At 38.9% G+C, this 288,358-nt stretch overlaps 4 protein-coding genes across 8 annotated transcripts in view; 2 read left to right on the top strand and 2 right to left on the bottom strand.

Moving 5' to 3' along the window:
• Positions 1 to 10,512, top strand: part of PPM1K (protein phosphatase, Mg2+/Mn2+ dependent 1K) — a 22,498-nt gene extending 11,986 nt beyond the window's left edge. Inside the window, exons 4-7 of the mRNA XM_045473301.1 lie at positions 3,852 to 4,017; positions 4,169 to 4,313; positions 6,292 to 6,426; positions 9,174 to 10,512. Of these exons, the coding sequence (XP_045329257.1) occupies positions 3,852 to 4,017; positions 4,169 to 4,313; positions 6,292 to 6,426; positions 9,174 to 9,305 (578 nt within the window). The 3' untranslated portion in view covers positions 9,306 to 10,512. The remainder of the gene's footprint in view (positions 1 to 3,851; positions 4,018 to 4,168; positions 4,314 to 6,291; positions 6,427 to 9,173) is intronic.
• Positions 10,513 to 28,377: 17,865 nt separating this feature from the next.
• On the top strand, positions 28,378 to 161,332 carry ABCG2 (ATP binding cassette subfamily G member 2 (Junior blood group)). 4 transcript variants are annotated; one of them, XM_045473320.1, is made up of 16 exons: positions 28,378 to 28,477; positions 118,066 to 118,287; positions 125,252 to 125,311; positions 125,927 to 126,041; positions 126,626 to 126,778; positions 129,452 to 129,609; positions 136,167 to 136,318; positions 137,960 to 138,064; positions 139,297 to 139,544; positions 144,884 to 144,966; positions 150,328 to 150,417; positions 151,546 to 151,670; positions 152,905 to 153,059; positions 158,443 to 158,532; positions 159,415 to 159,497; positions 161,114 to 161,332. In XM_045473320.1, the coding sequence occupies exons 2-16, from the start codon at positions 118,085 to 118,087 to the stop codon at positions 161,259 to 161,261; spliced, it is 1,968 nt and encodes a 655-aa protein (XP_045329276.1). In that variant the 5' UTR covers positions 28,378 to 28,477; positions 118,066 to 118,084; the 3' UTR covers positions 161,262 to 161,332. The 4 variants fall into 4 exon arrangements, with proteins under 4 accessions (XP_045329276.1, XP_045329272.1, XP_045329278.1 ...); XM_045473316.1 differs by lacking the exon at positions 28,378 to 28,477 and adding an exon at positions 94,205 to 94,616; XM_045473322.1 differs by lacking the exon at positions 28,378 to 28,477 and adding an exon at positions 94,488 to 94,669.
• An 8,093-nt stretch (positions 161,333 to 169,425) lies between these two features.
• PKD2 (polycystin 2, transient receptor potential cation channel) lies at positions 169,426 to 227,775 on the bottom strand. The gene is made up of 15 exons (XM_045473323.1): positions 227,039 to 227,775; positions 219,005 to 219,118; positions 208,516 to 208,649; positions 206,425 to 206,675; positions 201,603 to 201,827; positions 198,855 to 199,083; positions 194,421 to 194,588; positions 191,724 to 191,905; positions 190,474 to 190,594; positions 180,555 to 180,653; positions 178,200 to 178,321; positions 177,823 to 177,940; positions 176,579 to 176,742; positions 172,342 to 172,489; positions 169,426 to 171,971 (listed from the first exon to the last, which is right to left on the bottom strand). Exons 1-15 carry the CDS (start codon positions 227,637 to 227,639, stop codon positions 171,735 to 171,737), a joined length of 2,913 nt encoding a protein of 970 aa, XP_045329279.1. The 5' UTR covers positions 227,640 to 227,775; the 3' UTR covers positions 169,426 to 171,734.
• Positions 227,776 to 250,648: 22,873 nt separating this feature from the next.
• SPP1 (secreted phosphoprotein 1) lies at positions 250,649 to 258,456 on the bottom strand. Of its 2 annotated transcripts, XM_045473324.1 has the most exons (7): positions 258,330 to 258,455; positions 257,181 to 257,245; positions 257,031 to 257,069; positions 253,854 to 253,934; positions 253,518 to 253,559; positions 252,188 to 252,466; positions 250,649 to 251,491 (listed from the first exon to the last, which is right to left on the bottom strand). In XM_045473324.1, the coding sequence occupies exons 2-7, from the start codon at positions 257,232 to 257,234 to the stop codon at positions 251,087 to 251,089; spliced, it is 900 nt and encodes a 299-aa protein (XP_045329280.1). In that variant the 5' UTR covers positions 257,235 to 257,245; positions 258,330 to 258,455; the 3' UTR covers positions 250,649 to 251,086. The 2 variants fall into 2 exon arrangements, with proteins under 2 accessions (XP_045329280.1, XP_045329281.1); XM_045473325.1 differs by lacking the exon at positions 253,854 to 253,934 and having other exon boundaries at positions 258,330 to 258,456.
• Between the last annotated feature and the right edge of the window lie 29,902 nt (positions 258,457 to 288,358).

Below are 288,358 nucleotides of genomic sequence, written 5' to 3' on the forward strand. Positions count from 1 at the left end.
CCAGGCAGTAAATTCAAATGATATCCCATTACTCTACTGTTTATGAACAAACTATCACTTAAAACAAATGGGATGGTATAAAACTAAGATTATATATTGTATGTCCTATAAACTCTTCCAAGGGTTTCTAGATTGCATAAGGTTTGAAAGCCGCAAAGCTCCCCAAGAGACAAATGAATCAGAAAGAGAAGTCTTGCTCTGATTTCAGAGTGTGAGATGTGATAGCATCATGAGTTCCACTGGAAACTTCCATGCTCTTCACATTATCTGATCTCTACAAAATAACCAGTGTTAGAAAGGCGGTTTTTTGACTACCCTTCTCACACTGAGGGCAGCCAAAAGGAAAAACAATAGGGACAATGTGGAAGAAATACTTACTGTGCTGTTACTGCTTCAGCTCATTACTTTGATTTTGGTGTTCGTGAGTCATACATGTCCAGAACACCCATGTTTAATAAATATTGAAAGCGTATTGGTTTATACAGATAATTGTTTACACAGTAAACAGTAATTGCCAGGGGGGTTATACTTTGAAAAGTACAGCTTTTACTCTTATGTTGCCATTCAAAATCTTGATCATTTTTCTTTTGATATGTCGACCTGCAACACCGGGGAAAAGAGAGAGCTGCAGAAATACCCATTTTATGAATTACATGAACTTATAAACATGCATTAGCACTCAAGAGCCTCACTAGCCTATATTTAAACAATGAATTTTAATTAATCATTCTATTCCAAAACAATGCATCAAGCCTCATTAACAAATATGGTACTTCTTGTATCTTGGTATAGGAGGTGCTTTGATTCCTTCCTGATACAAATTTAAATCCCAGTAATTTGGTGGTATACTGTAGTTCACATCCTCTCTAAATTGTCAGAATCAAATTATTCACTGCTATTCCCATGAATTTTCCTGTTAGTTATTGGGACCGTTCTGATATTAGCACAAAACAAATTGACAGGTTTTTTTTTTTTTTTTTTTTCAACTCAGTAAAGGTACTGATTTACTTTTCAGGACTGTTGAAGTGTGTGTGTGCATGCGTGTGTGTGTGTGTGAGAGAGAGAGAGAGAGAGAGAATGAGTATATAGATGTGTGACTGTGTTATACAACATATGTGTTTTGCATACATGTGTTTGTATATAGTTTTTCCTGCCTTGGGAAGCTGTAAAACTGAGAAGTTTTACTCTGATGAAAAAATAGACTCAACTACAAAATACCATCAATTTAGGTAAACTGAGTCTTAGAATCGCTGATTTGGCATCTCCTGGAATATTATATAATTTGCTAGTGAAATTTCTACCAAAATAAAAACCCTTGCCCTTATTTTGCAGCTCTTTCTCTGTCCTCCCCTGTGTTGCAGGTTTGTAATGTTTGAGCACAATTCCTGGGTGAATTTCCTATTTGCCTCTGTGCGTGTTATTTGTGGCAGAGAACTGTGCCCGGTCAGCAGCTCTAGACCTGGAGCCCGTGGACACTATATGCTGGGCTTCAGTGGAAAGAGAGATCTGCTTAATTTTGTCCCAGGTGAAGGAGTCCAGCGGTTCCTAGCCTGGACTACTGGAAGGTTCCCACATCCTCTCTGTCCCATTAGTTGAGATGACTTGCAGTAGGAAATGTCCAGTGAGTGTTAAGACCTTATTGACAGATGTCTTAGTTTCATAGTTCTGTTGTTAGGGCAAAAGTGAGACTTTTTACTTCCATGTTAAATGTTAAATGAAATAAATGCTTATTTAATATTTACTTCTTAGATGCTTAGCAAGCCAGAATCAACAGTCAGTTTTGAAAACTTTCCCATAAATCTGGGATTTTGGAACTGTAAAGATGGGATGGTAAAAACTCAAGCTCTTTTATTTGTGTGTGTGTGTGAGAGAGAGAGAGAGAGAGAGAGAGCAGTGGAGGGACGGAAAGAGAGGGGGACAGAGGATCTGAAGGTGGCTCCGTGTGGACAGCAGACAGCCCGATGTAGGGCTCGAACTCACAAGCTGTGAGATCGTGACCTGAGCATGCTCAATCAACTGAGCCACCCAGGTGCCCTTAAAATCAAGCTCTTTTAAATTCCAAGGGGGCAGAGCCATGAATTACAATAGAATCCTAAACAGCTAAACTTGGAAGTTTTTATTTATGAAATTTTAACTCTTTTGATGTAACTAATTAAAAACCACTTTTTAAAACAGCTGCTGCTGACCATTTAGACAAAGGAGAGGAATACTAAGTTCCCTGGACAGGTAGCATCTAAGTAAATGTCTGTGTTCTCTTCCTGGCTCTTCCCATCATTGGAAAAAAATCACAGTAGTGAAACTGTGAAGATTCCATCACATAATGTTTTCAGAAACTCAAAAGTTAACTTTTATAATGTAAACATCACTGATACTTATGCTAAGACATTTACGTTATACAGTGACAAATATGTAATATGTTTTAACATTGCAGAGATATTACCTTGCACAACAGTTCCAAAATCAAAAGATAAATGGGAAGATAGTGCAACTATAAATGCTATTTCTCGAGAAAGTAGATTGAGCATGGATATAAAAGATTAAGTAGGGTTTATTAATGTTTTTTTCCATTTTACTTCTCTGATTAAAGCAGGCATTTTAATATACCAATTGGAATAAATATATATGTATATAAGTATATATATCCTTCCAAAATGCATTACTGATGAAATTTTTTAAATTGTCTTTTTGAAAAAAAAATTGGTAAGATTGAGCCTTATTCAGTCAAATCAGTAGCACTTCATTTTTCCTAAACCTACTTTTGTAGAAGACATCTTTGGATGATCACCTGAATATTTTATGTAGATGCTTTAAAGAATTAACCATGTTATTGAAGATAATACCTGCTTTAAATAAGTTGTCTTTTTCAGTTTCTTCCAGTTTGCTTTACTTTTTAGCCCTTAATTTCACTTTTCCCTTATTCTCACTTTTGGCAAGGCTCAATGCACCTTCAAAATTTGCAATAAATGATAAAGGAAGTAGGGCAGACACTGTTCGAATAAATCAAAGAAAGATGCAAAAATGCAGTTTGGACTGGATGAAGGAAACAATGACGACCTCAGGCCCAGTAACATTTAATTTTGATTTTGGTCAGGGAAAATTAAATGTGAACTCCAAGGAAGCATATGGGAAGCTAGAATGAACTTCATTCTCCACCCTCCCATACTTTCCTAATATAATGATGGCTGTAACTTTGTTTCATGTGTGGGAAGGACAAAGATAAGTAGAAAAGAATGTGAACCTTTAACTGTTTTAGGATTTTTTGGTGAACATTTATAATATTAGAACCATTGTAAAAGGAAAGAATATAAAATACAGCACTTTAAGAGCAGATGGTATGCCCTTGGCATTCTTGCTTAGCTTATTAACCGGTAATACTTTCACGGGATAGGAGTAAGAAATGGAAGAGAAAATCTTCTGAGTGCATAGATTATAGAAAAGTCAGCTTGCCTGAATGGGCTCATACCTAAAAGTCATCCTGCTGTATTAACCAGTCTCATTAAAATACTTTTAATCCTGACAGCTGACGTAGACACAGGCTGTCATAATTATTATATGTTCAAGTCAGTTTTACTTTATATAGAGGCCATTTGGAGACAGTGATGCACTTTTTACCAAATTAGGTTAGCATCTTTTTCTGTTTGCATGGAGCCTTGTTACTGAATTAAATACTTCTTTCTCTGCATGCTCTTACTTACATAGTTCATTTGCATTTTATTTGCATACCTCTAGTTAAGTTAGAATGATACATTTCAGTGTTAGTTTAACATGCCTGTGTTTTATTTTGTAATAAAAATTCCATATCCAATCATTTGACTGTCACTGACTTATCCTCTTTTTAATACTGTTTGCAGCAACCCTTCTGACCTCTGGGACTACTGCAACGGTAGCCCTGTTGAGAGATGGTATTGAGCTGGTTGTAGCCAGTGTTGGGGACAGCAGGGCTATTTTGTGTAGAAAAGGAAAATCCATGAAGCTGACCATTGACCATACTCCAGAAAGAAAAGATGAAAAAGAAAGGTACCATCTCCACTGATCATTCTGTGAAGATCATGTTTATATAGTTCAAGATAGAAATGTAACCTCGAATTTTAAACTGATTTCATCTTAAGTTTAACCATGCTTTCGTTCCTGGGGTATCATGTCATAGCCTTTTTTTTTCTTGGACCAGGATCAAGAAATGTGGTGGCTTTGTGGCTTGGAATAGTTTGGGACAGCCTCATGTGAATGGCAGACTTGCAATGACAAGGAGTCTTGGAGATTTGGATCTTAAAACCAGCGGTGTGATAGCAGAACCAGAAACAAAGAGGGTCAAGGTAACGAAGAACCTGCAAACATTTGATACGTATGCAAAGAATGGATGCAGGATTGTTCCCAGCTACAGGCTTTCTTAGAAAGAAAGAAAGCCATAGTCATGTAGCTGTTAATTGCAGCCACATAACTTTTTTTTTTTTTAACTTATTCATTTATTTTGAGAGAGAGAGAGAGAGAGAGAGCAAGTGTGTGTGGGGAGGAGGGGCAGAGAGAGAGGGAGAGAGAGAATCCCAAGCAGGCTCAATGCTGTCAGCTCAGAACCCCAGCTAGGGCTCCATCTCACAAACCATGAGATCGTGACCTGAGCTGGAATCAAGAGTCAGACACTTAATCAACTGAGCCACCAGGTGCCCCCTGACCAACATGACTTTTGTTTTATTTTAATTTATTTTAATTAATTTATTTATTTTTAATTGTTTTAATGTTTGTTTGTTTGTTTATTTATTTATTTATTTATTTAATTTATTTTTAACATTTATTTATTTTTGAGACAGAGAGAGGGCATGAACAGGGGAGGGTCAGAGAAAGAGGGAGACACAGAATCTGAAACAGGCTCCAGGCTCTGAGCTGTCAGCATAGAGCCCGATGCGGGGCTCGAACCCACGGACCATGAGATCATGACCTGAACCGAAGTCGGACGCTTAACTGACTGAGCCACCCAGGCGCCCCAATGTTTATTTATTTTTGAGAGAGAGAGAGAGAGAGAGAGAGACAGAGCATGAGCAGGGGAGGGGCAGAGAGACAGAGACACAGAATCTGAAGCAGGATTGTCATGCTGTCAGCACAGAACCCAATGTGGGGCCTGATCTCACGAACCTCCAGATCATGACCTGAGCCGAAGTCGGAGGCTTAATCAACTGAGCCACCAGGCACCCCCCCCCCCCCAACATGGCTTTTAAAAGGAGCAGTTTATGGAAGGATAGATGAACTTTTCAAATAAAATAAGATACTGGCCTACTGTACGATGAAGTGAGGTTTGGTTTTGCTTCACTCTGCACTGGAATTCACCTGGTAGAATGGCTCTACTGCCCTTCCTCCCCTACACGTGATCATCCAGTCACCACCACTTGGAACGTGACCCTCACTTCCCTTTTCCACCAAACGAAATAATCGCCCCACCTCTGTTTCTCTGACATCTTTTGTATGCTACTAATCAGTGCCTCCATTACACTACACTTCCCCTAACACACACCCAGTTGTGAGCCGACACTTCCCTCTCTGCATGTGCTAGTACCTAGCACAGTATAGTGTAGGCTCCCAATAATGGCAGCGAATGATTGTTAATTGAATGATTCCTTGTCTTCTAGTTAGTTCACTTGTATTCATTTTGTCAAACAGATATTTACATAGGGTTTACTCTGTACCGGGCTCTGTTCAGGATAGCTACCACCACCCCATTTTACAGAGAAAACAACTCTAGAGCATAGGTGAATTTACCTGTGTTTGCCCGGCCAAAAAGTAGAGGCAGATTTCGAATCCAGGGAGCCTGGCTCCAGAGATAGTGCTCCCAACCATTACAATGTGCTGTCTCTCATCGTTTGGCTATCTAGCTTCTTCCTTTGTGGTGATACTAAGTAAACGTTAGGTTTTTCCCTGGTGGTTGATGCTAAATGTTGCTAATTTTGTCCAAATTATAGGCCTTCCATTTTCACTGTGAAGCTTTTTTTAAAAAATGTTTATTTTTTGGACAGAGAAAGAGCGCGTGAGCAAGGGAGGGACAGAGAGAGAGGGAGACAGAGAGTCCCAAGCAGACTCTGCGCTGTTGGCACAGAGCGTGATGCGGGGCTTGAACGGCCCCCCAGACGTGAGATCATGACCTGCACCCAAACCAAGAGTCGGATGCTTAACCAGCTGAGCCATCCAGGCGCCCCTTCAATGTGAAGCTTTTAAACACAGATGACCACTCAGCAAACAAAAAAAATTTTGTGGATTTTGAAGGTTATTCAAAGACTGAGTCTATGCATTTGGTTCTGATTGCAGCTCCATCACGCTGATGACAGCTTCCTGGTCCTCACTACAGATGGAATTAACTTCATGGTGAACAGTCAAGAGATTTGTGACTTTGTCAATCAGTGCCATGATCCCAACGAAGCAGCCCATGCAGTGATTGAACAGGTGACACAGCAAAGCTTCTGCTAGAAAGTCCCAATTGTGGGTGGTGGGGGAGAGGAGGAGAGAACAACCCAGATGCTGGTCTTGGTGCAGCCTGGAGGGGCTGCCACAGGCTTGAGATTTCTTTGAAATTTCGTGTTTTAGCCTGAGTATTACAATGAATGTTACACTTGACTCCATAATATTTCCAATTTAAATTTTTTTTACAATTCTCCCAAATAGTTAAGTAAAACTAGTATGCCAAGGAATGTGCTATGTTTATTTTTTGGATTTGTACACATCTGGAAAAGATAGTAATAGCAGCAGTAAATTATAATAATAGTTAATAGTAATATCAGTATGTGTCAGACACTCTTCTGTTCATACATATTTAATTCATGCAATCTTCACAGTAACCTTCTGAGACTAGAGCTAGTATTATCCCTTATCACAGATGAGGAAAACTGAGGCACAGAAGCTGAGAAGTTAAGTAACTTATTCAAGATCACAAAACCATCAAGTTGTTGAACTGGGCTTCAAACCCAGCCAGTTAAGCTTCTGAATTCAACCACTGGACCAATCTAAACTGTTCCAAATAAATAACCAGTATAAGAACACTATAGCATAGGCAACTTCTGGTTTTTAAAAATGGGTGTGTGGAAAAAAAAAAACAACAGAAATTTAAAAAGGTATATGGATAGGTTATGTGTTAGTGTGTCAGAGCTAAAACTGGGAATATCCAGTAATACCCAATGAAGAAAATGCAAAATTTCCATGTGCTGTTTAATATTCTGTTTGGATCAATAGCTCTTTTAAGTTATAGCCATCGCTTAATCATTAGAGATATGCTTTAATTTAACAGCTATTTTTTACATTTCCCAATTCTTACATTTGCAACCAGGCATATTTAGCCCAAACTTTTATGTGCTAATATTCGTAATTAAGACATGAAACCTTACTTAAAAATACCTTACTTTTATTTGCATGAAAATAGATGGGTGAGCATGAATTATTCTCTTGGTTACTATGTGTGTTCATGAGATTAAAGAAATGGGCCCAATTCCATGGATGATCACTTCTCTCCTAATTTCATCTACCTGTTTTGAGATACATGTGTTCTCATTCACATAGGTAGTGATATTTTAATGACTCCGTGGTATTCCACTATATTTGTGTGCCATAATTCATTTACTAGTTCCCCTAATCAGCAAATTTAGTTTATGTTCACTTTTCCATCTTATGGGGGGGGGGAGCACCGTATAAACCTTATTGTATCTCTGCATATCTGCTTCCTTCATGTATTATTTTCTCAGGTGAAGTTCTTAAAATTGCTAGGCAAAAAGAATACAATGTATTCTAAAGCTTTTTTTTAAAGTTTATTTATTTATTTTGAGAGGGAGAGGGGCAGAGAAAGATGGAGACGGGGAGAGAAAGAACCCCAAGCAGACTCCACAGCAGTGCAGAGCCTGACTTGGGGCTCGAATCCACAAACCATGAGATCATGACCTGAGTCGAAATCAAGAATCGAATGCTTAACCGACCGAGCCACCCCGGCGCTCCATCTAAAACTTTTACTAAGTTTGCCAAATTGCCCTCCAGAAATGATATTCCAATTTATACTTTTCTCTAGCATGTTTATAAAGTTTGTTTCTCCAAATTCTTGTCATAGTTTTTTGCCAATTTGATAGGTAAAAAAAAAAACAAATTTTAATGTTTTTGGTTTGCATCTTTTTTCTTTGTTAGTGAAACTAACCATTTGCACAGGTTTGTTAGCCATTGTATTTCTTGTCTGTGGATAGCTGTTTTCCATTCTTTTATAGACATGTTTGTCTTTGTCATCATTATTCTAAAAACCTCCTATATGTTAAGTATATATATTTTTGTCTTTCAATTTGTTTGTAAAACTTTTTTATATTTTGATGCTTTTTATATCAGATATTTTTAATCAACCCTTTCCTTCACAGTTTTGGCCTCAGGCTGTGAATTCTTTTAAAATACATTTGCTGTTGAATATAATCCCAAGCACTTCTTACAATGCTGACTATGTCATTTCCTGTTTGAATTAGTCCCTAAAATTGATTTATAATTCTCCTACTGTAGGAAAATTTAGTTTATGCCACTTTTCCATTTTGTAGGGAGCATAATAAACTTTATTGTCATTATATCTTATACACATCCATTTCCTTAGGGTATTAATTTTTAGGCTAAATTCCTAGAAGCAGAATTGCCAGGTAAAAGCTAACACTGAATTCTTACCTTGTATTAGTCTTTGTGCTAAATGTTTTATATTTTTCTTCAAGAGCTGTATATCTTGTACCTTAGTCCTTTTGGTATTTCTGTTGCTAAAATTGCTACGGTGGGATATAGTTAATATGGTTGTTTGGGGGGGGGATCATCTGTTATTCTATGTGCAATCTAATAAACTGTGTGGACCTTGATACATGTTGAATGAATCATAAACCATTGTGAAGTATCTGGGTTAGTAACCACATTTTTAAAAAATTTAACAGAGAGAGAGAAACAGCAGGGGAGGGGTAGAGAGATCCGAAGCAGGCTTTGCACTGACAGCATGGAGCCTGATGCAGGGCTTGAACTCACGAACTGTGAGAGCATGACCTGAGCCAAAGTCAGATGCGTAACCAACTGAGCCACCAGGCGCCCCAGTAACTATATTTTGAATGAGTTTATAGCCTTCTAGAGGAACAATTATTTCTCTTTGTACAGACTCTGATTTCCTGTGTTTTTCTCTTCCTTCCTGCCAAACCTTGCAGGCAATACAGTTTGGTACTGAAGATAACAGTACTGCAGTAGTAGTGCCTTTTGGTGCCTGGGGGAAATACAAGAGCTCTAAAATCAACTTCTCATTCAGCAGAAGCTTTGCCTCCAGTGGACGATGGGCGTGACTGCTTGCTGGGACTTTGAATTTCTGTGAAACAGTTTTTCACTGAATATGTCAAGAAACTTACTAGATCAAACAAGTCAGCTGTGCCTGGATGCCTCTGTGACTCACTAGATCAGTACACAAGTCAGTGTAAACTAAGTAACCATTTACGTAGTAGTTTTTCATTAATAACTCATATTTATGTTCAACTGTACGTACTCAGTATAAATATATGTGTAATTCAACTGTGGTGAATCTTTAAGTTGAGTGAGCAAATGAAAAGTGGTTCTGACGCACTTGCTGAATGTTAAATTTCTCATTTTTAAAACTCTTAGGCAGCTACGAGTTTCGTCTGATCATTTCTGTTCTTTCTTCATTTGAACAGATTCTTGCCTTCAAGTTCTTCAAAACTAGTAGATATTTTGACGGCTCTGCAATGTGTTAGCTGCAAGTGTTTATTTTCAATAGTTCTACCAAGGAGTAAGTGTGAAAACAGAGTTCTGTGTGACTATATTTTGTATTCTGGACCACTTACTGGTAAATTTCACAATGCAAAAGACATTAATTCAGATAATATGGCGCTGCTAAATTGTATGCATATTTACAACAGTGCAGTTATGAATGTCAGCTGTGTCACTTGGTCTTCCCCCTTCCCCCCCAACCCCCTTCATTGCCTCTTTTTCTGTAGCTAAGAATGTTATATAGATACATAGGCTACTTCTTTATATCAGAAGAGTATGCACAGGCCGAATCTTTCGGTCAAAGCCATACAAACTTAAATACTGATGGTATCCAGTATTTTGTATGAAGTTTCCATTTGTTATCTTTAACTCTGTGTTTTGTGTTTTATATGTAGTATGTTTATATCACCTTTTGTATAGAATAAGCAAGTTGGATAATTTGTCAGTAAAAATAATACCACATTGTCTGATAATATGAGAGAGATAGCGTGAGGTTTATGTCTCCTTTTTGCTTCTTTCTAAGATTCAAAGCAAAGAATAAATCTAAAACGTTAAAGCATTCTATATTTCAGCTTGCTAATGTAATTTAGGAATGTAAAACTCTATATCTGCATGTAAGTTTGCTGTTAAAATGTGAATCTCTACATGCGTGTTTGAAATTATATCTGCAGTTTATTTTGCAGACAATGTAAGTTTGTTATATGTGTGGGGGTATGTACATATGTAAATTTTGGAGTAATAGAGAATTAAAGGGAACAATCCTGCATAGCTCCTTCACCAATGAGATTTAAATTATTAATATGTTTATCGCAAGGGCTCTTGACAGACGGAGGACAGCTTTATAGTGGAGAACAAATGGTTATTGGCAGGTGAAGAAATAGATTGAAAATGGCAGAGATGGGGCGCCTGGGTGGCGCAGTCGGTTAAGCGTCCGACTTCAGCCAGGTCACGATCTCGCGGTCCGTGAGTTCGAGCCCCGCGTCGGGCTCTGGGCTGATGGCTCGGAGCCTGGAGCTTGTTTCCGATTCTGTGTCTCCCTCTCTCTCTGCCCCTCCCCCGTTCATGCTCTGTCTCTCTCTGTCCCAAAAATAAATAAACGTTGAAAAAAAAAATTAAAAAAAAAAAAAGAAAGAAAATGGCAGAGATATTTTATGGCAGGTAAATTATGCAGAAAACACAGAAGCAGACTAGCATGTTGAAGCTACATTGCTCTAGGTAATGTGCAAATAAAATAATAGGATGTGAGAAAAATGCTGAGTGTTAAGAATGGCGTGGAGTTTTGTTGTAGAAACCAACAACAAAAAAAGAAACCAAGAAGGTCAAGTTGATATAGTCTATTCCTTCCACTTTGGATTTTCATGGTTGAGTTTTTTTTCTGTCTTTATGTTTTATTTAAAGGTTTGTTAGAAGGAAGAGGGCCCAATATAAATATTCACATCTTCTCACCTTTTTGGGAATGGAAGAAAATAAATCTTGAGTTTTCCTGCATATATTAATCAGGAATTTTCTTTTGGTAAAAAAGGTGACAAAGAAATATTTGAATTTTTTTTTTATTTTCAAGGAATCTTAGTGAAAAGTAAAGAACATTACAGGAAAGAAAACAGTCTTCTGTTCATTGTCTGGGAAGTGAGAAACCAAAAGTAGGCTAAGAAAGCTGGAAAACTTTCTTGTTCTTGCTGAGTTAGGTCCCGGAACCTAAATGTAGAAGCGTCATTTAGGAGTATGGAGAACTTATGAAGTAACAAGCAGACGAAAACTCTAAAGCACAAAATGACATTCTGAAAATGTAGGTTTCATTTCTGATTTGAATTCTTCACATTACTATTCCTCTCTTTTACTTTAAAAACTGAGAGTGGGAGTGATGTCATCAAGCTCAGAAGTCACTGATTCACCGAGGTGGATTGCCAGGTTTACAAAGACAAATTTGTAGGGCTGTGTCAGCCTTGGTCTGGGGTGGGCTTGGCTCTGCTTTACCCAAAAAGCAGAAATCAGTCAACTTTTCTTAAGCATAAAAACATATTGGTGTTTGTTTTTCAAGCCACAATGTTAAAGTATCATTTGTAGATTATTATAATCCACAAAAGATAATAAGCTTACATGTTTTCAGCTTCTAGGCCTATTACAAGGAATTATGCAAACAGTAGTGAAAAAAAAGAACTGTTCTAAATATAGTCTTTTAGTTATAACTGTGAATTTGCTATGTGGTTATTAACATGTGGGTATAGGTATAATGCAGATTATATTAATGTAATTAAATTTAAATCCATTGTAATTTATGTTTGCCTTTCATTTATGTGTAGTACATAAATCATCTTTATAAAACGTGTTGCCAACCTATTTGCCAACATTTATTGGACAAAATATGCTTAAAATCATTGTGATTTTTCACAAGTATAAGTTCTTAAGTACCTTGTATATTCACAAGTGAATGCAGTCCTGCTCTCTATCAACTGTTCATTTGTTGTAGATTTTTGTGTTTCTGAAGTGCTTCAAAGTCTTATGCATTTTTTTCTGAAAAAAATTAGTTTTGAAGGGATCAGTTTAGAATCTCTATACTCTACGATGTGAACTTTTCTCAAGTTCCAAAATAAAAAAAAAATTACTTGTATTGAAGAATTATTAGCACATAATCTAAATAGAAATTATGTTTTAAAAGTGGAATTTGATTCTTTTTCGTCTGAGAATCCTGGCAGAGAATGATTAGGCCTATGTGAACTCCTCAATATCAGAAAGGATATTTAGTTTCCTTTCTAAGAAAGGACAAGGATTTATTTCATGGTAATATGATAGTAAGAAAATGAGCCAAGGCAGGGTGAGGGGAAGGAATGGTTAAAGTTTAGCATCAAACAGTTAAATACAAACATGGGTTTGAATTTAGCATTTCAGTTGTTCACATACCCTTGTCTGTGGAAAGCGACATAAAATTTTGGTTGGATTACATTTTATTGTATTCATGAGATTCACTTATCTGGATGACCTCAGCAGAAATAAAATGTCATGTCTTTAGAAGCCAAATGTGATGACCTGCCTGTTGCTTTTGGCATCTGGAATGAGACTGACTGACTCTGGCAGCTCCCACTGGTTGTTAGATGGTTGAAATGGTCCAGTGATGGTCAACTGAGTGTTCCGGGCTGTGAAACCATGGAATTCTACCGTGGTTCTACCACTGGATGCCAGTACAAAATTTAGCAGCTTAATGTGTTCTGAATTAATTTAATTTCTGCTGAAGTGCTCTTGTGTACATTGTTTTATAATTTAACCAAAGTGCTGCTTGGGTGTACTTTGTGCTTTTCCCAGTGAGTTGATATGATTGCTGCTTTGACCATTCTTTTAAATGTATGTATTAGAGTAATTGTGAGCAGACTTAAATCATATATCTCAGTGTTCAAAACACCATTTTAATAAAGTATATCCATTAAGCCCTTTTTAAAATCCAAGTGTGTTTATTTGGAATCCAGACGTTCCAATATTTATTATGTGCTCCCGTGACATTGATATACAAGAGTCAATGAATGGTTGGAAATTTAGTAGACAAAATGAGGATGTTTGCAAAATTAACTTGAAGAATCTTTGAAAAAAGTGTATATATACATTTATCTGTTCAAATCTTTTTTATTTGATCTGAAACAAAATAAGGCTTTTTAGTTCCTTCTCCCAAAATATTTGTTGGTACATCAGAGGAAAATGGTCATGATCATTTTTTAATATTTTGCATGTGGTATATTTCACTGTAGCATTTCTTTGTATTAAAAAAATAGAAATAGGTGTTTGGCAGTGATACTGCAGACCTCAGCATTATGCATTTAATATAAGCAATTTTCTTTTTTCTTTTTTTAATGTTTATTTATTTTAAGAGAGAGAGGAGGGGAGGTACAGAAAGAGAGGGGGACAGAGGATCTGAAGCGGGCTCTGTGCTGACAGCAGAGATCCTGATGTGGGGCTCAAACTCAGGAACTGTGAGATCATGACCTGAGCAGAAGTCAGACACTTACCCAACTGAGCCACCCAGGCACTCTGACATAAGCAATTTTCCATACCCTGTTGTTGACTGAATAGTTGCACTCCATAGGCACAAGAATTTCTTCTAGGTGGTATTCCCTGAAGGTAACTTGGTAAACTCCATGGCATTAGAGATCTATTTGTCCTGTTTTGTTCAAACTCCATACCTAGCGCTCTTTATAGGTCTTGCAATGAGGAGAAAATGTTTGTTGAATCACTGATCACTAATGTTTGTTGAATAAGTTAATGTAGTGCACTGGATTATACTTCCATTAATTTTACGTTAGTGGGGAAATAGTCATTAGATATGTTAAATATTAAGCGAAACATAGTATTTAAAAATTTTTTAAAAATATTTATTTATTTTTGAAGGAGAGAGAGACAGAATGTGGGGGCGGGGGGTGGGGGGGGGGACAGAGAGAGAGGGAGAATCCAAAGCAGGGTCCAGGCTCTGAGCTGTCAGCACAGAGCCCAACACAGGGCTTGAACCCACAAACCATGACATCATGACCTGAGCCAAAGTCAGACGCTCAGCCGACTGAGCCACCCAGGCGCCCCACAATGATGAAGGAATGATATCTCACCTCTTTTGGTGTGTCCTTAGGCGATAGTCAGTTATGCATTTGTATATATATGGTTCAGAGGCTTGTTACGAACAAAAAACCTAAAAGAGCAGTGCTGCATGAACAACTCTAACCTTGCTTTTTTTTTTTTTTTTTTTTTTTTTTGAGACTGAGAGGGGAAATTAATATTAAGGGTCTCTTTCGAAAATATTATGTCACTTATTCTCCACAACAATCACACAGGGAAGCCTTTCTAATTATCCTTTTTATAGATGAGGAAATGGAGCATTTGAGTAGCTAATAATGGCAAGATCTAATTCAGACCTCTTTGACTTCAAAATCTGTGTTCCTTCTTTTCTACCCTAACCTCCTTTTATATATTAGCAAAAACAAAACCAATTCACTACTATCAAACATCCATTTTTGCAGAAGGCTCTCTGGTGGACATGAAAAAGAATTACAAGAAATGATCCAGAAATTCTAACTTAGTGGATGGATGAATACATTAGAGTTAGTAACTGAGCATATACCACAAAGATAAATTAGGGTAGAGAACTAAATTATGTCTAAGCCAAGTAAGTATAACTGGGGAGTAACTGTGAGTGAATGAACAAAATTTCTGCTTTAATCAGTACAGGATTTAGATGACTACTTACAGATATCTAATAAGTCAGTTGACCAATGACAAGCATTTACTGAGAACCTACTTCATATATCTGTATGACAGCAGCGTGGGCCTACCAGGGCTTGGGGAAGGTAGCTGCTTGCTTATCTCCCTAGAAGAACTTTGTCAGAAGGCAGAGAAGTGAGAGAATTGAGTTATACCAGAAAGCTAGTGTTCACCTGGACAGGTAAAGCAAAGATGTTTGGAGCCAAAAGAGATCTAACCAATGAAGTCGTTAAGCCTTTGGTCACATGTCAAGGGTAGGTTCTTTCAAGGACAAGGAGACCTATGTCATGTCTTAAGAAGGCAAGTGGACAAAGGCAGAACCAGTTATATATTTTGTACAAAATGAAAATGCTAGGCCCTTATTCAAAATGTATTAAGAATTTCAAAGACAACAACACAGAACACTAAACTGAGTATGGAGCCCTTCTAAGTTTGCACACCATGAAGCTGGCCCTGACCTGAGTGAAAATACTCTAAGAGCAACATTTGCAAGTTAATGCAGAGCACAGAAAAGAAAGGAGCACATCAGCAAAGCAAGAAGAGTACCCTACAACACAAAAATGTGTACCAGCTAGGACAGCACAAAGTCTTGATAGAAAACTTTTCATGATGAGAGCCAAAAGGACTAACTTTCAGTAAAGGTGCCCAGGAGTTGTCCAAGACACCTTTACTTACATTGTCTTATTTATTCCTTTCTAAAATACTGAAAGGTGAGACTAAGCTATTGCTACAGATTGGGTTCCCTAGGAAGCAGGCTCTGAGACAGAGTTCAGATTTGGAGTTTATTAGGGAATGCTCTTGGCAACAACACATGTAGCAGGGATGGGAAAGAGGCAGGGGAGAAGTTGGGCTGTGATGGGAAGACCCTTGGCCCTCCACAGGGAGCTCTGAAATTGGGATGTCCCTTTAGTGTTGCTTTGTTTTGTTTGATTTTGGCTTAACTAATGAGGCCTTTATTATTTCACAAACCAAAGCAAGGTGAGGTAGGTGACAGGTTGGTGACATCATGAGCATCATTGGAGAACAACAATGTCTATGAAAGTGACTCTCTTCTGCAAGTGGCCAGCAGAACTGAGATAAGGTCCTTTAGGACACAACTGGGTTAGGCATGTGCCCTCATTAGAGAGAAAGGTACAGGTCCCCATAAAGCCTCAGGAGGCTCATTACATTCTCTAGAGAGAGCACAGATGTCTACTTCCCTAAATAGGTTGAGGGTGACCACCAAGATGTGGCAGGTAGAGCTGAGATGACTTGTGTCACAGAAACTGGCAGTGACAATTTTGGCAAGGGCCCAGGCAAGTTAGGAAGTACAATACAACTGCTGGAAGCTTCCCACATATCTAGAACTTATAGGGAGATCTCCCCACTGTGTATATTCAGATGTATGAGTTTCAACTTCAGGAACATGTCTCCCTCATAAAGGTTCTCCTTCAGTGTCATTATATTGAACAAGGAGATAGCATGTTCCCATGTTTCCTGTATGTCTATGGCTTTGCTTCATGTGAACTTTCCTGTGCCCAGCGAGGTGAGACCTTCAGCTGAAGGCTTTCTCAAATTCACTGCACTCATAAAGCCTATCTGCTTTGTGAACTTTCTAGTGCTGGATCAGAGCAGACCATTGGCTGAAGACTTTCCTGTATTTGCCATGCACATGAGGCCTTTCTGTGTGGTGGTGAACTTTCTGGTGCCGAATGATGTTAGACCTTCAGCTGAAAGCTTCCTCCATTTGTTGCACTTGTGAGGCCTTTCTCTGATGGGAATTTTTTGGTGCTTAGCAAATCTGGCTCTAAAGGATTTCCCACATTCCCTACACTCATGATGCCTCTCTGCCATGTGAAGTCTTTTGTGTTGAATGAAGTCACCATTACCGGTACAGAGTTTCCCATATACTCTGCACTCATTATGCCTTGCTCCAGTGTGAACTCTTTTGTACAATAAGGCTAGAGCTTTGGCCAAAGAGTTTCTCATATTTGCTGCACTTACAAGGCTTTGCTTCAGTGTGAATTCTCTGGTGTTAAAGGAAAATGAAGATGTGGGTGAAGAATTTTCCACACTGGTTGCATTTATAAGGCTTTTTTCTCTGGTGTGGGTTTCTGAAGCTTAAAGAGGTTCAATCTTCCAGGGAAGGCTTTCCCACATTCATTGCACTCCTAAAACCTTTTGAAACCACTAAAAAAAAATGTAAAAATGGATGGAAATTAAGATGCACACGCTAGGGGCGCCTGGGTGGCGCAGTTGGTTAAGCGTCCGACTTCAGCCAGGTCACGATCTCGCGGTCCGTGAGTTCGAGCCCCGCGTCAGGCTCTGGGCTGATGGCTCGGAGCCTGGAGCCTGTTTCCGATTCTGTGTCTCCCTCTCTCTCTGCCCCTCCCCCGTTCATGCTCTGTCTCTCTCTGTCCCAAAAATAAATAAACGTTGAAAAAAAAAATTAAGAAAAAAAAAAGATGCACACGCTAATGCTTTACTAAGACCTGACTTTGAACACTCTTTCCCCCCTATTCCTCATTCTTGGAGCCCGCCTCTCCCCTCCACTTTGTTTTTCTGTAGACCCCTTTGTTCCAAGAACTTTGTATGAATGTTGACATCTCGCTGACCTTAATGTATACTTAGTGATGAGACTTAGACGGTCCGTGCCAGCGCTAGTCATGAGACCACCTTGAAGACGTAGGGCTGGCAGCTGGGACCAGATTACTATCGAAACCGCCCAGATCCCATATTTTCCTCTAAAACCGCTCAGCCTTTTACCCCGACGGGTCTGCAGCTTTGAAGGCATTAGTCTGCTGCAGCCTCCTTTGCCTGCCAAGGAAACAGAAACTATTGTTCCTTTGTACCCCAAACGCTGTCTTCGTGTTCTATTTTGGCTCCGGGGCACAGAGGTCGTTTTTCCACGACAGTTTCTGCAGCGCGGAAGATGCACGCCCTCTGGCGCCTGGCTCTGAGGGGCTGCTGAGGTGGAGCCGCCGTGAGGATTGGCGGTATCTCCCACCCCGCCGGGCGCCGGGCCGCGCAGGCCGAGCAGGCCGCGGGGAGCCGCACCGGACGGCAGCCAGGGCGGCGGGCTGCGCGCTGAGCCGGCTCCCTGCGCTCCCCGCGCTCCCAGGGCGGGGGCACTGCGCCCCGCGGCCGCTCCCCGGCCCTGCGGCGCCCGAGCCTCATTTCCTTAATTCCCTTGGCATTTGCCGGACAGACAGTGGCTTTTCGACTCCTCTTTTCTCTTTTATTTCCTTTCCTAGTTCTTTCCTTCCTCTCTTTCTTTCCCGTGAGGCGGCTGGGACGAAACCTCCGCCTCAGACCTCTAACTGAATGGAGAGAACAGCCGCCGCATCCGCTCCAAAGCCCCGCTTTGGGCACCAGACCTCTACAGCCCAGCACGGAGCGGTCAGCGGATGCAGACTGTTCGGAAAGAGGACACGACTGTCAGCTGTCGGCGGGGAGGCTGTCCCCTGCCTAGGGGGCTACTCGGAGAGGATGGCAGATGAGAGCTGTGGTCTGGCAGGGCGCCCAGCGGCTGGAGGAATAGGTTCTTCAGTCCTGAAGGTAGGTTCTGGAAGCATAAGGCAGCATCCACTAAGTGTCAGCAACACTAAGATAAGGCTGAAAAGATAGAGGGATTTGCCCAGGGTCCCACGGGGGGTTTCTGACCAGCTCAAACCCTCATTCCCAGGAACTGTGCCCGATTCATAATTTGTTAAAATGTATGGCCTGGGTGGCTATGTTTGCGCCAATGGACACTAGTTGCGGTTTGGACAACATTCCGAATAGAGTCAATCCTTAGCTAGTCAACAACCAATCAGATTCTGTCTTTAAAATCTGTATTGGGGCGCCTGGGTGGCGCAGTCGGTTAAGCGTCCGACTTCAGCCAGGTCACGATCTCGCGCTCCGTGAGTTCGAGCCCCGCGTCAGGCTCTGGGCTGATGGCTCAGAGCCTGGAGCCTGTTTCCAATTCTGTGTCTCCCTCTCTCTCTGCCCCTCCCCCGTTCATGCTCTGTCTCTCTCTGTCCCAAAAATAAATAAACGTTGAAAAAAAAAAAATTAAAAAAAAAAAAATCTGTATTAAGGGATGGGCGGGCTCTCTGACTGTATAAGGGGAGGAGCTAGGATCAAGCTGAGCAGGCTGTTTTTTTTAGATAATGTGAGTATGCGGAGAGAAGATACTTCCCCAAAGGTGCACAGGAAAGTGGAGGGAGGAGCTGCCTCCATCCCCACAGAGCTTCCATTCCAAACCCATGGCTAATCTGAGAGAATTGCTATACAGACCAAAACTCCTGCATGACAAAATACAAAAAGTAACTACTTGAGAGTGCTGGCTGGGGATTCAATTCCAACCCTATTTCATCCCAGAGTCCATTATTTTGCACTGCAGAAATAATCAGCATGTATATATTAGTAATTAGATGGGTAAAAAAATTCATAGGGAACCTGAGAATGCCACAGCTGTTTACTGGAAGCCAGGAAGAATAGAATAATGGGAAAATGTGTCAGGGCAAGAAAGAGAGGACATAGTAAAAGCACACCAGACCAAGACAAAAGTTAACCAAACTCCTATGCTACATGCCTGACTGCATTTGAGGCTCCTACTTCCCCATTTCTCATTTACTGCATTCTACCGTCTGACTCCACCACACCAATGAAACATTCATTTCAAAGGTCCACAATGACCTCCTTGGATAAATACACCGATTCCTTGTAGCTTTTTTTTTTTTTAAGTTTACTTATTTTGAGAGGGAGCATGCAAGTGGGGGAGGGGCAGAGAGAGAGGGGGAGAGAGCGAGAATCCCAAGCAGGCTCCGCACTGTCAGCATGGAGCCCAATGTGGGCCTTGAACTCAACAACCACAAGATTATGACCTGTGCTGAGCTGAAACCCAGTCAGATGCTTAACCGACTAAGCTACCCAGGCACCCCCTTGTTTTTATTTTATTTGACCTCTCTTCAGCATTCAGTGTTCCTGGCTACTCCCCTGGCATTCAGTCTCCTCTCTTAGCTTTCTTATCGCCTCTTTTGTGGTTTTCCTGCAAAATGTCCTGCAGGACAAGTCTCCCCTCCTGGATAAATTAAAACTCTTCAGCATTGCATAAAAGACCCTTTCTTTGTGGTCTGTTCTCTGCTACTGCTCCAGTGTAATTTCTTCCACTTCCAATCTCCTTCCTATGTTAAGCTTTATGCAAGTGTAGGTCTATTTTTCTCTCTGTAACACATCCCCCTACTTCTTTCACAGGCAAAGTTCAAAATTCAGACATCATTTCCTCTAGGATGTTTGTTCTGGAACTCCTCCTGTGTGAGTTAAGTTCCCCTTCTATTTATTCCCATGGCATCCAATACTTAACTTCTATCCTAACACTTACTACCCAATATTATAATACTGTGTTTCCTTCCCTTTCTTCACCTTTAGTTTGTGGATTCCTCAAGGGCAAGGACTTGGTCTTCCTATATAGCCCTAACGGTTATCGCTGAGTGGAACATAATAGGCCTTCAAAGAAGTTTGGAATGCATGAATGACATAATTCAAATAGGGGAGAGTTATTATCTCCTTCCTGAGCCTTATTTTAAAACTTGAGAGTACCTTCCCCTTCCCAAAAGATGAATCATGGAAAGAAGCAGGATCACTGTATTACTAAGAGGAGTGAAGTCCTCAATTTCTTCAGTTACAACCCAATTGGATAGGTGGGCTGAGCACCATTGTTTTAAGATCCTGTTCAGTCGGTGTTGGCAAGTTATGCTGGCATAGCTGAGAAAGCATAACTACAGTGCTTAAAGTGAGAAACAATTATGATGTAAGAAGATCCCAATCTAAGAGTCTTCTTAGGTGCTGCGAAGAACATCTTTCCACTGTGATGTTTCTCTGATGCTAAACCTACTTTTAGAGATCAGATAAATGTGAGACACTTTTCTAATGCCAAAGCTTAAAGCCCAACTCATGAGGGAATTCCTGCCCCAAAGTTCTTATTTAGAAACTGAGAGAAAATAAGAATCTGTTTTCTTATAAAGTTTTTTTTTTTAATGTTTATTTATTTATTTTGAGAGAGAGAGAGAGAGAGGGAGAACATGAGCAAGGGGGGGAGGGGGCAGAGAGAGAGGGAGAGAGAGAATCCCAAGCTGGCTGCATGCTGTCAGCACACAGCCAGACACAGCCAGCACACAGCTCAATCCCATGAACTGTGAGACCATGACCTGAGCCAAAATCAAGAGTCAGATGCTCAACTGACTGAGCCACCCAGGTGCCCCAAGAATCCATTTTTGTTTTGTTTTGTTTTGTTTTTTGTTTTTTAATCTAACCCTCTTGTTTTCAAGATTACACAGTTTGTTAGATGCCAAACCAGGAACTGGCTTCCAGGCCGTACCCCAGAGGTTGCTGTGTAGTTCTTTGGGGACAGGGGCAGGTAATTTTACTCAGGCATAGACAGACACACAGTGGGTACTCAATCTGTTGAATGAAGGAGGGAATGAATGAATGTGCTCTATTATAGTGGTGTAGATGTAAGGGAAGGGCACTGTCATTTCTCCAAAGATGGGAAAATTTAGAATTTTAGGGGGACACAAATATTTATTTCAAAAGTAAACTTTATCAAAACAAAGGACAAAAAATGTTTTGGATGTCAAAAAGGTCTATGTTAAGTTGCTGAATAATTTGTCACTAATTTCAAAGGATGATGGAGGGGCACCTAGGTGGCTCAGTCGGTTGGGTGTCTGACTTTGACCCAGGTCATGATCTCGCAGTCTGTGAGTTCAAGCCCCGCATCGGGCTCTGTGCTGACAGCTCGGAGCCTGGAGCCTGCTTCAGATTCTGTGTCTCCCTCTCTCTCTGCCCCTCCCCTGCTCATGCTCTGTCTCTCTCTCTCTGTCAAAAATAAGTAAACATTAAAAAAAAAAATTAAAAAAAAAAGGATGATGGAAAATCATCTTCTGAAATGTTGACATGTCTGCATAAGAAGCATAGGGGCAAAATGCTTGAGTGTGAAGTCCCAGTTGCCTGAATCCTGCCCTCTTCACCTACATAACTGAGCAGGTTATTTAACCCATGCTATGAATCAGTTTCCTCATTTGCAAAATGGGGCTAATAACAGCACATCGGGTTGTCATGAAACAGTGAAATACACACAACCTACACAGTCATATGCCCATTTTCTGCCACTAGTTCCCGTCTCTCTAGGTGTTAGTTTTGCTTTTGGTAAATGTTTTCTTTCTATGGTTTTTTTCCCCTTCCCCTTGTGTGCCTTTCTTTTCCTTTCACTAACCTTCTACTTTTTCTCTCTTTTCATTTGTTTCTCTCTCTGCCTGACTGAATTTCTTCTTCATATTCTTTTTTACAAAAAAAATGTTTATTTATTTTAAGAGAGAGAGAGAGGGAGTGCAGAGGAGGGGCAGAGAGAAGGAGAGAGAGAATCCTAAGTAGTCTCTGCACTCTCAGCGTGAGGGCCATGAACCGTGAGATCATGATGTGAGCCAAAATCAAGAGTTGGACACTCAACCAACTGAGCCACCCAAGGGCCCCTATCCTTAATATTCTAATACCTCTTCCTCACTTAAAAAGTGACTGATGGCTATGAACTTTAGTAGATCTACAGAACAAGAAACTTAATAATAACTGTTAAAACCCTGTTTTCTTTTTTCCAAACGAATTTTTGATATCTGCCATGATCATGCATCTTTTCTTTTTTTTTAACATTTTAAAGTCAGTGAATACATTTACGTATTTTAGTTCTGTTTTTCTTCACCTCACATAACTTTATGTGGAAGGGGATCAGGATATGCCACTTTGACATAAGGATTATTTTGAGTTGAAGAAAACTGAAAATCAACAGATGTAGAAAGAAGCCTTCTTGGTGCCTCCTGTATCGCATTAAAAGCAGAAACTTCTTAGAAATGAGGCTGTCATAAATCCCTCTCCATCCCTCCAGGATGGGTCTACTCCTAGAAGAGAGACCAAGAGTAATCCTGCCATAAATCAAATCCTTCATGGCCATGAAGAAGATGGAAATGACCACTCACACATTCATAGACAAATATTATTACAAACTTTTTAATCTCCAGTTTGTTCTTCTAAAAACCCATTTGTCTTTCCTAAAGAAACTTATTTTTTCTTCCCAAAGAGGTCTTTTTTCCACTCTCCTCATTCCCCTATCAAGTTCAATAGAAAAATTTCTAACTTTAACCATTTAGCTTCTAGTTACTTCCATATGAATAACCTTTTTTTTCCTGTTAATCTGTCATTTGTCAGTATAGTTTGCAGGTCCCCAGGAACTATAGCTTAGAGGGAAGCAAAAGGTTTTCTTCCCCAGACAGTTCATATGCCATGCGTTAATGTAGACCATCTACTTGTTAACTTTTGTTGATTGTGATATCATATACTATAGTTTATGCTGTGTTCCCCTCTTGTGGGGCACATTGTTTCTAATTTTTGCTCTTTCAAACTCTCCTTCCCTTATGCCACTTTCCCTTGCCTCCTCTGCCACAGCAGATCTATACAACACACAAATGCATGATTATGTAAAATATATATAAAATGTACTATATTTTGTGTCTAGATCTTCAGCCTTGCAAAGAAAAGGAAGAACCAGGCAGTGCTGCTATCTAGAGAGTCTCTCTTCTCTAGGGAACTGATCTAGACACCAATCATAAACTTTATTGTACCTCGAATTCTCAGATTCTGAATGTTTATTAACAGCACAAATGTACCAGGCAATAAAGAGAGGTGGGGTCAGTCTGCCAAATAAAAATACTTCCTTTGATGTGAGCTTTCCTCTCTTAGAGCTTCTTGTGTCACCGGTTCAGTACATAACAAGTATGAAGAGTTAACAAGGACAATTGGTCATAGTTACTAATTTTCTAGTGTGCTGTTTGGCTTTTAAAATTTGGAAGCAGCCACTGAGGCAGATTTGGCATTTCGAGATTCTGCTACAAGTGTAATTTTATTTTTTCTAATGTTTATATATTTATTTTTGAGAGAGAGAGAGAGAGAGAGAGAGCGAGCTTGGACAAGTAGAGGAGGGACAGAGAGAGAGGGAGACACAGAATCCTAAGCAGGCTCCAGGCTCCGAGGGGTCAGCACAGAACCCGATGCGGGACTTGAACTCACCAACCGCAAGATCATGACCTGAGCTGTAGTTGGACACTTAACCGACTGAGCCACCCAGGTGCCCCAAGTATGATTTTATTTTAGGTGATGTTTATAGGCTCAGTTTATATTGTCATTTGTTTTATAATGCTGATTATGAAGCCTTAGTTAAATAATTACTGTGTGAACAGAACCATGCTGTTAGACTACAAAAGCCCCAAATGAGGTCCTTAACTCTCGGAAGCTTATAATTGACAAAATGAGAAACCAAAGCTGTAAGTTCTGAGGAACTTGTAAATAATCATTTTGAGCCTTGATAATAAAGATATGGAACGTAGAATTTTTGACTGTTAATAAACAGTTGCTAAGTCTTGGTTTACTTGTAAGCCTTAAAGGAAATTTGGAGCAACTGTTCCATACCCTGGAACATAGGGATAGATTATCACAAATTTCTCTGGATTCATTCTACAGAATTCTGAAGACTCCATTACAAACCAGTAGCTAGAAAACAAAAAGTTTGGGATACTAGAAAAGGCCCTTTCATAATTTCCAATGGCTAAGCTAAGAAGTGGTCTCTGTTACTGCCTCTCAGACCCCTGAGAAATGGTTAAAGACAAGAAAAAATAGGACTGGCAAAATATTTATCTGGGACCGCCTTCCTTACTTCCGTCCCTTGGTAACTTGGAGTGGATTCCTCTCCACCACCATGCTACTGATTCTGATGAATCACCTGTGTATGTAAAAGACTTCTGTTCTTTGAAGCAGGGATGGTGCTGGCTGCTTTCAACCTTTCCCTCTTTCCAGTTCTAAGGACTTCGGTCAACCTGCTTAAACAAGATTGGGGATTAAATTGCACCTACATTCTTATAGATATACACTTTTTGAAAGAAATGAAGAATTAATAAACACGATTTTTGCCACAACTTGTCACCTTTGGCACAGTGTTGCCCTTACAAGAAATACTTGCCTTCTGTCTCCGTAAAGAAATAGCTGGTGATTTCACAGAGGTTCTAGGAATGGTCAATTTACTCCTAGTTGACTGCAAAATAATACACATAGTTAGATAGTGTGGTAAGTCAATGGAAGGACTTCCATTCAGTAAGTTTCTGTCTCCTGTGTTCTATCTTATTTAGCTTGGAGCCAGCGATTTTCAAATCTTGTTCCACAGAACCCAGGAGGGCCTCAGGTATTTTATTCTAAGTTTTTAGAAGTTGGTTTTTTTGTTTGAGATTGGTGGTTATCTTTGATTCTTAAGCATATACAAAAAATACATGAATATATTTTTGTGAAAATTTGTGACTTTATTAAGTACACTTTATCAAGCCTCTGTCCAGTGGTATACTTGGCACAATTCTGGGGACTAAGGATTTTTTTTATGAACAAAGCAAATAAAAATCCATGCCCTCATAGAGCTTACATGCTAGTGGAAGGAGAAAAGCAAACATAATTAATAGGGAAATTACATGTTAAAAGGTGATAAGTGCTATCATCAAAAATAAGATGAGGCAGATCAAGAATGCTAGCAGGGGCGCCTGAGTGGCTCAGTCAGTTAAGCTTCTGACTGACTCTTGATTTCGGCTCAGGTCATGATCTCACGGTTCATAAAATTGAGCCCTATATCAGGCTCCTTGCTGACAGTGTGGAACCTTCTTGAGATTCTCTCTCTCTCTCTCTCTCTCTCTCTCTCAAAATAAATTAAAGAAAAAAAAAGGAATTGCAATTTTAAGTTAGGAGGTAAGGGCAGGCCTAATTGAGAAGTTACCATTTGAAGAAAAACTTGAAGGGAATGAAGGAATGAGCCATATATATAAATAGGGGAAGAGCATCCTGGGCAAAGGGAACAGGTAATGCAAAGACTCTGAGATGGGTCAGTGTATGTGTATTTGAGGTACAGCAAGGAGATAGGTCTGGCTATATTACAGCTAGCAAAGGGAAAATGAGATCAGAAAAGTAGGGGTGGGAGATACAGATTGTAAAGGTCTTTGGCTTTTACTCTAAGAGAAATAGGAAAGTATGAATACACATTAAACAACAGAGATGTATGTTGTCAACAAAGCATCCCCACCTCCTAATCCCATACTGCCCAGAGATTGCTGCCATTTTGGGTCATGATTCTCTAGAAGTTGTTTTTTTGTTTTTGTTTTTTGTTTTTGTTTTTATTTTTTTAATAAAAAACCCACATAAGCGTGCCTGGGTGGCTCAGTCAGTTAAACGCCAGACTTCGGCTCAGGTCTCACGGTTTGTGGGTTGGAACTCCACATCAGGCTCTGTGCAACAAGCTCAGAGCCTGGAGCCTGCTTCGGATTCTGTGTCTCCCTCTCTCTCTCTGCCCCTCCCTTGCTCGCGCTCTGTCTCTCTCTCTCTCTCTCAAAAATAAACATTAAAAAAAAAACCCATATAAGTTTTTTTATATGGGTACCTATAAAAACATGTAATTTTGTTTTGTGAGGATGTGCATGTGTTTTAACATTTTGTATGTCCTGTGTTAATTAGCAATTTGCTTTTTACAATTAATTTATTTTGGAGGTCTTTCTTTGTCAAGACAATACATATATTTCTACCTCATTCTTTTAAACTGTTGAATACTCCATCGTATGCCTGCACTACATTTTATTTAACCATATCCTTTCTGGTAAACAACTTGATGCTAATTTCTTTCCTTCTTTCCTTCTTTCCTCCCTCCCTTCCTCTTTTGACCTCTCTCTTCCTTGCTACCTTCCTTCCTTTTCTTTTTCTCCTTTCCTTATTGAATTACTATTGTCTTCATAGTATATTTAATAACATAAAATTACACTACATGAAACATGGGAGAAAACTTTAAAATGAAAATTTGTGTTCCCTTTTGTCAAAAAAGCAATATGAATTTCCTAAATTGGGATCACTTAGATCTGCCTCAGTGGAAAAGAAGCTTCAGTGACTTCTTAAGCAAGGATTTATCTAACGTTTATTGCTCTGTAATAAGGGGAAATCATGAGAGCTTGAGTCCAGTTACTCTGAGCCTTGCTAAGAGTTCACTGGGTCACCTTAGCCAAGTTGACCATAGGTCTGTATCAGTGGGAAGTGAAGATCCAGGGTCCACAGTCTATGTTGTCTCTTCTCCCCCTCGATACCACCTGAACCAATATGGAATTCAGCCAGCTTGGCTGTTATAGGTCATGTGTGTTAGTCTTTTCTACACAAACTTGATGTCAGCTCCTGGAGTACAGGGACCATGTCTTACATTCCATTTTTTTCCCCAACAGTGCCTAGCTGATTCTTAGAATCATCATTACTTATTTTTAATATGTATTTAAATTATCCTTAAAATTGTATTTGCAAAGTTAGCTCTATTCGGTTTAGAATAAACCTTGCAATAGAATTTCAGCCATGTCTATGGATTTATCAGCATTTCTTTTAAACGTACCATTGATGAGGAAGTTTGTAATTTTGCACTACTTTTTACTTTTAGGCCTTGCCCATATACAATCGCATTACTAGTATAGTGCACACATGCTTTGCTTAATTATATTCCAGACAAGATACCTCTGCTTTGCCATGCTTACAGCACAGCAAAATGGTCAACTGTGCAAATGTCCTATTATTTCACTTGACATCATCATGTTTTCAGAATACAAAATGCCTATCTAATATGGTCTTACCTTCCTATTCTATTTCTGGCTTAGAAAAGGAGAACATTAGCAGGCTAGCGTGTTCTAAATATAGCCTCTGTCTCCTCTTCGGATCTCTGGTGGGTCTTTGCCCTGAAACCTAACACTGTCTTTGCTTTGTTTTCTTTCACTTCCTTTCAAATCTGTTGTCTTCCTGCTTGTACTTTTTTGCCAGAAGGCAGGGCCTATGAGAGGAGACCCCCCGATTTCGTCAGAGCTGGCAAAAGACAGGAAGTTTACACAGAGCAAAACTATTTGCTAGGATTGGTTTTGACCCTTCCTCAAGTTGTTGCTTGTGTCAGAGATACTGTTGTCAGGATTCTGTCGTGCAAAGAGAAAGATAAAAATATCTTTCTGACTCGTGCATTTTCTCCCTTTCCCATCCTCTTGCCAGGAACGCTGGAAATGGATCCCAGGCTGATTGGAGGCATTAGGTCGTCAGTTTGAATCCCAGTGGTCGAGAAAGAAATGTGGGTAATAACTAGCTGATGGTGGAGAAGAACGGAACTCAAAGAGGTATGAGAACCGTTCATTTTACCCTGGACATTTCCTCAAGGCTAGTTTTTCTGGAAAGCCTCCGTCTTCCTGGTTGTTGCAGGACCTGGCTGAGGAGTTGTTCCATTTCCTCTCTGATTCTTTCTCTTGCCTCCTGAGGACTGGCAAAGGGAAGGTCCTGGAACTTTAAAGAGCTGCAGTGTCTATGGGAGAACCTGTAAGGAGAGAAGTCTTCTCAGTATCACCACTTCCTCTCTACCAAGGCTCGGGCTGCTTTCCTTCGAGCATCACACATCAAAAGTGAAGTGAGTCACCTGTTTTTAATTTTTCAAGTGTTCAAACTAAGTAGAGAATCTTGGTTCTATTTTGGTATGGGCTTTAACAAATGCATCACATAAACCAGTACTTCTCATACTTTAACGTGAATATGAATCACCTGGACATTTAGTTAAAAAGCAGAGTTCTGTGGGTCTGGTTTGGGCCTGAGACCCTGCATTTCTGCAGGCTTGCAGGCAACCTCAGATCTGCTGGTTCATGGACCATGCCTTGAGTAACAAGGCCTTAAATCCTCTAGGCTTTTTGCTTTTCGAGGGGAAAAGGATTGGGGGATGCTGGTGGAATGAAGGGACTTAACCCAGTACATGATTCATGTAGAGCACCTGAAAAGAAAATCAGTCACCTTCCCTGCCCTGGTTGTACCTGCTTTAGCAGACTATCTCTAGAATTTGGGGTTTCTGTTAAACAGGTTCTAGATGTGGGAAGCTAAGTCACCCCAACTGAGAGAGAATGTTGGGCTGCTCCTTACTCTGCATGGGTCACATTCAGCAGAGCCAGAAATCTTTAAGTGTTGTAATTTTGGGGATTAAGTGTCCATGTCATGCCTCAACCAGTATAGCTACTGGTCACTTTGAACATTTCAGCTTCAATTAAAAATTATGCATGCTTGAAAAATAACTGGTATCCCTACCACCTACCATTTCAAGGTGAAGATTGTAAGATACAGGAATCTATTACATGATTTAAAGTCAGTTCGAGTAAGGAATATAATTAATAGGTTTTGTTTTCTTATGAGAGGCCTTTAAACTCTCCCGATAGTAGCTCCATCTTAAGTGATTCACATTTATCTGAAAGTCACTTTTCATCCAAGAGACAATCCAAAAGGAAAAAAATGAATAGATTGGAAGTGTACCTATTCTGTCCCTAGTTGAAGGGAGAAAATAGCAATGGGAGAAAAGAAGGGGGAAAGAAAAGAGAGCGGTGGCCTGGGATATCCTAGCTTTGCAAAATGAATAAAAGAAACCCACCCTAGATATCAAATTCTTACCCACACATGCATGAGAGTCCTTCCAGAATGGTAGCTTGTGTCTTCCTCAGCCAGAGAAATGTGCTAGAAACAGAATAAGTAAATATAAATTTTGTTGTTTTGATGAATGAACATGCTGAAACTGTTTGTCATTAAGTTGAGGATTATGCAATGGAATCAAAGTTCAGAGGAATAGACAGGCCTGGTGAAGCCCAGGATGAACCCATTAAACCATCCAGAAAGGGGAGAATTGCTTCTGTTTGAAATAAACTTCAAATAACATTTCTTTCTACTATGAAGTATAACCAGAGGTGATATTTAAAATTTTAACAACCTGAGAGGCACAAACATTGACCAATCAGAACAGAAGCTACTGTAAACAGCCCATATAATAGCAAATGCTAGGCTGTAAGAATGCACAGGACTGAATATTGGCCTAAGCTATTACAGGTTTTAATGAAATATTTATGGGAGGAGAAATTATAAAGCTACCGATGAGTTCAGAGATATATAATGGTATTCCTACCACCATCTGCCAATGCTTTGGCCCCATTTTCTCAGTGAGGACACTTTGCTCTTTTCCTGTCTTGCAAGGCCAGAGCAACCCCTCATTCCAGCTGTGTATCTCCTACAACCTACACTAAAGAGAATTCTCTTAAGTCACTGCAAGACTCGAACTCCTATCCACTTCCTGAGTAGCAGGGAAGATGCATCTATTCTATTGTAACGAGTTGCAGCAGAAAATGAACCATGTTATCCTTCCATACAAAGCATTGTCACATACATTATCTCACTTGATTTTCACAAACATCGTGGGGTATAGGTCAAGGGGATTACTATTTTACCCTGTCAGTTAAGAAATTGAGGCTCTGGTTAAGCAATTGCTAAAAGACACACAGCAGGTTAGTAGGTGTGTGGATTTGACCTGGGTCTGATTGCTTGAAGTTCAGGTTTATCATGTACTTTTATGCATCCTTTCAAGCATCCTCTCAGGACCTTTGACAACCTATATTGTTCTGTAGTAGGATCGTTTTTTTATGACATAGTCTGAAAGCTTTGTAAATTAAAAAGAATTCAATTTCTACTTCTTTTGTCAAAATTATTCTCATGTTTGTCTTAAGCTTTACCTCCATTAAGGCCTTTACTGCACAGGAATAAATGTTTTAGAGCAGTGAATCTCAAACTTTGTCATGCTTAAAAATCACCTGGGGAGCCTGCTAAAACTCAGATTCCTGGGCCCTACCTCCAGAGACTCTGACTCAGTGGGTTGGGGGTCAGGCCTGAGAATTTGCACTTCTAATAAGCTTCCAGATGAACCTAATGCTGCTAGCCAGAGACCATGCTTTTACACTATGGGCACAGCTTCAGTATTTTTTTATTTTATTTTATTTTATTTTATTTTATCTTTTAATTTTTTTTAAGATTCTGTTTTTAAGTAATGTCTACACCCATCATGGGGCTCAAACTCACAACGCCAAGATCAAGAGTTGCATGCTCTACTGACTGAACCAGCCAGGCACCCCTTCAGTAGGTATTTTAATATATATTGTTTAATGTTTATTTATTTTTGAAGGAGAGAGAGACAGAGAGTGAGCGGGGGAGGAGCAGAGAGAGAGGGAGACACAGAGTCCAAGGCAGGCTCCAGGCTCTGAGCTGTCAGCACAGAGCCTGATGTGGGACTCGAGCCCACAAACCATGAGATCATGACCCGAGCCGAAGTTGGATGTTCAAAAGACTGAGCCACCCAGGTGCCGCAGTTAGTATTTTAAAATAACATCTTCATGGTTTAGTGAGGGAGCTTAATGTGCTTAATAGCACAGATTATAGAGCCAGAATTCCTGAGTCTGAGTATTGATGCCCTCACTTATACAAGCTGTGTAATTCTGGGGAAGTTAACCCTTCTGTGCCTCAGTTTCCTAATCTGTAAAATGGAGACAATGACACTACTACCTTAGAAGAGAGTTGTGAGGATTAAATGGCTTAGCAGTGCCAGGCTTTCTCTATATAAATTTGCTCTTTTATTACTAAGTCTTGCTCAATTCATAATTATACTTTACAATGGAAACATGAGCAACAAGAATTCACACACATATCAGATGTTCTTTGATGTAGATGTTACCCATGACTTAATCATGAGCCAAACATGCTCTTGTGTTATTTGTGTGAGTCGATGTCCCAGGCTGTCAGTTAGCACTTCCCACCAAGGGGAGAGAGAGCAGACGATGCTGAGAAGTTGGGAAGAGCTTGGTCATTCAGGGCCTTTTGTGTCATCCTCAGGATTTGGACTTAACTCTAACAGTGATGAAAGCCATCAATATAGTTTGAAGGTGGGGAGTACAATCATAATTACATTTTAGGAGTTTAATGCTGCAGTTTGGAGGGTAGTTTGGAAGATGGTGAGGCTACAGGCAGAGGCTGTTTGAATGGACTGTTTGTGATCATCCTGGAGAGAATTAATAAAGGCTTGAACCAAAGCAGTAGGGTAAACTCAGAGCAGCTCCCATGGTTCAGGTGATGGAATGGAGCATATGTCATGAATCAGAAAGGAAATTTGATCTGTACTAAAACTCCTTAGCTTACACCTCTTCCCTATATTGAAATCCCTTGAGGTTGAGGACTGTGCCTAACTCCTATGTAGTCCCAGCCTCTGGCTCCCAGTAGGCCCCTGATAGATGTTTGGTGAGTGAATGGGTGAGGGAGAACAATCAAATCCTCTTGTGGTTTATAGGTTTCTGTGTTCTGGCTCTTACTTATCTCTCCAATCTCCCCTTTCTCCTCTCTCACTTTTATGCTGGTCACACTTGCCTTCCTTTGGACTTTTGAAAATGGTCCAACTGTGGCCTCCAGCCCAGAGTGTCAAACTTCTGCCTTTGGGGCAAATCTGTCCTGCCACCTGTTACTATAGATAAAATTTTATTGGAACACACTTGCGACCATTTGAGTGTGTCTTGTTTATGGCTACTTTAGTGTTATAATAGCAGGGTAGAGTAATTATGACAGAGACCACATGGCCTGTGAAGCCCCAGATATTTGCTATCTGGCCCTTTACAGAAAAAGTTTGCTGATCCCTACTCTAGTTCTTTGAAATTGCTGTGACCTCTGATTTAAAACTCTAACCTCGACAAAACGACATTAATCAAAAAACTGTGGTACTGACATAAAGAAGAACATACAGACCAATGAAATAGAGTGGAGAGCCCCCCAGATAAGCTCTAATGTGTGTGCTCAAACGATTTCTGACAAGGGTGTCAAGACCATTCAATGTGGAAAAGACAGTCTTTTGGAAAAAATGGTGCTAAGAAAATTGGACATCCACGTGCAAAAGGACTGTCAGACCCTTATCTTGCACCATAGACAAAAATTAAGTCAAAATGAACCACATGCCTAGACATGAAAGTGAAGAGTACAAAACTCTTAGATGAAAACATAGGAGAAAAGCTTCATGATGCTGGATTTGGCAGCGATTTCTTGGAAATGATACCAAAGCACGGGCAACAAAAGAAAAACTAGATAAATTGGACTTCTTCAAAATTAAAAACTTCTGTGTATCAAAGGACATTACTAAAGTAAAAAGACAACCCACATAATGGCATAAAATATTTGCAAATCATCTAATAAGGAGTTAATATGTAGAATATATAAAGAATTCCTACAACTTAACAACAAAAGCCAAACGACCCAATTAAAAAAGGGCGAAGGACTTGAACAGACATTTCTCCAAAGATGATATACAAATGGCCAATAAGCACATGAAAAGATGCTTAGCATTAGTAATCACTAAGGAAATATAAATCAAAACCACAGTGAGATACCACTTCATACTCAATAGGTAGCCGTAATAATAATAATATAATAAAAGGCACAAAACAAGAGCTGGTATGGACCTGAAGAAACTGCAACCTTTGTGCTTTGCTGGAAGGAATGTAAAACAGTGTTAGCCTCTATGGAAAACAGTTTAGCAGTTCCTCAAAAAATTAAACATGCAATTACCATATGATCACTTCTGGGTATACACTAAAAGAATTAAAAAACAGGCACTCAAATAGACATTTTATACTTCTATTCATAGCAACATTATTCGCAAAAGCACAAAGATGAACACCAGAAGAATACCACAAATGTGGTATAAATTTACAATGGAATAGTCATCTTAAAAGTTCTGACACATGGATGAAACTTGGTGATATTATGCTAAGTGAAATATGCTGGTCATCAAAGGACAAACACTGTATGATTATACTTATATGAGGTACCTAATAGGAGTTGAATTCATAGGAACAGAAAAGAGAATAGTGGTTGCCATTGGGGCCACTGGGGAGTGAGGAGTTATTGATTAGCATGTGCAGAGTTTCAGTTTGGGGAAATGAGAGAAGTTCTGGAGATGGGTGGTGGTAATGGATGCACAACAATGTTAATGTACTTAATGTCACAAAACTCTACTCCTAAAAAATGGTAAATTTGGGGGTGCCTGGGTGGCTCAGTCAGTTAAGCGTCCGACTTCAGCTCAGGTCATGATCTCACAGTTTGTGAGTTCAAGCCCCACATCGGGCTCCTCATTGAGAGTGTGGAGCCTACTTGGGATTCTCTCCCTTTCCCTGTCTCTCTGCCCCTCCCCTACTTGTGCTGTCTGTCAAAATAAAATAAACTTTAAAAATGGTAAATTTTATGTTATAGATATTTTACCACAGTGCATGGTTGGTTCTTATTCTTCAGTTTTCAGCTTAAAAAGTGGTATTTCTTCAAGGAGGACTCCCATTACTCTTTGTAACTTCCTTGTATCACATATCACTCTCTGAAGTGACTATATATATATTTGATTATCTGTCTTCATAGAATGTAAGCTTCCTGAGGATAGGGTCTTTGTCTAAGTCAAAGCTATATCCTAACACTTAGTTCTTGGCACATCATAGATGCCCAGTAAATATTTGTGGAATAAACTACAGTATACTCTTGAACAACATGAGTTTGAACTGTGGGAGTCTACTTATACATAGATTTTTTAGATAAATATATTGGAAAATTTTTGGAGATTTGTAACAATTCAAAAAAAACTCATAGATGAACTGCATTGCCTATATATATCAAAAAATAAAGAAGTTAGATATGTCATGAAAGCATAAAATATATGTAGATACTATTTTGTCACTACCATAAAATATACACAAATGTATTATAAAAGGTTAAAATTTATCAAAACTGATGCACACAAATGCAGACCATACATGGTGCCATTTACGGTCAAAAGAAATGTTAACCAAATGCGAAGATGCAGGATTAAATCATAACTATGTAAAATTAACTGTAGCACATACTATACTATGCAAGAATTTTGTATCCATCTCTCCTAGCTGTGATGGTGAGCTTAAGTGTTGCCAGTATCCACTTTGAATGCTGTTCGTGATGATGGTCTTCATATGACTGGGTTTTCTCTCCAGTATATTGTTAATCACAGTAAAATGTTTTCTCTCGAGGTTCTTGCATGTTTTTCACCATGCTTAGTGCCACACTATAAACCTTGAATAGTGCCATGGGACCCATGCAAAGTGCCACTAGTGATGCTTAAAGTGCTTCTAAGAAGCAGAGGAAAGTCATGACATGACAAGAAAAAGTTGAGCTGCTTGATATGTACTACATGTAGATTGAGGTCTGTAGTGTGGTTGCCTGCATTTCAAGATAAATGAATCCAGTGTAAGGAACATAGTAAAAAAAAAAAAGGAAATTCATGAAGCTGTCACTGGAGCTACACCAATGGGGGTGAAAACTTTGTACTTGTTGCAAAATACCTTTTTATCTCCTATTGAAATGCAGCTCTTATTTGGGTACAGGATTAGTATAAGAAAGGCATACCTATAGACTCAAATATGATTTGAGAAAAAGTGAGGTCATTATATGAAAACTTGAAGCAAAAGGAAGAAGAAAGATCTAAAGCTGGAGGATTTAATGCCAGCAAAGGATGATTTGATCATTTGAACAAGAAGTTTGGCTTGAAAAATGTCAAGAAAACAGGAGAAGCACCAACCAAGAGGCAGCCAGATGCATTCTCAGACACAGTTTAAAAAATCACTGAGGGGGTGCCTGGGTGGCTCAGTCGGCTGAGCATCCAACTCTTGGTTTCAGCTCAGGTTGTGGTCTCACGGTTTGTGAGTTCAAGCCCCGTGCTGGGCTCTGCACTGGCAGTGTGGAGCCTGCTTAGGATTCTGTCTCTGTCTTCTACCCCTCCCCCACTCACTCTGTCTCTGTCTCTCTCAAATAAATAAAATAAAACTTAAAAAAAAAAAAGTCATTGAGGAGAAAGGACATCTGCCTTAACAGGTTTTTAATGCAGACCAAAGTGCCCTATTCTGAAAAAAGTGTCACAAAGGACATTTATTAGTAAGGAAGAGAAGCAAGCACCAGGATTTGAGACAGGAAGGGATAGGCTAATTCTATTTTGTGCAAATGCAGTTGGGTTTATGATCAGAACTGCCTTATCTATAAAGCTGATAATCCCCAAGCCTTGAAGGGGAAAGATAAACACCAGCTGCTACTGTTTTGGTTGTACTACAAGAAAGCCTGGACAAGGACTGGTTCCTTTTTCTGGATTGGTTCCATCAATAGTTTGTTCTTAAAGTCCGGAAGTACCTTGCCAGCAAGGGACTGCCTTTTAACATTCTTTTGATTTTGGACAATGCCCTGTCTACTCAGAACCCCATGAGATGTTGAAGCGGTCTACTTGCCCTCAAACACAATGGCTCTAATTCAACCTCTAGATCATGGAGTCATAAGGATCATTAAAGTTCATTACACACAGTACTTTAGGGAAAGGATTGTCAATACTATGGAAGAGAACTACAATAGAGAGAATATCATGAAAGTCTAGAAGGATTACATCATTGGAGATGCCATTGTTGTTACAGAAAAAGCCACGAAAGCCATCAAGCCCCAAACAATAAATTCCTGCTACAGAAACTGCCCAGATGCTGTGCCTGACTTCACAGAGTTTACAACAGAGCCAAGGAAATCATGAGAGAGATTGTAGATATGGCAAAAAAGGTGGAGGGTGGTTGTGGTGAAGGGTCTCAAGATCTGGATCTTGGGAAATTTAAGAGCTAACGGACATCACACCAGAGGAATTAACAGAAGATGACTCAATGGACCTGAGTGCTTCCAAACCAGTGCCAGATGACGAGGAGGAAGATGTAAAAAAAGCAGTGCCAGAAAACAAGCTGGCATTAAACAATCGGGCAGAAAGTTCTGACTATTCAAGACTGCTTTGGAGTTCTTTTACAGCATGGAACCTCTGTGATATGGGCACTGAAACTAAAACAAATGGTGGAAGAGGACTGGTGGTATATAGAAACATTTTTAGAGAAAGGAAGAAGCATAAAAGTCGGACAGAAATCACATGTGTTTCCATAAAGTTGCATCTAGTGTGCCTGCCTCTGCTGCCTTCCCTTCCACCTCCCCCGTCTGTGTCTCCCCTGACACAACAAGACCAACCGACCTCTCTTTCCTCCTCTTCAGCCTACTCAACATGAAGATAAGGAAGACCTCTGTGATGATCCACATCCACTTAATGAATAGAAATAATCATCATGATGTACAGTTACTAAATATCTGTTGTGTATGTCTGTGCGTGTCTTTGTGTGAAAATCTAGTAACTGTATAACAAGAGCTGTATTGAGACATTTCGTGTCATTATCATCATTGCCTGAGCGTTCATCATTCATCATGTAAAACATTGTGTGCAAGAATTGTATGGAAGTGGTTAGCCTATCCTTACACAAGCATAACATGAGTGATATTTAATGTAAAATTAATATTGTGCTGGCTTTCTTACTGTTTTACAACTTTGCCTTCAGCAAATTACATTACTGTACTGGATGCTTCTCTGTCTCTGTCTGTGTCTCTCAGTCAGAATAAGTATATATCAGCCTATCATTACAAGTAAGTGTTTTTTTAAAAAAATGTAACACTGTTTTCAATACTGTATTATGGGGGGGACACCTGCTCAGTAGGTGGAGCATGTGATTCTTGATCTTGGGGTCATGAGTTCAAGCCCCACATTGGGCCTAGAGCTTACTTTTTAAAAAGGGGACAAAAAAAATAAAAAATAAAAAAGGGGACAATACTGTATTATGAATATGACTATAATGCTATATGCCATAAAAATTTTATAGTGATTGATTCATTAGTATATTAGCTAGGCTATCACGAAGCAATCATATTGGTTACACTAGGCTACCACAGAGCAATCATACTGCTGCTTCTTCATTATCAATGCATGATTATATTGATAAATAAAAATAATTTCTTTTTCACATTATCTTTTCATTTTTGTTAATTTTTGAAATGTTCATTTATTTTTGAGAGAGAGAGAAAGACAGAGCACAGATGGGGGAGGGACAGAGAGAGAGGGAGACACAGAATCCAAAGCAGGCTCCAGGCTCTGAGCTGTCAGCACAGAGCCTGACATGGGGCTCAAACTCACAAATGGTGAGATCAAGACCTGAGTTCAAGTCAGACACTCAATGGACTGAGCCACCCAGGCGCCCCTCTCTTTGCATTTTTAAAGTCTAGTTTTAGTGATATATATAACATCTGTAGTGTTTTGTATCATATAAGATAATATTGAGGTACAGCCACTCTGGAAAACAGTATGGGGGTTCCTCAAAAAGTTAAAAATAGAGCTACCCTGTGACCCACCAATTGCACTCTAGATATTTACCCAAAGGATACAAAAATACTGATTCAAAGGGATACATGTACCCTGATGTTTATAGCAGCATTATCAACAATAGCCAAATTATGGAAAGAACTCAGATGGCCATCAACGGATGAATGGATAAAGAAGATGTGGTATATAAATGCAGTGGAATATTACTCAGCCATAAAAAACAATTAAATCTTGCCATTTGCCATGATGTGGATGGAGCTGGAGCTAGAAAGAATAATGCTAAGTCAGAGAAAGACAAATACCACATGATTTCACTCATGTGTGAAATTTAAGAAACAAAGAAATGAGCAATGGAAACAGACAGAGAGACAAACCAGGAAACAGACTGTTAACTATAGAAAACAAAATGATCACTCCAGAGGGAGGGTGTGTGTGTGTGTGTGTGTGTTTGTGTGTGTGTGTGTGTGTGAAATAGGTGATGGGGATTAAGGAGTGCACTTGTGATGAGCACTGGGTGCTGTTGGGAAGTTTGAGTCACTGTATTGTACAACTTAAATTAATATTACACTGTATGTTAACTAACTGGAATTTAAATAAGAACTTAAGAGGCACCTGGGTGGCTCAGTTAGTTAAGGGTCCAACTCTTGATTTTGGCTCTAGTCATGATCTCATGGTTCGTGTGATCGAGCTCCATGTCAGCCTCTGTGCTGGGTGTGGAGCCTGCTTGGAATTCTCTTTCTCCTTCTGCCTTTCCCCCTGCCTCAGCAAATAAATGAATAAATAAAAACTTTTAAGAAAAGGCAATATTGATGTAGACACTGAGAGATTTTTCATCTTATAAACAATGTAAACTTAGAGTATCAATAAATACAGTACAGTACTATAAATGTATTCTCTCTTCCTTATGATTTTAATAGCATTTTCTCTAGCTCACTTTGTTGTATATAATGTATGAAATATGTGTTAATCAAATGTTTATGTTATCAGTAAGGCTTCTGGTAAACAGCAGGCTATTAGTAGTTAAGTTTTTGGGGAGTCAGAAGTGGTATTTTCATCTGCAGTGGTGGTGGGTACCCCCAACCGTCAAGATGTTCAGGGGTCCATTATAATAAAAAAACAGCTTAATGAGAAAAAGAGAAAGGGCTCCACCTGGAGGTCGTATTAGTAAGTGGATTCTGTGGGAGTTTTAAAAGTACAATATTCAGGGGTGCCTGGGTGGCTCAGTCGGTTAAGCGACCGACTTCAGCTCAGGTCACGATCTTGTGGTCTGTGAGTTCGAGCCCCGCGTCTGGCTCTGGGCTGATGGCTCAGAGCCTGGAGCCTGCTTCTGATTCTGTGTCTCCCTCTCTCTCTGCCCCCCCCTGTTCATGCTCTGTCTCTCTCTGTCTCAAAAATAAATAAACGTTAAAAAAAAATTAAAAAAAAAATAAAAGTACAATATTCAAAAATCAAAGCCAAACTGAAAATCTAACTTCAGTAGTATTAGTTGTGATGGTGGCATGAAAGGGCCTGAGAAAGAAATGAATCAAACGTATTTCTGTAAAGTATTTCCGTATGAAGTCCCTTCTTTCCATATTAACTCCCTTCTCAGTCTCCCAATTCCTAGACCTTCAGCAATTCCTCTCCTTCTTCTGCATGTATCCTCTATTCATTTACTTCCTGTCTATGGCTGCTTTCATGCTACAGTGCCAAAATGGAGTGGTTGCTACAGCAACTGCATGGCCCACAATCCTCAAGTGTTTACTCTTTGGCCTTTTACAGAAAAAGCTTGCCAACTAATCCCTAATGTAGAGAAAGATAATAGACTGGATATATTTATTTACTATTCCCCAAGAACTTTCATGATATTCATTCAAATCAATTTATAAATATTTTTTGAGTGCCTACTATGTTTCAGGCACTGTCCTAGGCACCAAGGGTAGAAGAGCGAATGAAATAGAGAGCCCTGCTCTTGTAAAGTTCACCTTCTACTGGGAGAAGACAGATAATAAACAATAATGAAATCAATAATATAGTATGTTAGAAGGTGAGAAGGGCTAGAGAGAAAAGCATTGTAAGGGAAGGGGTAATCAGGAAGACAGAGGGAGATTTTGCAATTTTAAATAGAGTGGAGGTGGGATGCCTGGGTGGCTCAGTCAGTTAAGCATCTGACTCTTGATATTGGCTCAGGTCATGATCTCTCAGTTTGTGGGATCAAGCCCTGCCTCAGGCTACGTGCTGGCAGCACAGAGCCTGCTTGGGATTCTTGCTCTCCCTCTCACTCTGCCCCTCCCCTTCTCTTGCCCTCTCTCTCTCTCAAAATAAATAAACACAAAATAAAAATAAAAAATAGAGTGGAGGAAAGAATTTAGGTAGAGGAAATGGAGGCAGGAGAATGTCTAGCATGGTAGAGAAACACCTTAGGAAGTCAGTGTGGATAGAAGAACCATTCTTTTCCATGGTCCCCACACCGGTGCACTTTGGCTCTGTGCAATATTGGCTGCTGGTTTATAGCATGCATCCTGTGCTGTAGGACAATATCCTAGCATTACATGGGGTACCAGGTGGCCCTACAATTGAAACTTCAACAGGCCAGATCACTGTTCTATCAAGCTTCTGCAAGATGGAGGACTTTGAAAGCATGAACCTATCTCTAAACCTGTTTTTTCATAACCTATGACCATAGTCGGAAACAGTTATATGGGATACCATGGCAATGGATTAGACATCCTGTAACTTCAGGATACTAGGGTTGGCAGAAGCTCTGTAGGCAGGGAAAGTAAGTTTTTACCCAGAATATGAAGCTATCCCCGAGAACATAAATAATGGTTCCCTTTATGATGAAGAGAGTTCATCATAATCAGCTGCTACTAGGTAGTCACCTGCCACCCTGGACATTGGTACTGTATCAGTACCTTAGTATTGGCTTCTGCTGTTGACAGATTGGGCACTCAGCAGTAGTTAAAGGCAAAATGGTCTTGGGGAGCTAAAAACCATGTTGTTATCTCACACTTCCTTCCATGCTGCTATGGCCACTTTGTGTGTGGATGTGTTAAGCAAGGATTGGGATGCCTGGAGAAAGAGGCTTCCTTACATTCGCAAAATAGATCCTCTTGATTATCTGATTTTTGACAGCCTTTGCAATCATGGATACCCTCTGTTGGATATATACTTGACACTTAAATATTCTCACATTCCAAGAGGCCCATATGCAGTCCATCTTGTCATCTAGCTCCTAGCTGTCTGTCCAATCCAACAGCCACTGCCCATAAATAATTATAGGTCTTTGTACCTCAGGCCATAAAACAATCAACCAGATGTACTCCTCAAAGTTCTGTCTGCTTGGAGGATTTCTCTCCATCATGGTTTTCTGTGGTCGTGCCTAAATGGGTCATAGTACAGTGAACATTCACTTTTTGTCAGTGCAGTATCAGGTAAAGATCCATCTGAAGACTAGGCCCATGCTTCATTCCCTTCTGTGAAATGCTCACTGGGAAGTCCCCAAGAGGACTCCCACATAGGTTGAGGAAAAGGCAAGAAAGTGGTAGAAAAAGATATCTTAGTAGTTGTAGCCAAGTGGTTATGCACATTCCTTGTGCTCCTGGACCTGCTAGGACCTGGTCTCCTATATACTACTTCCATATGACAGTGGAAAAGTTGCTGTGCACATCCAGCTTTGTGGCTCATCATGGGAAGTTCAGTGTATGCAGCCATGTGGTAGTGTGTGGTAATGTGTTCAGTCTCAAAAACTTGGGCCAGTAGCAAGCCAGGAGCTCCTTTTCAAGGGGAGAATATTTGTCATCAGAGGAGGTGTGGTCTTACTTAACACCTAGAGGTCTGTGCTGTGACAATCCCACTGGAGCCTGCCTCAAGCCATATATACAATCTTTCTCTACAACAGTATACTTCTACTACCATTTGGTCTACCAAATTGTTGTCACTCCACGTCCTAGGGCTCAAGTAGCAAGACAGCTTCTTTTGAAACTTCAAGAAGTTTCTTATACCTGACCCCACTCAAAAATGGTAGCTTTACAAATTATCAAATGAAATGGTTCGGAGCAACATGCTACATGTGACATGTGTTGCTTCCAAGTTTGAAAGAAGCAAGTATGGTGGGTTTTTGTTTTGTTTCTACTTCATGGTGTGAAGTGCAAGGTACAGAAGCTTACGTCTCATTTTATAGAGGGCTATCCTAACATTCCCCAAATGATGGAGCCTCTACAAATATCACTGGTGTAGTAGACCTATTAAATTTTATGGAATTTAACTCCCATCCTTTGACATATATGTAAATAAGGTATTTTTGATACTTGTTTCTTCCTGTTGGCCAGATCCAATTGGCATAATGACATTAATATACAGAATTGGCCTGATGTCCTCTGGGATATCAAGACAATCAAGGTTCCTCTCAACTAAATTATGATGGTGGGAGAGAGGCTATAGCCCTGGGAAATGAACATAAATGTATACTGTTTTTCCTGATATGGAAATAAATGCAAATTATGTTTAATTTTCCTTATTGATTAGAAAGGAAAATAAAACATTTGATAAGTCAAGAGTTGTATACCAGGTACCAGGTGCTGTGTTGATTGTTTTCACTAGAGAAAAAACATCTTGAGTGGCTGCTGAAATTGGGATTACTACCTAAGACCACAATCATCTAATGTCATTCAGTATGATCCATCTGACTTTTGTACCAGCTAAACAGGTGAGTTACCTAGCAAGGGTGGAGGAATCACCACGCCAGTATCAGGAATTTTTGTTGTTGGTATTAATCCCTGCAATTCTCTCAGGATGTGGTGTTACTTTTAGGTCCATGTCTTGGTACAGAGGAGGCAGGAGTGGGAGGGCAGCCCCAGGGGATTCTTTGATGCTTCCTGCCATAATTGTTGTCACTCCATGTGGGGTCCAAGTTTAGACTAACTTAGGCCAAGATACCATCTATCTGCTTATCTCCATAAGTTGCTACTCTGAATTTTTGAACCTGGTGGCACATTATGTCCCTGGGAGTCAATGTCATTTAGGAAGCAATATCTAATAATTCCCAGAATCATTGGGTATTTCCTTTCCTCTAGTGTATAGTTACCCAGCAAAAATCTCTGGGGCAATACTCTTTAAGGCATCTCCCTGGACCAGCGACCGTTAGCACCACTTAGAAACTCATTAAAAATAAAAATTCAGAGGCACTGCACCAGCCCCAGTAAGTCAGAATCCCTGGGAAGGGGCCTTTAAGAATAGGTGTTGTAATGAGTTCCCAGCACATTTAAAGAGGCAGTGTCTTAGATCAGTAGTTCTCTACAAAATGATTTTACCCCTCAGGTAGGGTTGACAAATAACATATAGGGATCCCGATTAAATTTGAATTTCAGATAAAGAACAAGCATTTTTTTTTTTTTTTTTAGTATAGCTATCTCCATGCAATAGTTTGAATCTGAAATTCAAATTTAATCTGTGTTTTTATTTGCTAAATCTGGTAACCCTACTCTCCAGAGGATATTTGGTAATGTTTTGGCAAACATTTTGGTTGTCACAACTGGGGAAGAGGGTAGGTATGTGTGCTACCGGCATCTTGTGGGTAGAGACTAGATATGCTACCAAACATCCTATAATGTCAAGATAACCACCTACAACAAAGAAATACCCAGGCCAAACTGTCAGAAGTACAGAGGTTGAGAAATGCTAGCTTGGCAGAAGATTTGTGGCATACACCTATGGCTGTGTTGCAGGATCTTTTCTCAGAAGTACCCAGATTTTCCCCTTCATCGAAGCTCTTAGTCTCCAAAATGGCTTAGGTCTGGATATTGGGCACAAGGCATACTTTGGCAACTTGGGTTAGGTTCCACCTAACAGACTTAGGTCTTTTTTTCCACAATCGTATGTCAAGCAGCATCTTAGCATGCTGTCAGTTTATGAACTTTTGGGACTCCAAAATCAGTTAGCCATTGGCACAAAGCACAGAAGGTCAAAACACTGATTTTTTTACTAAATTTTTTTTCTTTAATTTGAGAGAATTTTTTAATTTGCGTGAGTCAGGGAGGGGCAGAGAGAGACAGAGATAGAGAATCACAAGCAGGCTCCACGCTGAGCCTGGAGCCCAACTTGGGACTCGATTCTACAACCTTGGGATCATGACCTGAGCCAAAATCAGGAGTCAGACACTCAGCTGTCTGAGCCACCCAGGCGCCCCAAAACACTTATTATATGCCCCATCTGTGGCTTGTTGAAGTCATTGCCCCATATTGTTTCTAACAGTCCAGCACTCTGCCAGGCCTTTACCACACCGAATCCCTCTATCCTTATTGATATAAGGATACATTTGCACTGCAGCCTCATCTGCCCATATCTCTGAACTGCAGAGCTCTGCAGGGATGCTGGTGCTTGCCTCACTAATGCATTTCCTAATGTCTTGGTGTCTTTTAGACCTTCCCAGAGGGGTGTAGTCAGGGGGTGTTTGAGGAGGTTGCATATAATGGATCCATTCTTATTTTCCTGTAACTTGGCATTCCTTTGCCAAGAGTATGCTAGAGAATATCTGGCATTTCAACCTCATTAACTCTGTGTTATTGTTGAATCCAGGCTTTCATTAGCCGACAGTTTCAAACAGGTAGCACTATCCCCAGTATTCCAGTCAAAAGGTTATATTCCTAACCCTGGAGAAGTGCACTTACGTCAATGATCTTGGCTTAACTGAATATATTTTATCCCCATTAGCTTAACACTTTTAGAATCTATATGCTCAGCTGCTCCCCAGACTTCTGCTGATAACATGTTGGCAAAATCATGTAACTCTGTTAGGGAATAGGCTGCCCCTGCCTAGGCCAGGCTCCCACTGCTCTCTTGGAGGCATCGTTCCAATTTCTTTTGCTGCATGACCAAACTCTCTAAAACCTAGAGGCCTAAACAGCAAGTTGTTGTTATGTCTCATGGTTCTGATTAAGTGGATGTGAGAGAGAATGGGAGAGGGATTGATTGGAGAAGGGAATATAGAGAATTCTTTTGAAGAGTTTTGTTGTAAAAGAGAGCAGAGCAATATAGCAGTGGTCATAAGATGTGAGATGAAGAAATATGTTGTTGAAGATGAAAGAAAAACCCAGCATGGTTGTATGCTGCTGGGAATGATCCAGTAGTAAGAGATAGATATAGTAGTAGGAGATAGATACATCAGTATATAGTATATAGATATAGATAGTATATATACCTATTGGCTATATCCATATCAATATCGGTATGCGATGATGTATAAGAGAAAGGAGATGGGATTTACTGACAAGTGGAGACATTGTCTCAGGCCTTAGACAGGAACATGGACATTCATCTAGGCCAGAGTGGTAAGAGGGAAGGCAGAGTATGCTGGTCAATAGGCAGATATGGTAGAATCTAGAAGTCTCTTTTGCTTGCTTCAGTTTTCTCAGTGAAGTAGGAAATAAGGTTATCAGCTGAGCTACCTGGATAGCTCAGTTGGTTAGGCATCCAGCTCTTGGTTTTGGCTTAGATCATGGTCTCACAGTTCATGAGTTCAAGCCCCACATTGGGCACCACGCTGCCAGTGCAGAGCCTGCTTGGGATTCTCTCTCTCTCCCTCCTCTTCTGCCCCTCCCCAACTCACACATGTGTGCACACTCTCTCTCAAAATAAATAAACAAACTTAAAAAAATTTTTTAAAAAATTAGATGAATTGTTATTCTTATGTGTTTTTCTCCCCGCACATTCGGTGGCAAGGATATAGGCGAAGAGTGGGAGAGATCTGGATTTAAGGAGAGTTTGTGGTTTGGCCACACAAATGGCAATGCAAAAGAAGAACAAGGGAGTTTGCGGGTGTTTGCTAGGGTATTATTATAATGAATGATCATGAAATTTCATCTGGTATGGAGACTAAAGTGAACAGTGAGGGATGAGGCACAGTGAAGTATTAGCAAAATTAATGGATTGTACATTTTGTGGTGGTCAAAGGTTTGTTGGAGTGGGGTTACTAGGAGTTAGGTGGAAGTATGGGATGTGGCGGTCAGAGAGCAAGACAGATAAGATGGCACCGGTAATGACAGTGTCTATGGTGTGACTGGGAGTGTCTGACTGAAGCAAGGTGGAGAGCAAGGACGTTGGAGGAGAGGTTAAGGTAGTCAGAGGTCAGCGTGGTGGGAAAATTACCTATGTGTGTATTGAATTTACCACGAAGCAAGACAGACGTAGCATTAGAGACAGTGGGCATGTACCAGGGACTAAAGTTACTGATAAATGGGGCAGGCGAGTCCTGGAGTCTAAAGATAGCAGCAACTGTGAGAGGCAGTCAGTGATAAAGTCTGATGACATGAAATTCGAAGCTGAGATCTTTGTGTGGAAATTAGTAGTAGATGATCTACTTTGGGATGTTCACATTTTGTGGTGGTTTGTGGTGTGAACATGCGATATCAGAATGTGAAATTCCCCAATGTAACCTCAAGGAAAAGGTTTCCATAAAGCCTTTTCATGCTTTAAACACAAGAGGGCGCCAGAGTCTAGCAAGGCTAGGATTATTTTTGCCTTTCCTCCTGCCAAAGCCAGGACAACAGTTACTTTTGAGAGTGAAAGCGGACACAATTAATAATTACTTGGGGCACTACATGCAAACTGGGACTTTCCTATGCAAACTGGCACATATGCTCACACTCTGCTCTGCACTACATAAGCATGGCCAGTTTAATTATGAGCTAAGTCTACACTAAGAGCTCTAATTACAAAAATTGCTGTAAATATTTTTGACACACAGATTAGAAAGACAAAAAGTACCAGACCTACTTTTATCTTGAAGAGGAGATCAAGAAAGACTTTCTCCTCCACCCCACCTCCCTAATGATGTTTATTGCCTCTCCCACTTTTCCCCTCAGGGCATCTGAGTTTGTCTTTAAAGTAAGCCAATTGCTGTAGTCCCCCAAAGAATCTCAGGCATTCAAAAGTAATCCAAAGAGTTCTTTAAATTCCTGTAGTGCTTGGGGTTCCTGGGTGGCTCCTTTGGTTAAGCATCTGACTTTGGCTCAGGTCATGATCTCACAGTTTGTGGGCTTGAGAGCTTGAGCCCCGTGTCGGGCTCTGTGCTCACTGCTCACTGCTTGGAGCCTCCTTCAGGTTCTGTATCTCCCTCTCTCCCTGCCCCTCCCCTGCTCATGCTCTGTCTCTCTCTCTCAAAAATAAATAAACATTAAAAAAAAAAAAAAAAAAAAAAAACTTAAAAAAATTCCTATAGTCCTTTTCTATATATCACTTATCTTCTGTATTACATAGTTTTAAAAAGAAAACCACAGGCCCAAAATGGAGTCACTTACATTAAGAGCCCCAGGTCAGTAAACCAAGACTTAATACCCAATCTAACTGTAGTTTTAGCTCCACCAGGAATATGATCTTTAACCAGTCAACATACATTTTCCTGGTTGGTCCTAGGAACTTTACTCATAGATCCCTCTGTTCTCTTTTGGAGGAACAGTGCTTCTTTACTAATAATTTTCCCTTTCCTGATCCTTTTCTGCCTTTAAAAACCTTTCCTTTTCTGCAGCTCAGTGGGACTGCCCTCTCTTTTCTGGGTGGGATGCTGCCTAGTTCATGAATCCATTAATAAAACCAATTAGTCTTTAAGATGTACTTGGTTGAATATTTGTTCTTTAGCAGCAGTAATTATTTCTGTACTTGTTTATTTCTTCTTTTAAACATGATTTACAGGCTGAAAACATTAAGAAATTGATGCTAAAAATGGTTCTTCTTAAGGGCTCTGTTTATCACATTCTCTCGTTTCTTAATAAGCCAAACTGTTCTTTATACTTAGTTCAAAAAAAAAAATTAACTCTTGTGTATGTTTTTCTATCTATTGTCTGTCTGTCTATCTATCTATCTATCTATCTATCTATCTATCATCTCTAGCTGTCAGTAATGCAGTATTAACATTATGGAACTTATTTCTACCATTCTTTTTGTTTTGGAGATGCATCCTTCATCATCACTTAATGGGGCTTAATGTAAGCAGTAGTGATGTGGGAAACAAAGGCAGAAGGAAATGGCAGATAACGTTAAGTTTCCTTAAACCCTGTAGCCCATTGACAAATAGTTGAGACAGGTGGAGTATAACATTTCCCCAGGAACTCCTTACTGTCTTAATGCTTTGTTAGAGGGAAAAACAACCTTAGCTTGACAATATTGGAAGCATCATGGGGATAGGGGCATAAATGAGTGATGTTCAAATAATCACCATTCATGTGTCCTTATTTGTACCCTAACACTGGTACTTCTTGGTGAAATTTCAAGTTATGCCAATAGGCAAGAGCACACAGTCCAAGCAACATAACTGATAAGCTTGGCTTGTCAGAATGCTGAAGCAGTTCCTGAAGAGATAGTACATGGGTATATGGGCCACAGAAAGAATGAGGACTAGGACAAAGATTGTAAGAATCAGTCATACCAGACTAATTATACTTCTTTCCAGTATAGTGGTTTTGCCTTGTTAAAGGAGTTTAATCTGGACTATAGTTTCCATAGAATATCAAAGACACAACCCAGAAAACAGTGAATGATGTTGGAAATAAAATACAAAGTTATGGGGGCATTTTATTCTTAATATAGTTAAAATTTATATAAAATTACTGAAAAAAAAGTTGTAGTTAATCATCAGATACAATCATTCATTAAGGTTTCTTCTCTAGAGGGTACCTTCGGAAAGGCTTGACTCTGAGAACTGCTAGTAAAAAACAGATGCATTTTCATTTCATGTTGGCAAATGCTTTGGAAAATTGCACCTGTATTTTGACCAAGCCATGCGCACACTTAATAAGCTTAAATGAATATGACTCATTTACAAAATGATGACAGTTGGCATTCCTCTATAGCTTCAGGCATGACATACTACATTATTTCTGTTTCCCACCTCTACTCTTTCCTGACCAACACAGATATTTTTTTTTCTTTTGATTCATTCCAATTAAGAGTGGATTTAAGGTTTCTTCTCTTTGTAGCCCACACATATTCACCATTTAGTACTGAAATTTTTTTATGGATGTTAAGGAAACCAGGCCAGTTATTTTCTTAGGAATCAGTTTGGGGTCTCTTTTAGTACACTAAAGAGGGGGGAAATATTGATCAAGTCTACCTTGTCTTACCCCTATACATTGTTTCTCCTGGAATACCTGGAAGTATTTGTTTAAATCTAGATTTCTCTGTCTGTTTTTATTTATTTATTTATTTATTTATTTATTTATTTATTTATTTATTTATATTTTGAGAGAGAGACAGAGAACACACAAGAGGGAGGGGCAGAGAGAAGGAGAGAGAGAATCCCAAGCAAGCTCCACACCATCAGTGCAGAGCTCGATGTCGGGCTCAAACTCATGAATTGTGAGATCATGACCTGAGATGAGATCAAGAGTCAGATGCTTAACTGACTGCGTCACCCAGGCACCCATCTCTCTCTCTCTCCCTCTTTTAAAGCAGTCTGTACAACCAATGTGGAGCTCAAACTCACAACCCCAAGATCAAGAATTGCATACTCTACCAACTGAGCCAGACAGGTGCCCTGTTTAATTCTAGATTCTGACTTATTATCTACTGAATATGAATCATGTTTGGGGACATGTGTGTTTCTTAAGAGTCTTAATTTTTTAAAAGCACCTGCAAGTGATTCTGATGTAGCCTAAGCTCAACTGTTATGGTTTTATAATTAGTTGTATCAGTTTAAGTTTAGTGTGTCAGCAGTTATATTTAAGAATCTGCCAAATGAGGGGCACCTGGGTGGCCCAGTTGGTTAAGTGGCCAGCTCTTGATTTCCACTCAGGTCATGATCTCATGGTTTGTGGGTTCAAGCCCTACATCAGGCTCCATGCTGGCAGTGCAGAACTTGCTTGGGATTCTCTCTCCCTCCTTCTCTCTCTCTGCCCCTCCCCTGCTCACTTTCTCTCTCAAAATAAATAAACTTAAAAAAAAAGGGGGGGGGGCGCCTGGGTGGCTCAGTCAGTTAACTTCGGCTCAGGTTATGATCTCACGGTCCTTGAGTTTGAGCCCCGCATCGGGCTCTGTGCTGACAGCTCAGAACCTGGAGCCTGTTTCAGATTCTGTGTCTCCCTCTCTCTGACCCTCCCCCATTCATGCTCTGTCTCTCTCTGTCTCAAAAATAAATAAACGTCGGGGCGCCTGGGTGGCGCAGTCGGTTAAGCGTCCGACTTCAGCCAGGTCACGATCTCGCGCTCCGTGAGTTCGAGCCCCGCGTCAGGCTCTGGGCTGATGGCTCAGAGCCTGGAGCCTGTTTCCGATTCTGTGTCTCCCTCTCTCTCTGCCCCTCCCCCGTTCATGCTCTGTCTCTCTCTGTCCCAAAAATAAATAAACGTTGAAGAAAAAAATTTTTTTTTAAAAATAAATAAATAAATAAATAAACGTTAAAAAAAATTAAAAAAAAAAAAGAATATTGTAATAAAAACATCTCCTAAAAGGGATAAAGAGCACAGTCTAGGAGAATTTGACCCAGCAACTTTTTTCCTCCAAGCAGGCTGTGTTAACTGCTAGGATCATACCAGTTTTAACTTATAATTTTTTTGTTTTAACTTATAAAATATTGCCGCTTGCTAATGAAATTATAAGCTTGAAGGAATAGCAAAGTGAATAAATAATGAATACATTGTTAATTAAAATGTCTACATATTAACTATAATTAGTCACTAAATATAGATTATCTAGTAATTAGACATAAATCAATTAATTTTTTAAGTATGCCCAAGATAACAATTTTAATTTTAGAATATTTGATATTGAGAATTCTTCTTGATAACAGGTAGATAGCAAGACTACATATTGAAACCACCCAAAACAATAAAACTGTCTTCCCTTTAGGAAAAACAAGGACCTAGTCAACAATTTGAAAAGACTATATCTGAAAGAAATTGACTCAGTAATTAATAACCTTCCACAACACAGAGTACATGGCCCAGATATGTTTACTGGGGAATTTCACCAAACATTTAAGGGAAGATTATACCAATGATTTACAATATCTTGTAGATAGAAGCCAAAGGAATACTTCCTAATTCAGTCTATAAGATCAGCATTATCCTAATGCCAAACCCAGACAAAGATATTGCAAGAAAAGAAAACCATAGATTAATATCTCTCATGATATAAATGCAAAAATTATCAACAAAATAATAGTAAGTTGAATCCAACAATGTGTAGAAAGAAATTACATCACTTGGAATTATACACCAAAAATTATACCCAGCTGGGATTTATCCCAGATATGCAAAGGCTAGTTTAACATTTGGAATAAATTAATGTCACCCATCACATCACAGGGCTAAAGAAGAAAAATCACATGATCATATCAATAGAGGCACAAAAAACATTTGACAAAATCCAACACTCATTCATGATCACAAACTCTCAGTATAGGAATAGAAGAGAATTTCCTTGAAGAAGACACAAATAAATGGAAAAAGATTCCATGCTCCTGGATAGGAAGAACAAATATTGTTAAAATGTCGATACTACCCAAAGCAATCTACATATTCAATGTGATCCTTATCAAAATAACACCAGCATTCTTCACAGAGCTAGAACAAATAATCCTAAAATTTGTATGGAACCAGAAAAGACCCTGAATAGCCAAAGCGATCTTGAAAAAAGAAAACCAAAGCAGAAGGCATCACAATCCCAGACTTCAAGCTATACTACAAAGCTGTAATCATCAAGACAGTATGGTACTGGCACAAGAACAGACACTCAGATGAATGGAATAGAATAGAGAACCCAGAAATGTACCCACAAATGTATGGGCAACTAATCTTTGACAAAGCAGGAAAGAATATCCAATGGAATAAAGACAGTCTCTTCAGCAAGTGGTGCTGGGAAAACTGGACAGCGACATGCAGAAGAATGAACCTGGACCACTTTCTTACACCATACACAAAAATAAACTCAAAATGGATGAAAGACCTCAATGTAAGACAGGAAGCCATCAAAATCCTTGAGGAGAAAGCAGGCAAAAACCTCTTTGATCTTGTCCGCAGCAATTTCTTACTCAACATGTCTCTGGAGGCAAGGGAAACAAAAGCAAAAATGAACTACTGGGGCCTCATCAAAATAAAAAGCTTCTGCACAACGAAGGAAACAATCAGCAAAACTAAAAGGCAACCGACAGAATGGGAGAAGATATTTGAAAATGACATATCAGATAAAGGGTTAGTATCCAAAATCTACAAAGAACATATCAAACTCAACACCCAAAAAACAAATAATCTAGTGAAGAAATGGGCAAAAGACATGAATAGACATTTCTCCAAAGAAGACATCCAGATGGCCAACCAACACATGAAAAAATGCTCAACATCACTCATCACCAGGGAAATACAAATCAAAACCACAATGAGAGACCAACTTACACCTGTCACAATGGCTAACATTAACAACTCAGGCAACAACAGATGTTGGCGAGGATGTGGAGAAAGAGGATCTCTTTTGCATTGTTGGTGGGAATGCAAGCTGGTGCAGCCACTCCGGAAAACAGTATGGAGGTTTCTCAAAAAACTAAAAATAGAACTACCCTAGACCCAGCAATTGCACTACTAGGCATTTATCCACGGGATACAGGTATGCTGTTTTGAAGGGACACATGCACCCCCATGTTTATAGCAGCACTATCAACAATAGCCAAAGTATGGAAAGAGCCCAAATGTCCATCGATGGACGAATGGATAAAGAAGATGTGGTATATATATACAATGGAGTATTACTCGGCAATCAAAAAGAATGAAATCTTGCCATTCGCAACTATGTGGATGGAACTGGAGGGTATTATGCTAAGTGAAATTAGTCAGAGAAAAACAAAAATCATATGACTTCACTCATATGAGGACTTTAAGAGACAAAACAGATGAACATAAGGGAAGGGAAACAAAAATAATATAAAAACAGGGAGGGGGACAAAACAAAAGAGACTCATAAATATGGAGAACAAACTGAGGGTTGCTGAGGGGTTACAGGAGGGGGGAGGGGCTAAATGGGTAAGGGGCATTAAGGAATCTACTGAAATCATTGCTTCAGTATATACTAACTAATTTGGATGTAAATCTTAAAAAATAAAAAATAAAGTTAAAAATAAATAAACAAAGAAGAAGAGAATTTCCTCAGCTTAATAAAGAACATCTACAAAAAGCCTACAGTGAACTTCATACTTAATCATGAGAAACTAGAATAAGATCCCAATAGGATCAGGAAGTAGGCAAGGATGTCCCTTCTCACCACTCCTTTACAACATCATACTGGAAGTTCTAATGATTCAATAAGACAAGAAAAAGAATAAAAGTTATGCCAATTGGGAAGGAAGAAATAAAACTGTCTTTGTTTGCATATGATATGATTGTCTACGCAAAACATCCAAAGAATCAACAACAAAAACTCATAGGGCTAATAAGTGATATAGCAAAGTTGCAGGATACAAGGTTAATCTACAAAAATCAACCACTTTGCTACTTACCAGCAACAGCCAAGTGGAATTTGAAATTAAAAATAAAATTCAATTGGGGCGTCTGGGTGGCTCAGTCGGTTGAGCGTCCGACTTCAGCTCAGGTCATGGTCTCACGGTTCGTGAGTTCGAGCCCCGCGTCAGGCTCTGGGCTGACGGCTCAGAGTCTGGAGCCTGCTTCCGATTCTGTGTCTCCCTCTCTCTCTGCCCCTCCCCCATTCATGCTCTGTCTCTCTCTGTCTCAAAAATAAATAAACATTAAAAAAAAATTAAAAAAAAAACCAAAATGCAATTTACATTAGCAACCTCAAAATGAAGTCCTTAGGTATAAATCTAACAAAATATAAACAAAATCTGCATGAGGAAAACTATAGAAGTCTGATGAATGAAATCTAAGAATAACTAAATAAATGGAGAAATATTCCACGTTTATGGATGGAAAGACCCAATATTATCAAGATGTCAGTTCTTCCCAACTTGAGCTATAGATTCAATACAATTGCAATCAAAATCCAAGCAAGTTATTTTATGGTTATCGACAAACTGATTCTCAAGTTTGTATAGAGACAAAAGACCCGGAATAGCTGACATAGCATTGAAGAAAAAGAACAAGTAAGAGGATTGATACTCCTGATTTCAAGATTTACTATGAAGCTACAGTAATCAGGACAGTGTGGTATTATTAGTGAATGAATAGACAAATAGATCATGGAACAGAATAGAGGGCCCAGAAAGAGAACCAAATAAATATAGTCAATTGATCTTTGACAAAAGAACAAAGGCAATACGATGGAACAAACAAAGATAGTCTTTAGTAAACAGTGCGGTGCTGGAACCAATGGACCTTTGCACACACACAAAAATAATAATCTAGATAAAGTCTGTACACCGTACACAAAAATTAACTCAAAGTGGATCATAGATCTAAATGAAAAACAAAAAATTCCTAGAAGATAACAGAAGAAAAGGTAGGTGACCTTGGATATAGCAATAACCTTTTAGATATAACACCAACGGCATGACTCATGAGAAAAATCATTGATAAGATGGGATTCATAAAAATTAAAAATGTCTGTCCTGCACAAGACAATATCAAGTGGATGAGAAGACAGACCACAGACTGGGAGAAAATATTTGCAGACTCTGTCTTTTCCTTATGATCTACCTAAGTGTATATCCATGCTATGTTGCTATGATTAATCTTAGCTGTGAGTAGAACTATATACTGAGTTCTGTAAATCCTTCCATGAATACAGAATCCTTCCATGAATCTCTGAAGATAGGGGACCCCCCCCAACACACTAAGGAAAGGGTATATTTTTCTTCCAAGTGCAGTTTTAAATGTTTGGAAGTATTTTAATTAACTAAGTTTATAAATTAGATCAAATATTGAAAGATCTCTTAGAAGTGAATAATAAAATGTGCTAGATTTAGAAATAGAGAAATAGTATTTGTAACCTGAATTTAAGGGCTTGAGGAAAACTAGAGTCTGAAATTTGTAACTTTAATCGTCAAATACTAATTTCTAAAACCCAGGTGAACCTGAATAGGCTTTACAGCTCACAAAGATGTCCCTCAGCAGGATTAAAAAAACCCTTAAATTTAATATATCTCATCAGCCTGGAGCAGATTGCTTGCCCTCCTAGTCTCAATGGCAGAAAGGTATCTGTTCAAACAGTCCATAGCTCCATATCATTAAGATTTCAGTTAAATAGAAGGAGCCTAGGATCCAGCCCTGTGTATACCATTTGATAGTATACCATATCACATCATCTTGCAGAATCTGCTTCTGATGGTGATATTGAAATGTGATTTCTAGGGACGCCTGGGTGGCTCAGTCTGTTAAGCGTCTCATTCTTGATTTCAGCTCAGGTGATGATCTCGTGGTTCCTGAAATTGAGCCCCGAGTTGGTCTTCACACTGATAATGTGGAACCTGCTTGGGTTTTTCCCTCTCCCTCTCTCTCTGCCCCCCCCCTCAAAATAAATAAATGAACTTCAAAATAAAATAAATTAAAATAAAATGTGATCTATAAAAGCATCAAGTAGGTAGGGCATCAAGTTGAATTCATGTAACAGCTGGTAACTCTATGGTGTTAAAGACCCAGGAAAAGCTAATAAAGACTAGTCCTTTAATATTCTTTAATACCCTTGATATATTTCTCCATTGGATGATGAAGAGTGTGGCAGGGGTCTCTAGTAGAACAGTCATGCCTGAAACCTACTTGTTATGCATTAAAAAAACAACACTATAGGGGCAACAGGGTGGCTCAGTCAATTAACCTGCTGATTCCAGCTCAGGTCATGGTCTTATGGTTCCTGGGTTTGAGCCCCATGTGAGGCTCTATGCTGACAGCTCAGAGCCTGGTGCTTCAGATTCTGTCTCCCTTTCTCTCTCCTCTCTCTCTCTCTGCCCCTCTCCGACTTGTGTGCTCGTGCTGTCTCTCTCTCTCTCTCAAAAATAAATAAATAAACATAAAAAAACAACACTACAGTATAAGGAGAAAATAGAGATTTTCCCCCCATACCTAGCATAGTACCTGGCATTTAGTAAACCTACTGTATATTTGTTGAATGAATGGAGGTGAATGGGGAAAGGGTTAACATTAGGCAGGGATAGATAAGGCTTCAGCTGCAAGTGGAAAGCTAAAGCAGGAGTGGGGCTTGGGGAGAAGCAAAAGGATAAACGCATTCCAGACCTGCCTGGGCAAGGTGCCTTGAGTGGAGTCTCAGAAACTTTCTTATAAATTCCCAGTAAAAAGTCAGAGACAACAATCCTCAGCAGCAACCCAGTTGGGACCCCTCTCACTCTTGAGAGCTGTATACTTTCCCTCAACAAACTCTATCACTTTGCTCACTCTCTATTTGAGAGATTCAGTCTTTGACTCCACAAGACAAGGACCAGCATCTCTCCCACCCTCCTGTAACAGAGGAACTATTGATTTACTTAGGGCATTAAGATGTAAACATCTCAAAGTTAAATGATAATATGAGGCAGTGGTTCTGGAGACATAAGAAGCAGTAAGTGATAAATTGCCAAATGAATGGAAGTGAGAAAAGTGTTAAGAACTCAAAGTAGGGGGAGACCACTGTAGGCTATACTGGTCAAATAAAGCTTCATGGAGAAGGTTAGTCTTAGAAAGTCTTGGCTTTAAAAATATTTAGAATTTGAAGATGGGTGGGGAAAGGCATGAGAAGCAAGAGTATGAGCCAAGGAAGGGAAGTCAGAAAATAAGATGCATGAGTTTGAGATCATGTTGACCCTCTAGCATGGCCACCTCACCCTCTTAAAAAAGAAGAGCAGGGGGGCGCCTGGGTGGCGCAGTCGGTTAAGCGTCCGACTTCAGCCAGGTCACGATCTCGCGGTCCGTGAGTTCGAGCCCCGCGTCAGGCTCTGGGCTGATGGCTCAGAGCCTGGAGCCTGTTTCCGATTCTGTGTCTCCCTCTCTCTCTGCCCCTCCCCCGTTCATGCTCTGTCTCTCTCTGTCCCAAAAATAAATAAACGTTGAAAAAAAAAAAAATTTTAAAAAAGAAGAGCAGGGAGAAGCCTCCTAACACCAGGTTGTGGTGGTCCTGCTTCTCAGGCTCAGGAGTTTGGACTTGATTCTTTTATTTTAAAAAATGTCTTTAAAATTTTTTCTTTTAAGTTTATTTATTTATTTTGAGAGAGAGAGAGCAAGGGAGGGTCAGAGGCAGAATCCCAAGCAGGCTCCACGCTGCCAGCACAGAGCCCAATGTGGGGCTCAAACTCATGAACTACAAGATCATGACCAGAGCCAAAATCATGAGTTGGATGCTTAATCGACTGAGCCACCCAAGGCGTCCCTGGACTTGATTCTTTTAGTAAGGAAAAGAATGAATGGTTTTTCAACAGGCAGTGTTATAAAGAAAGACTTCGGTGATTCTAGAATAAAGATTATACTGGGGACAAGGGCTAGTAGGATGGTTTAGGTTGGATTGGAGGAGTATGTGTTGTTGGCAGAAAATAGTTAGAAAACAGATACAACATAAGAAAGGGCTAAGCCACAAGATAAGAGGTTATGGAAAGAGATTCCTTAGACATTGTAAAGGAAGAAGTCATGGGATGGTGACTACATAAGGAGGGCTAAGAGTGTCTTTATGAAAGTAAGAGAGGAGGGTCAATTTTCAGAATGAAGTATACATCTATAGGTTGTTTATATTTTTAGTTTTGTTTTGTTGTAATTTTTTTTTTTTTTTACACCAAGTGAGCTGGAATCAGTGTCTACATCAGAAGGTAGTGTGGACAAAAGTGTGCTTTTTCAAAGACAGAAAAGAATATTTGCAACTCACAATGTTTTTGGAACACGTTATTCCTGGGGGTTTAACTCTTATGTATTTTAAGATTAGAATCTTGGCTTTTCCAAATAAACCTCGTGAGAGTTAAGCAACCCATACCTAGAGGGATAATGAGTGTGCTGATGAACAGGAATGTTGCAGTCAGCTGGGGGCTTTGGAAGACGTTTCAACCATTTTGTAGAGAAGAGCTCAAGACATAAACAGATTGTCCTTCAGGACAGAGGACAGGTTGTCAAATACTCTGCCAGTGCAAGTGAAGGGAAACACAATTACAGGAATTTTTTGCATGTTTTTTAATGTGTCACTGCTGGTAAATACGCTTCAGGAAAGGATGAACAGCTCCTGGCCAAGGAGGAAGCTGCTTTAAAGAAAGTAAAGCCAAAACAAAGAATTGGCAGTACTCTTAAGAGGCTGGGTAGCTTTGTTCAGGCCAGCCTGGGCTTCCTGTTTTGTGGGCTTCTCAAACATTTTTTGATTTTAACTGACAAATATTGTAGCAGCTTAGGGCCTGGATTTCAAGTCTATTTCCATGCAGAACCCACTCCTCTGATTCTGAAATCAAGTACTCCTGTTAGCATCCTAATCCTCACAGCCAATGCCTCTGAAACAATGCAATGAATCCCTCTGATGGAGTGAGTAATGAATCCCCTTTTACAAAAAGCAACTGAAGCCCTTTATTCCTTCAAAGCACTGTCAACTACCCCTTTATCTGTAGGCAACAGAACACATAAAATAAAATGATGCTTTCTTGCTTAGCCAAGAGAGGCCAAATGATGCAAAACCCAAAATGTACTGAATATGTACGAAACTTTTACAAACACCTGGACCCATGTGGCAGCTGTGGGTGAGCAAATTTATGCCCAGGCTGTTGACTGTTGAACATCTGTAGCAAAATCATTCTCTGTGTCCAAATGCTACGCTAACCAAATAAAGTCAATTTTACATACCTGTTATTCTTGCAGCAGGGGACTGCTTTGCTTAAATTCTTTTCTAGGTGGGGGATGTGGGCTTTTTTAGAAGAAACAAAATTCTTTCTTACTTGAAGAAGAAGAAAACTAGAGAAATAGAGAAGAGGAAAGAGAAGATTTGCAAAGTGATTACAAGGAAATCATTGTATTTAGAGGGTTTGGAACCAAACCTCTTCAGGTTTGGAACTAAAACCTTTGGTCCAGCACTATTTTAAGACTTTCTTGTGTGAAAATAGAGAATAAGTATCTCAGGGTCATCTGTAGACATGATCCTTGTGCCGATGATATCAAATTTTATTTTGATACCATCAATAACATTTAGTTACTCTTCTTTCTCAAATTTAAAGAAAACCTCGTTTCTTAGGTGTAGCTCTCGAGTTATTTTGGAGCTCCAGTTTTGAAATGCTCTAATGAAACCACTCGGAAGCAACAGTCCTACAGTTTGTTAACTACGGCTTTCTTTGGAAACCAGCCATGGTTATCACTGAGCTATAGCCTTGGATCATTGACTCTGGTTGCTAGAATGCAGTTGTTAACTTCACAAAACCTACAAGAACAGGAGAATGCTCCCTTTCTCTAGTCTTACCCTTAGCTTGCTTTCTTTCTTTCTTTCTTTAAATTTTTTTTTTTGTTGCTTATTTATTTATTTTGAGAGAGGGAGATAAAAAGAGAGAGAGCACAAACAGGAGAGGGGCAGAGAGAGAGGGAACTGGAGACAGAATACCAAGCAGGCTCCAAGCTGTCAGCGAGGAGCCCAATGCAGGGCTCATTGCAGGGCTTGAACTCACAAACTGTGAGATCATGACCTGAGCTGAAACCAAGAATCGGTAGCTTAACCAACTGAGTCACCCAGGTGCCCTGCCCCTCAGTTCTTTCACATCTTCATCTTCTAGTCAGTTCCATCCCTCCTTCTGTTCTCACCTCTCTAGTTCTTGAATAACCTGCTATACAATCTCTTAAATCAAATTTTCATTGGTTATGAATGGAATCTCAGTTTATTGGTACTTGACTGAACACCAGTGTCATGAAAGTGACATTTAAGTGGAAACTACCATCCGAGGGTTAAGGAATTTGGGTGGTAGTGAAAGAGAAAAGGGAAAACAAGGAGAGTTTTATTCCAGGAGATTCCAAAGTGCAGGCAGGTTGAGAACCAGTTCTTCTCAATCCTTAATGTGCATATAAGTCACTTACTAAGGATCTTGATAAAAATGCAGATTCTAACCCTGTAGATCTAGGGTGGAGCACAAAACTCTGCAGTTCTAACCACCTTTCCAGGTGATACTCCTGCCACTTCTCTCTGGTCCCTGAGTAGCAAGGGAGAGGTCACAGGGTCTAGATCAAACTTGGGTCCCTATCACAATCACCTGGGGAATTTGGTAAAACTACAAAGGCCTAGACCTCTTCCTGCTTCAAAGAAGCTGGGACTCTGTGATTCTTGTTAGCTTCCAGGTGATTCTGATGCAGGTCAAGATATAAGAACCCCTGGTCTATTGTGGATTCTGAGCTGTCTGACTGCCCTGCCTGTTGTAACTTTCTTGTGGCCTCTCTTGTTTCCTTTTTTGTACCTTCTGAAATTCTAGAAAAAAATACCAGAAGAAACTAAAAAATCAGAATAATGGATTTTAATGTAGTCTAACATTGGGTATACAAAATGCATTACTCAATTTCAAAAAGAAAGAACGGGTCATGTGGCAGATATGTCCTGCCAAACAACCCCATCCAAGGATGTTTGACATCTTATTTGCAAAAATCTCATTTGCCTCATGTTATGCAGTAATCTTTATCTCCCTCAATTTTCAGTCTTGTATCTCCTCAACCTGAAGCTTATAGTTATATATATATAGTATTTCTCCATATTTTAAGGATGACTCTACTTAAAACTATAACAATATCACCAAATAGCCTTGTTTAATTAAGTATATCAAAAGAGATTATCTGGTCTATAGATCATATTTTGTCATTATATGCTATTTTCTTTTTTTAAATGTTTATTTATTTATTTATTTTGAGAGAGAGATACAGAGAGTGAGTGGGGGAAGGGCAGAGAGCGAGAGAGACAGAGAATCCCAAGCAGGCCTTCATGCTGTCAGCACAGAGCCTGATGCAGGGCTCAAACTCACAAGTCATGATATCATGACCTGAGCCAAAACCAAGTGTCTGACCCTTAACCAACTGAGCCACCCAGGTGCTCCTGTATGCTATTTTCAGTCATATCTTAGGGCCCATACTTGTCTTATATTGAGAAAATCTAAACATTTCCCCCCTCAGCAGACAGATACATCTCCTGGCGTGATAGACTTTATAAAATATTGTGTTGATATTTTGTTCTTTTAATATTAATAATAGCTAACATTTATTGTATACTTACTAACTGCCACACACTTGGTGGTTTAACTCATTGTTTCCTCCCAGCAACTTAGGAGATAAATGACTTTTTTTTTTTTTTGACAGATGAGGAAAGCAAGAATTTGGCCAAGGTCGCAAACCATGATGAGCAAGACGGGTAGCTAAAGCCTGGCAGTCTTGCTGCATGATTTCTGCGTCATACTCGTTTTAGTGTTATTGTTTACCTGTACATGTCTCTTCATTAAATGCTTGTATGTCTTCCTTTCCCTTTGAATAGGCTCTATTTCTTTGGAGCAGTTTTAGATTCACAGCAAAATGGGACGGAGAATGCAGAGAGTTTCCACATAACCTCTGCCTCCACACATGCACAGCCTCCCACACTACCAATATACCGATTAAGAGTGGTACATTTCTGGGGCGCCTGGGTGGCTCAGTCAGTTAAGCATCTGACTTCAGCTCTGGTCATGATTTCGCAGTTCTTGAGTTTGAGCCCCACATCAGGCTCTGTGCTGACAGCTCAGAGCCTGGAGCCTGCTTCAGATTCTGTGTCTCCCTCTCTCTCTCCCTCTGCCCCTCCCCTGCTCACACTCTGTTCTGTCTGTCTCTCTCAAAAATAAATAAACATTAAAAAAAAAAAGAGTGGTACATTTCTTACAAGTGATGAACATACCGTGGCACAGCATTATCACTTATCACCCAAAGTCCTCAGTTTATATTAGGGTTCACTCCCACTGATGAAAGTTCTATGGATTTTGACAAGTATACAGTGATGTCTATCTACTATTATAGTATCATACAGAATAGTTTCCTTGCCCTAAAAATCCTCTGTAACTTAACTGTTTATCCTTCACTCTCTCCTACCTCCTACCTTTCCAACCACTGATCTTTTAACTGTCTGCACAGTTTTGCCTTTTGCTGAATGTCATATATTTGGAATCAGATTGGCTTCTTTTCATAGGCATTTAAGTTTCCTCCATGTCTTTTCATGGCTTGGTAGCTTTCTTTCTTTCTTTCTTTCTTTCTTTCTTTCTTTCTTTTTCTCTCTTTCTTTTAAGTGTATTTACTTTTGAGAGAGAGAGAGAGAGAAAATTAATGAGTGGGGGAGGGGCAAAGAGAGAGGGAGAGAGAGAGAGAATAATAAGCAGGCTCTGCACTGTCAGCGTGGAGCCTGATATGGGGCTTGAACCCACAGTGAGATCATGACCTGAGCCTGAACCAAGAGTCGAATGCTTAACCAACAGAGCTACCCAGTCACCCTTATAGCTCATTTCTTTTTAGTGCCAAATAATATGCCATTATCTGGATGTACCACAGTTTATTTATCTATTAACCTACTGAGGGACATTTTGGGGGATGCTTCTAAGTTTAGGCATTATGAATAGAGCTGCTATAAATATCCGTGTTCAGATTTTTGTGAGGACCTAAGTTTTCAACTCATTTAAGTAAATGAACATGATTACTGGATCCTGTAGCAAGAGGATGTTTACTTTTCTTTTTAAAAAAATTTTTTTAATGTTTGTTCATTTTTGAGAGACAGAGACAGAGCATGAGTGGGGGAAGGGCAGAAAGAGAGGGAGACACAGAATCCAAAGCAGGCTCCAGGCTCCCAGCTGTCAGCACAGAACCCAACACAGAGCCCAACATGGGGCTTGCACTCACAAACCATGAGATTATGACCTGAGCCAAAATTGGATGCTTAACCAACTGAGCCACCCGGGCACCCTGAGGATGTTTAGTTTTGTGGGAAACCACCAAACTGTCTTCCAAAGTGGCTATGTGTATTTGCATTCTCACCAGAGACAATTTGGTGTCATCTGTATTTTAAATTTTGGCCTTTCTAACAGGTGTGTGGTGGTATCTTATTATTGTTTTAATTTGCAATTCCATAATGACATATGACGTGGAGCATCTTTTCATAGGCTTATTTGCTATCTGTATATCTTTTGTGAGATGTTAGATCTGTGGCCCATTTTCTAATTAGGTTATTTTCTTATTGTTGAGTTTTAAGAGTTTTTTGTATATTCTGATGCTTTTTCAGATCTTTTGCAAATATTTTCTCCCAGTCTGTAACCTGTCTTCTCATTCCCTTCACAGTATCTTTTGCAGAATAGACGTTTTTTAATGTTTAATAGAGTCCAACTTATCAGTGATTTCTTCCATGGGTCATGTTTTTGGTGTTATGTCTAGAAAGTCATCACCATACTGATGGTCACCTACATTTTCTCCTATGTTATCTTCCAAGAGTTTTTTAGTTTTGCCCTTTCTGTTTAGGTCTATTATCCATTTTGAGTTGATTTTTGTGAAGAGTGTAGGTCTGTGTCTAGATTCATTTTTTTGCATGTTGATGTCCATTTGTTCTTGCACCATTTGTTGAAGACTAGTTTTGCTCCATTGTACTGCTGCTGCTCTTTTGTCAAAGATAAGTTGACTGTGTGGGTCTCTTTCTGGGCTCTCTGTTCTGTTCCATGAACAATTTATTTGACTATTTTTTTCTCCACTACCAGTGTCCTGATTACTATAGACTTGTAGTAAGTTTTGTTTTGTTTTGTTTTTGAATCATATGTATATTACGTGATCCAAATGTGTATAATTCTTTTTATACATTGTTAGATTCAGTTAAGATTTTGTTGAAGATGTTTGCCTCTATATTCATGAGACATATTGGTCTTTTTTCTTGTTTTGTATTTTCTTGTAATGTTTTATTTTCTTTTCCTGTAATATCTTTGTCTGGTTTTGGTGTTAGGGTAATGTTGGCCTCATAGACTGAGTTTGGAAGGACAGTTGACCCTTGAACAATGTGAGGGCTATGGGCACCAACTCACTGCACAGTTGAAAATCTACGTATAACTTTTGACTCCTTAAAAAACTTAATTACTGGGGGTGCCTGGGTGGCTCAGTCAGTTAAGCGTCCGACTTCGGCTCAGGTCATGATCTCACGGTTTGTGGGTTCAAGCCCCACATCGGGCTCTGTGATGACAGCTCGGAGCCTGGAGCCTGCTCTAGATTCTGTGTCTCCCTCTCTCTCTGCCCTTCTCCCGCTCATAATCTGTCTCTCAAAAATAAATAAACATTAAAAAAATTTTTTTAAATAAAAAATAAATTAAAAAAACTTACTTTTAAGGCTGTTTATAGCCTATTGTTGACTAGAAGCCTTACTGATAACATTATATATTGTATTCTTACAGTAAAGTAAGCTAGAGAAGAAAATATTAAGAAAATCATAAAGAAAAGAAAATACACTTATAATACTGTATTTATTGAAAAAAAATCCATGTACAAGTGGACCCCTGCAGTTCAAACCCATGTTTGAAGGTCAAGGGTCAGTTCTATTCTCTTGGCTTCTATCTTCTGAAAGAGATTGTAGGGAGTGGGTATATTTCCTCCTTAAATGTTTTGTGCAATTACCCAATGAACCCACCTGGGCCTGGGGCTTTCTGCTTTTGAAAATTATTAGTTATTGATTCAGTGTCTCTAAAGATATAGGCCTGTTGAGATTGTCTATTTCTTCTTGGGTAAGTTTTGGCAGATTGTGTCTTTTATGGAATTTGTCCATTTCATTTAGATTATCAAATTGTGGGTAGAGAGTTGTTTAGAGTATCTTTTATTATTTAGATAATATCCATGGGTTCTGTAGTAATGTTCACGCTTTCCTTTCTGATGTTAATGCTTTGTGTCATTTCTGTTTATTTTTATTTCTTAGTTAGCTTATCTAAAGGATTATAAACCCTTTTGTTCTTTTAAAAGAACCAGCTTTTTTGTCCTTCATTAATTTTCTGTCAATTTCCTATTTTCAATTTCATTATTTCTGCTCTAATTTTATTATTTTTCTTTTTTGCTTACTTTGTATTTAATTTTCTCTTCTTTTTCTAATTTCTTAAGGTTGAAACAGATGACTGAATTTATATCTTTTTTCCTTTTTAATATATGCATTTAATGCTGTAAATTTTCATCTAAGCACTGTTTTTGCTTCATTCCATAAATTTTGATAAGTTGTATTTTAATTTTCATTTAGCTCAAAATGTTTTTAAATTTCTCTTGAGATTTCTTCTTTGACCCACATGTAATTTAAAAGTGTTATTTAGTCTTCAAATATTTTGGGACTTTCCAGTTGTCTTTCTTTATTAATTTCTAGTTCAAATCCATTATGATCTGAGAGCATACATTGTATGATTTGTTTTTGTGGAAAAAAAACTATTAAAAATTTTTTTTAATGTTTATTTATTTTTGAGAGAGAGACAGAGACAGAGTGTGAGCAAAGGAGGGGCAGAGAGAGAGGGAGACACAGAATCTGAAGCAGGCTCCAGGCTCTGAGCTGTCTGCACAGAGCCCAAATGGGGCTTGAACTCAAAGATTGCAAGATCATGACCTGAGCTGAAGTTGGTCGCTTAACCAATGGAGCCACCTAGACACCACAAAAAAAACATTTTTTTTTTAATGTTTGTTTATTTATGTATTTTGAGAGAAAGAGAGAGAGCATGAGCAGGGGAGGGGCAAAGAGAGAGGGAGAGAGGGAATCCCAAGCAGACTCCATGCTCAGTGTGGAGCCCAACACAGGGATTGATCTCAACCATGAGATCATGACCTGAGACAAAATCAAGAGTCGGATGCTCAACTGACTGAGCCACCCAGGTGCCCCTTTTCTTGAAAAATTTTAATGATGTGTTTTGTGACCCAGAATGTGGTCTATCTTGGTGTTTGTTACCTATGAGCTTAAGAAGAATGTGTAATCTGCTGTTGTTGGAAGAAGTAGTTTGTAGATGTTAATTATACCCAGTTGATTGATGGTGCTGTTAACTACATTCTTACTTATTTTCTACCTTGTGGATATGTGCATTTCTGATAAAAAGGTATTACAGTCTCTAAGTATAATTCTGGATTCATCCATTTCTCCTTGCAGTTCTATCAGTTTTTCTTCATGTATTTTGGTGCTCTGTTGTTAGGTGTGTACACATTAAAGATTGTTATGCCTTCTTGGAGAATTGACCCCTTTATCATTATCTAATGTCCCTCTTTATCCTTGATAATTTTTCCTGCTTTTAAATCTGCTCTGTCTGAAATCAATATAAGTAATCTGACTTTCTTTTGATTAGTGTTAGCATGGTATATCTTTATTTATCCATTTATTTTTCATCTCTATGTGTCTTTATATTTCAAGTGGGGATTTTTCTTTTAGACAACATGTAGTTGGGGCTTGCTTTTTTTTTTTAACCACTTTGTTTCTATCTTTTAATTTTTGTATTTGGACCATTGATATCTTAAAATGATTATTGCTGTATTTGGATTAGTATATATCTTATTTGTTATTGTTTTCTTTTTATTGCCCTGTTCTTTGTTCCCATTTTTGTCTTTCACTTTTTTTCCCTGCCATTATGGCATTTATGGCTTTAATTGAACATTTTATATAATTATATTTTCTCTCCTTTGTTAGAATATAAATTATGTCTTTTTAAACAACTTTTTTTAGTGGTCACCTTCAAATTTGTGATCTATATCAATTTCCTTCTCTCTAAAGAAATTCTTCTTTTTTTTAAGTAGGCTTCATGCCCAGCTTGGAGCCCAATGCAGGGCTTGAACTCACAACCCCAAGATCAAATCTGAGTTGAAATGGAGAGTCAGGTGCTTAACCGACGGAGCCACCCAGGTGACACTCTAAAGGACTTCTTTTAACATTTTTTTTTTGCAAGACAGGTAAACTGGAAACAAATTCCCTCAATGTTTGTTTGAGAAATTGTTTCTTCTTCACTTTTAAAGGATGATCTTACAGGGTACAGCGTTCTAGGTTACTGTTTTGTGTTTTTTTCTTTTTCAGTACCTCACATATTTCACCCTACCTCCTTCTTGTTTGCATGGTTTCAGAGAAGTTGTACATAATTTTTATCTTTGCTTCTCTGTAGAAAAGATGCTTTTTCCTTCTGGCTTCTTACAAGATTCTTTCTTTGCCTTTTATTTTCTGCAGCTTGAATATGATATGCTTAGGCATATTTTATTTGGTGTTTATCCTGCCTGGTGTTCTCTTCATTTCTTGTGGCTTTGTGGTGTTATAAGCTGAATGTTAGTGTTTCCCCTAGAACTCATATGTTGAAATCTTAACCCACATGTGATTACATTAAGAGGTGGGGTTTTGGGGAGGTAATTAGGTCATGGGAGTAGAGCCCTTATGAATGAGGATTAGTGCTTTTATAAAAAGGGACATGAGAGATTGCTCTTACTCTCCGCCATATGAGGATACAGTAAGAAGACAGCCATTTACACACTGGGATGCTGGCTCTCACCAGAACCAAATCTGCCAGCACCTTAATCTTGTATTTCTCTGCCTCCAGAACTTTGAGAGAGAAAGTTTTGCTGTTTAAGTCACCCAGTCTATAGCAATTTGTTGTAGCAGACAGCTAAGACGTATGGTTTGCTGTCTGACCTTAATTTGGGGGAAATTCTCGGTCATTATTGCTTCAAGTATTGCTTTTGTGTCATTGTCTCTTCCTTTTCCTTTTGGTATTCCCATTATGTGTATGCTATGCTTTTTATAGTTACACCGCAGTTTTTGGATATTCTGTTCCTTTTTTCCTGTCTTTCTTCTCTTTGCTTTCAGTTTCTGTTGACATATCCTCAAGTTCAAGAGATTCTTTCCTCAGTTGTGGTCAGTCTACCAATAAGCCCAGTAATGGCATTCTTCATTTCTGTTACAGTGTTTTTATTCTCTAACATTTTTTTTAATTTCTAGAATATTCATCTCTGTTTACATTACTTACTTGTTTTTTCAGCTTTACTTTTTTCATTAGAACACTTATCATATTGATCATAGTTGTTTTAAATTCATGATCTGATAATTCTAACCTCCCTAACGTATCTAAGACTGGTTCTGATTCTTGCTCTGTCTCTTCGAACGGTGTTTTTTGCCTTTTTGTGTGCCTTTTAATTTTTTGTTGAAAGCCAGACATTATATACTGGGTAAAAGGAATGCTGGTAAACAGCATTGTTGGTAAGGTGTGGGACGAGGGGTGGCATCCTGTAGTCCTACGATTGTCTTTTAGTGAGCCTGTGCTCTTAGTTTGAACTTCACAAGTGCTTCTCAGTCCCTACCACCCAGCCTTAGAGAAGACAAGATGGCTAGAGGGGGCTGAAGTTGGTTATTTATCTCTTCCTAGGTAATTTTAAACTTTGATAAAACCCTAATAGGTGGTTAGGGTCTGATAAAATAGTATCTCTTGAAGACAGGCTTTGTTAAGAACAGAATGCTCTGGTTTGTTTCAAAATTGCTCCTCTTCCTACGGGAAGCTGAGGGGGATTTTTCTCTGATCTTTACTGTGAGCACCAGTAGAACTTCAGGAGCTAAAACCCACAAAAATGAGCTGATCCTCTTGGAGTTTTTAGCTCATAGACCTGTCCACCAGCAATTTATCAATTGCAATTCAGGTTTTCTTACCTTGGCACTGGTTTCCCAGAGTTTTTGTTTGTGAGTTTTTGTCCTATTAAGTTGTGATTCTCTATTCACCTGTCTGTCTCCCATTTTAGGGGAAGCAGTTTGCTCCGTGTCCTCACTTCTCTGACAGAGCTAAGAAAAGCTATTGATTTTTCAGTTTGTTCAACTTTTTATTTGGTGTTGAAGGAGTGTGGTGACTTCCAAGGTCCTTACGTGCCTGACTGGCCATTGGAAGTCTGCTTGAATGGTTTTAACTACCAAATTCTGTCCTCAACAGCCATGTTTGTTTCTATGTGTGAATTAGTTCTCAAATGATCAATTGCTGCTCAAGTGCTTATGTCTTACTGACATAACATCAACCTAGTTAAGAGGCTGGGCCTCACCTACTTGGGTCTTGAAACTGGATCTTCTCGGTGTGTTTGTGCTGGTGGGCTCAAGTTGCTGATTCATAATAAGTTCACAAGATATTGAGGTATGAATTAGAATGACAATTGATTTTATTATGGACATTCTTCTGTATGATTTAGAAACTCAAATCTCCAAGTGGGCCCTTCTAGATATCAGAGTAGAGAAAATGGGGCACATTTAAGAGCTTTGTCATCCAAGTAATGGAAAATTTTGTGTGAGCTGTCTCTACCCATAATAAAGAAAAACCTCTCTAGGGACTGGAAATTTCACACTGTTCTGATCCACTGTTATTATTAGTTTAATAATTGTGATTACTACTAATAAAGACACCATTTATGGGATGATTCTTCTGTGTCAGGAACTATGCTAAACACTTAATCCTCAGAGATAAAGATGATTATACTTTGGTAGATTAGGAAGGTCACGTGATTTAATCAAGATCACCCACCCAGTTAGTAAAACCCTGAAGCAGGATTCAAAAGCAGAGCTCTCTGAGCCCAGCATATACTATATGGACTCTCAACAATTCTTGGACTATCTGTTTTTTTAGTTTCTATAAAGAAGAAACTCTTTGTGTTAAACACATTCTTTATTCTGGTAAGTTATTGTAAATAAAGTTATATATAATTCAGTTTTAGCTTTGGCCAGTTAACAAAGATGATTGTGAAAAGTTTTCTATGAAATTTTATAAACTAGAATATATTACATATATAAAAGAAGTGTAGAGAATATTGTAATAAATGCTTATGCACCACCATGAGGATTCTTATATGTTAGCATCATTCTCTTCTTTACAAAGAGATTCTTTTAAAATAAAAATCGATCAGGTCACTTTTCTTTTTGAAACCCTCTGATGCCTTTCCACATCTAAATACAACCTCAAAGTACCAATAAGCCACTAAGCCCTACACAATCTTTTACCATTTTCCCTCTCATTATTGACACTCTAACCTTGCTATGCCTTGAAGATGCCAAGCATTTCCTGTCTCAGAACTTTTGTGCAGACCTCCCCCTCTATCTGCAACACTCTGATATCAGTATACTCATAGGATTAAGTTTAACTGAAAGATAGTGGTATAAACAATATAGACACTTATTTATCTCTCATGTTGAAGACATCTTGAGGTAGGCATTCCAGAAATAGTATAATGTTCATGGTTTCAGGGGCACCTGGGTGGCTCAGTTGGTTAAGCATCTGACTTGAGCTCAGGTCATGGTCTCCCAGTTCGTGAGTTTGAACCCTGTGTTGGGCTCTCTACTGTCAGCTCAGAGCCTGCTTTGGATCCTCTGTCTCCCTCTCTCTCTGCCTCTCCCCTGCTCACATTCTCTCTTTCAAAAACAAACATTAAAAAAAAAAAAGCTTAAAAAAAAAGTCCATGGTTTCAAATAACCCACATTTTTTCTTTGTCATATATGGGTTCTACTCTCAAAGTCATTTCACAGTCCAAGCTAGCCACAGGGATTCCACTCATCATGTTTGAATTCTAACTAAAAGGAAAGAGGAAGACAGTAAGAATACTCTAGGTTTCTATGAAATGTTGGATCAAGGAGGAAATGGAATACCTCGTTTTTTAAATTTTTTTTATTTAAAAAAAAATTTTTTTTTAACGTTTATTTTTGAGACAGAGAGAGACAGAGCATGAACAGGGGACGGGCAGAGAGACAAGGAGACACAGAATCTGAAACAGGCTCCAAGCTCTGAGCTGTCAGCACAGAGCCCGACGCGGGGCTCGAACTCACTGACCGTGAGATTATGACCTGAGCAGAAGTCGGACGCTTAACTGACCAAGCCACCCAGGCGCCCCTATACCTCGTTGTGTGTGTGTGTGTGTGTGTGTGTGTTTTTTTTTTCCGACGTTTATTTATTTTTGGGACAGACAGAGACAGAGCATGAACGGGGGAGGTGCAGAGAGAGAGGGAGACACAGAATCGGAAACAGGCTCCAGGCTCTGAGCCATCAGCCCAGAGCCTGACGCGGGGCTCGAACTCACGGACCGCGAGATCGTGACCTGGCTGAAGTCGGACGCTTAACCGACTGCGCCACCCAGGCGCCCCTACCTCGTTTTTTTAAAATGTTTTTTTGAAGTTAAACCTTTGTTGTCTAAGTACGATCCCATCTACCTTCATGGCAGCCTCAGAGGACAATAATAAGGTATCCTTTCAAAATGAATTTGTTTCTATTCACCCTTCTAGTAAAAATGTAGTTGAGCTTGATCTTTCTGTACCACCTATGGCCCAGGAGAATTCAGATTTCTTTTATTTTAACAATAGAAACCTTTTTAAAAATTAAAAATAAATGCTATAAAAATTTTTTTTACAATCACCTGTATTAACAGGTCAAAACTAAAACTAAATCATTTATAACTAGTTTTATAATAACCTATCAGAATAAAGAATGTATTTAACACAAATGGGGTGATAAAATAGTCCAAGAATTTGGGGCGCCTGGGTGGCGCAGTCGGTTAAGCGTCCGACTTCAGCCAGGTCACGATCTCGCGGTCCGTGAGTTCGAGCCCCGCGTTGGGCTCTGGGCTGATGGCTCAGAGCCTGGAGCCTGTTTCGGATTCTGTGTCTCCCTCTCTCTCTGCCCCTCCCCCGTTCATGCTCTGTCTCTCTCTGTCCCAAAAATAAATAAACGTTGAAAAAAAAAAAATTAAAAAAAAAATAAAAAAAAAATAGGCCAAGAATTGTTGAGAGTCCATATAGTACTTGTAAAATAAACTCCAGTATATAAAAATATATTTATTGTTATTTATATGTTAAAATTTATAGAATTTACTTATTATGGAGTCAGTGAAAACAGTATTTTTTTTTTTTAATTTTTTTTTTTTCAACGTTTATTTATTTATTTTTTTGGGACAGAGAGAGACAGAGGATGAACGGGGGAGGGGCAGAGAGAGAGGGAGACACAGAATCGGAAACAGGCTCCAGGCTCTGAGCCATCAGCCCAGAGCCCGACGCGGGGCTCGAACTCACGGACCGCGAGATTGTGATCTGGCTGAAGTCGGACGCTTAACCGACTGCGCCACCCAGGCGCCCCTGAAAACAGTATTTTTGATGAACACAAGGCTGTTGTAAAGAGAGTTTATTATAGTTGGAGGAAGCCTCTGAAATAAACTTATTTTTTATTTTGTTTTGGTTGTACACTATTGAGAAAAATCTGATTTACAGACTAGTAGTCGGACATGGTTTCAGGTTTTTGTATTGCGTTCATCATCTTAATAATTTTATGATTTTCTTTGATTAAACAGAGATGACAAGAGAAGACTTATTCTGAAATACATATAAACATACATAAATTAGCTTATATGCTTCCAATATGTTAAACTTACCAAAGTTTAGTATGTGAAAGATAGTATGTGAAAGGGCACTATATGTTTTTGTATAATTTCTTCAAATGTTTAAAAATTTTTTTTAATGTTTATTTATTTTTGAGAGAGGAAGAGAGACAAAGCACGACCAGGAAGGGGCAGAGAGAGAGGGAGACACAAAATCTGAAGCAGGCTCCAGGCTCTGAGCTGACAGCACAGAGCCTGATGTGGGGCTCAAACTCATGAACCATAAGATCATGACCTGAGCCGAAGTCGGACAGTTAACCGACTGAGCCACCCAGGTGCCCCTTAAAATGTTTTAAATAAATAAGGAAATACTTCTCTATATATTTATATACTGCATGTTGAACTGGAATGTTCCTATGGTATCAGAGGATAATTCTTCTGATGTCCAATGTTTTTAGTTTAATGATATCTTATGGATTGGCAAGTTGCAGGTGACATTCTCCATGCCTTTGACACCCACCAGAAGGGAGATTTACAATCCCAACAAAATTGAGGATGTACTTGCCAGTTATGATACTTTTTTTTTAAGTTTATTTATTTATTTTTGAGAGAGAGTACAAGTCAGAGAAGAGCAGAGAGAGAGAGAGAGAGAGAGAGAGAGAGAGAGACAGAGAATCCCAAGCTGGCTCCACATGATCAGCAAAGGCCCAATGTGAGGCTTGATCCCACTAACCACGAGATCATGACTTGAGCCAAAGTCACAGGCACAACTGACTGAGCCACCCAGGCACCCCACCAGTTATGATGCTTAAACTTCTGTTAGTGGGTTCACACACAGAATCCCATATGGAGTCAAAGAATAATTGCTGTCTTTCACAAACTCTAGTAGTGTTTGTTTCTGAGAGAACACTTGTTGCTCCTATAAAACTGCTACAGAAGTTAGCCTATTTGTCTCTTGGTAAAAGAGGCAACACCGCCTAGTACTTTTTGGCAGATTGACTCCATGGGATTTAAAATTCCCTTTTCCTGGAGGTGTTAAAGTGACAATGCTCTTTCAAAAAAAAATTCAGGTGACACTTATCTGGTAGGCTGACTAAGCAAGTAGGGAACAGGCCCTAGGGAAGAGAAACAGACCTCATTCATAAAGTGTTTAGTGGCCATGGGCAGTGGGTTATATGACCTGTACCATGGCCTACTAGTATGGTAGGTTGGAGAAGTCATAAAAAGGTCAAAAGCCCAGTGAGGCTACAGAGGCTTCTTCCTTGACTAGCAAATGAGGGAGCCCTGCCAGTTGTCCGGGAGGGCCAGCAGTGGAGATCACAAAGTTCTCTGTGGCTAACCCCATGTTGCAAGACCGTATTGCTGAAATGGGGGCCAAGAGGAAAGGCCCCCTTGCAGTGCAGTGTGGATTGATGTTCACCTAATGCGTTCAGTACCACCTCCCTACCCATACTTTTATCCTTTCAGGAACAAACAGGCCTGGATTCTAAATGTGCCCCTGCTTGGTTGCTGGTGTGGCCACAAGCTCTACTCCTCAGGTTGCACCCCAACCATCACCCCCCCACCCACCTATCTCCCACAGTGGGCCTCAGGGCAGGGGGCTGGCCTGGGCTTGGGAGCCTGAGGCTGCATGTTCAAACCCTGTCAGACCTCAGAGACTGGCAGGCTGGTGCACTCTGGCACAGCCCTGATAGGACCAAACAGCCCTGGGGCCAATCCGTAATATCAGCTTTGCTGAGTGGGTCACAGGGCAGATCCTCCCTCCCCAGGTCTACAGGCCCCTTGAACACCATCAGGCTTCATCCCCTGCCCCACCTCCCTCTGGCCTTCTCACTGAGCACCGTTTTCCACACAGCCATTCAGACAGAGGAAGACCCAGAAACTTCAGAGCCACATGAGCCGCTGCCATTGCCGTACCTGCAAGCACTGGGACTCACCAAGAGGCCAGTGTAATGCCAGTGGCATGCATCACCACCAGATCGACTGAGACAGCTACCACCCAGGTTACTTTGGGAAAGTTGATATGAGGCATCACCACTTAAAGAGGAAGCAGAGCTTCTGCCTAATTGTCAACCTTGATAAATGGTGGACATTGTTTAGTGAGCAGACACATGTAAATACCGCCAAAAACAAGACTGGAGCTGCTGCCATCATGGAGGTGATGCAATCAGGCTATTCTGGGGACAGGAAAGCTCCCAAAACAGCCAGTCATCATGAAGGCCAAATTCTTCAGCAGAAGAGCTGAGGAGAAGACTAAGGGTATGTGGAGGGGAAAGTATGTGGAGGGAGGTTCTTAATGCTAACAAAATGCTTAAAAACAAAAAGAAAGAAAGAAAAGAAAAAAGAATGAACAGGCCTAGGGCAGGAGTCCAGCCCCCCTTCTCTAGCTGGAACTGAAGGATTTATGCACTGATCAAAGTGTGTTGGGAACTTGATGACAGTGGGGCACAGGTTGCCATGGTTCTTAGAGTCCCCCATTGGCACAGTCAAAATCTACTTTGGATGTGGAAACAAATCTCAAATTGGACTATGGACTGATGCAGGTTTATGGCTGGGCTCTTTTGAGCCAATATACAGAAGATGTAACTGAGAATGCCAAATGCATTATAGGAAGTATATTTAAAAAACAAAAAAACAAAAAAACAAAAAACAAAAAACTTCCTTGGGGTGCCTGGATGGCTCTGTTGGTTAAGTGTCCAACTCTTGATATCTGCTCAGGTCGTGATCTCATGGATCACGCTTGTGAGATGGAGCCCCGTGTCGGGCTCTGCACTGATAACTCAGAGCCTGCTTGGGATTCTCTGTCTCTCTCTGTGTCTCTCTCTCTGCCCCTTCCCTGCTCTCTCTCTCTCTCAAAATAAGTAAATAAACTTAAAAAAAAATTCCTGAAGCTGATTTGCAGTCATTCCCCTTTTCCACCCCAAGCCCCAGAAAACTGCTAACTTACTTTCTGACTCTACAGCTTTGCCCTCTCTAGGCATTTTGCTAAGTGGAATCCTATACTCTTTTTACCCTGGCTTCTTTCACTTATCATGTTTTTGAGGTTCATCCATGTTGTAGCATGAATCATTCATTTTTATTCCTGAATAGGGTTCTATTGTATGGATACGACAAATTTTGTTCATCTTCTAGCAAGTTGATAGACATTCAGGTTGTTTCCAATTTTGGGCTATTATGAATAATGCTACTGTAAACATTTGTTTACAGGCTTTTGTGTGAATATGTGTTATTATTTCTTTCACATAGATTTCTAGGAGTGAATTTGTTGAGTTGTATGGTAAATTTATGTTTCACTTTTTAAGAAACTGCCAAATGGGGGAGCCTGGGTGGCTCAGTCAGTTAAGCATCTGATTGCAGCTCAGGTCATGATCTCGTGGTTCATGAATTCAAGCCCCACATCGGGCTCTGGGCTGACAGCTCAGAGCCTGGAGCCTGATTTGGATTCTGTGTCTCCCTCTCTCTCTGCCCCTCCCCCATCACATTCTGTGTCTATCTCTCAAAAATAAGTACACATTTAAAAATTAAAAGAAAAAAAAAAGAAACTGCCAAATTATTTTCCAAAGTAATTGCACCATTTTACATTCCTACCAGCAATGTATGAGAATTCCAGTTTTTCCACATTTTCTTGCTAACATTTGTTATTGTCTGTCTTTGGTTATAGCCATTTTAGGGTAGGAAGTGGTATCTCACTGTGACTTTAATTTGTATTTTCATAATGACTAATGATGTTGAGCATATTTTCATGTGCTTATTGACCATTCATATATCTTTGCTGAAATTTCTACTTAAATCTTTTGCCTATTTTTAAAACTAGGTTAATTTTTTGATATTGAGTTGTGTTATAAATTCTGGATACAAGTTGTTCTATAGTACACGTGTTTTTAAAAAAAGACATATGCAGTATTTACATTTAAAAAAAAATGTTTATTTATTTATTTTGAGAGAGAGAGCAGGGAAGGGGCAAAGAGAGAGAGGGACAGAGAGAATCCCAAGTAGGCTGCGTGCTGTTAGCACAGAGCCCAACAGTGGGCTGGATCTCACAAATGGTGAGTTCATGACCTGAGCCAAAAACAATGGTCAGACACTTAGGTTCTCCATTTACATTTTTAGTTTCACTACAGAATGGAACGAAAATGTATGCATGTTATTTATTTATTTATTTGGGAAGAAAAAATCCATGCTATGGATACAAGTTATCAGAAATATGATTTGCAAATATTTTCTCTAAATGGCTAAAATATTTTAAAAACAACATTTACATAAATGGTTTGTGGAGTTCCTGAAGCCTCTCTGTGGTATCCTAGGATTGTCAGACCACAATTTGAAACCCACTGCTAGTGAGCGTTTCAGTGGCATTTTAAACTCAGCAAGCTGAATAACTCATCTCCGGCAGAATCACTGACTGGTGGAGTTGAAAGGGATCTTACAATTAACCGAATGCCCTTCTAACTTTGTAAATAAACTCAATAGCTTAATTGCAATGCCTGTATGCAAGGTTTTATGGAACACTGGAGGCGGAGCTTAAATTGAAGATAAACAAAAACATCAGGAGTCATTGAGTTTAGCTAAGGCAGGAGTACAAAGAGAGAGAGTCAGTATTTCCTGTTAAGATTGGGGTTTTATTTGCTGGCTCATGATAAAGAAATTTAGACATTAAAGAGAAGTGAGGAAGAACTCTGTAGGAACCAGGCTTTAATAATAGAAGTCCACCTCGTTGGCTGTTGTTTAAATAATAACAACAATAAAAAAACTCATGCTGTTAAGGAAATTGTATTGTGTTCAGTATAGAAGGGCCAACTTTGCACATTTACCTCAAACCACCCCATGCCTCCTTTGCACATATGATTTGTATACATTTCTTTTTGTACAGTCCTTTAAACTTACCTCTTTTGTTCATTTAACAATGAATTTGTTGAGTACCTCTTATAAAGCTAGAAACTGGCCTTAAAATGTAGTTCACACTCTTTTAAGGCAAATATTTAACTAAGCAGTTATAAAGTCATGGACTAAGTACTAAAACAAGTTTTATAGGTATATTTATAAGTATAAAACAAACAAACCTTTAGCTAGATTGACTAAGGAAAAAGAGAGAAGACTCAAATTATTAACGTCAGTTGGGACATTGCTACTGATTTTATAGAAATAAAACATATTATAAGAGAAAACGATGAACAATTGTCCAACAACAAATCAGATAACTTAGATAAGAGGGACAAATTCCCAGAAACATATAATCAGCCAAACCAACTCATGAAGAAATAGAAGAGCTGAGGGGCTCCTGGCTGGCTTAGTTGGTGGAGTGTGTGACTCTTGATCTCTGGGTTGTGACTTCATGCCTCATGTTGGGTGTAGAGACTACTTAAAAATAAAATCTTAAAAAAAAAAAAAAAAAGAAAAGAAAAGTTGAATAGATCTACAACCAGCAAGGAGATGGAATTGGTAGTAAAAACCTCCCAACAAAGAAAAACAATGGACCAATTAGCTGACAGATAGATTCTACCAAATCTTTTCAGAACTAACACAAATCCTTCTCAAACTCTTCTAAAAAATTGAAGAGAAGGGAACACTTCCTAAGTCACTCTGTGGAGTCAGCATTCCCTGGTACCAAAGCCACACACAGACACAATAGAAAGAAAGAACTATAGACTATTATCCTTTGTGAATATAGACACAAAAATTCTTAACTTAATAATAGCACATCAAATTCAAAACTTATTAAAAGGATTATAAACCATGACCAGGTGGGATTTAACCATGGAATGTGAAGATGGTTCGACACATGAAAAACAATCAATGTACTATACCACATTATTAGAACAAACAAACAAAAAACTGTGTGATCATCTCATATAGCAAACATTTTGCAGAAAAGATATTTCACAAAATTAACATGCTTTTATGATAAAAAAATCACTCAATAAACTGGGAATAGAAGGAAACTTCCTCAACATGATAGAGGCCATATATGAAAAATTCATAGCTAACATCATAGTCAGTGGTGAAAGACTGAAGACTTTTCCCCTAAAATCAGGAACAAGACAAAGATGCCTGCTTTTCCCACATCTATTCAACATTTTAGCCAGAGCAATTAGGCAAGAAAAAGAAAAGCATCCCAATTGGAAAGGAAGTAAAATTATCTCTGTTCACAGATGGTATATGATCTTATACATAGGAAACCGAAAAGATTCCACACACAAAAAAAATTGTTAGAGCTGATAGGCAAATTCAGCAAAGTTGCAGGCTACAAAATCAACATGCAGAAATCACTTGCTTTCCTGTACTGCGGCAATAAACAATCTGAAAAGAAAATTAAGAAAACAATTTCATTTACAATAGTATAAAAAACAATAAAATACTTAGGAATAAAATTAACTAAGAAGGTGAAAGACTTATACACTGAAAACTGCAAAAGATTGCTGAAAGAAATTGAAGAAAACATAAACAAATGGAAAGATATCCTGTGCCCATGGATTGGAATATTTAATATTGTTAAGATGACAGTGCTACCTAAAATTATTTACAGATTGAGTGTAATCATTATCAAAATCCCAATGGCATTTTTTTCAGAAGTAGAAAAAACCCATCCTGAAATGCATCTGAATCTTAAGGGACCCTGGATAGCCAAAGTAATCTTGAAAATGAAGAGCAAGTTTAGAAGTCTCACACTTTGTGATTCCAAAACACACTACAAAGCTCCTATAATCATGAGTGTAAGGACAGACATATAGACCAATGGAATAGAATAAAGAGTCCCAAAATAAACCCATGCATATATGGTCAACTGATTTTCAACAGGGGTACAAAGACAATTTAATAGGAAAAGGATAATCTTTTCAAGAAATGGTGTTGGGAAAATTGCATATCCACATGCAAAAGAATGAAGTTGGATCTTTTCCTTATACCATAAACAGAAAACACTCAAAATGGATCAAAGACCTAATGTTGAGAGCTAAAAGTGTAAAACCTTAGAAGAAAACATAGGTGAAAATCATTATGACATTGGATTTGGCAATGATTTCTTGGATGTGACACTGTTGCTTATTTTACAGGATGTTTTCCATCCTTGGCTTATGATCATTGTGTGACAATGGCAACTCTCAGATATCATGACCACAAAAAGACTACTGGACATTTCCAAACATACTCTGTGTGTTCGGGGTTGGGGGGCACATTATGAAAATATTTATGAAATATGTATGAAAATACTTATGAATAAAATTATTTGCTATCTGAAATATGTTTCAAAATAATTTGTGGAAAAGGGGGAGAAAAGGAGAATATGAATGAAATGAAGATTGGCCACTAGTTGCCCATATCTACATTGAGGCTCAGCATATCTTTTTCTAACTTGTGAAATGTTGTAGTTTTCCATTTTCCATGAAAAAATGAAAAAGATGATGGAGATATTTGAGGACTTGTATTTTCAGTACTACTTCAGCATTTGAGACCCTGAAACTACCCAGCTACATAATATCTAAAAATATTTGATTAAAGATTAAAACCCACTTTTAAATGATTAGGTAAGTTCACTAAGATCAGTAACGGAACAAAGGCCAAGCAAGTAAGCTAACTCATTGGGTATCTGAGATCTACAGTGGTTGTTTTGATCTGAGCTGCATCGCACAGAAAGGATGGGGTCAAAGCCTTGAGTTCACATAAAATGGAAATGTAACACCTTAGACCCAGGAGAGGTATACCCTCAGATAGGGCAAACTAGAAAGGAAACCCACTCTGCCAACCACAAGACAACATTGCTATCTTGGCATACACTATGAACGGATATTTTAAAAAGAAGGAAAAAAAACCCTCCCCTGAGAATTTGTAGCCACTGGCCCAATCTTACGTAGTTTGGGACCTGAATGTACATTCTTTGCATGATCCAAAAACACAAGCCTATAATTCAAAGGCTATGAGGATGGGTAAAATCCCCAGGTGTCTGAGAGAAGGAAATTCAGACTTTTCCAGGGCTCAAAGAATTCTTTCATATAGGTTGCCCAAAAAACTTAAAAAATTACAAAACAAACATCAAGCAAGCCATGGAGAATAGAACCAGAACCATAAAGACTTAAGATATTATAATTATCAGAATTGAAATGAAAAATAATTCTCTTTGAAGTATTTTAAAATGTAAAAAAAAAGATACTGAAAACATGAACAAGAATAGGAGACTATCAAATAATTAGGCCAGTTTGAAGAACAACATACTACTTTTAGAAATGAAAAGTATCCCTAATCATTGAAATTAAGAATTTGGATAGAAGATAAATACAACTGTATAGAGAATTAGACATCTGGAAGACATATCTGAAGAAATTATGCAAGATCCAACACAGAGAGATAAAGATGTGGAAAATATGTAAGGGCTAAGAGACGTGTAAGAAGGCCCATAAGAGTGTACTAGAAATGGAGCAGCCCATAGGCTACATTCATAGCCAGAGCTTAGTAGTGCCTTTTTTTCAGGATTAACATGATTTAATTCATTATCAGTCTTATACACTGCTGAGGGTGGGAAGGCCAGGATGGTGGCTTGAGTCACTCACACTTTCATTGTGGAGGAATCTAATTTGGGAAGTCTTGTTACTGAGCAGGGAGCCATGGAGGTGCCCGAGTTGATCCAGCAGTGTTGAAGACCTTCCCAAAGGCAGCCAGTGAGACCAGGCACTTCATAGCTAAAGGTCCACCCCAGTGGCTCTCAGTGCCCACTGCCCTCTTTACAGAGAGGAGGCACATAGACCTCTAGAGGCACTAGGGATGCAAGATGGCAGCTTGGGGAGGTTCCCCTGCAAATGTGCTGTGTCTCTGTCTCAATATCCCCATCCACACAATACAGCCACACATCCCTAGGCAGAGTTGAACAGCATTGTCTCTCACCACCTCTACCCTTTTATAAGTGGGCAGCAGCATCCCTGCCTGAGGCTTCAAAAAGTGAGCCTGACTCCAGTCCCCTGCTTTGTGTGGTTTGAGTTCCTTTTATTTAGCCAAACTCCTTACCACCATTACCTGCTTCCAGCCCCAAGTCCCTCAACCTGCAGGCTTTAGTAAAATTCTTATTATTTGGGGTTTCTTTCATGGAGTTTCCTATCTTGGATTCACCACTGCCTAGACTTTCCTATTTTTCTTCTTTTACTTTGGTATGTGTGGCGGAGGGGGATTTTGAAGGGTGAGCAAATTCATTCTCCCTTCTTTCTCCAAAAAAAATTTTTTTTTCTGAACAATTTTTACAGGAAATAGTGGTGTCATTGTTTCTTATATCAGCACTAAGGTAAAGAGACATAATGCGAGCATAAATTGTCTTCTAGCTGTATCACCTTGGGCAAATTCCTTACTCTCACTATGCTTCAGTTTTATCATCTACAAGATAGAGATATTAATAGAATCCACCTAAGGGCATTGTTGTAAAGATTGACAAAGTTTTTTAAAAACCTCACAAAACTTAAAGGCACTTAGAATACTGCCTGGCAAGTAGCAAGTTCTCAATAAGTATTAATCAGTAAGTTATTATTGGCATTGAGTAAACATCGAGGTTACCTTATGTTTTCCAAATGCACATTGTTTTATTTTTATTTTTTATTAAAAAATTTTTAATGTTTACTTAGTTTTGAGAGAGAGAGAGACAGAGAGAGACAGAGAGGGAGTGGGGGAGGGGCAGAGAGAGAGTGAGACACAGAATCCAAAGCAGGCTCCAAGCTCTGAGCTGTCAGCATAGAGCCCGACATGGGGCTTGAACCCATGAACTGTGAGATCATGACCTGAGCCAAAGTCAGACGTTTAACCAACTGAACCACCCAGGCATCCCCACATTATTTTATTTTATCTTTATTCAACCCTGTAGCATGGATATTATCACCTCTAATTTGTGGAAAGAAATTGAGGCACCCAAGTATCAAATAGCAAAAACTCTAAAGAGGAGATAAAACATGGGTACATCTAGATTGACTTATGGCTTTGTCACACATAGAATATTGAATGTACGTTTCTTGGGTCTAATATGGGTTCTGGGTGAAGTTATAAGTGTTTGGCTTTATTGACATCATCCATTATAACATTAAACATGACAGTCAGATGTGAAAAAACTCTAACACATTGTATAATGAACCATGTGTCATTTAATGCCCATTAGACTTTAACTTCATTCGTTCCCAAGAATGAACTCTTATCTCTGCAGACAATGAAGTGTTTATAGTAGTCAGTAATGTATCATATGAAAGAGATCAGTCATTGATGAAACCCTCTTCCATTTTAACAACATGGCAAAGTCAGGTAACGGTGGATAGGCCCCTGAATTGCATAAGATAAACCCACTTTTGTTATTCAGTCAATCAAGTTTTATCAATTATCTGTTGTGTTCAAGGCCAGAGAGAGGCAATATTTAGAACACACACTGAGGACAGATACATTACTTTCTCATCATTTCCATTAACAACATTATGAGGTTTTCAGCTTCTCAGGTGTGAGATCTTGAAGTCAGTTCCAGCTCTTTTGTCTTTTACCTTCAATGTTCCACCAGTTACCAGGTGCTATAAACTCCTCCTTTGCAATGTTTCTTTCATGCCCCTTTCCTCAAAAATTTTTCCACCATTGCTCTAGTTCAGTCTTTTTTTTTTTTTTTTTTCATTTTCAGACTGATCTCTGCCTTCTCACACCCCATCATCCATTCTGTATGTGAACAGATTAATCTTTTGAAAACACTACTTTGACAATGTCATCCATCTACACTAAAATTTCATTAGTTTCTCACTCTCAAGATAAGTTTAAACTCCTTAGTTTGGCTCTCAAGGCTTCCACAATTTGGTTCCAGAAGATTCTGTCACATTTCTGTTAGTATGTTACCAAGAATACAGCCTTTGAGATGCTTCTTGGGGGATAGGTTCCATGAATAAATGCTGTTCAGTAATGATGAAGCCTACTTAATTCACTTGTTTTAACCTGGCATTTCCCCATCCTTCTTTTCCTCATAACACATATCCATAAAGTCTTTTGTTTAAACTTTTTCTTATTTAAAAATAAATACCCAACATGAGGCTTGAACTTATAACCCCGAGATCAAGAATCACACGTTCCTTGGGGCACCTGGGTGGCTCAGTCGATTGAGTGTCTGACTTTGGCTTAGGTTATGATCTCATGTTTCATGAGTTCTAGCCCCCCATCAGGCTCTGTGCTGACAACTTGGAGCCTGGAGCCTGCTTCGGAGTTTGTGTCTCCCACTCTCTCTGCCCCTCCCCGCTCACACTCTCTCTCTCTCTCTCTCAAAAATAAATAAACATTAAGAAATATGTATGTATATACATATATATATGTATATATATGTGTATATATATATGTATAGATATGTGTGTGTATATATATGTGTGTGTGTGTGTATAAATATATATATATATATATATATATATATATATATATATATATATATAATCACATGGTCCTCTGACTGAGCCAGCCAGGCGCCCCCTGTTTAAGTAAACTTCTTAATTGACATATAACATAGATCCAGAATAAGTACAGACCATCTAAGTAAACAGCTTAATGTATAGTTATAAAGTGAACACACTTGTATATCTGCCACCCAGATCAAACACACACGCATATATATGTATATGCATTTGTTCATTATCAACACTGCCAAGTCTTCATGCTCCACCCTAGTCATTGTCCCTTCCAAAGGTAACTACTGTTTTATCATTATACATGAGTTTTATGTGGTTTTTGTTTGTTTCTATGGAGATATAATGGGCATATAACAAACATATATTTGATCGGGGTTGCAGAAACACAGGTGTTTTCACTTTGTAAATATACATAAAGCTGTTTACTGAGATTTTCTGTACTTATTTTGGATGTATGTTATATTTCAATTAAAAAGATTACTTAAAAGACTTTATGGATATGTGGAATTTAGTTTGTTGAACTCTCAACATTTAACCTTTTAGCCTATTTTGCAGGACAACTGTTATTATCCCACTTTCTGACTCTGGAGGTCAATACTCAGTACCTAATCATATTTTTTTTTCCTTGCTGTGCTCATTTTTTAGGGCTTGGCTACCTCTGTGAACTTTATAACAAAATGAATTATTTCTTTTCTTTCTTTCTTTCTTTTTTTTTAAAGTTCATTTATTTTGAGAGAGAGGGAGAGAAAGAGAAAGCGTGTGAGAGAGAGTGGAGGTTGGGGGGGGGGAGAATGAGGGAGGAGCAGAGAGAGAGAGGGAAAGAGAGAATCCCAAGCAGGCTCCATGCTGTCAGCATAGAGCCTGAAGTGGGGCTTGAAACCACTAACCATGAGATCATGACCTGAGCCAAAAGCAAGAGTTGGTGGCTTAACCGACTGAGCCACCCAGGCGCCCCCAAATGAATTATTTCTTACTGGGTCTCTAGTCTGCTGTATGAAACAAATTACATGAACCAAGGTAGTATGGCTCCACATCTGGGCTCTTAACACCCCCTGGCCCCCACCGCTACTCACACATAGACACACAGACACACACACACACACACACACTGTCTTTTTCTGTATTAATGCCACCTTCTGTCTTCTCTATGATTTTAAGACTTTGACCACTGGTTTTTGGCATTTCCCTTCTCTCCAAGATGGTCACTACCTTGGCAAAGTCTGTTTATTTAGATGATCAACCCACCACCCTGGCTTTTGTGCTCTTTGATCTCAACTTCCCCAAGGGTAGGCACAATTTTAAAGATCCTCTTTTCCCCAAACCCCAAGATTCCAGTTCATTCACTGGTTATTTACCCAGATGTGAAATGTGAATCTAGGTACGGCTCTGAGGAATTTTGCAGTTATTTATTTATTTATTTATTTATTTATTTATTTATTTAGAATTTTGCAGTTATAATTACAGTGCCAAATCAGTTGACCGTTAAATGGTGAGATTATCAAGATGGGCCTGATTTCATTACACCAGCCCTTTAAAAGGCAGAAGGGGAAGTCTGAGAGATTCAGTGTTTGAGAAGGACCTGCTTTGAAGATGCAGGGAATCACATAAGGAGGAATGTGGGCAGCCCGGAGGCGCTGGTTGACAGTCAGCAAGGAAACAGGGACTTCAGTCCTGCAAAGAATTGGGTTCTGCCAACAACGTGAACTTAGAAGCAGGTTATTCAGATAAGAGCCTTCCTTCAGGTAAGAGCCCAGCTGGCTGACACTTTGATTTGGCCCCATGATATACAGAGCAGAGCCGAGCCTAGCTGCCCTAGATTCCTGACCTCCAGAACTATAATAAATGAGTGTTGTTTTAAGATGTTAAACTGATAGAAAACCTCCCTTCCACCTCCATAATCCTATTGTCATGTCCAAACCATGCAACCTTGTCAAAACCTGGAATTCTAGTCTTAAATGCCAATTTCCTGTGCAGTGATCTCATCCTCCTGTTTCCATTCCTTAGCCTCCAAGTGACGCCTCCATGGGTTCCCTTTCTACCTGTCTTTTCCTGGCTTCCTCTTTCTTTCTTTCTTTCTTTCTTTCTTTCAATTTTTTTAAATTTATTTTTGAGAGAGAGAGAGAGAGAGAGAGACAAACAGAGTGCCAGCAGAGAGAGACGGAGACACAGAATTCGAAGCAGGCTCCAGGCTTTGAGCTGTCAGCACAGAGCTTGACACAGGGCTCAGACTCACAGACTGCAAGATCGTGGCCTGAGCCAAATTCGGGCGCTTAACCTACTGAGCCATCCAGGCATCCCCCTGGTTTCACTTTCTTCTGATGAATCACGTCACCCACTCAACTCCTTGCTCCATTTTCTATTGCTTTATCCACCTAGCAAAACCACATTCTAGAATTTATTCAACCTTCTAACTTCTCTATCTTTATTAATGGGAATTCATAAGCGAGAATTCTTTGTGAATGGGAAAACCATGCCCACTTGTGGCTTTGATGCTGCTATATTTGTATAATCCACTCTTAGGGGTCCTTAGTGTTGCTGTGCAGTCTCTCTCTAGGTCCCTTATTACTACTGGGAGGACAAATGTTCCCTCTACCAATTTAGGTCCAGTGGGGTGGGGAAGGAGCTGAAAGTTAACCAACAACAGATTAAAGGAGAAAAGATAGGGTTTATGGGGTTTATATACCAACTTAATAGGGGCACGTGGTGGTGGGGGGGGCAGGAGAAAGGGCTTCCATGGGAGAACAAAGGACTTTTAGGAAAGACAAATGGGTTTTTAGGGAAACAAATGAAAGTATGACCATTTGTGATAATGTTTGTTCATGCAATTTCTTATCCATGTGGGAGTGCTTGGTCCTTTTCCTGGCAGTGAAGTTCCCTTGAGAGGGGCTTTATGGCTGTTTTACTTTCTGAAGATTTTGTCTTTGGTCAGATAAGGGAAGCTGCGAGAAGGCTTCTTTCAGCATCCACTGACTGCATCTCAAATATCTTCAGTTTAAAATCATCTTTAGACCAACTCCATGGGGCTGGGTGGGTCCCTACATTAGTATCCAATTTGTTTACTTAGGCCCTTGTGGTAGGCAGAATAGTGGCCTCCCAAAGATGTCATGTCCTAATACCCAGAATGTGGGTGTGTTAGTTTACCTGCCAAAGGAGAATTAGGGTTGCCTATGAAATTAAGGTTGCTAATCAGATGACTTTAAAATAGAAAGATTATCATGGCTTATCCCATGTGTCTAATGCAATCACAAGGGTCCTTCAAAGTGGAAGCGGGAGGCAGAAGATAAGAGAGAAAGAGATATGATAACAGAAGCAGGGGCAGAGTGATGCTCTGTTGTTGGCTTGGAAGCTACAGGAATGGGACGATAGGCCAAGGAATGCAGGTGGCCTTTGGAAGCTGGAAAAGTTCCAGAAAGGAGTGCAGACCTGCTGACATCTTTGATTTTAGCCCAGTCAGGCCCATTTGGACTTCTGACCTTTGGAAATGTAGGATAATAAATTTTTGTTGTCTTAAGCCATTAAGTCTGTGGTATTTTGTTATGGCAGCCATAGGAAACGAATATAGCTCTATTCCAGGGTTTATCATTTTCTCAAATCCCTGGTCTCCTCACACTGTACCTTCAGCAGATCCTCCAGCTTAGGAGAGAAAGTACATTTCTTTCCATTTTCTTTCTTTTCCCTAATGAAAATATTTATCTGCATGAATCTTCATGACTCATCCTGACTCCCTTTCCTTCCACCACAATTAAAAAAAAAAGTTTCCTTTTCTTTTTTTAATGTATTTTTATTTTTATTTATTTTTATTTTTTAATGAAATTTATTGTCAAATTGGTTTCCATACAACATCCAGTGCTCATCCCAAAAAATGCCCTCTTCAATACTCATCACCCACCCTCCCCTCCCTCCCACCCCCCATCAACCCTCACTTTGTTCTCAGTTTTTAAGAGTCTCTTATGCTTTGGCTCTCTCCCACTCTAACCTCTTTTTTCCTTTTCTTTTGTAGTGTGAATTCCTCTAGATTTCATTTCCATTCCCTTCTTAAGGGACCTGATTATACCAGTTAACCACCTTTTCTTCTTTATGACTTGTCATCTTCGCATGCACACACATTCCAGCCTGTCCAATCAAATAAGAAATATTCTTTGAACCCAAGATGTCCTTAAGGGATACTCTCTCATCTTCTTGTTATAGTGAAAACTTTGGGAGGAGTTATCTGTACTCTGTTTCCATTCCTTCACTTACTCATGGGTGTTCAAGTCATTACAGACTGACCTTCCTGTCACGGACTTCACGGGGGAGCATGGTGTACATAGCTGCTTGCACTGTTTTTTATTAGCTTTATCTTGGAAGTAGTGAAAATAAATATACCTTGGACACATTACAGATGATATATACATAACCAAAATGCCCCATGTCCATAAAATAAGTCCTGTATGAAACCTGGACTTGATAGGGGAAAATTGACTCTGAGAAGCTCACTCCTTGGAGTGAGCATTAAGGAATATACTGAGCCCTCACTAGCTCCTTGCACTTGGTGGCCAGGCTGGCAATTAGACTGAGAGCTCAGGACAGCTGGGAAAGGCGAAGAAGGCATTAAAAATCCTGTGAGAAGGATGAGCAGAGCTTCTCATAGTAGACGTCTATATGGGAGCTTTGATAGTAGGGTGACTGATTCATGGAATTACAGGCCCAGAAAGTTTGATCATTTAATGAGAATACTGTTGTTGATTTTGCTTTGGTTTGCCATTCTGTATAATAAGCCATACCCTTAATCAACATTAAACAAATTTATATCCTTTGCCTGTGTCTGTTGCTCACATTCCATTAAGCACTGATACCCTTGTGAAAACCATACAGGCAAGTTCCTCACTGGTGTGATTATTGAAAAGGAGTATTACCACCTGCCCACCACAAAAAAAGAAAAACTTCCAGTTATTTTTGGAGTTTTCAAAAAGCAAGGGGCACTCAGGAGTGGGTCAGTCTGTTAAGCATCTGACTTTGGCTCAGGTCATGATCTCGTGGTTCGTGAGTTTGAACCCCACATCAGGCTCCATGCTGACAGCTCAGAGCCTGGAGCCTGCTTCAGATTCTACATCTCCCTCTCTGCCTCTCCCTCGCTGACACTCTGTCTCTGTCTCTCTCAAAAAATAAATGTTAAAAAAAAAAAAGTGAGGCTCAAGTGATTTCATGAATGAGTTTGTTTGCTCCCTTCACCTGAGGTCACCTTCCTTATCTATCTGTTCGTGTCCATGCATACTGCCTACAAAAACATAAGGTGACACCCCACCCCTGCCAGTGCCCACTTAGATCTTCAATGTGTGTTTAATGGGTGTGGACTCCAGATGGCCCCAAAGCTTTCAATTAGGATTGTAAAGAAATCTTAATTTTGATAATTCTGTGGTTTGATTATAAGGCTCATAAAATATGACAAACAGTGACTTCAACTAGCTTGGAGAGAGTTCAGAAGATCAGTGTCCATCAGAGATCCAGTGTCCTTCTGTTTACTTGCTCTGCAGCCTAAGAAATCAATAGAGAGAAATGGGCAAAGGTCTTACATAGAATATTCATGAATAAACCACAAACGATCATTAAACATTAAAAAAATTTACTCTCACTAAGTCAAAGAAATGTATATTAAAACACTGACATTTGTCATGTATCAAATTTTAAAAGATTAAAATTATTATTCCATCCAGTATTTGTGAGAGCTTAGAGGAACAAACAACCTTTTAAATTTTGGGAGACTGTGAATTTGGCGCAAATAATTTTGTGGGAAATCTGGCTATATACATTAGAAAAATTTTTTTGCATTAAAAATTTTAAAACAAGCAACACCTTTTGCCTGAGCAAGGCACCTTCTGGAATTTATCTGGATGTGTGCGATGAAATAGCTACAAGAATGTTTTGTGACTAATAGGAAGATTAGTTAATTATGGTATATAACAAACAAATGAATACCATGCAGCTATTAATTATAAAGTTGTAGAAAAATATTGAATGACAGGGAACCATGTTTGCAGTTTACAATGTAGCAGGTTACAAAATAATAATAGTTACCATCTATTGAGTGCTAACCAGTAATAATAATTCTGTTCAGGGCTTTACACACATTATCTCATTTACTCTTTCTAACTACCCTAAGAGATTGTTTCCACTGATTACCAATAACCACCTGAAGATCAAGTAATTAGTACAAGCAGAAATCTCCAGGGTTTGGGTGAACCAGAATACAGATGCAGGCTATCTGACTTCTGGGATGATGACTTTCATCTCTGTACCTATTGTATGTAAGCTCATTTTGTTTTTTAAGAAAATGTGTATGCATAGAAAAAGACTAAAAGCAGATGGTATGGGCTTGCTGGGTTAAAGTAATTTTTTTTTTTTTATGTTTCTTTTTGAGAGAGTGAGTGTGCCAGTGGAGAGGCAGAGAGAGGGGGACAGAAGATCTGAAGTGGGCTCTGTGCTGAGCCACCCAGGCGCCCCTCCAAGTCATTTTTTTTTCATCTTGTTTGATATTACAACAAGAGAGAAAAATAAGTTTAGTTAAATGGTAAAAAGAAAAAGTGCCAGAATGAGAATGCATTCAGTGGGAATTCCAGTATCAGGCTCTCTAAATACTGGGCAGTTACTCTTCTCTGGTAATATAAAAAAGGAAGGTTATGAGGTGGAGGGCAGAGAGCAGCAGTCTTAGAAGCTGTGAGTTCCCCATTTACCCTAACTTTTGACTCTGTGCAAACTGGTCTCCTTTCCACCAGGTGACTCACCTGTAAATGAGGAAGGTCATCTTTAGGTTCCTCCCTCCTTATATTTTGTGACCTAAACTACCCAAACAGCAAAACAGAAGACAGGGCATTTGAAAATGATTAGTGCAGGGGCACCTGGGTGGTTCAGTTGGTTAAGCCAATGACTCTTGGTTTTATGCTCAGGTCATGATCAGGATTCATGGGTTTGAGCTGGATTGTTCAGCCGGGTTTGAGCCCCACGTTGGGCTGTCTGCTCTCAGCACAGAGACCGCTTCAGATCCGCTGTTTCCCTCTCTTTCTACTCCTCCCCTGCTCGTGCTTGCATACACATGTGCATGTTTTCTCTCAAAAATAAATATTAAAAAAAATGACTAGCCCAAAAATAAAATGCTAACTTATAAGCTAAAATGACTCATTTCTTAACAATGCAATACATTTATTAAATGTTGGCTTTAGTCTGAATTTATCAAATTGATGGCAATGATCAGCTTTAGAGAAATCAGCAAATTGCTATGCTTCTCTCCCTCCACAATTTCCACCTAGAAAAGGAAGAGGCACAAATCACTTCTGGAGAATAGTATAGAAAAGGTAAGCTTCCTGGTCCTACTTCCTTCTGAGTGCAAAAGAGATAGCCCTTAAAGCTTGGTTTTTAGGTGGATCTTTAGAGTGTATTAGAGTGAGATTAGGAATTAATGTAACGTTAACTAGCACATACACTGACATATCAATACGAAAAAATCAAACTATTCTAAAAATTAGACTAAAAACAGGCAGAAAGTTTTAATTCTTTTAGGGTTTTTTTTTTTTTTTTTTTAGTTCTATTTTGGGTCAGGTTATGACTCTAAGTATTGTCATTGTCTTTATACATACGTTTTAGTGACTAAAACACTGACATTTCATTGATTTATTTTACTTTTAAACAAAATTATTTTTCCCAATATAAAGGTTGCATATCTGCATGAAACAAATATAGAAAATTACACTAAAATAGAAGGAAAAAAAGAACAGTGATGTCATAACCCAGAAAAATAACTCTTTCTTGTATTGCTAGCTATTTTCTAGGTATAAGTTTTTGGCTTGTTTTCATTTTACGTAATTGCAGAATGCTATATTCAACTTATTATTCTTTTTTATGTGCTTTTTAAATCAGATTCATGTGTATTTTTTCCATTTTTATAATTCCCCTCTTGGAATTGCCTTCAGAGTTTGCTGGCAACTTTTAAAATCTTTACTGATACCAGTAAAGCTTTATTCTTCAGAGGGCATTTTTAAATTTTGCAGTTATCAAGAGCCAGCTTTGAAAAATTTCACTCAGCCTTGGCTTAAAGTGACACATATAGGGGCGCCTGGGTGGCACAGTCGGTTAAGCGTCCGACTTCAGCCAGGTCACGATCTCGCGGTCCGTGAGTTCGAGCCCCGCGTTGGGCTCTGGGCTGATGGCTCAGAGCCTGGAGCCTGTTTCCGATTCTGTGTCTCCCTCTCTCTCTGCCCCTCCCCTGTTCATGCTCTGTCTCTCTCTGTCCCAAAAATAAATAAACGTTGAAAAAAAAATTTAAAAAAAAAAGTGACAAATATATTTGTATATGGGTCTTTAAGCATCTTTAAACGGTCTCAGAATTAATCCAAAAAAACAATTTCACCCAAATGTTTGAGCACATCATGGATATATACTTTAAAATCCTTTAAAAGTATACAGTATGGTGTTTTTAATATTCTAAAAAATTATGTATAATCAATTCCTCCCTCCCTCTCTTTCTCTCTCTCTTTCCTTCTGAAAGAAAGAGAGCAAGCTGGGGAGGAGCAGCGGGAGAGGGAGAGAGACTCTTAAACAGCTCCACCCACAGAGCCGCACCACTGAGAGATCATGACCTGAACTGATATTAAGAGTCCTGGCTCCAACACTGTGTTATACAACAGCAGTGAGAGTGGACATCCCTGTCGTGTTCCTCATCTCAGGCGGAAAGCTCTCAGCTTTTCCCCACTGAGGAGGATATTAGCTGTGGGCTTTTCATAAATGGCTTTTATGATATTTAAGTATGTTCCTTCTATCCCGACTTTCTCGAGGGTTTTTATTAAGAAAGGATGCTGAATTTTGTCAAATGCTTTTTCTGCATCGATTGCCAGGATCATATGGTTATCTTTTCTTTTATTAATGTGATGTACCACATTGATTGATTTGCGAATATTGAACCAGCCCTGCAGCCCAGGAATGAATCCTACTTGATCATGGTGAATAATTCTTTTTATGTGCTGTTGAATTCGATTTGCTAGTATCTTGTTGAGAATTTTTGCATCCATATTCATCAGGGATATTGGCCTGTAGTTCTCTTTTTGCTGGGTCTCTCTCTGGTTTGGGAATCAAAGTAATACTGGCTTCATAGAATGAGTCTGGAAGTTTTCTTTCCCTTTCTATTTTTTGGAACAGCTTGAGAATAGGTATTATCTCTGCTTTAAATGTCTGGTAGAATTCCCCAGGGAAGCCATCTGGTCCTGGACTCATTTGTTGGGAGATTTTTGATAACTGATTCAATTTCTTCACTGGTTATGGGTCTGTTCAAATCTTCTATTTCTTCCTGTTTGAGTTTTGGAAGTGTGTGGGTGCTTAGGAATTCGTCCATTTCTTCCAGGTTGTCCAGAGCTTAAATGTCCATCAATTGATGAATGGATAAAGAAGTCGTGGTTTATATATACAATGGAATACTACTTGGCAATGAGAAAGAATGAAATCTGGCCATTTGTAGTAACGTGGATGGAACTGGAGAGTGTTATGCTAAGTGAAATAAGTCCTACAGAGAAAGACAGATACCATGTTTTCACTCCTATATGGATCCTGAGAAACTTAACAGAAGACCATGGGGGAGGGAAAGGAGGGGGAAAAAAAGAGAGGGAGGGAGGCAAACCATAAGAGACTCTTAAAAACTGAGAATAAACAGGGTTGATGGAAGATGGGAGGGAGGGCAAAGTGGGTGATGGGCATTGAGGAGGGCACCTGTTGGGATGAGCACTAGGTGTTGTATGGAAAACAATCTGACAATAAATTTCATATTTAAAAAAAAAAAAAAAGAAGAGTCCTGGCTCAACTGGCTGAGCCACCCAGGCGCCCCAAATCGATTTCTTATATAGGCTTCCTGGCTAAAACTTGTCTTTTTAAAAACAGAATCCACACCCAACACAGGGCCTGAACTCACAACCTTAAGATCAAGGGTCGCACACTCCACCAACAGAGCCAGCCAGGTGCCCCATAGCTAAAGATTTCTAGCAATGGGTGAAGAATTAGCAGTAATTCCTAGTGTTGCTTTCAATAACGATTTTTGTTTGTAAATACAAACCAGAAAACAGATGAAAGTACTAATTTCCAAGGGTAGATGCAGTAGGCAAATTTTGGGATAATCTTATACACTCATAAAGCCTGATAACCAAACTTTTTCTCGAATATGCACACTTTCTGGCTTTTCCACACGAACACTGCTGCAGAGAAGTATTTATTACAGGAGTGTGAAGAATACAATTGAACTGTTCATAGTAATATTTTTTTTTCAAAAATCTGCTCCTCTCCCCCTTAGATTCAGTTCCTGAACTTACTGTCCTGGGGCGCAGGCACCTAATTTCTCATAAACTCTTTCAATAGCGACCTACTTGCTCTCTGGGTGAGCAACGGGTGTGAGAGAAAAAAAACCACGGTGTTAGCGTCCCGTGGTGCTTAGGGGCGCGGGACAGACAGTGACCCAATCCAGAGAAGGTACTGATCAGCTTGGGTAGCGTCCTGTGATCACCAGGGCTAACTGCCACTGTCCCTTTGGTACAAGCCCTGGGGAGTTTTGGGTTCAACTCTGCGCTCTCCAGGAGTGTCCTCTCCGTGACCCGGCCCCGCGGGAGGGTGGCGGTCCGATCCAATGTCTAGCTCAGAGCACACGGAACCCGTTCGCGCCCTCCGCTCGGGCGCCGGGCGGTTAGGACAGCCAGGCAGGCGGTGCCACTCCTCCTGCCCGCCTGCGGGCACCTACCCCGAGGGAGCCACCGCCCAGCGCTCTCCCCCGCTGCAGCCCGAAGGTAGCGAGGTGGGGCCCGCGTCCGCGCAGCCTGCGCTCGCCTCTTCGCAATCCCTCCACCTCGCCGGACCCTCTGCCAGCAGTCCCGGACCCGCATCGTGCCTCACGGCAGGCGCCTCTCCAGGCCAGCAGCTGCGCGTGTGAGTGCGCGGCCCACCGCCAGCGCGCCGACACCATCGGTGGGCTGCCTGCGGTCCGAGAGCGCGGAAAGTAGTCCCGCGGGGAGGGGGAGGGGGAGGGGATCTGCCGCGCGCTCCAGCTGTGTCCTGAGTCCTTCCTCGTTACACAACGAGTCGAGAACCCGCAGGAGGGAAGTGGGAGTCCTGGACCGTCCCGCAGAGTTTCGGAGTCACAGGAAGGAAGCAACCTGGAAAGGAGCCGGGGAGATTTTGGAAAAGCTCTTCAGGATTTAGAAAGCGCAGGACAGATGCTTGATGCCATTGTTAGGAGCTGCTTCCCTAGGGTGTGCTGGAAGGTCTGGCTCACTCAGCTCGGCGTTTATATAAATGACTGTTAGTGCTCCTCCTCTGAGCACACGGACCCTGAGATCGAAGCCCTCGGTTCAGCTGAACCACTATTAACCCGAGTGAGTAAATGGCGAAAGCTACTGGGGATGTTGTGTGGCTTGAGTGGTCCGTGGGTATTGCATGTATATTTGGTTGAAAATAGAAAACTGTTCAGTTGAGATGACTAGGTTTTAGTTAGTCCCTCCCACTTTCGTTTGAAAAACGAGTGTGAAATAACCAATTGAGAATTCACATCGGTTTTTCAGAAATCCACGTCTTGGTGCAAACGGATTTTGTGTCTGGTGGTGTGTGTTAAGAGCCGGTGGGTGAAACTCTTGTCTTTCTCCAAATGTACGAAACAAGAGTTGATATAAGATGGATAAAAACTTATTGAACATGGAAGTTACTACAAGGTGGGAGAGAAATTTGTTGATATTAGTATTTTTAAAGGGATTAACCAATATATTTTATGTATTTTTCTTATCTTCAGGGCATAAATTTTTGTCCCTAACTTTAACTTTGGATGGCTGGCTTGTTAAAGAGCTATTGCGTTCCCTTTTGTAATTTTTTTTCTGTGGATAGTTGATTTTTAATGATTGACTTCAAAAAATTAACCAGCTTATTACAATACTTACTAGAAATAGTACTGAAGAAGTTAGAACAATACAGAAAAATTCAAGACCAAAATGTAAATATAGCAGTTAAAAACAAGAACTGTAATGTTGCCTAGTTTTATTTTCTTGCCTAATAGTAAAAATACAAAAGCTCATTCCACTTTTAGAAAAAAATAGATTTGTAGTAACAAATATGTATTGGTTATCTTTGTTTCAAACCCTGAGTATTCAGCAAGATTAGGAAACACATTCTTTTGTATTAAGATGCTATTAAAATACACTTAGAGCCAAAGTCTGTCTCTGCATTTATTTTTATTAAGCTTCCATGAAGCATTTGAGGTGAGCATAAGTATTACAAGTGGAAAATAAAGTACAATCAAGAGTAAAGGGAAGCAGGTTAAAATGGACTTGGACAGATGCTATGCAAATTAAAATTGCCTCCTGGGAGCCACAATAAAAAGGGATGAATAGTCACACAATTCAATGAGGATAAAGGCGGAAACCTACCAGCTCCTTAGAAAAGCTTTTCTTGGCATTTATTTCTGAGGAAAATGTCTTGTGTTACGGAAGATGCAGAGGGGATTGAAGAACAGCAGTGGGAGAGCATCCGTGTGCGCATCCTAGTAGTCCATGCAGTAGTACATTTCCTAGCTGTAGTTGCAATTTACCTTGCCCTAAGTGTTGTGAGAAGCCCTTGTTGGATGCTGAGACCTTATGGTCATACATGCTGCTGTTTGATGGTTTGGGGCTTATTCAGGGATGAGTCTAGACTTTTTAGAGGGATAGATGGACCTAATGTTCTTCAAGTACCCTGTATTTCTATGTCAGGAGTTTTTGATAGAAGTTTGGCAGCAGATACAGGTTATATCAAGAGGGAAGGCTTATTCTGTGCTGCTTACTGGGGTTACAGGATAGGGTTGCGATTTTTTAGTGAAAATTTAAAAAACCGAATGGCTGCCATCTCTATAGGATATAGGATCTGTAGGTCTGCCTACAGAAAGCTAAAGTTTATCCTTTAAAATATCCATTCTCGGGGCGCCTGGGTGGCTCAGTCGGTTAAGCGTCCGACTTTGGCTCAGGTCATGATCTCGTGGTCCGTGAGTTCGAGCCCCGCATCGGGCTCTGTGCTGACTGCTTAGAGCCTGGAGCCTGTTTCCGATTCTGTGTCTCCCTCTCTCTCTGCCCCTCCCCTGTTCATGCTCTGTCTCTCTCTGTCTCAAAAATAAATAAACATTAAAACACACACACACACACACACACACACAATATCCATTCTCCGTTCACACTAGGTTGTGAACCAGTAATGATAAATTGTCTTGGTGGTTTGAGCCTGATTTCCCACCCCCCCCCCCCCTGCAACACAGCTTTATGAGAAATAATTCACATATCCTACACAGTTCACCTATTTAAAGTGCACAGTGTGTGGAATCATTTTCATCATCCCCTCCCCCAGAAACCCATTAGCAGTTACTCCCCCTTCTCATGATACCCCCCAGCATAGTTTTTTTTTTTTTTGTTTTTTGAAGCAAGATATTCTGTTTCACTGAGTGACTGTTACAAAGTGGCTATCTACCAGGTCACGATCTCGTGGTCCGTGAGTTCGAGCCCCGCGTCGGGCTCTGGGCTGATGGCTCAGAGCCTGGAGCCTGTTTCTGATTCTGTGTCTCCCTCTCTCTCTGCCCCTCCCCCGTTCATGCTCTGTCTCTCTCTGTCCCAAAGATAAATAAACGTTGAAAAAAAAAAAATTAAAAAAAAAAAAAAACAAAGTGGCTATCTATTTTTTGAGCCACACAGTTAGCTTATTTATAGAGATAAATAAAATACCCATTCAGAGAATCATAACATTGAAAGTTAGTAGCACACTGGTTGTTGAAACCCAAGGTGAGTAGATGTGAGTAAAGCAAACGTACTGATTTCAATGAAGAAGTTTTGATTTTGACAGAAGGGTACAGTCAAATCTTGGCAGTGTCTGACACCCCACTGAACAAAGTTTCTTACACTTTTGCTGATCACTAGCCCAATCTCTTTGGGTTTGCAACCAGAAAAAAATTTTACACTTTAGACAAGAGCTGGCTGGAAATCAGTACTTAGGGCCAGGTAGCATTAGGTAACTCTGTCATTTCTCTGGTATTAAGTTCTTAGAGTTATCTGGAAAGGCAAAACCAGAAGCCTCTAGAAAGTAATAAGCCTATGATCTCCTTCTGGGGCCATTTGAGTGGAGTGTCTTACAAGGTAAGAAGAAAAACTCTCTGACAGGTACCCAAAGTTTGGATACTTTCACACAGGAGGTCCTGCCCTATCTGCTTCCTGACCTGCACAGCCCAACCCTGGCTCCACGCTGACTATATCCTAGGACAGGGGAGAGAAGGGATAGAAAAGTTGGAGGGACAAAAGAATACTTAGAAAGGGAGAAGAAAACACTTCATTTTGCTCCTTTTATTCAACCATCCTGTATTAGTTTGGAATGCCTTAAGACAAGATCATTAGGTCTTCTGGATAAAAGGAAGTGGCCATTAATGGGTGGTTGAGTGCTTTCTCTGTGCAGGTGTTTTTATATTCGTTCTCATTTGATGCTCAGGCTAAACCTTCCAGGGAGTATTTCAATCCCATATTTATAGAGGAGGAAGCTGAGAGTTCACTGGGTTAGTCATAGTAGGGACAAAAAGACCATAATGAACTTTACTAAAGTTTAGCATGCCTGCCTTCTGTCTCCCTTTCTTTTTGTTTCCCTCCTTTTCTTTCTTTTCTTTTCATTTCTTTTTTCTTCTCCTTTTATCTTTCTTTTCTTTTTCTCTTTCTTCCTTTCTTTCTTTCTTTCTTTCTTTCTTTCTTTCTTTCTTTCTTTCTTTCTTTCTCCTCTCTCTGTCTCACCTGGTAATTTGTTTCACAGTTTACTTACATGTTTACAGAGCAGCTCACCGTAAGTCATGTGGGGGCATAAATTGTTAAGGAGTAGGGAGGCCGGATCTAATTAGGGTCTGATAAATGTCATTCCTTAATTTTCTACCTTTGATGAAAGCACTTCATCTCTCTGGACCACAGTTTCTTCATGGGACCAGAGAACATGTGGATTGGGATGGGAGGGATCTATATTTTATTTAAGGAGTCTAGAAGTGGAATGTGGGGTCAGCTGACATTGCCAGAGTGGTAGTGCAGAGTATCAGGCATCCTGAGGACATTTCATATTCCTATGTGGCCCATCACTGGGAATGCTAAAGGTATTCCCATTATTATCCTATTATTTTTAAATAATGTTCAAGCTATGTTTTACAACATAAGTGTCCTGCCAGTGGAATCATTACTCAGTAAAAGTCTAAAGACCTAGTATCTGGTACGTCAATACTAGCTCATAGCCTCTTATAAAAAAAATTTTTTTAAGTTTATTTATTTTGAGAGAGAGAGGGAGAAAGAGAGAATCCCAAGCTGGCTCTGCACTGTCAGCACAGAGCCTGACACGGGGCTCAAACTCACAGCTGTGATATCATGACCTGAGCCGTAACCAAGAGCCAAACCAAGTTAAGTTTGACACTTAACCTACTGAGCCACGTAGTCACCCCAGCATAGCTTCTTCTGTAAAACGGGAATAACTGCCCAATTTGTGAGGGTCAAATGATCCTTATAAAGCTTACTATTATTTGGAAACTGTTAAACACTGTCTATATCTGTCTCTCTTTCTATATAAACAATATCTTCAAGATGCAATTTCAGTATGCAATCAATATAAACTTACTGAGATATTTTACGTTCTTTTTGTCATATTAAATCTTTGAAATCTGGTGGGTATCCTACATGTACAGCACATCTCAATTCTGACTATGCACATTTCAAGTATTTAGTAGCCACATGTGGCTAGTGGCTGCCATATTGGGTAGCACAAGTCTGCAGCGTTAATTAATACATTGGTAGAAGCTGGTTTGGGTGATGTCTTTTCTATTCTGAAAATATTGCTTTTAGTAACTAATAACTTGTTCCTAATACCTACCTGTTACTAATAAAAACAGAAGGAATAAAACTGCAGGAAATGCAAGAATCCAGGAAATAATACTTGTCCATTATGTTAGTGCATACGTACTCTGTGCAAGGAAGTCTAGAGACTGGAGTCTTGGTTCTGCAAACCTACCACCTGACTTTGATTTATAACCTTTCTGATCCCTTTATCCTGTTCCATCATATGGGGATACTGTATGTCTTCCCAGTGTACCTCATAATAGTTACCTCAAATAAAACGTGTACTTCAGAAATCATAAAGCAGTAGGCTAATTATAGTTAAAAATCTAATGATATCAATTCACTCATACCTAAATCTAATAGTACTATTGATATCATGCCAAATCACTCACCACTTCCATATCAAATCTAAGTTAGGAGTAGAATCCATTTGACACACGCAGCATTGATTTATGCGGATATTACCAGCAACCTAGGGCCAGTTGACCCACTCCAGTTGCTACAGTATAGATCTGGTCTTGCTACTTAGCTGTTCCCTGGAGCTACGGACCACTCATTGTGTTCTGACCTCAGATGTAGATACATATCTCTCCACCCCACCCCACCCCCAGGGAGATATATTCCTTCTTACCTGGTAGAATGCTACCCTATCCCAGAGGCAAATTGAAGTGGTTTGAATTTTTCCACAAAAGGCAAATTGCTATGCTTCTCTCCCTCCACAATTTCCACCTAAATAAGGAAGAGGCACAAATCACTTCTGGAGAATAGTTTAGAAAAGGTAAGTTTCCTGCTCTTACTTCCCTTCTCAGTGCGATAGAGATAGCCCTTAAAGCTTGGTTTTTAGGTGGATCTTATTACTTTCATATCATGAATTTCAGCTAATCATAATTATGACAGGGTAACAAGAAAAAGATGTTATTGATGTGTTATCCTTTATAAAACAATGCTTTTGAGAATGCATTGAAAAGCTGTGATTGGGTTTGCATAGCTCTTGATGAGGTTTTCAAGAACAAAGATGGCCTTTTAAGCCTGACATCATGCTTCCATTATAAACATTGAAAAAATTGGGGGTTATTTCATTATTGATTTTAATTTGTTGTTTTGAAATAATTTTTAGGCTTACTGAAAAGTTGCAAAAAAAATATGGCACAGAGAGTTTCTGTAACATCTTGTATAACTATAGTAAAATTGTCAAAACTGATAGATTAACATTGGGACAATACTGTAATACTGTTAACCAAACTATAGACTTATTTGGATTTCACTGGCTTTTCATTATCCTTTTTCCATTCAGGATCCAGCTCCAGGAACTTGTGAAGAGTACTGGTCAGATATTTTATAGAATGCTCCTCAGTTAGTACTTGATGTTTTCTCATGATTAGATTGAGGTTATGCATTTTGGGGAAAAAAATACCAGAAGGAATCTCAGTACATTTTGTCAGAGGTACATGACATCTTATTGCTGACGTAAACCTTGGTTAAGGTGCTGTTCGCCAGGTCCCCAGTGGAAAGTTATTTTTCTCTTTGTAATTATTAGGTATCTTGGGAGAGAAACCTGGACTATGCAAATACCCAGTTTCTCCTTAGACTTAAATTTGGACTATGCAAATATCTCCTTTCTCTTTAAACTTTGTTCACTAATTTTAACATCCATTGGTGGAACTTGATGTACATTGTACTATGTTGTTCTAATAGTGATTTAAAATTTTTTTCTCCTTCTAAGTTTACTAATTCTTCTTACCCATTTAGTTACTCAACTATTTGTATCAGTAAAAATTCATGGATATTTGTTATTTTATGGGTTATAATTCAATATTGTCATTATTTAATTTGCTGCTCAACCTGTTCCAGCCTTGGCCACTAGAACTTTCTTTCAGGTTGGCCTATGTGCCCTTTTGACATACCACCATTCCCCCTGCCTCCTTGCCCCAACTTTAAAGCTTTATCCTTACTTTTTTTTTTTTTTTAAATGTTTATTTGTTTTTGAGAGAGAGAGAGAGAGGAAGAGAAGGGAAGAGAAGGGGCAGAGAGAGAGGGAGACAGAAGATCTGAAGTGGGCTCCAAACTGACAGCAGAGAGCCCAATGTGGGGCTCGAACTCACAAACCGCAAGATCATGCCCTGAACTGAAGTCAGACGCTTAACTGACTGAGTCACCCAGGCACCCCATCCTTACTTTCTGATACTACAGAATGCTGCAGGCTCAATTTGTATTTTCCATGTCTCAACCCTGGAATCAACCATTTCTCCGAGACATGGGTTCCTTTTTTGGAGAATGTTATTAGAAACCACCATCTGGGCACTAGCTATGTTATTGGGGTCACTCTGGGCTTTTTAAGTTTAATAGATTTGTGACCTAGAAGTGCATGTTTACAAAAAGAATAATACCTTCAACTTCAAACATTATAGAAGACCTCACTGTAGTTGCCAGCTTGGGTTTAGTCTCATGGGAAGTACATACAATTTTTAGGGTTCAGAGTTTTTTAAAAGTTCCCAGTTTTTCTCAAATGATGACCTGTAAGTGCTTAGAAAACAAACACAGTGAACATGTGAACTTTGATTTATTAGGCTCTGGTAAGAAAGCAGGATTTTTGTTTGTTTATTTTGTTTGTTTTGTTTTTTTAGCTCTGTAGCTTAAAGATATGCATAGGTCATATCTTTGTGATGTGCAAATGTCTTTAAAGAAATTATGAAGAGAGTAGAGGGTTAACTTTCAGTGGGATCAGAGGGAGTCCTAGGGGTGTTGTCCTGTGATAAGTAGAGGCAGTGCGCCAGAAAGATAGGAGATGGATAAAAGACGAGAAAGATAGGTGGATGTGAAGACAATGCCAGTGTTGGGAGCATGCAGGACTAAGATAGTAGGAAGGACAAGATCATTAGGGGAGAGAAGGTCAAGGGGCTAAAAATTCACTGTAGCTGCCAAGATCCTAAACTTTACAATAGTGTATGACAGGGTCAATGCATAAATGCCTCTTGGAAAACAGTTTATATTTGGATGCTCAGTCAAATGTGGGTCTGTAGCGTTTTGTTAAAAAATAAAAGAATAATACATTATTGCATGATGAAGACCCCAAGACACTGGGGGTGGGGGGTTGTCATCCACAAGTCTTATTTATGGTTCTCAGGTTTTTTTTAAAGATTTTATTTTTAAATAATCTCTATACCCAATGTGGGGCTCAAACCCATAACTCCGAGATCCAGAGTCCTGTGCTCTACCAGCTGACCCAGCCAGGTGCTCCTGGCTCTGTTTTTAACCAAATGTAGCTATCTCTCTCTCAGATATCTCACAGGCATCTAAAATTTAACTGCATTGGAACAGAGTCTTTGAGGTTTTTTTTAATTTTTTTTTTTTTTTATTTCTTAATATTTATTTATTTTTGAGAGAGAGAGACAGAGTGTGAGTGGCGGAGGGGCAGAGAGAGAGGGAGACACAGAATCTGAAGCAGGCTCCAGGCTGTGAGCGGCCAGCACGGAGCCTGATGTGGGGCTCACACCCACAAACCACGAGATCATGACCTGAGCCCAAGTTGGACACTTAACTGACTGAGCCACCCAGGAGCCCCGAGTCTTTGAGTTTTTGATGTCCCCTCTGTCATTACCCAGCTCATCTCCTTGTCCAAGTATGTTTTACCTAGTTTCTGCACTAGCCACCTAATGGCCCTTGCTGCTGCATTTGCCACACAGTGCTGCCAGAGTGGTCATTTAAAAACATAGTTAAGATCTGTAGTCCTGCTTCTAAGGCCTCAGTGGGGTCTAATTGGTTGTACAGACCTTCCATGATGGGGTCTCTTCCTCTCTGGCTGATCTTGTCCTTCATGCCATGTTTCCCAGATCACTCTGCTGTGATGCTGTGGGGGCCTAGAGTGCCAGACTGGGATTGTTTCCTTGTCCTGAAGACTTCAGCGATCTGATTCTAACTCTGTTACTGAGTAGCCTTTGGACCTGAATATAGTGTCAACATTGGATGGTTCAAAGTGGATGTGTCAAATCAGATAACATTAAAATCCATTGATTGATACTTTAGAAATGCAAGGGATAATTTATGGAAGTTAAAATTCAGATTTTAAGTTCCCTTTCTAACAGTGCTCAATACTCTGCTAGCTTCTGCTTTCTGTCCATTCATAAGTTTTGTAATGATCACCTGACAGTGACTTGAGACTCCTAACTCCTTGTCAGGATTTAATCTCTTGGCATTATAGTAAATGTTTGCAGGAGGTATGTGCTTAGATAGCATGTCCTTATGCCTATGAGGCAGAGTTGAAAACTCTCCATTTACTAGTATTATCCCTAGGAAAAAATGTAAGAGGACGGCACTGAATTCTTGACCTGAGGCTACTCTGGCTTCTCCCAGCATGAGCAATAGTTATGACTGTGGACAGGTGTCTGGCTGAGAACTTTAGAATTAACTTGTGTGCTTTTCTTATCTATGTGCAGTTTCCATTGTGCTATGCATTCCGCTTATAGTAGACTATCAGATTATGAGTGTAGTGAAGAGTAAAATAGAGAAGAATGGTATTTTAAATGCAGGTTATCATTCTTATAATAGATATGCCAGCATCTATGGCAGGAGACTGTTTAAACTTTTTAAAAAAGTAAAAATGTGGCTTCACTAGTTGGAAAACCGTAAGAAGAGTGTAAAGATGACATAGGTAAACCGCCAGAAAAGGGACAGCTGAAAAGTGGAAAAGAATCTCATTAAAGCCCCTGTGTGAAAGAGCTTTTCTACCTGGCTAAGGGACATAAACAAGCCAGATAACAGAGTAGGCTGGGTTCAGGTGAATTTTTAAGCCATTTGGATACTTCTTTTATTTTTATTATATTGTTATACCCATTATCAACAGTGTATTTATAATTCAATTCATATTTTGTGTATCTGGTTGTAAATTTTATATCATCTAATTTCACACTTAATATAAATCCATTTGATTTGAATATGGTGATGTGTGTGTATGTGCTGTGTGCACACTTTAGTTCTATGGGCCTTGGGAAACTGACTTTACAAATATCATATATAGACATAAATGTGTAAGGCTTATTTTTTTGCACAGTAATATATACATGCCTCTTGTTTATTAAATCACTGGTTTCAATGTTACGTTAAGGTATTTGCAGACGAATTTCAGAACAGAATTAAAATATTGTTAAAATTGCAGCTTAATAAATGTTTTTGCAGTGGGTCTAGGACACAGAAAGGGATAAGAACCCAATTAGGACCAGCAGATGCTCTGGAAGAAAGGAAGCAGCAGCAAGTTGGGAAGATGATTTTTGTGATAAGGAAATCTAGAGGTGATTTAGGTTGTTTTTTGTATATAAAAGAAGATAAGGCTAATTCACTGGTAGCAACACATATGCTCAGAAAGCTTCTGAACATAGGGAAATATTAATGTTTACTTGGAAGCAGTTTCTTTTGGTGACCCATCTAAACTCAGTATATGATATTAACTGGAGACCCAGCACTTTGAAGTTAATATGGTACTGAGGTTGTTGTATTTTCTTTATTTTATGATCATTACTATATATTTTTTGTTTCATCTTGGAGTAATGCATTGTTCCAAATGGTGTTAGAAATAAAGTTTGTTGTTTTGTGTGTGTGTGTGTGATGTGCTTGAGCTGGATGGTATGCCTAGGTTATACCTGTCTAATCTCTTGATTTGTGACTCAGGAGAATTTCTGAAGCCAAGCCGTCTCTCTGAGGAAGATTGTTGGAATCCTAATGAGGAACTGAGCAGCTTCTAGACAGTGTGAATCACAAACTTAATCCTATCACAATGAAGGCGCTCTGTATGCACACCCTTCTAAAATGTGATTGTATTGATAAGTTTTAACCATCTGCCTTGTATGGGCATAGATGATCTTTCTTGGGCACTTTAGTTCCAGTTGGTGCCTTTTATTAGTAGAAAAATCTCAAAAGATCTCTTACAAATTTCCATCTTGAGCCAATGTCCTATTTAGATTTGGTATGTTATTTGATTGTCTTAATGAGTCTTAGGAAAGGATTAGCGGCTTCCTCAGTGCTAAACATTAAATGAGGACGACTGTAGAAGTGATTGCTGGCATTAGAACTGGCATATTTTGGCTTCTGAAGACATGGGGAGATAGCTTAAGAAGTTTATAAAGTCAAGATGTAAAGTTTATAGATTACTTGTACCTTATACCTTTGCTTTCACTGCTTTAAGAGAATAGGATTTTGGCTAATTATTACCATTCATTGTGTTCATAGATTAAAACTAAGCTATTTACCTTTAATTTCCTGAGTGTCAGTCTTTAGGTGTTTTCCTACTTTACCAGTTACCAAAATTGAATGGAGTGTTATAAATGTGATGACAGTAGAGCAGATTCTGGGTGCAGAAACAATTACTCAGCTATTCCTTTGTGTTTTAGCTGCTTTACTATGATATGCCCAGGTTGGTTTTCTTTTATTTATCCTGCTTTGATGTTCCTCGAGCTTCTTCAGTTTGTGGCTTGAGAACCTCATCAGTTTTAGAAAATACATGGTTAGTATTTCTTAAAATGTTGATTCTACTACAGTTTTTCCACTTTGAGGTCTCTAGTTACATGTATGCCAGACCTTTTTCATCATATACCATATATTTCTTAGACTCTTTTGTGTAGGTTTCATCTTTTTCAGTCTGGAGGACCCCCCCACACACACACACCATATTGATAATTTTCATCCATGTTTCAAACTAGATGTTTGCTGCATATGAGTCTACCAATTCCACTAATTCTCTTTTCTAATCTGTGTCTAAACTGTTATTAAACTCATCTATTAATTTTTTTGTTTTTCGATATAGATTCTGGTTCTTTGGTGATAATATCTTTTTATTCATTTTCTTAAACATATTACTCAGTTATTTTAATGTCACCATCTGATGATTCTAGTCTGCATTACCTGTGGGTCTATTTCTATTTTCTTGTTGTTAGAACATTAGGTTCTGTTTACTGGCATGTCTGGTAATTTTTTATTGAAAATTTGGATGATGATGTCTTTCAGAGCGGATTTAACTTTCTCCTTGCAGACAAATCAAGTATGAATGGATCAGGAGAAGTTGGTCTATTTCTGGGTTGCCTGTATTCCTGCGGCATAGCCTTCCTGGGACCTGAAAAGCTTGGGGATTCCAGCTGATAACTTGCAACTCCAAAGTTTACCTTCTTAGCCCTGGGAGCTATTAATACAAAATGAACAAACCTTTTTAAAAATTTCAGAGAGTCTTCATTTGGCTTTGGAATCAGGGTAATGCTGGCCTCATAGAATGAGTTTGGAAGTTTTCCTCCATTTATATTTTTTGGACTAGTTTGAGAAGAATAGGTATTGATTCTTTTTTAAATGCTTGGTAGAATTCCTCTGTGAAGTCATCTGACCCTGGACTTTTGTTTGTTAGAAGATTTTTGATTACTGATACAATTTCTGTGCTGGTTATCGGTCTGTTCAAATATTTCTATTTCTTCCTGTTTCAGTTTTGATAGTTTATATGTTTCTAGGAATTTACCCATTTCTTCCAGATTGCCCAATTTGTTGGCATATAATTTTTATAATATTTTCTTATAATTGTTTGTATTTCTGTGGTATTGGTTGTGATTTCTCTCTCATTCATGATTTTATTTATTTGGATCATTTCTCTTCTTTTTGATATGCGTTTATCAATTTTATTAGTTTTTTCAAAGAATCAGCTCCTGGTTTCATTGAACTGTTCTACTGTTTTTTGTTTGTTCGTTTTTGGTTTCTAAATATCACTTATGCTCTAATCTTTATTTTTTCCCTTATTCTGCTGGTTTTGGGCTTCATTTGTTGTTCTTTTCTAGCTTTAGATGTAAGGTCAGGTTGTTTGAGATTTTTCTTACTTTGTGAGGTAGGCTTGTATTGCTATGTACTTCCCTCTAATGACCTCCTTTGCTGCATTCCAAAAGTTTTGGACCATTGTGTTTTCATTTTCATTTGTTTCCATGCATTTTAAAAAAATTTCTTCTTTAATTTCCTGGCTAACCCATTCATTATTTAGTAGGATGTTGTTAACCTGTATGTGTTTGTGGTCTTTCCAAAATTTTTCACGTGGTTGACTTCAAGTTTCATGGCGTTATGGTTAGAAAATATCTATGGTATGATCTCAATCTTTTTGTTGAGGCCTGATTTGGAAGTTAATATATGATCTATTCTGGAGAATGTCCCATGCGCTTTTGAAAAGAATGTGTATTCTGCTGCTTTAGGAGGGAATGTTCTAAATATATCTGTTAAGTCCATCTGGTCTGGTGTGTCATTCAAAGCCATTGTTTCCTTGTTGATTTTCTGCTTAGATGATCCATTGCTGTAAGTCGGGTGTGAAAGTCCCCTACTATTATTGTATTATAATCAGTGAATTCCTTTATGTTTGTTATTAATTGTTTTATATATTTGGGTTCTTTCAAGATGGGGGCATAAATATTTATCATTGTTAGATTTTCTTGGATTGTCCCCTTTATTATGATATAATGCCCTTTTTCATCTCTCGTGACAGTCTTTAGTTTAAAATCTAATTTGTCCACTAAAAGAGAGAACTACAGGCCAATATCCCTGATTAACATGGATGCAAAAATTCTCAACAAAATACTAGCAAATTGAATCTGACAGTACATTAAAAGAATCATTCACCACAATCAAGTGGGATTTATTCCTGGGTTGCAAAGGTGGTTCAATTTTTGCAAATAAATCACTGGATACACCACATTAATAAAAGAAAGGATAAGAACCATATGATCCTCTCAAATGATGCAGAAAAGGCATCTGATACAGTACAGCATCCATTCTTGATAAAAACCCTCAGCAAAGTAGGGATAGAGGGAACATACCTCAACATCATAAAGGCCATATACAAAAAACCCACAGCTAATATCATACTCAATGGAAAAATACTGAGAGCTTTTCCTCTAAGGTCAGGAACAAGACAGGGATGTCCACTCTCACCACTGTTATTTAGTCCTGGAAGTCCTAGTCTCATCAATCAGGCAACAAAAAGATATAACAGGCATCCAGATTGATAAGGAAGAAGTACAACTGTCACTATTTGCAGATGGCATGACACTATATAGAAAATCCAGAAGATTCTGATAAAAATTTGCCAGAACTGATACACAAATTCAATAAAGTCACAGGATACAAAATCAACATACAGAAATGGAATGGAAGCAGGCAGCAGAAACCTGATGGGTTTTTCTGCTTTATAGTTAACATGTCTCTGGTGATCCTTTTGAGTGGCCCATAGAGCAAAGGCACTAATATTGTCTATATATATATATATATATATATATATATATATGGCAATTTTTCTAAAGTTTATCGTAAGTTGTTCAGCTTCAGTTTGCAGGACTTTAGGAAGAAGGGCAGTTTTAGTTCTTAATGATTTTAAGGTAAAAGAATGGGAGAAGATAGGAAACCTTAGTTTGGAGAGATAGCTCCAAATAGCCAGATAGTCAAAAAAACCAGAATTCAGGATCCAGCCCAGTTTTATAGGCAAACAGCAAACTCTCAAAGATAATTAATCAGAACTAGAATCGAACATCCATAAAGGTGTGTTTTTGAAATATAACCTTTCTCTCTAAAGTCACCTTCATTCCTGTCAAAAATAGCCCAATAAAGACTAATTTGTTTGTAAAATAAGTCCAGTTTTAACAAACTTGGCCTAATTATTTACCTAAGTATTTACATAGGTATTTATAGCAGGAATAGTAATTGAATATATAGATTCTTTTAAACCTGTTTTGTTGGAACTTTTGTAATGAATTTCAGTTTGAACCTTTAACATTTTTTAAGGCCAAGAGTGAAACCAAATACTTGCCATAAGATTCTACTATAATACCTATAGATTTGGGTGAATTCCTGTCTTCTTGAGGTCCCCCACATTTCCTGAGGTTCGTGCTTCTGTCAGGAAGTGATATTCTTTACTCGCCTGGTAAAGCTGCTGGGAACTCTGTAAGCACGGTATCAGGCCAACACCTCCTAGGGGCTTTATTGGCTCCATAAAGTCAATTTCAGTTCCTTAAAGCTGTCTGGTCATATCTGAGTCTACACGTGTGTCTCTCAAATATGACATTCCAGTCAGAGCCTTGGTAATATAACCAGTGTTTCCAATGGTGTCCTGTAACAAGGAGAACAGATTCTTATTGTACTTTTGCAAATAATTATAATTGCCATGAAAGCAAGAATAATTATTGAGAGTTTCTAAATTCTGGAGGGTTCAGGTAGGGAGAAAAGATAAATGTTTTTATGTGTTCACAAAGGACTATTTTATCATATTTTTGTAAATCATAGATATTTTAAGAGAAGAAGTTTCCTTAAATCTGGAAGAGCAGAGAACCAGCAGTTTTAAACTAGAGTTGTAAAAACTATAATCATTTTTTCTTAATTCACTTAGTCCCATGTTATTAATTTCTGTTTTGTTTGAGTGCAGTTTTTTTGGTTAGTCCTGGAAATTCTTAGTTTAGTTTTGTGATCTTAAGGGTATCAGAAAACTGTATTTGTCAAAAGTCCTTTTCGTGAATCTCCTTGAAGATGAAACAAATTTTGTAAGAGCATCAGACAATAACTATAAATGACAAAAGACTCAAAGATGGAGATGGTTAAAGATCTGATGAAAGTTCATTATAATACAGTTGACAAGGAAATTCAGTTATTTCTGTGACACATAACAGTTTAATGTTTCAATAATTGGAATTTGAAGTGTTGACATTATACCAGGACATATTAAAACTTTAGGAATTTTCTATAATGTCTGGAACAGTTATATAGCATTTACCCACATAATACAATCTAAGAAGGTTTATCATTATTTGTTTGACAGTGCTTCCCATGTAACTTAACATCCAAATAAACAAGGCCAAAGTTTTTGTGAAAACCTTTATTTAGAATTTAAAGTTTTGGGAAGTTTGTTAAAAATATCAAAAAGTTAGAAAGCACATGCCTAAATAGGATTACAGATCATTACAAAACTTAAGTTTTAAGTTTTAACCAAAATGGCACTAAGAGATTCTATAGAAGGTTATATAATTCTTAGCAAAACTCAGCTCCTTTAATATTGACAAGTTTTAGTTTTCTTAGGTAATTAGAGACCTGATAAAAACAAATATAGAAACCCTTGTTTTTCTAAGCAGATAAAGAAAAAAAATGTTGTAATTTCTTATCAAGAGCAGATCAATAATCTAAGTAAGTCTTATCTTTTTAACAGAAAAACCAAATTTTAATTTTATACTGGTGTACTTTTTTTCATTTTAGGTTTTTATTTCAATTCCAGTTAGCTAAGCATCTAGTATTATATTAGTTTCAAGTATACAGTGTAGTGATTCAACAATTCCATACATCACCCACTGCTCATCACAAGTGCCCATCACCTATTTAATCCATCCTCCCTAGCCTTCTCTCCTGTGGTCAATATCAGTTTGTTCTCTCTGGTGAAGAGTCTGTTTCTTGATTTGTCTCTCTCTTTTTCCCCGTTGCTCATTTGTTTGGTTTCTTAAATTCCACATATGAGTGAAAACCTATGGTATTTGTCTTTTTCGGACTTATTTTGCTTAGCATGAAACTCTCTAGTTTCATCCATGTCATTGCAAATGGTAAGATTTCATTCTTTTTATGGCTGAATAATATTCCAGTGTGCGTGTGCATGTGTGTATGTGTGTGTGTATATATATATATGTATATATAACATCTTTATCCATTCACCAATTAATGGATACTTGTAAATAGCATTGTTTTTTAAATTTCTCTTTCTGTTGCTTAATTATTGGTGTATAGAAATGCAACAGATTTCTGCACATTGGTTTTGTTTCCTGATTTTACTGAATTCATGTACTACTTCTAGCAGTTTTTTGGTAGAGTCTTTTGTTTTTCTATATACAGCATCATGTCATCTGACAATAGTAAAAGTTTAACTTCTTCCTTACAGATTTGGATGCCTTTTATTTCTTTTTGTTGTCTGCTGTTGTGGCAAGGATTTCCAGTACTATGTTGAAAAAAAAGTGGTGAGAGTTGGACATCCTTGTCTTGTTATTGATCATAGGGGAAAAGGTCTCAGTTTTTCTCCATTGAGTATGTTAGCTGTGGGTTTTTTGTATATTGCCTTTACGATGTTGAGGAATGTTCCCACTATCCCTATACTTTGTTGGGAGTTTTTCTCATGAATGGCTGTTGTACTTTGCCAAATGCTTTTTCTGTGCCTATTAAAATGATTATACGGTTCTTATCTTTTCTTTTATTGATGTGATGTATCATGTTGATTGATCTGCAAATAGTGAACCACCAGGAATAAATCCCACTTGATCGTGGGAATGATTTTTTTAATGTATTGTTGAATTTGGTTTGATAGTATTTTGTTGAATATTTTTGCGTCTATGTTCATCAGGGAAATTGTCCTGTAGTTCTCTTTTTTGTGTGGTGCCTTTATCTGGTTTTGGTATCAGGGTCATGCTGGCCTCATAGAATGAATTTGGAAGTTTTCTTTCCTTTTCTATTTTTTGGAATAGTTTGAGAAGAATAGGTATTAACTCTTCTTTGAATGTTTGGTAGTATTTGCCTGTGAAGCCTGATCTGGGACTTTTGTTTGTTGGGAGATTTTTGATTACTGATGCAGTTTCTTTGCTGGTTATCAGGTCTGTTCAAATTTTCTATTTCTTCCTGTTCCATTTTGGTAGTTTATGCATTTCTAGGAATTTATCCATTTCTTCTAGGTAGTCCAATTTGTTGGCATATAATTTTTCATAATGTTCTCTTATAATTGTATTTATGTGGTGTTGGTTGTTATTTCTCCTCTCTCATTTGTGATTTTATTAATTTGAGTCCTTTCTCTTTTTTTGTTGATAAGTGTGGCTAGAGGTTTACTAATTTTATTATTTTTTTTAAAGAATCAGCTCATTCTATTGTTTTTTTAGTTTCTATATCATTTCTGTCTGCTCTAATCTTTATTATGTTCTTCCTTCTGCTGCTTTTAGGTTTTGTTTGTTGTTCATTTTCTATACAAGTTTACTTTTAAACTTGTTTACTCTGATCATAGTCATTCCTGACCATGCATCAAATTCTTTTCCCCTTCACAGACCTTCTACAACTTTCCTTTTCTTTTAGACTTTGTCGTAAGCTTTCCCTCTGTAAAACAATCAGTCTTATTTTAGGACAAAATTATTTTTTTTCTCTCAACAAAAATGTATTCTCATTCCTTATATCTTTCTTGCACATCTTCTACTTTCCTACATACAGAGTTGCTTTCTTTGTCATTTCCAGCAGTCTCCATTACATTTAGCAGAATTTTCACTCTTAGAAACCTTAGTCTTCAGTGAAAACTAAGTAGTTAGGATTTTGAACTGTTACACTAGAATTCTTTACATTGGCAAATTTATGAACACATTTCATAGTTTTTGGAAACGTGTTTTTTTCATAGTATAATTTTCAATAAAGGATAAAATCGTTTAGCAGCAGATCTAAGTATTTTTAGTTTCTCGGTAATAATACAAAAGCAGAAAAGCCTTGTTTAGTAATAAATGTTTCTGGATTTTATCTTATTTGGAAAATTAGATACCCAATGAATTCAGCCCAATTTTTCATTTAGCCTAGCAAAAGTTTTAACTTACCAGAGATTTTGAAAGCTATAAACCTTTTTATGTATTTAACCTATTTGCTTTTAACAATTACCCATGAGAACTTCATGAGACAAAATCCAATAGCATTTTAAGTTATTTTTGCTGACAAATTGCAACAGATAGAACACGAATTGAATAAATTCAGGTAGAATAAAAGCTGATTATTATATTTTATATTGATAACTGCAAAAACGTGTCTATTTTAATTAAAGCAGCCACCTTGAGTTAGCTTTAATACCGAATACGTTGCACCTGTGTTCACTTAAAAGTCAATCAGTTTGTTCCTGTTCGCCACTGTCAGTTTTACCTGGGGCTCCTGTGGGGAAGTCTCAAGTGAGTGGTTTAAGTCCAAGGGAGCCCTCGGGCCTCTTCATGCTGATTTGGGAGCTGCTCCAGTTTGGACCTTCATAAGGAGGGGACCCAATGCTTGCGGTGCTTTGTGCTCCTAGACAGTGACTGTAGGATGAGCAGGAGTGGATAGCGCATGAGGCCGTGGTATAGGAGCCGCCTATGTGAGAGACCCGAATGGTGGTACAGTAACAGGACCGGGCGGAGGCGGCAGGAGTGCCGCTGGCAAGGTCAGACGCATAGTCAAAGTTTGGACTAATGTTACTTTATCTCCATCTCCTGTGTTTTCCTCCTGCAAAACCGGCTTTTTTTCTCTGGTTGCTTTTCAGGCTACTGGAGGAGGTGGAGGAGCAGGCAGTGGGTTGGTTGGGCATTGGTCCTGGTGTTTGTGTTTAAGAGGTGTTTTTAGGATTTGCGGTGTCTGCCTGTCTTGCTCCCTTTTTCTTCATTTTTTTGACTATTGAGAAGTGGGTCAGGTGTCTTAAGTCTTTGTCTATCCTTATTTCTTTGGCCCATCACTTGGGTTCCTTGCTGTGAGGCATCTTTATTATGGAGTAATGTAAAAGCCAGAGTGTAGGGAATTTTATTCCAGATCATGTGAACTTGAAAAACATTTGAGTTATGTTTTATCTTTCTGAGTTTTAGAATGCCCAGTTTCTAGAGCTCTTGCTTTTAAACTAATTAAATAGAACTCCTTTACAGATTAATTTTAGCAATACCAACTGGAGGTAGAGAAAATACCTCATCTGTAACACGTATAGACATTTACACAAACAAGGTACACACATAATTAGCCTCTGTTTCAGTAATATTTGTGGAGAGGACATCTAAGACCCAACTTCAAATATCCTCCTTTTATTAAAACAAATCTGATTGCAAGACAGCAAGATAATTTCTGGATCCATTAACTAGTTATTTTCCATTTCCAGTAAGAAATGGTTTTGGTTTTGTCCAAACCAAAATGGTTTTGGTTTTGTCCAAAGATATGAAAAGCTACAGCAACGAACAAACCGAATGAAGCCCAGAGTACCTTTGTGAGCGTTGGGTCCTCCCCCAAAGCCAGGGGTTCACTGATTACACCAAATGGCTTCTTAGTTTCTAGCTGCTTAGTCTTATAGCTGGCTTTCTCTAATAGTGTACACAAGAAAACTAATCCAGACATGTCGAAGAACCCCATTTGGGATTTGAGACTCAGGCTATCCTTAAATTTCCCCATTAGTAAGCACTTGCATGTGTAGGCTCCACATGTATTGTACGTACAGCCTGCCACAGTTTCCTGTGGGTGGTTGTTGGTTTTCCAGCAGTGTTAGGCTTTTGAAGCATGGTTCCCCATTCGTTTTAGTTTCAGTTTTATTTGTAGAATAAGGCTTGACTAAGATATAAGGATATCAAGTGTGGTGGGTTGAGAGGGTGCTGCTTGTGAGAGTTACTTCCAAGGACCGTGATACACCTTCTGATGTCTCTGGATTTCTCTCAGTGAGGTAAAAACCATCGAAGGGGCTGGGAGCACTGGATGATCTGTCTTTATGTCTGTGTCCCTGGACCATCCAATTATTAATTACCTTATTAGATGGAACATTCCTATGGGACCCCTGCAGGTCTTGAGGAATATCCTCTGACACTTCTGTTACAGGCTTTCAGTCATCTGAAAGGATCATTTGGCCAGAAGTAGCAAATGTCCTTGCTGCTTAGAGCTGAGTGATTCAGTCTCTCATATTTCTAACCAGAAAATTTACTCAAGCCTTACACTGAAGGTATAGCAATTAGTATAATGCCAAATTAAAACATCCAGCCCATCAATTCCAACCCCTGTAGGTTATTCCCACCTAGAGATCATTCCTGTAACTCTCAACAGCTTGAATAAAAGTCAGGACCATCAACTCAAATTGAGGAGGTGCAGATATCAGGAGAACTCACCCGATATATCTATGAGGTGCTGGGGGTTCACAGGGGTACCTGTGCTGGTACCCAGCGCCTGAGTTGCTCGGAGGTCTTGCAAGAGTTTCTCTAATATCCTGTCCTTCTATGCCAAGTAACATTGATGCAAAATGAACAAGTCTTTTTAAAATTTTTAAAGAGAAAAGGAAAGACGAGCCCAAGTTAGCACAATAGCCCAGGATACATAATCTTGACAAAGAAGAGAGTGCTTTGGGGAAGGAACATTTGGTGCAGTGTTATACATGTGTTTTTACATGAAGAGTTACACATCATGATGATGAAGGGCATTCCAGAAAGTTACAGACTTTGTTTTATGTTTTCAGCATGTGCAAGGCTGTATGATTTTAATCTTATGGGAACCAAGAGGTTTCTTTTGTTTTTCCTATCTGTATGTTTGATGTTCCTTTTTGGTTGTTTTTTCAATGAAGCAGACATGCAATGTGTGCTCCAGGCAGAGATAGAGCCTATACTTTGAGGTTTTGCCAAGTCATTTTGACCTTGGTGGGAAATGTAAAGTATAGCTTCCCCTGAGAGCCCAGGAGCAGGGTCCACAAATGTTAAAAGTTAAAAATTTTCTTTATCATTGGTTGCTTAAATATTTGCTCAGATTTTTAGCCTCTAGCAGCTTCTTTCTGCCTGTTTTTTTGTTGTTGTTTTTTTTTTTCTGAAATTTTCCCCATGTGTTTGCAATTTGCCTTGAGAGGAAAGGGCACAGAATGCTGGGTTTGCCTTTGCATTCTCTCCTTTCCAGGATTTTGGTTCTGCAAGTCCTGGCTGCTTTGGTTACTCTCATCACACAGAGCTCTTCAAATAGTTGCATGTTACATTTTATCTGCTTTTACAATGTTCTCTTTGGAGGATGCTCGGTTTGGAACAGCTGCTCCATCATAGCCAGAGAGAAAGTTCTTCATGGATAACTTTCATTTTTATTTTTTTTAAATTTAATTAATTAAATTTATTTTTCTTTTAGAGAGAGAGTGCGCGTGAGCAGGGGAGAGGGGCAGGTGGGGTGGGGAGAGAGAGACAGATTGAGAATCCTAAGCAGGCTCTATGCTCAGCATGGAGCCTGATGTGGGGCTCCATCCCACAACCCTGGAATCATAAACTGACCCGAAATCAAGAGTCAGATGCTCAAGAGACTGAGCCACCTGGGTGCCCTGATAACTTTGATTTTTAAAAATTAAAACTGGGATGTCAACTATACTCTAACAAAACAAAACAAAACAGAACAGAACACTAAGTTGATGGTCATTTGACATTTCAAACCTAGTTCACAAGCTGTTAAGTTCATCTTAACTCTTAGTCTAAATCTTTTAATTTTTTTTTTTTTTAACGTTTATTTATTTTTGAGACAGAGAGAGACAGAGCATGAACAGGGGAGGGGCAGAGAGAGAGGGAGACACAGAATCTGAAGCAGGCTCCAGGTTCTGAGCTGTCAGTACAGGAGCCCAATGTGGGGCTCAGACCTACAAACCACGAGATCAAGACCTGGGCCAAAGTTGGGTGCTTAACCGACTGAGCCACATAGGCGCCCCTAAACTCCATTTATAAACTTAATACTCTGTTTTTGTTCTAAATTCTATACCTGCTTCATTATTGGTTTTATTTTATTAATAGTTTTTATACTTAATTCTAAAACTTCCTAGAATTTAAATATGTTCACCCATCATGGAAATGATTATGTCATCTCAAACAGTTTTGGAGCTTCTCTTCTTGGCTGATTGAGGGAGCATAACAGTCAGGGATATAGAGTCTGGAGCAATAAATTCAGAGAAATTTCTCTTGTCCCTGACTGCCTGGATTAACTCCCTTTTTATAATAATAACTATGTCAAGAACCCCAAAATGAAACAACAAAAACAGGTGATGGTAATCATGTGGTCTGCCCCTAATCTTGAGATGTATCGTAATATGATTTTCAAACCAGGCAAGTCTAACTCCCACTTATCTTTTACCTGTTTTATGAGTTTTGATTAATTTTTATTGTCTGTATTTACTTATTAGATGTTTAATTAACAACTAATTGAAGTTTATGCATTTGGAGTTGTGTCTGCCCCCCTAATATAGGTCCCATGGTTGTTCTTATCACAATATAGCCTGTTCATTGGAAATGGAACTATTTATTGCATTGTAGTTTAAAATCGACTTGTTTTTAAAACATGTTTAATAGTATATTTTATTGAACCCACTGTACCTAAAATATTTTTACTTAAGCATGTAAAAAAAGGACTAATCGGGTATTTTACATTCTTTTAAAAAATTTAGATCTCTCTTTTTAATTTTTCTGAATAGAGATAAAATTGACAAATACCATTACATTAGTTTCAGGTGTACAATATAATGATTTAATATTTATTTATATTGTGAAATGATCACTGTAAGTCTGGTTAACATCTATCACAAAGTCACAGTTTTTTTTCTTGTGATGAGAACTTTCAAGATCTGCCATCTTAACAACTTTCAAACATACAGTGCAGTGTTATTATCTGTAGACACCATGCTGTATATTACATTTCCAGGATTTATTTATTTTGTAATTGGAAACATGTACCAAAATGACTTGTTTTAAGTGTACTATTAACTGGTATTTACAGTCTGATTTATCTGGACTATCAACTTATTGTTGCTTTTCCCTCTACAGAAAGGCAGAAACTCTCCAGATGTCTTCCAGTAATGACGAAGTTTTTATCCCAATGTCACGAAGAAACACCAATGACCTCCCCAGGACAACCTCCAATGACCTGAAGACATTTACCGAAGTAGCTGTGTTAAGTTTTCATAACATCAACTATCGAGTAAAAGTGACGAGTGGCTTTCTTCTTGGTCGAAAAACAGTTGAGAAAGAAATATTAACAAATATCAAGTATGTTCATGAACTTGTATTAAAACAGCTTTATTGACCTACAGTGAGCTTGACAGGTTTTGCTTATTGCAAATAAAGGAATTACATTTGTGTACAACTCTATACAGACATACAGACACGTGCTTTTATTTCTTGTGGCTGAACTTGGAGTGAAGTGGTTGGATCACATATTAGGTGTGTGGTTAACTTTAAAGAAACTGCCAAATTGGGAAAGTGGTTGGTTGCTCTATGTGTAAAAACTTTTGTTTGAGAAACTGAACAATTAATGTGTCGTTTAATTATTTCTGGGTACACCCTGTGGTTTACTGAATGGGAATGGCTGTATAATTAACTGGTTCTTGGTTGTGGGGATATAATTATCATCTCTGAACTTTAGTTTTCTCATCTGTGGAACAGAGAGAAGATCTGCTATTGTACCTTATGAGCCAGACACTTTTCGGTACTTATGTCCTTTATGTCCTTTATGTCCTAGATGCAAGAGCCAGGTAGTGGAAATGACAGTATATTGTAAAAGTACTTTGGTTTTCAAATACACTGTTTTAAATGAGTGTTCCATTTATACAGTAATTTGTACCATTTACTTAATGCTTCTCCCCATTACACAGGCAGACAGAGTCTATTTACATATAAGACAACTGTGGCTTAGCTTAAGTGATGCAGTGAAATTCCAAAGTGATTAGAGAAATTAGGAACCAAATCAATACATTTAACTGTATTTTAGAATCCAAATCAGTACAAAACTATGGTTTTCATTCTCTTCATCCAGGGCGAATGCATCATGTTGTTGTGGAGTGGGCGGTAGAGTGGGGAGAGAAAAATGAGCATTTATGTAGAATCTAGTTGGTCCCAGATATCTCTACTCTTTCACAAATGATAGCCATCAGGGTTTTAATGTTTTTCTGATGTCTACAGAAGTGAGCTTGATTTTTCCTGTCTGTGGAGGGGGGAGTGAGTCTAGGTATGCTCAGACAGCATAGTCTGTTTGTTTGTTTAATAGGGGCAATAACTACTCCTAGACAAAGAAAGTAACTTTTTAGGGCTCTTTTATCTGTGGGCAGGGAGACTCTGGGGATCTGAGATCGACTGGGTTACCAGGAGGCCAGGTGCTTTGTAGGATTAGATAGAACTTTGTCCATGGAGTAATACCTACTGTCAAGCTTACTTCCTTATTGCTTTTGTGTGTTAGTTGAGAAACCCTGAGTAGGAAAATAGGAGAGGAATGGTAGATGCAAAGTTTCCTTTCTGAAAAGCTGATAATTTTTTTGTGGAACATCATAATCAAGAAAATGTTGGTCATGTGGTGCCTGGATGGCTCAGTCAGTTGAGTGTCTAACTCTTGATTTCAGCTCAGCCCACTATCTCACTGTTTGTGGGTTTGAGCCACATGACCGGCTCTGCACTGACAATGTGGAGCCTCCTTGGGATTCTCTCTCTCGCTGTCTCTGACCCTCCCTCACTTGTGCTCTCTCTCTCTCAAAAATAAATAAATAAACTTAAAAGAATTAATACTCAAAAAAGAAAATGTTGGTCACTTCAGATTTTGTGCTAAGTGGAAGGTAACAAAGGACCCGAATATGTGCAGGTTGAATATATTTAAACTGCGTGCTGTGCAAGCATATATTTATCTTGCTTATGTTTTAAAACTACTAGATTTAGTAACTTGGTACTGTAAAAGTGTCATCTGTTCAAGGCTTCATAAAGTTTTATGGTTCACTGGTATGCATTTCAGCAATGGATGAGTTCATCCTTGCGTGCAGAACTAGGTTCATAAAAACTCAGTCAAATCTTGTAATTCTTTATAATTTTATAGTTAAAAGGACAGGTGGGGTTGGTTTCCTTGTTTACTCACATGTCTGGTTTAGGGATCACTGAGAAAGGTCATCCCTGTTTTTGCTGCAGTGATTCTTATGTTTCCCCTATCTGTTGATTTCAACTAAGAAGAGTTTCTGGGATGGGGAAAGATTGCTTCCATAAACCTAATTTTTGATTTGTGTTTGATAGCACTGCCAGCATTCACAGTAGTAACTGTATTTCAAGAAATCTGATGAGAATCTTGAGTTTTGTTTTTCCTTTGGACATTTTGTAATCTCATTTGTAGATCTAAGTAACTAGAACCTGATTTCCTCTGTCAGGGGAAGAAGACAAAACAAAATCTGACTATTAGCATTCAAAAAGGTAAGGTTTTACGTCCTCATGAAAAACCTTTTTGTTACACTTAGTTTGTCCCCATATCCAGTATTTGGGCTTTCCTTCACGAAGGTTGAAGATCTATGGAAAAAATGGTCCATACCAGTAGATGTGTGGATATTTTTTAATCTCCAGGGAAATTTGTTATACTGTTTCAGGATTTTTTTAATTTATAATTTATTTTGACATAATTTTAAAAAGTTTTGAGGTTTATTTTTCAGAGACAGAGAGAGACAGAGCTTGAGTGGGGGAGAGGTGGAGAGAGAGGGAAACAGAATCCAAAGCAGGTTGCAGGCTCTGAGCTGTCAACAAAGAGCCTGATGTGGGGCTTGAACTCATGAACTGTGAGATCATGACCTGAGCCAAAGTCAGATGCTTAACTGACTGAGCCACTCAGGTTACCCTATTTTGACATAATTTTAAACTTAAACCTTGCACTTTTTACTCAGATGCCCCATCTGTCAACATTTCACTGCATTTGCTCGTTACTTTTACTCTTTATATACCCATTATCATTAGTATTTTTCTAAAAGCAAGCTGTCCATATGGTGTTTTATTATCCTTAACTCCTTTGGTGTATGTTTTCCAGAAATAAGGATCCTCTTTTATATAGCGACTCAGTCATTGTTTTGGAGCAGCCCAGGGGAAGTGCAGCCTCATAGTGAATGCAGTGGTGGGTGCTAAGGGACTGTCAGTCAACCACGCCCTTAACATACTTAACTAACCACCACATCATGTCTCTTTTGTCTCATCCAACCTGGTATTTTTCTGTCTCACCCTTGAACCTTGACTACTTGGTCATGTTGGTGTCTACCAGCCTTTTCCACCGTAATGGTACCATTTCTACTTTGTAATTGATAAATACTATGAGGGGAGATACTCTGACATTATTCCAAAACTGTAGTCCTCATTAATCTTCAGCCCACCAGCTTTAGCCCCCATTGATTCTTCCTTCCCAAGTCAGCAGGAACAATCACTATGATAGTTATCAAAAGGTGATTTTTCGGGGCGCCTGGGTGGCGCAGTCGGTTAAGCGTCCGACTTCAGCCAGGTCATGATCTCGCGGTCCGTGAGTTCGGGCCCCGCGTCAGGCTCTGGGCTGATGGCTCGGAGCCTGGAGCCTGTTTCCGATTCTGTGTCTCCCTCTCTCTCTGCCCCTCCCCCGTTCATGCTCTGTCTCTCTCTGTCCCAGAAATGAATAAATGTTGAAAAAAAAAAAAAAATTTAAAAAAAAAAAAAAAAAAAAAAAAAAAAGGTGATTTTTCTGTTTTCATCCAACTCTTCAGTATGGATTAGATTGTAGTCTACTAAAAGAAAAAAAAAACTCTATTCTTCCTTTCTTCATTCATTTCTTTATATCAATATAGACTCATGGATTTCATATCCAATACCATTCAATAGTATTGCATTATTATCATTATTCTTCTTGATAATCTTACTGTTCCTGATTGGGTCAGGGGGAGACCTTTGCTTTTTTTACCTTGTTCTTTTGATATATTTTCTCATTTGAGTATTTTCTTGGCACAGCAAGAAGTTTCAGACTCCCTGAATACTTACCCTGCTTCAGACCTGGAACTAGCTGTTGTTCCTTTTCATGGAGGATGGTATTTATAAACCAAGATCTGGGTGTTTGGAATGTTCGTTGCCATTGGGATGTCATAGCTTCTAGGCCTTCTCAGTGGGTAGACCTAGGGAATACACACACACACACACACACACACACACACACGTGCTTATACATGTACCTAAAGCTTTCTATATCTATTTGTGTATATAGATTAAAACTCATGACTTCTCAGTAATACCTTCAATTCTAATCTTATACCTAGGGTTCTTTCTACATTTCTATTTTTATAAAATATCTCAAAAAGTAAAAAACCTGGTTCTCATTATCCTTAATATACTTACTGATTTGCTTACTTTTCTTATTCCTTAATATAAGTAATTACCCTGCCCTCTAGCTGTCACCTCTGTTCCTTCCATCTCCCTTCACAGCCTGTGTTCTGTTACAGCTGTCAAGTTTTTCCTACTTCTTGACATTTTTTTAATATTTATTTTTATTTTTGCAAGAGAAAAAAGAGAAAGAGCACATGTGTGGGGGGCGGGGGAGGGGCAAAGAGAGTGAAAGAGACAATCCCAAACTGACAATGCAGAGCCAGACATGGGGCTCAGTCTCACGAACTGTGAGATCATGACCTGAGCTGAAATCAAAAGTCAGACGCTTAACCAACTGAGCTTCCCAGGTGTCTTTTGACATTTGTTTTTATTGAAAACTTTTTTTTTTTTTTAGCTTTCCTGTAAGTAACTGTCATTTATAAAAATGTAGAGACTCATTTATTCAATAAGTTTTAAGTGTCTATGAGGTGCTTGACATTGTATAAGATGTTAGTGACACAGTTATGTCCTCTGTTCCAGAAACCTTCTAGTCTAATGGTGGGTTCATACAAGTAGAGCACTTTACTCTTTAGAGGGACAGATAGGGGGATTAGAAGACACCATGAAAGTCCCTAATCCTAAATTGGAGGCCCAGGGGAATGAGAGAGAGAGTGAAGAGTGTGTGTGTAGAACAAGGTAGGGAGGGAAGGTAGCTCCAAGCAGTGGGAATGGCATGGACCTCTTCATAAAATGAGACCAGAGGATTAACCATTATGCACTAAAATGTGACAGATGTGACATGAATCCTTTAGCTAGGTTTCATTTGATGTATTCAATGATCTACCCATTGTACCACTGTGCTGCATGCTATGGTGGGGTGGGGGGTGACACAAGATTGCACCATCTTGTTGACAAAGTTTTACAATACAGTGAGGGAGATTTTCCTGCATGTACATGCTGTAAGGCAGTAAATAAGGGTGGGAAATGAGTTTGGAGGGATGATAGTAGAGTGGAGGGCAGGGTGGGGAAACAAGGGGATTGTAGACCATAAACCAGAACAAGCGTCAACAGACTTTCTATAAAGGGCCTTATAGTAAATATTTTCATCTTTATGGGCCATACATCTGTGTTGCAACTAGTCAACTCTGTCATTGTAGTGTGAAAGCAGCCATGGACGTAAATGAATGAGTGTGGCTCTGTTCCAATGATACTTTGTTTATGAAAACAGAAAACAGGTGACCAGCTCTCTTTTGCTGGCCCTTGGACTGTAAACTCCAGGAGGCCTAGGACTTTGTTTTATTCTCTGTCCCATGTCCTAGAAGAGTGTCTTGTACATACGTAGTAGTCACTGGATAATTGTGTTGAATGAATGGAGGGAGAATTAGCCACTGCTCCCAACTGGAACTCTTTCTTGCATTTGTGGTTGTATGTTATTGTTGTTTTCTGTAATGCTAGGGTTTAGTGCCAAAGTAAGCCCAGCTTGGGGACCTATAAAATTGTCCTAGAGCATTCACATTCAATTTTGGGCTAATCATTTAGGATTAGTTGGTCTTTACTTGAGTAAATATTTTTAAAACCTGGAGATTTTTTCTGATAATGAAGTCTTAGTGAATAACAAGCGTATTTCTGGTCATTTTATTTTATTTTATTTATTTATTTTTTTCAACGTTTATTTTATTTTTGGGACAGAGAGAGACAGAGCATGAACGGGGGAGGGGCAGAGAGAGAGGGAGACACAGAATCGGAAACAGGCTCCAGGCTCTGAGCCATCAGCCCAGAGCCCGACGCGGGGCTCGAACTCACGGACCGCGGGATCGTGACCTGGCTGAAGTCGGACGCTTGACCGACTGCGCCACCCAGGCGCCCCTCTGGTCATTTTAGAAACAGTTACTAGGTAGCTATTAATAAAGAAGATGAATCAAGAGCTACAGATAAATGCATCTTGAAAGTTCACTCAGCCAGTATGTCTTTTTACTTTCGGGGATGGGGGGAGGAGAAGAGGCCATTGAAAGAATAAGAGATTTTTCTGTTCTACAGCTTGTTCCTAGTTTACCAAACTCATTGTATTTGTGCAGTGTTTCTGTGCGAGGCACCATAGTTGAGGAACAGAGTGAAAGCTACATTTCACCCTAGCACCCACCAGCCATTTTACAGTTGTGACAACTTAAGTTGTCCCCTACAGAAAGTGGCATCTATCACTTCTACACTGAGAATTTCCCAGTCCAATTACCTGAAACTTTATAAGGAAGAAAATGATACATATTGAGAATATATATTTTACTATTTCTAATTTAGTAAAAAATCTGTGAGGGTTAAGAACGGGTGATGTGTTTTTTGTTTGTTTTACCTGTGAGGTGCTTTATTCTAGCCATTGACTTTCTACTTCAGATATATTGTTTTTTAGTCTGAGTAGATTTAAGCAGTGAGAACACTCTTACTGGGGATTCTAGAAGTCCATTGACTCGTTAATTGTGTAGAACTTGACTAAGTAGCGAATGAGGTGACTTGAAGATAATTAATGTCACTGAACATTAGTTAAGACTGAAGCTCTTTACACTGTGTTTGGGGGGATAAATGTTAACAGAGATGTTTCACTAGACTCTGCTACTTTGAGGAAACTTGAACTTCCTTGTGTCCTTTTTCAAAAAATATAAATGATTTAGAGAAGTGAAAGGAATTTAGAGGGACCCAAGCCATTTTTCTTAGATGTCTTGAGTATTGATTAACATCGTTTGTATGTGGGACTTATGTTAATTGACAGTTCAGTGTCTTTTTCTTTTAAGAGTTGGTTTGTGCTTGTTTTTTGTTAATCACTTTCATTGAGTGTATTAAATGCAGACCCTAAATTAATAGAACCAGTTTTGAAACAAGCCATTAAATTGGTATGTCTCTGTGTTTACAGTGGCATCATGAGACCTGGCCTCAATGCCATTCTGGGACCCACAGGTGGAGGCAAATCTTCGTGAGTATAATAATATAAGTCAGCTTTTTCTTTGCAGCTTAAATGTGCTTTTCAAGATTATTTTTACGTGAGCATGTATTTGTTGAGCATTTGCAGCCTACCTAGTCTGGTTCTAGGCTCTGTGGGTAACGTGCAATAGTGCTAGCTTGTGGTTGTCTCAAGGACCGGGAAATCTTATTTGGTCAGCTTACTAACAGGACATGATAACAGGACATGATTGGCATACAGCTATTGGCTATGATTTGAGCTATGGGGAGAGAAAGGAGGGAGAAAATAGAAAGTGGGGAGATGGAGCCAAAGGCATAAGTTAAGGCCTGTGTCTTAGACAAAGGAGCACATTGCTTGCCTTGAGACGCCCCAAGGTCACAGCCTGGAAGGTTCTTTCGGAAGTCTGTGCTGGATCAGCCAACAGTGCCTTGGTTTCATGTCTTTGGGCTTTATTGTAGCATATACTAAAAAAGGGAAGGTAAGAATTTAAAAATATATGTAATTTTAGGTAATCTATAGAATTTCTTGATCAGTTAATTTTCTAACTTGAGCAGAATTTGGATTCAGTGGAGCCGAGAGATATAGCCTGAGTTGGAGAAAAACCACAACGTATATGTCCTCTCATAGGTTGTTAGATGTCTTAGCTGCAAGGAAAGATCCACATGGATTATCTGGGGATGTTTTGATAAATGGAGCACCTCGACCTGCCAATTTCAAATGTAATTCAGGTTATGTGGTACAAGTAAGTATTTATGCATTTTTTTTTAGCTTGCTTCTATTTCTATGTGGGCAAGTACCTTGGCTGATAGTTCAGTGTACTTCCAACTGACTATATGACATACTCATAGAACCAGTTTTCTTTCCACCAGCTTTTCATAATCCCCCGTAAGATTCAGAGTAGTGTGAAATGAAAAGGCAGGGAGAATCTGGAATATAACCATGGTAAGGGCAATGGTATCCATTCTAGTTATCATTTCCATAAGACACTACTGAATTCCCTTTTGGCCCTACCTTCACCCCTGTCCTTCTTCGAGCTTAGAAAGATGTTCTGGTAAATCCTGTATAAATCAGTCTGACATGTCTGCTGGTAATAATCATAATGACCTGTGTCTCTTTGGGTGTACTGATACAGAATGAAAATTATGCCATCAGGCTTTTTCAGCTGTCTATATGTGAAGTTGTTGTCATTTGTATGATTGCAAATGCATCATTAGCTAGGACTTTAAATTGAGTGTGTTATTCTTGTGGATTACATTACATGTACTTAAGGGTGATGGTATTAGAAAAGACCTAATACGTGTTATTCAAATGTCATTTTGCTTTAAGGATGATGTCGTGATGGGCACTCTGACGGTGAGAGAAAATTTACAGTTCTCAGCAGCTCTACGCCTTCCAACAACTATGACGACTAATGAAAAAAATATGCGGATTAACAGGGTCATTCAGGAGTTAGGTCTGGATAAAGTGGCGGATTCCAAGGTAATGTGGAAAAAACAGACAGGATCGTAGCTGGCCAATAGGATCTTACCTGTGTAGATAGTATAACTCTTATTCAGAAGTTTTCTATAATATGTGTGGTCAAAAGTGACTGCTTTGTGTAAAGATGAGAAAAACATAATATGGAGATGGAAATTAGCCAGAAAAAAACCAAAAGTGTTTGAACCCCGCAAACAAAGTGTGGCAGTGTGCTCTAGTATATAGAAGTGTCTTTGCAAAGAGTACAAGGCCCTTTCCATGTGATGATAGCTCTTGACGCTTTCCCACACCGTTTGTCATGGGTCATCCACTGTCTTTACACTAACTTTCCTTCTTCCTGTTTTCTTTCCCCTTTTAGCTCTTCTTCCTCTTCCTCCAGGAGACTTTGTTCCATTGCTTTTGAGGTATATTTCTGGAATTCTTAAATGGCAAAAATCCAAGGGTTCTGGCTCTACGTTTCACTTTGCTATAATTTGGCTTTCAAAATTATATTTAGTCAAAGTAGAGTTTTATTCCTGTTTTTTTAAGCTTATTTATTTTGAGAGAGAGTGTGTGCATGGGAGGGGCAGAGAGAGAGGGAGAAAGAGAATCCCAAGCAGGCTCCACACTGTCAGTGCAAGGAGCCCAATGTGAGGCTCAAACTCACAAACCCGTGAGATCATGACCTGAGCTGAAATCAAGAGCCAGATGCTTAACTAATTGAGCCATCCAAGCACCCCTAACTTAGGGTTTATTTCTAATTTGTGTAGCATCCCAGTCGTTTTTCTATAGCCTTTCTTTTGGTACTTTTGTCTCTTATTCCCCTCTCCTCTTCATATCTTCCTTTCTTCTGCCAATATTTACTTACATATTGTCTGTTATGTGCTGGGCTCTTAGGTTTTAGAGATAACAGTTTGGGGCCAGAGAGACAAAAATAACTCCTTTTGTGGTTGTGCAGAGTCAGGAGGAAGAAATGAAATGAATGAGAGAACTTTACAGTTGATGACTAGGGATGAAAGATTTGCTGGGAAGACATTTGAAGCTTTGGGTGAAGAGGAGCTTTTTAGATTGTGGTGGCTGTAGTTTAGCATTCTTTATTATTTTAAAGATTTTATTTTTAAGTAATCTCTACACCCAATTTTGGGCTCGAGCTTACAACCCTGGGATCAAGAATTGTACCCTCTACTAACTGAGCCTGTGGTGGCAATAGTTTAATCCCCCTGTGAAATTTATCCTCGACTTAGAGATAATGAAGAAAGGGGGCATTCTGCTGGCTGCTGCTTCATGTGATACTGACATTTAAAAAAAAAGGTTAAGTGTATTTTGCTATATTTTGCTTGGAAGCAGCACTCCGGGATGCCACCATTTACTACTTTTGGGTAGTTTATGGGTTTGGGTTTCCTTTGCTTTGGCTGTTTTTCATTTTGTCTTTTTAGTAAGGTGCTTTCCAATCTTTATTTTTAGGTAAAACTTCTTTACAAATAGACAGCCATTGCCCTAACTTATTTGCATAGAATTCCTGGGAAATGAGCTGAAGATAGTTGTTCACTTCTTAGAATTTATTTATCTAATTGATTGAAAATACTTTCAACGTTTTTTTTTACTTTTTATGAAATTTTAAACATAGAATAGTCTGATTACTATCCTAATTGTATGATTATAGTATAATTAATATAATGGTATGATACTAATAACATTCACCTAGATCTCCCAGTTGTTGACATCTTATCCCATATGTGCTTCAGCTTTTTTTCTGAAGTATTTTTTTGAAGTATTTTAGAGAAAGTTATAAATATCATATTTCACTCCTGAAAACTGATTATGCATCTTAAAAAAAAGACATTTGCCTACATTACCACAATACCATTATAAACTAACAAAATTAACAGTGTCTTAATATCAGTTACGTTAAGCCCCTATTCATTCACATTTTCCCAATTGTCTCCAAAATGTCTGTTATGGCTCAATTGTTACAAGATCCAGCCAAGGGCATCAGTAGCACTTGATTATCTCTTTGAAGACTCTTAATGTAGGAATTGCTTCCTACCTCCCCCCAAACCTTCTTGTCCCCTCCATCCCCACTACATACAATGACATCGACTAGTTGAAAAGACTGAGCCAAAAGAAAAGACTACAGTTGCCCTGTAGAATGTTCTGTCTTCTGGATTTGTCTGAAAGAACGAGTGAGGAATTCTGCAGTGAGTTGGGATATATGCAGGGTCAATTTGGGAAGGCTTATGGTGATTTAAGAGGTGCTAATGTGGTATAATAGAAAGTGAACTTTCTGTTTCCCAAACCACACTGAGGACTTTTGGAGGGGTGAGGAGGGAGAGTGTAAGAAGATTAATAAATTATAGAAGCTTTCCCCTTCTCCTCTCCTACCTTTATCTCCCTTTTGGTTTGTGATTTCAGTATGCCAGGGCCAAATCTTTTCCTATTCTAATTTGACTTGGTAAGGAATATATAGTACTGTTAAGCATGGCTTTCACATCAGGCTTAGCCACTTAGCTGATTTGAGCCTCAGTTTACTCATTTTATTCAAGAGAAACCTACCTCTTTTCCCATATTTTTATTTACTTACTGTTTTGAATAAGCAAGGGATGAGATATTGCCTCTTACAGGGTCGGCTCATTGTAGGACCTCCACAAACAATAGTGGCTGTGGTTGTAATTGTTAATAATGATATTTGTGTTTTAGGTTGGAACTCAGTTTATCCGTGGTGTGTCTGGAGGAGAAAGAAAAAGGACTAGTATAGGAATGGAGCTTATTACTGATCCAGCCATCCTGTTCCTAGATGAGCCCACAACTGGCTTAGACTCAAGCACAGCAAATGCTGTCCTTTTGCTCCTGAAGAGGTAAATGCTATAGGAACATTATTCTCTCATCCATGCTGAGAGAATATCTGATCACCTGCTGTATATCAGGTGTTCTTCTTGGTATAGGGAATTCAGCAGTGAGCGCAATTTTTTCTGTCTTTGTTCAAGGGAAACAGTTGATCGACAAATATAAGCGTTTCAAGAAAAATGAAGCACAGTAAGAGCGTAGCAAAAGATGGCTGTAGTGGGGGTGGGGGTGCTATATTAAACAGCAGGATGGTCAGAGAAGACCTCAATGATGTGATATGTGAGCTGCGAGCAAGTAAGCAGGACCTGGATGTCTGGGAGAAGAGAGTCCTCCTTGGAGGGAAGAGCCAGTGGGTCCTGAGGCAGAGTGTGCCTGATGTGTTTAGAATATCAAGGAGGCCAGAGGGACTGGATGCTGGTGAACTAGGTAGAATGGGGATTGCTTATCGATTAGTTTGCTAGGACTGCCATAACGTGGTATCAATGGACTGGGTGACTTAAACAACAGAAGTTTAGTTTTTCATATTCTTGGGAATCTAAAAGCCCAAGATAAGAGGGTCAGTAGAGTTGTTTTTTCTGAGGCCTTTCTCCCTGGCTTGGCTTGTCCGTAGTTATCTTCAATCTGCGTCCTCACTTAGATTAAGGCCCACATATGACCTTGTTTAACCATAAGTCCCTCTGTAAAGACCCTGTCTGCAAATACAGGTATATTCTGAGGTCATAGGGGTTAGAACTTCAACATGAATTTTGGGTGGGGGACATAATTCAGTCCATAACAGAATAGGACATGAGATGGAATTGAGTGGGTGGCAGATTACAAAGGCTTTGTAGGCCACTGTAAGAACTGTGGCTTTTATTGTCTCTAGGTTACATGTGAAACTTTTAGAGAGTTCTAGAACAGAAGAGTGGCAGCTGTGTAGAGAAAAGACTGTAGTGCAAGGTGAGTATAAGGAAAGCAGTCAGGAGGCTGTATTAGCTCAGTGGAGATATGATGCTGGTTTTGACTAGGATGGTAGTGGTGAGTTGGTGAGAAGTCATGGATTCTGGATCAATTTTAAAGATAGAACCAACAGAATTAGTTCATGAATTGGACATGGGAAGTGATTATTGAAAGAATGAGTTTCTAAAATTTGGGACCTGAAAAATGGAAGAATGGAGAAAAGAATTGCATTTATATTTATTCCACCAGTGGGAAGAATATGTTTGTAGGAGAAATTTCAAAAGTAAGTTTTGGACATTTAAAAAAATTAAAAATAAATTTTAACCTAACAGAAAAGTTACGAGAGCAGTACAAAGAAATCTCATGTCCTCTTACCTAGATTCCCCAACTGTTACCATTTATGTGCATTTGCTCTCCCTCCGTCCCTCCACCCCACATAGTCTTTTTCTGACATCATGTACCATCACCCCTGGATACTCTGGAGTATATCTCTAAGAAACAAGGACACTCCTCCTACAATTCCATCTTACACACCTCCCAGCCAAGGAGTCCACATTGCTGCCAGCACCACCATCCAACCCATGGACTCCAGCTGGACTTCACCAGTTGTCCCAAAAGTGTCTCTTTCTCCTTTCTGGCTTAAAATTTTCTCCAGGAATGATTTTTAAAATATTTTATAATTCTGAACAGTTCTTTTGTCTTTTCTGGCTCTCATGTCCTTATCTGTCTTCAAGAGTACATTTCGTAGAGTGGCCCTCAACCTGGATGCATCCAGTGTTTCTCTATGACTAGACTCAGGCCATGAATTCTTGGTAGGGATACCACAGAAATGATGTTGTATTCTTTTTTTTTTTTTTTTTTTTTAATTTTTTTTTTTCAAAGTTTTTATTTATTTTTGGGACAGAGAGAGACAGAGCATGAACGGGGGAGGGGCAGAGAGAGAGGGAGACACAGAATCGGAAACAGGCTCCAGGCTCTGAGCCATCAGCCCAGAGCCCGACGCGGGGCTCGAACTCACGGACCGCGAGATCGTGACCTGGCTGAAGTTGGACGCTTAACCGACTGCGCCACCCAGGCGCCCCTGATGTTGTATTCTTGTGCAAAAATCAGGGGCTGTGTGATTTATTTTATTTTATTTTATTTTATTTTATTTTATTTTATTATTTGTTTTATTGTATATTTACTGTCAAATTGGTTTCCGTACAACACCCAGTGCTCATCCCAACAAGTGCCCTCCTTAGTGCCCATCACCCATTTTCCCCTCTCCCCCACCCCCCATCAACCCTCAGTTTGTTCTCAGTATCCAAGAGTCTCTTATGATTTGCCTCCCTTCCTCTCTATAGCTTTTTCTCCCCCTTCCACTCCCCCATGGTCTTCTGTTAAGTTTCTCAAGATCTACATATGAGTGAAAATATAAGGTATCTGTCTTTCTCTGACTCATTTCACTTAGCATAATACCCTCCAGGTCCGTCCACGTTGCTGCAAATGGCCAGATTTCATTCCTTCTCATTGCTAAGTAGTATTCCATTGTATCTATAAACCACATCTTCCTTATCCATTCATCAGTTGTTGGACATTTGGGCTCTTTCCATAATTTGGTATTGTTGAAAGCACTGCTATAAACATTGTGGTACATGTGCCCCTATACATTAGCACTCCTGTATCCCTTGGGTAAATTCCTAGTAGTGCTATTGCTAGGTCATAGGGTAGTTCTATTTTTAATTTTTTTTGAGGAACCTCCACACTGTGTTTCAGAGTGAATGCATCAGTTTGCATTCCCACCAACAGGGCAAAAGGGTTCCCATTTCTCCACATCCTCACCAGCATCTGTAGTCTCCTGATTTGTTCATTTTAGCCACTCTGACCAGTGTGGGGTGGTATCTCAGTGTGGTTTTGATTTGTATTTCCCTAACGAGGAGAGGGGCTGCATGGTTTTGACTTTTCCATGGGTGATGTTCACAACCATCAGCTGGTCATGTTGGTGTCTGCTGGGTGTACCTGCTGTGAAGTAATTATTTTTCCCTTTGTAATTGATTAATATTTTGTCAGGGGAGATAACTGGTTATTATGTCCATATCCTGTTTCTCATCAAATCTCTACCCACCAGTCTTAGCATGTACTCACAACTTCTGCCTCGATCAATTATTGGTGTGATGGTTGCCAAGTGATTTTCTATTTACATCATTCTTTCTACATATGTTAGTTGGCATTCTACTACCAAGAACTTTTCCTCCTTCTCTATTCATTTTACTCATATTATTTTAGCCAATAGATTATAATCTGCTATTACTTATTTTCTATGATTAAATTAGCCCTGATTTGGCCATTGGAAGTCCCTTCAGTCTGGCTTTGTGTCCTTTTGACATGCTCCCTAATCATTCTTCAAGCATTTCTCTACTTCCTGGTCAACAAGATGATCCAGGCTCATCTTGTCCTTTTCCTGTGTCAGATGTTTCTCTAAGGAGCCCCGGTACCTTCTGGTGTAGTCAGAATTTAGAAACCAAGATCTGCTTACTTAGTGTAGTGTGCTTGCTGCTACTACACTGGAAGTTTCATTGCTTCCAGACCCACTTAGCAGACATACCTAGGAAATATTTGTGTACATGTGCGTTATGTATGTGTATATATAACACAGAAATATATTTTTATATTGTTTTTATCAAAGATTTTATTTTTAAGTAATCTCTACACTCATCATGGCACTCAAACTCATAACCCTGAGATCCAGAGTTATATGCTCCACTGACTGAGCCAGTCAGGCACCTATTTCTATTTGGAAAATATATGGAATATTAATTACATATGTGTATACATATATATATTTTGAATAGAATGATAGATACAAACATACATCTGTAACTATTGCTCTGTTAGTATGTGTGTATTAAAAAACTCAAGAATGGGGGCGCCTGGGTGGCTCAGTCGGTTGAGTGTCCGACTTCAGCTCAGGGCACGATCTCGCGATCTTGCGGTCCGTGAGTTCGAGCCCCGCGTCGGGCTCTGGGCTGATGGCTCAGAGCCTGGAGCCTGCTTCCGATTCTGTGTCTCCCTCTCTCTCTGCTCCTCCCCCATTCATGCTCTGTCTCTCTCTCTCTGTCTCAAAAATAAATAAACGTTAAAAAAAAATAAATAAAAAAAAACAACTCAAGAATGTGTAAAATTTCCAATCTAGTCTAACATGAGTCCTCTTTTTAGTCTTTTCCCTTTTCATGTTTGTTTGTTTTTTAAAATGTTTATTTATTTTGAGATAGAAAGCGAGAGTGAGCACATGAGTGGGGAAGGGGCAGAGAGAGCAGGAGGGAGAGAATCCCAAGCAGGCTTCATGCTGTCAGTGCAGAACCTGGTGTAGCACTTGAACTCACGAACTGTGAGATCATGACTGAGCTGAGATCAAGAGTCAGACACTTAACTGACTGAACCACTCAGGTGCCCCACCCTTTCCATGTTTGTAAATGATTTTTTAGACAGACAAAGTCTTAGCTGTCATTATCTCAATATATTTACTTACTTGGTCAGCCAAGTAACTTACCTGTTAAATATTACTAATCTCTTAGTCACTCTGGCCATTTCCTCTGCCCACTACCTCTGGGACTGCTCCCTAACCCCCACTTTTTTAAAAGCTACCAAACACATCACCTTTAATGACATCCCCTCCTTGTCATTACCTTGCTTCCTCTGATGCCCATGCCCTCATAAGCAAGTCTCTATGCTAGGATAAGAAGCAATAGGAAGATTTTAGATATCTTAAGTTTGAGATGTCAGTTGCACATATAAGTGAAGATGCCAACTAATGGGTCTGGGGTTCGGGTTCAGTTAGAGAATGCATGATATTTTTGTCATCTGTAAGTATGTTAACAGCATTCATTAGAGAATGGTGAATTGATGTGGCATACTTGACTGTGTTATGTTTTATCATGTTTTGTTCTAGTTAGCACACAAGCATCTTTCCCCCTGTTGGAGGGCTCTAACCTGGTCCTTTTCACACTCCACTGTGCACACTAATCACTAGGGTTGTGTTAAAATCAGATTCTGTTTCTACAGCATGGAGTCCAAGAGTCTACATGTCTAATAGGAGATACTGATATTGATGTCATTGGGCCTCAGACCACAAGGCTTTCACACCAATCCACTTTCCTGCTTCCAGTGCTTCACCAGCCCTTTCTTACCGTCTGACTAAAGCTGCAGCTTCTGAGTGAAGGGATTCATGATGGGCTTATTTTTTGATGCAGTCTCTCTTACTAACTTTTTCCCCTCCCCCAGTCCCAACTCCTGCACATACCTCTGGGCTCTGCAATGGCATTGAACTACTTGTAGTTTCCTTAGTAGACCTTGTTATTGCATACTTTTTTTGCCATGTTCCTTCCACCTGACTACACTTTCTCTTCTTGGCTTACTCCGGTTGGCCCCTTTGATACACTACTTATATTATCTTCAGACTGGGTTATAGTCTTCTATTTTGCTTATAAGAAACCCTCAGCTTCTTTTATTCCACACTGTATTGAAATGATTGATCTACTGGCCTGTTCCTATTTGGGGCGGAAGGAACTTATAGACACTGCTAGCGTATAGTAAGTAGGTACTTAGAAAATGCCTAAATTGACATGATACCTCTCATAAAATATTTCCAATAATAACAGATTTTTAACAGTGATTTGGCCTTTGTTTTTTTTTTTTTTTTTTTTTTTTTTTTCTACCCATAAGTAGTAACTTCTGTGTAAAGGTAGTTTAACAATGTTTTGGCCATGGAATTAGATCAATTCCCAACCCCACCCCTTAAGTAACTGTGACACTTAGGGCCAGTTGCTCAGCTCTTAAGTCTTATCTGTAAATAAAGGTAATGGTAATATTGGTACTGCCTTGTAACAATATTGTGAAAATTTAGATAAGGCTATCTATAAAGTATGTAGTAGAAAAGACATAGTAAGTACTCAGTAATGTTAATTGTATCATTAAGGGAAAAGAATGAAAACCAATTCCTAAAGAGCCAAGAAATTTAAATGATCAGTGAGAATGGGGCATGCAATCATTGTTTTAATATTTAGTCTATAATATGTTTTCAAACTTGAGTGTACTTACAGGACTACCTGGGTGCTTGTTAGATGTATGGATTCACCAGGCCCAATAGGTCTGAGAATGTTCAGGGATCTGCATTTTTAAATGGTTCTTTATTTTTGAGAGAGAGAGAAAGAGAGAGTGTGCATGCACTAGTTGGGGAGGGGCAGAAAGAGGGGGACAGAGGATCTCAAGCGGGCTCTGTCCTAACAGCAGAGAGCCCAATGCGGGGCATGAACTCATGAGCCATGAGATCGTGACCTGAGCTGAAGTAGGTCGCTTAACTGACTGAGCCTCCCAGGTGACCCTGGAGATTTGCATTTTTAATTACTCTTCTGGTTGATGTAGACTGCCCATGGAACACACTTTAGAAACCCTAGTGCTTCATAGAAGCACCAAATTGAGGTCTCCTAACTATCAGATAGATAATATGAAATGAGAAGTTAGTAAGAGAAAATCAAGTCGAACTAAGAATAGATAACCTAGAGGCAGGAATAAAGTTGCCACGATGTTCACATTTCACATGTTTAATGACTCAGACATTTAATGACTTTTATTTTTTTCACTTTTAATTTAGGATGTCTGAACAGGGACGAACAATCATTTTCTCCATTCATCAGCCTCGTTACTCTATCTTCAAGTTGTTTGATAGCCTCACCTTGTTGGCCTCAGGAAGACTAATGTTCCATGGGCCTGCCCAGGAGGCCTTGGGTTACTTTGCATTAATGGGTATGCTTGACTTTTTCATGTAGTAAGATCCTTTATTAAGAGAATCTTAAAGAGAGTAAAAGGGGTCTATAGGAATGCTGTTGATTTTTGAGTAGACATACCATGGCTTCCCCCATTCCAACACAACTTTGGTAGTTTGGTGCTAGAATTTTTCTTCACTTTGCAGCACTAGCCTGTTCTTTGGGTCTTTTTCCTGACCTGGTTGAGTATGCCTGCATGTGTGTGCAGGAGTATTTCTACTGGGCCTTACCTGATCTGCTTCCCACTTCAGTTCAGGATATATGTTGGCTTCATAGCCAGTTATGTCTGTTGAACATTTTGGGAAAAGCCTAATAGTATCCTCCAATTATCTTCTTGACTGTATTATGGATCAGGCTTTATCACTGTATTCCCTCGTAGAAGATGTTAGTCTCCTTTGGTGGAGGTTCATAAGATGCTACTTAAAATTTTCTAGTAACGTTAGATTGCAGATTTAGGCCTTGAGGGGGTGTGAGTGACTTGCCAGTTAATAGAATGACTAGTTGTCTTTGAGGGACCAACATTTCTGACAGTTTTGGACTGCTTGGTTCTATTTAGAATGGAAGTATGTAATTGTTTTTTTATGACTCATGTTGTCTGCTTTATTTTATTAAAAATTTTTAAATGTTTATTTTTTAGAGAGAGAGTGCATGTATGAGCAGGGGAGGAGCAGAGAGAGAGGGAGACAGAGAATCTGAAGCAGGCTCCATGCTATCTGCACAAAGCCTGACATGTGGCTCGAACTCACAAACCGTGAGATTAGGACCTGAGCCGAAGTCGTACGCTCAACCAACCGAGCCACCCAGGCGCTGCTGCTTCATTTTAGAGATATTTGGATACGATTATAGATGATGCTCCATGACTCCAAATATAGTTTTAAATATTCACTAGCCAGTTTTAAAATTTTCCATTTAATGTCCATCATTTAAAGTTAATAAGCACACACAGGTCTAGGGAGTTTAGGGGAGATGAACCTAGAGTCAAACTGGAGGCCAAGTTGAGTCCAGAGGATTGTGCAACAGAAGCTGAGATAAGCATTCAGCTGTGTTGTGCCAGTCACATTCTCTTGGGAGTGCTGCTCTGGTGATTTGTTCTCCCTATTGGAATTATGACAGCACAATGAATGCATATTCGGCCATCCCCAGGTGAACTTGGAGAGCAGAACACACCCCTGGCCTCTCCCAAGGACAGTCATGCTGTGCTGTAGCATTCTTTGCTTGTGGCCTTGCTTTGAAGAGCATTAGTTCCAGCTACAGCTTTTTTTAAAATTTTTATTTGCACCTATATTTCTATTTTTGAAGAAGTTCTGATAAGCCTCAGAGCATACTTAGGATAGCTGTTTCGGGTCTCATGAACTAAGATGGGTAAGGACCTAGTATGAACTTTCTGAGAGTCCTAGGTTGGTTTTAAGTGTGTATTTTTCTGGGAGACAGAGCATTGCTGAAATGTGTGATTGAATGTATAAAAAGAAAAGGTAAATTAGTGAAGGGAGAAGAGAAAAAAAAAAAGTGAGGGAGAAGTTGTCAGATTCTCTCCCTCTCCCTCACCTCTCTCACCCCTGTAAGTGAGTTTCTGTTTTCCAAGACCATCAAGTTTGTGTACTTGAGTTGCCTTCTTTTGTAGGTTACCAGTGTGAGCCCTATAATAACCCTGCAGACTTCTTCCTGGATGTCATTAATGGAGACTCCTCTGCTGTGGTATTAAACAGACAGGACCAGGCGGGTGAAGGTATGAAAATCTGTTGAGAGTCACAGGTTATTGCTTCACTGCATTAGCTGAAGTTTAGCAATGTGGCAACTCATTAAATCATGGCTTTGTGAATTTATATTAATACTGTCCTCTGATAACCGTTGTCTTAGTCCACTTGGGCTACCATGACAAAAATACCATAGACAGGTGGCTTAAACAATAAACATTTATTTTTCACAGTTCTGGAGTGGGAAGTCCAAGATGAAGGTATCTGCAGATTCATTGTCTGTTGAGGACCCGCTTCCTGGTTCAGAGATGGGTCACCATCTTCTCATTGCCTCCTCACATGGTGGAAGTAGGGAGGGAGCTCTCTGAGGCCTCTTTTATAAGTTTACCAATCCCATTAATGAGGACAACACCCTCATGACTTAATAATCCCTCAGAGGTCCCGCCTTCAAATATCATCACATTGGGGATTGAGTTTTAGCATATGAATCTTGAGGGATCACAAACATTCACTCTATGGCACTGGTCAACACAGATTTTGTTTTCCTTGACTGTTGAGAATATTTTTGATTTAATTTATAAATAAGCATTTATATGATAGTATCAGTTCTAAGGGGAATTTTTATTTAAAAAATGCCCATGGATTTTATAGTGTTTTGAAATAAGAAACTTGGCAATTTATGTATTTGCATATAGAAGAAAACAAAGGCAAGATTTTTTCTATTAGGAATTATAACTTGCTACGATAAGATGTCTATTTTAAAAGAATTAGGGTTCAAATATTATAGTTAGGAAAAGGTCAGTAGGTTTGCTGTATTCATAAGTTTATGGGAGTAGTCAGTCAATTAACTGTATTTTTCTTTTTTTTTTTAATTTTTTTTTGAATGTTTATTTTTGAGAGAGAGAGAGAAAGAGACAGAGCATGAGCGGGGGAGGGACAGAGAGAAAGGGAGCCGAAGCAGGCTTCGGGCTCCGAGCTGTCAGCACAGAGCCCGATGCCCAATGTGGGGCTCTAACTCATGAGCCATGAGATCATGACCTGAGCCGAAGTCAGACGCTCAACCGACTGAGCCACCCAGGCACCCCAATTAACTGTATTTTTCTAATGTTGTAGAGCAATGACAGATCTAATAATTTTTTATACTCAAGCATTAGAATTAAGGTATTAGGGAAGAATCTAAGAAAAGGGTTGCCAAAAAATGGGCTAAATCAGTTGTTAACTCTACTAATAAAGTTTCCCTTCTTTATCTGCTTTTATTCCAAAGCCAAGGAGACTGAAGAACCTTCCAAGAGAGATATTCCACTCATTGAAAAAATAGCTGAGTTTTATGCCAACTCTGCCTTCTCCAGAAAAACAAAAGATGAGTTAAATCAACTCTCAGAGGGTCAGAAAAAGAAGAGCTCAGCCTTTGGGGAGATCACCTATGCCACCTCCTTCTGTCATCAACTCAGATGGATTTCCAAGCGTTCATTCAAAAACTTACTGGGTAACCCTCAGGCCTCAATAGCTCAGGTAACCTGACAGATTCTTCTGATTATGCTCAGACATATCATGTGGGAATATTAGGTTGTAATATAATCTATTTTAGGATTATGCTTATCTTCTCAACATTCTATTTATTTATCCCCACTCCATTTGGGATATAGAAACAGCCAACAGAACAAGTAAAACACAATGAAATTTTTACTTAAGGAAAATATTTTCTTTTTTTATGGGTTTTTTTTTTTTTTACTACCTAACTCAGAATTTTTGTTGATTTAGACAAGCTGTAATGGATAATCTTTGTAGAAATTTGTTTTCTTCAAAATTGTGAAGTAAAGGAGATGTTTAGCCACATCTATAGTTTTCTGATAGCTGCATGCATTCATTTCCTGATCCACTCAACAAAAGTTCTTACTGATCACATATGGCATTTTGGGAGCTTATATACAGCAGTGAACAAAATGGGCAAAAATAAAACCTCTGTTCTCATGGAGCCTATTTTCCAATGAGGAAAACAGATGACAAATTCATACAGAAATTAACTATATAGCAAGTCAGGTGGTAAAAGGGTCTGTGGAGAACTTTTAAGCAGAAAAGCAGAGAAAGAAAGAGAAAAAGATAGAAGGAACAGGGAGGGGGAAAGAGGGAGAGAGTGGAAAGGAGTTGATCGCATTTGAAATTGGTTGGCCGGGAAAACCTGGATCTGGAAGTCACTGAATGCCTTAGAAGGTCATGGGGGCCAGCTGCTTTCTGACGGAAGAGCCTGTGTACAAATGTTGTTCCTTATAATTGACCTTCTTCATTTTGGGATTCGAGTCTTAGGAGAGCACTAAGATACCTACAACAGTTAGTAGTTACCACAGTGTAGTAAGCAGACTTTAATTCTGTTAAACAAGGGTGTTCATTGTCAGATTGACTTTCTTTTAATAATGATGAAATCCTGTTCTTTTTCTATTTTGGCTGGCTCTGTTCAGAGTTGTTGATTATTACTCTTTTATTTTTCTGTAATTCTCAGGTGCTCTGTCATATAAAACTCTAGTATTCCCAGTTCATTGGACCATTCTTTTCAAGGAAGTCAGTTTAGCTAGTTATTTTGGGGGTTATTGATTTTACTGTCAATCGTTGAATTTCTGTCAAGTACTAAAAGATGATGTGCTGTTGGCACTAATAAAATATTACTGACTTCTTACCACGTGCACCATAATTTTCATACTTCAGTACAATTGCTTTGTAAGTATTAATACCAAGAATCTGTATCCCTCTTTGAGGGATAGTTGCCAGTTGCTCCAAACATTTTTGCTACTTGTTATTTGACATTTGTCAGAATATGCACACTTCTGTGTACTAGCAATCAAGGTTAAGTTTTTATTCTTTTATAGTATATTTGATGTCTTTTGAGTACAAGTCTGGTAAACAAAGTCAACCTGGTTACCCATTGTTCCAACATCACTATTGGAATGTGATGGAGTTGGTTCTTTAGTGTGATTTATAGATTTTTTTTTTTACTTGGAAAATAACTTAAATTTCTCTTGCCTCTGAAAGTGATTTACAAGTGTCTTGTCCAAGTCACAATATGGTAGTCTGAGAAGAATATGATTAGAATGTGGAGGTATTTCTTTTTTTATTTTTTTAAAAGTTTTTATTTAAATTCCAATCAGTTAACATTTAGTGTAATATTAGTTTCAGGTGTACAATTTAGTGATTCAACACTTCCATACAACACCTGGTGCTCATCACCACAACTGCACTCCTTAATCCCCCTCACCTATGTAACCCAACCCTTCGCCCCCCCACCTCTGCTCTGGTAACCATCAGTTTGTTCTCTATAGTTAAAAGTCTGTTTCTTGACTTGCCTCTCTCTCTCTTGTTTTTCTCCTTTTCTTGTTTGTTTTGTTTCTTAAATTCCACATATGAGTGAAATCATATGTCTTTCTCTCCCTCACTTATTTTGCATAGCACAATACTCTAGCTCCATCCACGTTATTGCAAATGGAAAGATTTCATTCTTTTTTTTGGCTGAGTAATATCCCATTACGTGTATATATACCACATCTTCTTTATCCCTTCATCAGTCAGTGGACATTTGGGAATCTTTCCATAATTTAGCTATGGTAGGCAATGCTGCTGTAAACATAGGGGTGCATGTGTCCCTTTGAATTCGTGTTTTTGTATTCTTTGGGTGAATACCTGGTCTGCAATTGCTGGATTATAGGGTAGTTCTATTTTTAACTTTTTGAGGAATCTCCATACTGTTTTGCAGTGTGGCTGCACCAGTTTGTATTCCCATCAAAAGTGTAAGAGGGTTCCCTTTTCTAAAATGTGGAACTATTTCTAATACACCATGACTCTGCATCTTTTGTTGCTAGGCTTACTTCAGATGTAGACCCAGGCCTAGTGCCTCCAGGTTGCATATTCAGCCTACTTGCTTCCTCAATGAACTCAGTTCCACTAAAGGAGTCCCAACAGTGTTCAGAGTAGTGGCAGTGTCCTAGAACAAAGATAGAACATTGCATCTCTCTGAGTATCTGCTGTTCAGATTTGTAGATACTGGAATGTTGGCTTAGAACAGGAACAGGCAAACCTTTTTTGTAAGGGGCTAGGTAGTAAATACTTTGGGCTTTGCGGGCCATGTAGTCTTTGTCTCTAGCCTTTCCTGTTTTAGCTTGAAAGGAGCCATAGATAATATATAAACAAATGAACATAGTTGTGTTCCAATAAAACTTTATTGATGGATACTGAAACTTGAATTTCATTTAAATTTCATGTGGCAAGAAATATTCTTCTCTCACTTTTGTTTTCTCCCAACCATTAAAAAAGTGGTAAAAACTGTTCTTAGCTAGAGGGCTGAACAGAAATAGGTGACAGGCCATGTTTGACCTGTAGACCCTAGCTTGCTGACCTTCAGTTTAGTGGTTTTAAACTCATGTATGTTGTTTACTTTTTAAACTATTTGAACATGAAGCTGTTAAACTGTTTTATGGCTTCCCGCTGATAAATCCTGTATTAGTTGTATTACAGCCATACCTAGATTTCAACTAGTCACTTCCATGATTCAGACTTTGCTTCTAATAATGCCCTTTAACCAAAGGTTGTATTTGAATGATCTGGGAGTGAATGGATCATCTGTTAGAAGGATTTAATGTTCATTTAATGTGCCATGGGTTTTTCTGATCAAATCAATTTGGAAAACACTATCGTATCTCTTAAAGATTCATTTTTTCTACTGGCACATTTTACATTTGACTAGGGATGTTTTTTGAGTAATGGCCATAATTATCCCTCAGAACTTACCTTGAGATATATTGCTAAACACAGCTGAATAAGACGGAATAACGTATTTAGGGAATTTCTTTTTTTTTTTTTTTTTTCCTTCTGCTCAGAACAGAGCCCAGGTGCACAGGACTTATGGTATCTCCTCTTTGTGTGCTCTGTTGAGCAATGCTTAGTTTGCCTATTTTTTTTCTCTTTTCTGTAATCCAAGAAAGAATAACGTGGATTAACCTTGTAAAAGCATGACAAAATTATGAGATTGATCATAGCGAACATCCTTTGGTAATATTGACTATCGAACCTTTAGCGAACATCCTAATGGTAATATTGACAGTATCTTTTATATGCAAAAGAAACAAGCATGTAGAGTGTCCAGATTAAAAAGTCCAGACATTCTTAAAGCTATACTGGGTGAACATAGAGACTTGTATACATACACATGCACACATGGTAATGGAGCCATCATCATTTATTTTGGAAGCTTATCTGTTGGCATGAAGTACAGTATATTCTGAGGGTAATGAAAATATACCAGGGTAATAGATTTTTTTCTCCAAATTTCTGACTGTCTTATTAGCAAGGGAATTTTAAAGACATCTCAGATCATACTTTTTCCAGACTGTGGTTTTCACAAACTAGCCTCCACAGATCATGATCCTGTTTACCAGTTTGGTTTGCTTCATGCCAAAATATGCTTTCAAAAAATTCCTTCAAGTCTTGATACCATTGTACTGTAGTAGTACTGAGATTTTTTATTTTATTTTTTAACTTTGAAGGTTCCAAGATACATGGTGGGATATTTTGTTTTCTTCAGATTACCATTTCTTACATTTTTTAAATTTAATACAACATAAAAGTACAATACGTAGAACTTTCCTAAATAAATTGTGTCATAGTATAACCCTTAATCCTTTGCTTATAGAAGTGTCCTTAAGAGATATTTTGTCAATCTTAAAAACAAAAGTGATGTTTATCCAGTCTACTTGAGTCCTCAGACAGACCGAGTAAGTGAAAGTAGGTAAGAGTGGCAAAAAACTGGCAGCTTAGTTCTACTTGTTTGGCTGCAGGCCCTTGGGCTGAGGTTGCTGGAGAAGCAGTGACAAGAGAATGGGTAGTGAAAGTACTTGGGTACCCTCAGAGAGAGCTGGTTGAATGCTTTGGTGGCAGTGACAGTGCACTTTTCCAGTGCAGGCATAGACTGTCCCCTGGGTCAGATAGGCGGGCCCCAGCTTATCGCTGCTTCCTTATCACATGAAATAACATTGTTAGAATTGTTTTATATGTGCTTGAAACATTTTATTTATTTTTAATGTTAAAAGTAAAAATATCCTGGGGTGCCTGCGTGGCTTAGTCGGTTAAGTGTTCAACTCTTGATTTTGGCTTGGGTCCTTGATCTCACAGTTGTGAGACTGAGCCCCGTGTCAGGCTCTGTGAGTGTGGAGTCTGCTTGGGATTCTCTCTCTCTGTCTCTCTTTCTCTCTCTCTCCCTCTGCCCCTCTACCCTGCTCTCGCTCGCTCTCTCTCTCTCTCTCTCACACACACACACACACACACACACATGCGCGCGCGCACGTATTCTCTCTCAAAATAAATAAACATATTTTTTAAAAAGTCATTTTAAAAAAAAGAGTAAAGATATCCTGTTTTTACTTGAGCCTCTTCAAATATAAAACTGCATGTTCACTAGCACAAAGGTTGAAAGTTCAGGTCAGAACTCTTTAGCCACTTGGACTTTATTTTATTTCTCAAATGACTTAGCCACGCACTTGCATTGCTTCCCTACTCTATATGGCCTTCCCAGGCCTGGTAGTTTGAACTAGACTTTGAACCGGCCTGGTGAATCAGTGGGGGGAACCTTAGAGTTCTAGGAGTTTACTGTGTTCTACTGTCAGCCTCCCCAACACACAGATAAATTATTTTTTAATTTAGAAAGCGGTCTAATAACATACACTGTTCCATATTCTCCCAAGGGCTTTGGCTGAACGATTTGAAGTATCTATCTCAATGGAGAAATTTGGTTATGTAGCCATATAATAATCACAAATGGCGTGTTGTTTTTGCCTTTAATTAAGACTTTTCTTCTTTTTCTTTTTGAAAAGATAATTGTAACAATCATCCTAGGATTGGTTATAGGTGCCATTTTCTATGATTTAAAAAATGATTCTACGGGAATCCAGAATAGGTAAGTAAATTTGGATCTTGATTTTGAGAAAGTATTGCTACTTCTTTCAAGCTTATGAAAATCCATTAAGAATTTAAATTTGAGGGGTGCCTGGGTGGCTCAGTCGGTTAAACATCTGATTCTTGATTTCGGCAGGTCATGATCTCACAGTTCATGAGATTGAGCCCCATGTTGGGCTCTCAATGTTGACAGTGCAGGCCTGCTTGGGATTCTCTCTTTCCATGGCTCTCTGCCCCTCCCTGTTTGTGCTCGCTTGTGGGCACACACACACACTCTCTCTCAAAAATAAATAAAATTAAAAAAAGAAAAGAATTTAAATTTGAGACAGGGTAAACTGAAGAGTAGGGTAAGTCAGTGAATTGAAAGCTGGAGGGATATATATGTGTGTGTGTGTGTGTGTGTGTGCATATGTATACATATATAGTGGTAATTATATATATATGTGTATGTCTGTATATGTATACATATATAGTGGTAATTTACATAGTACATAAAATTTACCTTCTTAAACAGTTTTAAGTATACAGTTCAGTGGCATTAATTATTTTCCATTATTGCCTATTTCCATTATTCCATATAATCCACATTTATACTTTCTGTCTCCCAATTTGATTACTCTAGGTACTGATATAAGTGGAATCCTACAGTATTTGTCCTTTGGTAACTCACTTGTTTCCTTTACATAGTATCTTCAAGGTTCATCCATGTTGTGGCACATGTCAGAATTTCTTTCCTTTTAAAGACTGAGTAATATTCCAATGTATGGATATATCATATTTTGTTTATGCATTTATCTGTCTTGGACACTTGGATTATTTCTACCTTTTGGCTGTTGTGAATTTTGGGGAGGAAGAATACTCTGCTCTTCAGAGTTCCTCTAGTAGGACTAAGAATCACGTTGACATAAGACAGATTAACAGGAGAAAATCAAATTCAGTAGCATGTGAACAGGGAATCCGCACAGACATGAAATTCCAAAAACAGGCAACATGATGCCTATGTGAGCTAAGGAGAGGGGTGGGTAAGGTCTGAGGATACACTGGGAGAAAGATCTTAGGAAGTTGAGAGATGATATTTGGAAAACTAAAGTTGCCTCTTATGCAAATAAGTTTCTTAGGTAAAGACAATCTTTCCTAGTAACTTTCTTCCTGGTATAGGCTCTCCTTTCCAATGTAAATTTAAGCAGTTGAGGGAGCGGTAAAAAGCTTTTCCAGAATCTGCAGGTAATTGATTGCTTTTAGCTCAAAATAGTCTTCATGTCAAAGTAACCCAAGTTGGAGGGACCCGCTCTTTGCCCCTCATTGAGTAGTGCTGCTATGAGTGAGGATTTACAAGTAAATATCTGTTTAAGTCTCTGCTTTAAATTCTTTTGGGTTTATACTCAGAAGTAGAATTACTGGATCGTTTGGTAATTCCATCAAGTATCCTGTCTTCCACAGCAGCTGTATTATTTTGCATTCCTACCAGCAGTGCCCAAGGGTTTCAATTCCTCTGCAACCTCACCAAACTTGTTATTTTCTGTTTTTTTCTTTTTCTTTTTTATAATAATAATAACCATCCTGATTGGTGTCGAGTGATATCTCATGCGGTTTTGATTAGCGTTCTCCTAATGATTAGTGATGTTAAGCATTGTTAATATGCTTATTGCCATGTGTATCTTCTTTGGAGAAATGGCTATTCAAATCCTTTGCCCATTTTTTTATTTGGATTCTTTTTATTGTTGAATCGTAAGTGTTCTTTTTATATTTTGGATATTAACCCCTTATCGTGTATAAATTTGCAAGTATTTTCTGATATTCTGTGGGTTGTCTTCACTATTGAGTGTGTCCTTTGATGCACATGAGTTTTAAATTTTGATGTAGTCCAGTTTGTCTGGGTTTTTTTTTGTCTTTTTTTAAATTTTTATTTATTTATTTTGAGAGAGGGGAGAGATGTGTATGTGTGCAAGCAGGGGAGGGGCAGAGAGACTGGGAGAGAGAATCTCAAGCAGCCTCTGCACTGTCAGTGCAGAGCTCAATGCACGGCTCTATCTCATAACCCTGAGATCCTGACCTGAGCTCAAGTCAGGAGTCTGACACTCAACTGACTGAGCCACCCAGACACCCCATCTGTTTTTTTCTTTTGTTGCTTGTGAGTAATTTTTTTCTCTATTTTTTGATTTGTTTGCCATGAGGAGGTGGATGAGACTCAGGTTTTTCTGTTATATGGTTAGCACTTATATTAGTCTACCTTAGCGAGTTTTAGTCATTATGTGCCCTTAAAAATAGTTTTTCATAATGAGACTTTGTAATGAGGTCTAGCATGCTCCAAATGTAGATGCTCAGTGATGTCCAGGACTGTAGAGTTCTCTTTATACTTCATGTGTAAAACTGTTCTGTGCCAGGCATTGTGCTCTACGCTTTAAATCACAGATTCTGGTTACCCTTCTGCCCAAAGGGATGGGTGATATTATCCCCATTTTACCATAAGGATATGAAGAAGGTGCAGTAGCTTAAGTTGAATCTGTTTTGATGTCTGGAGAAAGCTGATTGTTTATGAAAGAAAGAATAAGCATAAAAGTCAATTCTTCAGTCAAGTAAAATAAATGATCTCCAAAATAAATGGAATTAAGTAGTGTTACTCTACGTTGAGATTATTATGGCAGCTCATTTACAGAGTTATGTCATTGTTTTTCTCTTTACCTCTTCCCTGAAGACAGTGTTCTCTCACTTCCAAGCTTGCTAGTAATTGATGATTTGTACCTTTTGTAAATGCCATATTTTTACCAAGCACAGAGTATAGGTCACAAGATCTATAGAGCCTGTGGACCTTTTGTGTTGTGCAGTTGGAAGCTTTTGGAATAAATATTGGAAAACCTGTCCTTAACTGGCATTTTAAAGGGAAACTGGAAATCTAACCATTAAAATTCTTCATAGAAGAATCCAGAGAAATAAAGAAGAGCTTTAGCAGTTTCTTCAAATTTATTCTGGAGAAATAGGGCATTGGATTTATTTTAATTTGTGTGGTATTTTAAAAATATTTTATTTATTTTTGATAAAGACAGAGTATGAGTAGGGGAGGGGAAAAGAGAGAGGGAGACACAGAATCCAAAGCAGGCTCCAGACTCTGAGCTGTCAAGCCTGACATGGGGCTTGAACTTGTGAACCACAAGATCACAATCTGAGCTGAAGTCAGATGCTCAACTGACTGAGCCACCCAGGCGCCTCTTAATTTGTGTTTTTTGACTTAAACTTGCTGCCACTTTTTCATCATTTGAAATTGCTCAGGAGGCTGGGGGTTTGGTTCTCTTCTTTGGGAATGAATTATCCCAGAGAGGCACTCTCTGCTCTTTCTCTAACCTGTGTAACTGACAAGCTGGGTTTTATTAGTATATAGAGTTTAAGCTTTTTTTTTTTTTTTTTTTTAATGTTTATTTATTTTGTGAGAGATAGAGCACATACAGGGGGGAGGGGCAGAGAGAGAGAATCCCAAGCAGTCTCTGCACTGCCAGCACTCTGTACAGCCCGATGCAGGGCTTGAACCCATGAACCATGAGATCATGACCTGAACTGAAGGTAAGAGCCAGATGCTTAACTTAGTGAGCCACCTGGGCTCCCTGAGTATGAGCTTCTTTGACCTAATAGTTACCTTACAGGGTTGTGGTGATAGCTAAACAAATTAATGCATATTAAGAAAAAAGATAGTTTTAAAAATATTTGGATAATAAGGAGATATTACAGACATGGATTACCCGATTGAAAAGAATACCTTAAATTCTTTAGTAATAAAAGCTGTATTTACTGTTAAATAAATCATCTTATGATTTAGAAGTAATGTCAGTATCTACTAGTTCAGAATCCTGATGAACAAACAGTATTATTAGATATAAGATCTGACAAATTGAGCTGAATTGTTGCATGTCCCATATTTCTGAAATTAGCTTTTATTCTGATAGTAGGCTTATTTGTGTGGAGAAGGTTGCATAGCTGCCTTTGTACTAGGTCTGGCTATTTCCTATTTATTAATTATAGGTTAAACGTTTACTTTTAAAACAGTCTGTTTTCTGTCTTCTGTTTTATTTATTTTTGGCATTGAAAACAATTACTGAGTATCTGGACTTTTTTCTTTCTTTCTTCCTTTCTTCCTTCCTTCCTTTCTTTCTTTCTTTCTTTCTTCTTTTTTTTGAGAGGCTGTACACTTGAGTTTCTATTTGTTCTCTCTTATTTTTGCATCATTTAAATGATAGGTCACTTCAGCTCTTTCAGTTTCAGCTCACATCCTCATGTCAATTAAATGGTTTGGTTATGAAGGGCAACCCAACACTGTCTGAGGGATGTTAGCATGCTTTTGTAAGACGCATATGTCTATCCAAGAGTCTTTCCTTTTTGAGCCTTCATTATTTTACTGAGAAACAAGCATTGGTAGTCTTCCTTTTCTTACAGATGCAAAAATAAATTTTTCCTTTATAAGCACCATTTTGTTTTCTGAGCACGTTTGAAGCCATTTTGGTGATGGCCTACCAAGGATAATATCAAGGCTGTACTGACGATTGTGTGGCGGAGGTCTATAATAATGTGTCAACTGAGGTTTTCCTCCCCTGTCATTTTGCCTCTTCATATCCTAGTTTCTTCTTTACTTTAAAAATGTGGCTAATAGAGGCTTTTTTTTTTTTTAAGCTCTACAGACTTTATTTGGTTCACTATTTCTTTGTTCATACATTAGGAATGATACTTGTTTTTGTTAGGTAAAATTCAAGATAATATTTTTATGACCTGTGTATTCATCAGCACAGGCTGCCATCAGAAAGAACCATAGTCTGGTGGCTTCAACAACAGTTTAAACAACAACTTCTTACAGTTGAGGAGATCAGGGTGCTTCCGTTGTCAGGTTCTGATGAGAGCTCTCTTCCTGGCTAACAGATGGCCATCTTTTTGCTGTGTCCTCACATGGCAGAGAGAGAGAGAGCACACTCTGGTGTCTCTCCCTTTCTTTTAAGGACACTAATCCTGTCATGGGGACTCTACCCTCATGGTCTCATCTAAATCTCATTACCTCCCAAAGACAGAATTGTCTCTAAATATCATCTCATTGAAGGTTTAGCCTTCAACATAGGAATTTGGGGAGAACACAATTCAATCCATAGCAATCCAGGACTGTGACTTCCAAATTGTGCTCTGTGGAGTCCCAGGGGTACCACTGTGTGTACAGAGAGATGGTAGGGAGAGAGCTGATGGAGCTCATAGTTCCCTCTGTTTAAACCAGAACAGTGTTCTATTTAATGTTATAAGGTATCACTTGAGGAGAGAGTTTCATGGGTAGAAAATTGATCTAAGAATGTTTAATCGACTGCAGTGCTTTTTTTTTCCCTTTCTCTCATTGCAGATCAGGGGTGCTCTTCTTCCTCACGACCAACCAGTGTTTCAGCAGTATCTCAGCTGTGGAGCTTTTTGTGGTTGAGAAGAAGCTCTTTATGTGAGTAGGTCTCTGTTCCAGGAAGGGGGCTGTCTGGTATCAGGGGGTGTTAGTCAAACTGGTCATATCCTGTATTGGGCTGCAGGGTGGTTCCTAGGGATGGCCAGTGTTGAGAAAAAGCATCCAGAGACTGAAAAGGCAGTCATGAACCTGTGGGACCTGATACCAAGGGAAAAAGGAGTTCAAGATTAGGGCAGAGCCAGCAAATCCAAATGCTGCAGATAAAGCCAGCAATAAAGGGGCTGAAAAGGAGCTTTTGTTTTTAGCAAATGATAAGTCTTAATGGCCTTTCACAAGAAAAGTTAGAGGGGCTTGGTAGAGAGAAAGTAGTGGATTGAGCCAGTAAATATAAGGTAAGGAGGTAAAGTTGACAAAGAATGTGAACCCAGCTTAGCCCTCAATGGGAGGGAGACTAGAAGAAGGCAAAGGGCAGCCTTAAAAGAAGGTATGGGCTGTTTTGTTTCTTGTGTTTTTTAAAGTTGGAAGAAATTTGCCCATATCTACATGCTGAGGAAAGGAATCCTTCCAGAGGGAAAGAATAAAGATGTTGGTGGAGGAGTTTGGAATTATAGGAGGAAGCTGTCAGGAAGAGGAAGGGATCTAGAAGTAGAGAGGAAAGAAAACAGGATTTCATAGCTGACAGGGATGTATGGTTGGAGGATATGATCATTGAAGGAAGAAGTGCCATTTTCTTTTTTATCATGAGGTTGGAAGAAGTGATCCAAGACTGCATTAGGAAGTTCAGAGGATAGCAGTGTCACCTTCTTCATAATCAAAAGTGGGGAGAAAGTAAAGCTGATACCACAGCTGAGCTCCAGTGCTGGGAGAGAGGGAAGAGACAGATCTGCTCACTGGGAGCAGGTGCTCAGGGAGCAGAATGGGCGGCACTCGGAGGGAGTTCTATAATGAGAAGGGTGTTGCACAGACCCGCATGGAGGTGACATCCCAGGAGAGGCCCCCACCCAAGATGGTGCCTGATGCTGACAAGGATGGAGGCTGGGTGTTCACTTCCAGGATGTGAGAAGCTGTAGTTGTTAGACCCTGGTGGCAGCAGAAGTCTGTACAGTGAGCAATCTAATCTGTTCTCTGCCTTCCTAAACTAATGTAGGATGAGTTTTTCTTTTTCAGACATGAATATATCAGTGGATACTACAGAGTGTCATCTTATTTCTTTGGAAAACTGATATCTGATTTACTACCCATGAGGGTATTACCAAGTATTATATTTACTTGTATAATATACTTCTTGTTAGGTAAGCAACATGACAAAAGGTGTGTGTGTCTTTAGTGTTGGATATGAGGGTAGGCCAATTTGTTTATACCAGCATGTTTTTGGTTCTCAAACTCTAAACCACGCCAGTGAGATAAGGAGACATCTATCCATTGTGCACACTCTCAATAACTTCTCTGAGGACATTTTTTCAAGACTTGTCCCAAATTAACTTTTAAAACTTTTTATAAAACTGTATTTTACTGTGAGATGCTATGTATCATTTACAAACATGGAAAGAATTCACAAGATTGTTTGACACTATGCTGGAGGAGCTGGAATATTTACTACCATTTATATTTTTGTGTGTATGCATGTGTTTGTGTGTGAAGATAGTGAAAGATGTGACTTTTGGGGCTTCTTAGTTTAATACAAATACTTGTTTGATAGGTGTGGTTATTAGATTCATTTGTGCATTGTGTTTAGGCTTTACCCCAGGCTCACTGCATCAGAATTTCCATGTATTTTACTGATACACATAAACACATACACATCAGAAATATATATTTTAACTAAAAAATATATATATATAACTAAAGCACTAAGAAGATTCACTGATTGAATTAAACTTCCATTTTACAAATAAGAGGTGTGTCAAGTATTTAGGCATAGAACCTAGATCCTCAGGCTCCTTCCAAAATCTTCAGATTATATGACCCATAATATTAGTCCATTATGATTTGTAAAGTAGTCTTATGAAATTTATTTAGCCCCACCCTCAATCCCAGAGTTATGTGGTGATTTGTCTTGGGAGACTTGGCTTTTGGAGACACTACCCCAGATAGTGAAACCACTGGAAGGTCACATAATCTTCATCTTCCCAGTTTCTTCACACAACGCAGTTATAGCCAGTAGTCATGTGGTGATGTCTGGGTAGAACGAATGTGCTCTTGACAAGTTTCCTTCTTAGAAGAAATGGCTGTAGAATTGTGACCACTTGTGTTGCCTACAGCTGTCCATCTCAGGCACTCAGAAATTGTTAATAATTACACATAAAGAAGCATAGATGTTACATAGAAATGTACTTATACAGTAAGTATAAAAAGAAAGTGTATGATAACTTTATACAGTAGGATGGGGTGGTCGGATAGAGGATGGATTTTCTTCATTCTGATATTTGTTTCTCAAAATATTATAGTGCCATTTGCACAGAGCAATCTCAAATACACTGTTACCTAGGTGGTTGGATTCAACCCCCTCTTTTCTTCCCAACCAAGGATTGAAACCAGTTGTGGAGGCTTTCTTCATCATGATGTTTACCCTTATGATGGTGGCTTATTCAGCCAGTTCTATGGCACTGGCCATAGCAGCAGGCCAGAGTGTGGTATCCATAGCAACACTTCTCATGACCATCTCCTTTGTGTTTATGATGGTGAGTAGAAACTGTGCTTCACTAAGAATAAATTATTTCCCCTTATTCTTTCCTGCAAATTTATCTGTTACCTGAAACCAGCTTGGAGGATTCTGTAAATTAGATTCTCTGCTTTAAGGAGGCCATGTATTGAAGGATAGCTTATATTAGAGAATGTACAGCTTTTTCTTGAGATTCCCTAGCCTTTTTGGCTACTGTTCTAATATTATTGCTATAAATTTAGTTAGCATTTTGTTGCAAATGAGTTTTTAAAAGATTCTTCTTGGTGACATATAGTGAAACCTTGATAAACTGGAACTTCAAAAACCAAACTAGACTTTAAACGAAAGACTAAGATGCAGAAGGGCACTGTATCATAATAAAGGGGACAATCCAACAAGAAGATCTAACAATTGTAGATATTTATGCCCCCAACATGAAAGTACCCAAAAATATATAACTATTAATGAGACATAAAGGAACCCATTGATAATAATACAATAATAGTAGGGGACTTTAACACCTCACTTACAGCAATGGACAGATCATCCAAGCAGAAAATCAACAAGGAAGCAATGGCTTTGAATGACACACTGGACCAGATAGACTTAACAGATATATTCAGAACATTCCCTCTTAGAGCAGCAGAATGCACTTTCTTTTCAAGTGCCCATGGGCCATTCTCCAGAATAGATCACAAATGGGTCAACAAATAAAAAAGATTGAGATCATACCATGGATATTTTCATATCACAACCCTATGAAACTTGAAAGTCAGCTACAAGAAAAAATTTGGAAAGACCACAAATACATGGAAGTTAAATAACATGCTACTAAACAATGAATGGGTCAACCAATAAACCAAAGAACAAGTTAAAAAAAATACATGGAAACAAATGAAAATGAAAACACAATGGTCCAAAACCTTTGGGATGAAGCAAAAGTAATTCTAAGAGGAAAGTATATTACCTCAAGAAGCAAGAAAAATCTCAAATAAACTACCTAACTTTATACTAAAGGAGCTAGAAGAACAACAAATGAAGCCTAAAGCCAGCAGAAGGAGAGAAATAATAAAGATCAGAGCAGAAATAAATGATACAGAAGCTAAAAAGAAAGAAAAGAAAGAAAAAAAGAAAGAAAGAAAGAAAGAAAGGAAGGAAGGAAGGAAGGAAGGAAGAACCATACAGCAGATAAATGAAACCAGGGGCTGAATCTTTCAAAGAATAAAATTGATAAACATCTAGCCAGACTTATCAAAAAGAAAAAAGAAAGGGCCCAAATAAATAAAATTAAAAAAGAGTGGAGAGGTCACAACCAACAGCACAGAAATAACAATTATAAGAGAACATTATGAAAACCTATATACTAACAAATTGGACAACCTGGAGGAAATGGATAAATTTCTAGAAACATATACACTACCAAAACTTAAAAAGGAAGAAATAGAAGACTCGAACAGATCAATAACCAGCAAAGAAATTAAATCAGTTATAAAAAGTCTCCCAACAAACAAAAGTCCAGGGCCAGATAGTTTCCTAGGAGAAATCTACCAAACCCTTAAAGAAGAGTTAATATCTATTCTTATTAAACTATTCTAAAAAATAGAAAAGGAAAGAAAACTTCTAAATTCATTCCAAGAGGCTAGCATTACCCTGATTCCAAAACCAGACAAAGACTCCACTAAAAAAGACAACTATAGGCCAATATCCCTGATGAACATGGATGCAAAAATTCTCAATAAAATACTAGCAAACTGAATCCAACAGTGCATTAAAAGAATCATTCACCACAATCAAGTGGGATTTATTCCTAGGTTGCAAGGGTGGTTCAGTATTTGCAAATCAATCAACATGATACACCACATTAATAAAAGAATGGATAAGAACCATATCCTTTCAGTTGATGCAGAAAAAGCATTTGACAAAGTACTACATCCATTCATGATAAAAATTCTCAACAAAGTAGGGTTGGAGAGAATATACCTCAACATAATAAAGGCCACATAAACCCCACATCCTCAATGGGGGAAACAGAGGTTTTCCTCTAAGGTCAGAAATAAGACAGGGATGTCCACTCTCACCACTTTTTTTTCAACATAGTACTGGAAGTCCCAGCCACAGCAATCAGACAACAAAAAGAAATAAAAGTCATCCAAATTGATAAGGAAGAAGTAAAAGTGTCACTATTTGCAGATGACATGATACTCTATATAGGAAGTTTGAAAGACTCCAAAAAATTTTACTAGAACTGATACATGAATTCAGTAAAGTCACAGGATACAAAATCATCATACAGAAATCTGTTGCATTTCTATACACCAGTAATGAAGCAGCAGAAAGAGAAATCAAGCAACCAATCCCATTTAAAATTGCACCAAAACCCATGAGATATGTAGGAATAAACCTAACCAAAAAGGTAAAAACACCCGTACTCTGAAAACTATAGAACGCTGATGAAAGAAATTGAAGAGGACACAAAGAAATGGAAAAACATACCATGCTCATCGATTTGAAGAACACATATTGTTAAACTGTCTATACTACCCAAAGCAATCTACACATTTAATGCAATCCCCATCAAAATGCCACCAACATTTTTCACAGAGCTAAAACTAACAATCTTAAAATTTGTGTGGGACCACAAAAGACCCCGAATAGCCAAAACAATCTTGAAAAAGCAAAGCAAAGCTGGAGGCATCACAATTCTGGACTTCAAGTTATAATACAAAACGGTAGTGATCAAGACAGCATAGTACTGGCACAAAAACAGAACAAAGGTCAATGGAACAGAATAGAAAATCCAGAAATGAACCCACAAGCATATAGCCAATTAATCTTTGGCAAAGCAGGAAAGAATATCCAATGGAAAAAAGACCGTCTCTTCAACAAATGGTGCTGGGAAAACTGGACAGCTACGTGCAAAAGAATGAAACGACCATTTTCGTGCACCATACACAAAAATTCAAAATGAATTTTCCTTTTCATTTTGTGAAGAATGTCTAAATGGCTGTCAGAATGGCTAAAATTAACAACGAAAGAAACAACAGTTACTGGTAGGGATGTGGAGAAAGGGGACCCCTCTTAGATTGTTGGTGGGAATGCAAACTGGTGCAGCCACTTGGAAAACAGTATGGAGGTTCTCAGAAAGTTAAGAATGGAACTACTCTATGATCCAATAATTGTACTCCTAGGTATTTACCCAAAGGATATAAAAATACAGATTTGAAGGGATACATGCACCTCTGTGTTTATAGCTGCATTATCAACAATAGCCAAATTATGGAAAGATCCCAAATGTCTATCAACTGATGAATGGATAAAGAGGAGGTATATATACACAATGGAATATTACTCAGTCATAAAAAAGAATAAAATCTTGCCATTTTTAATGACATGGATGGAGCAAGAGAGCGTTAAGTGAAAGAAGTTAGAGAAAGACAAATACCATATGATTTCACTTATATGTGGAATTTAAGAAACAGAATGAACAAGGAAAGGGAAACGAAAGAGAGAGAGGCAATCTGAGAAACAGACTCTTAACCATAGAAAATGTGATGGTTACCAGAGGGGAGGTGGGTGGGCAGATGGGTTAAATAGGTGATGGCAATTACGGAGTGTACTTGTTGTGATGAGGACCAGGTATATGCAAGTGTTGCATCACTAAATTGCATACCTGAAAGTAATATTACAGTGTATGTTAGTTAATTAGTTAGAATTTAAATATAAACTTAAAAAAAAAACAGAAAAATTTTGATTTTAAGATTCCCTGTATAAACAGCAGTCAATTGCCCAACTTCTATGCTAGTGTTAGAGAACTGCTGACTGGTTTAAGCGATAACTTAATGGTTTGGATGTATCTACTCCTTTCCAAGGGAATAGCTAAGTTCCATGAGAAACAAAATGGTCTGCAGTGTGGGTAGTCTGTCTTGGGTCCCTCCTGTATTTTGAAAAGGAGTGTCTAAAAATACTGAAACATTCCAGAGCCCACACAGTACTGTGTCTCTGCCTTTCTGGGTTCCTGACATTCCCTTATATGAATACATTTCCACTTACCTTTTTTTTTTTTAAGTAGTTACTGAATCCTAATCTTACATGTCCCTTAATTTTACATGCACATAGATGAATCAATACATGAATCAACTAGTTACCACATTGCCCCCTACGACATGAAGTAAACAGGAATGCTTAGTCTATTAATATACATGTTCTTTCTGCTAGAATAGGAATAGATGTCTTTAAAAGGAAAATAATCAGCACAAACTTTGGCAAACTTTGTGAGTTTGAAATCTAAGCATTATTGAGAAATTGATAAACCTTGCATGTATTTTCTATATTATCCAATAAATAACATGTCATCAATATATAAAAATGTCTTGTGTTTTATATTAGATGCTTCGTCTTATTATTTAAATGTTTGTATATAGAACTTTTAAAACCAGTCATAAAACCATGTTACTTAGAGACGCAGCGTGTGGTATATTAAGCACCTGGTTAGGTGGAGTTCAAAAATATGTAGTCCCTCAGTGACATCAGGTTAATGTCTATCCCAGCATTCCTAGCGCCAGTTAGAAATTTTATATGAACCTCTTCTCATGTAGCCATCTGTTGCTGGAGTAATCCTTCCTGGGATCTTCATTGTCATACTGTTTTATGGTAGCTTTAAATTTTTTTTTTTTAATGTTTGTTTATTTTTGAGAGAGAGAGACAGAGCAGGGGTGGGGCAGAGAGGGAGGGAGACACAGAATCTAGAGCAGGCTGTCAGCATAGAGCCCAATGCAGGGCTTGAACTCATGAACCATGAGATCATGAGCTGAGCTGAAATTGGATGCTTAGCTGACTGAGCCACCCCGTCACCTGTTTTTGGTAGCTTTAAATGAAGGTATTCACCATATTTTATGCTTCACTTCACCACATTGTGCTATATACCAGTTCCAGGCTGTAGGTTAAGTATGCATCCTGACCCCCAAACTATTTCTATAGTCATGCAGAGATAGAATGCAAACGTTTTTAAATAACAAATCATACTGTGTTTTGGAAATAGAGGAATGAGATGTTCAGGATATGATCTGGTGTATGTATTGGTGGGAACATATAGTGTCTGTATCGTGAGAACAGTCAGTACTTCTTGACCTTTCATTGTGTGCAGTTACAGAAAGTAAAAGCCTTGAAATTTAAGGGTCTTCCAATTAAATGGCACATATATTATATATCGTCATTCCCTGAGAACCATAAACAGCCTCAGTGATAGAGAGGCATACTCATGCAAAGAGGAATGGAAGGAATGTCCAGAGTTGGTCTTAACAGAAATGTTTATAAAGGTTGTAGGGCACTTAAAGGAGGTATTCTCTGTAATTCTTCATGAAATCCCCTCACCAGGTCTGATTCTTGGTACTTTCTTTTTGTAGATATTTTCAGGGCTGTTGGTAAATCTCACAACCATCCAGCCTTGGCTATCATGGCTTCAGTACTTCAGCATTCCTCGATATGGCTTTGCGGTGAGTTTTCCTCATCTGTCTCTGTGATCCTAGCACAGGATTAATTCTAGGATTAGAATTCCCAAGCTAGGGACAACCAGAATAAAGCCTAACAACCTTGTCTCCTGCTGTGAACTGTGAAGGTCTCCAGGGGTTTCTTTTTTAGGAGCAATGAAGGAGAGTTTTCTATTAAGCCTTAGATCACCTTGATAATCACCTGAGGTTTCCCCAGTTACCCAGTTGTCTGAAGGAGGTGAAGGGTGGGGAGATAACTCCTCATGAGGGAGAAAGATTGACTAATTGATATAAAGAAATATAGTTGTGTTTCAGTTCACTATGAAAATAGAGGATGGGGGGCCTAGAATATATATTTTATATTGAATTCAGAAAAAAACAAAACAAAAAAAACCCAAAAAACAAAGAGCATATAATACAGCCACTATCTTGGTTTTAGAAAGCTAATCAAGTCCAAAGAAAACTGTCTTAATATAGTATAATTGGGTTTCTAACTCCCAAGAATTGGCACTGGTTTTGATGAAAATAAACAAGAATAATACAAAAGATTCTCACCATAAATGAACGATAGTCACTGAGTACTGCTGTAAGATTTTGAGTACACTGTGGGATTATAAAATTGGGGAGAGAAGAAGGAAGGAGCCAGAGGTCTCCCCTCTTTGCCAACTACTTTACTTCCCTTTGTTTTGGAAGCTAAAATCTCAACCTTAGACTACTCAGTTGCCAAGGAAAAGAATTTTAGTTGCTCTGGTGTGGCAGACTGTGAACGTGAAGCTTGGTTTGTTTGTAGAAATAGCAATAAAGATTAAACTAGGAGGACATGATAATTCTTTGAAGTTTTTTGAAATTTAAAACTGTTTACCTTGCCCCATCCCCCTTGTGTTATAGGCTTTGCAGCATAATGAATTTTTGGGACAAAACTTCTGCCCAGGACTCAACATAACAACAAATAATACCTGTAGTTATGCGACGTAAGTTCATATTCAGTGTCGTAGTGGATTTGTTTACTATTGTGGTGTATGTAGAAAGCCCACTGGGCCGCTTGGCTGGTGTAAGTCCTTTCACTGACTTCTCTGGGTTGTACACCAGTGCCCATCTCCTTGGCATTTGCTTCAGTGAAAACTGTACTTCAGATGGAGAAATGTTTCTGATACGTTCATTGGGGGCCTTTAAAAAAGATTCATTGGCTGTTTTGATTGTGAGTTTTAGTTTTGACTTTCTGAACACTTGAGTTTGAAATGAGCTGCTTTGATATTTTACCAAAGCCTTGGAATATTAGAATTGTATGGAGTGTGTGAAGTGTACGGATCCATAAACTTATGGCTTCCTGTAAGCCCAACCCAAGGCCAGGAGCAAGAGCTAAGAGGGCAGCAGAGGGGAGGATCATTGTCCTGCCGTGCTGTTGGCACTTGCCTCTTCCTCCTGCATTTACTTGGAGACATTATGAAATCGAGGTCTACATGACTATCTTTTTTTCTTTCAAACTGACCCAGAACATCCTTTTTGAGGGATGTATCCTCCAAAGGAGAAAACACCTTTCAGTAAGCTGAGAAAGAAGTCCCATTTTTTTGCATAATGTCAAACAGAAATGCAGATTTTGATAAAATCAGAGGATGTTGTTTTAAAAATTGAATAACCCTTTTCTTGTCGATGATTGTTGTTAATGGTTTGATTTTGCTACATCGATCAATGAAAGAAAAGAGAATGCTGGTATCCAGAATCTCATGAACTATTCTCAAGTAGAATAGAAATAATTCTTAGTAATAGGGAAAATTGTTATTTCGAAGTATTTCTGAAAAACCTGTATGAAGAGAAGTTTTCTATATTCTGCCCACTCTCTTTTGTCTGGGTATAACATTTTTGGAGGAGCTGCACACACATGGCGTACCAGGTAGTCAGTATGGCTGCACCAGGTAGTTTTAGGACCAGGCGCTTTTCTAAACTGTGGCAGGGCCGCTCCATCCTGCTCTAGCTCAGCCCCCACCGAGGCTTATACCTGATTAGGTGGGCCTGCTGGTGATGTCCTGCTGCTGAGTATCTGCAGTGCTCATTCCAGCCCTGCTGCAAGAGCAGCGGGGGGCAGGAAGCCCTCGCTCACCTCTTTTCCTAGCTTTAGAATTCTTAGCGTGTGTTTCTTTGTACATCTGGCTGGTGGGTAGCGAGCTCTGTAAAGAGCTTTGATCAACTTGGTAGGGGCCTTAGATGTCATCTGTTAAAACTGAGGTTTTCCCTGTCAGGAGTGAGAGCAGCATCAGAGATCTGAAAACAAATGAATTTGGAGAGATTAGCAACTGGGTTCAAAGTGTGAATCGGTGGACTTGGCCAAGTTCCTTAAATCTTAGTCTCTTCATCTTTTTAACTGGGTATAATATTTATTTCACTGGGTTGTTTCAGGGATTAACTAAACTGTTACATATGGACTGCTTAGCATAGTATCCAGCAGAATTGTAAGCCCTCATTGTTACCCATTACATATAAAGGCATAGTTCTTTAAGACTTGGAACCTATGGGAACTGTGAATACATTGAGAGTAAAACTTGACAGATAACTAAGGATAAAGTTATATTCTTTTTCTGTTGAATTTCAGATGTACTGGCGAAGAATTTTTGGTAAACCAGGGCATCGATATCTCCCCTTGGGGCCTGTGGAAGAATCACGTAGCCTTGGCATGCATGATTGTTATCTTCCTTACAATTGCCTACCTAAAATTGTTATTTCTTAAAAAATTTTCTTAAATTCTTCTTGAATTTACATGATTTATGTGCACATTAAATAGGGAGTGTCTTGATTTATTTTAAGCATTCAATGAAGTGTTTTTGTCGTCTCTTCATTTGGCATCATACTGTTCAGCAAGAATTATTTTTCCAGAAACCACAGCGAACTGATTTATACATGAAAGAACTCAAGTCATAAACTAGTGATATTATGGACTGTGTATTAGTTCATCTGGTCATACAGTAACCATGGGGAAGACATCTAGTTTATCAACCTAAAACAGAATTGAATACTGGGAACTTGTGACAAGTTATTAATATTTCTGGTATTAGTTTCCTCATCTTTAAAATGAATAGAGCATTCATTGCCCTCCAGCTCCAGTATTAGATGAATCTGTGATTTGCCATTATTTAATAAATCATAATAACAAATGTACAGATGCAGTGGTGGAAGTACAAAATCTAATCTATGTTGGAAAAACCCAGTGTTATTTACAGGGCAAAAAAAAACCCACTGTGATAGAAAAAGCTTTGATGAGCCTTTTAAGATTATTAGAACATACTGAGATTTCTCTAGTGGAATCAGAGCCCCTCAGGGGTCTCTGCTGGCCTTTGTAGGTGTGGCGGACTGGGAGTTGTGACCCTTGCTGGGGCAGTTCAGTGGCCTGTGATCAGGGCAAGGATCAGAGCCTCCTGGGGCACTTTGCTCAAATACAGATGGCCAGGCCCTGTGAGCCCCGCTGCATCAGCATCTCCAGGGTTACTCCAGAAAGCCCCGCCCATTCCAGGACCTGGTCATTTCCAAGATCCTCTCTGCCTCTGAAAACTTAGTTATGATACACTACCTGTCATAACTGCCCCCGTATAGACTTTTTCATTCCTACATATACATCTCTTATTCATGGATCTTCTCTTTGTTCTAACCCTTATCAGTAATAGGGAACTATTTAACTTCTTTTTTTTTATATATAATTTTTTTTAATGTTTATTTATTTTTGAGACAGAGAGAGCACGGGAGCAGTAGAGGGGCAGAGAGAGAGGGAGACACAGAATCTGAAGCAGGCTTCAGGCTCTGAGCTGTCAGCACAGAGTCCGACATGGGGCTCAAACTCATGAGCTGTGAGATCATGACTTGAGCTGAAGTCGGACGCTTAACGTAGTGAGCCACCCAGGCGCCCCTTAACTTCTTTTTTATTGAAGGGTCATGTGGAGAAAAGTATAGTCCAGTGAAGTATCAAAAAAGGAACATGCCGGTGGAACTACCAATCTAGGCAAAGAAACAGGATGTTAGCAGCGCATGGATGCCCCCCGCGTGCCCCCTCCCGATCACTACTTCCTTCTCTCTGTGCTATTTCTGAAATGATGCTTGTATACTCCTCTTTGTTGCTGTTCTCATGTTTTGTGTTCCTGTGTGCATAGGTCCAGCCTTACTTAAGTCCTTTCCTCCCCCTTTTAATGAAGTATTAATTTTGGAATAATTTTAGATTTAACAGAAGAGTTGCAAAGATAGTATGGAAAAATTCCCAGATACACTTTACCCAACTTTCCTTACTAACATTTTATATATCATGGTACATGTCAGAAGTAAGAAGTTAACATTGGTACATTATTACTTAAACTACACACTTTATTCAGATTACACTAACATGGTTAGTCATTCCAGGATCCACTTCAGGGGATCGGATTGCAATGAATCCTCCTTTTTATGAAAGTAAACATTTTTCAGAATTAAATGAGGTTGAGGATCACCAGTGTGGACCCTTTGCAACTGGTCATCTTGGAGTATCACTTAGTGTCATTGGGTGCCCTGCCATATTGTCACAATATCAGTCCAGGGAGGGACATAACATTATATATATATATATATATATATATATATATATATATATATATTTCATAACATTGTATTTTTCAGAAACTTTTTTTAATGATGTTTCATTAATGCACTGTCTTGTAACATGATGTCACACACTCTTTCTACCCTATTATGTGACCATTAGGGTTAATCAGTTTTTCCTGTTCTTGGTGTATAACTCTGGCTTCCTCATAGTTCTCTGTATACACTCTTCTCCCATTATACAGAGAGTAATATCTGTGCTTCACACACAAAATACACTTAACAGAAGAAACAAAACAGCCCAATAGATTAACACTCACTTTTAAAATAAGAAAGAGGGTCATGGTTCAGTGTCTGACATCAGCTCAGGTCATGATCTCGTGGTTATTGAATTCGAGCCCCACATCCAGCTTGCTGCTGTCAGCCTGTCAGAGCAGAGCCCACGTTGGATCTTCTGTCCCCCTCTGTCTGCCCCTCCCCCACTGGTACTCTGTCAAAAATAAACATTTAAAAAATGAAATAAAAAAATTTAAATGTATCCTCTTATACCTATCATCCTTTTATAGTGCAATTTCCTTATATCCTTTTTATATAATTCTGTTTTTAATTATGGTAAACCTATAACATAAAATTTGCCATCTTAACGGTTTTTAAATTAAGGACCATTTTTAAAAGTAACGTAAAAGCGTATATCCTATAAAGTATAAAAGAACATACTAATTTATAGAAATTTAGAAATCAGACTATGTCTATATCCCTTTGAATTTTGTTTTTATTTTCTTGGATGTCAGAAGAACTAATCTGTAATGGGAGAAGATATATTAATTTGGTTTAAAATAAAAGAAACCTGGGGCACCTGGGTAGCTCCGTTAATGGGGCATCTGACTTTGTCTCAGGTCATGATCTCGTGGTTCTTGGGTTCAAGCCCAAAGTTGGGCTCTGTGCTGACAGCTTGGAGCCTGGAGCCTGCTTCAGATTCTGTGTCTCTTCTCTCTCTTCCCCTCCCCTGCTCACAGTCTGTCTCTCTCTGTCTCCCAAAAAATAAAATGTTAAAAATTTTAAAAAGAAAGGAAAAGAAATCTCAGGAATAAATGAAAAGTGTTAGCTACTGTTTATACTCTTTCCATTGCTGTCGTGGGGCTTTTACAAAAGAGTGCAGGAAGACTCATTGTGGAAGGCTCCATGGTGTGTTAGGTGAGGCAGCAAGAACGGAAAGGAAAATGGGTGGCTTGAAGAGAGTTGTTGAAGGGGCAGTGGACATACTCCTCTGTTTCTTCGTCTTGGAAGCCATTCTTCATGGTCTTTAGATTTGAATTATATTAACCTCAATACCTCAATGTTTACATTTATTTGAAAAGCAGCATTACTCGTATTTATATGAAATCTTTAGGCCTCCCCAGTGCCTGCTCAGTGTGCCCCAGATCAGACTAGCAGAGCTGGGACAGATGCCATTCTTGGGTTCAAAAGCTTGGGCTCTCGCCAATGCTGATGTCCTGATGGCCACTCCTGATGCCTCAGCTGTTAAAATGTTGATGAACCAGATTTCTAAGAAATTTGCTGGTAATTTTACTAAGATACTTTTATACTTTTCAAGATATTCTATTGAAACCGTGTTTCTGTATTACAGAACAAATATGTTGTCTCCTAATAATTTACTCTTCCACAAGAGATTTGGCTACCAGTTGAGATGAGGGAGGCCTCACTGGGTTTGTGGGAGAGTCTGTTTTGCATGTTTAGGAATTGGGACTCTATTTTTTTCAGTGTATGCAAGGGGCATTATGCTCTGAGGAATTAATTCACATGAGCCATCCTCAGAAGGGGATTGGTAAACCAGAGCACCAGTTTACTAATTTAAACAGTAAAATGTTACATAGCCATTTACCTGTGACATTCTTCTCTCAGGTGTGAAACTGAAATCAGAGGATTCTTTGGGCTTAGGATTTAAGGCTAATTTAGACAATGTCCACTACATCCATAGGAATTTGTGTGTCAGGCAAACCTGAATCGTTGCAAGAGCTCATCCTCACCAAGTCCATGCGGGAGGTAATCCATAACTGCCTCACCGTCCGAGGTTTGTGCTTATTCTCAGTGGAATAAAGATCCCAAAGAAAACCTGGAACCCCACCAAACATAGCTACTGTCTTGCTGTACCTGCTGGTCTTCTGTCTCTTGTTATACACATTAAAAAAAATGGTTGACTCACATGTTACAGCCTACTTTCTGTCCCCATTGAACAATATGACTATAAGATACCTCTATTCTAAATTGGAGTAACTCTGTGACTGTGAGATTCCACATTTCTTTGCGGTTACCCAGGGTTTCCCAAGCTTGCCTGGTAAGAATCAATGATCATCCGGATGCTTATGGAAGGAAGGAAGGAAAGAAAAAGCTATTTTTTCCCCATCTGTTGAGAAATCTCTGAGGAGTGAGCATAGGCATTCCAGGTGATTCTTTGGGATTATACTGATTTAGGATTGTAATAACCAGTTAAGGTCATTTAACCCTACATTCATTATAATTTGATCTTGATCTAATCGGTGTGGCAATTGCCTTTAAAGGCATATATTTTGTATCCACCTAAATACTGGACTCACATCTAGAACTAAGTGAGCTCATTAACATCACCTGATCTTCAAACTTTTTTTAAGCTGAGGAATCATTCTTGCACCTGGTAAATCCCCCAAGAACAGCACCTATGGGACTCTCATAAGTAACAGCTGGTGATGATTTGGCCGCCTCTACAGTTACTCATGTGTCACCCAGGTTTGTGACCTTGATGGACTTATTTAGCTTAATATCTTTTTCTTTTTATTTATTTTTTTAATGTTTTCATTTTTGAGAGACAGAGTGTGAGCAGGAGAGGGACAGACACACACACACACACACACACACACACACACACAGAATCTGAAGCAGGCTGTAGCCTCTGGGCTCTGAGCTGTCAGCATGGAGCCTGACGTGGAGCTTGAACCCACAAACTGTGAGATCATGACCTGAGCTGAAGTCGGTGCTAAACCGACTGAGCCACCCAGGTGTATCTTTCTTATCCATAAAATAGGGATTCTAATAGTTTCTATCTCTCTAGAGGTGTGAAGATCAAATAAGGTAATGCATGTAAAGTGCCTAGAAGTACTTGGCTCATAGGATGTCCTCAATACATTTTCGCTATTACTGCTACATCCCGTAGGACATCACACTGGTTATTAGCGTCATGCTAGTGCCAGTTCATGGATGAACCCTGCACAGGGACAAGAGCACCATTCTCCAGGACATGTTCTATGCACTAAACCAGGAGTTGGCAAACTATGGCCTGCAGGCCAAATCCCGCCCACTGCCTGTTTTTGTAAATAAAACTTCATTGAAACACAGTCACGCTCATTCGTATTAGTATTGTCCATGGCTGCTTTTGCACTATGATGGCACAGGAGTTATGACAGAGACTATTGTGGCCCATAATGCCTAAAGTATTTACTATCTGGCTCTTTATGGAAAGTTTGCCGGTCCCTGTATTAGACCAAGAGTTCCTGTTCCCAGCATTTATAGTATAGTCACACTATACAGGTCTACATACTAGTGATATTGGCCTCTCTCAGTATCATTTCCTTCAGCCCATTTGCTGGATTTGTGCTTCCCTGTCTGCAGCTGGAGGCTCTGCTCTTTTGGAGCTCCTAAATCCTCATGAAGCGAGCACACTTTTACCTGGGAATACAGTGAGGGTTCCACTGAACCTCAAACTGTCTGCCACTTAGACACTTTGAGATTTGCACACTGGTGATCAGTAGGCAAAGAAAGCAGGTGTCACATTGGTCAACTCTGTTAGGAGAAGCTAGACTTTGCTGCTGTTTAATGGGACAGAGAATTCACAGAAGTAACTTGGTATGCTAAACAGGCAATCACAGCCTGGTAAAGGACAAGGACTTTGAGCCCTCAGCAATGCGGGTGTGGATCACTGCACCAAACAAGCAATGCTGTAGAGCTGAAGTATTGGCCAAGAATGAGGAACTCTAGGAAGGGTGGTAGAGGAGATAAGGAGTAACTATGGCCTTGTGAGCAGCAGCAGCAATGGGGATGAGTCAGTTCCACTAACCCTCCTGTAGTATGTTTTCTAGAGATCATAGCTGGGCTCCCTCAAAAAGTCCAGAGTGGACTTTACGTGGACACAAGTGGATCTGAGTGGTGCAAGGGGTGGATGAAGGAGATGTTTTTGGTGCTCTGTGGCATACCTCCTTGGCACCTCTGATTTCAGCTGCAGCTGTAGTGGATAGCTCAAGTGAGCTCAGATCACGTCGCTAGCATCCCACCTCAAACCTGCACCACAAATCTCTTCACTTTCCTGCTGTGAGGCCTCCAAAGCTGAAAGAAACTCTTCAGCCCCAGTGCAAGTGTAGCCTGAAAGTGTGGGGTGTTCACCCCTCCACCAATAGGGATCAGGACAAAGCCCCAGCCCAGTGTTCTTCAGACGGGGAATTATGAGAGGCATTCTGTAGGGTTCCCAGAGGCGGAACTGAGCTTCTGTTGCCTACAGAGGCAACCTCATTAACACACCAGTAGGCTTGCATCTCCTCCTTTCCTGGCTCACTCTGTTTCCTGCTCCTGTTTCCTAGTATCACCTCCCAAATAAACTACGTGGACTCAAGTCCTTGTTTTGACTTTTATTTTAGGACACTAAAACACATTCCCATTAATACCAGAAACAAAACAAGCATGTGTAGTCTTACTGCTATTCTCCAACATAATACTGTCCTTACAAATGAGCTAGCCTTACCCCCAGAAAACCCAAAGAATCAATACAGAATCTATTAGAACTAGTGAAGGAGTTCAACACATGTGCTACATGTAAGATTAATTTATAGAACATTAGTAATTTCCCTTTTTATCAGCAGTAACCAACTAGAAAATATAATAGAAGATTCTGTTCATAGCAACAATAAAACCATATTATAAATACATAGGATCATTAAGAAATTTTAAGAAACACTTAAAGGACATTAAAGAAGTTCTGAATAAGTGAAGAATTGTTTCTGATAGTGTTAAGATGTCAGTTGTCCCCAGACTAAACAATAAATTCAATGCAATTCGAATTAAATCCCAGTGGGAACTTTTTCTCTGTCCGCCCTCTAATAGGAGCCCACCAAACTTGTTCGAACACTTGCATGGAAAAATAAAGTTTCACAAAAGTAGCTCAGTCAATTTCATAATAAAAAAAAGACCTTACCAAAAAAAAAAAAATTGTTGTGCAAGAATATCCATAGATCAGTTTGCAAAAGGCTAAAGAGTTTATACATGACCCTGAAATGACATCATGAGCCAGTAAGGTAAAGTGACTTATTTAATAAAAAACTGGCTCATTATTTGGAGAAAAATACCTGTGGGCCTTATACAAATTTACTCTTGGGATGTATTAAATGTGAAAGATAAAACTAAGTTTAATAAATAAAAGTTTTTGATCTTACAAAGATCTCTTTAAAACCCCAAACACAATAAAGCAAAAAAAAAATTGATTTTACTATATAAAAATTAAGGAAATATTGACAAAGTTGTCAGTTGAGAGACATTAACAAGCAAATATTAACAAGAGTCCAATACTGGTAAGGTATTAATATTTAAACCATGCAAGGAACTTCTGCAAATCAACAAAAAAAGAGCATGACCCGGTAGAAAAATAAGCAATGAACAAAAACATACTTGTTTCCCATCAGATCAAAGTGTAAGAGTTTCAAGGTTTGAATTGGCAGCTTAGCAAAAGGGAAATCCAAATGTTGAACATTTATATGAGGGGATGTTCAACTTTAGCAATTAGGAATCAGAGAAATGCAAAATAAAATGAGACCTCACTTTAAAACCATGCCATTAACAAAAAGCAGGAAGCTGTATGGGACCGATGCTGGTGAGGGGATGTATAAAACTGGGAATCTCATGCATGTAGTGGAATCATGGACGGATGCAGTCATTCCAGAGGGCAACCTGAGAGTTCCGAATAAAATTAAATATTTATAGGCCTGGCACTCAGCAGTCTGACTCCTGTTATATACCCATGGGGGAACTCATGAAAAGTCAACGAGGGAATTAACATTGATGTTCAAAGATTTTGAAATAACAGAAATATTAAAACCAACTATTCACTATAGAAATGCATAAGTAAAATGTGGTTGCACATTAGGGAATACTATACGGTCATCAGAATAACTTAATGAAGGTACATACTACTGAAGAAGTAATGTGTCAATCATATTTTTTGGACATAAAAGAGCAGATGCCTGTTTCAAAGTCTAAACCTTTAGTAATTAGTCTCATGATACAAGGCAAATTACCCAGCTGCTTCTACTTAGGAAACAGACAACTATTACATCTGTTATTATACCAAGTCTTTATTAAGAAGTAAAGTGCTCAATATTACACATTAATGAAATTCTCAATTGTCGAGAGACTTGCATATGTAACATCTTCTTAAAATCACAGATATAGAGGGGAAGATGATAGGAGAGGGAAAAGGAGGGAATTCTCCATGACTAAAGAGAAAAAAAGTATGTAACTTATGGGTAAAAAGAAAGAATTTTGTAAAATCGTACAGGTGAAATGAGAAACAAGATGATAATAAGTACATAAAAAGATTTTCTAGTGACCATAATTAATATATGGCACGTGGTCAATACACATGGATACCACATAATGGCTGCACTTCAAATTGAAGTTTGTTTACATGTAACAACATGGTACACACACATAAATACGTACACTCAATATCCCTGGAATGCAAACTTCAGTACCTAGTAATAAAGAACTTCATGTAGCATATTCAAAAGAAAGTAAAGATGGAAATAAAGCATGAGAAATAACTATCAAAGAAACCCAATGTGTATCACTTCTATAGAAGCCAGCTGAGGCAGGTTTGTTTGCTCAGGTTTTCACTGAAGATTTGACTGACCTATTCTATCAATCATGTAAACGACTTAAAGCCAGGCATTCAAACACAGGCCTCCCTTCTGTTGTTCTCCAAGTCAGAGTTAACTCACCAGCAACGCATTCTCTCTTGCTTGTCCCATTAGCTCTCTCAAAAGGTCACCTCATTCAACACTTTTGAAAAATAAGATTTTTTTATTTTTTATTGAGAAATAATCTCTTCTCTATAAATTTGGTGGACCCTCTCCTAATGAAAACACAAACAAACAAACCAAAAACTGCTGCAAACTCAAACTGTGGCTGATACGTTCTGATCATGAATGAATTTTCAATACCAGAAATTCCTTCTCATTAAAATTGAGCTCCATTTAGATTATACATTCTAGTTTTGCACTGCTGAATCAGACTATTTGAGTTCCATATTCTTAAAACAGCATAAAATTCAAACTTCAGTTTTATAATGTTTGCATATGAATTTCAAAACTCCTGTAAATTTTTGTTTCAAACGAACATATCTGCTGAGTTAAAACCCTCAGTACATAATGAAAACATTTAGGAAGTCGGCTTTCCCAGATTAGTTACAATGTTCCTTTCACTTGCAAGTAAGTTGAGCCACGCGGGAAGAGAATATATGGACGAATCTTTATACTAAACTAATTATAAGAAAAAGTCAAACTGATGGGGCCCCTGGGTGGCTTAGTCAGTTAAGCATCTGACTTCGGCTCAGGTCATGATCTCAGGGTTTGTGGGTTCAAGACCCACGTCAGGCTCTGTGCTAACAACAGCTCAGAGCCTGGAACCTGCTCCTGTGCTAATAGCTCGGAGCCTAGAACTTGCTTCAGATTCTGTGTCTCTCTCTCTCTGCCTCTCCCCGGCTCATTGTCTGTCTCTCTCTCTCCAAAATAAACATAAAAAAAAGAAAGAAAGAAAGAAAGAAAGAAAGAAAGAAAGAAAGAAAGAAAGAAAGAAAAAGTCAAACTGAGTGACAGGGCTCCTTCTAATTTTCCTATGTCATGGCTAGAGATGACATTTTAACCTACAATCAATCTGGTGGTTTCACACAGCTCATTTTAAATGAGAGTGAAAACAGTATGAATAAATGAAACAGTTATTCCCACGGACATGAACTATATAATACAATGATAAAAAAGCACAGTATTCAACATGTATCTTCACCATTCATACACATTCTAGCATAATGACTACATACCCATTCCATGGTTCATAGTTCTTTTCCAGCTCATCTTTTGGAAATGTTTGCCCCAGGAAGGTAGTTGAAACAAAGGGTTCCTTTCTTTAAAGCAAGCTATGTTTTACGTCCATAAACCAAGCCCGAGTGGGAAAGAATGCTCCTACTTTCCCTTCACGCACTGGGCAAAAATGACAATACTGATTTTTGTGACTGGAAATAAAACTCAGAAGGCTTTTGACAATTCTCTCCTAGCTTTAAAGGCTACATTGTTGTCCACTGAGAAGACTCATCCACGGTAGCAAGTGGGCAGACCACTCCATATACTTTACAAAGATTTTTTTTTTTCCGTACTCAATATTTACACCTAGGTTTCTTATATGAGAAAAAAAAATCTTCTTTGATCCATGGGCAAAGTTTATCTAAAATAAATTAAAGTGCAGAAGAAGTAACATTTGGTCACAAAGACCAGCATCATATGGTGGTCAGGGCATATAAATAGTGTACTTGCTCTGGCCATTCAGGACAGCCCTTTCTCCCCTATTAGGAACACACACTAACACACATCTTAGACTTGGATATTGGAACTCCCATTTGCACCTGCGCCTTCTATTCCGTCTGCAGACTGGGAGGAAGAAGGGCGGGAGCTTCTGGGGCGCGGCTGACCATTCAGTCCCACCGGCGTGCCTAAACCATGACTTATCTGGGAAGCTGCATCGTCAGACTCCCAGCGTTCCAACTCTTCCCGCACTAGTCGTTCCATCTGCTCCCTGTGGATTTCACTGTCACGACCCAGTCTTTCATCCTAACAAAGGAAAAAGAGATCAGGATGTTGGGGGTTGGGGGATGCACACTTTTGTACTTAGAAATTGCCTTAGGAAATCAGGGGGTCAAATAATCTGTCAACATTAAATGACGTTAAATAACACTGGCGATTTATAGCATATATAGCAATTCTCTGAGCTACTGGAGTGACTTTTTGACTTAATTCTACCATTCAGTGAAGGCAGAACCATCAGAACAGTATTAAGAAAGTAACACCTCCAGACTATCATCTGATCTGCACTGATCTGCAGTTATAGACATCTCAGAAAACCTCTCAGATGAAACACTACAAAATATGACTACCCTGATATTTTCTAGAACCAGTGTTTCTGTGTCAGATGACCACTTACCTCTGCCACCCCATCCAGAAGCCTTCCCAGAACCTCCCTTCTCTTCAGTTTGGCCCGCTCCATGATCTCCAGCTTCACGATCACAGCATCAATCTTGGACACGATGCTGCCGATGGAATGCTCCATTCGATCCACTCGTCTCACCAGGCTGCAGGAAACCACAGGTGAGAGGGGGAAAGCCACCTCGTGTGGTGGGCTGCCTTTTCAGCCCAGCTGGCTTTTCATTTAAAAAAAATTTTTTTTAACGATTTTTTTTACATTTATTTATTTTTGAGAGACACAGTGAGACAGTGCATGAGTGGGGGAGGGGCAGAGAGAGGAGACACAGAATCTGAAGCAGAGTCCAGGCTCTGAGCTGCCAGCACAGAGTCCAACACGGGGCTCAAACCCACAAACCGTGAGATCGTGACCTGAGCTGAGTTGGACACTTAACCAACTGAGCCACCCAGGTGCTCCCCAGCTGGCTTTTCAAATGGAAGTGCTAAGATATTTTTCTTAAACAAGATGATAATCAGCAGTCTCAAACTTTAGCTATAAACTCATATATTGCTGATGGGAATTCTAACTGGCACAACTTCTCTGCAAGTCAACATTGTATTAGAAGTCTTATAAATGTATGTTTAGCTTTTATTCAGGTATTCCATTTCTTGAAAATTTTCCGAAGGAAGTACGTATATGTGTGATTTTTTGGGCTACCAGCATATTCATTAGAGTTCTGCTTGTTAATAGTGGTTCACTGAAAAATGGTTACATTAAATAATTAATAGAAAAATTTTCAAATATGTTATTTTCATCTATACAATGGAATTCTATGGAGATACCAGAAATTGTATGGTGATAGAATATTTAACGGAATAGTGGTATTCACAATATATTAAGTAAATAAAGCAGTTAGAAAACACTGTTCACTAGTGATCCCATTATTTTGAATAAAAAAATTTATGTAAATGCTTTAAAAACATAGAAATAGGAGACAACTTCTGGAATGGTGACAGGAGGGCTTTGTAAGCCCTCTCCCAGTGAAACAACTGCAACTGTTGAAAATTATCAAAAAAATTTTTTTTCAAAACTCTGGACATTTTCTTAAGGGTACACAGCAAATGAAGAAGCATTTATTTAAGAAAATCCACTGGATTTCAGAGAGTCTGCTCCCTCTCTTTCTCCCCCAGTTCAGTGTGACAGAAGTGCCACTCCAGTTGGGTTAGGCAATGAACACAGGGCTCCCACTCCCTTCTACTCCCCGTGGGGGGCTCTGGTATCTCACAGGAAGGGGTGGGCTACGCAGTTCTCATCCCTGTGCCTCCACCCCCGAATCCATATTGCAGAGGATCTAATCCAGACAAGAGTGGCAGTGAGCTATGAGGCTCTCTTCCTCCACTCATCTGCCAACTATAGGGTGGAGTTTCCATGCCCGGAGAGGCAAGCTGAGAAGACCGAAGGCTGCCATCCCAGCCCAGTGCTTGATCCATGAAACAGGGGTATCACTCTGGGAAGTAAACCACTGTTCCTGCTCCTCTCTCTGAAGCAGTAGCACAGGGGTTTTGCCCCGGGGATAGTCAGGCCCCAGAACAGAGAGCTCCAAAGCTTCCCCCCAAAAGAACTGGCTTTATTTGGAACAAAGTGCTAAGCCTAAGAGTGCTTTTGAAAACAATGGAGATTATGGTGATAAACAGTTAAGATGAGGCTGGTCTGCTCTGGAAAATATCAACAAAGAGATACAGATTATTTTAAAGAACCAAATATAAATTCTGGAGTTGAAAAGTACAATAAATGAGATGAAAAACTCACTTAAGGGTCTCCACAGTAGATCTGAGCTGGCAGTAGAAAGAATCAGCACACTTGAAGATAGATGGATAGAAACTATGTAATCTGAAGGGCCGAAGAGGCAAAAAGTGAAGAAAAATGTAGGATACCTGTAAGCACCCCAACAAATACAGGGTAGGAATCCCAGAAGGAAAGGAGAGAAAACAGCAAAAAACTATTTTAAGACATAATGGTTGAAAACTTCCTAAATGTGATGAAAATATTACACATTGTAGCAGCTTAATGAACTCCAAATAGGATAACTGCAAAGAGATCCACACTCAGATCAGTCAAAATACTGAAAGACAAAGACAAAGAAAAAATCTTGAAAGCATCAGAGAAAAGTGACTCATTATGTATAACACTGAGGTAAGATTGCTAAGGTTAGATTGCTGAGGTTAAGACTGCTAAGATCTTACTGCTAATCTTAGCAGTAAGATTAACAGCTATCTTCTCATCAGAAACAATGGAGACCAGAAAAAAATGAAGGGGAAATAAAAATATTCCCAGATAAAAAAAAAAAACTGAGGGAATTCACGCTAGCAGGCCTGCTTTAGAATAGATACTAAAGGAAATTCTTTAGGCTGACATTAAGTGATCCAGATAGTAATCAGAAGCCACATGAAAAAACGAAGAGCACTGGGTACAGGTAATTATGTAACTATAAAAGGCAGTACAAATTCATATTTCTTTTCCTTTTTTTCCTCTTAACTGATTTAAAAAGCAATTGTGTAAGACAATATGTACACAATTGTATTGTTGGGCCCATAACATACAGAAATATAATAATATATTTGACAGTAGCAGGACAAAAGGGGGGTAAGAGCAAAGTTGTACTGGAATATGGAAATAACACCAGATGGTAACTTGAACCCACAGGAACGAATGAATGAAGGGAACCAGGAATGGTAAGTAGGAAAAAGAATATAACAAACTCTATAAATATATACTTTCTCTTCTTTCTTGTCTCCTTTAAGAGACATAAAATTATATGAAGTGATCATTATGACAATGTTGTATTGGATTTGTAACATAGATTAATATGTATAATATGCCACAAAACAGGGAAGGAGTTATATAGGAATGATATTTCTATACTGCCTTGGATTAAGTTAATATAAATCTGAAGTAGATCCTGATAAATCAATTTGTATATATTACGTCCTAGAGAAACTACTAAAAAAATAACTAAAAAATGTAGTGAAAAAAATTATTAAAGGAATTAAACTGTTGCTCTAGAAAATATTACTTTATGTAAAAGAAAGCAACAAAGGAGAAAAAAAGGGACAAAAAAAGATATGACACCTACAGAAAATGAAAAATAAGGGACCCCTGAGTGGGCTCAGTCAGTTGGGCATCCGACTCTGGCTCAGGTCATGATCTCACAGTTCATGGGTTCAAGCCCTGCATCCAGCTGTCTGCTGTAAGCACAGAGCCCACTTTGGATCCTTGGTTCCCCTCTCTCTCTAACCCTCCTCTGCTCACGTGTGTGTACACATCCTGTCTCTCAAAAATAAACATTTAAAAAACAAGAAGAAAAATGGTAGTTGTAAGTCCAACTATATTAATGATAACATTAAATGTAAATGAAGTAAATATTCTAATCAAAAGGCAAAGATTACCAGACTGGATGAAAAGACCAGGTCCAACTATATGCTGTCTACAGGTGACACACCTAAGATTCAAAGATACAAACAGACTGGAAATGAGAACAGAAAAAGGTGTATCATGCAAAAAGCGATGATAAGAAAATTGGAGTTGCTATAGTAATATCAGACAAAAAAGACTTTAAAACAAAAAAAATTACTAGAGATAAAGTAGGACATTTTTTAATGAAAACAGGGTCAATCTATTAGAAAGATATACCAGTTATAAACATTTATACACCTAACAACAGAGTTCCAAAATACACAAAGCAAAACCTTACAGAAATGAAGGAACAATTTAATAATAATAGTTGGAGACTTTAATACCCCACTTTCAAAAAGTAGATGAAACTAGGCAGAACAACAGGAAATAGGAGATTTAAGTAACACTACAAACCAACTAGACAAAACGCCTATAGAACACTCCACTTAACAACAGTAGTACATACATTCTTCTCAGGTGCTCATGGAACATTCTTTGGGATATACCTTGTGCTACGCCATAAAAACAAAAAACACATGAAAAACAAAAAACATGTAAATGGAGATACAAACACCAAAATTACATTTTGGGTTAGCGGGAATAGGAGAGATCGTAATGTTTTCTTCTATTTATTTGCTAACTTAAACATATTACTTCTATTGAAAAAAAAAACATTAAAAGTTATAAAAAAAAAAAGAACTGATGATTAGTAATGGAAAGAATTAAACTGAGAGAGGTGGGAGAAACTGCTTTATCTCATTTAAACTCTTGTCAACACAAATCCTGCCAATTCCTTTATACTTACACTTGAAACTCTTCATAAGAAACCCCACTGGAGATGCTTCCCCTCCTTCTGGAGCTATGCCCACTGTCTTCATCATCATCCTCCTCAGAGTCATCCAGGCTTCTTGGGAAACTTCGGCTGCTCATGGGACGTGGTAAAGAGCTGTGATCCAGATCCAGATCCTCCTGAAGAACAATGGATCACTGGGTGAGGAGCGAGAACACCCAGTCCCCACAGAGCTTCACTGAGGGCTTGGGCAAATGGCAAATGGGTATGTACCAATTACCTAGGATTTCTTTGTGGCTAACACCAGACTGTGATTCCCACACTTGTAAATTTCATGGATTGGCAAATTTTCAAAACAGGTCTTAATGACCAGCAAGGGACTGCTAACTTGTTTGGACAAGAAAGAACATTAAAAATAGAACAAAGCAGAGAAAAAAAGGTAGAGGAAGAAATATATTATCACCTTTTCATAAAAGATAACACATTCAATAGCTACAAAGTTGGAAGGATTTAATCTTACAGTAAAAATTTTGACTAAATGCAGCCTTGTGAAAGGTGATTTCACTATGCCTGGGGAAGTTTTTCACTTGCTGGCACCATTCGGTGGGGCAGAGTTTAGAAACTACTCCTCATAGAGAAGGAACTTTGGTATATAGTATTCACCTGCATTCTCTGTACCTCAATTACAATGGATATTTTTTGGTTCGTTTAACCATTTATTTTTAATGTTAACGCTTTTAGTTATCCTTTCTGATTATAAAAGACCATGGGAGTTTACTTCTAACAATTTCATAAGAAGTATTCAAATGGAAGATAGTAGTTAGTTTTGTTTCATTATAAATGTTTACATCTCCTGAGGAATCTTTTTTCCTCCACTCTCATGGACACAGTGAGGTGTGTGACTACTCAGGTTTCCCTTTTGAAGCTGATAGCCAGAAAACTTAGGGCCAGATTTATAGCCCAATCTTTAATCAACATACATGTATTTTTATGGAAGCATTTTTAGCTTCCTAGTCTAGTTTTATATTTCACTTTTGTTTTACTTCATTTTTTCATTTTGATTGTTTTACACTGATGCCAACTTATTGCATTTTTACATATTATTATGTTGTTACATATCCTTTTTGGAACAAGCTGGGTATTACAACATAAATTGAGACAGAGAGAGGAGAAAGACAGACTCTCAGTAATCCATGACTTAGCATGGTGTCTGAAACACTGTGGGTACTGAATCAAATCATGTTCTAAATGAGACCCACCCTCTCTTTTTCCAAGTCGTCTCTCATCTGTTGATGTTCATGTTCGGTCAGTTCTTGATCTCCATCTTGGTCATATTTTGTGAATATAGCCTCAATCTCTGCATCAGTATGGCCCTTCCTGAAATTATTGAGAGGTTACAGATGAAATCACTTGTGTACATAGTACAGTGAAAACAAAAGGACACCGAAATGCAGGAATAAAGGAGAAATTGCTGAATCAGGGCCAGCCCTTCTCTTATTAATATGTGCCAGAAAGACACCTACTCTGAAAAAAAAGCATCTCTATGAGTAAGTGGTTGGGCCAAAAATATCCTTATCACCAAGAACTTACCTTTCCATTAAGAATTTCCCTGGGCCTCAGAAAGAGTGATTCTTACCCTTTGAGATCTTGCCGAAGTTCATCAAAGTTTAACTTGCCTCCGCCTTGCCTCAGACTCTCAGAAATGTCATCCACGGTATTTTTTTTCAGTTTTAGTTTGACCAAGGCTTTATGGTAGCCCTGTTGAAAAGATCTGGTTTAGTTTATTCTCTTTTTACATGTGCTTTACCATCCATTTACAGTAGTAACTAACTACCTGTGCAGACCTTGCTTTGCATGGTAGTTGCAGGATTATAAAAATGACCATGCAAGCCTGAACTATGTGAAGTGATGTTAATAATCAACAGGAAAAATTATGATTGCTCCGTGACCTTTAAAACCTTTTATGAGGGGCACCTGGCTGTCTCAGTCAGAAGAGCTTGCAACTTTTGATTGTGGGGTCATGTGTTTAAGCCCTGTGTTGGGTGTGGGGATTAATTAAACAAACAAACTTAAAAAAACAACTTTTTATCAAAGCATTAAAATTTTCTTGGTGTTGGTTATAAACTTATTAGGAAAAATTTAAAAACAGTAAGGTGAATATTTATTTGGTACACTGAAATTTAAAACCTCAGACACACTGAAAATTAAAATGTTTTATTTCTTTGTAAAAAATTTATCCAGAGTAGTCTGAACAGCACATGCCTTCTTCCTGTGTAACGTAGGATATGGAGTAAGCATCTTTTCTGTGTCTTGGGGAGCTTTCATAATCTTTTCTTAATATGGGTCAGCTCCCAACATTTTATCCTTTGCATTTTCCATGTCATAACATATCTCCAAGAATTCCTTTAATGTGAAGTTGTTTGTCAGTGTCACTTCCTTGAAGACATTGTCAGCCTTTTCCTCATAACCACTGCCCTCATTCATGTTGATAAATGTGCTTCACTAAGCTCTTTGACTGTATATCTGTCTATCCATTGATATTCAAGACCTTGAAGGGTAGTAATGTCAACATTTCCACGCCCAGCTACGTAGCCTAGAAATCTGTTACACTGGTTTTGAATTTCACTTTCAGTGTTGTCATTCTTTGTTTCTTTGCTATGCTTTCATCTTTGCTGGCCCATTCTCCTTTTCCATCACGCATTCTTGCAAAATGTCGCATGGGTTTTTCACAGGGAGATACAGAAGCAACACAACTACATGTTCTGTGCCTGAGCTGAACAGCAGATGCTCAGGGACCAATCCTAGACTTTGTAAGAAGTGATGTTATGCTCACCGGTTATGATACACATCTGTTACTTATGTAATGATTTGTAGACTGAAGAGCCAGCAGTGAAGTTTATAGTCATGCTATTACAGTTAATATACTGTGATAACTAAGATATTCTGTGAGAATTGCAAGTTTGTACTTCTATACTATTATTCACAGTCGATATACTGTGATAACTGATATATGAACTGCGTTGAGAGGCTGGTGTTATTTAACTGAACTAATTGAAATCTGTGCATACCAGAACCAGAGCGCAAAGTAAGGACTGCTTGTATATACGTTGGAGATTTGCTAACGTGTAATAAGCTGTCGTTGCAAAATTCAGGATAACACACATCTTAGGTCCCATGGAAGGGACTTTGTTTTAAGAACTGGAAGTTCTCTGTTCAAACAGGACAGACAACATAGTCCTATGACTTGAACCAACAGAAAAAGATGAGTCAAGGAGCCACTGGTATCTTAGCAAAATGATGTTAGGGAACAAGCTGTGTACTTCAGATGTAGTTATTTGTTGTTGCTTAAGTTTTGTACTTTAGACCAAATAAAGAAGTCACATTGAAAAGAACAAAGTTACCCAGCTTTCCTGTCCTGCCCTTCCATTTAACAATTAACTTCCTGAGAGGGTGCGTGCTTAAGTGAAAGTCCTCAGACCCTTAGGCTGTGGCCTGATGCCATGGACAGTTTTCCTTTGACTATTTAAAAACTTCTCTGGAAGATCAAGGGTAAAGGGTGGACTACAAAATATTTGTTTCTAAACTTTTTTTTCTCCTTTTAAATTGCATTTGAGATAGAAAAAAGCAGAGATGTCTTTATATTTTTCTCTTCCAATTTATTCTGAATTCTGGAACTGCAAGTGAGAGCCACCTGGAGGTGTTGTCAAAATAAGCGGTGATGAAGCCAGCAGCTCAGCTCTCAAGAGTTGAAAGCGATTGTTGAGAATTTAATTCTAGGGCATTTACGGGTTTCCAGAATTTAAGTCCAAGTTAACAGCATACCCATCTCTGGCTCTGAGACAGAGAACTTTTAAATCATTCCTGAAATGTAGCAATCTACTCTTTATTTTAACAATGACAATGGATCAGTGTTGCTGTGGAAATCTTGCTGAAACAATGCTCATTATATGTAGAGGATGAAAATAATTCTGAGACTTAGGGCTTGTCATACCTTTCTGATAAGATCTGAGAGTTCCATTTCAGCTTTCTGCTGGGCCAAATCAGATTTAACTTCGGAGTAAGTATCATTGATGATGGCCAAAAACATATTCTGTTTGTAAATCAAAGGAAAGTTGAGATTAAAGAAGAAACCTAAATATACTTTCTAAACATCAATCCAAAATTTGACATATGTATTTTTGTTCAGTTTTTTTTTAAGTAATCTGATGTCTTAAGAAGTCATAAATTAATAGTTTTGCTGTTATATTCTTTGGGAAAATTATTTTTTCCATTAAGTCATGCCAGAGGAAAATACAATATATTTTCTTACTTACAAACCATATATTGTGATACATTTTGCAAAAAAAGATAAGAATGAAATACAACAAAATATTGACGTATTTACTTATGGATGGTGGTATTACTCTATTTTATTATTTTTGCTTGTCTATGTTCTCTACATTTTTTTCATTTGACATAAATTATTAGAAATTTAGAACTCTACATAGTTCTTCAAATTACAACAATCAATACAGACAAGTGGAATCCTATGCTTATTCCAAATGTTGTTATATATTACTTAAGATTTACAGACCATGTTTTGAAGAGTTAAAAAAAGATCTCTCCAAATAGAAATACAGTAGGCTTCACAGAAGAGGGTCAAGAAAAGCTTAGTGAAAAAGACAAAGACTTTGGAGTCAAGCACATTAGGGTTTCAGTCTTAGCACTGCCAAGACTATATTGTTCAAATTTTCTAATCTTTAGGGGTGCCTGGGTGGCTCAGTCAGTTAAGTGTCCAACTTCAGCTCAGGTCATGATCTCATGGTTTGTGAGTTTGAGCCCTGCCTCGGGCTCTGTGCTGACAGCTCCGAGCCTGGAGCCTGCTTCTGATTCTGTGACTCCCTCTTTTGTCTGCCCCTCCCCTGCTCATGCTCTGTCTCCCTCTGTCTCTCAAAAATGAATAAAAACATTAAAATTTTTTTTCTAATCTTTATTTTAAAATTTATTTGTTCTTGCATTAATAAGGTGGAAGAAATAGTAGTACAGATTTTTATAAGAATTAATGAGATAATCTATGTAAAAGTACTTAGGACAGGACCTAATGCATGGTAAGTGCTACACATTTATAGCTATTATTATTCAGTGATGGTTAGTTCATTTTCTTTTTTTTTTTTTTTTTTTTTAATAATATATGAAATTTATTGTCAAATTGGTTTCCATAAAACACCCAGTGCTCATCCCAAAAGGTGCCCTCCTCAATACCCATCACCCACCCTCTCCTCCCTCCCACCCCCCATCAACCCTCAGTTTGTTCTCAGTTTTTAACAGTCTCTTATGCTTTGGCTCTCTCCCACTCTAACCTCTTTTTTTTTTTTTTTTCTTTTTTCCTCCCCCTCCCCCATGGGTTCCTGTTAAGTTTCTCAGGATCCACATAAGAGTGAAACCATATGGTATCTGTCTTTCTCTGTATGGCTTATTTCACTTAGCATCACACTCTCCAGTTCCATCCACGTTGCTACAAAAGGCCATATTTCATTTTTTCTCATTGCCACGTAGTATTCCATTGTGTATATAAACCACAATTTCTTTATCCATTCATCAGTTGATGGACATTTAGGCTCTTTCCATAATTTGGCTATTGTTGAGAGTGCTGCTATGAACATTGGGGTACAAGTGCCCCTATGCATCAGTACTCCTGTATCCCTTGGATAAATTCCTAGCAGTGCTATTGCTGGGTCATAGGGTAGGTCTATTTTTAATTTTCTGAGGAACCTCCACACTGCTTTCCAGAGCAGCTGCACCAATTTGCATTCCCACCAACAGTGCAAGAGGGTTCCCGTTTCTCCACATCCTCGCCAGCATCTATAGTCTCCTGATTTGTTCATTTTGGCCACTCTGACTGGCGTGAGGTGATACCTGAGTGTGGTTTTGATTTGTATTTCCCTGATAAGGAGCGACGCTGAACATCTTTTCATGTGCCTGTTGGCCATCTGGATGTCTTCTTTAGAGAAGTGTCTATTCATGTTTTCTGCCCATTTCTTCACTGGGTTATTTGTTTTTCGGGTGTGGAGTTTGGTGAGCTCTTTATAGATTCTGGATACTAGCCCTTTGTCCAATACGTCATTTGCAAATATCTTTTCCCATTCCGTTGGTTGCCTTTTAGTTTTGTTGGTTGTTTCCTTTGCTGTGCAGAAGCTTTTTATCTTCATAAGGTCCCAATAATTCACTTTTGCTTTTAGTTCCCTTGCCTTTGGGGATGTGTCAAGTAAGAGATTGCTACGGCTGAGGTCAGAGAGGTCTTTTCCTGCTTTCTCCTCTAGGGTTTTGATGGTTTCCTGTCTCACATTCAGGTCCTTTATCCATTTTGAGTTTATTTTTGTGAATGGTGTGAGAAAGTGGTCTAGTTTCAACCTTCTGCATGTTGCTGTCCAGTTCTCCCACACCATTTGTTAAAGAGGCTGTCTTTTTTCCATTGGATGTTCTTTCCTGCTTTGTCAAAGATGAGTTGACCATACGTTTGTGGGTCTAGTTCTGGGGTTTCTATTCTATTCCATTGGTCTATGTGTCTGTTTTTGCACCAATACCATGCTGTCTTGATGATGACAGCTTTGTAGTAGAGGCTAAAGTCTGGGATTGTGATGCCTCCTGCTTTGGTCTTCTTCTTCAAAATTCCTTTGGCTATTCGGGGCCTTTTGTGGTTCCATATGAATTTTAGGATTGCTTGTTCTAGCTTCGAGAAGAATGCTGGTGCAATTTTGATTGGGATTGCATTGAATGTGTAGATAGCTTTGGGTAGTATTGACATTTTGACAATATTTATTTTTCCAATCCATGAGCAGGGAATGTCTTTCCATTTCTTTAATTCTTCTTCAATTTCCTTCATAAGCTTTCTATAGTTTTCAGCATACAGATCCTTTACATCTTTGGTTAGATTTATTCCTAGGTATTTTATGCTTCTTGGTGCAATTGTGAATGGGATCAGTTTCTTTATTTGTCTTTCTGTTGCTTCATTGTTAGTGTATAAGAATGCAACTGATTTCTGTACATTGATTTTGTATCCTGTGACTTTGCTGAATTCATGTATCAATTCTAGCAGACTTTTGGTGGAGTCTATCGGATTTTCCATGTATAATATAATGTCATCTGCAAAAAGTGAAAGCTTGACTTCATCTTTGCCAATTTTGATGCCTTTGATTTCCTTTTGTTGTCTGATTGCTGATGCTAGAACTTCCAGCACTATGTTTAACAACAGCGGTGAGAGTGGGCATCCCTGTCGTGTTCCTGATCTCAGGGAAAAAGCTCTCAGTTTTTCCCCGTTGAGGATGATGTTAGCTGTGGGCTTCTCATAAATGGCTTTTATGATCTTTAAGTATGTTCCTTCTATCCCGACTTTCTCAAGGGTTTTTATTAAGAAAGGGTGCTGGATTTTGTCAAAGGCCTTTTCTGCATCGATTGACAGGATCATATGGTTCTTCTCTTTTTTTTTGTTAATGTGATGTATCACGTTGATTGATTTGCGAATGTTGAACCAGCCCTGCATCCCAGGAATGAATCCCACTTGATCATGGTGAATAATTCTTTTTATATGCCGTTGAATTCAATTTGCTAGTATCTTATTGAGAATTTTTGCATCCATATTCATCAGAGATATTGGCCGGTAGTTCTCTTTTTTTACTGGGTCTCTGTCTGGTTTAGGAATCAAAGTAATACTGGCTTCATAGAATGAGTCTGGAAGTTTTCCTTCCCTTTCTATTTCTTGGAATAGCTTGAGAAGGATAGGTATTATCTCTGCTTTAAACGTCTGGTAGAACTCCCCTGGGAAGCCATCTGGTCCTGGACTCTTATTTGTTGGAAGATTTTTGATAACCGATTCAATTTCTTCGCTGGTTATGGGTCTGTTCAAGCTTTCTATTTCCTCCTGATTGAGTTTTGGAAGAGTGTGGGTGTTCAGGAATTTGTCCATTTCTTCCAGGTTGTCCAGTTTGTTGGCATATAATTTTTCATAGTATTCCCTGATAATTGTTTGTATCTCTGAGGGATTGGTTGTAATAATTCCATTTTCATTCATGATTTTATCTATTTGGGTCATCTCCCTTTTCTTTTTGAGAAGCCTGGCTAGAAGTTTGTCAATTTTGTTTATTTTTTCAAAAAACCAACTCTTGGTTTCGTTGATCTGCTCTACAGTTTTTTTAGACTCTATATTGTTTATTTCTGCTCTGATCTTTATTATTTCTCTTCTTCTGCTGGGTTTAGGCTGCCTTTGCTGTTCTGCTTCTATTTCCTTTAGGTGTGCTGTTAGATTTTGTATTTGGGATTTTTCTTGTTTCTTGAGATAGGCCTGGATTGCAATGTATTTTCCTCTCAGGACTGCCTTCGCTGTGTCCCAAAGCATTTGGATTGTTGTATTTTCATTTTCGTTCGTTTCCATATATTTTTTAATTTCTTCTCTAATTGCCTGGTTGACCCACTCATTCGTTAGTAGGGTGTTCTTTAACCTCCATGCTTTTGGAGATTTTCCAGACTTTTTTCTGTGGTTGATTTCAAGCTTCATAGCATTGTGGTCTGAAAGTATGCATGGTATAATTTCAATTCTGGTAAACTTATGAAGGGCTGTTTTGTGACCCAGTATATGATCTATCTTGGAGAATGTTCCATGTGCACTCGAGAAGAAAGTATATTCTGTTGCTTTGGGATGCAGAGTTCTAAATATATCTGTCAAGTCCATCTGATCCAATGTCTCATTCAGGGCCCTTGTTTCTTTATTGATCGTGTGTCTAGATGATCTATCCATTTCTGTAAGTGGGGTGTTAAAGTCCCCTGCAATTACCACATTCTTATCAATAAGGTTGCTTATGTTTATGAGTAGTTGTTTTATATATTTGGGGGCTCCGGTATTCGGCGCATAGACATTTATGATTGTTAGCTCTTCCTGATGGATAGACCCTGTAACTATTATATAATGTCCTTCTTCATCTCTTGTTACAGCCTTTAATTTAAAGTCTAGTTTGTCTGATATAAGTATGGCTACTCCAGCTTTCTTTTGGCTTCCAGTAGCATGATAAATAGTTCTCCATCCCCTCACTCTCAATCTAAAGGTGTCCTCAGGTCTAAAATGAGTCTCTTGTAGACAGCAAATAGATGGGTCTTGTTTTTTTATCCATTCTGATACCCTATGTCTTTTGGTTGGCGCATTTAATCCATTTACATTCAGTGTTATTATAGAAAGATACGGGTTTAGAGTCATTGTGATGTCTGTATGTTTTATGCTTGTAGTGATGTCTCTGGTATTTTGTCTCACAGGGTCCCCCTTAGGATCTCTTGTAGGGCTGGTTTAGTGGTGACAAATTCCTTCAGTTTTTCTTTGTTTGGGAAGACCTTTATCTCTCCTTCTATTCTAAATGACAGACTTGCTGGATAAAGGATTCTCGGCTGCATATTCTTTCTGTCTAGCACACTGAAAATCTCGTGCCAATTCTTTCTGGCCTGCCAAGTTTCAAAAGAGAGATCAGTCACGAGTCTTATAGGTCTCCCTTTATATGTGAGGGCACGTTTACCCCTTGCTGCTTTCAGAATTTTCTCTTTATCCTTGTATTTTGCCAGTTTCACTATGATATGTCGTGCAGAAGATCGATTCAAGTTCCGTCTGAAGGGAGTTCTCTGTGCCTCTTGGATTTCAATGCCTTTTTCCTTCCCCAGTTCAGGGAAGTTCTCAGCTATTATTTCTTCAAGTACCCCTTCAGCACCTTTCCCTCTCTCTTCCTCCTCTGGGATACCAATTATGCGTATATTATTTCTTTTTAGTGTATCACTTAGTTCTCTAATTTTCCCCTCATACTCCTGGATTTTTTTATCTCTCTTTCTCTCAGCTTCCTCTTTTTCCATAACTTTATCTTCTAGTTCACCTATTCTCTCCTCTGCCTCTTCAATCCGAGCTGTGGTGGTTTCCATTTTGTTTTGCATTTCATTTAAAGCGTTTTTCAGCTCCTCGTGACTGTTCCTTAGTCCCTTGATCTCTGTAGCAAGGGATTCTCTGCTGTCCTGTATACTGTTTTCGAGCCCGGCGATTAATTTTATGACTATTATTCTAAATTCACTTTCTGTTATATTATTTAAATCCTTTTTGATCAGCTCATTAGCTGTTGTCATTTCCTGGAGATTCTTCTGAGGGGAATTCTTCCGCTTGGTCATTTTGGATAGTCCCTGGCGTGGTGAGGACCTGCAGGGCACTTCCCCTGTGCTGTGGTGTATAAATGGAGTTGGTGGGCGGAGTCGCAGTCAGACCTGATGTCTGCCCCCGGCCTACCGCTGGGGCCAGAGTCAGACTGGTGTGTGCCTTCTCTTCCCCTCTCCTAGGGGCGGGATTCACTGTGGGGTGGCGTGGCCCGTCTGGGCTACTTGCACACTGCCAGGCTTGTGATGCTGGGGATCTGGCGTATTAGCTGGGGTGGGTAGGCAAGGTGCACGGGGGCAGGAGGGGCAGGCTTAGCTCGCTTCTCCTTAGGTGATCCACTTCAGGAGGGGCCCTGTGGCAGCGGGAGGGAGTCAGATCCGCTGCCGGAGGTTTGGCTCCGCAGAAGCACAGAGTTGGGTGTTTGCGCGGAGCGAGCAAGTTCCCTGGCAGGAACTGGTTCTCTTTGGAATTTTGGCTGGGGGATGGGCGGGGGAGATGGCGCTAGCGAGCGCCTTTGTTCCCCACCAAACTGAGCTCTGTCGTCCGGGGGCTCAGCAGCTCTCCCTCCCTTTGTCCTCCAGCCTTCCCGCTTTCCGAGCAGAGCTGTTAACTTATAACCTCCCAGACGCTAAGTCGCGCTTGCTGTCGGAACACAGTCCGTCAGGCCCCTCCGCTTTTGCCCGCCAGACTCGGGGGCTCTGCTTGGCCGGCGAGCCGCCCCTCCGCCCCGGCTCCCTCCCGCCAGTCCGTGGAGCGCGCACCGCCTCGCCGCCCTTCCTACCCTCTTCCGTGAGCCTCTCGTCTGCGCTTGGCTCCGGCGACTCCGTTCTGCTAATCCTCTGGCGGTTTTCTGGGTTATTTAGGCAGGTGTAGGTGGAATCTAATTGATCAGCAGGACGCGCGGTGAGCCCAGCGTCCTCCTACGCCCGCCATCTTCCCTCCGTCGACCGGTTAGTTCATTTTCTTAACTTTTCCTCTCCCCTGGATAATGGTTTGTATTTCCAACAGGTTTTTCTTGAAGCACCACACCCAACTGATCCAGTCCTTCTTTAACACGCTCTTCCTTCACTTTTCCGTTTTGACACATAACTATGATTTGAACTCAGAGTTGTGTATTTGATTATGTCTGTTTTCCCCACAAATCTGTGGAATTTTCATGAGGGCAGAGCTGGTCTCTTATTTTCCTTACCACTGTACCCCCAGTACATAGCAGCTTGCCTGGAAATAGTGGCTCAGCAAATATTTATTGAATAATGGATGAATGAACAAATGGGAGCTCTATTATTTTAATGGGCTACTAAATCATTGCAAGTTAAGGAGGAACACTACTTAAGATTCTGTAGCAGAAATGAGAATAAAATATAGAATGCATGTAAGTTCGTGGCTTAATGTTTAATTCCGAGTACAGACCGTTGCAGTTGGAGCAACATTCCCACCTTCTCCCTCCCAACCCAGGAAACTAATGTTCTCTTTTTAAAAGTTTCCAAATGGCTGTTAGCAACGCCTGCAAATATCTTAGGTGTAGGGTTAAAGGGTGGGTCCTCTGAAGAGATTTTTAAAAAACTGAAAGTGGCTGAGAAAGACTACTGAAAGTGTGGGGAGAGGAAGCCCCCCTCCTCTCCACCCTGTCTCAGAAGGTTTGCTTAATTGTGCAATCAGAGGTCTTTTCCTGGTGATGACAGGATTTTGCTTCCTGGCTCATTTGGGCCACCTCTCACCATGGTAGCTTCTTTTACAGCCAGGGCAATAAATTAACACCCGGCAGTCATCACAGAAAAATGGCCAACCCTGCACTCGGCTTGTCATTTCTTTAAAGAAAAATCTGTATTGACTATAACTCCCCACCTCTCTCTGGGGGAGTGAGGGGTAGAGGAGTGGAGTTCAGGGAGAGCAATTCCTTTTTGTGTAACAGCACAAAAAATTACTTCAGTATAAAGACAGAAGCTGAACACTTCTTTTCATGTTCTAGTGATTGATTTGACGAAATGACTGAAAAATTGCAGGGCACCGCCTACCAGAAGACAACATTCAAACAAGTCCACACTTGACCATTTCAAATTGCCACAGGTATGTTCCTCATTTGGCAGAAGGACACACAAAGAAAACTTAGGTGGCCAGCAGTTAACTAAAGGGTCCACCGCAGAGCTCTCAATTCCTGGTTTTTGTTTTCCTAGTAGAGATTCGGGGATTCAGATGCTCCAGAATCCAAAGTACTACCAATATTAGAGATGAAAAAGGCTTACTGTTCCATTTTTTTCTTTAACATATGATAGAAAAAAGAAACTAGAGAGGCTTAACTTTAAAACTAATAACACATTTGTGCAAGATACAAATGGACTTGCGTGATATTGCTGACTCTTTCAATCCTACCAAGGTAGATCTAATACTCAATCTGTAAATAACCACTAAATGCTTGGACCAATTTTAGGAATATTACGCTGAATTACTGAACTTTACACAAAGGATCTTATAAAATTTATTGAAAACGGAGACAATTTTGTTGTTTTCTTATGATGATGATTAATGTAAAGAAAGACTTAAGTATTAGTGTTTGGATAAAGAACACCCACCGCTGGGGTGCCTGGATGGCTCAGTCGGTTAAGCACCGTACTCTTGATCTCAGCTCAGGTCATGATCTCATGGTTACTGAGTTCAAAGCTGTGCGTTAGGCTCTGTGCTGATAGCCTGGAGCCTGTTTGGAATTCTGTCTTTCCCTCTCTCTGCCCCTCCCTCCTTCTCTCTCTGTCTCTCAAAATAAATACATAAATAAAATTTTTTTTTCAATGGTTATTTATTTTTGAGAGAAAGATGGAGTGCAAGCAGGGGAGGTGCAGAGAGAGAGGGAGGCACAGAATCCGAAGCAGGCTTCAGGTTCTGTGCTGTCAGCACAGAGCCTGATGCAGGGCTCGAACTCATGGATGGCGAGATCATGACCTGAGCCAAAGTCGGATGCTCAACCGACTGAGCCACCCAGGCGCCCCAAATAAATAAACTTAAAAAAAAACACCCACTGCCTAGGTTAAGCTAACTTAAATGAATAATTACTCAGTAAAATGTGTAAATGTTAAGATGAAGAACAAAATGCCTTTTAAAAAATATTAATTAACTTAGGGTCAAAATGTTAAAAATGTTCATTTGTACCAAATCAAGAGAATGAAAAGTTATTTTTGAAAGTCTTTTAAAGCAATTTCCATCCATTGTTAGATCTAGTTTTAAATTTAAAATTTGAATACTCTCTGTGGGCAGTCTCTAGATGTGTTAAATATAAGTAATTCAAGACAAAGTATCTTAAGCTTGACGAGCAATAATTAACTCATATATTACTCTTGACATCCTGGATCTAGCTTGCTTTGTCAGTTCCTATTTCTTTTTTTTTAAAGAAAAGAGGAAAAAGAGGAATGAAAAGTCATGCTAGCAAGTGATCATGAAAGTGCTGACATCTGTGTTAAAAAAGGCTATAAATATGTAAGTAGTCTACTTTTTAGGCAAAGCATTATTTTAGGTGACTTTATCAATTTGCATGTGACCTAATTTTTTTTTACATTGAATAGACATATATATGGATAAATGAAAGACAATGCAAAAGATTATTTGGTGACGACTTAAAACTGAATCAATGAGAAGTAAAATAAAATATGTATTCTCATCTACAGTTTTTCCTGAGTCTTTTAAAAAATAAGGACTCTAGAGCATGAGAGAAAAAGGAAGATGGTGATTTATGAAGTTTAAATCACCTCACTGTAAACAAAAGTGTACATACCAAAAGAATGAAGAACATAAAGAACACAAATGTAGTGAAATAAATTGGTCCCAAAACTCGATTAGCTTCCTCAATCTCTGCGAAGTTGATATCACCCAAAATGATACGGAATTGAGTGAAGCTATAAAAACAAAACAAAACAAAACACTACAATACAAAAACAAAGACTGTTCAGCATTGATGTAACATTTCCTAAAGATGATTTCACACTTTTGGACCTCTTTATCAGTGTGCACAGCTGCCAGATAATAGAAAATTGTCAGTCTCCTTGGAAAACTCTTGCTAACTATTCAAGCAATTGAAGCTTTCTGGAATAAAAATCATATACTTTTGTGCTAAATACATTATTTCCATTTGGTTAAAAAGAAAATACAATAATTATTAGATGACTCATAAAGCAACCAGTTACAAGAATTTAATCCATAATCTGGCTAAAACATGGATGGTTAACTCTAAACTTCACCATGGTCACCCTGGGTCTGAATTTAAAACCTCTTTAAAAAAAGACTTTGAAAGATAGCCAAAATTGTATGCATTCAAAGATCCAATATCCTCACACGCTCTCAAAGTGGTGTTGAGTGGCCGTGTGTTGCCAATGCTGGGGTCTTAATCAGTAAAATCATTTCCCTTTCCGACTTCCATTGATCAGCAACATTAATTTGGTATCCCCCAGCACAAAAAGCCCTTTTAACTTCTATTATCATAATCCTCTTCTCCTTTCCTGACTGACTTCTTTCCAAATGGCATGGAAATGTAATATTGGTTATTTTTTTTTTTAGTCTTAATATCATATATGAGAACTTTGGAAAAGGACAGAAAATTCCTACATCGGTTTGAGTTTCTCGTAGAATATTAGAAATACTATTTTTTTTCTAGAAAATAACCTGAAGTTTAAAATACATGGCAACAATATTGAATAAGAATGAAAATCTAGGCAAATGGTCTCTTAAAAGCTACCATCGGCATTTGGTGCTAAGAAGACCTCTGTCTGTGTAATCATATTGGTTTACTGTAGCTGTTCTACTATCTCTTATGACTTTAGAGTTGCTACCTTAAGTTTATCAGTATTATACATTCTCATCTTTACATTGGTGGGTAATTGCTTCTGGGAAAGATAATTAACTCTTATTTTTAAATAACTATTTAAAACTACTTGGTGGTTAAATAGCAACCATAAAGATTGCTTTATCCTTGAGGAGGCAAGGACAGCTCTGATTAAATTTTTCTTTTATAATTTCATATATACTTACATACACTCTTGGAAGGTACTGAAGTCATCAACCTGAGTGCCAAAGACAAGGTATGCCAACTGAGCATATGCTAAGAAGATGATGAAGAACATAATTGCAAAGCCAAAGAGGTCTTTGGCACATCGAGACATGGTTGTGGAGAGCTGACTCATGGTCCTGTTAAAGTTGATGAATTTGAAGAGCTGTAAGAGAGGGAAGATATCAACAGATGAATGGGTAAACAAATATAGTATATACACACAGTGGAATATTACCCAGCCTTACAAAGGGATAAAGTTTTGATCCATGCCACAACATGGATGAACCTTGAAAACATTATGCTAAAGTGAAATAAGCCAGACATAAAAAGACAAATATTGTATGACCCCAGTAACATGGGGTAGCAACTTCTATTTTCTCATTCAAAAAGTACTTGTTGAATGCCTACCATGTGCCGGGCACTATTCTTGGAGTTGCAAACAGCAGTGCACAGAACAAAGCTCCTCCCCTGATGTTGCTTACATTTTACATGATGGTTACAATACAGTAAAAATAGGTTTAAATCATAATTAAGATGATTAGTGATATTTTTACCCCAAGAAAGATTGAAATAAAAGAGGAATGGGGAGGGGCACCTGGATGGCTCAGTCAGTTGAGCATCTGACTCTTGATTTCAGCTCAGATCATGATCTCAAGGTTCATGTGATTGAGCCCCACATTGGGCTCTGTGCTGACAGCACACAGCCTACTTGGGCTTCTCTCTTTCCCTCTCTCTCTGCCCCTCCCCTCCTTGCTGTCTCTAAATAAATAAATCAATATTTTTAAGAAAATAAATTAAAAGAGGGAAAAAACCCCACAAGTGAAAACTAGTTAAAAAAAATCCCTCCAGGAAATATTCATCGCATGTTATTAACTGTCATTTATTTTTTAGCAATGATGTGCCAGGTACGGTGGAAAGAGCAATGTACACTGCCTCAAGTCTTTGAAATGATTTAAATACTGGTATTCTACCCCCAGGTGTCAGCCAGGGCTCAGAGCCAGCCGTCTGGCCCAGCGCTATCTGACTGCCAAATCATATTGAGCATTTCTGTAAATGAGGCACTAAGGATGGCTGTTCAGGATGTTCCTCACAGCCCAGGGGCATGACAACCTGTGGCATAAGTCTTGGGGGAAGAACGCTGGGAGGACACATCAGAAGTCAAGTTGCCATCCCTGCCTTAAAGAACTTAATGGTTCTTAAAGTTTTGGGAGAATGTTTACAAGCAAAACACTAAATAAAATGCTCAACCTGAGGGACACATTGAAAGGGAATCTCTAGAATTTTACTCAAAGAACTCTTACAAATTGTTTCTGGCCACAATAAAATTTCTTTGAGGGTTCTGGTAATCACATTTCTTTATGTAATTCCTATTAGATTTGGATTATTATTACTATTTTATGATAAAGGTTTGGTGTATTAGTGGTGGTTTTGCCTGAACAAGCATGTAACTAAATAAATAGGAAGAGAGGATGGGATCTATATCCTCTGATAAATCTCAGGCCTTTCAGGTGTGAATACCAATTCAGGAAAATAAATAACTGCTGGTGACTACCTTTTAGAACAGTGCTGTTCAATCAAACTTTCTGACATGATGGAAATGTTCTTTATTTCCATTGCCCTATATAGTAGCCATCAGCTATATACAGACATTGAGATCTTAAAATGTGGCTAGAGTGACTGATGAACTGAATGTTTCACTGTATGTAATTTTAATTAATTAAAATTTAAATTTCAATAGCCACTTGTGGCTAGTAGCTACTGTCTTGATAGCAGAACATAGAATTTGACAAGTGACAGCTGGGGAGCTACCCCCATTATTACTAAAATTTTCTGCATCTCCAGAATTGAGGCTCATTTGTGTATGAAATGCCCTAACCTTTCACACACATGGAAATGCACACTGTTTTGGAAAAGGAGATGAGTCATAAAGGTACTACACAGAAGTGTATGTATTTGTCCCAACCTCAATTCTAGGTAAAGCCATATGGTCATATGGCCTCCACCTGGGAAAGAGACAATCCTTCCACAGATCATTTCCAGTGCATCTCTCTGTCCCTCCCCATTCTCCCCAACTTGTTTTTAGTTCCCTTTCCTTCACCTGGTCACCCGATGTCAGGTAAAACTCAACCTGTCCCTGTGTTAGTGTAGCTGAGGGCCACAGACCCAAAGGACACTGAGAAGGTGTCTTATTGCATTTGTGAAACAAATCTGCAGGGACTGGTTTTGCAAAACTGCAGGTAGTAGGAAGCATCATACACAGTTAGATGAAACATCACATGAATCCTGCTAGCTTACTTGTAAAATATGAAGCAGCTTTGGCTGGCATTTGAATTTAACCACAAAAGCACATTCAAGTCCTCCAACATTTTGTGTGACTCATGTTAATAAAAAGAAGGGAAAGGGGCGCCTGGATAGCTCAGTCGGTTAAACGTCCGACTTTGGCTCAGGTCATGAGCTCACAGATCATGAGTTCGAGTCCCGTGTGGGGCTTTGTGCTGATAGCTCGGAGCCTGGAGCCCGCTTCAGATTCTGTATCTCCCATTCTCTCTGCCTCACCCCCGCCCCCACTCTCCCTCCCCCTCTCACTCAAAAATAAATAAACATTAAAATTTATTTTAAATAAAAAAAGAAAGGGAAAAATATTATTGAAAATCCAGAACATGAGCTTTGCAAATTACCTTAATCCAGACAAAAAATACTATGACAGCAGCTATATTGTTGAACTGTATTTGCCAGTATGCCAGATGTTCAAAGTTGGGAAAAGTATTTTGATCTTCTAGAAACTGTAGTAGCACCTCCACATTTGATGTTCTATATATGTTAATTCCTATAGCTACCACTGACAGCTGGAAAACAAAAGATTTATATATTATTACAGTGTTTTAGAAACTTTTATGTTTTATGCAACTTACCTTAAAATGACTATTTTTTCTTACCCATGTATTACTCCTAGGGCTCAGCAATCTACTTATCCAAATCACTCATACAAATGTTAAATGCTGAGCACAGCCATAATACAAGTAAAACAATAAGCTGCTTGCATTCCCTTTGCTAGGAACAGAAATCCAATAAATGCACGTGTCCATGTGCACAAACACATGAGAGATGTTGCTGTATTACAAAATCAAATTCAAATAGGATGCCTTGTTTTTTCTGCCACTCTCATTTAAATCACTTTCCACCCTTCTGCTTTCTCAGCTCCATCTTGCTTTTTTTTTTTTTTCAGTTGCCAGCCATCCATTCCTTCTACTATTTAACAAATACGTAGTGGACATCTATGTATACAGCACTGTGCCAGGGGCTAAGAGGAACAAACAGAAGTAAAATGCACAAACTCTGTTCTTAAGAAACTTACACTCTGGTTCAAGACCAGGTACACACACAAAAATAAGCAACCCAAAAGCCTACTAAGGAGTTGGCATTGTACAACATAAGGTGAAGGGTGAAACAAGACATTCTAAAAGGGGTGGTCGAAGGAAAAAGAATATGCTTGGTCTTAAAGGATGGTGGGAATGATGGTCAGAGAGGGCTCCAGAGGCTTGCAGTGGGAATATGTGTGAGCCAAGGGTTTCCCTCTTGTTTCTGTTCCTTACCCCACGACCATGCAACTTTCCACATTTGCTTCAGTTCCGGACTGACAACATTGGTCCCTACGTGCATCCATCATCACTGGATTAAGGTATATGTATGGAAAGTGCTAGGGGTTAACCATCACAACCTGGGCTTCCTAATGGGATTTGAATCCACAGCAGGTGTGCTGTCCTAGGTGCTGAGACCTTTGCTGTCCATCCCTTCTCTCTTCTCATGAATGATGGTCAAAGACCACTTCATTAGCCCTTCTTGAAATGGCTTCTTGATCACGACTCCAGGTGATTATCATAGCAGAAACCTGCCTGGATGCCAATCTTTACCATCTTTTGTTTTCTGTGAAGAACTTCCAGAGCAAATCTTGTATTTTTGTGCTGGTGGTAGGATTATTTTCTTTGAGTTCTCTGAATACACTGAAAATGTTTTTCTATGTTGACTTAGTTGAGAGGGAAGGGTTGACTGACTGAATAACAATAACCCTTTACCCAGCTCTCACTAGGTATAGTTGCTTTGGTCATTTATACAATATCAATATCATATCAATATACTAAATTTCCTTGAGATGTTTTCTTCAAAATAGAGAATGAGAGAAAAGATGAGAAAAGAGATTTTGTAAGCATTTGAGTTATGTCCTGGGTTTTCTTTGGGATTGTCATCCTTATCTACGAAAGAACTTTCCTTCCTTAACATAAACTTCATAAGGGCAGGAGTTTGGGCTGTTTGGTTCTTTCCTATATCCCCAATGCCTAGAACAATGCCAGACACATAGCAGGTGCTCAGAAAATCCTTGTTGAATAAATTAATTAATAATTATCACCCTTGAAACCTACCAATCAACAAAATTATTTGAATTTAGACTTTTTAACAGTCGTCTTTTTTCAGTAATTCCACTAGTTTTGAAAGATCATTGTTTAGGTCAAACGGTTGACTAAATTAAGTCTACAGATTTCGAAGTCTTTGTTGGAAGAAACAAAAGGAAAATACAAAAAATGATTTCAGAGTGGTTCCAAGATGTTGTAATTATATTTATCACATAATTACTTTTCAAGTTTCAGGTGTGCTTTAGCATATTTGGGCCAGATAAAATAAAAACGCCTTTGCTTTTTTCATGGGGTTGAAGGTCCAGTGGAGCACAGGACTTGTTTTGGGGATGAGCAGAAAGCATGCCCTTATTTCTGCAAGGTCAGAGAAGGTTTCAAAGGAGAAGTAGGATTCCAGTAGCCCTTCCTTGTTCTTTACAAAAGCACACTGTCTGAATTGTTGTCTTGGCAGTACTAAGAGTTAAAAAAAAAAAAAAAAAAAGAACAATAGCACAGTGAAGCAAGTTTTCAAAGAAATACTTGCAAAATCTTGTGGCTGCTGAGCCAAAGAATCTATCCTTAATTTCCATGACATCATCAGTTATTTTCTCCAAAGCAGGTACAAGGCGATTCACTGAGGTGTGGGAATAAAATATTAAAACTTCTATCCAAGTGAAAAGAAAGTGCTAGAATTCTATTTGTATTTATTTTTAACCAAATCTTTCAAATTCTATGTTGTGTATGTTTGTACAAGTGTATACACACACACAGACACTACAAATATATGGAATATATTAGGGTGTGTTGTCAAAGTTTTCACTTATAGGTGTACATAATCAAAAAGGTTGATTGCCACTGACTAGTCTTTTGTTGATATTAAAGGTATTTGGTTAAAACCCAAACAAACCTGCCACTAACTAGCATACTATCACACTTTTACCATTATTCTCAATGACCTAAACTATAAATATACCCATATAAACTAAAAAAGCAGGGTTTGCAACCTTGGAGTCCCAAACAATAATTGTTTTCTACAATAGTTTTCAATGTAGATGGACTGCACTCTTCCATCATGTAGTACAGAAATATTTTGAAAAATTCTTCCAGTCTCATGGCCTTTCCTCCCTCCTTAAATAGCGAAATGTCTTTGTTATTCTGTTATTATTAATGTATTGAGAATCTGGGGATCAAGAGCTTACCTACAGGAATTGTGTGATGTGACACAAGCCATTGTGCATCAAGGTTGAATGGCTTCCACACAGTATTCTGGAGGAATTCTTATTTTAAGTAAAAACTCTTTATGAAGAGCACATGCATGTAGCTTGAGAGGCAATAGAAGAGTGGCTAAGAGGGTTATTGCGAGGATTAAACATTCTTCTGTATATGAAAAGCACCGGGAACTGTGTCTGACACACATAACTTCTAAAGTGTTAGTGATGATGATGATTATTACTGCTCATGTTAATATTGTTGTGCAGTATATATCTATATAGTTCTTTTCAATGTCTTAAGCATTCTTTTATTCAAACATGAGGATTTTTTTCTATGTTTAAAACATATTAATAACATATTTCAGAAAATATTTTTCCCTATTTTGCCAACTAATTCTAGTGATGATCTGATAATGACTTGATGTAAATGCTTCACAAAGCCCAAATGAATTTTTGGTTGCTGGGGGCTGGGGGAGAATAGTGGCCAAGAAGTAGGGTAACAGAAAAGGGCACCCTGATAGGATAATGCATCACTTAACTGAGATTTCAGAGGGGCATCTCTATCATCAGACAGTGGAAAGGACGGACTTTTAGGCATGTAACAATTAAACATGTCCTTATATGCTTCAGTGTGTAACAGGACTCAGCAAAAGATTATGTGTTCTCATTGATGGGAGAAAAGTCTGCAAAAACGCATTTCTCTAAGGAAGCCCCTGGAAGGAAGTGATTAAGCTGATGTGGAAAGGAAACCATATTGAACAAGTGTAAGAAGTTATAATAGAGTCAAGGGCATGCAGGGGATCTACAAGGTGTCATAGTCTCGACTCTATCCTAGCTGCCTTCTGGTTTCTTGCACCTGATACAGAAAACGCTGATGGTCCCTCACCTGTATTTTGTACACTGTGGACTATTTTCAGGAAGTTTTAAACTACAAGGAAGTTTTCTCTACCACCCCAAATATTTTCAAGATGCTTCTTCTTGCTCTAACTTTACATATGTGCAGAAAAATACAAATTAAGTTTTGTTAGCAGTTGAAGAAAAATATAGTTAACAAAAAACAGAATAGACAAAACATTGTTTTCTGTGTCCCATCTCATATGGCATGCCAAAGCCAAATGTGAATTACTAAGTTATTATTTTTTTATGTCTTGGAACTTGTGTGTATCAGCACATAGCGATCACTTTAATTTTTTTTCAAGTTTATTTATTTATTTAAAGTCATCTCTTAAAGTGGGGCTCGAACTCCCACCCATGAGATGAAGAGTCGCATGCTCTTCCAAATGAGCCAGCCACATTATTCTGGTTATTTGTGTGGCTAATTGATAGCTCAGAAGGGTTACTCATACAAAATGAGAAAATAATTGGCAACACTGAAGTTGATATATAGGAAAGAAAACTTTTAGATTCTCCTTCAGGAATATCAGGATCCACAATACAGAGGAGATAGATCAAGGACTCTAATTAACATGTTTTTATAACAGAGTACGGAATTTTCTATTGTTCTCAAACCTACCACAACAATCACAACATCCAGACAATTCCAGAAACTTCTGAAATAGTGTAGCTTGTGAATGCGAATTTCCAGTATCTCTTCCACCACATAGTAAAAGATAAAAAAACAAAAGATAATCTCACAGGCTGCCAGGAAGAAATCAAAAGTCGTGACATAGCGGATCAGCTTTACAGGCTGAAATTGCCAAGATGGAATCACACCGCCTGTTGCTGGAAATTCAACCAATAACCTGCATTACAATAAGAACAGTTAAAACAGTAACAACAACAACAACAACACATGGATGCAGCCATCTGCATCTACTCTGTCCCTGTACTAACAGGTCCTAAAATTGTAACCACAAGTCACCTCAAACTAGTGGCAGAATATTTCTGATCACAGCTAATAGCTGTGTTCTTGTACAATTCTGTGCCCCCAAAGGGACAAGGCTCCCCAAGTCCTCCTAAAGAGATTATTCCTCCTCAGTTTCCCCTTTACTTTTCTGTTACTTATACTGCTCAAAATGCTCTATAGTTCTTTTTTTTTTAATGTGGAAGTTAATCAACAAAGAAGCCTTTCTAGGACTCCTATTAAATACAAGTAATCCTAGTAGGCATGAAGAACATAAGAAATATAACTCATGCATTCAAACATGTATGGCCTGTTGAGAAATAGGATGTGTGTGTGTGTGTGTGTGTGTGTGTATACATACACACACACACACACACACACACACACACACACATATATATATATACACACAGACTGAGCTTCTCATTCATTCACTTGGTAACACCTAACTGGCATTGAGTAAGTTGTTCTGGGGACTATTCTTGCTTCCCTTCCCAGAGCCTTATAGTTAATAGGTGCTCAGTAATGTCTGATAGTCTAAAACAGTAACACAGATTTTTTTTTACATTCATACTGATGGCACTGAATCTTAGTGCTTTAGCATATTTGAAGTGAGGATGTTTCTTGCCAACTTCCCATTTTATAGGTGTCACACTGAGAGAGTTAAATGATTCACTTAATGGTGCAGTTCCCCTATCAAACTAGAAATAGAATATCTACCTCCTTAATGTTAAGATTCTGAAAAGACCTTTAGTTAACTACCAGGTATAACCTTCTCTCCCATTACAGGATGCGTAGCCACACCCAGAGTCTGAGTATCTAAGACTCAAGCATGAGCAATAATCAGGTCCAGGCAGAGACAATGGTAAATTAGAACTGGTCAAAGAAGTATGAAAATTTTTCCTTCCTCTTCACTGTCAATCACTGTTTTTTGTTTTTTTCTCATTTGATGTGTTGGAGACCAGGGGCAATAAACAAAAACCTGGGAGAGCAATACAGAAACAGCAAGCCTCGTGATAGTCTCAGTGTAAATGTGGAAGGCAGAAATTAGCTTGTGTGTGTGAAGTAATCTCTTTTTGTCCTGTTCTGGCCCTGCATCTGTTAACGTCTCCAGAAATGTAGGCAGCAACATATAGAAAAGAAGTAATTGCCTTGACAATATTCACTCTTAAAGTATGGGAAGGAAGTGAAAGACATACTCAAGACCTTCTATAAATAGATATTTCCTTAAATGTCAATCAGAGTTGACTGCCTGAGTTGACTGTTTTTATCCTCTATTTGCCCTGAAATCATTAGGAAAAGTTTAATAATAATTGCAATCATTATTCAATCATTTCTAGTAATAGCTGTTATTTGACTTAATGTGACATCATTTCCTGTGAAAGTTGTTAAATAAGTGGTCTGGGAAAATCCAACTGGCCTTGTAAAGCAGATTTGAGTTTAGCCTCAAAAATGATCACAAAATAAGGATATTATGAGAATTTATGCTTCTTATTTGGTAGGTATATATATGTGAAAGTAAGTCATGTCAGTGATGTCTGGGTGTTGCTGACACATTCACCAGGAGGATTAAAGTGGGTGAACTCTGACTCTCCCTTGCCTTGTTCTGCTTTTTTCTTTTTTTATAGCACATATTACCTTCTAACCTACTATTTGTTTCTTTTGTTTATTGTTTCTTGTCTATTATCTATCTCCTCCTGGTTTAACACAAGCTCTGCTAGAGCAGCTATCTTTATTTTGTTCACTGATGTGGCCCAAGTGCTGAGAACAGTACCTGACACATATTAAGTGTCCAATAAATGTTTGCTGAATAAGCGGATGAATGAACAAGAGGCCCCAGACAAGCCAGTAGGTCTTTGTTAGTTTCCTCACTGCTAACCAATGTGACCGTGATGGCAATGTCACAGGATCTGTAGAAGGAATTTTATGTGCCTTTGGGGAATCTCAGTGTTAGCAGGTACCTGGGTATCCTACCGAACCTAGGCATACCCTCTGACTACTGTGCTTGTGTTCTGATAGCATGGGCATCATTTGAGAGTGGGAAGCTCAGGGAAGTGAGTCACTGTTTGATGGCAGAGGCCGTGGTAACAGAGCATATAGCATTGATCATCATTATAATGAGTAAGAAGAGATGTTAGCAAAACATAGTGCTTTTTTTCTGAGAAGGTTCCAGCTTTGGGATAAACCTGGACCAGTCTTAAGGTTCTTTCCAACTCATAATATTCTAGGATTCTAGTTCCCTTTCCCCAAATATATTTATCCCACTGAGCCTTTGGTTTTCACCCTTCCCTTGCTGTCAGCTCTGATCTTTGGCCGTCCTTTAGCCAGCTGCAGGCAATGGTCTCCTGGTCTATCTCAAGACTAGGATGTACATACAAAGACACTGAGGTGGGAGGGACCAGCGCCCTTGGTACACACCTGATCACACAGAACAGGTTAATGTTGGCGTTGTATACCGAAAAGTCAATAAAAGTTGCCCTGGTTCCTCGGTCCAGCCAGACATTGTTCTTGAGGCTAGCGACCTGAGCGGCTGTCTCCTCTCTTGTTCTTGACAAATCCAGGTAATAGCCAGCTCCACTATAGGTTGCAATCATTCCCCAGTGGCTACTCCCATTCAAGTCTTCTTCACTTGTGTATATCCAACTAATTAAAACATGAAATGAAAACAAAACAAACAGATAAAATCAGTGGAACACTTGTGGCATTTATAAAGATAGTTGGGGGGTGCCTGGGTGGCTCAGTCGGTTAAGCATCCAACTTCAGCTCAGGTCACGATCTCACGGTCCGTGAGTTAGAGCCCCGCGTCGGGCTCTGGGCTGATGGCTCAGAGCCTGGAGCCTGCTTCTGATTCTGTGTCTCCTTCTCTCTCTGCCCCTCCCCCGTTCATGCTGTGTCTCTCTCTGTCCCAAAAATAAATAAACGTTAAAAAAAATTTTTTTATAAAGATAGTTGGTTCCTGGTGAGATAGAGTATGTAATAAATAAATGTAAGTCTTATCAAGCTGGGTAATGTGCTTGGAGTAGTGCTTCATAAATGTCTGTCTTTCTTTCTTTCTTTCTTTCTTTCTTTCTTTCTTTCTCTCTTTTAGAGAGAGCACAAGCAGGGGAGGAGCAGAGAGATAGAGAGAAGAGAGACACAGAGAGAGAGGATCCCAAGCAGGCTCTTCACTGTCAGTACAGAGCCCAATGTGAGACTTGAACTCACAAACCAAGAGATCATGACTTTGAGCCGAAACCAAGAGTTGGACACTTAACTGACTGAGCCACCCAGGTGCCCCTAATTTTCTTTTTAAGTTTATTTATTTATTTTGAGAGAGAGATAGTATGTGAGCAGGGGAGGGAGAGAGAATTCCAAGTAGGCCCTACACTGACAGCACAGAGCCAGATGTAGGGCTTGAGCTCACAAACTGTGAGATCATGACCTGATGATTCAATCCCTTTATACTAAATCTAGCTAAAACCTAGAACCAGAGGCTTAACCAACTTAGCCACCCAGGCACCCCCTTATTTAATTCTTATACACTTATTATTCCCCTTTTAGGTATGAGGGCCCTGAAGCTTAGTGAGGTCAATTCAGTCTCGATGCTTTTGAAGGTATTGTCAGGAACCTACACCAGGACTGTCTCTAGAACCTGTGCTATTAGCCCTTAGTTTATGTAGCTGCCTTCCCTGGGTAACTATACTCAGGGGCTAGATGACTCTATGCTCCCAGAGAAAACTGCAGCCAAGAAGTACAAGTTCATCAAGTACCACTGTTGGCAACTGAACTAAACAAGACTCCACAGGGCATTTGGGTGTTTAATCCACAAGTATTGAGAGAGGCTCTCTTAGGAACCAGAGGCTTTTTTCGCATTAACAGGGATATAAAGATGGACCAAGATCCTTTCCCTCTCACATTCATAGTAAGTAGGAAGATAAAAGTTGTAATTAAACAATTAAAATACAAGGTAGATGGATGATAAATCCAACAGAGAAGTATAGAGAAATTGCTCTGGCAGATCCTTGTCTGGGGTCCGGCAATAGCAAAAGAGAAAGCTTTTGGGAAGAAGCCACAGCAGACCTGGGCTGTGAAAGATAAATAGGATTCAGGCAGGCTTAAGTCGATGAGAAGGGCATTTTCAAGCCTGAGCCAGGTGAGGCCGGAGAAGTACAAGGCATCCAGCTGGTAGTTGAGTTCAGCTCCCATATGATGAAGAAACGTTGAAAGGTAGACTGTGATCAGATTGTGAAGAGCAAGCACGAAGGAGTCACTGAGGGAAGGTTACTGAAAGACACTGAACGGGGTTCCTCTGGTGGCTGCAGGAAAGACTGGAGTGGTGAGGAATAGACATCTCATGTGCAGAAAAGTTGCCATAGCAGGTCTGAGATGGCCCTTTATTCGGAAGGCCTGCTTGCAAGGTTGGGCCTTGGATGCTCTGAACCTTGACTAATAAACAGCTCCCTATATTGACATAAAACTTTGATACATAAGAGTGGCTAACTGTGCCCAGCCTGTCTGTACAAACACAGTGGCTTATGCTCAACACCTTCTTTCCTCCTGGGAGTCTGGGATTTGGGTACATGCCAGGCAGTGGCTGCCTATGTGACCAGGAGCCGATAAATACCTCAGGCAGTGAGTCTCTAATGAGCCTCTCTGACAGATATTGTCGGGACTCGTTACCGGAGGAATTCGGCATGTCCTATGTGACTCCACCAGGAGAGGACTTTTGGAAGCTTGCACTTTGTTTCCTCCAGACTTTGCCCCACACGCCTGTACCTTCTTCTGCTTTTGCTTTTATCCTTTCACTGCATTAAACCTTAGCCACAAACATGACTAGATGATAAATCCTGTGAATCCTTCCAACAAATCCCTGAACCAGGATGTGGGCCTGGGGGACCTAACACAGCTCAGTTAGCAGTCCCTGCAATAGGCCAGACATGATGAGGCCTGAGCCAGATCAGTGATAGGAAGATAGGAAGACAGACAGGAAGGACAGAGATAGGACACTGCAGTGACCGTCAGAAGAACTTGGCCTCTGATTTGGAAGTTGGGTCAAGGGAGAAGTGACATCTGAAAAATGATTGGAGGCTCTTTGAATAATGCAAAGGAGAACAGACCCGATAAGAAAGTGAGGAATTCAGTTTGGTCAGACTGAATTATAGGAGCTCGTGGGACATTGGTGGGATATAGTGTTATTTTTTGTTTTCTGTCACTAGAACACAAGCTCTGTGAAGACAGGGGATTTGTTTCTGTTTTGTTTCTTGCTGTTTTGTTGCCCTAGCCAGCACCAAGGGCGTTTCTAGAAAAAAGAGACCTCACTGGGAAAATACCTGGCACAAGTAAACGCTCGGTACATTTGATGAAGAAATGATAAATTATCAAATAGGGATGAGAGAGGAAGTCAACTGAGTGTCAAGGGAAAAAATGTACAGAAAGAAAAGATCTGAATATAGAATGAACGTAGGAATAAGACAGAAGTGGGAGGGGTTAAGAGGAGGATTACAGAATGAAGGGAACTCAAGCATCACTCTCAGAAGTCACAAGAACGAGCAATCAACACCGCCAAGTTCTGCAGAGATGCCAAATGGGATGTACATCAAGAATGGGTCAGTGGGTTGGCAAACTCAATAAATCCCCTGGTAGCTTCCAAGAGAGATGTCCAAAGCACAGGTTTAAGCTTTAAGGGGTGAATCAATAGTAAGGAAATGGACGTGGCGAGTGAAGGCTATTCTTGCCGGAAGTTTGGAGTTCAAGGGAAGGAGGAAGGGAGTAATTTGGGAATAGGGCAGAATCAAGGGGTGGTTTAGACACATGGCCATCCATGGTGGATGGACATCACCCACTCACCCATGCCTCCAGCAGACATTTACTGAGTAGCTTGAGACAGCAGGCAGTGCTCAAGGCTTTGAGAATACAGCAGTGAACAAAATACAGTCCCCACCCTCAAGAAGCAGGAGTGCTGATAAGGAGCTGATGGTGGCAAGGAGCCACCCTAACAGTGTAATTAATAGAGAAGAAGCAATGTGGTTTAGTAGAAGAAACATGGGTTTTGGAGTCAAGCTGGTTTAAGGCTGTGACACTTTGGGTAAGTGAGCTTCAGTTTTTCATCTACAGAACGGAGATGACACCTATTTTCAGAGTTGTTTTGTGAAAAGCAGATGAGATAATGCATGAAATCCCTTCTTAAGTAGCGTCTGGTAGTGGCTGTATCCATTTCTCTCACTAATGATATGAAATTGAGTAAAATATTAGACAAAGTACCATAGTTTAAGGGCAGGAACTAGAAAAAGGAGCAGTAGACAAAATCATTACCAAACCTGGAAGAAATGTCTTTGGGATGATTCAATCCCTTTATGCTAAATCTTCTGACGTTTACCTAGTTTGTTCCTTACGGACCCTGGGACTAAATAAAATATGCATCGGATGATAAACAAAGAATCTGATCATTGGAGAGCTGTTTGCCCCCACTGTATAATTGACAAATCTGGAGTGTGGGTGTCTCAGTTCCCAAGAAAGGGATCTAGGGGAACTGACAGAATTAGGTTAGAAAAGTTTAGAAGACACTTCTAACCATAATGACTCACTCAGGGGCAGTGACCCTAAGAGGGCCACCTTGGGACCGCTTGAGAGCTCTTCTTAAATCTTTATAGTAACTACCGTAATTCTAAAAGTAATGACTATCCTCCCTTAATACACAAGATATTTTAAGTATGGTTACAAAAGAATACCAAAAATCCCTGCAAATACCCACAATGACAATACATACTCAACATCATAAACACATCTTTGAGAGGACAGGCTTTAAACCAGACAAAAAACTGCCTCCCAAGCTTATTAGACACTTTAAATAACTGTACTATGAACAAAGATATATTTGTAAATTCTAGTAAGAGGAGAATTTCTCTACCAGAATAATTTCCAGTAATAACCTAGTGAATTATATCAATGGATCTAGAAAAACAGGAACGAGTCATCTTAAAAGAAACCACCAAAGGCCCAGATAGCCGCTTTCTTGTGGGCCATGTGTCAACAATTTAGCCTGTTGAAAAATTTGTGTGCAGAAATTGAAGGGGGTAAAAAGTAGAGAAAACCTGAGAAACCAAAAGTCAATTTGGCTATCGCCTCAACTGTAAGCACTGAAGGCTCACTTAAAGCATCTTCTCCTTGGTTGGGGTTAGAGAACAAATGAATGAATGAATAAATGAATGAATGAATGTCAGTGAGAGGCAAGGACGCATGGCGACGGGGCACAGACACTTACGCCGTTCCATTTCTTGGACCGAATGGAGCCCTGTCTTCACTACTGACAGAGTAGACATCATAGCACTCTTTAATCTCATCTCTCAAGTCCTGGGGGATAGAACAGGACCCGTTCCTGACTTTGAGCTGCCGTATACGTGGTACGCCTAATAGGAGGTTCTCGTAGTAGATGAAGCTTCGGTTGTCGGCGTCAGTATTGTTGCTGGGTTGTGTCTTCCAGTAAAGCCCATCCAATAAGGCACCTTCTGTGAACTGAAAGTGAAGGAAACATTAAAAAAAATTTTTTTTAATGTTTATTTGTTTTTGAGAGAGGGACAGAGACAGAGAATGTGGTGGTGCGGGGTGGTGGCGCAGAGAGAGAGGGAGACACAGAATCCAAAGGAGGCTCCAGGCTCTGAGTTGTCAGCACAGAGCCCAGTGAGGGGCTTGAACTCACGGACCATGAGATCATGACCTGAGCCAAAGTTGGACGCTCAATGGACTGAGCCACACAGGTGGCTTCACCCCGTGAAGGAAACATTTTTGAAAAGTTTTTTGAAAAGCTCCAAGCTTAGCGGCTTGCTTTGCACTTTCCTGGAATGTTTGCATGACCAACAGTTTGGCAACTCTGTGAACATGGTAGCATGACAAGAGTGGGTTTCTCTGTCAGAAAGATTAGGGTTGGATCTTGCTCCCCTGCTTACTAGCTGTGAGGCCTTGAGCAGGATCCAACTTCGAGCCAAGGTTCCTGCATCTATAATACTCACTAAAAAATATATATCCATTTTTTTATATGGTTGCTACCCTTGGTGCCTAGGACTAAAGGTGGGGGTGTGGTTTACATAAATCCACAACTGTGATCATTTTACTTTTCCCTTATTAAAACAACATCCCACATAACCATGGTTCCAAACTTGCTTGGAGAGGAAAAGACTACAGTTTTGATTACCAGTCTGCCATCTGGTGGATCTTTTAAGTGTCTGGACTATTTTGTCATATTGTGAACTCTAACTGCCCCTGCCCCTGCTTTACCATGGAATTGTGTATATGTGAGAAGTCTCTCATTAGTGTGCCTGTAGGGAAGAAGAAGCTGTTTCTCAGTGTCTTATCCTTATCAGACAATCAACAGAGATGGATTGCTTTGCCCTGTTGAGGTGGGGAGAGATTCATATTATACAAGAGTGGTTTGGATGCCAAGTATTTGGATGCCAAGATGTGTAATACACTCTAATTCCTGATGCCTAACTAGGCATCAATATTAATGGGTCCACATGGTCCAGTTTCCTCTATCTTTACAACCACCAGCTCTGACCCCAGCATTTAGTAAAAATTTTAGAAAGCATCTCTGCAGGAAGAAACAATTGTTTCCTTTCCAATTTCCCTTCCAATTTTCCTAGGTTCTGAGCACCATACCTCCCAGATCAGTTTAACATTTTTCCTATGGTATCACTCATAGCTTATCCTCTGCTACTATGTTGGATCTTGTGCAATTTGGGAAGGCTGGATTGAGTTTCACATTAGAGAGCTCTGAAAGAAAGTGCCTGCCTTATATCAGGTGCTGTTCTAGAGTATATGCCATCATAAACAAGGAGACAAAAGACAAAACAAAACAAACAAAAAAGCAAGACTAAATAACCAAATTTTGCCCTTATTAGGCTATATATCTAGGAGATACTCAACAGATATTGAATCAAGAATGGATAAATGAATTATAGACTAGGGTGAAGAAGTTCCTGTCAGGCTAGAAAAAAAGTCCATTTTTCATACTCCCTAGCCATGTGTAAGCATGCTGAGTCTTAGTCTCCTCATCTACCACCCAGGGCACAACATTAGCACTTACCTTGTGTGGTTACTATGGCACTAAAGAAGGTAAAGTATGAAACACTCAACATGCTGCAAGAAACATACAAGATTCTCAACTGGACCATAACTTCCAACAACTCACCATAACCTACATCTCACTCGGTGTTAGGCACACAGTGGGTCCTATATATACTGGTGAATTAATTTATGAAGCCAAATGAATAATTTTCAGTGATAAAGAGGTACTTTGAAAGTCATTTACAAAAACAAAACAAAACAAAACAAAAATAGAAAAGTCATTTGTAAATACCTTCCAGAAGTCTTCCATTGAAGAAAGAGTTTTAAAGTTTGTTTTCTCTGTTTTGGACACTGGGGTGTCCAAGAAGAGTTGTGACATTATCCGGGTGTAGTAGTACACACTGGAACTCATCATCCCATAGGTCACTGGAACACAGAAAGAGCCACATAAACCCTGTGAGGGAACCCACACACTTACCAGTACACTCCCACTGAATGGGTAGGTATCCACAAACAGTCTGCTCTGTCCCTTGCCTTCCTTCCCTTCACCATTCTTCTAGGATCTCTCCCTAGCTCTCAAGCCTATAAAAGAAATAAATTAACATTGGCTTATGTGAAACAAAACTGGCTTACTAAAGAGCATTAAGTTAAGATCAAGTGCCTTTACTTGACATCTGGGACATGGCTATTCAACTTCATCTCCCCCTCCCCACCTAGATCAGCCCCTCAACACAGGGAGGCTGATCTGCATGGGTTCCTACTGAAGCCATGCTGAGTGTCTCGTCCTGAGGCTGTGCATGTGCTGTTATTCTCTCTACAATAAAACGGGCAGGCGATTCTCTGTTCTACATCAATTCTCCACCCTTCTCTGCTCTGCATACTGTGGCTGACCTCTACAGATGGTACCACATAGGCTCCCTTGACCTTTGACATCCCATGCATTTGGCCCATAGGGGGCGGAACAGGAAATGGGGGGGGGGGCTGAGGAAAAAGAGATTGGGTTTGTTTCCTCCACCCCTCCTCCATTCCCTCACCACCTGGATGCACTTTGGCAGGGGACCCTCTAACCTTGGCCATAGTTGCTGGGGGAATCTCTCCTCCCACAGCCATACTGGGTTCATGCCATGCCACTCCCTCCCCTTGTCCCTTCAGGCCTGGAGGTGGTAACTGTTCTGAGGGCCTCACTCCCCTTGTTGGTTCCCATAACCCTGCCCCACCTTTGGACATAGGGCCTTCATTAAACGTTCTTTAATTACCACTTTGACTTTTCCATCCCTTTCCTGGCAGGATGCTAACACAGACACATCTTCCTCCCATCTACCTATCAAATCTTGTATGGAACCCTCTAAACTCAAGCTATACTCCTTCCATAAAGATTTTCTGATTATATCAGCTCATTCTGAATGGTCCTAGAGGGAGGTAGGAAGATAACTTACAGGTTATCCCTGTAATCCCTTCACTAAAAGGGGGATTAAGTGCTATTTAATAAAATCTCTTCCTCATATAGTTCCCTTCTCCACCTGAGCAGCATAGATAATTAAGATTATTTAAAAAGAGGAGCAGATAATAGTGATTCAAACATAAGTGTGTTTTAGAGTCCACATCGAGCAGTCAGTGGATCAGTAAATACATACAATCATGCGGTGTATCTATTTTATCTGGAGGGAAAGGAATGTTTTCCAGTCCCCTTAGTTTTAGGCTCCCTCACCTGTGCTCCTGCAACCCACAAATTAGGGTAAGAACATTCCTCTTCAAGTGCTCCATGACTTGCCACCTCTCAAAACTGTACTGGGCCACAGTTAAGGGTTTAGACTTTTAATCCATTCATATTTATGGGACAGAGTGCTTATGAAGATAAGCAAGGTGTGATCTCTGTCCTCAAGAAGAGAAGCTAATAAGTATCCCTGGGAAGAGCATTGTCCAGCCAGCTCCCATAGAGGGATGGACAGGGTACAATAAACTCTACAGAAGCTTTCTGTGGATCCAGAGACAGCTGAGGGAACAAAGCTGATATGATGCTAAAGAAAAGAAGTGAAGGATCCCCGAAGCTGAATAAAAAATTATTAAGTTGATTTTTTCAGTTAACTTGAAATTTGAATTTGCTTTGGATTGACTGATTAATATAGATCATTCTCAAATTTTTTACCTGTGGGTTTTATTGTTTAAAAAGATTTATGACAGATGATTTAAATATTTTGATGTATAAATATGCAATAGTTCTCTATGTATATAAATGTGAGTATTTTAGCCACTGATTAAACATTGTAGCTCTCTTACTTTCTTATATTTTTAATATCGATTGCTTCTGAAATTCTCAGGACCTGTATGAAATTTCACGCTTCACTAAAAGGGAAGTGATGCGTCCCCTTGACTATTTAGCACCATCTGTCAGACATCTAGAGAAACAATGCCATCTAGCTTTGAAGGGATGATTATTCTAACACATTGAATCAGCGAATATTAACTCAGTTCCTCCCTTGTACCAGGCCCTGGGATAAGCCATGGGATATCTTTTTTATTTTTTAATTTTTTTTGAGAGAGAGAGAGAGAGAGAGAGAAGACAGAGACAGAGAGCACCTACAAGTGTGTGCCCACAAGTGGGAGTGGGGCCAGAGGGAGATGGAGAGAAACTCAAGCAGGCTCCACCCTCAACACAGAGCCCAATGCGGGGCTCCGTCTTACAACCCTGAGATCATGACCGGAGCTGAAATCAAGAGTCAGATGCTTAACCAACTGAGCCACCCAGGCACCCTCTCCATGGGATATCTCTGAGAGACAGCTTCATACACTCCAGGAGTCAGCTGTACCATGAGTCCATATTAGGAAAAGTTCTGTGTTAGTGAGCAAGAAGTACTAGCAAACAAGACAGACAGTGAAAATGGGCAAAGCTGTCAACATTTTGTAAGAGCACCTACGTGGCATCTCTGAGATGTGCCTAAGAGCATCCCTTTCGCCCTCTCTGTGCTGAGGGAGACAGGTGCATAAACCAGTCTGGCAATCCAAGGTGAGGATTGCAGTGAAAGAGGTGGGCCTGGACTTCAGCACAGCTCAGGGAGGTGGGATAGGTGATAAAGGCTTCTCACTGGATCTGCCTCTTGAGCTGATCTTGAGGGATGAGGAAGAACTGAACAGACCAAGAAGGTGACAGCCTAGGTCAAGGCCTTTCTGAGACTCACAGTGGTGTGGTGTGGTTGAAGTAACAGAAGTCATAGGGAGTGGCAGGTCCGAAGAAGGTAAGCAAAGACTGTATAATGTCTTTATTATGTAAAGATTTTAAACTTTATCTTGAAACTGAGGGATTATAGCATGTTAAATGGAAGAGTGACCTGGGTTAATCTGGTTTCAGAGACCGTAATCTGGAGCAGTGCCTGGGAGTCCTAAAAGTCCAGATATTAGATACTAAACAATGTTGTCTAAGGTCACTGAGTCATCTTAAAACTTAAATAAATCTTGTCACTTCTCTACTTAAAAAACCCAGCTTTCCACTGTAACCCCCTTACAAAGCCTACCAGACCTATAGGGTCTGGCCCCTGACCACCTTTCCATCCTTATCTGATAGTACTCTCTTTAGTAACTGTCTTCAGTTTCTGGAATGTTCTGAGCTTTTCCTGCCTCAGAACCTTCACTCATAAAGTTCTCTCTGCATCTGACTGGCTCCCACTCTTAATTTAGGTCCCAGAGAGGCCTTGTCTGTAGGGGAATCCTCCTCCCCGATTGTCTTGTTTCATATTACTTCTGCATTTAAGGGCAGGGCCTAAATCTGTTTTTAATTAAATTACTGAACAGTTGATTGAATGAATAAATGAATAATCCAGGACAGAGATGATAACAAGGTTAAAATAGGAACAACAGTGATGTATGAAGGAAGGCAGATTCGAGAGGCACTAAAGAGGAAAAATGAGAAAAGTGAGGGAAAGCATCTAGAAGGATGTGTAGCTTTGGGGAGAGGCATCATGTGGGTAATGTTCACATTAACTCAGAGAGAACATGAGTGAAACAAGTTTGGATGGGGAGGATGATGGGTTCAGGGTTAGGAATGTTAAGGATGAGATTGCTAGGAGATACACCAGTGGAGATGCCTGATAGAAGTTGGCACAATGTTTGTAGTTCATGAGCAAGGTCTAGGGGGGACCTGGAGTCACCAGCATCAAGTACCAGTTGAGAATGTGGAAAAGATCCCCGAAGAGAAAGCCAAAGATCCAGTTGCAGAGAATACACTGGCTAAACACATTTCATAAGGAAAAAAACTAAAAGTGAATAGAGCAAGGAGAAACACAGAAAGAGAGGGAGTCCTAGAAGCCAAAGAGAAGCTTCTAGAAAGCCAAATGCCAGAAAAACCTGAAAAGAGCTCTAAAATTTGGCAATTAAGAGGTCCCTAAGTGGGGTGCCTAGGTGGCTCAGTCAGTTGAGTGTTTGACTCTTAATTTCAGCTCAGGTCATGATCTCATGGTTTGTGAGTTTGAGCCCCATGTTGGGCTTTGCGCTGACAGTGCGGAGCCTGCTTGGGATTCTTTTCCCCCCTTCCTCCCCGCCCCCCCCCCCCCCCCCCCCCCCCCGCCGCCTCTGCTCCTCCCTTGCTTGTGCTTTCTCTCAAAATAAATAAACTAAAAAAAAAAAAAAAAAAAGGTCCCTAAGTGACTTTGGTGAGGCCTTTCAAGAAGTAGAAGTGAGACCACAGAATAAACAAGAGAGGTGAAAAAACGTTACTAAAACCTCCAAATATTTTAATCCAGTTTTGGTTAAAATTTGAAGGAAATAGTAAGTAACACACTGAGATGGAAATCTTTGAGGGATAAAGGCTGACACAGGTGGTTTTGCGAATGACTATACTGAGCTCGTATTACTTCTTTTGAAACAAAAGAGAAAGATATGTAGTATTAATAAATGTTATCACAAAGACATAAAGAAGAGAAATCTATGCACATGGAGTACAGACTATGTATAAATTAATATTTATAGAAGAATAAATACACATTTCTTGTCATGTGGTTTTTGTTCAATTTACTGAAAAGGACAGGGAGCTTTGTGGGCATAGGCAGTCTTTAACTTTCCTATGGACTACAGTCCTATGGACTACAGTTACTTTCCATGGACTACAGCCTGTGATCTTAGGACTGAATATGTTTGCTGTGAGAAGCTGTTGGAATGTTTGTCACCGGAAATTGAACTAGCTTCCCACCAATGTGATGATTAACCCATGGCCTTTGATTTCCCTGACCTAGTTATCAACAGTGAGTCTCCATGGATTCTCTTGCAATGAGGAAAACTATCTTGATTAGACAACCATCCTTGCAAGATTTTTACAAGTAAAATAAAATATTCATTTCCTTTTTATTGAGATATAATTGACATATAATATAGTATAAATTTAAGGTGTACAATGTGTTGACTTGATACCATTCATTTAATTTCTTAAGAATTTCTTAATTTTAGGGGCGCCTGGGTGGCTCAGTTGGTTAAGTGTCCGACTTCGGCTCAGGTCATGATCTCACCGTTCATGAGTTTGAGCCTTGTGTCAGGCTCTGTGCTGACAGCTCAGAGCCTGGAGTTTGCTTTGGATTCTGTGTCTCCCTCTCTCTCTGCCCCTCCCCTGCTCATGCTCTGTCTCTCTCTGTCTCTCAAAAATAAATAAATATTGAAAAAAAATTTTTTTAATAAAAAAATTTAAAGAAGCATTTTTTAATTTTAATTTTTTTAGAATACTAACATTTTTTTAGAATACTAGAATATCTTCTTCCAGAGAAAAAGAAATGGAGACACACAGATTACTTCTTAGAAGGGCTCTTCCTGTCCTAGGATACATCATGCTATTTTAGGACAATGTTGTTCATTTCTCCAATTTCATTACTTCTTTGGACACTAGTGAGTTTAAAGTTAAAGACTTTTCTCACAATAACTGATTACATTTTCTACTCTATGAAATATGTTCTATTTTCTACTCTGTAAAATATTTACTGAGGCCTTGGTGTTTTTCTCAGTGACTTGTGGGTTACAAATGTGGTAAGGTATTAACCCTTTGTAATATTTCTTGTAAATATTCTTTACAATTGTTTTCTGCCTTTTAATCTTATCTATTTCTGTGACATGTACAAAAACTACATTTCTATGATGCTAACTCAACTAACTTTTCTTTATGATTTCCATTATAATGTCTAAACATAGGAAATTTGAGAAACTTTAAAGACTGGAGGGAGCAGAAAAAAAGAAGAGGCAAATGTATTTTTATCACAGATTCACCAAAGACTTTTTTTTGCCGTTTCCAAAGATCTTTAATAATATTTATTCCTTTCCTTAACTTTAGCATCTAAGTCACACAAAGAAATACTCTTGCTATTTATAACAGTAACCCATATAAAAATAAGTATTTTGATGGTAGATTCATAGCAACCTTAGGTTTCAAGTAAGAATAAATTCTAAATTACAGAGAAAATAGGATTACCTAGTCCCCATGTTATTTCTCTCCTCTGGGTTTATGCAGACTGATTTTAAAGACACAAGGGTTTAGAACTAACACTGATAAAATGGAAGATAAGCTTTGAGGGACACTTAGGCTCAAATGCTCAAACAATTAGAACCTATACTTCTTAGAACCTACTGATGAAAGTGTTCGGCCGCGGTCAACGATCTCTGGGAAGAATTTTGCTTTTACTATTCTCACATGACAGTACCTAGGATCTTTTAGTGTATTATTCCCAACCTGCACAAAATCTTTCAAAATAAGTATTTCACAGATACAGGAAGGTTAAATAACTTAGTTCAAGCTTACCTACTATATAAGTAGTGGAGCTGGAATTTGAACTCAGACCTCTGTTGATGCAAAAAAAATCTATACTTTTCCTACTGTGTCAAACTGCCTTCCAGATCCCTATCTATTTCATATCAAGAGCTTCCCATGTGCAAGGCATAGGGCTAAGTACATTCTCTCATATACCCACAAAGTAATGAGTTTGATATTATTGGCCATCTGATATTGATACTGTTGGCAAGATTTTAAAACTAGTAATTAAAGAGATGGTTTCTGAGCAATGGGGAAAGGGTTCAATCACTAGGAGCCAGTAAGGCATTGCTAGGAATAAATCATGTCTGCTTATCTCATTTCCTTTTTGATTCGGCCAACAGCTGATAGCAGAAGAATGATGGAGTTATTCAGACGGGCATTAATAAGAAAAAGTCTTTCTTATTAACCTATTTCTTGAACATTCTGACCTAGATGATAATATAATTCAGTGAACTCCACTCAAAGAGCTTTCACTAATGGATGATGCTCTTAGACCAAACTTTTTTTGATTTATTATTAATCAGGATAAGAACATGGATGATATCAACTCTATTGATCCAGTGAAGCCAAGAGGAAGAGCTGATACTGACATGAATGACTCCAGATCCAAGATAATTTCAACAGATTGGAATGATAAGCAGGTGCTAATAAGATGGAATTTAACAGAGCTGAAAGGGAAGTCCTTTCAGGACTATGTTCCAGGAAGAAGTGTTCAAATACTAGCTGGGGGACACAGTGATTTATAGTTTGGGGGGAAGAGACTGAGGAATCATTTACGTGAAGGGTCAGGTGATGGGAAGGCGCAGGAGCCACAGCTTTGTATCTGAATAAGGACACTCATAGTCCCACTTTTTCCATTCTTTCATCATGAGGTTCCTACTATACTTTCTTTCTTTTAAAGTTTATTTATTTGAGAGAGACAGAGACAGTGCAAGTGGGGAAGGGGCAGAGAGAGAAGGAGAGAGAATCCCAAGCAGGTTCGGAGCTGTGCAGAGCCTGACACGGGGCTAGAACTCACAAAACTGTGAGATCATGACCTGAGCTGAGTTGGATGCTTAATGGACTGAGCCACCCAGGCAGGAGCTACCGTACTTTCAAAGGGACCTGATAAACAGAACATGTGCAGGGGGAATTTCTATCGTGTGAGTACTCAAAGGCATATCGCCAATGACATGATTAACAGTTAAAGGAACTGAAAAGGTTTAATCTAGAGGCGACTTAAGGGAGACTTGAATGGCTGTCTCCAAACTTCTGATAGGCTAAATTGGAGAACTTGGTAAAGGTACTTGGTAAAGGTGGGCTTGGAGGGGGCACTAACAGAGGAAGTTAGACAGGGGTAGACTTGGCTTCATATAAGGAAGAACATTCTAACATAGCCATAGAAAAATGAAATGAATTATTTAAAAGAAGTAAGTCCCTTAACTTGAAACTGTTACTCAATCAGACATAGGACGCCTGACCACTTGAGAGGAACACTGGAGTGCAATTTTAGCATTCAGTGGAGGTTTGATCATATGGTTGCTAAGATCCCTTCTTAACCAGAGATTCTACAATATTCTGAAAATAAAACTTTGCCTATGTGAAACATGTAGCTACTGGTATAAGAAAAAAATGTGATTAGTGTGAAAAAGAACAAAAAAGCTTTAAAAATTCTAAAATAAACAAGAGAACCCTAATTATATGCCTTAAGGCATGTTTCCTAAAACTCTAGCTATTTGGTTTATTTATCTGGCCTAGATCCCAAACTTGTCAGTGCATCTGAAAACTCACTTCTCTGGGACACATCTAGAAGGCTCTGATTTAGCAGATCTGGGCAAATGGCAATTTAAAAAAAAATTCTCTTGGTGATTCTGTTGCTCAAGCAGTTGGTATGGGGGCAGGGGGTGGGCATAGAAAACCTAGACTTACTTATAGGGATACTTACATTTTGCATAAGACATATATGTATGTATGTGTCTATGTCACACTTAAAAAAACCTAACAATGATCCCAATCAACCTGTTAATATTTAAGGCCACTGTAGCTTAATATTTAAGCTCCTATACAGGGAGCAAAATCTCCTTCAATATTCTAAGCTCTAACAGCTTAGAACATAAAAGTTAAAGATACCACATCTCTGCCTTTACAACTTTTATTGTAATGAATAGATCTTTTCAGGCTTTTCAGCATTTCTATCGTAGATAGAATGTTTTAAAAAGTAATGACAGGGGTGCCTGAGTGTCTCAGTCAGTGAAGCGTCCAACTCTTGATTTCAGTTCAGGTTATGATCTTGCTGTTTTTGAGTTCAAGCCCCGAGTCGGGCTCTGGCACTGGCAGCATGGAGCCTGCTTGGGATTCTCGCCCTCTGCCCCTCCCCCACTCGTGTTTTCTCTCTCCTCTCTCTCTCTCTCTCCCTCTCTCTCAAAATAAATAAACTTAAAAAATAAAAATAAAAACTAATTAATGACATTTCCTTTCTAAACAAGTAACAGAAAAAAACCAAGAAGATGGATGTTGTTGACACATACAAACTTTGTAGCTTAAATAACTTCTTTTTTGCTTAAGTTCCCACTTGGAAATGCAAAGTCTCAGAAAATATAAAAAGAAGTCATTCCCTGTTAAAGCTCATCAAGAGCTGACTAGCATTAATAAAAACTGTGTGTGGGAATAGTAAATAAATCAGTATTCAATTTCTTTTTTTTTTTTAATTTTTTAATGTTTATTCATTTTCTGAGACACAGAGAGAGACAGAGCATGAGTGGGAAAGGGGCAGAGAGAGGGAGACACAGAATCCAAAGCAGACTCCAGGCTCTGAGCTGTTAGCACAGAGCCCGATGTGGGGCTCAAACTCATGAACTGCGAGATCATGACCTGAGCCGAAGTCGGACGTTCAACCGACTGAGCCACTCAGGCGCCCCAATCAGTATTCAATTTCTTAAAATTACAACTGAAACTTAAATGTTTCCTCAATCCTTTATGTTCAACTTAGAAATCTTTTTTATTCTTTTTATAAATCTGATAAATTCAAAAAGCTTTTTGCACTTAGTCAACTGAATTCAAGGTGGTCAATTTTAATGTACTAGGAATGGCATTATCAAACTGTTGATTAAATTTTGATTTTTTCCATATAAAAAGAAGGGGAGTCCTTTCAAGATTGGCGTTAATTTTTCAGCATTTCTAAGTGTGTACGGTAAGAATGAACTCCTTTCCCAGGAGTATGGTAAGAGGTCCCGGTTGCCATAAATCTGCTTCCTTGTCTGTTCTCATAAAAGGCTTTCGAGAGAACAGGACAGGACTCCCATCATTCAGTGCTCTTTGATTGAGAAGATAAAACCCATTGTCTATGACCTTCTGGACTCTGAAGCAAATGGTTTCTAAGACTTGTTTCTGGCTAAGGCTGGACTCCCCTCCTTTCCCCAAGGACGCATGGACATATGAAAGAAGAGAAGAAGAAAGAGGTGAGTCTTCAGTAAGTTTCCTTACAGTACATGTCCAGTGCTCACTGAAGATTTGGAAGATATTAAGAACTAAATGAAGGAACCCACACAACAAACACATCAAAATCCAAAAGACTGGGACTTTTAAATATGTGTATGTATATCCATAAAAGCAATATTAGGTGACATATTTGTATTTCCTGAAAGCTACACTTGGAAAGCCGTTTTGCTAAAAATAATTCTTATGTAGACTTTACATTAATTGATGTAAAAATAGTGACTGTGTATTTACCAGGAAATCTAATGCAAAAATCCTTTTACTTGGTTTCTTGGTGTCTGGCAGTTTGCGAGATGCGTGTCATAGTGAAAATGGTCACAACTGGCAATGAACTGGCCAGATAATGCTGATTTTAATTAATGTTTACCAGAGGAGAGAGGAGGGCTTTACTAAATTCTAAATTGAAATTGAAAACAGAGAACTTCTGAATTAACCCCTCTGATGCATACACAATTCCCTTCAATTATAGTTTTGACAGGTCAAATATTTTCAAAACTTTTCTTTTAGTAGGAGGAAATGTTCTACTTACAAATGCATAAGACTATGAGAAAAAGGAGATATGTGGCCAGTTCCCGTAAAACACTTTTAAGATACTTCTCACGGTTAGTGTTGCTTTCTTCCATGAGTCTTGTTCCCCAGAGGCCTTTAAAATAATGAAAAATATGACATTTTATTTTTCAAATAACGAATGGCAGAGAAAACATAAAATAAATAGCATAACCTTTAAGGGAGATTCTCCTGCACTTTTTTTGGCATGCTCTGAATGTAACTGGGAAATTGTTTAGCAGGAGTGCCTTTTACTTTAGAATATATCAACCTCTACTGTTCCCCCAAATATACAAATCACAAGGCGACAATCTGATCATTGTCTAAACTCCCAATCCTATTAGAAAATGGCTTAATAAAAATTTAGGAAGAGAACAGGAAATGAGGGCAGCCTAGAAGAGCAGATTAAATACTTGTGCAAACACATCACCTCTTCCTGTGTGGGGGGAGGACGCAACCTGGCAATTATCCTATTACTGAACCGTTAGTACATGATGTAACTACATGGCACATGATACCTTTCAGGTCACCCTGATGAAAAGAAGGGCTGGTTGGACCATCATTTCACTAGGGGAATATCCATTAAACTTCTAGCACGCTGGCATAAAATCTCTCTACTCTGTACCCATCTTTGTCCTTTAAGAAACTCAATGCTGACTGACTACACTAAACATGCTAAGCTTAACAGATTTTTAAAATGCTAATTAACATATCATCTTTAAATTAAAAGCAACAATCATCCAACTTTTCTCTCTCTCTCTTTGGAGAAAGAGTAAAATCAGCAACCATGTTCCACATTTTAGCAGATGGAAAAAGTGTTCGGCTAGCTAAGTGGGATGACATAACCCTCCGTGAGCTTGCTGGAGGCAGTTACCGCAGTTTTGGACTCAGCCAGCAGACAGACATGGTGGCCATCCAAAACCCCCATTAATGAACAGTGCGGTAAAGTCACATTTCTGGTTACTTGGAAGAGACTTAGTATTTTCCAAAAAAGACAAACTTCTCAATCCTCTCAGTTAGATTAGGTCGGCTATGAATGGCAGCCAACCTGGCCCCTGCATTCTGCCTCACACTCCTATTCCACAGAGTTGAACCCCTTCAGTCACTGAAACTCACACAGCCACTGGAGCCACCATGACACCACACAGAGAACAGGGAGAAACGGTATCCAGGCTTTTACTTCATAAAAATGACTTCATCACTAGTGTTTATGTATTTTTTAAGCCTTAGAATAATACATTAATTTTACTCCTAAATTTGGATATTTCATTTCCTTTTCTTTTTTCTCTCAAATTTCCTTTAGGAAAATCAACATCGGAATTCAAAGACACTGTGTTACGCATCACAGGTTTCAACACACGGAAAGTGGAGCATGACTTATGACCAGGTTTGCTTCTGCCAAGATCTGGTAGTTGTCAGGGAATTACTCACTCAGAAGAAATGCAGCAAGCAGAATGTTTGTTCGCTCAAACTCTATCATATTTAAAAATTATTACAAATTTAGATGACATGGAAAATTACAACTCAGAATAACACAGAGGCAGCCAAATATTAGGCTCAGTAGCCCTGGATGCAATCACACTCTTTCTTTGGTTATATTTCTTTTGGAGGCCAGACCTAAAGTATACACATAAGTAGGGATTACTAGTCTCTTTATCATCAGGAAAGATTGTTGTCTTGCCTCACTTGGTCAGTGATTTCACTCTTTCCCATGGTTTATAAACAATTATGCACTAAGGAATAGTCACAGTTCTTAATATTTACAAATGGTATTGCGACCTATAAATAGAAAAACCAAACTCCCATCAAATTTTATTCAAGCTAAACTTGCAAGGGCCTATCGCAATTTAATTCTAGCCCTCAAATGAAATATTTCAAGTAAAAAGAAACAAAGTCCCCTTATTTATATTTTAATATACTTTATGCATTTCATTGACTTTTTCTAAGTTAGTCTACTTCCTCAAATGCTTATTGCTTTAAAAATTTCATCCAATTCCCCCACTGGGTGTGTATATAGGGTCTGTCTGAGGACACAGGGACCTGTTTATATTCTGATGGGTGAGAAATGGCTACATCCACAAATAGAAAATAATTGCTGTCTTGTAACCAACTACTTCCATGTTTAACACAGCTGATAAAATAAGAATAAAGACATCGGAATTCAAAGACACTGTCCCAAATGGCAGCATTCTTCAGAATCAGCTGTTGTCTTTTCCCACAATTGGCCCAGCTACAGAGGGAGTACCTGCCTGGCATTTTAGGTACTCACGCTCAGTACATAAAGTGTCTCCAGCTGTTAGGGAGAACATGCTGTGAGGGGGACAATCAGACAATATCCAACTTCTCTCATGTTTAAGAAGGCACTTATTCAATTTCAGAGCCCAAAATTGGAGCACTTTATCTAAACAGTGTATATTCCCCTGGGCAGTGGCACTGATATGAATATAGGGGAACTCTGAGATGGAGAATCCAAAACACCAAAGGTGTCTCAAACATAAATAACTGTGAAAAAAATGTCATTGTTGCAACTGTCTTATTCACATACTTCCAAAACCTTTTTATTTTGCAATATATAAAAAAAAAAAAATCACAGAGAATGACATAATGAACTCCTCATATTCTTATGTATCTCTGACTCACCTTCAACAGTTATCAACTCAATGCCAACTTTGATTCATCTAAACCCTCACCCATTCCTCTGAATTTTGAAACTAATTCCAGCTATCATATCATTTCATCCTGAATATTTCAGTTCTATGGTTATAGGACTCAGTGTGGATCATTTGCCTTACACTAACCCCATCCCATCTGAAATACACTGAATGCTCATGACTCATTGATCATGACAATGAGGAATAATGTGGAATTTTGGAGTCGGCTGTGTTCAAATGAGGGCTCAGAACTGTGAGATCTTATCTAACATCATGAGGCTCCATTTCCTCATCTGAAAATGGGGTAAGACTACCTCTTTGCGGGGTTGCTCTGGGAATTACAATATTATGTGTAAAGCACATAAAGTGCTTGGAAGAGGCCTGTCTACAGCTCCAGAAACAGGTACAAATCTGAAAAAATGTCCTACTTCTGACATCTAGTTGGTCTAAATTTCAGAACAGTGTAAATGCCCAAATCCATATGAATTTGGATTTCACTGTGAATAGCCTGACCAAATTCTCACTGCATTTATATCATAAAAGAATCCTGTTCTTTTGTGCTTAGATACTTGTGGGCTTTGTTTAGGAAGACAAACACAATCCTTCCTAATAGTTACTTGAATCTCGTGGCCACCTTTAAAATGGGAAGTGATGGGTGCCTAAGTGGCTCAGTCAGTTAAGCATCTGACTCTTGATTTTGGCTTAGGTCATGATCTCATGTTTGGTGAGTTCGAGCTCCATGTTGTATTCTATGTTGACAGCGTGGAGCCTACTTAGGATTCTCTCTCCCTCTCTCTCTCTCTCTCTCTCTCTCTCTCTCTCTCTCTGCCTCTCCCCCACTTGTGTTCACCCTCTCCCTCTCTCTCAATAAATAAATAAACATTAAAAAAAAGAAAAAAATACTTAAAAAAAAAGGAAGAGACTTTTTACTACTATTGGGCCATTTAATATAGAAGATTCAGTTGCTACCTTATATGATACTGACTCCTGAATCTTGAATTCTTAGCCTTCTCCTGAGGTCCAGACAAGCAGATACCACAGATAACAGCCAGCTCCACCGTATATCCCACAGATAGTTCATACTCATATGCCCCATGCACTGAGATTTTTCTTTGTCTAGAAACCTACTTGCCCTGTTTGAGTTAATGGTATCAAGCCAGAAACATAGGTTTCATCCTAAAACAGGCCCTTTTCTTAACCCTCATATGGAATTGGTCCACAATTCTGATGGCTTCTGTCTGTCTCCAGGCCAGCTTCCCTCTATCCCAGTTCACATGCCTTGGATGCAGCCTTTTCACCCCTCTGTCTCTTGCTTAAGCCTCTCCTGACCTATTCTCCCACCAACCAGTACTATGCGCCTCACCCCATTCTCTACATTCTTTCTAGAATCATCTTCAGATTGACATGTAAAGCCCTCAAGAGCTCTAACTTTTTAGAGGGAAAAATACCAAGAAGCTACAGGCTTGCTTGGTCTTACTTCTGCTATTTTTTCCCTCCTTAAATTCTCCCCTCATCCTTCAAAATGTTAACTCAAGTTTCACTTCCTCTGACCTCTCCAGGTAAAGCTGGCCCTCTCTTCATTGGGTCCCTTCCAAACCTGAAACCTGGCATTGCAATTATTTACTTACATCTGTTTCCCCTACTAAACTGAGCTCTTTGAGAGTTGGGTGAATGATAATTCACCTTTGTATTCCTAGTACCCACTACAAAGGAGACTCTCATCAAATGTTTGTTGATTGCCCAAATTCTGTTACTAGCATAACCTTTCCACAAACCCCACAGTAGCAACCCTCCCTCAAAAAATTCTCCACAGCTATCGAAATACAAAATCTCATTTGTTCAAAATTACAGTGCAAATAATAAAAGGAAGAAGTGATAGAGTGAGGTTTAGATTAAAAACAAAGGGAAAGTCACAATTGCCGAAAGGTGGAAACAACCCATGTGTTCATCAACTAACGAATGGATAAACAAATGTGTTGTATACATACAATGGAATATTATTCATTTATCAAAGGGAATGAAATGTGGATACATGCTACAATATGGATAAATCCTGAAAACCTTACACTAAGTGAAATAAGTCAGGCACTAAAGGACAAATATTATATGATTCCACTAATATGATGTACCTACATTAGAAAAATTCAGAGACAGAAAGTAGAATAGAGGTCACCAGGAGCAGGGGAATGTGGTAATTGGTAGAGTTTCTGTTTGAAATGATGAAAAAGTTCTGGAAATGGACAGTGATCATACAACATAGTGAATGGGAGAGGAGGCATCTATTTCTTATAGTAGCTTAGCCTACCCTGACCAATACAATCAGTACTTTAGGATTTCTCTAGGAAAACAAAAACCCCAAACCCCAAGCATAGGTGTTTAAAATAACAAACAGGAAATGACTTTACCAGGTTGATACATCCATAGAACACATTCAACTCTGGAAATTCAGAAAATTTGATAACTCATGTAAAGTATCAGATTTTATTTTTGCTCTAAAGATTTTGAAGAAAAAAAAAAAAGTAAGCAAGACCAGTGAGGATGTCTTTAAGTTTTTAAATCTTTCAGCCATCTTTCACTGCCTTTGGTCCAGATCTTTACCACTTCTTCACTGGCTGCCTCCTACATGGCCCTCCTGTCTGTCTCCCTGTGCAAGATCACCTGCACAGCACACCCCCTGATATTCCCTTTCTGCATGTTCTGGTCCTGTTAAAAACTTGCAACCACTTCCTAATATTTAGGAATAAATTCTCAATTCCTTGGCTGGACACAAGGTGTCCCACAACCAGGCCTCAAACATTTCTTCTTTACTATCCTACTTCTGCTAAGTAGATCTATCTACTGTACAAAGAGCAAAAATGACCATTTGTTGTCCATATTGGATTCATGTCATTAAAGAACAACACAGAGTATGTTGAAGCTGGAAAAGACTTTGGAGATTAAGTTCAACTCTTCCATTTTATAAATCAGAACTGAGGCCCAGAAAATCTGAGTGAGTGTATAAAACCACGAAGGCAGGAGACCCCCAGGGAAACTCTAGACCACTCCAAGCTTGAGTAATCTCTCCTACCTTTATAAATTGCAAGTTACTTTCTGCCTTTGATCCTAGGGTACTACTTACATATTGCATGTGAGATTTTTGTCATTGGTATCCATGAGGGGGGGAAAAATCACAACTCATTCATGGTTATTTAGTTTACTTTTCTTGGTTTCTGTCCATAAGAAAATGGTGCTGGTGCTGGTTTAGTTCTTTTGTGTGTGTGAGGGGAAGGGGGGAGGGGGAAGGGAGGCACCTAATACAGTGCTAATTATTCAACAAATGTCACTTATTTAATAAGTGACAAGGATATGTTTAATTTTTAATATATTTAACATTTAAGAAAATAAAATTTATTCTAAAATTTTCTAAAATTAACATTTTCCTGAGTCTCTTCCCCTACTAATTAGACCATTGACCAGAAGTTCACTATGAGCTTATACATTGTCAATTTTCTTTTTAATTTCTTTAAATTTAAAAAATTTAAAATTTTTTTTAAAAAAAATTTTTTTTCAACGTTTTTATTTATTTTTGGGACAGAGAGAGACAGAGCATGAACGGGGAGGGGCAGAGAGAGAGGGAGACACAGAATCGGAAACAGGCTCCAGGCTCCGAGCCATCAGCCCAGAGCCCGATGCGGGGCTCGAACTCACGGACCACGAGATCGTGACCTGGCTGAAGTCGGGCGCTCAACCGACTGTGCCACCCAGGCGCCCCATAAATTTAAAAATTTTTGAAGAAATAAACTTGTATATAAACTCATACAAAGATACATATTTCACTTCATTATATTCTTTTATCGAGTTTATTCAAAGAAGGTTAAATGTGTTATCAGACGCTTAACCTTAGTTAAAAGGATCATGACTTATTATTCATTACCTTATAAAAAACTTCTCTCACATCAGTGAATATGCACATTTAAAATAAGGTAAAGTAATATATAATTTGTTTGGATACAGTTTTGAACCTTAAAAAGTGTTAGGGCTTTTTCCTAACTCACATAGGTTGTTCAAAAAGGATCTTTTGTTCCCTGTCACACCATGAGTCAGATTACCTAGCATAAGCACCTACATGAAAGTACCCAAGGGTACACAATTAAAAATTTATGATTTAACTTATATTTATGAAGCACTCACAACATGACAGAGACATGCTATGCATTTTACAAGTTTCATCTCATTTAATTCTCCCCACTCAAGAACTAAGTATTATAATGATCTCTTAAGAAAAACAAAAATTGGGGATCAGAGAGGATAAGCAGTTTGCTCAAGGTCATAGGGTCAATATGTGGTGGAACTAGGATGTGGGTAAAGGACTGACTTGGTCTCAATCACATTGCTGTAAAAACACCTGGGTTATTTTGTGCAAGATTTTCAAAACTGACAGGGAAGAGAGGGGAAGGGAAACTTTCAAAAGAACTGAGCATGGAAACTCTTAAAAGTGGAGATTAAAATAATTTGAACAGTGAGAGCAAATGCAACTCTTTTCCAAGGATGCCTCTGACAAAACTTTGCAAAAACAGGATCCTATCTGCTTCTGGAAAATCTGTGTCCTCTAAATAGACACTGGCAAATCTGAAAATTCCTTTCCTGCCTTTTGGAAAGTTGGGCGCACCGAACTCTGACACATTTACACGCTGCTGGTATCTGGTGACTCCACTGATTTGTTGGAACTTCAAAGAACATTGATTTAATTATTTAGAAACATACTACCAAGTTTTTTAGACAATGTAACTTGTTCTTTACAACTATTTCAGAAAAATGCCTAGATTAGAAGTGGCTGCACAACTGTTTTTCTCAGATATTATTTTATTCTGTTTGTGGTGATCTCAACAGCTCGCTCTCCCCAAAACAACCACACACATCACCAAAACATCAGTGACAACTCAGTGACACTCCTCCCATAACTTGGATAACACTACTGTTAACCCTTTCCAGCATGGAATGAGGGGCAATAGGGCATCCAGACCAGTGGAAGCCCCAGATATGCAGTTGCAACCACAGTCAGTTGTATTAGAATGTTTTTTCATTCTCTACAAGAAGAAAAATCTCCAGAGGTACCCTTTCATTCTATTACGGCTTTCACGTAGATCCAGCGGTAAAAATGTGCTGACACACCTTCTTCTTTTAGAAGAAGGAGGTATCCCATAAATTTGCACCTACAAGGGCGCAGTGGCGGTCCGCCATGGGTACCGGAAGTAGGGCACAAGTAGCAGAGGTGGGGTACGCGCCTGCAAGGGAGGCGGGGACACAGGAGGGATGCGAGGTGGAGCCCCGGAAAGCCGCCCGCAGCTGGTTTGTGCATCAGCCGCTGCAGGTCGCCGCGCTCTTACCTCGCAGCCCGCGAACCAGCCTCTCGGCCCAGGCCACTCGCGGCGGCTGCCCGTCCAGGGGGAGGTGGCGATGAAGCGGGTCCCCGCCGCCGGCCGGGCTGGGGCTCGGCGGGCCCTGGTCCTCTCTCCGGCGCCGCCTCCCGCTTGGGTGGCCGGTGCCGTGGTAGCCCCCCAGCCCCCGGCCCCGGGCGCCCACGGAGCTCACGGACGAGGAGGCGGCGGACCTCCGGCTGCCCGGGCGCCACTCCACGTCCATCTCCACCACCATTCCTCCTTCCTCGCCTTCCACCTCCTCTTCCTCCTCCTCCTCCTCGGCCTCGAAGCCCGGGTTGTCACGGCTCCATGCCTGCCGCGAGCACGACGAGAGCGGCGGGGAGGGAGAGGCCGAGGCTCCGGCCGGGGGGTCCCGCGCGGCCGCCTGCCGGATACGCTCCATCTCGATCTCCAGGCCCCTCTGCTCGCGGAGGCCGCCCGGAGCGGCGAGGCCGGCGCCCACGGCCGCGCCGCCCGTCATCAGCCGGCCGGGGCCGGCCGCTCGGGCTGCGGGCGGCCGCTTCGGGTCCCCGGGCTGCTGCGGCTGCACGCGGCTGGAGTTCACCATCGCGGTCACTGGCGCCCGGCGCGCCTTCGCCCCGGGCCGCGCTCGGCGCAGCCCGCCGCAGGAGCCATGTTCCTTTCTTCCCGGGGCCCGCCGCCTCCTGCTCCCCGCCCCCGACCTCCCCGCAGTCCCGCGTCCCTCGCCCGCCCCCTCGGCCCGCCTTCCCCTCGCCTCGCCTGGCCCAGCGGCCGCGGCGCGCGGCAGGGGGAGGTGCGAGGAAGCCGCCCCCGCGAACGGCGCGGTCTGCGAGCTGCGCCAGGGCCAACGTTCCAAGTGGAGCCGGCGCCCAGGGCGGGCGCCCACATTCCGTGCGGGTGGAGGGGCTTGGGCAGGGAGGGGGGCCTGCGGAGGCGGGGGGGGGGGAGGGAGGGGGCAGGGCTTCTGGAGCTGTCACTGCGTACGTGACCCTGACATAATGCTTGGGTCCCTCTTAACCGCCAGCCCCTTCTGCCTCGATTTACCACATTGGAGACAGAGAGACAGAGAGAGAGAGAGAGAGAAGAGAGAAAACCATTTTGTGAGATGGTGTGGACTAGCGATATCCAGTCTGCGCTGGTCTGCAGTAGGGGCAAAGAAATCCTCAGTTCATTTGAAAACTACCAACAAACTACTAACGCTGACTTCCTTGCCCTTTGGCGGCCGCCTGTCCCTGATTTTGGCGGCCGCCTGTCCCTTGCCCTGGCGGCTGCCTTTTGGGTGGTTTCTTCAAGCTTTGGTCGGCTCCTCTCTCTGCACATTGTGGAGACCCCAAGGAGTCTGTCCTGGAACTCTCTGATCCCTGGGGCTCCCAGCGTGAGCTCATCCATCCCCTCTCCTCGCTGTTGCCCTGAGCCAGTTCTGGCCTCCAGGTCGCAATCTCACGTTAGGCCCCCGGGGCCAGAACTTTGTTCTTACTCTACAGAGCACAGCCAACTGGATGTTCTGCAATGGTCTCAGACTTAACCTGTCTCAAATTAAATGCTGTCCTTTCACCCCTCTTCTTTTAAGCCTGCGTCACCTCCTGTAACCTCAGTTGAGATTTGAGGCATCGCTGTCCTCACTTGCCAAGGTATGCTTCTCCATGATACCCTCATCTGTCTGCTCTTCTCGTCCTACACCTCATCTCCCTAAATCTTGTTACTTCTGCCCCACAAATCTCTGATCGGATCTGTGTCTCTCATCCCTGTTTTCTTGTATATTTCTCATTGGAACAACGAACCTGTCCATTCCACCTCCATTCTCCACTTCAAGGTGTCCACAGGCCCAAATTGTGTTCAGAACCAAAACCGTTCATGTCACATGATGCTTAGATACCTCTTGGGGCTTCCGACAGCTTAAAGGATAAAATTTAATTTCTGTAGGTTAGGTTAGTGTATTTTCTTCATCTGCCCTTGTATTCATTTGTTTGCTAAGGCTGACATAATGAAGTACCACAGACTAGCTGCCTTAAACAACATAAATTTATTTTTTCACGATTCTAGAGGTTGAAAGTGTGAGATCAAGATGTTGGTAGGATTGTTTTCTCCCAAGGTCTTTTTCCTTAGCTTGTAGATGGTGGTCTTCCTCTAGTGTCTTCAATTGGTCATCTCTTTATATGTGTCTGTGTCCTAATCTCTTCTCATAAGGACACTAGTCACATTGGATTAGCGCCTATTCTAATGACCTCACTTTAACTTAATTATCTTAAAAACAAAAACAAAACAAAACAAAACAAAACAAAAAAAACCCTGTCTCCAAATACAGTCACATTCTGGGTTGTTGAGGGTTAGGACTTCAACATATGAATTTTTGAGGGGGACATAGTTCAGGCCATAACAGCTCCCAATCTACTTTTCTAGCATTGTTTCCCATCTTGTATATCCATTTGAGTAGCATCCTTTGTTGGTTCTCCGTGTGCTCATAACATGCTGATTTTATTTAGGGGATCACGGCTGCCTATCACCGATTCTGCTGTTTATCTCTTTAGTTATCTGTGTTCTTTACTTAACTTTGAGCTTCTTAAAGACAGGGCTGGTGATGGGTCTGGAGAACAGGCCTGGCTCATCCTATCCATCAGTTAATTCCCGAGATATTTCCTGGATCGCCCATGCCCTCAGGAGGAGATAGACAAACCACAAATAACTGTCCTGGGTAAGGGTTATGATGCTGCCATCTAAGCAACCTCTAAAGATGCCAATGCCCTGAACAGCACAACCAGGCTGTGTAGTCAAAGGATTCTTAGCAGTCACATGCCAGAAGAGAGCCAGGCCTGAAAAGAGAGTATAGGATCGGGGCTAACAGGTTCTGCTGGGGAACAGATCTCGTGCAGTATTTTAAAGTGTGATCAGAAGACCTTTAGCACTACTTACAGCAAATGTTAAAAACATGGATTCTGAATCTCTACTCCAGGATTACAGGCCTGAAATTCTGAATCATAGAGGATTCTGGGGTGTTGTGAATTTGAGAAGCACCAATATATTCCAAGCCGATGGGGTTTCATGAAACATTTTCCCATATTCCTAGTGCTTTGTTATGACCTGTGATGCATCAGTGTGGAATCCCAGGCCAAGAAGAAAGTTCCACGGTTCCTGAGTCAAAGGTACTCTTTGTCTTGTCCCTGCAGTGCGCTAAATCTGAACTCCAGGTTCAGATCCTGCTCTGCCACTTCCTACCTGTGTAACCTTGGGTGAATCACTTTACCTCCTTGTGCCTGGACAATCAGGAGTACTAACAGTGTTTACCATTATGGTGTTGTTGTGAGGAGTTCATGTAAGGCGGTGGAACGCTGTCTGGCATGTGGTAAATGCTCAAGTGCAAGCTATTATTAGCTCTTGTATCTTAATTATGATAAATGTTTTCATCTATTACAATAACTCACTTGGAAATTTTTGCCACGACTGGATTATGAGCTTCTTAAGACAGACGCTTGCTGCCTAGCACAGAGGATTCTCCAACAAATACTTCTTGAGCGCCTATTATGTACCAGGCACAACACTAGGAGAGAATGCAGTTGGTGCAGCAGACAAACAGCCCAGCCCCGGGGGAGTTGCATTCCCTGTGGACTTGTTGAGGGACTGAGTGAACCTAGTCGGGTGTCATCATTTGCAGTCACACAGACAGACCTTTGATTAAGACTGGGTTTTCTAATTCTTCATGTAGAGTTCCTTTTTTTTTTTTTAATGTTTATTTTTGAGAGAGAGAGAGACAGGGTGCAAGCAGGGAAGGGGCAAAGAGAGAGGGAGACACAGAATCTGAAGAAGGCGTCAGGCTCTGAGCTGTCAGCACAGAGCCCCACACGGGGCTCAAACTCATTAGCTGTGAGATCATGACCTGAGCCGAAGTTGGATGCTTAATCAACTGAGCCACTCAGGCACCCTTTAGACAAAGAGACAATAAATTTGTGAGGAATTGGCAGGATAAAGAAAACAGATGTTTAGGAACTTTAATTAACAAGGAATTCTAAGTGGAATTTGGGTGAGGTAGTAGATTAGAAAAAAAGTAATGAGGTTTTTGCTACAGCTTTCTCAGCTTTAAAGTTTCTATCTCTGGTGATGTCTTTTTGCCTAGTACAGGAAGGGTACCCTTTTTTAAAAAGTTTATTTATTTTGAGAGTGAGAGAGAGAGCGTGTGGGAAGGGCAGAGAGAGAGGGAGAGAGGGAAAGAGAGCATCCCAAGCTGTCTCCATGCCACCAGCAGAGAGCCTGATGTGGGGCTTGAACTGTGAGATTGTGACCTGAGCCAAAGTTGGTCACTTAACCAACTGAGCCACCCAGGAGCCCCAGGAAGGATTTCCTGCTTTCAGGGGATTGAGAAGTTTCTGAGTGTCCTTGTACCCTGTTATTTATTAAGTAACTTTTTAAAAAAATAATCAGTTCTCCGAAGTGCACATTTTGGGGTGGCTTGCCCTTGGCCCCTACAGTATTAAGTCTGTATGAAGGCTTTCAACACAAGAAAGGATTGAGGCAGAGAGACTACTCAGGCTGGCATGAGAGAGGAAGGTAGGCAGGGCTAGATCATGGAAAGTCTCAGATGCATGTTCAAGAGTATAGCCTGTATTCTATAATTAATAATGATAATAGTGTGTCTTCATTTACAGTGTCATTCATTCATTCATTCATTCATTCATTTAAAGTAGGTTTCATGCCCAGCATGGAGCTCAATGGGGGGCTTAAATTCATGACCCTGAGGTTAAGACCTGAGCTGAGATCAAGAGTCTGGCGCTTAACCAACTGAGCCACCCAGGTGCTCCCTCCTCCCTTTTTTTTTTTTTTTTTGGTTACAGTGTCAATTATTTAAAACAAAATCTGAAACATTCTTTTAAAGACCATACCATTGTCTCCAAAAGAATTCAGACGGACCAGGGCACCTGGGTGGCTCAGTCAGTTAAGTGTCTGATTTCGACTCAGGTCATGATCTTGCAGTTCACTGGTTAGAGCCCCACATCAGGCTGTGGGATGACTGACAGCTCAAAGCCTAGAGCCTACTTCAGATTCTGTGTCTCCCTCTCTCTTTGCCCCTTCCTGCTAATGCTCGGTCTCTTAAAAATTAATAAAGATTAAAAAAAAAAGAATTCAGACTGGACAAAAATGCATTCACCCATAGATAATTCAGAATTAAATGTGTGCTTAACACAAGTTTTAATTACAAATTATCACAAGAAATGTGATTTTTTAAAAATTCACAGAATTATTTGTGTAATATAACTTGGATGGTATTTAATGCACTGCATCCTAAATCCTACATTCCAGGACTTTCACTGCGAATTTAAATCTTCATCTTCATCAACCCTCCACCAGCCATGCAATATGTTTCCTGCTCAAATACGCATTCACTCTTTCTGGCTTACTAATGTTCTCTTCTGTGCTTTTTCGTTGACATGTTTTTCCCCTTCGGAGCTCCTTGCCTTTCCTCTAGCAGACCTTGAAGCTATAAATTTCTCTCCCTTACCACAGAATTCCTTCCTTTAATATCCATCTTAAAATGCTATTTCTCATAAGAAGTTTTCCTTTATAAAATAAATGAGGTGCACACACTCATAATTTTCTTCACCCAGTTGCCACAATCCTATTGCCTATTGCCATATTATAATATTATTATAATATTATATATTACAATAATCTACAGGGCCTGAAATATTGTGTGGGGCAGATAACAGAGCTGGATACTATTTGGTTTTATTTCATCTGCATGGTTACGTTCTTCTGGAACATGCTATACAAACCCCATCTCTTTGTCTCAGTGCCATGGTGGCCGTTTAGAAAAGCCATTTAAAAGACAACTTTACAAACAGTGCGGTCTGATTCAATGTTTAGTATTCCCCACACCTCTGGCTTCTGTATTATCAGCCTTGCCTGTTTGTTTCCTGTTTTGCTTTTATTTTCCCATGTGAACAGACGAAGCAGACACAGCAGAAGGACCGTTGGTCCTGCAGATTCCACCTTCCAAAGGAAATCCAAAAGGAGCCTCTGGCGTGTGTGGTGTTGCTTAGCAACCCACCCAAACAAACATGTTTCCCTCTCAATTTTTTCCCAGTCCTTATTTATTCAAGAACACTGTAAAATAAATTTTTACCACTTGACATCTGAAATCATTAGAAAAAAATTTGGTGTTTTGGGCTTTGTGAGAACTGCTAAGCATACTGAAAATTTTACTTGCTTTTATTTCTCTATTTACTGCACTACTAATACAAGGCTAGGGTTTGTGCTATTCTTCTTCATGTCTAGAGTTTGGTTTGGATATGTCCCTTCTTCTGTGGGGGCCTGGTTACCTTCGCACTGTTGTTGGGTAACACTGTGATTTTGATGACCTAATTTCTCTATCTCAGTTGCCTTCTGTGATAATGTGGTTAAATATCTAATTTACAAATTCCCACAGAATTTTGCTGAACATATAATGAGGGAATATTGACAAGTTCATCCACTAGACACCAGGCACCATGTTACGGGGGAGATTCCAAGGGGGAAAGGATAAGACATAATTCTACCTGCAAGGGGATAAAATCTAAGTCAGAGATGCCTGGAAACATCTTTACATCGTTCCCAAGCCCTCTTCTACACCTTGTAAAGACTTAAAATCTTTCTGGACTCAGGCATCGTCTCCTTCTGGAAACTTATGTAGCCATAATCCTGGCCCCTAGCTTGAATTTACTTGCCCCTCTACACTGTAAAACTTTATCTCAACATTTGTCATTTTATATTACAAATATCTGTGAACAGTTGTCTTCCTGAGTAGAATGTAAGTTCCTAGAGAGAAGAAGAGACCCTGACTTTTTTGGTTTGTTTTTTGGCAGTTCAGCAGACATTCCCCTTTCTTATCAAAACAGTAATCAGGTTTTCATGGGGGAACCACACTCCCCTGTTCTGAGTCCATGCATGCCTCAGATGGGGCTGACACCAGCACTGGTGTCATTCCAAGTGATGAACGTGGAACTCAGGCGTGCCAACCAGAGCATCATGAACTCTTGGCCCCTGTGAATGGTATTTAAGAACAGGTGTGGGATCTGGTTCTGTTCAGTGGAAATCAGGACAGAACTTTTTTTCAAGTTGTGGAAAAGAAAAGCTTTTCTTCCTGCTAGATTTAGAGTCAAAGGATATAAGTCTAGACAAGCTGGCAGCCAAAATGTTGATACTCATGGGAGAAATGGAGCCAAAAATATTACACATACATAAAAATAAGTATAATGTGAGGGCCGGAAGAATACCAAAATTGATCTAGTGGTAATGTTTGGGGGGCCATGCTATTCAAGAACATTGTGAAATACATTTTTATCATTTGACATCTTCTGGTTTTGTCAGTGACAGATATGATATTTATCATCTATATCTTTATCCAAGTTCAAAAGAATTTTGAACCATGTAGGGCTACGAATAGAATGCTTTGGAATACTGTGTGAAGCTTTTTTCTTTACCAACTCAAATTTATTCACTAATTCCATTTGGATGTAGTTGTTAAAAAACTTTGAATCCCACTGTATTTTCACTAGCCCAGATTTTCCAAAAGGATATCAGAATTTTTTTTTCAAATGCCTTTTGATGCTGACATGAATGAGACTTACAGCATCCCTAGATCTACCGGAATTTACAGATTACCTGTTAAATATCCATCGAGCACAATCTTAGATGACATAATTAGGGTACAGAGGAAATTGTCCTTGCATGCAAGAAACTTGTAATTAAGTTGCAAAGACAAGCTATTCACAGATAACGCAATTACTGGTAAGTGCTTTATGGTTATCATCTGGAAAGGGTTTTTTTGTTGTTGTTTTTAAGACTCTGGAGTCCTAACTCTTAAGGATTCTGATTTATTATGTCTTATGTGGGTCTTAGGAGATGAGGAAAGACCAGCTTCTGATGGTATCATTTGAGCCCCTGAACCAGCACTAATTGAAGGCAGATCTAACCCTGGACTTCATTAGCCCTAACATTTCCTTTCTGATTAATTTATTTTAGGTTAGGATTTCTGTCCCTTGTAATTAAAAAATTAACAGATTTCAATAAAAGTGAGTCATACAGACTGTTAAGACTCATGTTAGTTATGCGCATAAGATGCTATATGACCACATGATCAGGCCCCTTTGTCTGAGCATATAGGGTAGCTGTTTTGGCTTCCCACTCTGCAAGAGTTAGGAGATTAGTGACTTTAGAGGATGTTAAACCTTACCTTTCTTTTTTTATATAATTAAATTACAGATTTGAAATCTTTGCTGTAACATTCCAGAAGTCCTTTTAAAAATGCCTTTTCAGGGGTGCCTGGGTGGCTCAGTTGCTTAAGCATCCAACTTCAGCTCAGGTCATGATTTCACAGCTCATGAGTTTGAGCCCCTGTTGGATTCTGAGCCTGGAGCCTGCTTCAGATTCTGTGTCTCCCTTTCTATCTGCCCCTCCCTGCCCATGTGTGCTCTCTCTCTCAAAAATAAATAAACATTAAAAAAAATGAAAAATAAATAAAAATGTCTTTTCATTCTCAGTATTTTTCAATAGCAGTTCTTATTTTTGATCAAGTTCAGTCTATAAATTGTTTCTTTTATGAATTGTACATGTGGTGTAATATTTTTTAAAAAAATCCTTGCTTCAGGGGCACCTGGGTGCCTCGGTTGGTTAAGTGTCCTACTTTGGCTTGGGTCATGATCTCACACTTCGTGAATTCAAGCCCCGCATCAGGCTCTGTGCTGACAGCTCAGAGCCTGGAGCTTGCTTTGGATTCTGTGTCTCCCTCTCTCTCTGCCCCTCCCCTGTTTGTGCTCTGTCTCTCTCTCTCTCAAAAAATAAATAATAAACATTAAAAAACAACTTAAAAAAAATCCTTGCTTCATCCAAGGCCATGAACATTTTCTCCCATCTTTTCTTCTAGAAGTTTTTCAGGTTTTACATTTAGGCATATAATCCATTTTGAGATAATTTTTGCATCTGGTGGGAGGTATGAATCAATTTTTTTTCTTACATATGAATGTCCTGTTGTTCTAGCATCATTGGTTGAAAAGACAATCCTTTCTCTCTTGAATCATCTTTGCACCATTTTTAAAAATTAATTGACCGTATATGTGTGAGTTGATTTCTGCATGTTCTGTTCTAGGATCTAAGTGATCCTAGGTGAAATGCTAAAACTTTTCACTACTATTATGGTTTTTCCCCCTATTTAAAGATTTTTCTTTTAAAAAAAAAAACATTTATTTATTTTTGAGAGAGAGAGAGAGAGAGAGAGAGAGAGCAAGCAGGGGAGAGGCAGAGAGAAGGAGACAGAGGATCCAAGCGGGCTCAGCCAATGACGGCAAAGAGACTGATGTGGGGCTCAAACTCATGAACTGTTGGATCATGGCCTGAGCTGATGTTGGATGCTTAACTGACCAAGCCACCCAGGTGCCCCCAAGACTTTACTTTTTTAGAGCAGTTATAAGTTCACACAAAATTGAGGGAAAGATACAGAGTTTTCCCATGTCCTTCATGCCCTCTCACATTCATAGCTTTCCCCATTATCAACTTTTACCACCTGAGAGGCACATTTGTTACATCTGATGAACCTACACTGACACAACATCATCATTCAGGCTACAGTTTACATTAGAGTTCACTCTTGGTGTTGTACCTCTGTGGGTTTGGGCAAATGTATGATGACATATGTCCATTATTATAGTAATGCTGGCCTTGTAAAATGAGTTTGGAAGTGTTTCCTTCTCTTCAATATTTTAGAAGAGTTTGAGAAAGATTAGCATTAATTTTTCTTTAAGTGTTTGTTAGAATTCGCCCATAACACCATCTGGGCCCGAGGTTTTTTTGGGGGGAGATTTTTGATTACTCATTCAATGTCCTTACTTGTTATTGAATTGTCCATATTTTCTATTTCTTTATGATTCAGTCTTTGTGGGTTGTGTGTTTCTAGGAATTTAATCATTTCTTCTAATTTATCCAAATTTGTTGGCATATAATTGTTGATAATAGTCTCTTATGATCCTTTATATTCCTGTGGTATCAGTTGTAATGTCTCTTTTTTCATTTATAGTTTTATTTTATTTGAGTCTTCTCTCTCTCTCTCTCTCGGTCAGTCTAGTTAAAGTTTTGTTCATTTTGTTTATCTTTTCAAAAAACCAATACACTTTTGTTGATCTTTTCTATTGTTCACCTGGAGAGTATTTCATTATTTCTGCTCTAATCTTTATTATTTGTTTTATTCTGCTAACTTTGGCTTAGTTTTTTCTTTTTCTTTTTTTTCTAGTTCCTAGAGGTGTAAAGTTGGGTTATTTATTAGAGAGCTTTCTCTTTTTCTTAATTAAGGCATTTTGCTATGAACTTCCTTCTTAGAATTGCTTTTATTGGATCCTATAAGTTTTGGCATGTTGTTATTCCATTTTTATCTCTCTCAGGATTCTTTCTGGTTTCTCAATTTTTTGTTTGACTCATAAGTTGTTTAGGAGTGTGTTGTTTAATTTCCATATATTTGTGAACATTCCAACTTCCCTTCTGTTATTGATTTCTAGTTTTATACCATAAAGATTGGGAAAGATTGATATGATTTCAGTCTTCCTAAATTTGTTAGGACTTGTACTGTGGCCCAGCATATAATCTATCTGGAGAATGTGCTACTTGTGCTTGAAAAGAATGTATATTCTGCTGCTGTTGAAAGTAATGTTCTATAAATGTCTGTTATGTTCATTTGATCTATAATGTTATACAAGCCCACTGTTTCCTTATTGATTTTATGTCTGATGATTTATCCATTGTTGAATGTGGAATATTGAAGTCCTCTGCTATTGTTTTATTGCTGTTTATTTGCCTTTTCAGTTCTGTTAATACTTGTTTTATATGTTTAAGTGCTCTAATGATGAGTGAATATATATTTATAACTTTTATATCTTCCTGATGAATTGATAGTGATTTTACTTCCTTTGGATAAATATACAGAAATGGAATTTCTGGGTCATATGGTAGTTCTGTTTTTAATTTTTTGAGGAGACTCCCTACTGTTTTCCCAATTTATATATTCACTAACAGTGCACAAGGGTTCCCTTTTCTCTGTATCCTCACCACACTTGGTATGTCTCGTCTTTTTGATGATAGTCATTCTAACAGGTATGAGGTGGTATCTCATGTGGTTTTGATTTGCATTTCCCTTGATAATTAGTGCTGTAGAACACCTTTTCATGTACCAGTTGGCTATCTGTATATCTTCTTTGGAAGAATGTCTATTCATTCCCCTGTCCATTTTTTAATTAGATTGCTTGGTGTTTTTTTTTTGATATCGCATTTTGTGAATCCCCAAGTATTTAGGTCATTTTTTTTGGTCAGCATTTTGTAACTTTTAGCATACAGATTTTATACATATTTTCTTAGTTTTATATCTAAATATTTCTCTTTTTTTGGAGCAAGTATAAATGGCACCATTTTCAATTTTGGTTTTAACTGGTTTATTGTCAGTATACAAGAATTGAATTGATTTTTGTATGTTAATCTTTTATTTATTTATTTTTTTTTTTTAATTTTTTTTTTTTTCAAACGTTCATTTATTTTTGGGACAGAGAGAGACAGAGCATGAACGGGGGAGGGGCAGCGAGAGAGGGAGACACAGAATCGGAAACAGGCTCCAGGCTCTGAGCCATCAGCCCAGAGCCTGACGCGGGGCTCGAACTCGCGGACCGCGATATCGTGACCTGGCTGAAGTCGGACGCTTAACCGACTGCGCCACCCAGGCGCCCCTGTATGTTAATCTTAAATCCTACAGTATTACTGAACTCATTGTTCTGGGAGCATTTTGTAGGTTTCTTGGTATTCTGTACACAGCAAATAGTAGTTTTATTTTTTCTTTTCTAATTTGCATGCTCTTTACTTTTTAATTTAATTTATTATTATTATTATTATTATTATTATTATTGCCTATTTTAGTGACTAGAAATTCCAGGGCTATATGTTGGATAAAAATGGTGAAAGGAGACATTCATTCTTTTTTTCCCGTTCTTAGAGTAGAAGCATTCAGTGTTAAGCATTCCTCCTTAAAAATGGTATTAGCTGTAGATTTTTCCAGATGCTATTTATAAGGTCGAGGAATTTCCCCCCATTCCTGTTTTTCTGAGAGTTTTTGTCATTAATGAGAATTGGATTTTGTCAAACACTTTTACTATATCATTGATATTACTATGTGATTTTTTTTCCCCCTTTGGCTTGTTAATATGGTAAAATACATTGTTTGATTTTCAAATATTGAACAAGCTTTGTGTACCTGGTTTGAAATGCACTTGGTCACAATGTACTATTGTTTTTACACATTGTTGTGTTTGACTTGCTAACATTTTGTTGGGGAGTTTTGTGCCTATATTCCTGAAAGATATTGGTGTGTAATTTTCTTTTTAGCGTGTACTGTCTTTGTCTCCTTTTGATATCAGGGTAATATTGGTCTTGTAAGGTAAGTTGGGAAGTGTTCTGTCCTCTTCTATTTTCTGGAAGAGATTATGTAAAAGTAGTGTTAATTCTTCTTTGAGTGTTGGAGAAAATTCTCCAGTGAAACCATCTGAGCTTAGATATTTCTTTTTCAGGAGTTTTTAAATTGCTGTATTTCTTTAATAGCTGTAAGAATATTCAGGTTATCAATTCCATCTTTAAAAAAAAAATTTTAAGTGTTTATTTTTTGAGAGAGAGAGACAGAGTGCAAGCAGGGAGGGGCAGAGGGAGAGGGAGACAGAATCCGAAGCAGGTTCCAGGATCTGAGCTGTCAGCACAGAGCCTGACAAGGGACTTGAACCCGTGAACCACGAGATCATGACCTGAGCCGAAGTCGAATGCTTAATTGACTGAGCTACCCGGGTGCCCCTATCAATTCCATCTTGACAGAGTTTTGGTAGTTTGTTGATTTTGAGGAGTTGCTCTATTTCTTCCGAGAAATTTCTTCTTTATTTATTTCTTCTATTTCTTTACCCCTTAGGAAGATAAATTGTTCATAGATGTGCCAGTTTGCTAGTGCTGTTGTAATAAAATATCACAATCTAGGCGGTTTAAAACAACAGAAATGTGTTGTTTCACAGTTCTAGAGACCAGAAGTGTAAAATTACGGTATCATTAGGGCCTTGTTTCCTCTTGAGCCCTATAATGGAACTCTTGCTTTCCTTTTGCTAGTTTCTGGTGGTTTGCTGGGAACACGTGGTATTCCTTAGCTTGCAGCTGTATCACTCCAATCTTTGGTGTCACAGGGTGACCTGTGACATCACATGTGATGCCTTTGGTGTCACATGGTATTCTCTCTGTGTGTCTCTCTGTCTTCAAATTGCCTTCTTATGAAGACATCAGTCATGTTGGATTAGGAATCCACTCTACTCAGTATATCTTCATCTCAACTAAACTAATTACATCTGCAATGACCCAATTTCCAAACAAGGCCACATTCATAGATGTAGGAATTAGAACTTCAACATACTTGGGGGGGGGGGCACAATTAGCTCCTAACAGTAGTATTTCTTTATTACCCTTTGAATGGCTGCAGGATCTGTTGTAATCTCCTATTTGATTTTGACATAATTTATGTCTTCTCTTTTTTTGTGTCCATCCTGCTAGAGGATTTTCAATTTTATTTCTTTTTCAAAGAATCAGCATTTTGTTTAATTACTTTTCTCTATTAGTTTTCTGTTTTCACTTTCATTGATTTCCGCTCTTATCTTTATTATTTCCCTCCTGCTGCTTGTGTTGGGTTTGTTTTGCTCTTGTTTGTCTAGTTTGTTAAGTTACGTTAGATTATTGATCTGACACCTCCAGAAGGGCTTTGGACACACTGCCAGGGAGAGTCTGCCTGTATTCTGCTTGACCCATCTCGAAATGCTTTGAGGCTGGAGGATAGGTGCTACAAACCAACTGTTTGTATGCCTCCCTCCCTGACCAAGTTCATATGTTAAAATCCTAATCCCAATGATGGGATTTGGGAGATGTGATTAGGTCAGGAGGGTTCAGCCCAGAATGACCGACCTCATAAAAGAGGCTCCAGAGAGATCCCTTGTCCCTTTCACCACATGAGGACACAGTGAAAAGATGGCTGTCTATGAACCAGAGCTCTCACCAAACACTAAATCTTCTGGTGCCATGATCTTGGATTTCTCAGCCTTCAGGACTGTGAGAAATAAGTTTCTCTTATTTATAAACAACACAGTTTGTGGTATTTTTGTTATAGCAGCCCTAACAGACTAAGACAATGGGGGACTTCTTTAGAAGAACATGTCAGCCTTAGCACTTAATCCCCTTCCTCTCCACCATCAGTATCTAGAATGAGGGGTGATATGTGGAGAAAGTCAGGTATTTGAGTTTTACCTAGGGGTAGGCCTCCCCTCACCCTTTCTCACCTTCAAGAAGTTGGATATGTCATTTCCGTGCAAAACTTCTGTACTTTTACTCAATAACATCCAAATAATAACTTCAAAGTATCACCTTGATATGATATAAGTGGTGGTGGTAATACTTAGGTCACCTTTAGGACACTTCTTTTGAATTTTCCCTTAGGTCTGCCCCATATTCTTTTGGTAGTTTCTCAAAGGCAACTGAGCTTTTGTCTATTTAGTTGCTGACCTTTGCTTTCAATTTGACTAGGTGAGTATGTTCAGCCTCATGGATCTCCCACATTTATTTGTTTACACTTGGGGGTGGGTGGGGGGGTGTATATTATTGGAGATTTGGACCTAATATGCAATATGTAGCTGCACTTTGGATTAAAACAAGCAGATTAGATGAGGCAGACATGAATCATTAAGGTGTTTGGAATAAAATAGATGAAGTCAAAGAGACCGCGTGGAAACAATACTGCAGTTGAACATGCGATGTGTTAGAGAATGTGTACTCTGGTTCTGGATGTTGCAAGTGGAGAACACAATACATAATGCTTTAGTACGTGAATTCACTAAATTGAAGATGTGTAAAAAACTGCCTCATGAAATTGTGAAGTAGAAAATAGTTTTTTCTTCAATCTCTACAAACAGGGTTTTAAAGTCCTTTTTTTGCCTGCTGAGTGCAGATCGATAGCGAACTACTTTAGTTATTTGCCTCTGCCCTGCTCCACAGGGGAGACTGACCCCCCGGGGAGTTTTGTTGTTACCGTTATAATTACAATCAAACATTTCTTTGGAACCATTGTTACTAGAAACCTGAAAAATTGAGTATGAGATGCAGGAAAAGGCTGTGCCAGGGACCAGTAAAAAATAGTTCCAAATCCTGGTTAGGTTATGCTATTGACATGGAAAAAGGATGATAAGATTGTCAGATTGCATCCGAAGTGAGTGTCTACAGGGTTATTAGTGGATACATATGTGATAGGACACAGTTTAAACAGTTTTTTTATTTATAAAAATGTATTAATTCCTTTTCCTTGACTTTATGTAAGAAGTAAGCCATGAAGGAATTGCTCTAATACTTGTGTATCAATGTATAAGATATTAAAAATATTTTTTTAATATTTATTTTTTTGAGAGAGAGAGATAGAGAGCCAGAGTGTGAGTGGGGAGGGGCAGAGAGAGAGGGAGACACTGAATCTGAAGTAGGCTCCAGGCTCTGAGCTGTCAGCACAGAGCCTGATGCGGGTTTCGAACCCACAAACTGTGAGATCGTGACCTGAGCCAAAGTTGGACGCTTAACAGTCTGAGCCACCCGGGCGCCCAAGAATTATTTTAAGGACATTATTCATCATAAATTTTTCTTTCTTTTTTTTTTTTTTTTTTATAATTTTTAAAAAAAAATTTTTTTTTTCAACGTTTATTTATTTTTGGGACAGAGAGAGACAGAGCATGAATGGGGGAGGGGCAGAGAGAGAGGGAGACACAGAATCAGAAACAGGCTCCAGGCTCTGAGCCATCAGCCCAGAGCCCGACGCGGGGCTCGAACTCACGGGCCGCGAGATTGTGACCTGGCTGAAGTCGGACGCTTAACCGACTGTGCCACCCAGGCGCCCCATATTTTTTCTATTCTGCTAGCTCTTTCCTCCTACCCTTAATTTTTCAACATTTCAAAACCTTGAGAAAAATTGAAAGAATAATACATTTTACCACATTAGTTTCTCTATCCTGTGTACTGTTTTTTTTTTTTTCCTGAATCAATGGAAAGTAAATTACAAAAACCATGGCACATCACTCCTAAATATTTCATTTATACATTTCTGAAGAATATGGAAATTCATTTCATAAATATGATGCCATGATCACACCTAAGAAAATTAACAATAGTTCCACAATATCATCTAACGTACTGTGTATATTCGAATTACTGTAATTGTCCCCAAAATGTATTTTGTAGTCTTGTTTCTTTCTCAATCCAGCTGCCAACAAAGTTCAGGTTTTGCCCTTGGTTATGCCCATTTATGCTTTTAATCTCGAATAGTTTAACACCCTTCTTTTCCAGGATTGAAAGATTTAGAAAATAAAAATACAGAATGTTCAGTTAATTTGAATGTCAGCTAAACAATGAATCATCCCTTAGTATAACATATTCCATGCTTACACTAAAAGATGATCTTGTCATTCATCTGACATTCAAATTTAACACAGTGTCCTGTATTTTATCTGGAAACTTAACTTTTTGGAAAGTTCAGACCAGTTGCATTGTAGAGTAACTCAAACTCTGGGTCTGTTTGTTTTCTGATTTGATTCTGTTAGACATTTTTCTACAAAAACGTTTCACAGGTGATGGTGCATGTTTCTTATTGCATGACATTAGGACACATACCCAGTCGTCCCATTTGTGAAGCTAAGTTTGATTTCCTGGATGAACGTGGTGACCACCAAATCTCTTCTTCCTTTGGAATTACTAATTTGTGGGATGATCTTCTAAGACCAGGTGATAATCTTGTTGCCAGTGACATTTTGTGCAATTATTTTAACATTCATTAGAGGTCATTTCCTGAATCAATAGTACACTGTGGGTGGCAAAATGATTTTTAAATTTCATCATCCTGTCTACATTTACTATTAGCTGGCATTCATCTGTAAAGAAGATCTTTCCTTCTTCTATGCGTACACTATAGACTAATGAAACTAAAAAAAATTTCAGTCTGTTAGAATTCATTTTTGCCATTATTCTTTTTATTCTCAAATTACTCCAGTTTTGGCCAATGGAAATCCTCAAGTTGGGTCTTGAGTCCCTTGGTTGTGACCCCATTTTGTGTTTGAGGTCTCCCTTGCATTCTATCCTTGAAGAGATTTCCCTGGCTCATTTTTTACTCATTTTATGCAAGGAACAGGAATCAGCTTCCCTCCCCCCCCTCCCCCCAAGCCTGTGACAGCTATCAGTTTACTGCTGTCCTGCTTTGTAATACTAGAATTGGACCCTATAAACATGCTTCCTTTGCCAGCTGGCACAATGGGAAACTTTGTCAGTAGATGGCACTGGAGGGACACTGCAGGGAACAGGCTTCTCTTGCTGGCCTGTGTCCTCTCTTTTTTGCTCCTCCTGTGCAAGCATTGTGCAAGAACGCCCAGTGGCAGTCACTCTCCAGTTAGTTTTTTTGGCACCTTGGCCTGCAGTATTTTGCTCTGCAGTGGTGGCCCGTGGTTTCCTGCTTGCTGGCATCAGTCTCCTGGATCTCCAGTGGGAAGTGTCCTTTTTGCCAACTTCAGCGCACCAGCTATGGATCAGCTGTAGCAAACTTCTCTACCATCTCCTGGGCTATAGCTACATTCTCTCTAATGAAGTCTGAATCTCAGTGTTAGGGAGAGGGCCCCTCTTTGTAAATTGTCCCTTATTTGGGTACTGTTAGCCTTGTGATGCTGTTAAGGCTCCCTTTTATCTCATCTGGTTAATATTCTGTTTCTAGTTAATAATGTTTTATGTTAAACTTTCCATGTTCAAATTACTAGTCTGTTTCCTGTTTTCTAATTGAACCCAGACTAGTAGAGTTGAGAGAATAGTCTTTGAATGATGCCACCATTCAGAGATACAGTTTCTGAATTAAGTCGGTATGTGTTTGGATTTGAGCATAGTGTTAAGCTGCTCGCCAGTGGGAAAAGGGATGCTTGTATTTTGTCAGGCAGGGACAACACAATTAGTAAAGCTATTACCTGTGGTTGATTGTGATGAAGTGCTAAATGAAGCAGGTTCCAAGGGACTGCTGTACCTCACTAATGATGGCTTCAAGGACGGTGGGGTCTTAGCCTGTTTGAGCTACTGTAACCAAAGTACCAAAAAGACTCAGTGCCTTATGAACAACAGATATTTACTTCTGACAGTTCTGGAGGCTGGGAAATTCAAGATCAAGGCATCAGTAGAGCTGGTGTCTGGTAAGGGCCTGCTTCCTGGATCATGGATAGCAATTTTCTTCCCTTGTCCTCCCATGGTGAAAAGGGCCAGGGAGCTCTCAGGGGTCTCTTTTATAAGGACATCGATCCCATTCATGAGGACTCTACTCTTATGACCTAATCACCTCCCACAAACCCCACTTCTAATACCCTCATGTTAGAATTTTGGAGGGACACAAACATTTAGTTTATAGCAGGTGATAGGGGATTGGGTCTTCTCATAGTTAAAAAGCTTTTCCCACACCCAAGTTATAAAGTAACTCCCTCATGTATGTGTCTAATGGTTTTATAGTTCCCTTTTATTTTTTTTTTAATGTTTATTTTTGAGAGAGAGCGCATGCACACTAGAGAGAGAGAGAGTGAATGTGGGGGAGGGCTAGAGAGAGAGAGGGGAAACAGAAGATCTGAAGAGGGTTCTGCGCTGACAGCAGAGAGCCTGATGCAGGCTCAAACTCTAGAACTGCAAGATCATGACCTGAGCTGAAGCTGGATGCTTAACCAACTAAGCCGCCCAGATGCCCTTTATACTTTCCTTTTAAATTTACATCTCTGGTCTATTTGGAGATTTTTCTGATGTACAGTGTGAGTTATGGACCCAATTTTATCTTTTCCCAAATGGGTATCCAGTCACTCAACATCATTTATTTAAAAGTCCATCTTTTCCCAAGTGATCTTAGATGCCATATATTAATTTTCATAGGTACTTGGGTCGGTTTTTAGATTTACTACTCCCTTCCCACTCTATTTGTTTGCCAGTACCACAGTATTTTTTTTTAATGTTTATTTATTTTTGAGACAGAGAGAGACAGAGCATGAGTCGGGGGGGGGGTAGAGAGAGAGGGAGACACAGAATCTGAAACAAGCTCTAGGCTCTGAGCTGTCAGCACAGAGCCCGATGCGAGGCTCGAACCCACGAACCGTGAGATCATGACCTGAGCCGAAGTTGGACGCTTAACCAACTGAGCCACCCAGGCGCCCCAGTACCACGGTATTTTTATTAGAGAGTCTTTATAGCCTGATTTAATACTTGTTAGGGCTAGTCCTCTCTTACTGCTTTTATTTCCCTTCCATTATTGTATGTTTATTTTTCCACATGAACTTTAGAATTAGTTTGCATAACTCTAGGAAAAAGTTTACCTTCATTTTAATTGGAATCACATTTATATATTGCATGGGGAGGGTTGTCATCTTTGTGGTATTCAGTTGTCCTGTATGAGAACAAATGATGTCTTTCCATTTATTCAAGTCTTTTTTGGCTTACAGAAGTGTTTCACAGTTTTTCTAATATAGTTTTTTTTTAATTTTTTTACATTTATTTATTTTTGATAGGCAGAGAGAGACAGAACACAAGTGGGGGAGGGGCAGAGAGAGAAGGAGACACAAAATCCGAAGCAGGCTCCAGGCTCCGAGCTGTCAGCACAGAGCCCGACGTGGGGCTCAAACTCACAAACCGCAAGATCATGACCGGGGCTGAAGTCGGATGCTTAACTGACTGAGCCACCCAGGCGCCCCTGGTTTTGTTCTGATATTAAATGACATGCCTTTAAATGGTTACTGTTTGTATTTTGGTATGTGTGTTTCAGGTACATTTTATATTATGGTACCTTACAGAAATTGTTCAGTACTGGTTCTGTTTTCTAGGTGTAGTATTACATGATCTATATAGAGATATAATTTAATTCTTTCTCAAATCTTACGCATCTATATACTGTGATCATTGGCTCTTATCTCCAATGCTGCCTCTATTGTTTCTCCATTAAGTGTGATGCTGGTTTTTGAGCTGAGATGTGAAACATTTCATCATGTCAAGAAAGTATCTCTTAATTTTAATTTTATTTTTATGAAATTAAGAATGAGTGTTAACTGTTGGTGGGAATGCAAACTGGTGCAGCCACTCTGGAAAACAGTGTGGAGGTTCCTCAAAAAATTAAAAATAGATCTACCCTATGACCCAGCAATAGCACTGCTAGGAATTTACCCAAGGGATACCGGAGTGCTGATGCATAGGGGCACTTGTACCCCAATGTTTATAGCAGCACTTTCAACAATAGCCAAATTATGGAAAGCCTAAATGTCCATCAACTGACGAATGGATAAAGAAATTGTGGTTTATATACACAATGGAATACTATGTGGCAATGAGAAAGAATGAAATCTGGCCTTTTGTAGCAACGTGGATGGAACTGGAGAGTGTTATGCTAAGTGAAATAAGTCATACAGGGAAAGACAGATACCATATGTTTTCACTCTTATGTGCATCCTGAGAAACTTAACAGAAGACCATGGGGAGGGGAAGTAAAAAAAAAAAGAGGTTAGAGAGGGAGGGAGCTAAAACATAAGAGACTCTTAAAAACTGAGAACAAACTGAGGGTTGATGGGTGGTGGGAGGGAGGGGAGGGTGGGCGATGGGTATTGAGGAGGGCACCTATTGGGATGAGCACTGGGTGTTATATGGAAACCAATTTGACAATAAATTTCATATAATAAAAAAAAGAATGAGTGTTAAAATTTTCAAAAGCTATGCTACATTTTATTATGTGTTCACAATTATTTCTTTTTTCCCTTCTTCTATCATGATATATATTGTTGGGAAAGAATACTTACCTATACACTGGTTTTGGGTTTGAGCATGTGACTTGCTTTAAACGATGGAATTTGATCAACAGTGGTAGTTTGTCAAGTTCAGAGTCCAAAGTATCATATGTTTCTACTCACCCCTTTTGTGTTTCTGCCTCTACCATCAGAAAGACATGCCCTGAGTAGTTGATGATCCAAATAGAGGAGCATATGGAGTAGACCTGAATCCGTCCTGCAGCCTCAAGCATAACCACCCTTGCCAACCCACAGACTGGAGAGTGAAAAAAAGAAAAATATTTGATGTGGTAAGCCACTGAGATATCGGGGGTGTTTGTTACTATTTTCACAGTAGTAGGAGCTCACTAACACAAAATCCTTTCTATCCTCTACACATCTAATCAACATTTTTCTCCTTAGATCTAACTACATGATGAACTGCTAATGTATTTACTAATATTGAAGCTTCGTTGTCTGGGAATAACCTCACCCCTCAATTATGATACACTCCTTAAACTTGATTTTAGATTCTGTTTGCTGACATTTATTTGGGATTATTCCATTCCTAGTCATGAGTGAGATTGCTTTATAGTTTTCTCGTGTGTGTCTATGTGTGTTTGCGTGTGTGTGTAATCTTTACCAGGTTTGGGTGTTAAAATTATACTTGTTTCATAAAGATCATATGAGAGTTTTCCCTCTGTGCTACTATTTAAATGATATTGGGCTTATCTGGACTTTGAAAATTTGATAGAATTCCCCTGTAAAATCATTTGGGTCTAATTTTTACTGTTAGTTCTTTGATAACTTCTCTTTCCTTTATAGAAATCTGTCTATTTATGCTTTCCATGTATAGCAAGGTCAGTTTTGGTAAATTGTATTTTCTTAGAAAATAATCCAATTCATATAGGTTTTCCATTTTATTTGTATGAGTTGTATAAAGTAGTCTTTTGATATTTAAAAACTTACCTTTCATTGGTTATCTCCTTGTTTTTATTTCTTATTTGTGCTTTCTTCCTTTGTTGGGTTAGTTAGTGGTTTTTATTTTTTTTTTTGCTTAAAAAAATTTTTTAATGTTTATTTTTTATTTATATTTGAGAGAGAGAGACAGAGCGCCACCAGGGGAGGGGCAGAGAGACAGAGACAGAATCTGAAGCAGGCTCCAGGCTCCAAGCTGTGAGCTGCAAGCTGTCAGCACAGAGCCCAACACAGGGCTCGAACTCCCTAACTATGATATCATCACTTGAGCCGAGGTCGGATGCTTAACTGACTGAACCACCCAGGCGCCCTGGGTTAGTTCATGGTTTATCTATTATGTTGTTGTTGTTTTTCACAAACAGAAAACATTTTGATTTATTAGTTTCTACTATTTTTCTGTTTTCTACCTCATTACTTTTGCTCTTTTATTTATTATCTCCTTCCTTCTGGTTTCTTTTGCTCTTTTCAAATTTTGAAGATGGGAGCTCAATTTATTTTCTTTTTTTTAATGTGTTTGTAGCTGCAGCAATTTAAGGCTATGGATTTTCTGTGATCACTGATTTAACTATACTCTATTGGTTTTGTGTTTTCATACAATTCTTTTTTATAAATTCTTAATTTTTCCCCTTTTGTCCTAAAAGTTATTTAATAAAGAATTTTTAAATTTCCAAATGGGATTTCTAGTTTCAGAAAGAGCAGAGGAGCAAGCCATGGAACTAAAAATGCTTGCTTGACTTCAGGCTTCCAGAACTTTTAGTTTTGAATGAAATTGAAAATCTTGATTATTACCTGAAACTGCATTTAAGAATTTTCCAGTACAGGGGCGCCTGGGTGGCACAGTCAGTTAAGCGTCCGACTTCAGCCAGGTCACGATATCGTGGTCCGTGAGTTCGAGCCTCGCGTCGGGCTCTGGGCTGATGGCTCAGAGCCTGGAGCCTGTTTCCGATTCTATGTCTCCCTCTCTCTCTGCCCCTCCCCCATTCATGCTCTGTCTCTCTCTGTCCCAAAAATAAATAAACGTTGAAAAAAAAATTTTTTTATAAAAAAAAAAAAAAAAAAAAAAAGAATTTTCCAGTACAAGGGAACTGATTATTATCTACGAGGGATCAAAATAGCTATGGGAAAAAATAGCTATGGAATCTATCAGGGTTTCTTCCAAGGGCAAGAAAGCAATAAATTTGCTGAGCAAATTAATGGTGAGTGAGAGAAACAATAAAATTGATTTGTGATTGCATATTGCATACAGGCTTTCATTAGCTTTCGTATCAGCTTTGTGAAAATTAGAAAAAGGTGCTCCATTGGGTGTATGTGGCCTGTGGAGTCCTGCATGGTTGGAGAATTCCTGGCTGAATATCACCCCCCACTTGAATTCTGTTACCTTAACTAGGAACTTTAGCTCAGCCAGAAACTGTACAGTTAATCCAGAAGACCCTAGATTGCTCTCTACTAAGTTTAGCAGGTTCATTAAAATAGTTACACTTGTTAATGGCTGGGCAATTCTGGGAAAAAATAAAAATAAGAAAAGCAACCAATTGCTAAGACAGTGCATCTTAAACGCTCTCACCCAAAAAAGTGATGATTATGTGATAGGATAGAGGAGGTGACGAGATAGAGGTGTTAACCAATGTTATGGGGGTCATCATTTTTCAGTATGAAGTGCATCAAATCATCACGTGGTACACCTTAACTTACACAATGTTATATGTCATTTTTATGTCAATAAAGCTTGGGGGCGGGGGGAGAAAAGCCACAGATACCACCAAACTCTCATTATACTTGAGGTATAAGATTTATTCACACACACAAAAAATAATCACAACCAAATGTACACTAATTTAAAAAACAAAAGATTATAGTGACATAAAATTTTATATTCTCTTTTATAAGTGTGTAAAAGTATTTTGTTTGCTTCTACATAAATTTCCATTCATAAAAGAATAGCAAACATTAAAATGTGGTGATAGTTTGCATTTCTTACATGGAAAGAACATAGACCAAACCCTGGAGCTTTAGTTTATAAGGCTGTTACCATGAAGCGACACACTAAACTAATGATCAAAAATAGTATCTATTTCCAGATCCATATACATATACATTCACCAACTAAGCTGAGAAATAAGCATTTCATATTGTCTCCCATCTTGCTATCATGTATTTTTCTTCTTTTTACTAAAAGCAGAGTAAGAAACTGCATTTTCTCCTTTTAATTGACCTCAGAAGATGCACTATCTAATTCATGAGAAACGCGAAATTTCAGGTGTTTATCTTGTTCCTCACTCTCAGGGTATTGGACTAGCTCCTTTTCATTGCTTTGAACTGTTTGGCCAACAAGCTCACTGCTGACATCAGAACTTTCCTGACTACCAATCTCATGGGAATGCTTATTGTTCTCATCACTTGCCTTCAGCTTATACTCTTTGGAGTGCTTGCGGCTCTTGGTTTCCATACTGTGGTCATCCACCTGACTCGTTTCCTGACTGTCCTTCACATGGCTTTCCCTGTCAGCAGACCGCCGCACGGTGTGGGAAAGGAGGACGGCATTGAAGTCATCTTCCATACTCTGACTTTTCACAAGTGATGTGAAGTCCTCCTCTGTAGAATCAGGATACTGAATCACAGAACAAATGGAAGAAAGATGAAATGAATAGTCAGGGATGGGCGCGTTGTAATTCTGCTTCCTAACTTTTAGGCCAATTTATACTGAAAATTGTCTAAATTTGGCCAAAGCAAAAACCAGGACTAGCATGTTACTTTGCATTTTGCCAAGCCTTTTCACATATTCATCTCCTTTAATTTAACAGGTACATCAATTATGCATATGATGAAGACTATGAATTAGGTCTCATTATCCCTGTTTTACATAAAGGGAAAATGAATTGAAAGTTAAAAAGTAAAATGAATAGTAAATGGCAAGGCTATGTGTCAAATACAGATTCTTCCACTACACATTTAGTGTCATTTGCCACTCTCCAATTCATCTTAGGTATTTAGCTTCAAAACATGACCATTATATTGTGAAGATAATTGCTGTTTTCCAAAGTTTTTTTTTCCTTTAATCTAAAAAAGTGAATAGAATAAATGCTTTATAGCCAGGATTTGGAAAAAGAGCATTGTGATTGAGAGGCAAAATTAGGGAGAAATGAGCATGGCCTTAAACATAAAATCACCAATGGGAAAAATATTTGTGTTCTAGAGTCATAAATTAATAATGCTAACTGAATGAATGAATGTGCATATGCACAGCTGGAGTTCCTAGAATTGGGCTCTAATCATAAATATCTGATGTGACTGTTAAAGGATTTACCTGGTCTTCATATCTGTGGGACTTCTTAGATTTGGACCTCAGTCCGTAAGCCACACTATCACCTCGGCCATCATATGAGTCTCTTGTGGGGACAGCTGGGGTGAAAAATTGGGTTGCTGGAACATCGGTGGGAAAGTCAGTGACCAGTTCATCAGATTCATCAGACTGGTTAGAGTCGTCATCTGTGTCATGGGAATCAACGGAGTCCTGGCTATCTACATCGTCTTCATCATCTTCATCATCCACATCATGGCTTTCATTGGACTTACTTGCAAGGGTCTAAAAATCAGGATGGCCAGAAAAATTTGGGTAAAGGTTTTTATTTTCCCTTAGTCTTTACAGTGTCTTTCAAACTATTTTGTTTTCAGAATCTTTGCATTCAGAACAATGTACTCAGTGACTTTTAGGAGCAAATATGAGTATCTTCCAATTTTGTTTTAACACAAGGATAGTGGAATCATAATTTGAGGTGTGTTGCTTGATTTTCCATAAACAATTATTTTCATAGACAATTTCAAGCAATATATGTGAGTATGACATTTAAATTAATAACATTGCTTTTCCTCGTTCATATTAGATATTATTTAACTGACCAAATTCAATGATGAAATAAATACAGATACATAATTGTGAGGTTATTTGTTCTATTTGAAATAAGAATTCTCAGGATATTGGAGCACCCATATATTAATGCATGCACCGAAACCTAAAACCACCTCCTTATTAGCATGGATAAACAAAAGGTGGATAAATTGCAGCTCAAAGCTCTCAATTAAATTAACCAGTTAATGTCTATTAAACTTCTGATTCGCAAATATACTGGATTATTTATGTAGCTTTCCTAACTAGAGATTCTTAACATATTCAAACAGATCTTAAGGCAAACAAATTTAACTTATCTCTCTGTTTAGCAAATATATTAATAGTCCTAATAAAAAGAATAGTTCTCACATAAACAGTTATGTTAGGAACAGTAATGTTCCTAGAGACAAAATCTTGGCTTTCATAGGCATTAATTAGGTGCTTATCGGATATTGGAAAAAACAACTTCGAAATACCTTAAATAAAATGTTAAGAGGCTTAGTATTTCAAATAACAGACACTGGCAAACACTTCCTGCCACCCTAAACTTATCTGAAGAAATCCGATATTTCTGCCATTTGGTAAATACATGTTTTTCTTCTGAGCAACTTTTAGACTGGCAATTTACTGGGAAATTTGCTAACAGAATCTTGTCAGACTTGAACCTGGGCAATGTCATTCAGAGGAAGAGTGGCTTCTTTCATCTCTCTAAGGCACGGTCAGCCTCTGATTCGAGGTGAGAACTTACCTTTTGTTTGAAGTCATCAGTTTCTTCAGAGAGCACAGCATTCTGAAGAAGGAGGGACACATATCAGGCAGTGAACATCAAACGTGCCTAACATTTTAATTCAACAGTCAGCCTTTGCTGTCCCAAGCAGTTCTCAGTTTTCAGCCTCAAAAGTGGGTGGCTTAAAGTGGGAGGAAGCCACTTGACCAGATCAATTGCTAGCCAAAGCTCACATTTACCCAAGGGCCGGAAGGCTCCATTTAACTGGCCCAAATGGCCTGCATGATGGCTACTTCTTGTTGCTGTTTTCTAATTGTGAAAAATTTAATTTTTACAATTAGTTAAAATTAAAAATACCTGTAGTGCTAGGAAAGTCTGCTTCTGAGATGGGTCAGGCTTTGGCCATGTAGCTACAGCACCTGGGTATTTGTTGTAAAGCTACAAAAAATGTTGCATATTTGTCATTATTAAAAAAAGAAACATAAAGGATCTCTAAGAGATAAGCTGAAAAAAACAACTACACTTCACTGACCTTGATGGATAAGAATAATATGCATGTATATGGTCAACCAGAGCTTTAGATACCTCTTTTAGCATTTATTTGCATTACAGATTCATTTAATATACTCTTTAAAAAAATTTTTTTTTAGTGTTTATTTATTTTTGAGAGAGAGAGAGAGAGTCCAAGCTGGGGCGGGGCAGAGAGAGAGGGGAACACAGAATCTGAAGCAGGCTCTGAGCTGTCAGCGCAGAGCTCAACGAGGGGCCGGAACCCACGAACTGCGAGATCATGACCTGAGCCAAAGTCAAATGCCCAACCAACTGAGCCACCCAGGTGTCCCGAGATTCATTTAATATACTCTTACATAGCACTTACTGTGGGCCAGGCACTCTTTCAAAGTGATTTACAAATATTTATTCATTTAATCCTCTCAACGCCCTGTGAGATGAGTATCATTATTATTCCCATTTTACAGATCAGGAGAAACTCAACCACAAGGAAGGTTAGTGGTAGAAAGTGGCAGAGCCAGGGTTCAAATCCAGGCAAACTGGCTCTTTGCACTGATGCATTCTGTGCATACTGAATACCGTGCAGTCCTGTGCTTGCTAGCTGAAATTTCCTCTCAGATAAAGCACAGCTAAAGCAGAAGTTCCTTAATTAGTGGTGATCTTCATTGTTTCCTCTATGGAACAAGGGGGAACTCTCTAAGGCTGTGCTGTCTGATATGGTATCCTCCAGCTATATAACATGTGGTTGTTTAATTAAAATTAAGTAAAATAAAAATTCAGTTCCTCAGTTGCACTAGCTACATTTTTCATTCAATAGCCACATGTGTCTAGCTGCTGAGTGGACGGTGCAGAAATAGAATATTAACATCATCACACAGTTCTGTTGCTCTAAGGTGCCAGAGACATGAATGGTTTTTCCTCTAGCCAAGTTATTTATCTGGAAAATGATTATCCTAGTGCAGAGGCGTGGAAGTTGCTCTGAATAAGTGTCATCTGATGGGCTGTATCACCCAGAGCCAATCCCTTCACATCCCTGTCATTGAGAATGAGAATCCTGGTGGTTCCACAGAGTCCCTTTCACAGCCAGCCACCGAGTGGGGGAGGGGCGGAGAGGCAGCCAGTCAGGGGCACTTGGGGTTTCCCCAAGGCCGGCTGGCTCTAATCAGAGCAGATTCACAGTGGGCTTCTCTCAAAGCATTTGCTGAAAGAAGGGGTTCCTTGCCTAAAAACGATATGAAAACTACCGGTCTAGATGAGTTCAAGTTTCCCTCTTGGAAAGATTATACACAAATATGTATATAAAGATTATATACAAATATGTTAGAACTTACATATAATTAATAATTAATATATATATTTCCTGATGAGACATGTAATATGGGCTCATAGAGAATGTATTTATAAGTTCAATTTATGATTTAAAACAAGGTAATATGGAGACAATATAGATGAACAAAGTAAGGAGACTAAACCCCCTAATAGTCCTAACACTCACAAATAACCAGTGTTCATCTCCAGAGGTGTTTCCTATTAACTTTCCCATATTTCCTACTAGTTCTAAGGTTCTAGGATTCTGGAAGGTTGAATCCCCTGACATTTAGTAATTTGTACTGTCATAGCTTCATGTACCATATTTGTTCTCTTAAAAGCACTAATTCTTGCCTCAAATAGTGTGACCTCTATCTTTTCTGGAAATGTTAATTTTTCTGGCTGCTTATTGTGATTCAATACTTGTTTTCTTAAATCAATTGGACATGCCTATAACACCTACTTGCACACCCAAATGTGCATACAGCAATATTTCTCTAAATGTCTTCATTAAGCAATCTATTCTCAGTGACCCCAGGCAACTCTCTACGGCCTTTATTCTGTTCATCTGGCATTGAGCTCTGTGCCTTTTTGTCTGAGCTCCTCAGGACAATGCCCATTTGTTGTTTGGCTGGCACAGTTTCACCTGTTTTGGAGAGGCACATACATCTATGGTGCTGGTCAAAAAGCTATAATAAAGGGTTTGATTTGGTCTTCTGTTTGGGTAGAGAATTGTTATCTAAAGTCACCTGACAAGATCTAAACAGTGTAAACGACTTTCTTTTTATAATGGGCTTCTTAGCAAATATCTTAGAAGATATTTTGAATATTAGAGTCACACAAACTATCCAGTATATGAGACAAATTTTAAACTTACTAAAGGGTGGAGTTTTCTACATCTAGCATGGTATGTTGACTCATGGAAAGAAAGTCACATGACTTCATAGAATTCATCTTACATAAGTGATAATGGCCTAGAGCATTATTTTATTATATAAAAAAAATCTAATTTGATGTTAAGAGCATATACTTACTAAAACCTATCCAACTCTTTCTTAACTTGCAAAAGGGCTATGTCCCAATAAACCCATTGCAGGTTGAAAATATGGTAGGTCATACAGAGATGCATTGAATACACCTAACCTACCGAGTGTCATAACTTAGCCTAGCCTACCTTCAACTGCTCAGAATGGTTACATAGCCTGCAGTTGGGTAAAAGCATCTAGCACAAAGCCTATTTTATAATGAAGCATTGAATATCTCATGTAATGTATTGAGTACTGTACTGAAAGTGAAAAACGGAATAGTTGTATTGGTGCAGAATGGTTGAAAGCATATTGGTGATTAGCCTCGTAATCATGTAGCCGGCTGAAGGCTGCCGTTCACTACCACTGCCCAGCATCACAAGGGAGTATTGTACCATGTATTGTTAGCCTAGAAAAAGGTCAAAATTCAAAATTTGAAGTATGGTTTTTACTAAATGCATATGGCTTTCTCACCTTCATAAAGTTGAAAACTTGTAAATTGAACCATCATAAGTTGAGGACCATCTGTAACTGTACTTAGTACTGGCCTAGGTTGAAAGCAGGCAGTCAGTACTTACCAATTAACAGCATGACTATGAAAATAAGTAAAATGGCAACAAATATGTTTGTGGTGCCTCCTGTACAACTGCATAAGTAATTTAAGGACATGATAAACCTAAAAGATGCTTACCTGCTTTTCCTCTGAGCTCCCAGAATCAGTCTGTTTAATCTTTGAAATAGAAAAGATGAAGAAAGATTACAATGTGAATGTGTTCTTAGCACATGGGAGCACACAATTCATGTATTTTGAGAAATTTCCTTTAGATTCAGCTGTACTCACTGGAATGGCGTAGGCAATGCCCAAGAGGCAAAAGCAAATCACTGCAATTCTCATGGTTATTTTTCCTGCAAAACATTTTGTAAGGAATATTTAATCTCTTTGTAGGGTAAAACCGTGATACCATTGTTTGCTACCACATTACAAAATAATTACAAATAAAATATATTTTTTGTAGAACATTTTCTTCCTTTTGGAGAAAACTTTTGTTTCATTCACTATGGTCTTTTGAGCTAATATTTGTAATGCCACCTCTATTCTCCATCTCTCACTATTAGGTAAGGGAGAGAGGAATGTTACGAGTCTATATTTAACTTTAAAATTTAGAGTTCCAGGGATTATACCAATACTACCTGATATCTCCAGCTGTCTAAACCTACAAACAGATCATTAGTAATTTAATTAAAATAATAAGCTAGTGTTAGTATACTCATTTCTTAGAGAAGAAAAACACAAAAAGAAAACATAAAACTACAGAAAGAAACTTGCTTTCTCCATTTTTCAAGCATGCATGTTAAATGTGATTCTTAAATTATTAAAAAGATACTACTTAGGTAAAATGAAGCCATCTCAAAACTCAGTTATTTAAGAAAGACATTCTAGAAATTTGAAACAAAAAACACTGAAAACAGTCAACAGCTTTTCTATTCATGATAACAAGTCTACATAGTGTCATACAAGTATTTTGGTGAAAAATTTAACGGCTAAATACAGAAGTAAAAATTCAGGGAGGTTTTTTTTTCCCCCCTTGAAAATAGGATGGATACATTAAATCATCAAAAAATAGCATTATTATTAGCTTACATTACCACTAAAGATCCTTTTCCTTTTAAATGCTTCCACAACCATCTATCCATTAAAACTAATGTATATGTAATCATTTGAAAGGGGCATAGAATGTTTATTTTTTTCTGATTGGAAGAAATAGTGTTAGTTCTTTTGAGGACTCAAAGTGCTTTTGAGTTATATATACGACTGGCTTTCAAAACAGCCAGTCACCTTTCCTCCAGGAAATCTGTAATGTATCTGGCATGCTCAATGAAAAGACAAGAACAAGTCTGCATAACAGCTTTACAGTTAAACTCTTCCTTACCACTTGCCCTTCGCCCTGAAACGAAGCTGAGTATATAGGACAGTGCACTGCGGGCTTACCTTGGTCTGTGGCTGCTGAGAAGAGAGCCCGGTCCCGGACAGTGTGGCAGTCCTGGCCTTCTCTTCTTGCTGCTGACAGCCAGGACCTCCCAGAATTTAAATGCTGCTCCAGACATTCTCCACCAACACAGGGAGGCGGAGAAATGTGTCATGAGGTTTTTTTGCCACTGCCCCACCCACTTGCTCCCACACTTCCCCCTCTGGTTTTGTGGTTAGAAAAACAAAGAAACAAACACACAAACTACTCTGCAGTTAAAACATTACTTACGTACAATATCATTAACTAGATTTTTCATTTATGGGATTGTCATTCAGCGTCATGGAAGGGCATTGAGGGGTCCTCTAAAAAAGTGGGGGAGGAATGACTAGTTCTTTTAAAGAGTTTTATCATTTCTGAATTAGAAGAAAAATTATTAATATGAATCAGTGCTAAATAAAATGAAATGGAATAGATTTTTGTTTCTTTTGGGGTAAACAACAGATTAAGGTAATATATGCAACCACGTGTGCCTCACAATTATACTTGTTTAACAGCTGCAAGGCTACTGTTGAGGTGTACGAAAAGTTCAGAGAGGTTCCTTCCATCCTTCAGTACTCACGCTCGGTTTTGTGATTTCAAGTATGTAACAACTTGTCATTTAGACAAATGACATTAATAACATTAAAAACTATGTTTAGAAATCTATACCCATTAAGTTGGATTCACAATGGCCTTTCAAGGACGTGAATTTTTGTTGCACTGTTTGAATTGTTTGGAGGTGACGAATCTCATAATTCAGTAGATAAAATAGAGGAATGGTAATTTACTCTATATGCTACAGAAGTAAGGCAGTTTCTGACTGGGAGCAGTGCTACTGCTTGAGAATGCTGCTTCTGGGGCCAGAGTGTGGCTTTAATTCCCCCCTGCCACCAGTTAGCTGTTTGGCCTTGGGCAGATCACTTAGCCTCCGGGATTTGTTTCTTCATCTGTCACATGCACACACTATTACCTAGCTCATGGGGGTTTTGAGAAGTTTAAATGAATTAGTATGTGTAAAACTAACAATGCTTGTCACATATTATATGCATATTTTAAACACTTTGTGTGTTAACTATTACTGAAATGTTTAGGAAGAGCAGGGAGTCATGATTTTAATGTCTTTAAGTGGAATCAGTTATTAGAATGAGGCTAGATGTAAGGTCTTTAAACTGTGTACATCAATAGGGTAATTTGCACATCTCTACAGGAATGGGTTGACTTATGAATTATCTTTTTCTAGTTTTTCTCCCAGGATGTATAAAGTTAGTTACTTAATAAAATTAAAAACATTTTTTATATTAAAAAAAAACTTTACTGGGTATTTAAAAGGTGTTTAAATGAAAGAGAATTACAGATGAAGCGTGACTATTGGAACAGAAATGAGAGGTAGCAAAGCTTTGAGTCCATTTTAAATATTTAATATTGTTTTGAGATTACTTAACTACTTCATCTGCCTTTCTCCCTTGTGAAATGGGGATTGCACTATTCATTTATCTCACACCTCCACTGTAAGAATTATGTGTGAAATGAGATTAATGATAAATGGTCCTTTTTATTATTAGTTCTATCTAAGGTATCAGCTCTTATTTACTAAATGCTGCTTTTAATATAAATATGGATTAAGTAATTTCTTGCAGTGTTATTAGTATAACCATAATCCATAGGTTTTGTGGACATTTGGTGGGGGGAGGGTATGTCTATTTTGGATGTCTCCCAAATGAATTGATATTATTGATTTGTGGGGTCTAATCACACATTTTAATAATTCAGCTGGCAGCTATCTCTATAAAATATAAAGCACACAGGTTATAAAGTTTCAAAATAGACTTCTTATTCCTGCTTTTAAAAATTGTTTTTTCCCTTTAAACATATTACACACATAAATTTGTCATATTGTCAATTTTGTGAGGGGAAGTTCACAAATTCTAAAAACAACAAGATTTCCACAGATTTCACCATGGTTTACTCTCTGCCCACGGGATGATTTAATATGAACTTAGAGAGTTATAGGAATAGATTTCGCTGGAGACTAGCCAGGTTGAGATGAACCATATGACCCACCGCAGGACTCTTCCGGTCATTGCTCCAAAGTGCCACACGATGGCGTTTCTGAAAGGGATTTCTGACCACAAATCTGGTTCTATCAGTTTTCTTATTCTGGCAGGCTAGGACATTCCCGTATTTAATGACAGAACTATAAAACAGCTGTGGGGCCTTCCATTTCTTGGAATGCCAGACGAGAAAATATTTCCCAACAATGCTCTGCGACACAATAACCAGGAACACAGAGGCCAAGAGAACTGAAGCATTCCTGTTCTGCTCTGTCATTGCTTTCTGCAGCCCCAGGTAGACACCATTGTCTCCTTCCCCACTTCCCACACTCACTCAAAAGGTTACTGATTCTGAGGAAAGACTAGTGAATTCACAGTTAAAGAATGCGTCTGGGATGCTCCAGAGATGAGAAGATAAAGTGGTTTGTAATGGAGGCAGTTCTGCGAAGTATGAAGTGGATAGCGTGCCATTCCGACTTTTGAAGAGGCTCGTTCTTCTTGCTTTTTGCAATTAAACATGCTGCGGATGCTTATTTTTTCTGAATAAGATTTTTCAACTATCAGAATTAACATGTTAAATGATTGAGGTCAGTGAGGCTTGATCTGTAGGCTTGATCTATTTCCGTTCTTGATTAGGCTAATGCCTGGTTGTTAGAATCAAAAGGTCAAGTTGGTCAAATTCCTTGTAAATCTTGTATGTGGAAAGGAAAAACTTTAGTTGTTAAACTGGAATGTAGACAGTGATTTGTGATTTTAAGATATGGACACTATAAGAGGACATATAAAGACTATAAGAGGAACATATAAAGAACGTGATATTTTTTTTCTTGAATTACATGAAAATTCCCATATAATGGGAAAATTTAAGTGTCCAGATGTCACTGTTTTGTGGAATTTTTTAATACTGACTTCCAGCTTATTTGGATATTTCTAATTATATTCTTAGAAGGTATAATCAACTATTTAAAAATTTTCAGCTCTGCAAATATTTTTTTTCCCCCTGAATCAATGTTCAAATAAAAATCTGATATCTTGGTACCATCATTAATCTGTCATAGAGAAGTTGGGAACTGTAGCCACAATATTCATCATTTTTAGTCTAAGGAAGAGGGGCATTATTTACTAGAGGAGAGGACACAAGGGTGGAAGATAAGAGGAAGCTATTTTTAAGTTCAGATATGAAATGAGAACATTTCATAAATATAAGAAACAAACATCATAAAACTTTTAGCCCATTGCTCAATAACTTAAATAACGAAATTCAGCTCCTGAAAAAGTGGTCTCACTATTGTCAAACGTTAGTTTCACCTAAAACAAAAGAAAAACTTTCATTTTAGATGCACAGAATTGTTATAGAGTAAATAAACATCAATAAGTTGTTAGTGATTAACTATTCGTCTCCATCCTTAATAAATTCTGAGCACATAGTTTGTGCTTCTCAATTCAATGTACTATGCTTGCATTCATAGTATATCATATACTGTTATCTAATATTTGCCAATACTCACCAATCAGATAGTGTTTTTCTATTAAAGTATTATCACAGACTCTGAGGGCATTCTAACACTCTTTAAGTGATACATTCTTTAAATTTTGTTTAGTGTTTATTATTTTGAGAGAGAGAGAGGGAGACACAGAATATGAAACAGGCTCCAGTCTCTGAGCCTGTCAGCTCAGAGCCCAACATGGGACTTGAACCCATAGAACATGAGGTCCTGCCTGAGCCAAAGTCGTATACTCAACTGACTGAGCCACCCAGGCGCCCCTAAATGATACAGTGTTTAAAGTGGACTTAAATTATTGATTTTTTTTTTTCTTAAAAAGACACCATTATTACCCTCATGGAGCCTCATGGAGACTTTTATTCATGAGAATCAACTAAAAAATTTGGAACTTGTTTAGCCAATGAGATTAAGGGAGTGAGGTTAAATAGTAAACTCAGTGGGACCGTGGCTAGGGAAGTCATATGTTGGAGACCCTGTGTCTACACTAGAATAGGATGGGTATTTTGGGATTGGTCTCAAACAGGAAGTCTCTCTTTCCAGCCAACCTCAATCACAGCAGCATTGAAGGCTATACCTGCAGCAGTATGGGGAACAATACAGAAGCTTGTAGTTAGAGAGGACCCAAAGGGGGCTGGGGACAAAGCTGCAGAAATGTACAAATAAAAAGTCTAGCAGCTTAGGTTCCTGTTGGTATGGAAGATGCATTTTGCCACAATTAGCAACCAGTAATTAGCATTCTGCAGAATGAATGTGAGGGGAGAAAAGCATTCTTCAAAATCGGTTTATGAAAATTTTTATTTAAAGTAAGATATTTGAGTAAGCTTTGGTAGAAAATCCATTTTAAGGTTAATATGAAAAAGTGACCATTTTAAAATAGAACAGAAGAAGAAAATCTGAAGAAATAGGACAAAAGCTGGACAACAAAAAAAGCAGTTAAGGGGCACCTGGGTGGCTCAGTCAGTTGAGCATCCGACTTCGGCTCAGGTCATGATCTCACAGTTCTTGGGTTCAAGCCCCACCTCAGGCTCTCTGCTCTCAGCACAGATAAGCTGTCAGATAAGCTCCCCTTATCTCTCTACTCCCCCCCCCCCCAATAAATAATACTTAAAAAAAAAAAGGAGTCAAATCAGTTATTTTTCTAGCCACACCTGACTAAGGTTTTTTCTTTTGTTTGTTTTGCCAGTTCCTGTTAAGGAAGAGCTCACACTGATGTTTCTATTCCATGGCATAACATTTATGGTTTAAAAATATAATTTAAAATAATTAGTAATTAAAATATGGTCCTTTAATGTTTGAATTCTTTAATAAAATGAAAATCCATATGTCATCCCATAGTTTTGTGCCAACAAATATTTATTCAGTGAATGGAAAAAAAAAATAAACTCTATTGTAAAAAATATATAATTCTCATGTAAGTTGAGTCATTCCTGATTATTTTCTGTTGCCTTTTTTAAAATGTCTATTTGTTTATTTTTGGGAGAGAGGGAGGGAATGTGAGCAGGGGAAGGGCAGAGATAGAGAGGGAGACAGAGAATCCCAAGCAGGCTCAGCACTGTCAGCGCAGACAGAGTTTGATACAGAGCTCAAACTCACAAACGGTGAGACATGAGCTGAGCTGAAATCATGAGTCCGATGCTTAACCGACTAACCAACTGAGCCACTCAGATGCCCCATCTGTTGCCTTTTTAAAGTCCCAAGTTGAACATCTCTTCTAGGTCCTATTAGAAGTCACTATCAGGCAGAATGAATTACACCTAACTACAGGCAAGATTCCTATAGTTAAAAAACTACAAAGAGGGCCAGCCAGGTGAATGCTATTTTTTACAGACCATGAGGTCCTCTGAGGACTGGCGTTCTCCTGCCTCTACAGCCTTATCTTTCACTGACTCCCTTCCTTATACTCCATGCAACAAGCACACAGAACCCATTGGAGCCCCTAAAGTACTATGCTAGGTATAAATTTCCACACCTTTGCTCACACTGCACGGCACCCATGTCTAGAGTATCTCTTTAGTCCCCTCCACACCTGCTTGTGAAGTATTTTCTTTTCAGACCTAATTCACATTAAACATCAAGGCATCCCCTATAACGCCTTTTTTGACCTGAATAGAAATAACCACTTCCACTTTTGTACCCCTAATGCACCCTGCCCATGATACTTTATTGCCATTACATGCTTGTCTCCTTACACTAAGTGAACTCCCTCCAGGCAGGGTCTTGGTCTTATGTTTGTATCCACCATTTCCTGCTAGCAACTCAGTGAATGTTTGAGGAACAAGTGAGCAAAGGGGCACACCTTTAATATAATGCTTAATCCCAAAGGGGCGCCTGGGTGGCTCAGTCGGTTGAGCACCAACTCTTGATTTTGACTCAGGTCATGATCCAGGGGCATGGAATTGAACCCCACATCTGGCTCTGTGCTGAGCATGGAGCCTGCTTAAGATTCTCTCTGTCTCTGTCTCTCCCCCCCGCCCACCCCGTCCCTCACCCTGCTCGTGCTGTCTCTCTAAAATAATAATAATAATAAAAAAATAATAATGCTTAATCCTATAGATGCTACATATAATACTTGCATTTAGCATCAACTCTAAGGAGCTAGAACAACTGCTGGGTTCTTAGAAAAATTTGAACAGTAATCCCCCTTTATCTGCAGTTTCTCTTTCCACAGTTTCTTTTTTTTTTTTTAATTTTTTTTTTTAAAGTTTATTTACTCTTGACAGAGAGACAGAGCATGAGTGGGAGAGGGGCAGAGACAGGGAGACACAGAATCTGAAGCAGGCTCTAGGCTCTGAGCTGTCAGCACAGAGCCTGACAAGGGGCCTGAACCCACAAGCCGTGGGATCATGACCCCAGCCGAAGTCGGAGGCTCAACCAACTTAGCCACCCAGGTGCCCCTCCATAGTTTCAATTACCGGCTGTCAACAACATCTGTAGGCTGATAATCCTCTTTTTGACGAATCATCAGAAGGTCAATCGAGCCTAACTCTACATCATAATGCTACGTCATTCCCCCATGTACCTCATCTCATCTCATAGGCATTTTATCATCTCCCATCATCACAAGAAGGGTGAGTACAGTACAAGATACTTTGAGAGAGACCAATTCACGTAGCTTTTTTAATGACAGTATTTATTATAATTGTTCTATTTTAATATTATTGTTATTAATTTCTTACTGTGTGTAATTAAATTAAACTTTGATCATAGGTATGTAAGTATAGGAAAAAATAGCCTTTTAATAGGTTTCAGTACTATCCACAGTTTTAGGCACCTGCTGGGGGTCTTGGAGTTTATTTTTGCGGATAAGGGAGGGACCGTATACACATTTAAAGACACCGTTGCAGAATCTGAAGAGCCAGGATCTTTCCCCCTTATCTGTGGGGTTGTTATACCTTTAACTTGTCTGGGTCTCAGGTTTCTTGATAGAGTTAATCTAGATTCTTTTTCAGGTCAGTTCCCGCTCTAAAATTCTGTGATTTTATGTATCTTTTTAAAATTCATGAGAAGTAAAATATTGACATTGTAATAGGAAGAGAAAACAAGTTGTAGACCTAGAGACGACACTGAGATTGTAAGAGAAGTTCAGATGAAATACCAGAAAGGGAAGATTTTGACACAAAGCTTCTCTAATAAACTGGCAGTCAGGTGAAAGTTGAAGAGTCTTTAATATGTTTTAAAGGAGACTATCATGTATTTTTTTCCTATATTTTAAATCATAGATAAAAAGTTAAGAACATTGTTACAATAATGTTAGTAAAAATAAAACTTTTTCTAAGAGGGCAATCACTTCCAACCAATGATTCTAATGACTCAATCTTTAAGGTTCTGTGAATTTTTTATCCTTACCTCCCCAAATATGTGTTTTCTTGAGGCGTATTCTCAGTGTGGGTCACATGAATTTGTTTCAGATTCTGTTACACTGAGAGTGGGAGATTGAAGAGAAAGTGACTGAAGAGGTTGGCTTGTTTCTTTCCTGGAAAATGCCGCCTGTGGTTTTAGGAGGCAATTTCGTTGCCAAACAGATCCAGAGTATCAGGCTTCTCCATAATCTGGAGATGTTTTTAGATTTTTCTTTCCCGCACTCACATCCTCTTCATTTCCAAGCATCTGTAGATGTGACTGGTCTAGACAACCTGTTAATTTCAATTTGAGATGAAATCATCTAAGAGTTATCTAAAATCAAAGTTTGTGATCACATTTTGTCCTCTTTTAACCCATTCACTCATAACAAATTTCTACTGCTTATTTTTACCCTAAGAAACACTTCCTCATAATTATTATGCCCTCAGCATACCTTTTCTATCATAACAAAGAGTGAGCCCAGACTTCTGCCGTTGCTTGTGAAAAGGAAAAATATTCAAAATAATAACAATAACAACAACAACAATAGTAGCAGTAATTGTATGTTTCATGGGAAACCTATAATATCTAGATTTTAAAATACACATTATAACTAATATTCCTAACAACTGCATGAATTCAGTATTAGGATCTCAATTTTTCAGATAATTAAATGAAAGCCAATTACTGTGCGGTCATATCCATATACATGATTTCATTCACTCCTTGCAAAAACCTGAGTATATATTTTCCAGGGTCAGTAGAGGCCCAGCGAAGGGAGTGACTAGTTTCACCTGTCTAGGTTGGAAAGGCTTTCTACGGGATGCTGGGATGCAATACGGAGGAGGAACTGGTGTTTAGAGACTAACTTCTAAGATGTGAATCAAAAGAATGAGCATCCAACTTTGACCAAACTTGGTTGAAAACAAACAAGTATGCAGCGAAAGGTCTAAGTTACCGTGATATTGGTGAGAAATCTTATAAAGAGAGTGAATAGTTTTGTTTCTTAAAGGCTCAAATCTAATAAAAATGCAGAGCTTTATTTACCTGCATGCCAACCAGCTAGTGTCATGCTATGATTATGAGCCATACAGTGTCAGAGGATGTCAATACATCTTGGCTAATCTTATGCTGCTACGAATCACCAATTCAAAACACACAGATTAGTGATTATGGGTTAGTATCATTAGCTTCATGCTTACTACATACAATGGCCTAAAATATTAGTTGTTTTCATTAGCTAAACTTTGAGTGAATTGCTTGTCATATTTTAACAGTCACCATATACCTAGATAAAGGGAAAATTCAAAGGCACAATTTCATAGCTAGCCTTATGTCTTGCTACCTTTCGATTCATTATAGCACCTACCATAATTGGGACAGGTATTGCTGGCTGTACACCAAAAATTCATCTTCTTCAGAGTAGTTGCTGGGAAGCGGCTGCCCAGTTGAAACTACGTTTTTCAGCTTCCTTTGCATCTAGGCATGGCCATGTGACTAGTTCTTGCCAATGGAGCATAAACCAACTGACATGCTTTACTTTCAGGCTATGGTGCCTGAAATGTTAATTGTGCCTCCTCCATAGTCTGCCTCCTCACCTTTTGGCTGAATGAAGAGGACCATGAAGCATTTTTGGAGGGCAGAGACCCAAGGAGGAGATAGCTTGAGCTGTCTGGTGACCAGGAACCCTGATATAAATATTATATGAAATAGCGATGTGCTCTATGACCTCAAGTCCCTTACATGTCTTCCAATAGCAGGTGTTACCTTAATTAATGCAACCCCTTCCATTCCATTATAATGATCAACCCATAGTTTTTGAATGTTAGCAGCTAGGCTCCAGACCACTAAACTCTTGAGCCTCGATTTACATTATCATGCCCTAACTTTATATATATAATTTTTGTAGTATAATTTCTACCTATATGGAGGATTTTTCATTCATTTTTGCTTCCCCATTCCTAAAACTCTAAATTAGTCCATGTGACATTACTAATATGTTAAAATTTGATTTGATTATTTTATACAATAAGGATGTGACCACTTAACTCCAGAAGGAGATGGTGTATATCTCACTTAATTCCAAAGGGAGTTTCAATAGATATTTTAAGTAATTTGGATGGTAGGTTTCTCTTGGGCCTCTGTTTTTGTTTTTCTCACTTTTACCCAAAGAGAATTAGCTTTGGTATAGATTTTTGTGGATAGCATCTAATGTTGGTAACCAGGGAACCTGACTTTATCTCGACTATTATCGACTATTGACTATTATCTCGACTTTATCTCGACTACAAACTCCATTAAATATTGTCAAATTAGCTTGCCTCTGAGAAGAAAGAGGCTAAGCTATCATCAAATAAATAGTAAACTGACCTTGCAACTTCTCATTATTCACACAACATCATTTACTTTTATTTCTTAATTGGGCCATTTGTTTTTTGGAGCACCTTTTGCTTTTCACTAGGGGCCAGACAGGGGAAGGTAGAGATGAAGTTAAAATCAACCTACCTAGTTATATTTGAAAATTTAAAGTCATGTTCTCTAAGGGTTTTGGATGACTTCTATTTCCTGGAGGGAGTATGTTTTTGGATTAATTTTAGTCTTAGGTGACTTTTACCAGATCAAATATTGTGGGTGGTAAATTCTAAGGCACTTGAAAAATTTTAAGGCACTCCACCATGGTTCCTAATATGGACATAACCATAATTAGAGGAAACATAGATTACATTAGATACTGTTTATGGTGGGAAGCTGCAGTTTTGACCCTGTCCTGTATATCTCACTGATATTCCCCAACTTATAACAGTCTTTTGGTTCTGTGGATCGTAGCTTGGCCAGGGGGTTAGCCAGAGTTCTTAGTGAAGTAAAGAGGTCATGTACAATGTATCAGCAAAGCTGGTACACCCACTTGTCTGGGTTGGGGAGGAAGTGGAGGCTGGGGTCAGGCAAGGGGCCTTTTTCTGCTTTTAGACAGTGGCAAAGCATCTCAGACTGGGGTTTCATTTTATTTTTGTTTATGTGGAGTTGGTCCAGACACAAGTAAAATTGCGGTGTCTTAACCTCTAGTAAGATTTCAAACATACATCTTGCTTCATCAAGGTTGGTCTCTTAAGAATGCAGTTTGTATCTCAGAGATGATGGCATTCTAAATTTAGAAGGTTAAAAATGACACACTTTCATTTAAATCTCATAATCTTTGGGGACGTAAATTAATGAAAAAAATTTTATTTTTCTTTTTAAGAAGAAGGATAAGAATCCTATACACAGGAAGTTAATTTGCCTAAAACACATTTTACTTCCATAGTATTTTTGTAAAATTGGGCAACTGATTTATTTCTTATGGTTCTATCGTGTGTTCCAAGTTTTATCCATGTAAGCCAGAAGACAAGAACCAGGAAATAAAATCAGTTAAATTTTATCCCATTGTACCAGGTATGTGTGAACACATGGCTATCTGTGTGTAGATCTTTCTCTCACACAAAGGATTTGAGGTGTTTTTTTTTTTTTTTTTTAACAAAATCCATGAAACATAAAAGCATATAACACATAGTTGAGAGATTTGGGAAAGAATGCTAAGAAATCAATAAAATTTATAACTTTTGGAACAAATTTTAGTATAAAAATATAAAATGCCTAGTTCTATACATTGGTTAATAAATATTCATTTAGTTTCTTTGAAACAACATAATTTAGTATCAAATGCTTAAAAACACTGATTGCAGTCAATATAGTTAAAAATATACACTGTGTATATCTGTTTGGCTCTTAAGGATGACATTTCCCAATCTGGTACCATTGTCCTAGTCCTGGAATCTCCCAAGAAGCTGGAGGAGGGATGGTAAGAAGGCAGGGCATTCAGAAAAGAAGGGGTATTCTTGACCTGGCTTTATTTTAGCTCCAAGGCAACTCAGGTTCTGGATGGGCAGAAAATCACTAAGATTGGAAATCAGAATAGAAGTTTTGGTTCAAATAAAAACCAGTGTCTTCAATAGTAGTCAAATCAGTGTGTTCAGAATGCAGCACTGGAATTGGCATTTGAGCTAGGGGATTTCTTCTTGGCATCTGGGTCTTCTTAAAAAAATTTATTAAAAGATTTTAAAAAATGTTTATTTATTTTTGAGAGAGGGAGAGACAGAGCACGAGTGGGGATGGGGCAGAGACGGAGAGGGAGACACAGAATCTGAAACAGGCTCCAGGCTCTGAGCTGTCAGCAGAGCCAGACGCGGGGCTCAAACTTGGGAACAATGAGATCATGACCTGAGCTGAAGTCGGATGCTCAACCAACTGAGCCACCCAGGCGCCGTGGCATCTGGGTCTTTTAATCAGGTGCCAAAGTGAAAGACTTCAGCTGTCTTGGATATCCTTTGTTTTAATTTTCTAGATAAGGACCCAGTAAGCTCTTGGACCAAATCCACCAAAGTTTATTTTTGTAAATAAAGTCTTGTTGGAATATAGCCATGCCCATTTATTTATATAGTGCTACAACATTAGAGTTGAATTGTTGGGTCAGAGACCATATAACCTGCAAAGCCTAAAATATTTAGTATTTGGCTCTTTACAGAAAAGGGCTCACACCTGTTCCAGAAGAAAAGCCTTTCTTATTTTAGTCTATTCTTTAACTCAAGCATATGAGTCAGACTCTCATCCTAGTTCCCACCCTGTCATTTCTGGCTACACCAAGTCATTTTTGAGTTGTGATGAACAGTATTCCATATACAGTCAGTGTCAGATGCATAGACGTGGCTTTGAACCATGCAATACAATACTTTTTGTTTTGTTTTCACTCATCTTGATAATGTTCTGATTTACAGTCAGCATAGGACACTGAACCAATGATATTAAGGTTAAGTGGTTAATGATTTTGGGATCTCTTCCTAGTCATAAGCAATAGCTCACTAGATACAGTTTTGTAAATGTACTTGTTATTTCTGCCAGATATAAATATCCCTTTTTATTTATTTATTTATTTATTTATTTAACGTTTATTTATTTTTGAGACAGAGAGAGATAGAGCATGAACGGGGTGGGTCAGAGAGAGAGGGAGACACAGAATCTGAAACAGGCTCCAGGCTCTGAGCTATCAGCACAGAGCCCGACGTGGGGCTCAAACCCACGAACTGCGAGATTGTGACATGAGCTGAAGACGGACGCTTAGCCAACTGAGCCACCCAAGTGCCCCTAAATATCCCTTTTTATATGGGCTCATCTGTAACTTTATCTGTCATTTATCTGTCACTTTTCCTGCTATTTCCATGTAGTCCCATGTAAGATAATTCTGTAATTATCCCTCTTCTTGCCTTCCTCAAAAATCTTAGTATCATTTATAAATCTGGGAATCTTAGTATGAATAATTCTATTAATACTTTATTTATTGTCTTTTAAACATTTAAAGTGCTTTCAGATTGATGATCTGAATTGATGGTTGTAACAGGGTTTTCCTCTGGGAAAGGGATCTGATTGGCTAGAGATAAAATGGGAAGGAAACTTAAATTTAATGGCTTTTAAATTTTGCATGCAACACATGATGCATTTGTTATCTATTATTACATAGCAAAATTACCAAAAACTTAGCAGCCTAAAACAACATACATTTATGGACTCAGGGTTACTGCGGGTCAGGGATCCAGGCCTGGTTAACTGGGTCTTCTGTGTCAGGGTCTTAATACAGCTGCAAGGGAAGTGTTGGCCAAGGCTGGAGTCTCTCCTAAAGGGCTTGCTTGTGGAAGAATCTGCTTCCAAACTACATGGTTGTTGGCAAGATTCAGTTCCTTGAGTACTATTGGACTAAGAACGTCAGTTCCTAGTTGTTTGTTGGCTGGATCCTTCCCCCCACCCCCATTCGTCTCCAACATGACAGCCAGCTTCATCAAAGCCAGAAAGCCAAGAAGGCAGTAGAAGTCTGCTAGCAAAATGGAAGTCAAATTTTATGTAACCTAATCATGAAAATTACATCACATCATTTTCGTCCCATTCTGTTTGTTAAAACAAGTATTTAGGCCATTCTACAGTAAAAGGGAGGGTATTACACAAGGGCATGAGTACCAGGAGTTGGGAATCATAGGAGATACATTTTAGAGTCTGCCTGCCACAATGTGTGTGTTTTAACTATTTAGAAAAATTAAGTAAATAAAAGTGTTTTTAGGCATCCGAGACTAAATGAAAATGAAAGTCTTAGTGTAATATATGGAATGTGATTCATTTTTGTAAATAAAAAATAGCATGTGCATACATACATATATACATGTGTGTGTATATATATATACATATATGTATGTACAAAATGATAACAATGATACAAATCAAATGGTTAGTGTCTTTATCTATTCAGGCTTCTATAATAGAGTACCATAGACTGAATGGTTTATGAGTAACAAATACTTTTTAAAAGTTTTTATTTATATTCCAGTTAGTTAACATACAGTGTAATATTGTTCCAGGTGTACAATTTACTGATTCAAGACTTAAAACACCACTCAGTGCTCTTCACAACAAGCACACTCCATGAATAACAAATATTTATTTCTCGCATTTCTGGATGCTGGGAAGTTCAAGATCAGGGCATGGGCAAATCTGATGTCTGATGAGAGCCCACTTCTTATTTCATAGACAGCCATTTTCTGGCTATGTCCTCACATGAGGACAGGGGTGAGGGAGCTCTCTGGAATCTCTTTTACAAAGGCATGAATCCCATTCATGCGGGCTCCACCCTTATGACCCAAGCACATCCCAAAGGCCCTAACTCCTAATGCCTTAAATTTGGGGATTAGATTTCAACATATAAATTTCAAGGGGGCACAAACATTCAAACTATAGCAATTAGCAATAATTGCTTCTGTGGAAGGAAATAAGAAGAAATGGATGTAAAGGAATTTTATAGTTTAACCTATCTCTTTTTCTTCTCAATATGACAAGAAAGTGATTAGAATCATTTTATAAAGTTGCAGAGGATAAATGGCTTTCCAGTGCCATATGGTAACTTAATTGCAGGATCAAGATTCAAAACAGTTCTCCTGAACATCAAAGACTTTTTTTCTATTTATTAATTATATTATTTATTTACTTCAAAACTAACTTTTTCTGTTCAGAAAAATTGTTAACAATTTTAAAAGCTACTTTTACGAATTATGGGTATTGTTCCTTTGGTGATGCATGGCTGTCTTCATTGGATGGCCATTTCTGTTCAATGTATCTGGTGGTAAGTAAGCCGTTTTTAAGCCATGATAAAACAGAAATTTGTATTTAATTTTTTAAAGTTTATTTATTTATAAATAGAGTGAGTGTGAGCAGTGCTTAGCATGATTCTCCTTTATTGTTTTTTAAAACTTATTTATTTATTTAAAAGTTTATTTATTTTAAGAGAGAGAGGGAGAGAGAGAGAGAGAAAAAGAGAGAACTGGGGAGGGGCAGAGAGAGGGAGACAGAATCCCAAGTAGGGGCTCAATCTCATGAACCATGAGATTATGACCCAAGCCAAAACCAGGAGTCAGACACTTTACCAAGTGTCTGGTACCAACACAGACACCTCGGTTTATTTATTTACTTTGAGAGAGAGTGTGCAAGTGGGAGAGGGTCAGAAAGAGAGGGAGAGAGAGAATCCCAAGCAGGCTCCATGCTGTCAGTGCAGAGCCCCATGCATGGCTCAATCTCATGAACTGTGAGATCATGACCTGAGCCGAAATGAAGAGTTGGATGCTTAACCAACTGAGCTACCTATGCACCCCTGTATTTTATCTTATGCTATATTTGCCAGATTAAGCAAATGAAAATATAAGATGCCCAGTTAAATTTGAATTTCATATACACAATGAATAATGTTTTATTATACGTATGTGTCAAATATGCACATATTTGTAGTATTTGGACATACACTACAAAATTGCTCATTGTTTATCTGAAACTCACATTTGACTAGATGCCCTGTACTCTTTCTGGAACTCTATCCTCTGGGCAATGAAAAAAGCCGTGTAGGTTCTCAAGCAGAAGGATTACATAGTAAAAAGGAATTTTAAAAGGATCACTCTGTACTTCATGAGTGTCTGTGATACCCGAAGATCTTCATTCTTCTCTTTCTTACCAGGGCCCAATCCATTCAACCAACATTTAAGAATGCCTGCTGGGTGTGAGGTACTGCACCTGCTACTGGAGATACAAAATCAAACAAGCTTCCATTCTCACCCTCAAAAAACTCAAAGCCTTTTCTTTTTTAAAAAATTTTTAAATGTTTATTTATTTTTGAGAGAGAGACAGAGCATGAGTGGGGAAGTGGCAGAGAGAAAGGGAGACACACAATCTGAAGCAGGCTCCAGGCTCTGAGCTGTCAGCACAGAGCCCAGCGCAGGGCTCGAACCCACAAACCATGAGATCATGACCTAAGCCAAAGTCAGAAGATGAACCGACTGAGCCACCCAGTGCCCTAAACTCAAAGCCTCTTTTGGCCAACACTTGTTATAGGATTTGGGGGGAGATTATTAAAGGTAAGAATATAGCAAATCTGATAAAAACAGATCAAAATGTTGTGAATGTCTCTTAGCTCTCAAAATTTCGTACTTTGGGGTGGTTTTAACAATTATAAGTACAGTATGCTTAAGACAATATTTTTGAAAATTGAGAAATTAAAAAAATAGTTTTAAAGAGTTTTTGTTTTCTTTGAGTCCTTATCATTATTTCTATTCTTCTGAAATAGTCACTGAAATATCTCTGTGGAAGTATAAAGAAGTAATATAATTTTGTAGAATGTGATTAACCAACATAAGTTTGCCAAATTTGACTTTATGATTATATTCCAGGAAAATAGAAAAGCAAAACTCAATAAGGAAATAATGTGCAACTAAATTTTAATAAACGTCCCAGAGATGGAGCTTTGTGTCAAGGTCCTTTGTACCTTGATTTAGTGGATATTTTTTCTGTTTTAAACACATTATTCCTTGAAGTTTATCCCAGTGATGTAACATAGTTGGATGACTGACCAGTTAGTTACTGCATGACTTCTAAAGTTTCATATTTTAGATTGAGTAACAGCCTTCTGGTGGGGAAAGGATGACTATGTGTAGCCACAGAAAAATGGAAGAGAGAATTGGAGTGTGTTGTCCAAGGCCTGATTGCTCGCAGATCCAGGGCTCACATCCTCCTTGCCTGGCTCTGGGTCAGAGGGAATGACCTTGGAGCCTGCATTACCAAGCCCTCATGTCAGCTCACCTTTGGCTAGTTTTAGTTAATGGGAAGCCAGGGTCCCCCCTCCCCCACTGCCACCCCTTCTCTCTTGTCCTGCATAAGGCAGCATCTCTGACAGTGCCTGTGCCTTCCTCAGGGTCCCAGCTTTCACGTGGTGTCCCAGGACCTGTGCTATGCCATTCCTTTTCCCTCCCTTGATTTAGGGAGAGCCATGGCTACCTGATGTTTTTGCCTCATAGAGACTATTTGTCTTCTCAAGTCTTTCATCTTCCATAGTATCAGTTCCCTGAGTTAAATTTTTTCTGTTATATGTACTTCAAATGGTTTTTAGTTTTCCAGATAGATTTGGGGAACATGAGAGTTATTAGAAGAATATCCAGAAATCAAGGATCCACATTTCTCTCTCCTTGGCATCATCTTCAGGGCTTTTCAAATAACCAAATAAACACCTGTTCCTTTGTCACTAATGCTTTCTCTGTTTCATGGATCAGAGATTGCTCGGGGTCTTCCAGAGCAGAGGATTCCTGAGAGTTTTTGGCTGGTAGAGCATGAAACTGTCTTTGCCTCAAACCAAGTTTTCCTTTATTTTGTGAACACATACAATTTCCTTTTTTTTCTTTCAATAGAGGGGGGTTAGTATCATTTCTAGATCAATAAATCTTAAAATAAATATGTAAGTGAAAGGAGAATGAAATGGGAAAAAAAGGAATTTTGAGATAAGGGAAAGACTATAGGAAGATGAAATGAAATCAGATAATATAACTATTTTCTTTGAGAAGGGCAATAACTTTAATTAAAAGGGGAAAAAATCTATTTTCTCAGAAATGTTACTCAGAATCCTGAAGTTCGTTAACACATTGCAGATATTTGTGTGAAATCATAAACCGTACTAAATATAGGAAATTATGTTTGCTATAACATTGTAAATAGTAGCAATCACAACCTCTCAGTGAGCTGTGTTTGCTGGCAAAGGAAAGGAAAACATTTCATAGTGAAAGCAGTGTGTTTTGTCAAATGGGCAGTGATAGCACAAACCTGATGAAAGGGAAAAGGCAATCGCATGTCCTTGGTTTAATATACAGGTGTAAAATGCCTTACTCCAGAATACTTACAGCCTGGTGAGCTAAGGGCCTTGTTAGCTGAATTGTTTAAAAAGATCAAATGTTGATGTAGGATTTGCGTAAATCATAGTTCCCCTCCTTGCTTACTGGCAACAAATATAAAGAAGACAAGGTCTTTCTTAAATGTTCCAAGGCTTGACTGTTGTACAATATACCATTACCCTGAAGGGCAAGGGCTCTGCAGTCAGGCTGCCTCAGTTCCAACGCTGCCTTGCTCACTTCCTAACTGAGGCATCTTGAGCTAGTTAACCTCTCTGGGCCTCTTTTGTAAAATACAGACAAAAACAGCGTCTCTTACATAATGTTGTTGTGAGAATTAAACACACTCATAAAACTTAGGCCAGTACCTGGAACTTAGTAAGCCCTCAATAAAGGTTAAATGTTAGTATTACTCAGAGATGATCCCTGTGATTTTAGAGCTTGTGTTAAATTCAAATATGGGAAATACATTTGAGATAAATGCATAAAGTCATGTATTATATTAAATGTAAGAAATTCTGTTGGCTTGTAACTTGTTCTATCTTACAAGAAGACAAAAAAACAAAAACAAACACAAAACAAAAAAACAAAACAACAAAACTCAACAGTGATAAGGAGAGTTGACAGACAGGAAGAAAAACATTTAATATGAAATTCCTTTCAGGCACATTCTGCACATATATGTTGAAAAGAAATGTGTCTATATGCTCTAGTAGCAAAAAAGCAGAATAATTGGGATTGGGAAATCTGCAGCAGCATAAAGTCACTGCATTTAGATGGACAATATGTAGGAAATATTAGGTCTGAAACTGTAACAATTAGCATATGTACCCTCTGTTTCCTGAGAGTTTTTAGGTTACTGAGGTCAAGTGACATTTTTTGACAGATGGAAATTTGTAAGCTATTTAGGGAAATAACCACGTGTCTTAATGGGCAACATCACCTTTTCCATAACTGTAGATGAAACTTTGAAAAACAGTTTAGATAGAAAACAATTGATAAAAACCTTCTTTCTTTTCCACTCTTTCCTGCTCTCTTTCTCCCTTCTCTCTTTCTTCCCTCCTTCTGATGGATAGTGGTCCCAATCTTCATATTAACAAATATCAACCCAGCAATAAAGGCTGCCAGCTTCATTTTTAAGTGGACATCCATTTTGTCACTGTCATTGTTAGGACACCAGTTTTGTAGCAGGCGCTGACCAAGTCCTGCTATGACTTGGATGGTTGATAGGGTCCATGTAGAATTTTCAGTATAAGAACTCTGGAAACAAAAGATTTAAACAGCACTATTTATAAATGCAGTCAGGTTTAGGAAAGTGTGAATGATCATGCACACGCTTTCAGGGAACTTATGATCATACTCTTCCCCTCCAGAACAAAGTTAACACTTGTTGACTCAAATAAGTTGGCATTCCTATCTCATCCAATTCATTTGGCTGGAACAAGTCTATATGCCAGTGCGGGGATGGCCACATGATTCTTCTAGGAAAGATAGGAGTATATCAGTGTGATTTTGAGTTCATAGGCATTGAGCAATCCTTCTTCATAGTGGATTCATTGACCTACCTATGGCACTTTATGCCAAACACGCACTGTGTTTTGACACCAATCCCTCCTCTTTAGCATTTGGAAACATCTGTGGTTTTTGAATAGAAAATTAAATACTCAAGTGTGCAATGGTAGCACAGAACATTTATTAAAGATGACCTTAGAACAACATTTACAGAACTAGAAATAAGAGCACATGGATGTGAGTAAGATAATAGTCACCATGTGCCCTGTCCTAAAGGGAGATGAGTGGGAGGCTCCAAAACCCAGTTTTCTGTCTTTCTCTGATTTTGTTTGTATATTCTGTGGAATTGCTACCACATCACTGCTCCTTGACTCCCTCCTACCATGAGACTCTATACCATTTTGCAAATACTCAGAGGGCCCAGAGCAGCTAAGGTAAATGTGGTTTATTACAATTTCTTAGTTACTAGTTTATGAGCAGAGGAGAGGCAAATGACTGTAGTAAAAGCAGTGAAGTTTGACAAATGGACAACAACAGCACAAAGCTTACAGAGGACAAGACGCTGGACTCAAATGGGGGAACTGTTCCTTTTTTCTAAATAGCACAATAGTGCTATTTAATTATTTATTTAATTATTTATTTATTCGGTTAACAAAACCCAGTGAAACAAAACCCCTGCCTTCCAGGGGTTTGAATTCTAATGGCAAGGCTAACTATAAAAAAGTTACAATAACTTTTAATATATATAATATATATGTTTAATAAATATAATAAAATATCATGTAATGATAAATGTATTAAAATAGTGAATTATGGGGCTCCTGGGTGGCTCATTCGGTTGAGCGTCCGACTTTGGCTCAGGTCATGATATCACAGTTCATGGGTTCGAGCCCCGCATCAGGCTCTGTGCTGACTGCTTGCTCAGAGCCTAGAGCCTGCTTCAGATTCTGTGTCTCCTTCTCTCTCTGCCCCTGCCCCTCTCATGCTTTGTCTCACTCTGTTTCTCAAAAATAAATAAATGTAAAAAAAAAATTTTTTTTTTTTAAATAGTGAATTGTGTTCATAGTGTTGACTATCAAAATACTTATATTCAAATTTGGCCATTATAGAATCTTTTATTTTTGCCTTTTTAGAAAATCATGGAAAGAATGCTTCTTTGTAAATACAATCAACATAGTCTGCTTACTGTAATAAGGAATAATTTGGAAGGTAACTTGGATCTAAAGAAAAAAGGTATCAAATACCTATTTTGGGTTCTAGTTTATGCAGTTTTTTTCCAATATGCAAAGTTAGGTTTGTGAATAAATCTCTCATCTCTTTAACTTCCTGTTTAAGTAATAAAACAGAAGTCTAGGAAAGTCCATTATGACCAAGCGATAATGACAGTTTATTCATTGGAGAACTTTGTTTTTCCCTTGCCCGTAAGCATAGGTTTAGGAAGATGAAACCCTCACCACAGCACATGTGTACATTTTGCTGAATTGACCAAAAATTGCATAATCCAAGTCCCAATCTAGAAGTTGGGAATTACACTGGAAAACCTAAATGAAACTCACAAAAGACTATAATTATAAAAGGATTAGTATTTGAGACCCCAAAACTCAGTTGTTTAAAATAGTAATTACTAGAAGCAAAATTCAATAATATTTTTAAAATTTATTCTTCAAAAACTGGTCATTAGAGGGAAAATTCTATACCTGTTATGTAGAAATCCTTCTTTTAAAAAAATTTTTAACGTTATTTTTGAGAGAGAGAGAGAAAGACAGAGCATGAGCGGGGGAGGGGCAGAGAGAGAGGGAGACACAGAACTTGAAGCAGGCTCCAGGCTCTGTGCTGTTAGCACAGAGCTCGGCACAGGGCTTACACTCATGAACCATGAGATCATGACCTGAGCCAAAGTTGGATGCTCAACCAACTGAGCCACCCAGGCACCCCCATAGAAATCCTTCTTTAGCTGGCTGGAAAAATAAAGTATTGAAAAAAGTAACCCTGTTCCATTGTATTTGTTTTGCATGTTAGTTAAGACCTTTAGAGGTACTGAAGTACTTAGAATATCCAAGAAAAAACTTTTTAGTCTACTTTCATTCTTTCCAGTATCTTTCACATTAATGTACTAGGGTATTTTTTCTTGATTATGTACCAGGGTATTATTATCGATTATATGGCAATTTATCAAGACAAAGATGCAGATTGAGACACTAGTCTAATCAGGATTACTCGCCATTAAATTTAGGGGCGTAGATGCAACACATACCTCTAAGTTCCTGTTTTCTGCTAATGTTAAATCAGCGCAATATTGACTACTTACTTCATTGGACCTTTACAGAAGGAATCGGTGTGAAGTCTCAGTGAGTCTATGTAATTGTCTTGCCTTAATGTGAGATTCAGTGTAAACTAATATGCTAAGTGATAACTATCTATTGTGAAGTTCCCTCACTGGATGGGTGGAGTTGGCTGAGATGCCTGGTTTTCTTTTTTGAGCTCATGTATTTTCTCTTGAGTTTACTCACTTGGCTTGCAATAAGAACTTATAGAGATATTAATTCAGAGACAGGAGGAAATATCCTGTCAGGAAATATCTTGTCAGTTGCTAGTATATAGGCTTCAAGATTTTTTTTCAAACAAAAGGTATCCAGTACATAACTATTAACCTAACATTAACAAGCCAGAGGAATGAACCTGACACTCCATACCTCTCCTTTCCCAGTCTCTCCCATTCTGAAAGCCTCTCCTTCTTTTTCAGTTGAAGTTTACTCTCAGCATTCAGTCATTCAAGAAATTCTTATTAGCAATTGTTCTATATTGTCTTTGATCTTTTAGATATTTTTGCAAGATAGGCATTATTAAACATATTAGGTAGTTGAGAGGTTACGGGTTAGGGCCTCATAGAATGTCTTAGTTTCACGCTGTTTATTGACAGAGTGTGAATTTGACCTAATGTCCCTGCTCTTTTCATTCCACAAGAAGAGCAGATATAAGAAACTTCCATTTTTGAAATTGTCATGAGATTTTAGAATTCTCAACATTCTTAGTCCTCTCTTCAAATATTTGGATACTGTAAGGTCTATCCCTATTTATGCTCCTCTTCTCCTCTTTTAAAAATTAAAGAATTTTTTTTTTGGATAGGATTATCCCAAATCTCATAATCCCCTAAGATTAGTCTCATTAATTTTTCATTTTACCTTACCATCCTGATTGACCTCAGTTAACATATTGACAAGCCTCCTTGGGCAGCCCTCGGCACAGAGCTTGCACTCGTGAACCACAAGAAATTTTCAAGGAGAAAATTGAGTCATGCCAGTCAAGGTCATACACAGCAGGAGGAGGTGCATAGCAGTTGGTGGGAGGCACTGAAGGGAAGGAGTCCTGCATCAATGCAAACGAAAGTAAATTATTGAGACATTGTTCCAGGAAGCAGAAAGCTGGTGAAAGTTTCGGGAAATAAATGCAACTCCATGAACCAAGAAATAGTTCAAAAGGTGAATCAAGATGAAAAGCCCAGGAGAAGAGGCAAGGGACTAAAACAAGATGGCCAAGGGCCAAAAGAAATAAACATAAGGTGAAGTGTGGTTCAGGAACAAAACCTTCGATTGTGGTGACATTATCCTTTATGCATTTCTTAGCTATATCCTTAAGACCCAGTTAAAATGTCACTAAGACTAGAATTCTGGGTCTACCTCTCTATGATAAGAAATTCTTGTGTTATAGATATCTAAGTTAACTGCTTGGTGAGTATTATGTGGTTCTTCTGAATTCCTTTTTTTCTAAAGTCATCTTGATGGGGAAAAGAGACACAAATATAATCATAGGAAATTTTAATTGCATGCTTAAATCCTCCTAACACCTCTATGAGTGAAGTATATTATTATTTTCATTGTACAGATGAGAAAATGGAGGCAGAGTAATGCTGAGTAACTTTCTCATGTTTACACAATGGGTAAATGGATTAGCAAGGATTTGAATTGATTACTATGCAGTGTTTTAGAAGACAAAATAATGATACAGTATAAACAAATGAGGATCCAGTGAATTATTCTTGGATGAGGATCAGAGAGAGTTCTGCTAATGGGATGCCATATCTCTTATGGGTCATCTCACAACTTGGTGCCCATGTAAACATTACCTCTGATTGTGCTGTAACATTAATATTACCCTTGATAGTGTTCTCATTACCCAGATACTAAAAGCAATACATGAAAAAGGATTCATCCTGATTTTTCTTTTACCAACCCTCCTCCAAGTTTTAAAGACATTCTCATTCCACAGGGCTGGGGTGTCCCATTCAACTTAACATTTGTTACAGAAATTCTAGATGTGAATAATTTTTCATTGCCTGAGCTGGACATTTTATAAGAAATAGTAGAGTCAGATAACATGTTAAAATCCACACGACAATTTTTATGCTTCAAGTGGTTTGGATAAAGGAAGAAGTTGCTTTCTGAACAAAATGTTTTCCTCTGAATAGTTCTTCCTGTAATCATCATCCCAAGCATAAGAGTAGACTGGGCTAGAAATATTAGTTCAATTTCCTTTTCATGGTCATGGGTCTTTAACAAAACGTCCCATAAGAAAAGTTCAACAGGACAAGGAAAATTATCTTCCCAAGAATTTGTCAGTTAGTGTGAAAGGTCTAGTTTCTCCATAGTTTTCACCTAGTTTTAGGTTGTATGATCATAGGCTTAAAAAATGTCTACAGTAGTGTACACAGCAAATGAATTTAAGGGGAAACCATGGCTAATTCAAGTGCTCAGGAAATGGAGATTTTTGAAAAGTGATTTTGTCATTTTGAATAATTCCGTAATTATCATTACACTTACTTGTAGACGTGGAAAGTAATGACATTGAAGGGATTAATTATTAATACACCACATTTCTGAACAGGATTTTATTAAAACACAACAGAATAAAAATATAAAAAAATAGACTTCTGGGAAAGATGGCAGAATAGGAGGATTAGTATTCTAACCTCATCTTGTCCCATGGATACACCTAGATAACACCCACATCACATAAATACCCAGCACATGTAAATAACCCAGAGAACAGACTCTCCATAGCTAAATGTAGGGGAAAGGCCACACTGAAGAGGGTAGGAAGAGTGGAGATGCAGTGGGGAACCAAACTGATCCTTGGGACTGTCCACTGGAGGGAGGGACACCATAAGCACAAAGAAAGGGGGACCCACACTGGGAAAACAAATCCCCATAACATTTGACTTGAAAACCATAGGACTTAACTTCATGAGATCTTTGCAATCAGTAGGGCTTAAAACCTAGAACTATAAAAATCAGTGGCTCAGCTCTGGGAGAGCTGGAGGGTGATAGGACACTGAGTCCCTACTCTTGAAAAGGCAGCATGACAAAACCTCCACTGAGATACACCATAGAAACAGCAGTTTGAAAAATGTCTGGGATATAAGGGAAAATTTACTTACTAATCTCAGAATGTGTACTGGAGGGGCAGGGATGTTTGAGAGACTTCTCTAAGAACAAAATTGCTGGTGGGCACCATGTCCTTCCCCAACACCCAGAATAGATATACAGACACCTGCAGGAAGCAGCACAATGTGAAAACTCTCCACCTAGCTTGCTAACAACATGCCCTACCCCCCATATTCTCCTATGGACCTGTCCCCTCCAACCTGGCCTCTGCAGGAATCCATCCAAAGTGGCACCACACTTGTGGTAGAGTGCAAGCAGCCCCAGCACTCCAATACTACTCCAAAGTAACAAAAAGACAACCTGCTGAAGGGGAGAGGATATTTGCAAGTGATATATCCAGTAAAGGGTTAATATCCAACATATACAAAGAACTTAAACAACTCAACACCATAAAAACAAATAACCCAATTAAAAATGTGCAGTACATGAAGAGTCATTTCTCCAAAGAAGACATACAGATGGCCAACAGACACACAAAAAGATGCTCAACATCACTCATCATCAGGGAAATGCAAATCAAAACCTCAATGAAATATCATTTCACACCTGTCAGAATGGCTAAAATAAAAAACACAAGAAAAAAACAAGTGTTGGAAAAGATATGGAGAAAAAAAGAACCCTCATGCACTGTTGGTGGGAATGCAAACTGGTGCTGCCACTCTAGAAAACAGTATGAAGGAGGTTCCACAAAAAATTAGAATTACCATATGATCCAGTAATTCCACTAGTGGTATTTACCCAAAGAATATGAAAACACTAATTGAAAAGTATATATGCACCCCTGTTTATTGTAGCATTATTTATAATATCTAAGATATGGAAGCAACCCAAGTGTCCATTGATCAATGAATGGATAAAGAAGATCTGGTATACATATATATGTATGTATATAGGAATATTACTCAGTTACAAAAAAGAATGAAATCTTGCCTTTTGCAACAACATACATGGATCTAGAGGGTATAATGCTAAGTGAAATAAGTCAGTCAAAGAAAGAAAAGTACCATATGATTTCACTCGTATATGGAATTTAAGGAACAAAAACAATAAAGAAAAAAAGAGACAAACAGAGAAACAGACTCTTTAATGTAGGGAAAAACTGGTGGGTAACAGAGCAGAAGTAGGTTGGGGAATGGGTGAAGTAGTTGAAGGAAATTAAGAGTATATTTACTGTGATGAGCACTGAGTAATGTATAGAATTGTTGAATATTGTACATCTGAAATAATATGACATGTATGTTAATTATACTTGAATTAAAAAGATAGAGTTGTTTACGATTTCTATTTTTCTCTTGTAATTTTTCTAAATATGTAATATACTTTCTATCCATTGGATATTTTTTTGTTTTTTGATTTATTAAAGTTTTTTTTTTTTTTAATTTTTTTTTTTTTGAACGTTTATTTATTTTTGGGACAGAGAGAGACAGAGCATGAACGGGGGAGGGGCAGAGAGAGAGGGAGACACAGAATCGGAAACAGGCTCCAGGCTCCGAGCCATCAGCCCAGAGCCTGATGCGGGGCTCGAACTCACGGACCGCGAGATCGTGACCTGGCTGAAGTCGGACGCTTAACCGACTGCGCCACCCAGGCGCCCCGTTGATTTATTAAAGTTTTATATTTTAATGATACCACTATTAGAATTGGCAGAAGCTTTCCACTACAAGTTACTTTAATTCTCTGAAACTTGGTTTCCTCCTCTGGAAAATGGAAAAATCAGTAGTCTCTACCTCAGAGAAGTGTTGTGAAGATTAAATTAGGCATTTTAATCACTTTGAAAGTGCTGGGAACATGGTAAAGGCCCAATGTATAGAATCATTCCTGAAACAGGATATGAGTGGCACAGAAGTCATGTCTGTGTGTAGCATAGCTGTGTTGTTCTGTGTTGTAGATTGTATTTTCCAGAGATGATAATAACATCTCACATCCCAAGTGTTCTTTTTACAGTGTGACCTTGACATGCCTCTCATCAAAGCGGGCCTAAGTTCCCTCTCCTCAAAGTTGGGGGACCTCTGTGACTACCTTGATGAAGAGTGTATGATGAAAGTGTTGCTAAGTGACCGATGAGACTAGGTTATAGATGCCTCATACTTCTGTCACACCCTCTTGGCAGATTTGCTCTCAAGGAAGTCAGCTGCCCTTGGGCCTGAGGCACCATACTGTAAGGAAGCCCAAACTAGCCCAGGTAGAGGAAACATGAAGAGACCCCGAAACCAAATGAAGAGAGAGAAAGTGTGAGAAAGAGAGGGAGGAGGGAAGGGAGGGAGGAAAGGGGGATGGGGGAGAGATAGAGAAAGAGAGAGATAGTTCTGACCATCATCCAGCTGCTCCACTTCCCATGAATTACACCAGCTCCAACCACTGTTTGCCTACATCAACCTAAGAGCCCCCAGGCCAGATCTACCTAGTTGGGTCCTTTCTGAATTCATGACACAGAGATACCAGGAGTGAAAAAAAGTGTTTTGATAGTAATTATTTGTTTTGCGATAATAGTAATGAAACATTCTGTTTTTATCACTTGAATCTGCTTAATGGGAGACAGAGGTTTTCTGTAAATTATAAAATAATAGCGTAGATAACTTCATACTGAACAAATTTTAAGTTTGCTTATAGAAAAACACTAAAATGTGAAACGCTTTTAGATTTGGAAGGGGCTAGGGCTCTCAAAAGCATGAGCTTCCATTGAACACCCATATTACCCATATAGCAAAGTATAGTTACTCATGTTTTAATATTGTTCTTCAGCTCATTTTTCTTCTCAGAAGGGAATGATTATTTATTATATTTCTGAATATGTGAAGAAGATTGAAGTCTATGGGCTAATTACTATTGAACACTTAAAAATCTTCAAAACTTAGTAACTGTTACACTAAAGAATTTAAAATAGAAGTCTTAGCATATCACCACCCAGCTCAACATCCTTCTAGGGCTTTCCATTCAATTTTCCACTTATATTTAGAGGTGGATGATGATATATGTCTTCTTCCCCATAGTTTCCCTTCCTAGTAGGATGTTGGGAATGTTCGGAAGAATTCTGCCACATGTATAAACAGTTATTAGCAAACAAGTATAAAAGCAGTTATTTAATCTCATTTAGTTTTTATCCTTTTGCCACATTGCAAGATTCACTTTAAGGCAGCCATGTCACTATTTCAATGTAGGATGAGCCAGACTTCTAACAGGATCAGGAAACAGAGTCCTTTGTTCGGTTTATGTGGTGTATGTGTACCCATAGCAGTAGGCTATGGGAGGGGGTAGGGAGACACAGGACCTTGTGAAACTCCAGGTCAAAAGCCTTGCCCTGTAAAAGTCAGATGTCTTGGGCTTGCCAGACTTTTACACTTTTTTCATGCAAGGACAATAGTGCTTATACAGACTTTCTAGTTAAATATATTTATTAAATTTTACCAATCATGCAATGAAAGATTATTTCTTTTTTAAATGTTTGTTTATTTTTGAGAAGGGGTGGAGAGGGACAGAGAGAGAGGGAGACAGAGGATATGAAGCAGGCTCTGTGCTGACAGCAGAGAGCCTGATGCGGGTCTTGAACTCACAAACTGAACTGTGAGATCATGACCTAAGCTGAAGTCGGATACTTAACCAACTAAGCCAACCCAGGTGCCCTGAAAGATTATTTCTAATATCTTTAATGCTGTTTTGTAACACTTTGTGTGGAGATTTAGTTAGTGATATTTGAAGTGCTTGCTGAAACAACTCTGGAATGTGGAGTCCTGATTATGGTCTTCTAAACTCTTAAAGCACCTGAGTATAAATTACTGCTCAGAGTATATTAAGTAACTGCCTCCAGGGTGACACACACACACACACTCTCTCTCTCTCTCTCTCTCTCTCTCTCTCTCTCTCTCTCTCTGCTTAGGTGAAGTATTTTAAACTGTACTTTTAACAACTGAATGGCATCACATGCACAATATAATACCAAATCCTTTACTTGACCTGTAGGTCAAGACTACCTGTCTTCTATTACTCTCTTATCTCATCTATCCTCCCCCATAGCTTACTCCACTCCAGGCATACTTACCTCTGTTCCATTTCTCCAACATGCTCTGCCTAATTTTGCACAGAACCTTTGTATCTGTACTTTGCTCTGTCTAGAATGTTTCCTCAGATAGTCATATGGCTCCTTCACTTCACTCAAGTCCCCTGAACAGATGTTACTTCCTCAAGAGAACTTTGGTGATCACCCTAGCATTTCTCACTCTTTATCCTCTTCCCTATTTTTCTTTTTCATAGAACTTACCCTCACTTGAAATTTTGTTATACACTAATTAATTAATTTGTTCATTGTCTGTCTCCTTCACTAGAATGTAAGGTGTATGAGAGTAGGACATTTCCCCTCGGGTTCACTATTTTATCACTAGTGCCTCAAAGATGGTAGGTGCTTAAAAAATATTCATAGAATGAATGTGTGACTCTGTATTCATTCAAACTCTAATATCTTTACTTATATTCAATTATGCTATAGATTTCTTAATTCATTGAAAATTGGTTAGGTGATGCTTAGCTGATTCTTTGAAACGGGATCCAAATCTCAGGGTACACTGGTGGCAGCTGGTGCTGAAAGTGGCCCAGTGTGGTACATGTGGCATTCATTTCTCCATTTTGTTTGTTCATACAACACATATTTCTGGAGCATTATGTGGCAGGCACTATGGTAGCCCACCAGCAAGTTAGGAGTCTGTATTTATCAGGTAAAAAGTCTATGAGGGAAGACAGACCATTAAACAAGCAATTAAAATCAACAATGATAGGTGCTATTATAAGTAAGAATAAATTCAGGATGCTGTGGCCTGTGGTACATTGACACTGGTTCCTATCTGTTTGTGAGAACTGATTATAAAATTTCTAGGAACTTTGCAGGCTGTTATTAAATACAGCCATTATTAAAAATTAAATCATTTAAACTTACGATTAAATAAATTATATTAAAAGCAAAGGTAATAAACTCTCAAAATTCATCATTTCCTAATTATCTTGAAGTTATTTACCTCTATTATAAATCTGTTTGATGGAATTGTCATATAATGATGTGTTACTGTGCATCTTTCTCCAACTCTGAATTTAGTGACATCACACCATAGTGATGTATATATACATGTATTTATATAATACATGAGTGGGTATGTGTTTATACCACTGAAATTGCTGCAAGTCAATTTTTTTCCTTCAGAGAGCCAGCTGTAAACATTTGCTAGCACACCATTGCTATAAAAGCACATAGAAGGGACACCTAACCTCATTTGGTGACACCAGTCAAGGGACCTGAAAGGTAAAGCAGGAGTTAACCAGGTCAAAGTTGCATGAATGGTGGAGAGCATTCCTACCAACATCAAGCCAAATAGGTGAGATAGCTCAAATTCTGATTAATATACACTGCA

The sequence above is a fragment of the Leopardus geoffroyi genome, chromosome B1 (assembly GCF_018350155.1).
Source record: "Leopardus geoffroyi isolate Oge1 chromosome B1, O.geoffroyi_Oge1_pat1.0, whole genome shotgun sequence".
Classification (NCBI taxonomy): Eukaryota; Metazoa; Chordata; class Mammalia; order Carnivora; family Felidae; genus Leopardus; species Leopardus geoffroyi.

What these genes read in the sequence shown, in the direction of transcription:
- SPP1 (XM_045473324.1), bottom strand. Translation starts at nt 257,234, where the DNA reads ATGAGAATTGCAGTGATTTGCTTTTGCCTCTTGGGCATTGCCTACGCC. An exon ending in GCATTGCCTACGCCATTCCA is followed by an intron (nt 257,070 to 257,180) that starts GTGAGTACAGCT and finishes TCTATTTCAAAG; the next exon opens with ATTAAACAGACTGATTCTGG. An exon ending in GGAGCTCAGAGGAAAAGCAG is followed by an intron (nt 253,935 to 257,030) that starts GTAAGCATCTTT and finishes CATTTTTTGTAG; the next exon opens with CTTTACAACAAATACCCAGG.
- ABCG2 (XM_045473316.1), top strand. Translation starts at nt 94,321, where the DNA reads ATGTCTAGCTCAGAGCACACGGAACCCGTTCGCGCCCTCCGCTCGGGC. An exon ending in GGGTTACTTTGCATTAATGG is followed by an intron (nt 136,319 to 137,959) that starts GTATGCTTGACT and finishes CTTCTTTTGTAG; the next exon opens with GTTACCAGTGTGAGCCCTAT. An exon ending in TCTACGGGAATCCAGAATAG is followed by an intron (nt 144,967 to 150,327) that starts GTAAGTAAATTT and finishes CTCTCATTGCAG; the next exon opens with ATCAGGGGTGCTCTTCTTCC.
- PKD2 (XM_045473323.1), bottom strand. Translation starts at nt 227,639, where the DNA reads ATGGTGAACTCCAGCCGCGTGCAGCCGCAGCAGCCCGGGGACCCGAAG. An exon ending in GCTGGTTCGCGGGCTGCGAG is followed by an intron (nt 219,119 to 227,038) that starts GTAAGAGCGCGG and finishes ATTATTTTAAAG; the next exon opens with GCCTCTGGGGAACAAGACTC. An exon ending in CTTCGGCAAGATCTCAAAGG is followed by an intron (nt 177,941 to 178,199) that starts GTAAGAATCACT and finishes CAATAATTTCAG; the next exon opens with GAAGGGCCATACTGATGCAG.